General features: G+C 43.3%; 2 protein-coding genes across 2 annotated transcripts; both read right to left on the bottom strand.

The window, feature by feature from the left end:
* Window positions 1–13,320: 13,320 nt before the first annotated feature.
* Window positions 13,321–18,907, bottom strand: CUNH15orf61 (chromosome unknown C15orf61 homolog). Its single transcript, XM_056127464.1, has 2 exons — window positions 18,468–18,907; window positions 13,321–13,557 (listed from the first exon to the last, which is right to left on the bottom strand). Exons 1-2 carry the CDS (start codon window positions 18,811–18,813, stop codon window positions 13,430–13,432), a joined length of 474 nt encoding a protein of 157 aa, XP_055983439.1. The 5' UTR covers window positions 18,814–18,907; the 3' UTR covers window positions 13,321–13,429.
* Window positions 18,908–48,624: 29,717 nt separating this feature from the next.
* IQCH (IQ motif containing H) lies at window positions 48,625–192,681 on the bottom strand. Its single transcript, XM_056128076.1, has 12 exons — window positions 192,564–192,681; window positions 173,019–173,146; window positions 156,002–156,550; window positions 155,227–155,293; window positions 140,252–140,335; window positions 137,080–137,255; window positions 124,461–124,652; window positions 104,855–104,975; window positions 100,025–100,311; window positions 71,967–72,128; window positions 51,979–51,984; window positions 48,625–48,708 (listed from the first exon to the last, which is right to left on the bottom strand). Exons 1-12 carry the CDS (start codon window positions 192,679–192,681, stop codon window positions 48,625–48,627), a joined length of 1,974 nt encoding a protein of 657 aa, XP_055984051.1.
* Between the last annotated feature and the right edge of the window lie 95,677 nt (window positions 192,682–288,358).

Here is a 288,358-nt window from a genome sequence, read left to right as displayed (position 1 = left end):
TACCACTGTACTATTGCTCCAGCTTATTTACAATAACAATAACAAGCAATGAACAGAAGCATTTTCCTAACTTTGAATTATGTTCCATTAGTTTATTGGTTGGTTGGGTTTTGTTTTGTTTTTTGCTTTTTTTTTTAAATTAATTAATTTATTTATTGAATCACCGTGGGAAAGGTTACAAAGCTTTCAGGTTTAGGTCTCAGTCATGCAAATATCAAACACATTTCCCTTTACCAATACTTATTTTTTACCATGAAGTACCCCAATAAAACCCCACCCCCCCACCCCTCCCAGTCCCTGTGAGGCAGATGAATTCTAGTAGTTAACACTCTATCTGCTTTGATTAGATTCATTGTTTCAATAAAAGATTCACCACTATTATTTAGAGTTTACCCCCCCCCCAATCAGACATGCTGAAAAAGCATTGTGAAGTGATTTGCTTTCTACAGCTGGGTTCAAGAATTATATGTTGGTTTTGGATTTCTGCTATTTTACTTATTGACCCTGGAAGTATTTCTACTGAAAGTCAGATAGTTAAGAAATTGGTTTCTGTGCTCTGGAGTCGTGGCCGTGCTGGAGAGCCGCTAGTGGGGGGCAACTGGTGACCTCGGTAGGGCGTGAAGGACAGACCAGAACGCCCCCCTTCCCATGAGGTTTTAGTCGCCCCCACACCCCCGGCTCATACCTGCTGTCCACAAGGCTCCCATGTGGCTGCTATCCTTCTTTCCAGAGAAGAGAGGGCGAATGGGGCAACACCCTTTCCCCTCTGGCAGACTTGATGGCCTGGATTAACGCATAGTCCGTTCACTTTTCTGCTCCAAGCTGCTGGGTTCTGCATTAAGTCCTTGTGCTTCTGGGGCTGTGGCCGTGCTGGAGAGCCTCTCATGGGGGGCAACTGGTGACCTCGGTAGGGCGTGAAGGACGGACCGGAACGCCCCCCTTCCCATGAGGTTTTAGTCGCCCCCACACCCCCGGCTCATGCCTGCTGTCCACAAGGCTCCCATGTGGCCGCCATCTTTCTTTCCAGAGAGGAGAGGGCGAATGGGACAACACCCTTTCCCCTCCGGCAGACTTGATGGGCTGGATTAACGCATAGTCCTTTCACTTTTCTGCTCCAAGCTGCTGGGTTCTGCATTAAGTCCTTGTGTTTCTGGGGCTGTGGCCATGCTCCAAACTTAACTCTGATTTTCAGAGAGAAATGTTAGGTGGTTTACTTCCCATGGATCACTTTGTATATAGAGAGATGACGCGCGGCCGCTTAAGCGGCCGCGCGGTTTTGAGAAAAAGTCCTAGTTCCAGCATACTCGAGCTGTGCTTGTAGAGGCTTCTGGTCACCGGGGTTCCATCTGGGGGAGGCGGGATGCGGTACCTACCCCATCTGGGACTTCCCGATGATCTCGGCTCTTTTTGGAACCTGGTTTTTTTTTTTCCTTCGGGAGCTGTGGATCCCGCCCTCCATGTGGCCCTTCTCTTCGGCTGTATGCTGTAAAGATGGCCTGTTTTTTGCTTTTTAAGTCTAGAAAGAAGAAGCACAGACAAAAAAATGATTCAGGACAAAGTCCTGAAAAATGTGATGGGAAAGTTGCTCTTTTCAATTTTGGTAGAAATGGAAGAGACGAGAGGGGACAATTTCATCCTCACAGAGAAACTCTGTTCCAGGGTCTCTGGACTTTAGCTGCACTAGAAGGAGTTAAACCATGAGTTTAAAATACCATTTGGTTTCATTTCTAGGTGAGATGTTTTCTCTTAGAGTAGGTTGGGGTTCCTACAAATTACTTAAGCTTTACTATTTCCCTCTTATTGTTTAAACATAGCTGCACTGTGGGCTTTATATTAACTACAAAATAGAACTCGCATTTGTGGTGGTACTTTATCACTGACAAAGCACTTCGATGTCCTTGTCCTGATAAGGTTATCCAGAACATCATAGAAGTGATAGTTGAGAAGCCAGACTCTAGATAGGCTGTAGGGATGGGAATAACACACTCCATGTGATCTTGGGAACGACCTCATGGTGTCCCCAGCTAAAATAGTGGATATAAAAACAGTACGCAGGGCCAGAGTTATGGTCCAGTGGGAAGGGCATTTGCCTTGCATGTAGGGCGTTTGCCTTGCACGCACCCAACATGGCTGACCCAAGTTCGATTCCTCCGCCCCTCTAGGAGAGCCCAGCAAGCAACTAAGAGTATCTCACTCACACGGCAAAGTCTGGTAAGCTACCCGTGGCATAACAGATATGCCAAACACAGTAACAAGTCTCATAATGTTACTGGGCCTGCTCCAGCAAATCGATGAACAACGGAAGGACAGTGACAGTGACAGTGGCTAACCCAGGTTTAATCCCCAGCACCATATATGGTCCCCAGTGAACTGCCAGGAGTAATCCCTGAGCACAGAGCCAGGAATAATCCCTGAACACCAACAGGTATGTCCCCGTCCCAACACACACACACACACACACACACACACACACACACACACAATTATACCCAGGCCTAGAGGAATAGCACAGTGACTTGGAGTCCCTGACTTGCAAACGTGGTCATGAGTTCAAGTCCCCGGTGCCCCACATGTGTGAGGCACTATCCTGGCAGCTCTTCTGTCCAGGATCCTGGGCACAGCAAATGATTTGGCTGCCCTACCACCAGGTGTGTCTGCACCACTAAAGGGAAGGTAGGGACAAACATAGCAACCAGGAAGTGCAACCCCCAAAGGGCAGGTGCATGAGACCTACAGAGAGCATGATCACCCAAACACATGGTGTCTCATGTAAGAGCATTGAGCACCGCACCTCCAGGACTGACTCTGGGCAAGGATGACAGCCAGGCGAGTGTGCAGCGCTGGCCATCCTGATTGCATCAGCAGCAAAGGGAAGTATGAAGAAATGAGTAAATAAAATTGTATCCTACTCCTAAGGCTGTTGTGAGATGAAGCGAGATGGTGTTTGAAAGCATTAGTCTAAGCCAGCTATACATATGTTACTGAGTGTAAGGGAAAATTATTCGTACATATGATGACACTGAGGCTTTGCTTTACTTTTCTGTTATTTAGACAGAGTCAAATATTAACATCATTTGGGGGGTGAGGAAGTTGAGCCATACTTTGGCGGCACTTGGTGCTACTCCTGTCTCTGTGCTTGGGGGTCATTTCTTGCAGTGTTTGGCGGCTGTGTGGTGCCAGAATTCTGGATCTTCTGCATACAAAGCATGCCCCAAACCCATTGAGCACCTTTGGCTATGCAAACCAAATTGTCATCTTCAAACCATGATTCTTTGTACTGTATATAGTGGACCAGAAATAAATACCAAACTAAAAAGCTTGATGGTTGGGGCTGGAGAGATTAACAGTGGGTAGGGTGTACTTGGCTGACCCAAGTTTGAACCCCAGTATCCCATATGGTCCTCTGAGCCTACCGGGAATAATCCCGGAATGAAGAGTCAGGAGGAAGCCCTGAGCACTGCCATTTGTGGCCTCAAAAAAAAAAAACTAAAATAAAAAGCATGGATGGGAATCAGATATAGAACTACAATGATAATAATAATGAAAAATATCAGAATAAAAGCCTCAATCTAATCCTCTGTCCAAGATTTCTCTCAACAGTTTCCAAAGGATGGGTCTTGGAGATAACTTTAGGGACTGGTGCTTGTGACTCCAGTGCCACCAGAAGTGACCCCCAGCAAGATGCCAGGAATAACCCATCTACCCTCCCAGTACCACAGGAGTGACCATCCCCGCCCCCTCAAATGCTACAGCACCTATAGCCCTCTCTGGACATCTGGACATCTTCAATAGCCTTTAGTTCCTAATGAGAAATCATTGCATTTTTTTTCCAACTCAGCTAAAAGTAATTGTTCCTCCCAGTTATTAACACATTGAAAGGGGGCGTTGTTTGTCTTTGGGAGTCTTACAGAATGATGCTCAGGGATTACTTCTGGTGGGTTCAGGGGACCATATGGGATGCCACAGATGGAACCCAGGTCGGCCATGTACAAGGCAAGCACCCTCCCCCACTGTACTAGCTCTTCCCCAGTCCCAACATGTGATTTTAAATTCCATCTAAAGACAATTTAATCCTAGCACTTCCTGTTTAATGTTTCCCCTCATTTACTTCTATGCATCATTTTGACTTTAAAATAGTAAAGTTCTTCTGTAGGAATATAGATGGCACCTATTTGATAATGCGGCAAGAGTCTCATCTTTTTCCCCCAAAATGCACACAATGTTGTAAGTAAATTCATTACCCACGAGGTAGTTCAGAATTTGTCCTTATAAAGAATACATATGAGGACCAGAAAGATAACTCAACAGGCTGAGCATGTGCTCTACATGCAGAGACCTGGGTTGGATTCCAATACCACATGGTCCCAGAACACTGCAACTCAGTTAAAAGTAATTGTTCCTCCCAATTATTAACACATTATGGGGGGGGGGGAGGAGCGTTGTTTGTCTTTGAGAGTCATACACAATGATGTTCATGGATTACTTCTGGTGGGTTCAAGGGACCATATAGGATGCACTAGGGAGTAGCCCTGAGCTCTGCTGAGTGTGGCCCCAAACATGATCTCTAATTTAGAGATTCATTTATTATAGCTTTTAGGACAACAGCAGGTTTTCTTTTCAACCTTGAATCATCCCAGGTTCATTTGATATGGAAATAAGATAAATATGGGAGACCCTTGGTTCTCACCCAGCTATGCACACAGCAAGCTTCAGTGGACTCTGTATTTATATTTATAACTGCTGGTTTTGATTTCATATTTTTATTGGGGGGAGTTTGGGGGCTACACCCAGTAGTGCTCAGGACTTACTCCTGGCTCCGTGCTCAGGCTCACTCTTGGCAAGGCTTGGGGGATCATATGGGGTGATGGGGTTCAAACCCAGGCCAACCACATACAAGGCAAGATCCCTCCCCACTGTACTATCATGCCAGTCTAACAATTGTTGGATTTTGAAGGCAGGTCAGATTAATAAAATTAGCCTTAACCGTGTTCAGCCAGAAGGCATTGTTGAACAATACCTAGAATTACTCAGGGGTTATTCTTGGCTCTGAGTTCAGGGGTGACCCGCAGAGTTACTCTGGGAACCTTATGTGCTAGGCTGGTATCAAACTGGGTCCAACTCTATGCCTTACCCCTGTACTCACTATTAGGTCTCTGCTGCCTGGAACATGTTAATTAAAACTTACTTTTCAAATGTAATTTTAAATGACACAATTTAGATTTTTATTCAAACTTTCAAATTCTTGTTCCCCGTTTTATAAATTTAAGGTTAAAAGCTCTTTAGAAGTGAAGATATACGCATTCATACTACAGAAAAGGCTGTAATGATGTGGGTGAAGAAACACAAGAGGCCAGAGAGGGACTGGAGCAGGTAGGAAACTTGCACATGGCTGAACTGATTTGATGGCAGGCACCCTGTATGGTCACCTGAGACCTGATCCCTAAGCACAGAGCTAGGAGTAAGCCCTGAGCATTGCTGCATATGGTCCTTAAAAAAAAAAAAGTATAAGAGGGCTAGGGTGTGGACCCAGGGCTTAAGCAAATGTGTCATAAGTATGAGGTCCTGGTAGCATTTAATGGCACCATTAAAATAAAAGTTTACAAGATAGTTTCCCACCCAATTTCTAGACATTTACGTTTTCTGGAAAAAAATTAGTTTGCTTGATTAGAGTTTTAAATATAGATCTATTTACTAGAGTATTGATTTTTAAATTTTGTGTACTTTAATTCTTCCTTTGGGGTTTGAGTAAACAACTTTTTAGGTATGATTTTTAAATTATAATTTCATGTATGTGAAAATAGAGTAAAATGAATCAGTTTATGGTTAATAAATTTGCTGTTCTGTTTACAGACATACTGTTAAAAAATTACTGATATATTCTAGCAAAGCAGTAAAGGTTATGTCAAATAACTACTAAAAAAATAATACTACACAGTGTTAATGATGTTACCTTAACATACCAGCTTCAGGGGCTGCATAATTGTTTCTGCCAAGCCATAAATTTTTGAGTAACAACAAAATTATTGTGATTTTTCTTACTAAATAATTCATACATTACAAAGCATGTATGTAACAAGGTCCATGAATCACTAAAGCATATAATGATCATATATCTAATGACATATCTCTTTTCATAAGATGAATTCAAATAGATTTATGTATTTAGGTTAACTAAAAAATACTGAGTTTATAAGGTTCATAATTCTATCATCAACAATAAAAAAAAGTTCACGTCTTTTTAAGAAGTAGATTCCGTGGTTTGCTTTGAAAAACCAAAAGCTTTTGTTGATCAAAATCCTTGTGTTTAAGCTACTTTTCATGAAGTTTTACAGCTTTTAAATTGATCCTATAAATATCACTGAAGATAAATTAATAATATAATGGAGTAGTACAATGTTCATAAACTGTATTTAAAATGATATAAATGCAACTAAAATAGCCATAAGCAACACTATATAAAACCTCATACTAGTAGTAGCTGATATTCTTTATCCGGCAACTAGGATCTAAAAAAGGGCATTTTCACTTAGTAACACTTTCTGTACTTTTCCATGGTCTTACCTTAAATAATCTGAAACCAAGTATATGCATTTCTTACCATTGCTAAAAATGATTTCAAATAAGATTTCATTTCATTAATTACAATGAATTTAACAACTATATTTAAAAAATTCCTAAGACTGCAAAATATAAAATGGTGTTAAGTGAACAGATCCTTCCAGTTTTAAAATTCTACCTATTTACATCTAAGATGATTTATATTAGTATTTAGAAATAATGTAATCAGTTCTCTGTTATCATGGCATTATTGCAACCTTGACTGTGTTAATGGATTAATTTTGATTCTTGGATCATGCCTTCCAGTGCTCTGAGGTTGCTCCTAGTGGTGTTTGGGAGGCCATGCAGTCCGGGGGACAAAACCCAGGACCATCAAATACAACCATGTGTTCAGTCATTCAAGCTCTCTTTCCAGCCTCTCCTTCAATAGTAAACATTTTTTCACTTGTGATGAAACCTGATACAAATTGATCACATGAAAATATTTTTAAAGAATACAATCCAATGATATTAAGTCCATGCATAATTCCCGTGTGATTATCAATGCCTCTCGCCAAGACTTTGTTCACCCTACAAAATATCCCTCCCCATTCAACACTGAATGTCCATTACACCACTCCCCTTTACTAAGGTGACAGCTGAGAGAGAATTTACGTGCTCTTTAATTTTTCCACTTGAAGTGTATTGTTCTGTGATTCCTTTGAGTGAAGACTTATACAATTTGGGAGTCTCATCACCCCAGAAAGCAAGGTTTTTACCACTAATCATTATTACTCATTTTGACCTGTCCTCTCCATCTCCAAATCACTCGTATTTCTATAGGTTTGCCTACTCTGGATATTTCATCAGAATGAAAGGATTTTCTGTGGGTGTTTATGACTGGGTTCTTTGATTTAGAAGAATGTCTTCAGCTTCATTAATGCTATGGAATGTGGGAACATTCCGTTTTGGGGGATGAATAATATTCCAATATGTCAATTTATCACTTTTTAGTTGTCTGTTTAGCAAATATGATGAATATTTGAGTTAAATATTTAACTCCACTTTGGAGTTAAAATAAATGTTGGTATAAACTTTTAAAAATAGAAGTAGTTCTATGAAACTATTTCTATAACTAAGTACATGCTTTCAGTTCTATTAAACTGTAGATCTTTTGACAACTTTTTTTTTCTTTTTGGGTCACACCTGTCGTTGCACAGAGGTTACTCTTGGCTCATGCACTCAGAAATTATTCCTGGCGGTGCTCGGGGGACCATATGGGATGCTGGGAATCAAACCCGGATTGGCTGTTTGCAAGGCAAACGTCCTACCTGCTGTGCTATCACTCCAGCCACATTGACAACTGTTTTAAAATAAAGGTAAAAGGTAAAGGTAAAGGCCCTCCCGTTGTTCATCGATTTGCTCGAGCGGGCCCAGTAACGTCTCCATTGGAGACTTTGTTGTTACTGTGTCTGGCATATCGAATACGTCACAGGGAACTTGCCAGGCTCTGCCGTGCAGGCGAGATACTCTCGGGAGCTTGCCGGGCTCTCCGAGAGGGGGCGGAGAAATCAAACCTGGCTCAACCGGGCCAGCTGTGTGCAAGGCAAATGCCCTACCGCTGTGCTACCGCTCTAGCCCTTGGATCATATGGTATCTCTATGTTTAATATTTTGAAGAATTACCCGACTTTCCCTAAATGCATGCAACATCTAAAATTCCCACTTACAATGTATGAGAGTTCTAATTTCTCTACATCTCCACATTTTTGTTATCTGCTTTTTAAATTATAGCTATTTCTAGAAGATCTCGTTATTTTGATATTTGCATTTCCTAGTGATTAATATGAAAAATCTCATGTGCTTAGTAGCAATGTATGCATCTTTGGAGAAATATTTGTTTTGGACTGCGAGTTCTAGGAGTTGTTTATATATTCTGATAAGTGTCTTACCAGATACATGATTTGCAAATATCTTTTTCTGGATTTGGGGGCCACACTTGCTTGTGCTTAGGGCTTACTCTTGGACCTATGTGCAGGGATCACCTTTGGCAGGGCTGAGGGGATGATATTCAGTCTCAGGGACTAAATCCGAGTCCTTTGTGTGCGAAGCAAGTGTCTTATCTGCTGTACTTTCTCCCCTCAATTTGCAAATATCTCCCAAGATGAGTTTTGTAAAAGATTTTTGTTGATGGTGTCCTTTAAAATGCAATTTAAAACATTTTTGAAGTCTAATTTATCTATTTTTCTTTTGTTGTTAACCTTTACTAGCTTTTATCTTTTCCCAAAATTGGATTTTGCAGTAAGCAGTAAATGAAATCTGTGTATTTACTAGAAATCAACTTGCACTTTTATAAATAACTTACTGAAAGCAACCTAGATTTACTTTATATTATTTGTGTTGGTACAATCAATTAGCAAAACAGATTTCTGAGAAGTAACAAGCTGGTCAAGTTTGTGTCAGTGGAAACAATTTTAGCCCCAATTTCATTTCAAGAAAAAAAATCTCTCTTAATATCTGATCTCCAATTTATAGTAGAAAATACTCTGTGGACTTGGTCTACTAATAATACTTATTGTTAGGAAAGCTCTTGTGAAACATTTGTCAAGTACATAAAATGGTATAAAAGTGAAATATAGTAATTAAGATGTGTGTTCTATCGATTGACTAGCTAAAGTAATTTTTCATTACCAACATAAGATTTAATAAGTATAAGTAGTTAAAGATTCTGACTTGGCACTAGTCATTAGCATGTAATTGAACTAGTAGGAAAGATCAGTTAAAGCTGTGTTGATTACCACCTTATCTTTGAAAGGCAATTAAAGACCTCAATCATTGCAACGAGATTTGATTGTGCAGGCTTTATTGGACATTGATCTTTCAACAAAGCGCAGTTACATTTTCCATTAATTTATAGTAACACAGTTTAACTTTGATACCCGAGACTGTTGACCAGGTGAGATGTAATGCTAAGTACTTGTTTAGGTTAAGATGTCTGGAATGTCATTGCTGTTATGAAGGCTAGGGGCTGAAAAAAAAGTGGATACCTGACCGACAGATACCTGATCCATTGGCTTTAGGTAAGGTTTCTGTTATCTGCATTAGCTTTTAAATGGAACGAAACCCACATCCTTATCATCGTGTCATTCCACTCATTTAAACATCATCAATTCTTGATAATAGAGCCAAGAGATCTATCACAAAGAATTAACTGTGCTTTCACTGAATGAAAACATAAAATATTTTAAAATAAATACATGTGGCTTTTGATAATTCAAATGTTTTAATTTTGACTAGTAATATTCAGCAAAATTTTAGTGACCCAATCTGTTTGATGAAATAAATGATAAAAAATGTATAGGATTTGCTGCCACCAAAATACTAGCACTGATAAGATTTTATATTTATGTCATGTTTTGTACACTTCATATCACATTTATAATTATGTTTCATACTCTCATCTTTGTTCCTGCATCTCTGTGGCTCACAATTTACACGGGAACTAGGAATTTGGACAAGAAATTTCTCCAAGTAATGTGTAACTCTGACAATCGGGGAGAAGCAAGATTGTTTATGAAAAGCCCATTTAAAAAATTTTTGACAGGATTATTTCAGAAGAATTTTTGTTGTTTGTTTGTTGTCTGGGGCCACACCCAGCGGTGTGCAGGGCTGACTCCTGGTTCTGTGTTCAGGGATCACTTTAGACGGTGCTGGGGGATGGAAGCTGGCTTGACTGTGTGCCAGCAGCTGCCCCGCTTTACCTATTGCTCTGTCCCCTTGTCGGGACTATTTCACGGACAACCGATGGTTAAAGAATCAGGGCTTGGGGCAGGGGGATAGTGCAGTGGTAAGGCACAGTCCAGCCTGCACCCTTCTGGGTTCCATTCCCTGCACCTCGGGTCACCGAACTCCATCAGCACCTCCACAGGAGCCGTGCACTGACAAAGCTTTACCAGGTTGGCCGAGAATCGCCAGTGGGGCCTGGGGCCTTTCCCACCGCCCCCACCAGCACCATGGATGCAGCAGTGCTCAGAGGAGGGGCGCGTGCAGACACTTGGGAACCCAGCACTGCGTGGTGTAGCCGGTGGCATCACCCTCAGCTCGCAGCTCAGAGTCACTGGTTCAGGCACAGAGATCTTCAGCACAAAGCTGGCTGTGCTCGTGAATCCACCCCAAAAGGACAGGTGGGACTGTGTCTTTGGCTCTTTCATCAGCTAAGGGGGTCCCTGAGAGCCAGGAGGGGCCACCCAGACCAGGGTGCATGGTCGCAGTTAATAACTGGAAGAACAGAGGTGACACACAAATCAAAGGGTGCCTCCCGCTTTATGTTATATCTATTTTGATGAATTTCTTTAAACATAAACACAGAAGAATAATAGAAAGAATTATAAATCTAGCTTTTTCTAGAATAAAAGCAAACTTGACACTTGCTTGCAAACATGTATCTAACAGGTAGATTCCTTGCTCTGTCTTCAGATGAATAAAACTAAGGGAAAAAAGCAAAGACTCTTAGGAATTATCTATTAGGCTGAGATTAAAGAATAAGACTGCCATTGGAGCAATAGTGCAGTGAGCTGTGCGCTTGCCTTGCATGTGACCCAGGGGTTTCGATTCCCAGTATCCTACATGGTTCCCTGAGTCCACCAGCAGTAATCCCTGAGCACTACCTGGTTTAGACCTGAAAACAAAACAAAGCAAGACAAAGAAACAAACAATAACAACAGAGTAAGACAGTTCTGATAAGTTAAATACAGAATCAATCTCTCAACTCCCACCAACTATATGTTATTCTTTTTTGGCTCTGATATTTTGATGCAAAATTCAACTGTAAGGAAAAAAAAACAAAGCTCAAAGTGTCACTATCCAAGGGGAATTTCTCAGACTAAAGGCTCGCGGTAAAAGTCTATAAACACAATGAATGATAGTTTAATATTTGGGCCATGCCCTGAGTCATCCTTCACCATGATCAACTCTGGGAGAGCAAGAGGTCCATTGATTTTCATGTAATACAAGAAAATATTACATTTGCTTAATTGTTACACAGTGAGCACATCGGACAAGAAATCAAGGCTCTATTTAATGCTGCAAACAGCAGAGAATTACAGAGATCAATAGGGTAGTTTGTCAAAGATGTTCTCCAAGGAGACTTACCTATCACCATATGGGCAAAGTCACTGCGACTTTAGCTATTGAAAAACAGGCAAAGCAGACTCAGCAATACAAATGATCAGAAATCAAACAGGCCAGTGTGAACAGAAGTGCAACCTAACTGAAAAGCTGTATTTATAGTCTGGTAATTAAAAACCATTTTATCAGCCTTGTGTTGGGACCAAACCTTTACAACAAGTATTGACAAGACCAGCAGTAGTGAATGAGTACTATTTGACTTAAAACTTATGAGCTATAGTTATTTAACTTTGCCCATTACAGAGGAAATCAGTTCTAGCCTTCCTTGCAAAATGCTAATAGTCAGTTTTATTATTAATGAGGCTTAATGTAACACTATCTCCTTTGTGTAAGCCATTCATTTAACTAGTGTCAAGTATATTCTTCTGGACTAAATATATTGGCATAAGTACTTCTTTGATTAAAGTGTTATTTAGAATTGCTTGCAGACAAGTGAACACCACATGTATTTGAGGAACAGTTCACTCTGGGTAGCTCATTTAGAACCTTTAACAAAACCAGTTTGTTCATTTATCCTAGTGCTTTTACCTCAGTCACTTTCTCCACTGGCTTGCCAAATACAAGCACCCAAGTTTTGGTTAGAGTTAATTTCATGAAATATCTTGCGACAAAAATGTTTCAATGCTGCTGAGTATCAGCAATACATTAACATAAAATGATATATAATGTATGTTTGTAATTATGGAAGAGATCATAAATCTTAAACACCCATTGGTTTAGAAATTAAACAGTTCTACTTAGTTCTCCCTAAATTACTCCAAATTTCTAAAATTTAGCATTCATCTGGGTATTTTGTAACTACCCCCAAGGATAAATTTTTTTTAATGACTTTGCTTTCAAAAATGCAATTAACTTAATAAAATTCTAGTGCAAAACTGCCATCAGGTATTTAAAATTTCTGCCCACTTCCCATCACCAGTAAGTCTATGGATAGTACCATTTCAGTTAATTGCTTTTATAAACAGTTACCACATTTATTTTTTTTTCTGGGCCTTTCTGGATCTTAATTGTTCTTGCAGCTTTATCAGCATGCTATTTTAACTTTTAATAAGTCAATTTAATTCATCTTGCCTGTTTTACAATTAACCAAAGTTATTGTTGCTTTTATTTTTTTTTTAAAGAAGTCTGATACTAGTTTGTTTAGGCAATAAAAAGTTTCAATATTCCATCCAACCTCTTTTCCAGGTAAATAGCACAGGTTGCTAAAACATTCCCATTTAAATTCCTGTTTTCAGGATGATTCAGATTGCACTTAGAATTCTCCTCAATTTTGAATTTGCTAACGGTCTCCACTATATATCCTAAACCCCTACTTATTTTCCCACCGTTATATAAAATATTTCCCCTTCCTTTTTTGTGTGAACATCTCTATTTTCTCTTTGGAGTAAAGTTAAATTGTAATGCCTAACTACAAAAATATACATATGGTTATATAGAATAATCATTTTTGTAGTTGAACATAATTCTAAGAAAAATGGGTATAAACTTCACGTCTGTAGTTCCCATTGGCTAGACATAAACAGATTATGCAATATATAACAACGCATGAAAAACATTCTCTCTGGAGGGCAATGATTCATCTTAAAGAACCAGACACTGTAGAAAGAAAAAAAATCTGCAAAAGTTTTATTTGTTCAAGGTTCAAAAATAAATACTGAACATACAAGAGAAAATCCATGGATAGGTATGTTCTTCAGTGCACACCTTCAAAACATGGCACCTTCATCTTCTTTATTTAGAAAATAAACTGTTATTGGTCCATAACTGGTATGCACAGTCTCTGTGACTCTAGCAAATAACCAGGAGCCAAGACCGTATAATAAAGTTGGAATACCTAGGAGAAAAAAAAAGAATGTTTTTTTTAAGCATCATTACTAATTAATCATGTACCCATATATCTGTCATGGTACAGATCACAAAGCATTCTTCAGTAATGTCAACAATGATGACGTCAAAAATATGTTAAAATATGAGTAAACATTGACACCAAAAGCATGTTTTCATGTTTATGGAACAGTAATAACTGTGTCAGTCTAGGGGTTGCTTTGTTTTGTTTTTGGGTCACACTCGATGATGCTCAGGGCTTACTCCCGAGTCTGTGCTCAGAAATTATTCCTGATTCTGGCTATTGTAAAGAGTGCTGCAGGGCTGGAGAGATAACACAGCAGGTAGAGCATTTGCCTTGCACACAGCCGATCCGGGTTTGATTCCCAGCATCCCATATGGTCCCCCAAGCACCGCCAGGAGTGATTCCTGAGTGTATGAACCAGGAGTGACTCCTATGCATGCCGGGTGTGACCCCAAAAAGCAAGAGCAAAAAAAAAAAAAGAGTGCCGCAATGAACACACATGTGCAGATGTCACTTAGACTATACTTTTTTGCCTCTCTGGGATATATTCCCAGGAGTGGTATTGCTGGGTCAAATGGGAGCTCAATTTCTAATTTTTTGAGAATCGTCCATACTGTTTTCCAAAAGGGCTGGACCACAATTGAAACCCAAGGACAAAAATTTGTAAGTCTACAACTGTACCTCATGGTGTCTCACTAATAAAAATTTAAAATAAAATAAAATAAAGAAAAAAAAGAAATTATTCCTGGCAGGCTAGGGACACCATGTAAGATGCCGAAGATTAAATCTAGGTCAGTGGCATACAAGGCAAGAGCCCTACCCACTCTACTATCTCTCTAGTCCTTAAGGGATTTTTAAAAGTCTAGCTAAGGCCAGCACAACAGTTGTTCATAGAACCTTTCAAGTATTACTCCATTACCTCTAAGGAATTACATAGTAATTCTACATTCTTTTCACAAAATATGCAGAGAACATTAATATAGTTGTGGATGGTTCTGGGTATTAATCTTGAGTTTAAATTGCTAGTTCAACCTTACTTTCTTTATATTAGTAATATCAGTGGCTGAAGCAATTCTTTGGATGACTTAAAAGAAAGTGGGCCAAGTAGTTCTCTTTAAAGTCGAAGGCAATATCTAACTTTAACAGGCAGGAGAAAGAAACAGTACCACTACTATTTTTACAAAGAGTTTTGGAAACTATCTTGAATCTATTTGAAACGAGTATAGGGTTGACTCCAACATGCTCCTTTGTTAGGATTTTCCCATTTGAAAAGACTTTTGTTATAACTGAGGTCAGTGATCCCATGGTATATGAAGCTGGACACCGACTGCCCAGAGAAACCTAGGAAAAGCACTTGGATGCACATGACATGGTGTTGGGCACGAAACAAACTCTGAACAATTCCTAGCTCTCATACATGTATAAAACCACGGGGTCATCAATCAACAACCAAAGTTAGATACTTTGCTGTCCTGTAGCACTGTCCTCCCATTGTTCATCGATTTGCTCCAGTGGACACCAGTAACTTCTCCATTGTGAGACTTGTTACTGTTTTTGGCATATCAAATACGCCATGGGTAGCTTGTCAGGTTCTGCCGTGTGGGCAGGATACTCTCGGCAGTTTGCCGGGCTCTCCGAGAGGGATGGAGGAATCGAACCAGGATCGGCCGTGTGCAAGGCAAAAGCCCTACCTGCTGTGCTAGCGCTCCAGCCCATATACTTTATACTGGTATTAATTTTATTGCTTCCATCTGGGAATTGGACAGAAAATGATCATTTAAAACAAGAGATGCACATCTGGAAAAAGCACTTTGCAATGACAGGGAAACCAAGTCATGGCCCAGGACTTATATAATTAAAATTTCCCCTTATTTGTCAGTGAGAGTGTTATATGCTGTTAAAATCCTCGTGCAGAGTGTCATAAAGCCCTAGTCTACTTTGTGCTTATTCCTTCATGCTGCATTCCAGTTACTCTGATGTCAAAGTTTAATCAGAAGCAGTATCACTAGCTGGCAAGGCAAAGAGGGAAAAAAATGCCCATTCACACTCACACCTTTGTATTTTAGGAACATACTGGGTCACATCTCGCCACTGTTTTGTCTCCTATGAAACCTTTCACAGTATACCACCTTATTTGCTTTCCTAATACCCCAAAGAATCCCTGAATCACTTGAGGAAATGTCACCCCAAATCCCCACAAATAGGATCATAAATCTATTTACACAGCAATTAACCAAAAAAAGAAAAACAAGATGTGTGGCAGGGGCAAGGGGACAGGGGGTGGGGAATGGATAAGAGAGTAAGAATAAAAACAGGCAGAATTGATTGAAAATACAGAAAGAAGAGTTGAAATGAAACTATATTTAAAATATAGTATTGTATGAATTTCAAAAGCTGAAAGTCAATAGAGCGAGGGAGAAATTATAGGCTTTCAAAACCAATTATTGTATTTTCTAGTATGCCAAGAATAAAATAAATAATAAAATAATGAAAATAAATACACCTTGTAAACAAATGGTGAATTTTAGGACTGGTTGGTAACACTAAAATTTTTGTTTGCTTTATAGTATCCCTCAGAGATTTTAGTTAAAATTTTGATATTAAAAAAAAATCATACATTTTAAAAATCATATAATCGATATATTTTTAGCTAAAATTAAGGGCTCATCAAAGTTCACTAGTTTAATAATTTCTGCATCATACTAAATGGGAAGGTTTGCCACTTAAAATACTTTACACATTTAAGAAAACCTGGATTATCTTCATCAAAGGTACACTTTAAAAGATCCCATGAAAAATTAAAACATATCAGACAACCTATAACATATCATAACATCAAAATGAATGTGAAAGTTGGTTCTTTGCATAATTCATTTTGAGTCAGCTGAACAGTAGGTAAAAACACTGTCAAATCAAGCACTTGAAAAAAAAATAGAACTTTAGAAAGAGTCTCCAATTACCCATTCATTCTAATGGTAAATTGCTCTTCTTAAATCTTAATCTACTTCTTTGCACAATACCCACTCTGATAAAACATGTCAACTTTAAAATGTCAGCTTCAGATGAGGGGGATGCAGAGGAGAAAGGGATAAAATAAGTAAAAGAGAAATCTTTACTATTTACAACATTTAAAATGAATTACTCTGATGAATTGCTAGTTTGGAAAGGAAGAAGAGGAATACAATCTTGAGTATTTTAATTAACAGAATATCTCTCTGGTAACCTAAAGGAGCTATTGAAAAATCAGAGCAGAAAAGAATCCCATCATTTAATTCACACTCCTTACCTTTAGACAAAAATACAACATAAGCATTGTCAGATGACTGAACACTCCTTAAAAGAATCTACAAAAAAAATCCCTTTATCAGCGTAAACTAATTTGTATTAAAGCATGCATGAACAGAAAGTTTTTATTTTTGTTTAACTTAAAGCTCCTTGCCCCATTTAAGCAAGATTTTCAGATTGCTCAATGGTCCCCAAAGACCATATCGCTCTTTAGCCTACTTTTCCACTCAAAAAACACTGATGCTTCTTTCTTCAAAAAAAAGTTTTATTTAAAAAGTTCTACTTTTCTATGTGATAATGTTCTGGGTCTGCTAATTTTCTCTAAATTTCTGGTGTATATTTAACAAGAAGTACCTAATCATTAAAGTTGTTATTAAAGTATTTGATTTTAAATAGTGCAAACTTTTTTCACAAAGGCTCAGGGGTGACCAGTTATACTTCTCCTAGCCAGTTACTCTTTCCATTTGAGAAGAATGATTTCTTCGGATTCTAAAAATACTAGCATAAACTTATTCCTCTTGAATCTCGTCATCACTCCCAATAATTTGAGATTCTTTGTCACCTTGTCCTTCAACTTCAAATCACCCTCAAAATTAAGTGCACCTATCAACCAAATAACAAGACATTTGGTGGCTCACACATTGCTAAATCGTCTCCTTTGGGGATGGAAGCCAGGAGAGCCCCCAAAGCAGTCACCCCGAAATCCCAGGACTCACACAAGCCACTATTAGAAGCAAAAAGAGATCTACGCCCTACTTAAATGTAAGGCCTACAGGGTGCTCTAGTGGAACACCGTTGCTAGCATAGTTGCACAGTGCTGTTGGGTGTGATTCTGCTTTCAAAGTTGGCTTGCATAATATGGGTTCCGCAAGCCTGGAATTTTGAATGGCTGAAATTGGAATTAATATGATATGTGCTATTAACAAGTTCAAGACCCCTTGTGTATTTCACGGTGATTCAATTAAAAATAAATTGAAAAAAAGGGGGGGGGGGAGACCTCTTGAGGCCTCTTTATGTTTCCGCTACCCATGTCCATTCCCATGCCCCTTTATGGGTCACCAAAAGGAAAACCCGCAGCCAGCTGCGAATGAGCCAAGCCCGGGAAACTGGGAAGATGCGACAGGCAGCGCCTTTGGGATGCTTCTCCAGGCGCTGACCGGCTGCTGAAACCATCGGCGCCCATTAGCGAAGAGATTGTCGGTCTTGCTCAGAAGGAAAACAAAGAAACTCTGAGTTGCCTTTTTTCCTGCCAGGAGCGCAGCCCCGGTGATGCTCCTGGAAACTTGAGCATCACTTTGCAGTGAGGCTCGTGGTCACTGCGCAGGGAGGCGGGTCCTAGCTCTCAGGTGGGCCCCTGCCGCGGCCCAGAGGTGCTCCCCGCGGCTGGGTCTCCCCACTTTGGGGCGGCAAGCAACTTCACACCCACAAGCACCTACTGGGTGGGGGACCCCAGTGCCCACCCCGAAAGGGTGGACGGGGAGCCGCGGGGCAAGGGCGCGGCGCGGCGAGCCCGGACCTGAGCCTGGCTGGGATGCCGGCCTCGAATAGAACAGGTGGTCATCGTGCTTTGCACACAGTGGGGCCGTGGTCCAGCGGCCCCGGCCACTCACCGAGGTTGACGACCTTGAGCGCCGTGAAGAAGCGGTCCTGCCAGGCCAGGTCCTGCCAGGGGGCCTTGGAGCAGTGGTACTTGATGAAGGGGAAGCATCCCGTGCGCAGGACGTGGTAGTTGGCGCCAGGCACGGGCCAGTTGAAGTGCGAGAGGCCGAACTGGTCGTTGTGGACGGCGCTGTAGGGCACGCAGAAAGACGTCCAGTGCGGCAGGCGCCGCTGCAGCAGGTGCAGCGTCAGCACCTCGGAGGCGCGGGGCTTCGGGCGGGACGCGGCACCCGAGGCCCAGGGCCGGCACAGCAGCACCCGGAGCGCAGCCTCGTGGGCCCTCCGCAGGGCCTCCATGGCCAGCCTGGCCTCCACTGGGCCCTCGGCCCGTGGGGCGCGCGCCGCGGGGGCGGGGCGGCCGGAGCGCGCGTGCGCGTGCCCGCCCCCGGCGACGAGCCCGCTCCCTGGGGGCGGCGTGCGCGCGACCGCTCCCGCGGCGACGTGCGCGCGACCGCCGCCCAGGCGCCGTGCACGCCACCGCACCCCAGACGGCGTGCGCGTGACCGCTGCTCAGTCGGCGTGCGCGCGACCGCACCCAGACGGCGTGCGCGCGACCGCTCCCTAGACGGCGTGCGCGCGACTGCTCCCCAGGGAGAGCCTTGCTGGGTCGTGGGGGGTCCCCTGGGCGCGGTGGCGCGGACGCGCGGGTGCGGGTGCCTCGAGGTGCGTGCCCAGGAGGTCCAGGCGGCGTCTGTTCCCCCTTACTCCCGTGTTAAGTCGTGGGTGGCAGAATTCAGACCCTCGTGTCTCTCGCAAGCCCAGACGCGGGAGGTGAATGAGGACATTCCCCGGGGCGAGCTTGAAACCCAGTCTGGGCTTGCGGGGACTCGAAGGTGCAGGACCACTTTTGTCGTTCATGGATAGCTTTGCTGTCACAGTCTCTTTCTGCAGAGTCGGGGAAAACACAATATACATGTGCATATGCACGTGCACGCACAGCTGCTCTTCCAGCAAGCATTTTCTTGCATTTTTCTTAAACTCTTCGTGTTTGGAGGGAGCACGCTGGGAGCAAGCCTTCCCCCACCCCCCCACACACACATACACACCCCAAAAGAGAGAGAATTGATACGGCGTTTATCTTACACTAGATCCTTATGGTAAGTGCCCAGGTAATAGTTGCTGTTGTTGAAAACAAAGGCACCACGGGCCGAATTTCTATGTATTTACTAGATTTTTTTGTTGTTGTTTCTTTGGGATTTGGGGGCCATCCCCTCCTGCGGTGCTCGACGGCCACTTCCAGTGGTACTGAGGGAACGACATGGGAAGCCTGGGGCTTCCTTGCAGAGAGTGTCTACAGCCCTTTGCCTCACCCCGACCCCTTTCTGCATCCGTTTTTTTTTTTTTAAATCATTCATTCATTCATTCCTTCAAAAATCCGGTGTGTGGGGTGGTGTATCCAGGGGTCCTGTGAGTTGTAAAAAATAATGTGGAACTTGACCAGGGTTCCTATGAGACAGAGTTTGGAGAGGATTTCAGTTGGAAGCATTATGCCATTATGTCCACCAAGAAGTGGCTAGAGAGAGACTCAGAAAACTGTTGTGGAGGTGGCTGTGAACTGTGACTTTTCGAGCTTTAAGAATGGAGTGTGGGACTGATACGTGGCAAAGCTCTGGCCTGGCAAACCTGGGCCCTGAGTTCAGTCCCCAGGCTGCCCACTTGTGCTGTGGCAGGTTGTGCAGCCCAGGAACCGCACAGTGTTATCTACAGCAGTGCTAAAGTGTGGTTGCCCAGAGCACTGCCCAGTCACATGTGGGCACTAAAGTATGACCTCCTGATGGGAGGTACCACTCCTGGGACACAGGGCCTTCCTATAGGATGGCTTAGTGCTTGGCAGTAAAGAAGAACTGCTTGGCCTGATGGTGCTAGTGGCCACCAGAGCAGTGCTAGAGATCAAATTTGTGTTCTGGAGTGTATGATGTATGTGCACTCGTATAACCCACCATTTAAGGACTGTTTTGGCAATGCTCAGGATTCTGGCTGTGTGCTCAGGGGTCACTCTTGGTCACTCTGCGGGGTTAAAGCAGGGTTGGCCACGTGCAAACAAATGCCTTAGCCCCTGCCCTATCCTCTGCCCTTCCCTCCCTTTTTGAACTTTCTGTCCACCTTGTAATTTTTAAAAAACATTACTGGTAATCACATTACTGGTAAAAGAGAACAGTGCAGAGTCTCCTGCCCCCGTGCCTGGCCGTCCTCACCGGGGCCCCTTGAAGGGCCCCCGAGCAGAGCCCCAGCACCCGAAGACCTCCAGAAGCAGCCACAGCCATGCTGAGACCACTCTCCACATGTCCGGACAAGCCTCATGCATGAAGAAACCGGCAGAGAAACCCAGGCATGCGGGTCCCGGGGCTGAGAACTCCAAGCCTGCTCGGATTGGGACTGTGCCTTCTCCACCCAGATCCCCCATCTTCCAGTAGGTAGGCGACACACCCACCAGCTGCCACAGCACCAGGTTGATTCATCAACGGCCAAGACACAGAGACTATAAAACCCAGCTCCGAAAGCTGACATCTTATTATCTCATTTTTCTTTTGGAGAACCCGGCAGGCTACTGAAAGTATCCTGCCCGCATGGCAGAGTCTGGCAAACTTCCCGTGTCGTACTCAATATGCCAAATACCAGTAACAATGATGGGTCTCATTCTCCTAACCCTGAAAGAGCATTGAATATGGCTCTTTTAAAATCTCAGGGCTGGGAAGAAGGAGACGTTACTGGTGCCTGCTCGAGGCAATCGACGAACAACAGGATGATTATGATTGTTATTACTGGTAATTAAAAAAATAGAAAAGAAGGAGTTTGGTTTGTTGCTTGGATTTTTGGGTTTTGTTTTGTTTGGTGCAGGAAGGAATTGGCTAAAGTAAAGACAACTTGAAGAACCAAGTTTAGAAAATGGGATGGAACTAGAGGGTTCTTTCTAGTCATCAGAGACATGGGTAAAACCATTAGGAGTTGGTTCAGTTAGGATGCCATGACTGACCCCATAGGGCTGGAGCAATAGCACAGCGGATAGGGCATTTGCCTTGCACTGAGAGTATCTCGCCCACATAGCAAAGCCTGCCAAGCTCCCCATGATGTATTCTATATGCCAAACACAGTAACAAGTGTCACAATGGAGATGTTACTGGGCCCGCTCGAGCAAGTTGATGAACAATGGGAGGACAGTGACAGTGACAGTGACTGACCATACGGCCACTTGGGCTGTGGATCCTTCTGGGCCTTTTGGTATGTTTTGTGATGGTTGTTGGACACCCACTAATGCTGTGGATGGGGCTTGGTATTGGGGATCAAATGTCTTATTCATGTGAGATAGCTGCTCTATTCCTGAGCGACATCCCCCACCCAACGCTGACATCTTATGTTCAAGTGTGTTCGAGGTTGGGCTTAGGGACAATGGCTGCTACAGCACCCTTAAAACACTTCCATTTTTGTTTTGGTGGCAAATGTCTCCTACGTAGATGCAAACAATACTTTTGGTAAGGGTCACACTGGGCAATGGTCAGGGGTTACTCCCAGCCCAGGGTATCTTGGCAGTGCACAGGGACCATAAGTAGCACCTGGTGTACAAGGTAAGGGCCTTACCTCCTGAATCATCTCTTTGGTTCAATATTTTTTGATTTGTTTGTTTTTGGATCACACCTGGTTATACTCCCATATACTCCCAGCTCTGTGCTTAGGGATTGCTCCTGGCAGTGTGCAGGGACCATGAACGTGGTGCTGGGGATCAGGGGATCCAGTGCAGGCCTCCACCGTGCAAAGCCTGCTCCAGCCCTTCAAGCCATTTTTTTTGTCCCCATATGGTAGCATTTTTTCAGTGATTCATTTGAAATCATGAGGATGTGTTTCAGTGACAAAAATGATAGTGATTTAGATACCAACACTGAAATTACTTAATCTCACCTTAGTGTTCAGCAGTTTGCAGTATTTTAGATTTTGGCATCAGATCTTTTTTAGCAGTAAAAGTGTGTGTGTATGTGTGTGTGGTGTTAAACATAAGGTATGAGGTGAATATTTGTGGAATCTTGGGAGTATGTATGAGAAATGCTAGGTTCTATGGCATGTACAGTAAAAGCCACTAGAATAGAACATTTAGATATGTAGGGGTGGTGGATGAAAGGAGGTTTGGGCTACACACTATTGTGATTATTCCTGACTCTGCCATTGGATCACTCCTGCCAGTGTTTGGAGGACCATCTGCAACACCAGGTATCCAGCCAGAGCCAGCCGCATGCAAGACTTATACCTTAACCCCTGTACTACCCTTTAGGCTTCTCATTGAGTTAAAACTTACATAGCAGGGACAGGAGAGATAGTTCAGAAGCCGTAGGTCATAGGTCTTGCATGCTCATGGCCCCAAATGTGCTCCCCAGTACTACATGTTCTCCCCTGAGCACTGCTCAGTGTGCCCTGCCGACCACCCCCTCCCCTGCATTGCAAGGCTCTAGCACAGTACTGCCCTGACTGGTTGGCTGAGTATTGCCAGAAGTGGCCCCTGGCCCCTGAGCATGGCTTGGGAGAATTCCCACTGATTATATGGTGTCACTTACATAATTAAAGTAATTTCTCCAAACACCATTTTTCAATGAGTTCCAGTTCTGAATGGCCATGTACAAAGGGACTTAGAAGTTGGCATTCAAAAACCATATTTAAAAATACATGATGTCCAGGGGCTAGAGAGTTAGTAGAGTGGGTAGGGCACTTGCTTTGCACACGGCTGATCTGCACTCAATCCCTTGGTATCCCATATGGTCCTGTGAGCTTGCCAGAAATGATTCCTGAATGTAGAGTGAAGAGTAACCCCTGAGCATCACTGGGTGTGGCCCCCAAATAAAAACAAAAAACTAATGTCCAATAATTAGGGATTAAATGCATTCAATACACGAATACTTACCTTTCCACAAAGCATGGAGAAATGAGATGCCCCTCCATAAAAAATTCTTTAAAAATAAAAATAGCCCTAAAGATGGTCCAGCAATTTTGGAAAACAATATGGGAATTTCTCAAGATATTAGACCCAGCAATACCACTTCTGGGATCATACCTCAGAGGCCCAATAACACATAGCAGAAATGCCATCTGTATGTCTATGTTCACTGCAGCACTATTGACAATAGCCAGAATCTGGAAACAACCTGAGTGCCCAAGAACAGAAAATTGGTTAAAGAAACAATTGTACACCTACACAATGGAATACTATGCAGCCACCAGGAAAAATGAAGTTATGAAATTCACTTATAAATGGATGGACATGAAGAGTATCATGCTGAGTGAAATGGGTCAGAGGGAGAGGGTCAGACATAGAATGTTTACACTCATTTGTGGGATATTAAAAAAAAACATAATAGATACTAGTACCCAAGGACAGTAGGAAGGATTGGTCCATAGTTGGAAGGCACCCATGCTGGGGGGACATGCTGGGGAAGAAAGCATTTGGGATAGAGAAGGAAACACTATTATAGAGATAGTTGGAAATGGTCACTCTGAATATGAACTGCATGCTGAAAAGGAATAAACCTGATAAATTCTCTGTATTTGTATTGCAAGACATATGTCCAAAAGGAGAGAACAAGAGAGAAAGAATGAAAGTGCCTGGCATAGAGGCAGGGGGTTGGGGGGGATGGGGGGCATGGTGGAAAATTGGGGATATTGGTGGTGGGAAATGTACACTGGTAGAGGGTTTGGTGTTGGACCATTGTATGGCTGAAACCTGACCTTGAACAGCTTTATGTCTGTGTATATCATGGTGTTTCAATTAAAACAGTTTTTTAAAAATAGCCCTAAAATAGCCCTAAAGGTGATACTGTGTACAGCATAGAACATGTTTGCAAACATTTTTATATATCAGGTTGCTTCTAGAAAGAAGTTTTGGTATTCTTGTTTTTGTTTCAGTCTTCTTGGGGGAAATAAAGGCATTGTAGATTCTTGGCATTTGTTTTAAAAATTAATTTTGCAAGGTTTCTCATTTGTAATTTAAGGCAAGAGTTTGTTCTTTAAAAGGCATTATTAAGTAAATGAAAAGGTTATCTACATGGGACTGAAGTGATAGTACAGTGAGTAGGGCACTTCTTGTATGTGGTGACCCCAATTTGATCCCCAGCATCCCATATGGTCCCTGACACTGCCAGAAATGATTCCTGAGTGCAGAGCCAGGAGTAACCCCTGAGCATCACTGGGTGTGGCCACAAAACAAAATAAAGGTAACCTGTAGAATAGAACTATTTGAAGTATGCATCTGACAAAGTATTTAGTATCAAATTTAAAAAAGCTTATAGAAAGATTGCTCAGATATTCAAATGGACACTTTATGAAAGTGAACATTCATGTGTCTAGAAAACATGTGAAAAAGAGATTAAATCCAGTAGTCTTGAGTCAGAGAGATAGTATAGCATGTAGGGTGCTTGCCTTGCATGTAGTCCACTCAGGTTTGATCCCTGACATCCCACATGATAACCCAAGTCCTCCAGGAGTGATCCCTGAGCACAGAACCGGCAGTAAGTCTTGAGCACTGCTGGATATGACCCCTAAACCAAATAGATAGATACATAGATATCTCCAGTAATCTTCCAATAATGGAAATTAAAACCATAGTGTGACACCATTTCACACGTACCAACATAGCTATAGTACAAAAGACAAAAAATACCAAGTATTGGTGAGAATACCAAATGATAAAAACTTTCATACACAGCTGACAGCCATTTTGGCAGTTTTTGGCAGTAGAAATTATAAATGGAATAGATTAAAAAATATACATATATATCTCAGCCACACTGCTCCTGGGTATTGTACTGACGTGGTCACCACACCAAGACCCACTGCCACCAACTGAGTGACTTAAGAGAGGAGTTGGATTCCTTGCATTCTGGAATCAGGGAAAGCCATGAGGAGGCATCAGCCCATGGGGCTGTTTGGGTTCCTGCTGCGTGTTCTCTTTCTGGCTCTCAAGAAAGCCCATTCCAGTGTGGCTGCCTCTTCTTGTAAAGGCACAAGTCCTTGGCTGGGGATATGGTTCAAGCACTAGAGTGTAGGTTGAGCCTCGGAGAGCCCATGAGTTTAAGACCCAGCTTCACAGGGAGCCCCAATCCACCAGCAGTGCCTGTAGGAGTGGCCTCTGTTGAAAAGGTTAAAAGAAAAGGCTCAGTGGTCGAGCACTTGCCTGGCCTGTGTGAGGCTCCAGATTCCTTCCCTGACACCAAGGGAACAAAGGAAAAGACACCCGCTCTGTTGGGTTGAGTCTCTTCTTTGGGACCTGGAATTTGGACCCCCCCAGACTACAAGAAGAGCAGGACTGCCGTGTAAGGACTCAAGGAAGCGTGTCCAGCCTGCAATGAAGCCTGTGAATGCCTCTAAGAGATGCATACTGGAACACTGAATCCCAGCACTACTCTCTCTCCCTTCTCTTCCCTTTGCCCAGAATGTCGATGCTGCCAGGGTCCTGTGTGAGGTTCGCACGTTTGTCCGCCGTGTGTGGCCGGAAGGTGCTGATTCTCCTTGCGTTGTGTTCTTTCTGCTCATGGTACTTGCTGGCATCACAGTGTTGCTCGGGCCATGCTTGCCAGACTTTTCAGCTGCCATGCATTTGGGGCCAGTACCTGCTCATGGGGCTGCAAGGTGCAGCTGGAAATGGCTGCAGCACCTGGGATCGCAGAGGGCAGCATCAGGAGTGAGTTTGTGGTCTTGTGTTTGCACTTATCTGATTGTCTGTGGGCCCCAAGTTCTGTTTCCTGACTTGAAATATCTGACCTGGAAGTGACTCACTCCACCTCCTCCCTGTAGCAGAGTTAGGTAAGCTGTAGTATGTCCATAGAATGGGATTCATAGAACAAACTAGAAGGCATTATCCTCAATGACACAGAACATGCATGAAGGGCACAAACATAAGGTAGAGGAGAAGAAGGCAAAGAGTCACATGTTTACTGTATGATTCCATTGACATCAAGTGTGAAAATGATCAATTCTCACCTTTGCTCTAGGAAAGCGGGGTAGTGGTCAGCCTTAGCAAGGGGCTGGAGGGACTTTGGAGGCTGAGATCTCTCTCTCCTCCCCCTACTTCTCTCCCCACCCCCGTTTTCTCTTTTCTCTTTCCCATCTCTCTCTCTCTTTTCCCTCTGTCTCTCTCCCATCTTTGCTCTCTCTTCTTCTTCTTTCCTCAATTGCTCTATTTCCATAGTTCTTTTTAAAAAATACTTAATTTTTTTTTCTTTTTGGGTCACACCTGGCGATGCTCAGGGATTACTCCTGGCTCTGCACTAAGAAATTACTCCTGGCGGCACTCAGGGGGACCATATGGGATGCTGGGAATTGAACCCAGGTTGGCCACATGCAAGGCAAATGCCCTACCTGCTGTACTATCGCTCCAGCCCCAGGACTTAAATTTTTTACGGGTAGTAGTAGTAAATTTTTTTAGAGTACTAGTAGTAATACTACTAGTAGTAGTATTTGGTTCACTGCAAGGTTAAGAGGAAATATGGAAAGTTTTCTTGTATTCCTGCCCCGTCCTTATCAACAACCCCCCACCTGAGTAGTATGTTTGTTCACAATAAACCTACAGAGGACTCTCTTTCTTAATCTGGATTCTAGTTAAATGAGTGTATTCAGTTTATGTATATTATCTTTTTTCCTCATGTCAAAGATCAGAGCTAATCCTGATGTATTCACATGTTTCTAATAGTGTGATTTAACATAAGGTAGGCCAGACATGCTGGATTTACTCTTTCTGCTGTTCTAAAAATGAACATGGAGGACCGGAGCGGTAGTCCAGCAGGGAGGGTGTTAGCCTTGCATGAAGCCGACCCAGGTTCAATCCCCAGCATCCCATATAGTCCCCCAGGTACTACCAGGAGTAATTCCTGAGTGCAGAGCCAAGAGTGATCCTTGAGCATCGCTGGATGTGACCCAAAAAGAAAAAAAAAGTGGACATGGAGGCAAGATATCCAGTGCATACATCAGTGTAGCACTGTAGCACTGTCCTCCTGTTGTTCATCAATTTGCTCAAGTGGGCCCAGTAAAGTCTCCACTGTGAGATTTGTTGTTACTGTGTTTGGCATATTGAATACATCATGGGGAGCTTGCCAGGCTTTGCCGTGCGGGTGAGATGCTCTCAGTAGCTTGCTGGGCTCTCTGAGAGGGGTGGAGGAATCCAACCTGGGTCAGCTCGGCTGACCGCGTGCAAGGCAAAAGCCCTACTGCTCTGCTATTGTGTATTGGTGAAAAAAAATATGAAAAATGACTAGAAATATTTACATGAAGGATTTCAATTTTAATTACCAATTTCACACTTGAGGGCTTTTGGTGCAGGGAAAGAAGAGACATGAAGTACCACTGTCTTGATTCATGTTCCAATTGGCCTTGAAATGTAAAACATATCCCAAAGAGATGCAGGTCAGTTTCCTAGGACACAGATCTGCTGAATGGAGGAGCCATGAGTTAACCCTTCGGCTGGGTGAGTGCTTATTAATTCTCCCTCTTCCTATCAGCAGCCAAATTGTTTGCTGCTCCATTCCTGGACCCTTGCAGGTCTGTCTTGGCAAGAATATTCTTTAGTTCTATGTGAAATTATCCTTCTCCGCCCTTCTCGAAGAGCTGGGCAAGCTACCGAGAGCATCTCGCCTGCACGGTGAAGCCTGGAAAGCTGCCCATGATATATTTGATATGCCAAACACAGTAACAGTTGTCACAATGGAGACGTTACTGGGCCCGCTCGAACAAATCGATGAACAACGAACTGGAGGATAGTGACAGTAACAGTGAGATTATCCTTGTAGAAGTTCTGAGTTGTAGAAGAGGCCACTGAGAAAGGGACTACCGATTCTCTTTTGTTTGATTTCTTGTTTGTTTGGGCGACATCTGGCAGTGCTCAGGGGCTGCTCCTGGCTCTGTGCTCCAGGGACCATGCATTGCAAGATCATAGTTGGGATCGAGATGTAATGAAACCCATTTCTCCCACCTATGCTTGCAGAGCTTTGTGCTATTCTTCTGCCCAGAACTGCTATACTGTTAGCTGGACCTTCCCATCTCCTTTTGTGGAACTTACAAATGTTCCAAAAGCCCCCAGAGCATCAGTGGCAGTGAGGGTTGCTGCTTTCCCCAGGAGCAGCAAGACTTTGGTGAAATGTCTTGTTTTGAGTATAGTGGACACAGAGATCTCCTATAAAAGCATCTTGTTTGTAAACTTTTCTTAAGCTTTCCCCACATCGAAATGCCCATGTCTTTGGCCAGGGATGACTGTCTGCTGTGTTACCCTTTGTGATCCCAGCACGTAGGGCAAGGTGCTGCATTTTAATAGGTACTCCTTGAGTAAATGGAGTAAAAAATGTGGGTACACAATACACAAAAGTAATTTTAAAAATTCACACATGGGGCTGGAGCAATAGTACAGTGAGTAGGATGTTTGCCTTGCACATGGCTGACCCGGGTTCGATTCCCAGTATCCTGTATGGTCCCCTGAACACTCCCAGGAGTAATTCCTAAGTGCAGAGCCAGGAGTAACCCCTGTGCATCGCCGGGTGTGACTCAAAAAGGCAAAACACACACATATTATATATATATGTGTGTGTGTGTGTGTGTGTGTGTGTGTGTGTGTGTGTGTGTGTATGCATGTATTTGAGGGGACCATATATGGCAGTGCTCAGGGCTTACTCTTGAATTTGCACTCAGAGATCATTTCTGGTAGTGGTATGGAACCATATGGGATTCCAGAATCAAAACCAGGTTGACCAGGTGCAGGGCAAATGCCCTGCATGCTATACTATCTCTCCAGCCCCCACAGAAGAACATTTAAAATGCATTGAAGATCCTGATATTAGACCTAAATTGAACACACTGGCTCTGCACTCAGGGTAACTCCTGTTGAGGCTGGGGGACCATATAGGATGCCAGGGATGAGACTGAACTCAGATCAGTTGGTTGCAAGGCAAGCACCCTATCTGCTGTACTCTCTGGCCTCCCCAGCTCTTAAAGGTCCTCTTCTATCATCCCCTCCATTCTTCTTCTCTCATCTCCCCTCTTTTTTTCCTTTCCTCTTTAAATTTGAATTTTGGTAGTTTGAGAAATTAACCATGAAATAGGTTAAGAGACATCCTAGATTTTTTACTCAGACCAAGAACCAAGATTCCAACCTCCTAGTTTTTAACTAAGAAATATTTCATGTTGTTGTTGTTTGGGCCATACTGAGCGATGTGAAGGGGTTACTCCTGACTTTGCAGCCAGGAATTAATTCCGGCAGTGCTGGTAGACCATATGGGATACTGGGAATCGAACCCAGGTCGGCTCTGTGTAAGGCAAACACTCTACCCTCTATATCATCACTCTGTTCCACCATTAAGAAACATTTCTATATTCATCACCTGCTGTGGGATATTGGATCCCAGTGGCAAGGGGGCACATTTGTGAAATTTTAAAACTCAATAAGGATTTACGCTGGTCAATAGCACAGTGCATACATGGGTGTGTTTCCACTGGGAGAAGTCTTCATAATAAGTAGTATTTGGAGAGTCAGTTTTTGAAAACCTGCTTTTAAAAAAAATTCTACTGTTTCAGTAAAATCTACTTCGTCACACAAATGTCAGTTTTGGTTCTAGTTTCATAACGCAAGCCTTGTTTTATTAATGTTCAGATAACATTCAGGCACATTTATGAAAATCATATTTTTCGAGCACAAATCACATTTTCATACTGACTTTCAGAGATCTTTTGACTTTATTGCTGATCTTCTGCCTGCAGTGGCTCCTAGCACTTTAGCTGTTAAGTCTTTATGGCCCCTCCCCAGACTGACTGTCAAGTAGTTAATGATCTATAAACAAATACTGAGATGCCCCAAGGGGTCTCTCTATTTAAAGGGGTCTTGAATCATTTTATAATAGAAATACAGGAGTCCATGCTGATTTATGATTCGGCAAGTTGAGACTTTTGAAGTGACATCCCAATGATCATGTTAGATGGGGCTGGTTTTTAATAGCATTCAAATGTTACTGATTGTTCTCCTCTGAAAAATTTCATAGACACTAAATCTACACTGGCACTCCCATGTCACAAAGCCTCATTTTTACTGAGGTGGGCCTACATGTGCATATGTCAGCTTCCTAAGCTGAGAGTTGCACCCAGAAGTTAATAATCACCAACATGAACCCATCCAGTCCCTGGGTGTTTATTTTGCCCAGCAGTTTATACCTATTGTTGCATTTGAAATATTTTTTTTCTTTTTGGGTCACACCCGGCAATGCACAGGGTTGACCTCCTGACTTTTCAGTCAGGAATTACTCCTGGTGGTCCTCAGGGATGCTGGGAATTGAACCCAGGTTGGGCGCATGCAAGGCAAATACCCTACCTGCTGTACTATTGCTTCAGCCCCCTATTGTTGCATTTGAAGGATATTCCAGAACAGGGCTGTGTTTCTGTCTTTTTCAAGCCAGTGTCAGAGGTTAAAATAGAGGCTTGTAGTCACAGGGCAGACAGAAGGGGAACTGGGATTTGAAACTATATTGGCCAAACCCCATGCTTTGACCACAATTGAAAGAGTCGCATGATGCCAGATTCAAGCAAATTGATGTACAACTGGAAGACAGTGCTACAGTAAAGCTGACACAATTTGACATCCTTCAGATGCTGCCCAATTTGAGCATTTGGACCCCATAAGATCTATCCAGCCCAGAAAACTGACTGACTCAAAGGAAAATTTAGGGCTTATATATCATGTCTCAGAAGGAAAAGGAGTTTCCAAGACTCACCTGTAACATTTGTTGTAAAACAATTTTTTTTAATGGGAGGGCGTTTTCTCAGTGCGCTCAGGGGTCCAGGCCCATTGCCACTGATAATCTGCCCACGGGGCTGCCAGTTAAGTGCCAGGTCCCTGAAGTGTGGCATCTCTTGGGCCGTGTGGTACTGGGGTCCAGCAGAGCCTCCAATGCTGTTCTGGGTTCTAGGGCTTTTAGGGCTTCTAGGGTCACTCTCTTGAGTGCTTGGAGACCTCCAGGGCTGCCTCCAAGTGCTACCTCCAGTGCTACCTCCAGTGCTAGTTATGGGGGTCAGGTGGTGCTGAGGATCGAATTCACCAACGAAGATCTGTACTCCTCATTATGGGGCTTGAAGACTTGTTTCATTGGGGGAATTCCTTGGCATGGGTCTGTAGGAATTCTTTGATCTGTTCATCACTTTTCCTAAGTCTAAAATCACATTCAAATTTCAGTTCAGGTTTCAAAGCTTGAGTGTAGTAGCAGAAGCATCTGGTTCTTATGTGGACAGGAGAAGGAGCGAATTTAGTCCAAGCCAGGGTCTCAGTGAACCGATACTTGTGTTCCAGCTCTCTGTTTTCATTCTCTATTGTTTCTAAGAAAGCAAGCCTTTAAAGCTAACTACATGCTCTATTAATTATATGAAGGTGAACTTGAGTCATATATGTTCCTGAAGATGATTAATAATTACCAGTTCTGCGCACGTTTTCTGGTGCATTTCAGTAAATAAACAGGGTACATTGTTGGGTAGTAATTGATTAATTAGCACATTCATCCTACACAGCTCAATGGTCTTAAGGATGCTGAGTTTGAGATATTGCTCATAATTATTACAAGAAACAAATCTGTTCCATTTCTCAGTTTATTCTTCTGTATGCTGTTGTTGTTGTTATTTTTTTTCTAAATCGAATGTGTAATGGTTCAAAACCTGGTAGGTTTTATTCAGATAAATCAACTCATGAAAAATTGCTAATCATCATTTCAGAATCTTGTTTTTGTGAAGGAACTAGGGAATGAACTTTTTTTTTCTTTTTGGGTCACACCCGGTGATGCTCAGGGGTTACTCCTGGCTCTGAACTCAGGAATTACTCCTGGCGGGGACCATATGGGATGCCAGGGATAGAACCCAGGTCAGCCACATGCAAGGCAAACACCCTACACGCTGGACTGTCACTCTGACCCCAGGAACTAGGGAGTAAACTTTTATCAGGCTAATTTTGCCATTAGATCTTGCTGTTCAACTAGCATCAATGCTGTCAGTCTAGGGCACTTCCCCACCATGCAGTAGATGCTTCTGAGCACCATGTGTGACAGGGGCACTGGAATCTCACTGGCTTCCCATCACATCAGTGATCCCTGAGCACAAAGCTAGGAGCGAGTCCTGAGCACTGCCAGGTGTGGCCCCAAACAAACAAACAAAAGTTCCAGGTAAACAAAAGTTCTCTCACCCTCTTCTACCTCATCGTATACTCATCAGACCAGGAGTGACATCTGCTAGGTGACATCTGCTACAGAGCAAGGTGGAAAGTGACAAAATACGTTTTCCATGTTTTTTGAATCTAGGTCCAAATCAGAATCCAGGCTGGCCCTAGCTGTAATGTGGGTAGGAAGAGAGCATCTCTGGCATACACAGGGCAAACAGCATCTGTCAAGTGTTTGTTCTTATTTCTGTCCCTTCAGTTTGTACCAAGATATTCTAGTGCAAAAGGTGTACCTCTCACTGGCTCAGATAAGCATGCTTTCAAAAAAAAATGTTTCCACTTCTCTAGGTGATTAGAAATAGCAAAGAGCTCTGTGCAAAAGAGTGGGAAACTCCTCAAATGAAATGCGTATTTTCTGTCTAAAGGATCTATTTCATTTGCTATTAACTTCAGCCAAAATGATTCCTTCCCAAGAGAAAACTGTATCACAGTGAACTATTTTAAGACCATAAAATATTTTATAACTATTTCAAATGACAGCCCTTTTGGGTAGTAGGTGAGGAAGCTTAAGAGGTACAAAGTTGTGAAATATCTTCAAATTATTTCATCCTTCATTTCTAATGGGAAAAGAAAGCCAAAACAAGAAATTACCTCTTTGTTTTCTATATACAATTTCCCCTTTTTAAAAAATATTTTGATGATATTTGTATAGAATCAAAGAATAGTACTCTTGGAGGAAGTTTAGCCATCAATCTCGCTTTCTTATTTTACTCAGGAAAAAAAAACCTGAGGATTAGAGAAATTACTTGTTCATTAAGGAACAAACTGGAACCAAAACCCATTAACATATTTAACTCTAAAGCAGTATATGAGTATTTTCCATTCTCATCTATTGCTACCTAATCACTTTCTGTCCCTATAGACATTTGCAGATAAACAGAAGCACGTTCCTTTGATGACTCCTGTGTTCATATGAGGAGGGATGCCCTGTGTGTTGAATATTCAGATTAAGGGTATTAGAATGACACGTGACCCATGTGTTAGGGACTTGCCATTACTGTCTGGTGACAGCTTTGAGACCGTGGAAAAGGGAGGTGGTTAGGGCTTGATGCCAAAATTCACTGTTATTTTGGAAAGAATTTTTAAGGAAGACTGGTCCCTGAACCCACTCATCCATCCCCTCTTTGGCCCCTGCCTCAGGAATCCTTAATCTCCAGTCTCTGGGAGCTTTGGTGCTGGATTGATATTTGACTTTTTAGATTTTGAGTGTGAGTGAGATCATACAGACTTTTGTCTGATTTCGGGTTTTGTTTTGATTGTTTGTGGGACACACCTGGCTCCTTGCAACTCTGTGCTTGGGTGTTACCCCAGGACCCTGGGCGCATGTGCTACCTTGAGTCCCTGGGTGTGGGGGTGCTACCGCAGGACTCCAGGCGTGGGGGGTACCCAGGACCCCGGGTGTGGGGGATGTTACACCCAGGATCCCGGGCACGGATGCTACCCCAGGACTACACCAGGCGCAGGTGTTACCCCAGGACCGCCACTGGGCACGTGTGCTCCCCCGGATCCCACCGGACTGTGAGTTCACACTTCGTGGCTCCAGCTTGTTTACAGGTTTGGGTTCTCCTGAAGCACAAGGGAGGTGTGGACTTTTCCCTGCTAGTGTCTCTGTTTCTCTAGCTACATACTCAGAAGTGGAATTGCACAATCATGTGGTATTTCCATTTTTATCTTTTGAAATTTAATTCCCAGATTAATTAGTGTGACTTGCAGGCCACACTCAGCAGTTCTTGGGTCTGACTTCTGGTTCTGTGCTCAGGGATCACTCCTGGTGGTGCTCAGGGAACCCTATGGGATGACGAGATTCAAACTAGGGTCAGATACATGCAAGGCTAACACCCTTCTCACTGTACTATTGCTCTGGCCTATTTCTAATTTTTAGGGAGAAAATTCCTTGCTGTTTTCCATAGTGGTGGCACCAATTTTCATTCCCTCAGACTGTGCTCAGGGTTTTATCTCCATCCTTTGGCATTTACTTTCTTTCATCTTTATTTGTTTCTTCTTTGGGGCCCACTCCTGACTGTGCTCGGGGCTTACTGCTAGCTCTGTGCTCAGGGACCACTCCTGGCAGAGCTTGGGGAGATCATATTAGATGCAGAAAATTGACCCCTGGTCACCTGACCTGCTGTTCTTTCTCTCTCTCTCTCTCTCTCTCTCTCTCTCTCTCTCTCTCTCTCTCTCACACACACACACACACACACACACACACCATTGATCACTTGACTTCCCGTTAATTGTCGATTTGCTCGAGCAGGTGCCAGTAACGTCTCCATTTTTCCCTGTCACGTGCTAGTGTAGCCTAATGGTGTCTGTTCGCTCTAGGAACATGAAGAGCCTCAAACCGATCGTTCATGATCTTGATGAAGAAGTCTGACCATTTGGTAGGTGGGCAGCCATGTGGTCTTTTGACATCCTGTGGAATCCAGTTGTTAACAGCTCTAGTCCAGCGGTCGTCTTTAAATCTCATTATGTGATCAGCCCATCTGATTTTTGACACCTTGGCAAACGAGACAGCGTGCTTGATTCTTGATCGACGATGGATGGATGTTGGAGCTCCGGATTCTTTCTCTCATTTTAGTGAACGTGATATTCCAAGCATAGCTCTTTCAATTCCTCTTTGGGAGACACAAAGAGCGTTCTCATCCTGTTTGCGTAGGGCCCAGGTCTCTGAGGCATATGTTAATGCAGGAAGAACAGTGGAATCAAAGAGATGTGCCCAAAGCTGGAGGTTCTTCGTCCTCTTAGCTATTTCTTCAATGCTCTTGAAGACGTTCCAAACCGCTCTCTTCCTCCTGCGCAGCTCGGGTGCCAGGTCATTTGTCATGTTGCATTCTCGACCTAGGTACACATAGCTGTTGCATTCGGAGATGGTTGTTCCATTGAGAGCGAATGGGGCGTCAGGAATGAGGCTGTTTCTCATAAACATTGTCTTCATAAGATTCAGCTGTAGTCTGACCTTTCCACACCCACGGTCGAAGTCGGCCAGCATTTGTGCTGCTTGGCTGAGGTTTGGTGTTATTAGAACGATGTCATCAGCAAAGCAGAGGTGGTGTAGTTGCCGACCATCTATCTTCACTCCCATTCCTTCCCATTCCCGTCGTCACGTGATGTTCTCGAGGGTGGCACTGAAGAGTTTCGGTGAAATGGTATCACCCTGCCGAACCCCTCTCTTGACATCAATGATTACTTCTTTGTAGAATGGTGAGATCCTGGTAGTGAATCCGTAATACAGCTCACAGAGGATCTTGATGTATTGAGCTTGAATGCCCTGATTGGCTAGGGCTTCAATGACCGCTTCCATCTCAACAGAATCAAAGGTCTTCTTTAAATCAATGAACATTAGACAGAGCAGCATCTTGAACTCCCAAGAAACCTCAATGAGCTTGGTTATCCTGTGGATATGGTTGATGGTGCTGAATCCTTTGTGGAACCTGGCTTGCTCGCATGGTTGTCCTTCATCTAGTGTTCTGCCAATCCTATTTAGGATGACTCGAGTGAACAACTTGTAGATGACAGACAATAGGAAGATCAGGCAATAGTTGCCAATGTCATGGATGTCTCCCTTCTTGAACAGTAGTACAGTCCTGCTGGTTTCCCATTGGGACAGAACCTTGCATTCAGACAGGTAGCGTGTGAAGAGCCGAGCCAGTGTATTGATGAGTACTGACGGCAGGTTCTTCAGGTGTTCAGGTCTAACCTTGTCTGGGCCAGGTGCTGTTCATTTCTTTACTGACGAAATGGCATGTCGGATTTCAGAAGGGAGAACATTGGGAACGACATATCCATCCTGTGGAATTTGGTATGTTGGCAAGTGGACATGGCTATCGAAGAGATTTGAGTAGAAGTCCTGGATAATCTTCTCCATTGCCATTCTGGAGGATGTGACAGATCCATCAGGACGTCAGAGGGCAGTCATCTTGGTCTTGTAGTTGGCGAAGGACAGGCGGGCGTTACGAATACTTTTCCCTGCTTCTGCTGCATCTACCAGCACTTCTGCTCTTCTCTCTTTGAGGTCTTCTTTGATCACATCTCTGCACTGCTTTGCGAGCTCGGACGTACGCTTGCGGTGGCCTGAGGCATGCGCCAAACCATGTTGGCGAATAAGCTCAAGAGTTTTCGAAGACAGGCGTTTTTTTTTGTGGCTATCTCTCTCTTGGCGTTCCTTGCACAATCATGGAGGTGCTGAACCAGTCGATCATATTCCTCGTCAATGTTGTCAACAAAGGCATCTTCCCATATTGCCGCAATAGTGCCAAAGAGCTCCCAGTTGGTGGTCGTTCTGGGAGTTCTTTTTTTAAACTTTGCAGCCCTTTCTTCCTGCTCTGTGAAGTAGAATTTTGCACGAAGGAGACGGTGATCCAATCCCATTCGGAATTTTGGGACAACAGCGACATCGGTCAGGCAAAACCGTCGATTGAATATGATGTGGTCTATTTCATTGTGGAATCGTCCACCAGGAGACTCTCATGTCCAACGTTTAGATTTGGCCTTCTGGAACTGTGAGTTACCATGGATGGTCTTGGTTGACATGATGAACTCAGACAGTCTCTCACCCTGTTTGTTCCATTCTAGGCCATGGGTCCCGTTGTGAAGTTCTTCAGCTGATCTTCTTGGTCCTCTCTTGGCATTAAAATCACCCACAATGATCTTGTAGAAGGTGTGGTCTTCTTTATAGAACTTCTCCAGCTCCATGTAGAACTTCTCAATTTCTCCTTCATCATAATTAGATGTTGGTGCGTAGACAACGAAGATAGAAACTGCAAGCAGTGAGCCACATCTATTCAAATGTAAACGTCCGATTCGGGTCACACACACCATTATGGTTTGCAATACAGATACTGAGAGGTTATAATGTACATCCTTTTATATTGTACATCCCTTTACCTCATTGGTCAAATTTTTGTTCTTGTAATATATTTTTTGGAAAGCAACACCCGGCGATGCTCAGGAGTTACTCCTGGTTCTATGCTCAGGTATCACACCTGATATTTTTGGGAAACCATATTGGATGCTGTGGATTGAACCTGGATTGGCAGTTTGCAACACAAATGCCTTTCTTGCTGTACTATGGATCTCACCCCATCTTCTTGTAATATTTCTAATTCTATTCACATGTTCCCCTACTTCCCGTTCCAAGGTCACCATTGTTCTGTTTTGTTACTATAGTTTCTCTAGAATATTATTTTCTAGACTATTATGTAACTAGACAACATGTTTAAATTTTTAATATTAAGTAAAATTATATTGCAATTCAACCAGATCTTTGAGCTTATCAAATGTTCTTCACTTTTCAGTGCTGGCTGAATAATATCCCATGGCAAGGATATCTATCTACTTGCTGGTGAGCATTTGGGCTGTTTCCAGTTATGGGTTATTGCAAATTAAGATGCTATAAAAGTTTGTACATATAAATATTTGTGTGGACATGGTGTCCTTTCTCTTGGGTAAGTGAAAAGGAGTTAAATGACTAGATCAAATAATAGGTGGGGTAGCACTTGATTTTTGTCAGTGGCTGTGTAGATATCTCTTTAGTTCCATAATTTTTAAGCAATACTCTATTATTAGAATTTTATTTATTTATTTATTTGTTTTGCTTTTTGGGTCACACCTGTCGAAGCACAGGGGTTACTCCTGGCTCTGCACTCAGGAGTTACTCCTGGAAGTGCTCAGGGGACCATATGGGATGCTGGGAATCGAACCCGGGTTGGCCGCGTGCAAGGCAAACGCCCTACCCGCTGTGCTATCTCTCCAGCCCCCTATTATTGAAATTTTAGATCTGATTCTTTTGTGGTAGTTGCAAATGATATAAGTTTGTGGTTTAGAAGTGTTGTTTTATCCAACTTGAAAACAAACAAACAAACAAACCTACCTAACAACAGAACCAGTCAAAAGGCACTTATTGAAGGGAGCCTTGAAATCATGTCTGATTTGGTCATTTTGAGTGTTTGATGGCAAATTAAGTATTTTGTGTCCCTTTCTGAGAAGCGAAGTGGCATGAATCTTTAAATGAATGAAGGGTTGATTGGAAGTTTATTTTGTGACTGGTGCAAGCTCTGCAATTCATTGTCACCTTCATGGGGCTCTGATTTTGTCATGACATTCTTGCTGGGCATCTGCAAGAAACTCAGGTGTGGTCCTTTGTTTCTGGGAGTTACTTAGAGCTCCCTGGTATACTGTATTTTTAATTCTTCTCATATACCTTTATATCATATACCTTAACATTTTCTTAATTAAAATCTCTTAAAATATAGCATTGTACTGCAAAGGGGACAGCTCCAGAAATTAAACCCAATTCTTAAAGAATGAGGAAGAAATGCTTTTGTGGAAAGCCACCATTATACCCACCCTCCCATCCCAAACCCTTCTTTCATGCATTGATGTCACAGCTATGTTTTTCTGTGCTATGTTTAGGATCCTCTTGTAACAAAACAAAAGTTGTTTTTAACCAACAGATTTGGAAACAGCAGGGACATGCTTATTATTTACTGTTTTGGTGTCTCTCCCTCATTTACATAAATACCCCAGAAATCAGCAGTTTAAAACTAATAAAAGCGAGGGCCCTCCATCTCATGCAGTAAAGTTTCACAACCATGAGTTAGACTGTTAGAGTGAAAAATAAACCTATATATGTGGTTATGAAGGGTTGTTTTTTTTTTTTTTTGGGAAAGTGTATATAATCACATTTCAAAGTTAGAGCCTCCACTTGGAGTAGCAGTGTAATAATAATACTTAAACATTTATGTGGAATGCTTCATCTTTTGAACACCCTCCCAACATTAGCTAATTAATCTCTCCTGCTTCCCCAAGGAGCAGGTAGGGCTTTCTGCAATTTTTCTAGCTAGAAAATTGTGGAAGGTCTGACCAGCCCAGAGCGAAGGAGAAGCGGGGAGATATATTTCTAGCCCTGATTATGCTTGGACTCTGGCACATTTCCCCAACAGAATGCAGCAGGTTTCTGTTCGGAGTGGATGAAATCATCAATAAAACAAAGATATAAATCGGAGTCCAATGTGCCTCTGGCTTTTAGAAGAATCAGGAGCGCCTCCAGAGATGCACCCTTCGCAAAGAATCGTGGGTACACAACAGATGCTGAAGAATCCCAGCACGTTTCATCTGTCCTCTCCATGGGTTGCACCCAAACCTTTTCCAATGAGAAAAGCCAAGTCAGAAACTTTCTCCCTCCCTGAACCCTCCATCCTCACGTTTATCGGAGCAATGTAATTTATAGTTTTCCAAATAAGATTTACTATGAGTGCATCTGAAGAGTAGAACAAATTTGTTATGCACATTAAGGCCAGAGGAACGGTAAAATAAAACTAATGAACATTTACATTTTTGGAAATATAATTAATGTATGCTTGAGAAATTCTGAAAGATAAACATTTAAATGTTAAAATACTTATTACCTTCCCCACAGGGACAATGTTAGGAATTAATGAGATAACAAATGGAAAGTGCTTTGAGCTCTTTCGAAGAAAGGTGCCAGATGAATACAAATGATTATTAATTGTTAAAGCTATCAGATGGTTACTAATATCTTACTTAGGATAAAATACTAATGCTTGATTGTTGAGAGAGAGGAGGCTTTGAGAGTCTTCTGGTGAGGTTGCTGAAATAACACGCTTCCAATACCTCCTGGGGGATTCTAACAGCTTGTTGGGAATTCTCTCTCACCCCTTCCCCAGATTTTTGCCCAGTTTCCGGAAAGCTGCCTTTCAAACAGAGCTCTGGGGTGGGATGTTTCCCCTTCCAAGCTCCCCCAGGACTTCTCAGCATCAGCCCTCTGCAGAGTCTTGGAGATCTTTCACTAGAGGAGGGACACTGCCATCACCTCCTCATTTCCTGGACATTATTATTTAAAATTTTTTAAAATTTTTTAAATGAATCACCATAAGGTACAGTTACAGACTTACAAACTTTCGTGCTTAACGTTTTAGTCATTCATTGATCGAGTACCCATCCCTCTACCAGTGCCCATTCTCCACCACCAATGATCCCAGTATCCCTCCCACCACCCCCACCCCATCCCCCCGACTCCATCCCGCCTCTATGGCAGGGCATTCCCTTTTGCTCTCTCTCTCTCTCCTTCTGGGTGTTGTGGTTTGCAATATAAGTATAGAGTGGCCATCGTGTTCGGTCTGTAGTCTACTTTCAGCACATTTCATGTGATGCTATTAACTATTCAGATTCATTTTCTTAGGAGGAAGCATGTGAAAGTTCTTCATATGCTTGTCATGCAGGAAACCCAAGGTTGGATCTCTGACACAACATGGTCCTGCTGGAGGACCACCACCACCATCACCACCACCACCACCACCCCTGCCCCAAAAGGGGAAAAAGAACTTTGCATTGTTATTCAGAATTTGAAGCATTTAAGTGCAGAGCAAACATGCTAGCATTTATTGGTAAAGAGTACAAACCCCAAATGTCTTTTCATGTAGCCCGAGTCCTAGGGTGAGCTACCATCAGTATATGTTTCCTTGTATATAAAATGAGAACAGTAGCAGTATGGGGTTGGTGGATACAGGGAAGTAATGGTCCTAATTTAGTGGTCAATGAAGGAGCTGAAGTAGACGGTGGAAGGTAGGTGGGAAGTTAGTATAGTTTAATCCATCATTAAATATCTCTGTTTCATTGCCTTAGCATAGCGGGTAGGGTAAGCCCTGAGCACTCTGGGTGTGGCCCCCAAACCAAGAAATTAAACAAGTAAAAGAAAACTATGAAATGGGTTATATGTGATTGGAGATTCCGATCATCATCTAATAATACCCCCTACTGTCTGGTTAACACAATTTGCAAACAAGAAGCAATGGTGCATTTCTAGATGGCTCGACTGTTAAATGTATGCTTCTTCTAAAAGTGCTTGAAAAGTGGCTCATCATTAAAAAAAAAACTTAACCTTAAGTTTACCAATAGCACAGTACCTTCACCATGTCCATGTGTTCAAATGCGAATAGGCTATCCTTCTTTTCAAGAAATGTGCTGTAATTAAAACTTGCACTCATTTAATCTGGTCCTCTGGCTTCCTCCATTTAATTACTTGAAATGATTGTTTTATTATACCATTTTTTTCCTCCTTGCGTTTTCAAGTTGTTAGACAGAGAGACTTTCTCCCGATCACTTTCTAGTGAAACCCAAGTCGGAATGTAAGTTCTGAAAGTGGAAACAAGCATTCTAGGGAAATAGGATGCGAAGAAAGAAAGGGCATTGTTTATCAAAGGAAAAAAAAAAAACAAGATGAAAGAAAGAACTTGCTTTGCTCTTGCCGGCAACTTGAGGCTCAAGAGCGCTCATCAAAATTCACACACAAAACTTCCCCTTTTAGAGGAAACCATTTCAGAGGAGGTTCTCACCGCGTGAAAGATCCACCGCTGAGCCGAACAAAACGGAGACAGTTTTCTTTTAAAGCCCAGAGCAGATGAGGGCCATAAGGAGACAGAGGGTTTCATTTACTCTCAGGACACGATTGTGCCAGTGAACTAATGAGTCTCTTGGACCTTATGTTGCTCTGGCTTCGATCAAGGCGCGACTCTAATGGGCACACAGTGCTTCCTATCCGTCAAGTGTCTGGACAGTGGACAGTGGGCCCCTCAGATGGACGGGAGCAATCTGGCAAGAAAAAGAGGTCATCGTGGAACCTAGCACAGGCAGAAAACCTGGCTAATTAATGGGTTTCCTACTACCTCAAAACAAAAGCTGACACACACATGCTAATTTTATTGCAGAAACAGCCTATGGCTGAGGCATCCTGAACAATTATTTGAAATTCCACAGGTTAAAAAAAAAAATCACTCCTTCCCCCAACAGAGTCAAGTCTTTTCAAGGAGATTGAAGGTTTAAAGAAGCAATGACTGTGACAATGATAGTTGGAAATGATCACTCTGGACAAGAATTGAGTGCTGAAAGGAGGTAAAAGGGCATACATGATAACCTGTTAGTGTCTGTATTGTGAACTATAATGCCCAAAAGGAAGGAGATAGGTGGGAGAAAGGGGGTGGGAAGAAAAATTCTGCCATAGAGGCAGACTGAAGGGACAGAGTAGGAGGGAAACTGGGGACATTGGTGGTGGAAAATATACACTGGTGAAGGGATGGGTGTTGGAACACTGTATGACTGGAACCCAGTAATTAACTGTGATTCAATTTTTTAAAAATGCATGGAATCATACATACAAATAATAAAAGCTTTCCCCCACGATCAAGGAGCAAACAAGAATGTCTAATTTTATCATTTCGAATCTTATTTCACCATTTCTATTCATCATCGAGCTAGAGCTCTAGACAAGGCAGTTAGGGGGAAAAAAAAAAGAAAAGGAGATAAAAGACATCCAGATTCAAAAGAAATAAAACCATCTCTATTCACAGATGACATGATCTTATATGCAAAAAATCCTAAAGTAAACCAGAAACAATTTATTAGAGCTTTTTATGATTTTATGTAAAAATATAAAAATGTTTAAAATACAAAATATATAAAATTTTAATTAAAATATCTTAAAATATAGCATTGTACTGCAAAGTACAAAATTATTGTACAGATTAATTTGATGATGCAAATTCTCTAGCAAAAATTAAAAAATAAAAACATTGATTTTGGTGTGTAAGTTAGATATTTTACCCTTTAATAAAGCTGCATGATATAAACTTATTTTGAACAACTGCAAAGCAGATGTCAAGAGTTACTGTCAGCAGTGCATCATTGTAGCAATGTGCCCATTTTTAAAAATGGGTACTGTTGACTAAAACTGGGACAATCCCAATTGCTGTACTCGAGAGAACTAGAGTCTAAAAAATGTTTATTCAAGCTCGAGGGCCTCAGTTACAGTAAGGGCGGGTTAGTAGCAGTTAAACTAAGAGCAGATACTGCCACCTAGATAAATTCTGGTGCTTTAGTTTAACTAGATCTTGGCTTACCTTTCTTTTGGGAAAATGGAAATAATAAATAATAGTGGTTTGGTGCCATAAGAATGCAGTGATGCGGGTCACTTTAAAAATCTATCTATATGTGATTTTCTTTAAAAGAAAAAGACATCTGTGTTTTGCTAAGTAGTAGTGATTAAATCTTTATTCGTTTTTTTCAAATGCAGAAAACAAATTATTGTTAGAACTAGGAGAAAATACTGTAAAACCAAAAACCAAAGCCTTCATAATCCTGAAGCTCACAAAAAGTTAGGTATAGAAGCGATATTAGTTAGACTGTTTTACTTTTCTGTTTTACCAAGGTACTTATTTCTGAGTTTGGAAGAAATTGTTCAGCATTACAAGCGAAAACATATTCAAACTCCACATTGGAATCCAAGATCAGTCCTGGGATAAGGATTGTTCATTGTTTATGGTCTGGGGAATTTTTATCATTTTTTACTCTTGATCTTCAAATTTCATTTTGTTTTCCTCTGTTATTCCAAGAATGCCTTCAATCTCTCTAATGGTGGTCTGTAAATGAACAATACAAATAATGTTCATTGTTTAAAGACCCTGATAACTTCTCCCCAGAACCAGAGTTCTTTTTTTTTTTAACTGAGTTCTGTTCAACTCAAAAGTATGTTCTGCTGACCAAGGCCATCTATAAATTGCTGGTTATCAGTATTGATGAGATGAGTGAAAAATGTGAGACTTGAGAATTTGGAAATCTTTATTTCAAATGCTTTGTCTATTTCATCTAATAATGAAATAAAAGGGGCCTCTGCGTCTGTTTAATTTCTAATATCATCTTTATAGTAATTCTTTTTTGTTGTCTTTTATAAAAGCATTTACGTATCATAAGTCAGAAAAAAAACCACATTAAGCAGATCCCTTGGTCCAGATAGTTTGAGAAGCACCTGAGCTAGTTGCTCTAAATTGAGGGTAGTAGGTTGATGGGAATATTTATTGTTTTCATTGAGGTAGAACACATAAAAGTTACCACTATAAAAATGTATAATTCTGGGGCTGGAGCGATAGCACAGCGGGTAGGGCGTTTGCCTTGCATGCAGCCAACATGGCCAACACAGGTTCGATTCCCAGCATCCCATATGGTCCCCTGAGCACCGCCTGGAGTGATTCCTGAGTGCATGAACCAGGAGTAACCCCTGAGCATCGCCGGGTGTGACCCAAAAAGCAAAAAAAATGTATAATTCGTATAATTCAGTGGTATTTAGTACATTCATAAGCAATCATCATCGTTTTGTTAACCATCTTACCTTTTTCATGTTATTGCTATTACTTTATGTGTTATATCTAAGGGATCACTGCTAACTAGAAAGTTGTGGAAATGTTTTCTTCCTTTATTGCCTATGGTCGGGCACATCCATAAGTGTTCAGGGCTCTGAACTCTAGAATTACTCCTGGTGCTGCTCAGGGGAGCCATATGAGATGCTGGGGATTGAACTTGGGTTGGCTACATGGAAGGCAAATGCCTTAGCCACTGTACTATTCTTCGGCTCCCAGATTTGTTCTTTTTTAAAAATAGAACAAATCACACATTTTTTTAAAATTGTGGCCTGCCCTAGAAGCTCATGTACTAACACGTGTCTTGCTGGCTTGTCTCTATATCTCTGCTTTTTCCACTCTGGAGAAGCACATGTTCTCTCTTGAATATCTACTACCTATTTCTCTCCCCTCTTTTTTTTTATTGAAACACCATGAGGTACAGTTATAGACTTACAACAAATTTTTGTGCTTGGGTTTCAGTTATACAATGATCAAGTACCATCCCTCCACCAGCACCCATCCTCCACCACCACAGGTCCCAGCATCCCTCTCAACCCCCCCCCCCCCATTCCCCCCATCCCACCCTGCCTCTGTGGCAGGGCATTCCCTTTTGTTCTCTCTCTCTCCTTTTAGGTCCTGTAGTTTGCAAGAGAGGCATTGAGTGACAGTCATGTTTGGTATATAGTCTACTTTCAGCATGCTTCTCCCATCCTGGGAGGATCCTCCCAACACCCTTTATTTGGTGCTCCCTTCTCTCTCTGAGCTTCCTTTTCCCCTAGGGGAACCCTATGGGTGCTGGGGATTGAATCCAGATTGGTCATATGCAAGGCACACTCCCAACCCTCTGTACTATCGCTCAGGCCCCGTAACCTCACATCTGTTTTTTTTTTTTAGTAATATTCAATAAAAACTATATTTCTTCACAAAAATAATTAATAAAATAAAAACAAAAGATTATTTTGAATATCTGCATCCCTTGAATTTTCATGCTGTTGTAAATGGAATTGTAATTTTGGGGATTGCGATTTTTATTTTTGGATTTTTCACTTCCGGTGATAGAAATAACAATTGACTTTTGTATAATTGATCTTGAGTGCTGCAACCTTGCTAAACTTACTAGCTCTAATAGATTGTTTTTGGTTTCTTTAGGATTTTTTTTATATCAGATCATATCATCTGTGAGTAGAGCTGGTTTCAGTTGTCTCTTTTGAGTCTGGATGTCTTTTATTTCTTTTTTTCTTGTCTAACTGCCCTGTCTAGAGTCTCTAGTTTGATAAATAGAAATGTTGAAATAAGATATTCTTGTCTTTGCTCCTTGATTGTGGGGGAAAGCTTTTAGTCTTGCTTCATTAACTGTGATGTTAGCTGTGGATTTTTTTAGCTACCTGTATCAAGTTGAAGAAGTTATTTTGTTGGAGTGCTTTCTATTGAGAAAGGAGTTTAGATTTTTCTAAATGCTTTTTCTGCAAGACCTAAATCTTTATTTAGCCTTTAGTTTGCTGGTGAATCCTTGTATTATAGCTGAAAATAGTTTTTAGAATAACATGAGGGCCATAGATATACCATACTTCCAAAAATGAATCTATTCTACTTTCCAATTTTGTTAATATGCCTATTTTGTTGAAATGTGAAGTTTTAACCTTTGACCTTCTAACAAGACTAAAAATCAAGATAATAGTAATTCCTCTGATAAATTTAAGAACTATTTTAAATTTAAAATACTTAACAACAGGGGAGAGAGACAAGGTTGGCAGGTGGAGACAAGGAGAGAAGGAAAGAGAGGAGGGAGCATGGGGAGAGATGGGGCGGAGAGGAAGAAACAGAGAGGGGACCAAATGGGAGAGAGGAAAAGGGAAAGAGGAGAGAAAGGTAAGAGAGGAAAAGAATGAGAGAAAGAGGGAGAAGAGAGACAAGTGAGTTTTTCAATCTTGTAAGGGCACAAATCCCTTCACTAACAGCCTACACTTGTGACCTTATTTAAACATAATTAACACCCCTCCCCAATCCCAAGGCCCCACCTTTATCCCACATACCCTTAAATTGAGGACTACGGCTTTAACACATACATTCAGGGAGGACACAATTCAGGCCATTGCACTTTCTAATTATGAACTCTGTCTGGATGCGCTGACCTGATCATGTGTGGACAGACCAGAATTTTGAATCATGGCAGAAACAGGTAAAATGATGCTAACTGGGAGGGATTTAAAAATCTCAGTGGTGATCCATTAGGAACAGTGAATGTTGGGTCTATTTTTATTGAATCCTAATCTTATTGTGGGAAAAGCAATAGACATATTCCAACAAACAAAATCATGTTGAAGAATGAAGCATTATCATCATTATCACTGTTAATAGAGAAGTCAGGCACTAGTGATGGAGGTGGGGGAGTGATATTCAAAAATCATTATCCCAGGTCCCCCATTGGGCTTTCTGTTTAAGAGAAAGTGCACTTGTAGTTTTTGACTGGGTTCTTTGTGTTGCTAGTTCCATTCAAACATGATGAAGGTCCCGCCGAGAAAGCAGATGCTGACACTGGTGATCAATACCACCCATATTGAGCTTTGCTGAGCTTTGCTCAGCTTGTATTTAAAAAACTCTAGTGTAGATCTGGCTCCTGTTTTCTAAAGTTGGAAGACCTTAAAAAAATTTAGGTGCATATGCTGCCAGAGCCCATGTGCTGCCTGTGCCCACGCAGCCGAGCACATACAGTGGCTGAGCACATGTGTTGCCTGCATCTCCCCTCTTGAGATGTGTACTTTCATGCTTTCGTGTCCAATGCTGGAATGTGTCTAGGGGCTCTCTCTCTCCACCCTTGGAGAAGCCCGCATTCTCTCTTGAGTGCATTACTCTCTCACTCTCTCCTTCCACACCTTCAACCCCCCCCCCCCCACCCGCCCAAATAAAATCTATTTACTTCAAAAGAATTTATTTTTTGGTTTTTGGGTCACATCTGGCGATGCACAGGGGTCACTCCTTGCTCATGCACTCAGGAATTATTCCTGGCGGTGCTCAGGGGGACCATATGGGATGCTGGGAATCGAACACTGGTCGGCCACATGCAAGGCAAGCGCCCTACCTGCTGTGCTATCTCACTCCAGCCCCAAGTTGGGAGACTTTTAATTGGTGATCCATAACTGAATTTCTCAAACCAACTTCTTTAAGAGGCCACTTGGAAGCTTTAAAAGCTAACAGATGAACAGGGTGAGATACAACGGCTGATGGAATTCTGAGGGTTTCTGTACATGAGTTCCCCTCCATACATTGTCCTTTCTGATGTTTCAGAACTTCCCTGATCCTAGAAACATGCTCACAGGCACCAGATCCCGTGAAATAGGGCAATTATAGTCAAGAGGTTTGGTTGTGACTGACTCTGTGTCTGTTCCAATGGGATGCTTCAACACCACCTCCAACATCAGACAACTCTGCTGTCCTGTAAGCTTGCATTTGGAAATGGCAGCAACTTAAGAGGGTCTGCTATGTTTCAAAGGAGAAGTTTCAAACTATTAAATTTCACTAATGGGTTGAGTGGGAACCTTACAATATTGACCCTGCACATTGTAGAATACAGACGACTTACGGACGGCTTACAAGGGAAAAAAATGGTTTAGCACTTGTTTACAATACAGCATGAGGTATTTTCAGTCCTTGTATAGAAATTAACCAGGATCGTTAGTTAATTAACACCTCACCTTAAAATTGGTCACGCTTAGCATATTAGGTGCTGATACTTCTTGATGGATGATGAAGAGATTGCGAGCAAAGGTCATGAGGACCCCCTGGAGATCCATCCCGATTGTTCTGTTAATGATATCCAAACAAATGAGTTTACCAATGATTCCCCTCACAAGCTCAAAAACAATCACCCTCTCATTTGTGCCTGTCTGGTGATGGAGTTTAATGAGTATTTTCAATCTCACAAGGTGGCAATCTTCAGGGAGATATGAAGGATGAGGCTCCATTTTAACTTGTCAACAAAAAGGATTTGTGTAATAAATATATTTTATTAATCAACTTAGCAGAATACAGGAATATGTTCAGTCATATTCCTCGCAAAAGGCTACTACTGAACACGAGAGTGGCATTATCAAGTGGTTTAAATTCGGTTAAGAGAACTGTTGGTAAGAAGAATTCATGCCTAACAATTTCTTTGCCTATGGAGACATTTGTACCCCAGTTTTATATAGACTTTAATCTGGGGTTTATTTTTGATTTTGTGCTATGCACTTATGGGTATGTAAATAAGAAGAAGCACTTGTATGGTCATGGATGAGCCCCCATCCCCGCCTCATTTATTGTAAAGCTAAACACACACTTTAAGGAGATTTCAGAGCAACTTGCAAACCATTCTGTAGAATTATATTGTGGTTACTAACAATTCTCAAATGACTGCATTTTTTATAAGCTTTAACCTGGAAACAAAACTCGAGAGTATTTTTGAACCCCCTTTTTTAATTAAAGGAAAAAACAGAAAAATGAATCGATTCATTTTTAAAAAATTGTTCTGTCCTGAGAGGGTGAACCTTAAGGAGCTAACTGATTCCCCAGGGCCACAGGTCAGAAACAGTGCGGCCTACTAGGTGTCCTGTGTGCTAGTTCGTCCCCCACACCCCTGCCCCAATCCCTTCCCCAGCACCAGAGAGTATCATACAAGGTCCCTTTATGGGTCTTTGTATGATAGTGGTGGAACAGCCTCATCTACTACTTTCCCTCCTTCAGATTCCACAGGAAATATGTTTGAGTCTTGCACTCAATTAACTTGGGAGTGACTGAGCTGCACCCAACCACGCTGTGCCAACACTAACTTAATCCTAGCCCCAATTACCAATTCCCAGAAAAACACACAATGAAAGACATGGAAGTAAGAAGCCATAGAACCCTAAACTAAGCCAGAATAGTAGAAGGACCAGTGACACTGGAAGTTTTCCTGAAATCCTTACACAAAACTCTAAACTAGTTGGTAGCAACAGAATTGCTTGAGATAGTTCTCAGAGGAGAGGAAGGGAGCAGCACCCAGCTGATTCCGCCAGAGAACTCCCTACCTGGGGGATGTGAGTGGTGAAATTAGACTCTACAGCAGAGAGTGGGGAAGGAGTGCTAAACACCACCACACTTAGTGAGCAAAGACGGTCATTCTGAAGACTTGACCAGTACTAACCAGCTCTGTAAATGCGCAGACAAGGACTTTGGAGAGAACATGTTGAGGATGTTTAGTGAGCTCAAGGAAACAATGGTGCAGATAGCCAATAAAGCACAAGAAAGTATGAGAGCAGGCATGAGGAAACTATAGTCAGAACTAACAAGTTGGGTAGGTTGGTGAACTAAAAATCTCAATGGAAGTCCTCGGCATCAGAGTTAACAGCCGCTGAGAATAGTCAGAGAACTCCAAAATGAGATGCAGAAAACCTCTAGAAAACAACAAAAGATAGAAAAAGGTCTTTTTTCTATGTGCCAGTGCATACGGGGCATTCTCCAAGATAGATCACAGGCCAGGTCACAAAACATGCCACCATAAAATCAAGAGGATAGAAATTATATGAACTATTTTCTCAGACCATGATGTATTGAAAATGGAAGTTAATCACAAGCAGAAAAGGAAAAAAACTCAAACACTTAGAAATTAATCAACTCTCTATTAAATGACTAGTGAGTTAAAGAGGAAGTCATTGAGAAAAATCAAAAGATTCCTGGAGGGGCTGGAGCAATAGCACAGCCGGTAGGGCGTTAAGCTTTGTACGCGGCCGACCTGGGTTTGAGCCCCAACATCCCATATGGTCCCCTGAGCATCGCAAGGAGCAATCCCTGAGTGTATGAGCCAGGAGTAACACCTGTGCATCACCGGGTGTGACCCAAAAAGCAAAAAAAAATAATTCCTGGAAATAAATTGGAATTTATTTATTTCCGGAGTCCCTTGGAGGGGAGCGGGTTGAGCTTTCCTCCCCGCCCCGACCAGGGCTCCGGCAGCCGAAGACCTCCAGGACCAGCCACCACCATGCTGAGACCACTCTCCGCACACATGAAGGTACTGGCAGAGGAACAAAGCCACGCGGGTTCCAGGGCCGAGACCTCCAAGCCTACTCGAATTGGAGTCGAGCATCTTCCACCCAGATCCTCCAAATTCCAGTAGGCGGGGGTCACACCCACCACCTGGCCCCCTGGCGCCGTGTAATCCCATCAGCGGCCAAGACTCAGAGACTATAAAATCCAGATCCCGGAACCGCGAGGCCGCATTCGCGGCCGCGCGATATCTTATCTGAACTTTTTTTTTTTTTATGACATCTTATTGTCTCATTCCTATTTTGGACAAACTTGCAGGCTATCGAATGTAACCTGCCCACAGGGCAGAGTCTGGCAAACTCCCCGTGGTGTACCAAATATGCCAAATACCAGTAACAATGATGGGTCTCATTCTCCTAAATAGCCTTGAATATAATCTCACGGCTAGGATGAAAAAGACGTTACTGGGGCCTGCTCGAGGCAATCGACGAATAACAGGATGATGAAATGAAAATGAAAAAAAAATTGGAATGAAGACATGAGCTTACAAGAATATATAGGACACAGCAAAAGTCATGTTAAGAAGAAAGTTCATAGCATTATAAGCCTTCATTAGACCAACAAAAAGAACCCAAAGCAAGAAGAAGGAAGTATATAATAAAACATAGAACAGAAATCAATGAAATGGAAAGTAAAAAAAAACAAGATATCAATTAAACAAGGACTGCTTCTTTGAAAAATAAACAAGATTTCTAAACCATTAGCAAGACATACAAAGGAAGAAAGGAAGGAAAGCAGGGAGGAAGGCAGTGAGGGAGGGAGAGAGAGAGCGAGAGAGAGGTAGAGAGAGAAAATCTAATAAACCAAATCAGAAATTAAAGGGGAATGTCACAACAGGGTGATCAGGGATTACTTTGAAAACATGCCATAAAATTGGAGAACCTAGAAGAAATGAACACATTTTTGAACTGCTGTCACTGTCCTCCTGTTGTTCATCGATTTGCTTGAGCAGGCCCAGTAACATCTCTATTTTGAGACTTGTTGTTACTGTGTTTGGCATATCGAATATTTCACGGGTAGCTTGCCAGGCTTTGCCATGGGGGTAAGATACTCTGGGTAGCTTGCCCGGCTCTCCAAGAGGGATGGAGGAATCGAACTCGGGTCGGCCATGTTGGCTGCGTGCAAGGCAAATGCCCTACCGCTGTGCTATCGCTCCAGCTATAACCTGTAAATTCCTATAACCTCCTATAATCCTATAACCTTCCAACATTGAACCAAGAAGAAACAGAGCACCTGAACAGACCAATTACTATTGAGAAAATAAAATAGAAATAAAAAATATTCCCCAAACAAAAGCTCAGACCTGATGGGTTCACTTTTTTTTCTTTTTGGGTCACACCCAGCGATGCACAGGGGTTACTCCTGGTTCTGCCCTCCAAAATTATGCCTGGCGGTGCTGGGGGAACTTATGGGATGCTGGGAATTGAACCCGACTTGGCCACATGCAAGGCAAATGCCCTACCTACTGTGCTATCGCTCCAGCCCCGGGTTCACTTCTTAAAGAAAACCTACTGCCAATACTTTTCAGCTCTTTTAGAAAGTTGAAGGAAAAAAATCTCAATAAAACAGGAATTAAAGAAATTTTTCTCAACATAATCAAAGTCATTTACCACAAGCCCAAGGCAAACATTATGCTCTATGGTGAAAAACTGAAAATCTTCACTCCAAGAACAAGTATGAAACAACGATGCCCTCTTTTACCACTACTATTCAATATGGTACTGGGAGCCCTTGCCATAGTAGTTAGGCAAGAAAGAGATCTTAAGGACATTCAGATTGGAAAAAAATAAGTTAAACTCTCATTATTTGCAAATTACATGTTACTATACTAAGAAAACCTAAAGACTACAAAAAAATCCCCTAGAACCAATAGACTTGTTCAGTAAGGTGATGGGCTACAAAAATCAATGCACAAAATCCATGGTTTTTCTATATGCAAATAATGAAAAGGAAGAGAGAAATTTGAAAAAAACCCACACCAACCCCATACACAATTGCGTCTCAAAAAATAATGTATTTTGGAATCAGATTAACAAAGAGATGAAAGACTTATGGAAATAAAACTATAAATCACTACTAAAAGAAATGAAAAAGAGGACACAAGAAAATGGAAATACATCCCCTGTTCATGGGCGGAAAGGATCAACATTGTAAAATAACATTCTTGCCCAAAGTATTCATACAGATTCAGCTCAGTTTCTATAGAAATACTCATGACATTTAAAAAATTTTATTTACATAAAGTTGTTCACAATAATGGATTACATTTAATATTTTGACACCCGTCCCTCCACCATTACACCTTCCCACCACCATTATTTTGAATTTCCTGCCACCACTCAAACCTGCCCAAAAGGCAGATGCTAGTTAATTTATTTTGTATTACTTGTTATGAATAGCATAAGATGTCTTGAGGCTGTGGGCTCCTGGAATTCTAACATTTTAGATAATTAGGGTCTGGAGAAATCTCTGCAGTGAGCTATTTGGTTTCAAAATTCTTTTGTGTGTCTCTGGATCATAGCCATTATGGAGCTTAAGTAGAAGCTGGAGGCAGTTCTTGGGTGTGACCTCCAGGATCCCATAGGGACGAAGAGATGAGAAAGACCGGCTCACCCCCATCCATTGAGGTCTGGAGTTTGCTGTCACTGAACCCACATACCTGCACATCTCATTGGGTTCTGGAAGTTGGCAGTCGCCAGGATTCTTAGGGCACAGGTGGAAGAACGAGGCCTGCTCCTGACCCATGACATTTTTTAAAATACATAGCTAAAACACTTTTGAAATTCATCTTCAGTAATACCACCCCCGAGTCTCACAATATCCAAAGTCTTCCTAGGGAAAAAGAAGATGGGAGGCTCCTCTTTCCCCAACTTTGAACTGTACTATAAAGCTGTAGCTATCAAAACAGTGTGGTACTAGAATAAGGACAGACCCTCAGACTGATGGAATAGAACCAATAGAATTGAGAATTCAGAGGCAGATCCTCGGGTATATGAAAAGTTAATCTCTGAAAAAGGAAAATGAACTATTAAGAGGAGCAAGGAAAGCCTCTTCAACAAATGGTGTTAGGATAACTGGTTGGACAGATGCAGATCTCACTCTTACACCACGCAAAACAATCAAATGAACCATGATGTATTGCCTGAATCCATAAATTGCATTGAGAAAAACATTGGTAAAACACTCCATTACACTGAAGCAAAAGGTGTATTCAGTGACTCAATGCCAATGGTCAAGCAAAGGGAAGCAAAGATAAATGAATGGGTCTACATTAAGTTAAGAAGCTTCTGCACCACAAAAGAAATAAGGACCAGAATAAAAAGGCACACCATAGACTAGAATAGAATATTTGCCCACCACTCATCTTATAGAGAGTTAGTATCTAAGGTATATAAAGCACTGGTAGAATTTAACGGGAAAGAAAACAGCCCTATCAAAAATGGGTGAGTAGGAGGAGGAAGAACAGAAACTTTCTCAAAAGATACAGATGGAGAAAAAGTATATAAAAATTATCTGCACCACTTATCATCATGGAAATGCAAATCAAAATAACAATAAGATATCATCTCACACCAGTGAGATTGGCACACACCACGGAGAACAAAAACAACCAGTGCTGGTGTGGATGTGGGGGAAAAGGGACCCTTATTCACATCTGAGAAGAAGAATGTCAATTGGTCCAGCCTTTTTGGAAAACAATATGAACACATCTCAGAAACTGGGAATTGAGCACCCATATGACAGAGAAATTCTACTTCTTGGCATCTACCCCAGGAACCCCCAAAAATCTATTCTGAAAAGACATTTATACGCTTATATTCATTGCAGCAACTGTTCACAATAGCCAAAATCTGGAAACAGCCCAAGTGTCCAAGAACAGATGAGTGGATAAAGAAACTATTGTACATATACACAATGGAATACTATTCAACCATAAGAAAAGATGAAATTGTGCAACTTGCTGCTTCATATGAATGAATCTGGAGAATATAATGCTGAGTGAATCAGGAGAGGGACAGACACAATGCTCTCTCATGTGTGGAATATAGAGAAACATAGTAGGGATATAACAAATTCCCAGAGGCAATAGAAGCTGAGGACCGGTCTTCGGTAGGATGTTTTTCACAGAGAATGGGAGGAGGGGTGAGGATGGAAGTGGCACTGGGACAGTGGTGGAGGGAAGCGGAAAGTTTGGGGGAGGATGTGGTAAGGGATTGAGTTTTTCGTGAAACCCTACCATTACAGTACAGCAGTGCCAATAAAGAAAGGAAGGAGGGAAGGAGGGAAGGAAGGAAGGAAGGAAGGAAGGAAGGAAGGAAGGAAGGAAGGAAGGGGAGGAGGGAGAAAGAAGGAGGGGAGGGAGGAAGGGAAAAGGAAGGAAGGAAAGAAGGAAGGGAGGGAAGGAGGGAGGGAGGGAGGAAGGAAGGAAGGAAGGAAGGAAGGAAGGAAGGAAGGGAGGGAGGGAGGGAGGAAAGAAGGAAGGAAGAAAAAAAGGGAGGGAGGAAGGGAGGAAGAGAGGGGGGATGGAAGGAAGGAAGGAAGGAAGGAAGGAAGGAAGGAAGGAAGGAGCAAAACAATTAGATTATTTCTTAACAACTAGTAGTTGTTAAGAATAGGCAAATCAACCATCTCAGAGTCAGAGGCTTAGACCTTTTGGAGTGACTGTCTTGCAGCTTGATCGGCCTTTCCCTTGGTGTAAGAATAGTGAGAAAAGCCCTGGACAGGGCTTCATGCATAGCTCAAGTAGGAAGGGGGGGCGGGCTTCACAGGCTTCCGTGTCCAGCATCTTGTTTCGGCCACTGTCTCTGTAGCTGGTGGGGAGCGGGGAGTTACTTAAGCATTCTGGGTCTTCTTCTTCTTCTTTTTTTTTTTTTAAATCTCCGACTTGAAAGAATCAGACTCCATCAGTGCCACGCAGGTCTGCCCACTCCCTAGCCCTGATAAGCTACTGAAAATTAGTATTTTTAAGATAAAGAGCAAAAGGAAACCTTGCAGTCAAAAATTAAAAATAAGAATCCTTCCTTATGCCACAGGGTCAATTAGATTTTGACTGCTTCTTAAAATGGAAAGTTCCTGGCCTCTACCTCACTTATTGACAAAAATCAGAATCTTTGGTTTAAGGATCCTGGAATGTGTTATCTTATCAAGCCCCTCACCCCACCCTAAGATAATTCTTAGAGAGACTAAAGATTGAGACCCATATGTTTTTAAGATTTTTTAATTTTAAAAATTTTGGGAGGTGAGACCCGGCAATGCTCAGGACTTACTCCTGGCTTTGCACTAAGGAATTACTCCTGGTGGTGTTCAGAGAGCACACCGGATGCCAGGAATCAAACCTGGGTTGGCCGCATATAAGACAAAAAGCATCTCACCCACTGTATTATTACTCTGGCCCTGAGACCCATATTTTTAAGAATTATAGATAAGGACATGTGTATGTATGTGAAAGAGAGAGAGAAAGAGAGAGAGAGAGAGAGAGAGAGAGAGAGAGAGAGAGAGAGAGATGCAGTGCCCACCATTAATTAGTCCTTCTTGGCCTCCTGGGGTAGATAATTGCCAAGTTGGGACCCAAGAGGCCACATGGACTCATAACTCCCCTTACCTATTAATTGAGTCACATCTAGAATTTCCTAAGTTTTTCTTCTCTTGATAGTTCTCCCCGATTCCACTATTCCAAACAATATCCTGGTGTAATTGGAGTCCATCTGAAGTCATTCCAGCAAAGCCAGACCACAATATTCTGCTCTGAAGTTGCCCCTCTTGCAAGTGCTGTCGCCCCTTCACCTGACAGACCCAAAGGCACTGGCTTCAGACATCACCCAGCGTTGTGTGAGAAGCCTGTCCTTAAAGCTCCAGAGAATGCCAAGCCACATGGCGGAGATCTGTTTGCATTGGCCTCACTTTTTCCTTTCGATATGAGTTCCAGAAAATGGGGCTGTCTTCATGCTTCTGATTCACCTGTTCTCACCCCGTGTCCATGTGCCGGTGCAAGTCCTGATACCCTGGCTATGCTCCGACCCTTTCAGTCCACATTCGAGAAAGACAGTTGGTCAGCAAGAGGGGATTTCAGGGACGATCTTGAGTCCTATCTGACACTCAGGAAAATAAGCAGATTTGGTAAAAACTAGCTCAGGGAGTGAGGCCCTTCACAATAGCTAAGCATTTCTGTGTTTTGTCAGAAGGGAGGCGGTCCCTCCCCAGGTGACCACCTGACATGACACTGTGGTGTTGAGCAAAGGTCAGGAGATTTCGGATCTGGAGACGCAACTGTGTGGCCTTGGCAAGTTGCAGCCCCCTCCCCTCCAAGCCTCAGTTTCCCCTCTGTGATATGAGCAGTGCTTCAGTGAGCAAGCATCCTTCAGAGTCAGGGGCTGGACCATAGTAAGGGGTAATAATAAGGCGGCAGAGAAGCAGTCTACAAGTTTCTAGAATCTTTCATCCTGTGAGAAGGTCCTCTGTAGAGCTCTGGGGGAATGGAGCCAGGGCTTTAAACACCGGTCTTGCAAGCATCTGGTCATGGGTTCAAGTTCCTGGTATTGCAACATGTACCAAGTGGGCTCCTGGGAACTCTGTGCACCACAAGTGATTTCTAATCACACTGTAGCTGGCTGCACGTGAGCGCCACAAAGGGGGAATGCTTGCTCCCCGCTCCGCACTGCCTCCAGGACCTGCTTCGGCTAAAGACTGTCACCCCTGAAGCATGTCTGCAGCACCACAGCTGTAGGAGTTCTGATCTCAGCGAGCACGGGGGGGGGGGGGGGGGGGGGGGTGTGCGTATGTGAGCCTGGACAGAGCAACAGAGCTAAAACAGTGTGGACACCACAGCCAGGAATGGGGGGGAAGAGAGAGGGGTGCAGGGAAAGAGAGGGGGAGAGAGAGAAAGAGACAGAGACAGAGAGACAGAGAGATAGAGACAGAAACAGAGAGATGCAGAGAGAGACAGAGACAGACAGAGACAGAGAGAGACCCAGTCTTCACAGCCAGGGGAAGGGGGTGGGGACAGGGAGTGATAGAAATAGATGAAGATAATAAATTAAAAAAAAAAGTAACTTCTCGAAGGAAACAGAGCACTGTCCTTTCTGTGGGATTGTGAGTAGCAATAACCATCAAGAGGGCGCCCCCCCAAGGATCCCCCAAAGGACCCCCTCTCCCGCTGGAGGCAGCCTGCCCAACAAGGCAGATGTGCTTGAGCTCCGGGAGCTTCACCTCCAGTCGGCCTTCCTGCCTCGTCAGCTGGACAGCGTGTTTCTTTCACCCGCAACACTCTCGTCTCTGTCCCCTCAATTCTGTGATGCTTTCCCCCTGGCCTCCTCCTGCCCTGCTCCAGGAGGCCCTGGCGGCTCTGCCTGCAGCTGGTGCTCAGGAACTTGGCCCCACCCGCGGCAGCAGCATGTCTCCATCTGTCTGGTCTAGGCTGCCTTGCTCCAGGGTGCCAGTCTCTGCAGGGCTCTGCCACCCACTGGGGTGGCTTCCCCGCACCCTCTCCCAAGCCTTGAGCTCCTGCCCTCAAGGCACAACCTCCCACCATTGTGCCTGGAACCTCCCTGCTTCTCAGGACTGCCTCTGGGTGCCCTGGCCCTATGGAGTGTTTCGAAGGGTGTGCCCCCGCTTGGACTCACTGTCGGGCTGAATGGTTGTCAGGCTTCAAGGAGGAGGGCGGACTTCATACCCCTTAATTCTCATAACTCATCTGTCTGAATTTCCTAAGTTTGGGGAAGTACCTGAGCCTTATTTGGTTAATTAAACTCTTACCTCCTTAAAAATAGGATTTTTTTTCTTTCTCTGTAGGCCATACCCAGCAGTGCTCTGGGCTGACTCCTGGCTCTGCGTTCAGGGGACACTCCTGGCAGGCTCAGGAGACCGTATGGAGTGCCGGGAATTGAACCTGGGTTGGCCGCCTGCAAGGCAGTGCCTTGCCCACTGTACTATTGCTCTGCTCGGGAACTGATTTTTTAATCTTCCAGCCTGCCAACCTTAAACCCACTTGACTGCTTGGTTCTTCTCTAGTCCCAGCCATGGCCTGGTGACCTGTGTCCTGACATCCTGCAATGACGAGGGGACAGCACCTCTTGGCCTCCACTGCCCCCACTGCGGTCCCCTGCCCTCTGGTCTGGCTCTTGGGGGCTCCAGGCTGGCTCAGTCCCTCATCCACCTGTACCTGACTGTCCACTGACCATGATGTGGTCTTCAGGAAGGTTACATTCTGATTCACTGTTCTACACCCCACGTCAAGAACTGTGCCTGGCCCCGCTGACTTGTAGGAACAAGGACAGGGTGAGCTGGGACAGGGACATCACTAGGAAGCAGAGGTCAGCATCTGCCCTGAGGTGGGTAGGCCCAGAGTCGTCGGTCTCTGTTCTGGTCCTACATGTGGTGGTCTGGGCAGGTATAGTGAGTGTGTACTCCTTGGGAAGTTGTGGGTTGAGCTCACACTGTTTTTGTCCCCCTGGCACAGAGAGCGGGGAACAGAGCATGGAGTGTATGGTGCAGGGCTAAATAGAAACGAGTCAGATGGTCAGTCTGCACACCGATTAAGAAGACCACAAGAAGTGCCATTCCTGTTGGTGGGTCTCGCGTGCTTTCTTAGCTCATTGCATCTCGTAGACGTCATACTCACAGCATTCCCAATTTATTTCTCCTCAGGGAATCAAACAGTATGAAAATGGTTCCTGTTCTCTCCTGCAAAGTTTGGGCAGAGAAGAGAGAGCATGTGAGCGTGGACACAAAGTCATGAAGTTGTCCTGCACCAAGGCCAGGAGTTCTTGAGTAGAACTCTCAGGCTTTCTGCAAATCCTGTGAGGAACCCAGCTGGGAAGGTTGTCCTTGGAACACAGAGCAGGCATGAGCCAGGGCTTGGTTTTAGAAGCATGAGCTTTGGAGCACCTTGATCAGAATTTCCCAGTGTGCTTGTTGCAAAGGAATTTCTGTGACCCCCTTCTGCCCAGGATCTTCCTGTGCAAGTTTACTTCCTGGGTTCTGGAGATAGAGAACAGGGTTAAGGCACTTGCCTTGCATGCGGCTGACCACAAGTTGATCCTTGGTACTAAAGAGAGTCCTCCTCCCCTCCTTCCCCCAAGCACAGAGCCAGGAGTAAGACCATAAGCACAGCTGAGTATGGTCCCCAAGACACCAAAGAAAAATTAAAGTTCATTTTCTGGATGAATTTCATGCATTTTTAAAAACTGAGACTCACTGTTCTTAGAGCTATGGGTTTAAAAAAATGCAGAAAAGCAATTTTTTGCGTGGAAAAAGCATGTGTACGTCAAAGTCAAAAATCTGGGGTGCCTCTAGCACATAGTTGCCTTGTTGTAAGGGACAGAGACAATTTCTTTCTAACCTGCTGGAGGTCCCTATTCTGCTCCTCTTGTGGAAAGATCTGCCTTCTACCTTCACTTCATTTATTGGTACAAGTCCTGTTAAAGCCATGCTAATAATGTTGATTAGAATAATTTCTAATTCCACATGTTATATTTAAAAATAGATTCCCTGTGTCTATTTAAAGATCCATCTTCCTCCTATTTCCTTGAGTATTATATTCATGGGCTGGAGCGATAGCACAATGGGTAGGGCGTTTGCTTTGCAAGCAGCCAACATGGCCGACCCGAGTTTGATGCCTCTGCCCCTCTCGGAGAGCCTGGCAAGCTACTGAGAGTATCTTGCCCGCACAGCAAAGCCTGGCAAGCTGCCCGTGACATATTCGATATGCCAAACACAGTAACAACAAAGTCTCATGATGGAGACGTTACTGGGCCTGCTCGAGAAAATCAATGAACAACGGGAGAACAGTGACAGTGATTATATTCATAGTTACTCTAGTTTCTACCCCAGGAAGCACACCATGGGCCTCTGCCCCTGTTGGCAGCACTTGTCCTGGCCATGGTACCCTTTTGGTGCTCAGGCCCACACAGGACCCAAGAGTGGGGGTGACACAAGAATAGCCGAGATAAGTGCCAGGAGGTTTACTCCATGGCTTGGAGGCCAGCCGCACATGCTAGGGGAAAAGGCAGCTCAGATAGAGAAGAGAGCACCAAATAAAGGGTGTTGGGAGGATCCTCCCCAGATGGGAGATGCGTGCTGAGAGTGAACTGTGGACCAAACACGATTGCCACTCAATGCCTCTTTTACAAACCACAGCACCCAAAAGGAGAGAGAGAACAAAAGGGAATGCCCTGCCACAGAGGCGGGGGGGGGGGGAGGGATGGGGGGATGGGGGGTGGGAGGGATACTGGGATCAGTGGTGGTGGAGAATGGGCACTGGTGGAGGGATGGGTATTTGATCATTGTATAACTGAAACCGAAGCACAAAAATTTGTAAGTCTGCAACTGTACCTCATGGTGTTTCACTAATAAAAATTTTTTAAAAAAGAGTGGGGGTGACAGTGGTTCCATAAGGAATTAGGGTAAGTGATCCTTCTTAGATTCATTATAGCTCAGGGGGTCCATACGAGCTGGCGGAAGCAAATTATGATGCATTTCTTCTCTTTTGTAAGTCATGGTGCAAGAAGGAAGAAGGTTTTTTGGGGGGGGGTCACACCCAGCTTGTGCACTTAGGAATTACTCCTGGCGGTGCTTGAGGGACCATATGGGATGCTGGGAATCAAACCCGGGTCAGCTGCGTGCAAGGCAAAAGCCCTACCCGCTCTGCTATTGCTCCAACCCCTGAAGGAAGAAGTTTTGAGTGTCACCTGCTGAAGAATGCTGAAGGCACTTAGAGGGTATATTCCACTCAAAAGGACTCCTGGAAGGCTTGGACTGAGTTAGAAACAATGTGCTCAGAATGTACATATATAGTAAGAAGCAGATCACAGATACACCTTACATACAGCCAATCAGGTTCCATCTGTGGCATCATATAACCTGCTGAGCAAGGCTGAGCCTCAGGGCCTCAGCACCCCAGGGTGTGTGCAGAGCACCCCAGCATTGAAACATTTGACTCTGTTGGACAAGAATCATCTAGAGTGTCCCCTGGGGCCCCTGAGCACTGACTGGGAACCCCCACCCCAAAGAAACGGACCTTAGAGGGGAACTAGCACAGGGCTGTGTATGTTGGTGTTAGACGAAGAACCCAGATTCTAGAAAGGGTCTAGGCAGTGTCAGTTCTGCAAAGCATCTGGTTGTCTGAACTCAGGAAGGCACTAGAAGTCTTTGGTTGGTTGGCTGGTTGGTTGGTTGGTTGGTTGGTTGGTTGGTTGGTTGGTTTCAGGGCAACCCAGCAGTGCTCAGGGCTTACTCCTGACTCTGTGCTCAGGGATAAGTCCTGGAAGGGCTTGTGGGACCATCTGGGGTGACTGAACCCTGGTTGTCGTGGGCAAGGCGAGCATCCTACCCTCTACACGATCTCCCTGGCTCCCAGTGCTACAGCTCTCAGAACCTAAGTTCCTTCATGTGTCATGATAGAAAGAGGAGCTTCTCACGGGAATGGTAGACCCTGAGACAATGGACTGAGAGTGCTCACTCACTCAGTGCAGGTCCTGCTCATAGCTGGTGCTCGGGCTTGTCAGGGTGTCACCTGCCTTTCAAAAAAGGCAAGAGAACAAATGGAGGGAGTATTTACTTGGAGGTGATTGGGGGTTACTTCTGGCTCAGAGCCTGGGAAACTCTTCCAGCAGTGCTGGGGATTGGCCCAGGGCTCCAAGCACGCAAAGCTTCTACTCCAGTCCTTCATGCTATCTCCCCTTTGTGCTCTCTTGATCTTCAGGATCAGGAGATGTTCCTTAAGGCTGGCAAGTTAGAGAGCTTTTCCCTTACCAGGGCGGGCATACACGTTTGGAGACAAATCTTAACTTCCCTAGAAGAAGGACTTTCCTCTAAACTTTGATTCTAAGATCAGTTTGTGGTTTCAGTCTGAGAGAAAAAGAAAAGAGAAGGGAAGGGAAAGGAAGGGAAAGGAAGGGGGAGGGAAGGGAAGGAAGAAGAGCTGTGGGTACCTTGGATAAAATACAATACTATACAACTGGGTGGTATAAACAGACTTGGACACTCGGAGCTGAACTTCAGGCAGTACCTGCAGATATTCATGCTCGAAGGTACGCACATGAACTGTGGCATTGTAATGCAGAGCGCCTTCAACTGAAAACAAGAGTGTTCGAAGAGGCACCATCTTATAAGCTTCCTATCACCCCAAAGTTTGTATTTGGCCCAGCTTTCAGGGCTGTCACACCTTCCTACCTCAAGGTTGTAGCCGAGGCCGTGGGCCTTACATAACTGGAGGAAAACATAGTGGAAGACCAGGGAGAGGTCTTCGTGCCTCAGCTGCGTGCTCATCATCGCGTATCGACAGGTGTGGCTCGGGCTGGTCTGCAAAAGAACACGCCTGAAGGTGAGTGCTCTCGTGGGCAGGTGACTCAGAGACTTCCCATGCCCCCCCACCCCCCTTCACTCTTACATCACCTGACACTGAGGTGGTGCATATGGCACTGGCAGGAGTCAGCTCAGTGCTGACCACAGACCATCCCGACTGGATTAGGTTTTCCCCAATTCCCTTTCTCTGCTCCAGCATCCATATATCCAAGAGCTTGACCATTCTGAGGAATGCTGGTTGGTGGTCTCATCCACTGTCCCTCTGGTGGGGTTTTCTTCCTTCCTTCCCTTCCTTCCTTCCTTCCTTCCTTCCTTCCTTCCTTCCTTCCTTCCTTCCTTCCTTCTTTTCCTTCTTTCTTTCTTTCTTTCTTTCTTTCTTTCTTTCTTTCTTTCTCTCCTTTCTTTTCTTTCTCTCTCTCTCTCCTTTCTTCTTCCTTCCCTCCCTCTCTCCCTTTCTCCCTTCCTCCCTCCCTTTCTCCCTCCCTCCCTTCCTCCCCTCTTCTTTCTTTCTTTCTTTCTTTCTTTCTTTCTTTCTTTCTTTCTTTCTTTCTTTCTCTCCTTCCTTTCTTTCTTTCTTTCTTTCTCTCCTTTCTTTCTTTCTTTCTTTCTTTCTCTCCTTCCTTCCTTCCTTTCTTTCTTTCTTTCTTTCTTTCTCTCCTTCCTTTCTTTCTTTCTTTCTTTCTTTCTTTCTTTCTCTCTCTCCTTTCTTTCTTTCTTTCTTTCTTTCTTTCTTTTCTTTCTCTCTCTCCTTTCTTTCTTCCTCCCTCCCTCCCTCTTTCTTTCTTTCTTTCTTTCTTTCTTTCTTTCTTTCTTTCTTTCTTTCTTCTTTCCTTCCCTCCTTCCCTCCCTCCCTTCCTTCCTTCCTTCCTTCCTTCCTTCCTTCCTTCCTTCCTTCTTCTTTCTTTCTCTCTCTCTTTTGTGTGTGTATGTGTTTAGGGGAACACTGCCAATTTCATTCCTGACACCCAGGATACGTGTGTGTGACAACACAGTTTTATCATTGGTGATGCCAATGTGGGCACTCTCCAGGTTTTCCACTGTGAAGATACACCCCCTTTCTAGAGTGTACTTTTGGAAGCAAGTCACTAAACCTAATGCATCTTTTTGAGGCAACCAACATTAGGATTTTGAGTGGAGCTGTTTGCTTTGTCTAAGAAATTGCTCTTCTTTATCTTGTTAGCTTCCCTGGAAGCTATTCCAAAGAGACAGGTTACACAGTCTCAAAGTACTGCAATAATCTTATTCCCTAAAACATTTAGGACATAACAGACATGAAAGTAACTAGTAGATTCTGGAAATTTCCTTGCATTTCCTTTGAGAGGTGTATTTGCCTCTGACAATTGGCTGCATACCCTTAGATAACTGGGAAATTTGGAGAATGCCATTCAGATCCTGACCAACATGAGGGTGTAGGAAATACAGGTGCAGGGAGCAGAGTTTGAATATTGGGTTCGCTAAGGAGCTGGAAATCATTGCTCTGAACTGGTGCAGTGATTTGGAACAGGAGGAGGTGAAGGACCTTCGGTGGGGGCCATGGCTGGCTCCAAAGATCACAGTAGCCTGGACTGTATATCACCAAACTCAGATCCTGTCTTGGAGAGGACACCAAGAAACTGGGGCTCACTGGGTGCCCCCTGGGAATGGGTGTTCTTCTGCAGTTCACATGCACACCCCGTACATGCAGTCACATACAATGCACACACTTATGCACACTTATGCACACATGTATATACACTCACACACATGTACACATGCAGACACCCTCACACATATGCAGTCACACTTGCACACACTCACGTGTGCATACACATGCAGACACACTCATATACATGTTCCCACAAGCAGACACACACAGACACATGCAACAAGCTCATGTATATGCAAGCAGAAACACACAAATGTAGGCATACATGCACACATGCACAAACATGCGCACACACACCTACATGCAGACACTCATGTACATGCGCACACACTTGCATACACATGAAGATTGCAGGCTTACCTTTTGGGACCCATCTTCCCCAAACATTGTCCCTTCCCTCACCATCTCTGATATCACATTGCAGCCCTCTGGACCCGCTCCTCCCTCCTGGCACACAGTCCCCGCTCTAACCCGGCTGGTCAGTGATGTGTCCTGAGTCCTGCTTGTCCCTCAGCGCCGCCATCCCATTGGCTGTCATTGTTAATTTCATTTTTATAAAAAAAAAAATGGAGGGGCTGGAGTGATAGCAGTGTGGGTAGGGCTTTTTCCTTGCACATGACCAATCCAGGTTCAATTCCCAGCATCCCATATGGTCCCCCGAGCTCCACCAGGAGTAATTCCTGAGTGCTTGAGCCAGGAGTAACCCCTATGCATTGCCGGTTGTGACACAAAAAGAAAAAAAAAGAAAGAAAGAAAGAAGAAAGAAAGAAAATGGACTCGACAATCCATCGATCCAAGAACTGTCCTTTGTCAGCTCCCTGAGCTGGTCCCTGGGCTGCCTTGCCTGACGAGGGGGATGCTGGGGAGTGGCCTCTGCTCCTGACCCTCAGGCTGGTCCGGCTGCTCGCTAGAATTTGGTAACTGAGCGTTGTTTGAGCAGGAGAAAGTGCGGAGACAGGGAATGGCATCCAGACAGCGCTTCCCTCTGACTTAAGAGGGAGCCACAGGCTGGGACTCAGGGGCTCTACATCCCTGAGGGCTTTGGGGGTTGAAGCAGGTGATTCTGCCGGCACCGAAGACAATCATGCCACCCCCTACAGTGAGACAAGTCAGGATAGTCAGTCCAGGTCTTACTGCTGCCTTGTCTCCCAAGCCCCTCCCAATGGTACTTAATGAATTCCTGGGTTTTTTATTTGTCAGCATGCTAATTTATATTTCTTTGCAACTCCTTAAGGATCGGGAATCTGTTGGCTGTTCTATCCCTGCTTCATGGTGGAACTCCTGGGTTCATTGCTTTATCTCTGTGTAGATTAATGCTAAGGAAAATGAAGTGAAGGGAGACTTTCACACTTCACCAACCCAGTGGCTTCTTCAGGCGAGGGAAGCAAACATCTGTTGATAATCTCGCGTGTTTTTTACCTCACCTAGTAACATGGGTGACAGTCTGTTGTGAGGATGAAATGGATACACTTGGAAGTGTAAAGTGTAAAGATCTTGGAACACTAACACAGAGAAAGCAATAAAAATGGCTTTGGTGGGGGACAGAGTGATATTACAGTGGACAAGGCACTTGTCTTGCCAGCAGCCAACCTGGGTTCATTCCATGTGATCCCCTGAGCACTACCAGGAGTAATCCTGAGTTCAGACACAGGCATGACCCTGAGCATTGCCAGGTGTGGTCCAAAAAAACAAAACAAAAACCCAATCACACAAAAAACTGCCCACTTTGGGGACTGAGCACAGAGTACTTGCCTTCTTGCCTTTGCTAGGTTCTGGGATATTTTCCTGGAAGAAAAAAAAAGTCAGCTTTTATTATCACTTAATTAGATAATTTCATAAATAAAGTAAACATTTCTGGTGAAAACAGACTATCCAAACATAAACGTTGTCATCAGAAGAGCACCAAATTATTGACAAGTTCCTTAACTTTACAACCTGGATCTCAGTTTCCTGATCTGTAAAATGGGCATGGCAAGTTCATCTTATCTAAATAAGAAGTTATGATTGGGGGGAGGGTTGAGGGGAAAAGCTCCTTTCTACATAAAGTATAAAGCCTTATACAAATAAAAATATTTTAAAAATTGCGGCCCCAAAACTTCCTCCCAAAGAATCTATGGCCCCTGACTCTCAAAACTGTGCTCTTCATTCCTTCAAGTTGCATTTTGAATGTGTGGGAATTTCAGAGGTTCCCTTGATCTAGTGAAATGACAGGAGAAATGTATTTACAAAATATATTAAATTTGTATAACTTTCATTGTCTGGGGGCCACACCAGGTGTTGTTCAGGGCTTACTCCTGACTCTGTTCTCTGGGATCACTCCTGTTGGGGAACCATGTAGGATGCTAGGTATCGAACCCAGATCAGCCTCATGCAAGGCAAGCACCTTACCCTCTGTTCTATCACTTTGCCTAACCTAGTCTTTTTTTTTTTTACAGACTTACAAACTTTCGTGATTAAGTTTCAGTCATACAATTATCAACTACCCATCCCTCCACCAGTGCCCATTCTCCACCACCAGTGTTCCCAGTACCCCTCCCGCCACCCCCACCTCATGCCTCCCCTGCCTCTGTAGCAGGCATATTCTCTCCCCTCTCCTCCCCTCCGCTGCCCCCCTTCCCTGCCCCCCCTTCCCTTCTCTTCCTTTCCTCCCCTCCCCTCCCCTCCTTTTCCCTCCTCTTCTCTTCTCTCTTCTCTCTCCCTCTCCCTCTCTCTCTCCCTCTCCCCCTCCCTCCTTCCCTCCCTCCCTCCTTCTCTCCTTCCCTCCCTCCCCCACCCTCTTTTGGGTCCAATCTAGTCTTTTTTTGATGCTGAAAGACTCCTGTAGGGTGACTAAAATCAACCTGATTACAAGGCTGCCACCCAGGAAAATCACAACCTCCATGTATTTTATGGCATCGTAAGATTTCTACACGACCGTATGGTTCAGAGCTCAGGGCAGATCCGAATCCAGTGGCAGATGACAATGTGCCTGGAACAGGCAGGGGGCTCTTTGCTTTGCATTGTTTTACCTTCATCTTCTCAGCTAAAGCCAAGCAGATGTCTAATTTGGGGGCGTTGTTTTCACTTAGGTTGAGCGAAGCATGTTAAGAGCCACGTGGCACACTTTGTTTCGGTAGCTGGTATGTCGTGAAGACATGCCCCTTGGCTGTTACAACCATGTCTCAATGTGCATTGCCATCATGTGCTAGTGGCAGTGCACATTGCCACAGTGTCCTGTGATAAGTTTGGAACTCTGCTGCACGTCCTATCCTCTGCGTTAGCGCGTGCCTGGCACATAGTAGGTGATAAGTGAGTAGCTGGCTGAATTCTAGCTTCATTGATGCTGAAAGTCACTACTTAAAGACAGGGGCATTGGCTCAGATGGACGGAGGTCATGGCGTTTCACAGCATTAGTCTCCTCTAAAAGAATGTTCCAGAAGAAAAGAGGCCCCTCCTTCAGCACCTCCTGGCCCACGATGCTGCTAGGCTCACACTTGCTACAGAGGGCATTCCACAGGCCCTAGAGAATCACAGCTCTCAAGAGTCCTGGGGGGCCAGTTAGCACTCCCTTAGCTTACAAACAAGAAAACTGAGACCAGATAAAGGATCAGAATCAAAGATCTCTGGGCCAGATAGTACAGGAGGTGAGATGCTTACCTCGAAGGTGGCCGATCCTGGGTTGACCCCTCACACCGCCGAGTTCCCTGAGCACTGAGCCAGAAATAGTCCCTAAGCTCCCCCAACTGTAACCCCAACCCCCCCCCCAAAGAATCCATGGCCCCTGACTCTCAAAACTGTGCTCTTTATTCCTTCGAGCTGCATTTTGCATGTGGGAATTTCAGAGGTTAGCTTTTTCTACCCAAACGATGGGAGAAATAAACGACAACAGATTATTGGGAGAAGTCGAGTCTTATAAAACCACCTTTCTAAATCACAATCTAACAAGAATGCTTCAAGCCAAATAAAGAGAGCTCGAAATACTCCTTTTCACTGGAGAATATAATTTTGCTTCCACCACAATTTAAATTGATTTCGTTCTGAGCACTAGCACTTCAAGTGTGGAGCAGAGTCTATTTTCACCATGATACTTGTTTTGACAGTGATGCATTTCAGTTGACATAGTTGAAATCCTTATGTAATAAATCTCTGCCTGAAAATTAATCATGTTTATAATATTCAGAGAATTAATAACACCCATTGCTCAAATCATTAACTTAAAAAAGGAGCTTCCAAAATCTGTTCTCGGCAGTGAGGGACCACAAATAAATGAATGTTTGATAAAATAATCCAAGTAGCAGTTTAACAAGCGTAAACTTGAACGTGGCTGCAATAACACAGAACTATTGTTTAAGGGTTGGCAAAGGCTGATGAGGTTCTTATTTCAGTTACGAAGCCGACATCCACATGCATAATGAACTGCTCTCTGAATTATTAATGTTTGCTTATTTAGCCTCATCTGTCTAGAAGATAATGTATCCTAACTCTAATGAGTGATTGGTTTTGTGCATAATTACAGTAGCAGCAGCAGCCGAGAAACGCGCGCCTTCAAAGAAGGAGTTCTAAAAATAAAGTCATCACATACACTGTTGTTGCATTCTATCAAAATCAAACCCGAAGCATTTGAGAATTCATAATAAATTACAGGAGACAGAATCATTATTAACATCATAATTTAACACAAAAGGTTTTACTTAATCATTCATTACCGATCATCTGCTGTTAAAATGCTTATAAATGACTGGGGCTGTTTTAAGATATTTGTAAAGATGGTCCCTTTTGGCCACTCATGACTCATGGTGCTAAGGGTCTCCCCAAAGAGAGGAGGAGCCAAAAAAATAGAGAGAAAAGAAAAGAGTAATGATCTGTGTCCCTTCCAATAGAAAGTTAATTAAAAGTGGAAAAGTTGTCAGGTGGCTCCTTTACTTTCTAGAACATTCTTGCCTGAGACTCCCTCGGACTTGTTTCTGACTTAGGTGTTTGGTGCAGTAAACCCTGATCACAGCCCATGAATCTGGCAGGACCGAGTCTGTACTGGCCGGGACTTACGGTGTTTCTCGAGGCCCAGAAAACACCCACTCTCCCCTGCAGGGCCCACTGTTTGAGCGCCAGGAGTGGTGCAGGTGGAAAGCGAGCGGACTAGACAGCAGAGGCCCACCAGGGAGCACCCCACAGCACCCCAAGATGACTTGGGTACACAGGGTGCTGTCAGATGACTGATCGTAAGCCTACAGAAGCTGTGCGCGTGTGTTCTAGAAGCTTCCATTTATTTGTGAACTGTGTGCATCTGCACACACACATGTGTGTGCCTCTTTCCAATAGTCCTGTGACATGGGTGAAATTGACATGTGCACACGCACACACACATGCACACACAAATCACACATGTACTCACATGCACACACTCCCACATGTACACACTCACACATGTACTCACACATGCACACAATCACACTTGTGCGTGCGCACATGTGCACACATGCACACACTTACACATGCACACATACTTACATGCTAACAATGTACACGCACACATGTGCAGTCACACATGTGCACACAGGTGTATACACATGCACAAATCACAAATGAGCACATAGTCAAATATTGACACACATGCACACTCACACACATATGAAACTCATGCACACCCATTTGCAGATATGTGCAGTCACACACTCAGACACATTGACACATGCACTCTCACACATGTGCACACAGACACACACTAGCACACACGTGCACATATTCACAGTCACACACGCACACAAACACGTGCATGAATACACTCATGTATGCACATGGTCATACATACACACATGGACAACACATGTGCACACAAATCTGTACAACACATGTACACTCACACATGCACATATTCAGATATGTGCGCACATACAGACACACACTAACACACTCGTGCACATACTCACAGTCACACATGCACACAAACACATGCGTGCATGCACTCATGTGTCCACATGGTCATGCACGCACACACGAACAACACACATGTGTGCACACACTCACATGCATACAACACACTTCACTCACACATGCACATACTCAGATACATGTGCACACACAGACACACACTCACCACCCTATAGCAGCACCAGGCAGAGAACCGCCAGGCAGAGCACAAGGGGTTCTCAGGGTCCCCAAGTTCGGGACCCACGGAGCTTCTTTCTGCTTAGTGACTGCAGACGTCTTTGAGCCACTGAAGACCTCCATGCTTGGCTCTTGCTACAGGCAGCCAGAGTCTTAAACACTTTTAGGAGCTGCCTGCCACAAGAGCCATGCGTGGAGGTCTTCTGGAACTGCACCCCCTTCCGTCCTCATGGCCAACATCACCCTCCATCCCCCACACATGCTGTTGATCCTTTGTGACCTGGCTCCTGAAATGGTCACCCTCGAGCATCCCCAGGACCCTTTGCTAGGCCCCCCACCCTCTTTGAGACTAGCAAGGTGATGGGGGGTCAGGCCATGGGAAGTGGTTGGTGCTAAGGGACCCCCCACCAGGAGCATGAGATGGTCCTGAAACCTTTCCTGCACTCATTTGCCGGGATGGGAGCATGTGGGAGGCAGGGGTCTTCCTGGGAAGGGGCTAGGATTATACTAGTGGAAGGTGATGCCTTGAAGCCAAGGCAGGGCCCCCATAAGCTGCTTTCTGACAGGGTGGGATGCACAGGGGCTCTGTGTAGCCTCTGGCCCTCCTCCCAGGAGAATACGTGTGGCAGAGAGGTGGTGAGTGCAGCAAGAGGAAGTGGAAAAAACCTAGATTAGAGCACAAGCAAATCTGGTTGTGGTCAGCACGAGCTGGTCATCGAAGCAGGGGCTATCTATGGATTGGCCCCATGCAGGACGCTGGGAGGAGAGTGTTGGGAAACACACAGTTGGTCTGTGCCCGACAGAGCCCAGTCCCGGCCCATCTGCACTGCCAGCCTGCTTCCTCCTCCTGGGACATGCGTGCCCCCTGCTCTGCCCAGCCAGCTCAGACACCAGGAGAGGCGCCCATGCCAGGCCTCGGGAGGCAGCGGCTCCGTGTACCTTGTGCCACGCGGCAGGACGCAGTCCGGCTTACCTGCTGCTGTGTTTGGTTGTCTGTTTTCTCTCTGTCCTTCTCAAAGGGGGGCACGCGGAAGGTGCTGTGTGCACAGTCCAGCTTGCCATTGGTCAGGTACAAGGCGAGCTGTGTCAGGGCCAGCTGGTCACTGTAGGAGATGTTCAGGCTCGTGACCCACACCTGGTTGAAACGGGAGCCCGAGAAGTGAGGGTGCGGTCAGCCACCAGGAGAGGCCAGGCCGGCCACCACTGACCAGTCCCAACACATCAGTGAATATAATACTTCCCAGCAAGGTTGCTTGCTGCTTCGTTCAGCTGCAGGACGGAGCCTCCCACCTGATTCTAAGCAGAGAACTCTGGGGTCTTGGGAAGCTCACACTCGAGGAGCCCATGCTCAGGGCAAGCCAGTGGAGAGGCCTGTTCTAAAAGGCGTATGTGGATTCTGATTTTATGGCCTGTGATTTGCCCTTTTTTTCCTCCTTTGCTTCACCCAGCAGAGATTGGCCCATGGGTTGGAGGTGCTCCTGTGAGCTCCTGTGAGCAGCGCTTGGGGGAGGCCATGTTCCAGGGCCCTACATGTGCCAGGCACCTGAGCAGTCTCCCTCCTCTGTCATTTTATTTTATATTTGCTTCAGAGACCACCCCCAGCAATGCTCAGGGTTTACTCCCGGCAGTGCTCGGAGGACTACACAGGGTGCTAGGGATATCAAACTCATGTTGGTTGTGTGCAAAGCAATGGCTTTACCTGCAGGACTATCTCTCTGGCCTTTCGCTTGCCATTTTTTTTTGCTTTTATTGGGGAGGGGGGGTGTCATACTTGGCGATGCACAGGGGTTACTCCTGGTTTTGCACTCAGGAATTACTCCTGGCAGTGCTCAGGGGACCATATGGGATGCTGAGAATCGAACCCAGGTCGGCCTCGTGCAAGGCAGATGCCCTACCTGCTGTACTATCACTCCAGCCCCCTCGCTTGCCATTTGAAGGGTGGTTGGTGCAGCTGTTGCCCCCTGAGAAAAGGAGGCAGAACAGAAGACTGGGAAGATGTTGGAATGAGAAAGGGAAGAGAAGGGAAAGTGTGAGCAGAGATAAAGAAGGGGCTGTTTGCCCTCACGTCAGAGGACGCATTTGTTTGCCTTTCTGGGCATCTCAGGAGACATTGTCAAAAGACCAGGATGTCCTGCGAGCCCCCACTCTACCTCTGTTTTACTGTGCCAGAAAAACAGCATCTTTGCCGAGGCTGTCCCGGTACACTGGGAGCACGACTGACAGGCAGCCGCACACCAGCAAGTGACAGTGTGTTTCACGGCGCAGCATAGAAGAGCACACTCCAGTAAATCGGCATGGGCAGGTCATCAGTCACCAGGAGCACCGGGTGCCTGAGCAGTGCTCACAGATGCCTGTGCAGACACTCCCTGAGACTGCTAAGCATGGCACCTGGTGCTCCGAGTCAGATGCGAAAGTGGCTCCCGGGGCCCCTGTTCCCTTGTTCCGTGGCCAACCATGCTGGCTGCCCTGTGTGGTCTCCTCACTTCCACACAGAAGCCAGAGGAAGCCCAGAGTCTCCAGTCAGTGCTCAAGGCACGGCCAAGGCAAACATGGGCACAGGTGGTGCGTCGAGATGGAGAAGAGAGAGATACATCCAGTCGGTCAGCGCGCAGGGCAGTGTGTGATAAATGAACAGCTGGATGGAACAGAATAGCGCAAGCAGAAAGGACGGGTACATTGGGTTTGTCAGGGGAAGTGGGGGCTACTCCATGGGAAAGGCAGTGAGAGTTCTGTCAGACAGACCCCCACGGCGTCCTGGGGCCAGAGCCACAGCACAGCAGGAGGACACTTCTCTCGAACGCAGCTGGCCCGGATTCAATTCCTAGCACCCCACTGGGTCCTCGAAGCCCACCAGGAGTGGTCCCTGAGTATAGAGCCAGGAGTAAGTCCTGAGCATAGCTGGTGTGATCCACCAAAAATAATTTTTTTTAAAAAGACCACTGTATCCCACGGTCAACTCCTTGCAATAATTCTGGTATGCCCTAAACATCTTAGATTTTGAGTCACAACCTTAAAAAAAAAAACAGTAGTAGACCATAGTCAAAAGAACAGAGTTTCAATAAGGTGACCAAGGCCACCAGGAAGGGATGGTGCTGGGGTCTGAGTTGGGAGGGGTCGGTGCTGGGGTCTGAGTCAGGAGAGATGGTGCTGGGGTCTGAGCCGGGAGAGATGGGGTTGGAGTCTGAGTTGGGAGGGGATGGTGCTGGGGTCTGAGTTGGGGAAGATGGTGCTGGGGTCTGAGTCGGGAGGGATGGTGCTGGGTCTGAGTTGGGAAGGGATAGTGCTGGAGTCTGAGTCGGGAGGGGAGAGTGCTGGGGTCTGAGTCGGGAGAGATGGTGCTGGGGTCTGAGTTGAGGTTCGCCTGGCTCCAAGGCCACCTTTGCCCACTGTGTGCGGAGTGGCTGAAAATGACCCTGAGCCCGCCAGTCCCTCTGCTGGCCCAGCTCCTCAGTCAGATTGAAAGCTCCAGTGGCAAAGGGTCCAGATCTCTGCTCCTGCTGAATATGATCCTGCCATGGAAATGTCTTGTGGCGATGACATGAAGTATTGTATTTCTGGAGTATGCTGTAATTAGTAGTAATGCATTTTCACTGTAGGAAGTTGGAAACGAACACATTTTCGCGAAGATTTGATTAAACATTTTTTCCCCCTCTTCGAAGGCCTACATGTGCCCCCCACACCAAGTTGATATGGTAAAATACATAATGCATCTGCCCCAGAGTGGACCCCTCTCAACCAAGCCGAGCAGTGAGTGACTTGAGTAAGCATTGAATGTAAATGGCATCATTATAAGAATATTAAGAGGTCAGGCTGTCGAGGCGCCTTGGTAAACTGAAGCTAATTTCAGGAGTCATATTTGCACAGTAATGCCCTTTTATAATAGCAGATAAATCACATTTGCAACAATTGTTGAAAACTAACTGCCAAGTATCTGTTGCAATTGTAAATATCCTATTTGTCAACTTAAATATTTCCTGCTGCATGGCAGGAAATGCAAAGCAGATGGGGACAGCCACTTTTTCCTAATCAGAGGAAGCCAACTTGCTCTTCGTATATGTCAGGCATTTTCAAAAAACTCTTTACTTTGGTGATTTCGTGTCCTTGACCAGTGGAAAAAATGTATGTAACAGACATGACTAATATTTATAGTAATATATTATGTTTGGGTGATCAAGACACTAATGGGAAGACAGTGTCGGTCCAGAACCTCACATTCAACATAAACTTGACTGGGTTGTTTATTTTATTAGTTTTTTGTTTTTGTTTTGGGGAAATACACAGTGATGCTCTGGGTTTTACTCCTGGCTCTGTGCTCAGGAATCACTGCTGGTGTGTTAAGTGAAACAGATAAGATGCCGGTGATTGAACCTGGGTTGACCATGAGCCAGGCAAGTGCCCTGCCCTCTGTACTATTGCTCCAGCCCCATGACTGGGTTATTTAAACTCTCAATTTTTGTATCCTTTAATGTAAAAACATGCAAGTGAGAATAACTATCATGAGGAACTTTGAAAACCAAACAAAATAAATCCACAAAGAATTGTCTTGTTCTGTTTTGTTTTCGATTCACACCTGGTGATGCTCAAGGGTTACTCCTGTTAGTGCTTGGTGGTGGTGGGGACCTTTTAGGATGCTGGGGATCGAACCCAGATCAGCAACATGCAAGGCTGGCACTCTACTGGCTGTCCTATCTCTCCAGCACTAAGAAATTGTAACACGTTTAATACAACTGTCACTTCTAATAGCCTCTGTCACTTGACATGTCCTTGAGTTGGGTTTCAGGTTGCTTGAAAAAATAAGAACATTTTTTCTGTTGTTTGTGTGGCTGTAAGATGGTTCTGTTTAATGACTCTTTACCCCATTTTAAAATGTGGTGCCCAACCTCTTAGTCATTTGGTCCTGTAGGTGGTCAGGGTTGGTATTATGCTCTCTCTGCTGATCAGAGAGGACAACTGACATCACAAAGTGGGTCTCCCGGTCTGACTAATATCGCAGTGCACTCATCATCATAACTCTGGGTCTTTCTAGAGCCAAAGTGTTTTTGCTCCCACAGTCAGCCTGGACCCCCTTGGATCACAGAGAAAATCGTAGAGTGGATTTCTTGAAGCCTTTTCCTCAACAGCAGGCTTGCCTGGATTGCTCAGATAATTGTTCTCTTCTCCATCTGGTTTTTCCACTGAAGACATTGCCCGAGGCTGGCTGGTTTTGTGTACTGGGGTTCCTCGCTCCCCCTCTCGGTGGCGAGCCCTTTAGGGGAGGCAGTTGAGGCTGTCTTCCCACCGCGGCCTGATTCTGGGCCTGGGGTGGGCAGGCGTCTCTGATGATTCACTGCCAAGGCTGCAGCTTTCGTTCCCAGACAGGGGCTGACGAGGCTCTCCTGAAGCTTGTTGGGATTCAGATGCGTCTGGTATTCATTCACCAAGCTCCTCCGCCAGCCCCACGCTTCCACACACACCTCATTTAATCCTATCCTTGATTTGGACGCAAATGTTCCCTTTAGAACCTAATCTTCCTCTGCACTGGAGAAGCCCATCGCAATTTAGCTCAGCGATGAGGTGGCCTATATACAGGCACCCGGAGAGGGGTGTTTGAATCATGTTCAGGAAGTGGCTTGGGGGACTTGCGATGACTGGTTTGACAGGTGAGTGGCTCAGTTATGAGGGAAAGAGGGAAGCGTCCTTGAAGGCGAGCGTTGGAAATCCTCTAGTGTGGGGCTGAGGGGGCGTAGTTCTGAGGTGGAGCACTTGCCTGGCATGTGTGAAGTCCCGGTGCAACCCCACCCCCACGCCCTTCTCTCTCTCTCTCTCTCATACAATCACTTTAGAAATGGAACTATTCCTGTGGGAAAAGCCAGGTGATTTCGTTTAGCTTATAGAACCAGGAAGCAAAGGTGTGGGATGAGAACCTAACGTGTGTCTTATTCCTCAGAGAAAGCCACTTCTCCAGAGTTGTTGGGCTGATAGTTAAGAATCATTTTTGCCACAAGGCCAGTGGGGAGGACATTTATCTTACATGTAGCTTACCGGATTTGATCCCTCACATCCCATATGGTCCCCTGAGCACTGACAGGAGTTAATTCTTGAGTGTAGAGCCAGGAGTAACCCTTGGGTTGAAAGAGCCATTTTGTCTGAAGTGACTGGAATACTACAGGTATTTCCATTGTGGCCTTAAAAACACAAGCAACATGAAAATACTCATCTTGATATTTCTAGTGTTGAACAGTTGTGGCTTTTTCGACCCTTGGATTTTGATGAAGATTAGACATACTCACTTGATGGGTTAGTCTGTGATGTTATTCCTAACGATAATGATAATGAGTCTGAGGAACTTTTGATGGTGTAGGAGAGTGTACAAAACCTCTCCTGTGAGGGTTGAAGCTGCACAGTATCATAAAAGTACTTCAGCTTTGCTAAACTGTATGTGGAAAAGATTATATCAGACTGCAACAGGACATTAACTATCACTTGTTAATATGGGCAGAAGAATGGCAAATACAATTATCTATATAAGCTCTGATTATGCATTAGACCTATATTACTGTCATTTCTGTTGTCACAGAAATACTTGACACATGGCTCACAGAGACAGGCCATTACTATACAACACACCCCAGCTTCTGAAGACTGAGGAGGTAAAAACAAATACCTTGATTACACTGATCATACGTTGAAATGAATATATCTTGATTAGGTTGAGTGGAATAAAACACACAATTAGAATTATAGTCAACTGGGTTTTTGGTTTTTTTTTTGGGGGGGGGGGTTCACACTTCAAGTCAAAATAAGGCTACCAGGAATTTTGCAGGGACATGTGTGGGCTTCTACTTGTGGATTTTATTCCATTTCTACTGACTCTATTGCAACTTCCACCACAGGGCAGGGCAGCAGGGAGGGTGGCTGGATCCCTATGGGCCTCAGCTCACAGTACCTTGGCTAGAGACCCCAGACAGAGCAGTGGCTGAAGTGAGGCAAAAGGCAAAATCAGCAACAAGCTCCCCACTTTCAAACCAGCACGTGACGTAAAAGGCTGGGCCCAGAGAGGCAAGTTGACCCAGAATTGTTTTGTCCCCAGGTTCTGAGTGCTGGCTTCTTTGTCCATCTTCGTGTGTGTGTGTGTGTGTGTGTGTGTTGATGGAGGGGGGGGGGGCATTCACCAAGTCATGCTTGGAGGCTGCCATGCTCAGGGGTAGCTCCTGGTATACTCAGGGAACCAGGCAGTGCTGGGTCTGCTCCTGTTGAAGCTGAGCTTGGGGCAGGGCAGTGAGTGGGGGGCCTTTGAGTCTTGTATCTTTTCCCCACGAGAGGGCTGGATGGGTGGTGGCAGTGTATCCAGATGTGAGCAGCTGCCCCCACACCCTACGTTCCTTCTCTCTCTCAGCCACTGGACAAAACATACCAGTCCCACCAAAAACACAACGCAGGGGAAAGCAAGTGTTCACCATGGGTATCTAGCTGGGGATGGTAGATCAAGTAACATTCACAGAGAACCCCCAGAATTTCCAAGTTTCCACAGAGCCAAGTCTGGGGAACTGCGCCTTTTTCTTTCTTTTCCCGTGGCTAACCCATGGCTCCAGACACCAAATATGACACACAGGAGGCTTTACATCATAGTCTTGGGCAAAAATTCAGTGAGTTCCAAGCCATTTGGTTCTGAGCCATAGTCTCCTCAGCTTTCCAGTAACCCATGTGGCCTTCCCGTCCCACCGGCTCTGCTCACATCATTGGAACCGTGGAATGGTCTTGCCTCTGGAGAAGAGTTCCCGGGGTGCCTGGTGAGGTGCTAAGAATCGCCCACCGGAGAGGTGGCACTGGCAGGCCAGCCCTTCCTCCCCAGATGCCCTGTGCACTCACTGTAGGTGCCACTTCCCTGCCCAGTTTGGGGTCACAACCCCCAGTCTGTCAGGCAGCCATCACTGGGCCCTTTGATTCTTTCTAGAATCAAGCCCTCCATCACACCCACAGGTCCCCATTTCGAGGGTCAACCCCCAGAGGCCATGCCAGGACCAGCCCCTCTGGTTGTGGGTGAAATGGACAGAAGTTGGTTAAGGCTCCTGCAGTTCTTACTGGTTGGATGGAACTCAGCGTCAGACGCACCTTTCCTGCTTGGGCTGTAAAGGCTGCGGATTTCCTTTGGGGGTGGGATGGGGCTGAATATTGGGCCACACCAGGCAGTTTCAGGGCCTGCTCCTAGCTCTGTGCTCAGGGATCACTCATGGAAATGCTTCTGAGACCACATGGGATGCCAGGGATAGAACCCCTGTTGCCACCCGCAAGGCAAGTGCCCTTCCCATTGTACCATGTCTCTTGCCCTTTGTTCTCTCTCTCTCTCTCTCTCTCTCTGTTGTCTCTTAAAGACAGGTCTGAGGTGCTCTCCGAAGGCGGCCGGGATTTTGTGAGAGCATGTGGGAGACTGTCCTCATGGGATCAGCAAACACGAATCTGCCTGGACACTTGCTACTGCCTCTGCCCCTACCAGCCGCACCGCCAGTGCCGGGGTAAGAACCCGCTTGCCTGACGCAACCTGGGTCTCCATTCGCTGCTTTCTCAGGGGCCACCACTCTTAGCTAGGGATGGGTTTGGGGGTCTGGGAACCATGCAGGGCTGGGGGTGGAGCGGCCGGTGCAGCGGTCTGCCTGCTAACCTCTCCCCGGGAGCACGACGCGGCTGCAGGAGTCCAGCAGCCAAGTCAGAGCAGACCAGGCAGCCACCAAACCCCTCTCTTCTCTCCCCCTTTCTGTGCTCTCCGTGGTGGTCAAACAACACACCCGTCCTCACTCTGAAGGTAGCAGGCGTGCTGCACCGATGAGTTAGCAAACTGTTGATGTGACGTTGGTACTTGGTGAGCACGGTGTGTATTGCATTGAAAAACTCAAGACCCACCAAAGCGGCAGCCTCTTGGCATGCCGCCACCTAGCGGCGGGAGCCCAGCAGCCAAGTCAGAGCCACTAGCAGCCACCAAATGCTCTGGCGCATTTTGGCGCCCAGGAGGCTTCCCGGGGCAGGAGGCTGGGGCAGCCCCCAGCTGAGACTGTGAATATCCGTCTCAGAGACCTCCCTCTTGGGCTCTGTTCATCCTGCTTCTCGGCTAGGATATGTTCGGGAGGACAGTTTAAACAAGGTTGTCCCCGAGCAAATAAAGCATCCCGGGGCGGAGTGATAGTGCAGTGGGTAAGGTGCTTGTCTTGGAGGCTGTGGACTCAGGTTCGGTGCCCGACATCCCATATGGTTCTCGGAGCACTGCCAGGAGTGATCCCTGAGCATAGAGCTAGGAGTAGGCCCTGAAACTGCCTGGTGTGGCCCACAAACAAAAACAAACAAACAAAAGCATCCTCTCTGAACCGCCTCCCTGGACACCAGACTTAGCCTTTGGAGGCCCTGGGGGTGAAGTCTGGACCCTCAGGCTGAGAGATTTCAAAGACTGGGCAGAAGGCCCCGGGGTAAGTCTCTAGCACCATTTGATTCCTGGAACAGTCACTGTCACTTATGGTCCCCCAACCCAAACCCAAATGGACCTGGGTTCAGTCATTCGGGACCAGAGCCTGTTGGTCTATCTTGCCTGGGGCAGCCACAGTGCTCAAAAGCCTTCAAGATGCTAGAATCCCAAAAGAAAAGACTTCTGGCTCACAAAAGTACAAGAGAATTTTTAAAAAAATATCCCAAAAGGGGCTGGAGCAATAGCACAGCGGGTAGGGTGTTTGCCTTACACGTGGCCAACCAGGGTTCAATTCCCAGCATCCCATATGGTCTCCCAAGTGCTGCCAGGAATAATTCCTGAGTGCATGAGCCAGAAGTAAGCCCTGTGACCCCCCAAAAAGAAAAAAAAATAAAAAATAAAAGTAACCCCCCAAATGTGCACTCCAGTTCAACTCAGACAGAGCAAGACTGACTCATGGGCCTTTGAGCTTGAATTTGCCTGATTAGAGATGGTGCCAGGGCTAAGTCTCTAAAATTAAAAATACCAGGGATGGAGAGATAGTGTGATGGGTAGAGAGCACTTGCCTTTCACGCTGCCAACCTGGATTTGATCCCTGGCTCCCCTTTTGGTACCTGAGCCCTGCCAGGAGTAATCCTTGAGCACAGGGAAAGGAGTCAGCCCTAGGCACCGCTGAGTAAGGCTCAAAACCCAAAATATAGCAACAACAATGATAATAATAAAATAAAAATACCAGGGCTGAGTGAGATCTGAACTTTTCCTGTCCTGGCTGACAAAATGCCTCCTCCCCATCTTTGGGATGAGGTCTCGGAGGGCGACAGGTTCCAAACCTGTGTCCTGGCTCCTGGTTCTCCAATCTGTCCACACCCAGTGAACAGCATTCATCAGCTGGTTTCTCTCTGATGCTGGGAAGTCAGAAACTTCTCTGTGACACTGGAAAGCTTTTCAGGATGTGCATGAATAACACACTAACTGGGGGCTAAAAGTTGCCAAATACTGAGATTGAAGTACAGAGCATCAGCATTTGTATTTCTGTGTTTTACAGTTCTTAACCCCCCCCACAACGCTCTCTCTCTCTCTCTCTCTCTCTCTCTCTCTCTCTCTCTCTCTCTCTCTCCCTCTCTCTCCATACATTTCCCCCCTCTGCTACCTTTTCCAAGTTTCTACCACCACCTTTTTATATATTTATGTGACTCTATTATTCTTGAGATTGATGGTCTCGCTGTTATCACTTGCTCTTAAGATACAAAGTTACATACTCATCTCTTTTTATAGCGGTTTCTTAATTTTATGTTATGGAATATTTTGGAAGGCCATTTTCTTATTCCGACATTAAGTACTAAACCATAATGAGCATGACAGCCCAATCTTTATACCCTATTACAGGTTTCTTGGGCTAGTAATTGTATATGCGTCTTCTGTGGCAATTCAATATAATAAGCCACGCTGGAGAGTTTGCCCTTCCTTCCATTTTCACGCTATAAACGTCAGGGCTGGTGACTAATTGGCTTCTTTGAGAAATGTTCTTCCAAAGTTAGCACAAATGATGTTCAAGAGACGATCATGGAGATTTTCTGGGCAGCGTGATCTTGTTCTGAAGTGCCTGGCTGGTCACAAGGCTCTTTGTAGATGTGGTGGCTATGGAGACTTTAAGAACCCAGAAATGTGCCAAGTGCCATAGCTCCATGGCAGGCAGGAGTAAGAGCCAGCTCTAGCTACCTCTGAAGACTGGGCTTTCTGAGATTTTTAAAAATTTTTTATTAGTTAAACACCATGAGGTACAGTTGTAGATTTACAAATTTTTGTGCTTGGGTTTCAGTTATACAATGATCCTCCACCAGTGCCCATTCTCCATCATTTACATTTTTAAAAAAATTTTTGTTAGTGAAACACCATGAGGTACAGTTGTACTATGTAGCTGTTAGAAAGGATGAAGTCATGAAATTTACATACAAGTGGTACTACATGGAAAGTATCATGTTAAGTGAAATGAATCAGAAAGAGAGGGATAGACATAGAAAGATTGCATTCATCTGGGGAACATAAAGTAACAAATTGGGAGACTAACATCCAAGAGTGGATGAGATTAGTACCAGGAGTTTTGCTCCATGGCTTGGAAGCCAGCCACACACTCTAGGGGAAAAGGGAGCTCAGATAGAGAGAAGAGCACCAAATAAAGGGTGTTGGGAGGATCCTCCCAGGATGGGAGAAGCATGCTGAAAGTAGACTATAGACCAAACATGATTGCCACTCAATGCCTCTTTTGCAAATCACAACACCCAAAAGAAGAGAGAGAACAAAAGGGAATGCCCTGCCACAGAGGCAGGGTGGGATGGGGGGATGGGGGGTGGGAGGGTTACTGGAACCCGTGGTGGTGGAAAATGGGCACAGGTGGAGGGATGGGTGTTTGATCATTGTACAACTGAAACCCAAGCACAAAAATTTCTGAGATTTTTTATTCTGAGACGGGGAGATATGGGCCACACCTTGTGATCCTGGGGGGGACCATGCAGTGCTGGGTTGGCTGCATGCAAAGCAAGTTCCTTCCCCCTGCACTCTCTCCTGGAAGTCAGGGTTTTCTCTCCTGCTCTCAGAACAGGCAGAGGCTGGCCAGGGAAGCGATGCTGGCCTGGGGGAGAGAGTGCTGTGATCCTAATAGTCACCCCAAGAAGCGCCACCACTACCCAGTGAGAGCTGGGGGCAAGTCACTTAACACCCCTGCCCCATTGTTTGTCTGTAAATAAATAAAGCACTTTGAGAGCGCATGTGGAGACAGCTGAGTGAAGACAAGGAAAGCTGCACGAAACCCAGCTTCCTCTCTGAAGTCCATACGTGTCGCATGGAACTTTTCAGAAATGTACAGGTGGCACTTTCAGGGCCATGGGGGAAAATTCCAGCTGAGAAGCTGCTGGGTGAGGTCACTGAGCAGCGTCCCCCAGACCTGCCTGCCCTCAGGGGTATCTGTGCTCGGGTCACCTTCCGTCCTTGGTGACACCCAGAAGCTCTCACCCTCTGTCCCTAGGTTTGATGCATTTCCAGCAATGAGAGAAACAACATTAAAGGGGGGAATTTTCTTTGTCCTTCCTCCCTCCTCATTTTCCTCCTTCGCCTCTTCTCTAAAGTTCACTGCACTGATAGACAGTCACGCTCTGGAGAACCTTCTGGATAATTTTCAAGTCATGGCAGGTAAGGGCAAATTCTTAGCTTTGGACTCTCCTTGCATCCGAGGAGCATTTTCTAAGCTCTTCAAAGCAGTTTTTAGAAAATGATGGCGAAGTCACTTTCTTCATGAGCAACTGAATAAAGAAAGTCGTAAGGGTATTGTCCCTCCCCGCCAATCCTTTGCTATACTGTCCCTCTTTAATATGAAATAAAGTTTTGAGGCCAGAGGATGAGATAGCAGGTAAGGCACACTTGGTTTTGCATGCGGTCAATGAAATAAAGTCTTATGTTATTTTTGGATTCAATCTTCCTTATACTGAATCTCTAAAAAAAAAAAAATTCCTCAATCCCTCCTCCCTTCATTCCGTTGGACACACTTCTATGACCCAGAGTCACACATATACTTGGTGTGACACTCCCTTTATTTTTTTTTCTTTTGGGACTTTTGGGCCCCACCGGTGGTGCTTGAGGGCTACTCCTGGTTCTGCACTCAGGGGTCACTCCCACAGTGCTCAGAGGACTGGGGGTTGCTAGCACCGAGCTCAGGCATCCTACATGCACAGCTCGCAGTGTCTCGCCCTTAGAGCTGGCTGCTCTCATTGTTTTCCTGTGCTCAGCCCGTATCGCCTGACAGCGTCTCTGCTGCCCACACGAATTCTCCAGGCATCACTCTCCTTGCCCTCGGCTGCAGTGCTCACAGACATACATCGAACTGGGAATCGTGTACTGCCCCAGGGAAGGCAGACACAGAGATACCGACCAAGCCCCATCATGCCTGGTCCCGGGGATCGAACCCGCAGCCTCACATGTGCAAGGGCCACTGGCCATTGGGCCACTGCATCTCTGCACCCTGTGCCTTTTTGCTGTGGGAAAACTGGTACTTACCCACCTGGGGCTCAAAATCTCCTTCCTGTTTGCAAAAGAACTGAGAAAGAGCCCAGCCATTCCTTGTGCTGACAGACTACATGAGGAGAATGCCCCTGTTTTTCTTGGGATTTCATTTCTCTATGATTCATCTACTTCCTGCTTGTGTTCTCCCTATTGAAGGTGGATTTTATTGGGATTGTGGGTGACTCCACGCTCAGTGCTCAGAAGTGACTCTAGGATCAGTGCTCAGGGTGGCTGCCAAAAGTTCTCCAGAGACTGCATGGAGCCAGGGATGGGACCCAGGACTCTGGGATATTGTGGCTGTGTAGTAAACTTTTAAGACACAGCCCCAGTCACTGGCTTTGTGTTTTGCTTTAGTTTCTAACATTCCTTTCCATCAAGTTTCATGGTTTGCTTTGATGCTATTTCTGTATGAAGACATTTGAAGAGAAACTCACAAAAAGCTTTAAACATGGATACAAATAAGAAAGCAGTGTAGAGAAGGCTTGAGGTGTGGCATGTCAGGGAGAGACCAACTTCCTCAAGTCAAAAACGCCATTTCATTTATTTATTCATAAAGGCTTAAATGAGTTGGCAGCAGAATGAATCTTAAGCTTAAGGAAGCAAAATATATGTTTAAAGGAATATACATATTGTTAAAACAGTTCTATTTATGCAAAAGATTCATGTAACTTTATCCAGGGTTTCAGGGATTTTAAAGGATTTTAAGTGCTATGTTAGACTGTACTAGTAACAGATGTTCAATGATGTCTTTAAGTTTTTGTTTTACTGAAAAAGCAATGGATTGTTTGATATTTTCTTTTTTAAAAAAAAAGCACTCCAAATCCACAGCAATTTAAGCATAGTTCAACTTCACTATTTCTATTTAAAAAAAGCATGTGATTGAAAAAACGTTCATGGGGGAGGCACTCCTAAAAATATCGCTATTGTGAAGCTTAAGGATTTCGTTGGTTAAATGTTTTCTTTAGAATCTCAGTCTTTTGTGTCACTTCTTGCTCTTTTTCTATGAAGACAGATGGTGTCAGTAATTGCCTATATATTTAATTAAGTTAAAAAGCCACATAGTAAGGTTTTAGCAAAAACGAAGAATTTTTTTTAAACTCTGAGCAAAGAAAGCCAGAACAGAAATGTGTGCCTAAGACTATTCCCTCACTAAATACACATTTTGATATTTATATGTGTTGGAACATGAATCATAATTAAATTATCATAAATTTAAGGAATGAAGGTGTTCATCCTGAATAATAAACCCCTCAATTGGAATCTAGATAAAACTTCCTGTAATTTTTTAAATTTGGTCTTGTTTTTTTGGCCACATCCAGCAGTGCTCAGGGCTAACTCCTGACTCTGCTCTCAGGGATCACTCCTGGTGGGCTTGGGGGACCCTACGAGGTGCCAGGGATGTTAGCCACTTGCAAGACAAGTGTCCTGCCCATTGCACCAGCCCTCTTGGATATTTATGTTACTTGCTTTGCAGAAATACCTGCCTACTACCTATATCACCTCTTGCTTGGGTGAAAATTCTGGAGGCTTTTCTACACCCTGACAGTCTTTCCCTGTTTAACCCTCACCTAGCAGGCTAATGACTGTGGAATTATCATGGGAGGGAGGAGGTAGTAGCTACTTGTAGGAAGAGCTTCAGAAAATCGACTTCACCATTCTCGTGCCTGTCTTCAATGTTCCCATCCCGTGAATCCACCTTCTGGCTTAATGGCAATATGGCACTTCCAGCTGCAGCGCCGGATCCGGGCTCGCTCATTGACTCTCCCGAAGCTTAAAACACGGCGACTCCGATGCGGAGCTTATTCCATTTTGCTTAGTCATTAACATTTAATGATTACCTTATGTGCTGAGCACAAGGATGGAATGAATCTATTAAAATGGGGAAAAAAATCGCACAAGAAAAGGGAGTTGTGCTCTGTGGCGTGAAGCTGTTCGCCGCAGTCCCACAGAGGCGCTGAGCTTCCTTAGAGAACAAACGCGCTTTCTCTGTGGTGCAGGAGCCTGAGGAGCAGGCAGAGACACCAGGGAACGCTGCTGTCCCATGAGAATGGGGACAGCAGACACTCGCCGGCTACTTCCAGCCTGGCTGGGATCTTGCATTTGCCCCACAAGGTAGCTGTGCTCCCTTGAACAGGACACTGGAGTCTCACCTTCCTCTTTGGTAAAGCAACAGGACTAGTAATTCCCTCTTCTAAGAGGGAGGATTGGGAAAACTACACATAAACTATCTAAGTGAATGACTGGAACAGGTCAACTTTTTTTTGGGGGGGGGGGAGGGAATGGGTCACACCTGGCAGTGCTCAAGGCTTACTCTTGGCTCTGTGCTCAGGGAGCACTCCTAGCAGGGCTCGAGTGATCTTATGGGATGCCAGGGATCAAGCCCAAGTCTGCTGCATGCCAGACAAGTGCCCTAGCCTTCTACCAGCTCCCGGGCACTACGAGTGTAGAGAATGAAGTGGAATTTGAAGGCCGATTTATTAAGGGGTGATTCCATGAAGAGTTTTCTTTTGAAAGAGGTTGTGTAAGAAATAAAAATGGACACACACAGAAAAGGGAGAGATGTGTCAGAGGAGTGGAGCCTGTTGGGGCAGCAGGGCTGTCTGGTCTAGGAAACCGGGGGCCACTGAGCAAGCAGGCTGGCTTGTTTTGAGGGAACTTGGGCTAGGGTCAATACAAAAAAGCAATGAATGACACTTGGTGGGAGGGTTGGTTCAGGGCTTGGTGGTTTCAAGGCTGTCTGGGGAAATAGGTAAGACCCAGAGCAAACTCTTGTGTATTTTTTCACCCCAATACCAACACCAGATTTTGCTACAGGTAAAAGTGAGTGGAATAATATGAGACTGATACCCAAGGACAGTAGACACAAGGGCGAGGAAGACTGCCCCATAATGGGAAGCCTGCCCCATGAGCTTGGGGAGAAGGCTGCTAGAATAGAGAAGGGATCACTAAGTCAATGACGGTTGCAGATGGGAGATGTGTGCTGAAAGCAGATAAAGTACTAAACGTGATAGCCTGTAGTATCTGTATTGCAAACCACAAAGTAGAGAGAGAGTATGGGGGAAATTGTCTGCCATAGAGGCAGGGGAGGGTTGGGATGGTGGGGGTGGGATACTGGGAACACTGGTGGTGGGTTATGTGCACTGGTGGAGGGGATGGGTGATCGATCCTTGTATGACTAAAACTCAAAATTGAAAGCCTTGTAACTGTATCTCAAGGTGATTCAATTTAAAAAAAAAGGTGAGTTGAAATATTAAAGACAACATTGGTAGGGGAATTTTATCCCATAGAAAGTCTTAGTCACAGGGGAAAGTTAGTTGGGATTAAGTAATCATTAAATGACTACTTAATAAATAACAATTAACGAAGTAATTACTTAAATTAATATTTAAGTAATTTACTTATTATTACTTATTATTAACTGTTAATCTTTGTCTATGGACACTCTTTGGTCTGTGTCAGCACCGCAGAGAGCAGAAGTGGGAGAACTGGGGCCAGGGTACTTAGTACGCGGGGAGGGTGCTTGTGTTGCATATGCCCAACCTGGCTTCTGTCCCTGGCACCACATACCATCCTCCAAGCCCTGCCGGGCGTGATCCCTGAGCACAGAGCCAGGAGTCAGCCCTGAGCATGACCTGGTGTGGGCGCCAAATGCAAAACTAAACAGAACAGAAGTGTGGCACCTTCTGGAAGGTGGGGCTCACAGGGGAGCCTGAGACTGTTGCTGGTGAGGATAAGTTGAAAGGCCTCCGATTCAGAGAGTCTGGGTCCCATTCCAAAGGGAGCAAGGATCGTTCAGATGGGAGTGGGCACTGGGAGACAGCACAGGGTTCACTGCATATAGGCAGATGAACTGGGTCTGCTGTCTGACCAAGGTTCTACTGAAGAGCTGACATTTATTTTCAACCTTCCTGCGGGTGACAGTGAGCCCAACGCTTGAGGACAGTTGCACGTGGCACTATGATACATGGCACGGTCGGGCAGTCAGCATTAACAAACACAACTGTAATTTTCACTGTAAAGTGTATTGATCATTGCCTTCTGCTTGATGTAGAAGCCATCATCATGGCCATCAGCATTGCTGTTACTTGTATATTACAGGTCTCTTTCATTGCCACCTTTTCTTTTCTTTTAATTTTAATGCTCCCGAATCCTTCGGGATCTATTTTCCCTTCACCAGGTATTAACTTGTGATTAACAACGTGCCTCTGATCGCATTTGAAAACTCTGAATAACAGGCATTTCTGTTTATACCAAAGGTCTATTAAAATTTAATTTAGATATACACCGTTAACCTTCTTATATATAAATAAAATACCTTCCCTAAAGAGAAAAAGGCAATCTCTTTGAGCTCCCTTGGTAAATTCTTTGTCTCTCTTGAAGACAGAGTTAGGAGCACTTGCAAACGAGAGTACGGGAGGGGGGCAGACTAAGGAGATATATCCATTCATTCATTTAATAAATATTTATTGTGACTCTATTCTATGCGAGGCTCAGGGCTAGATGCTGCGAACACAGCAATGAGCAAGAAGGAATTATGACATTTCCGTAGATCTCGGTGTTTCCATTCTCTGACATATATTTGTTTTTGATCCTTCTGTCTCACTTCAGGATGGTGCTAATGCTCACTGACTTTTAAAAATAATGCTAATTCAATTCAGGCTCCACTCACAGTTTGAGAGCCTGCTGAGGCCGGAGCACCAATTTTACATGTGATTATGCCGTTTGATTTACTAAGAACAGCACCTTCTCTCTGCTCAGCCTCTCAGAACGTCCTGTGGGAAGGAGGGCAGCGAAGCCACCGTTTGTCAGTGGGAAAATGAGGCTCCGGGAGGTCCAGCGAGTCCTCTCAAGTATCACAACAGCTGGAGGGGAAAACTGGAGCCAGAGTCCATTAGCCGTCGTGATGAAGCTGCTCTCCGCTGATATATTTATATTAAGAAACTCCTAGAAACCATTTTCAGGCTGTGTGGGATACTCTTGGAAGAGAGCCTCACATCTGAAGGAACCGGCAGAGGGACACGGGGCTGAGACCTCCAAGCCTGCTCAGATCAGGACTGGGCCTCCTACACCCACATCCCCCATTTTCCAGTAGCTTGGCAGTCACACCCACAAACTGCCCCCTGCGCCATGTAATTCCATTAACAGCCTAGATCCAGAGACTATAAAACAAAGCTCCTGGAAGCACCCAGCCGCATTCACAGCCACGCAATCTCTTATAGTCTAGCCCACTGATGTACCTAAAGCAGCACACCTGTGTTTGGTTTTAACATATTGCATATATATATATGCAATATATATATATTCTTCATCCCTCTCGGAAAGCCTGGCAAGATACCGAGAGTATCCTGCCCACACGGCAGAGCCTGGCAAGCTCCCCGTGGTGTATTCAATATGCCAAAAACAGTAACAATAACGGGTCTCATTCCCCTGACCCTAAAAGAGCCTCCAATACGGCACTGTTGGGAAGGACGAGTAAGGAGAGGCTGCTAAAATCTCAGGACTGGGATGAATGGAGATGTTACTGGTGCCCGTTCGAGCAAATCAGTGAACAATGGGGTGACAGTGATACAGTGATACAGTGGGATATTCTGACATAAGTAAAGATCTTCGTTTTTGTTCCTCTTCACAATTGTACTTTCTCCTAAGTCTTGTCTCCTTGAGTAACTAGGAATGTGCATCAACACTTGCCTGCATTTTTTTCCCATCTAAACTCTTAATTAATGGTCATCCTTACCTTTCCTTGTTTTCCTTTTAAGTCATAACTACCACTGTTTATAACAGACATAGCTATGTCTAAAGTTCTCAGCTACCTGATAACCGATGTCTTTAATTCTGGGAATTTCATCGGTAAGCACCTTTGTCTGGTGCCTTTTGTGGAAAGACAAGGAACTGGAGGATGATTTAGAATCCAAGCAGGTTTGAATGAGGCAAGTCAGATGTGATATTGTAGGAGTCAGATACTTACTCCTGTATATTCTGAGCTTTTCTGCTACATCCCCACCCCTCTATCCCCACACATCTCCCCCGCACCCCGCCTCCTCATCTCACCCTCCTTTAATTCTTTCTGATTATCTTCCTGCTGAAATCCCACCTACTCTGGAAGAATCTCTCTTTCACAGCTTCACACAGAAGGGCTCTCTCTCTAGTCTGAATTCGTGTAGCAAATCACTTGGTGGTTAAACCTTTTTGATGATCTTTGTGATGTCTCTTTTATTGTTCTACAGAGCTGCCACTGAAGCTTTCTCTTGCAATTCATTTTCAAAGTCTGTCTCCCCAACTACATTGTGAGTTCCTGACAGGCAACTGCCTCCACCTCTTTTGCATCTCTGCAGCCTCTAACACAGAGCATCATGGCTTGCCCATAATAGATGCTCAGTGAACACTTGCTCCTCCCCATAGACTTTCTCAGAAATGAGTAAGTTATGTTCAGCATATTTGTATTATTTATAAGTTATGAAAATCCAGTGGTCAGTGGTTTATCATATGATTATGATGTGGTTTATCATATGATTATGATAACATCACCAAACAGTGGGCTGGAGTGATAGAACATCGGGTAGGGCATTTGCCTTGCACATGGCTGACCCGGGTTTGATTCCTTCACCCCTCTCAAAGAGCCTGGCAAGCTCCCCGTGGCATATTCGATATGCCAAAAACAGTAACAACAAGTCTCCCAATGAAGACGTTACTGGGCCCGCTTGAGAAAACCGATTAACAACGAATGGGAGGACAGTGCTACAGTGGTACAGTGCACCAAAGAGTTAAAAAAAGATTTAAGGATGACGAGATAGTACAGAGGGTAAGGTGCTGGTCTTGCTCATAACCAACCCCAGTTTGATCCATCTTCCCCTTGAGCAAATGCCAGGAGTGATCCCTGCGCCCAGAACCAGGTGTAAGCCCTGAACAGAGATAGGTGTGCCCTCAAAATAAATAAATAAATAACAGTGAAACCCAATGCATTTTCTAGAGAATTAAAAAAAACCTCACAGAGGCAGTATTTATTTCTAAGAACCAGTAAGAGTATAAAATGATGTGTGAGTGTCGAATAAAGTTGGATGATGGCCGGGGCTGGAGCGATAGCACAGTGGGTAGGGTGTTTGCCTTGCACACAGCCAACCCGGGTTCAATTTTCAGCATCCCATATGGTCCCCTGAGCACTGCCAGGAGTAATTCCTGAGTGCAGAGCCAGGAGTAGACCCTGTGCAACACTGGGTGTGACGCAAAAAGCAAAAAAAAAAAAAAAACAAAACAAAAGTTGGATGATGGCTGTGAAATAGATTTTCTTAGGACCAGGAACATTTCTTAGTTCTCTGTTCCTTCAGCATCTGGCATTGGGTCCAAGTGGAAGCTTGGGAGATACTTGTTCGGCGAGCATGTCCGGCTTTCATCAGTGGAAAGCCTTTGGTTGGAGCATTGTGTCCTTTCTGGGACCCGCTGCCTACTTTCCATGGAGGACTCTCAGGGCATGGCAGGGAGCTTCTGGGATCTTTGCTTCCCATTCTTTGGGGCAGAGCCCCTCCCCTAAGCCAAATACAGGAAGACCTACTAACTCCGTGTTTCCTAGGAAGGGTCCGAAAGTCTGCCATGCTCCCGTTCCCGAAGACTGGTATACTGGAAATAAGTTTACTGGGCCCAGGTGGCGCTGCTCTCGGCTCCTACCGGTTCTGTGTCTCAGGGGCTGGCCCTCCTCCTTTATTCCCAAAGCACTCTGCATTCTCTCTGTCTGTCTAATGGTGCCAGTATTTAAACCCTTGATTTCTGAGGCCTGACTCTCACTTCCTCACATCCAGACTGAACTTCCCCCAACCCAGTCTAGGTGTCTGGAGCTTCCTGACACTCTCCTTTAGTGGTAGCAGGGCAAGCACCTCTAGGGGCCTCTGTGGCTATTGCCTGGGTGGGTGCCTTGTGGTCCTATAAAGCCCCCTCCCTTACCTGGGCTCTGCAGGCTGGCTCAGTTCCTGCCTGAGTCCAGTGTCCAACATCTGCTGACTGCATTGCTTTGCCTGAGTCTCGGAGCCCAACCTGCTTCTGGATCTGCCATCAAAGGGCACTGCAGCCGAGGGGCCAGTGGCAGCTGCTCGGCCCGTGACAGCCGCCTTGAATTGATGGTGACAGCGGGTCCCTCCTCCTTCCCCTAAGCCAAAGCAGCTGGAGCACAGAGAGAGGCCTGTCCCCTCAGGCCTCCAGAGCAGCAACCTCCTGCTTCATGCCTTTCTAGTCCCTGGGGAGTTCTAGGGTCACCACTACACATCAGCTTCTGATTCTGACAAGGTCTGCACCCTGCGCCTGCACCTTACAACGTTCAATGTGACTTTGACATCAGGACTGGGAAGGAAGGGTGCTAGCTCACTCCCCAGGAATATAGACAACACCAGACACGCTGGGGGCACGGAGGATTTCATCACGACAAATCCCAGGAAGAAACTGATGCAACTGAACTCAGTAAGCAGGTTGCCAGGTGACGCACAACAAAATCTAATGATGATCAACAGAAATCAAAAGAACAAGGGATGAACCAAAGGGGAACAATACCAAAGACAGAGAACATGAGAGAAAGCTCCAAACAGAAATTACAAGGCTGAAGAATACAAATAGCCAAACCAAAAATTATTATAGAGGGGTTAAGCCTCTTTGTCAACCGAGAACTTGACAGAGCCAAGGGTAAACCAGTGAATTGGAGAAGAGAATAGCGCAAAGAAAAGAACAGTAGCTAGAAAAAAATTTTAATGAATGTAACATAGCAAATGTATGAGATAATATCAAGCAGGAAAACATTCGTGGGGCTGGAGCAATAGCACAGCAGGTAGGGTGTTTGCCTTGCACACTGCCGACCTAGGTTCAATTCCCAGTATCCCATATGGTCCCCCGAGCACCGCCAGGAATAATTCCTGAGTGTATGAGCCAGAAGTAACCCCTGAGCATCGCTGGGTGTGACCAAAAAAGAAAAAAATCTGCATATTAGAGATTCCAGAATAAGAAGACAGAAAGGACAAGACATATTGAGCTCCAAACAGAATAAACCCAAGTAGATGCACATCAGAACACATGGTAGCTTAGTGGGAAAAAATTAAAGATAAAGAAATAATGAGTCCGGAGTTATAGTACAGGGGGAGGGCCTTGCATGTGGCCGATTAGGTTCGATCCCCGGCACCACATATGAGCCCCTGAGCCCACCAGGAGTGGTGCCTGAGTGCAGAGGCTGGAGTAAGCCCTGAGCACATCCTGGTGTGGTCCCAAAGCAAAACAAAAAAAGATAAGAATATTCTTAGAGGCATCTAGAAAATCTCGTATGAGGGACTATGGGTGAATTTTCCAGCAGCCGCTTCAGAGACTAGAGACAGTGGCAAGGTGCACTGACTTATGGAGGGGCAGAGCCTTCAAGTCACTCTGCTCAGCAAGGATTTCACTGAGAATTAAGGAGTGGTAAGGAACATAAAAATCAGGAATTAACCTAGAAAGGAAGCTAGAAAAATCTCAAATATGTGGAGAGTAAGTAATATGCTGTTGAATAACTACTAGGTTAACGAGGAAATCAAAGGAGAGATTAATCAAATACCCAGAGACAAGTAAAAATGAAGATGCAAGTTATCAAAACCCAGAGGAAGGGTTTGGAATGTGACTCAATGGAAAAACAAATGCTTTGTATGTGAATCTCTGGATTCTATCTCCAGAATAGAAAGAAATAAAGAGGGAGAGGGGGAGAGAGAGAAGGAAGGAAGGAAGGAAGGAAGGAAGGAAGGAAGGAAGGAAGGAGCAAATGAAGGAAGGAGCAAAGGAAGAAAGGAGGGAAGGAAGGAAGGAAGGAAGGAAGGAAGGAAGGAGCAAAGGAAGAAAGGAGGGAAGGAAGGAAGGAAGGAAGGAAGGAGCAAAGGAAGAAAGGAGGGAAGGAAGGAAGGAAGGAAGGAGCAAAGGAAGAAAGTAGGGAAGGAAGGAAGGGAGGAAGGAAGGAAGGAAGGGAGGGAGGGAGGGAGGGAGGGAGGGAGAGGGAGGGAGGGAGGGAGAAAGAAAGGAAGGAAAGGGAAGAGAAGAGAAAGGAAGGAAGGAAGGAAGGAAGGAAGGAAGGAAGGAAGGAGCAAAGGAAGAAAGGAGGGAAGGAAGGAAGGAAGGAGCAAAGGAAGAAAGGAGGGAAGGAAGGAAGGAAGGAAGGAAGGAAGGGAGGGAGGGAAGAGGGAGAGAGGGAGGGAGGGAGAAAGAAAGGAAGGAAAGGGAAGAGAAGAGAAAGGAAGGAAGGAAGGAAGGAGAGATAAAGGAAGAGAGATAGGAGAAAGAAAGAGAGAGAAATAAAACATGGCATTGGGGAGCTAATTCAAAGGCACCCATGTTTTGTATGTGGAGTCCCAAGTTTGGTCTTTGAGACTGCCGAGGGCCCCTAGCACTCCCTAGTGTGGCCCCAAAACAAAACAAATGAAAATTTAAACCTGCAGGAAGGGGTGTATTGGCATTTTGGTGATCAGCATGGTATGGGAACACTGAGCCCCTGAAACATTTATGTTCTTGGGGAAAAAATGGTAAATAACAAGAACAGCACTAAAAGGAAAGTTTATAATAACATAGCCCAAAATAAAGAAACAAGACAAAACTTCAACAATCTAACCTCACACCTAAGGGAACTATAAAGACAAGAACAAATGAAACCAAAATTCAATAGAAATAAAATTAAGGAAAAACTAACAAAAATTTTAAAATTACAAAATTAGGGGCCAGGGAGATAGTACAGAGAAAGCATTTGACAAGATTTTGTTTGGTTGTTTTGGGACTAGACCTGGCAGTAGCTCAGGGGTTATTCCTGGCCCTTCTCTCAAGAGTTACTCCTGGTAGTGTTTTGTCAGGTGGGGGGTAAGGTGGGGGCAGGGGCATATGAGATGCCAGGGATCAAACCTGGGTCAGCCATGTGCCAGGCAAATGCACTACTGGCTGTGCTATTGCTCTGGCCCAGCGTTTGACAAGATTCAATGTTATTTATATTAAACTCAACAAAATAGAAATAGAAGGAACTTCAGCACAACAAAGGCCATACATGTTACGCACTCAACTAACATCAAACACAGTGGTGGAAATCTCAAACCTTCTCTCTAAGGCACAAAGTAAGGATGTGTATTCTTGTTACAACCATACAATGCAATCTTGGAAGTCTACCCAGAGTGATAAGTGAAAACAAACAAAAGGCAACAAAAGGAAATTTGCAGATAACTTGATGATGTTAATGAAAAAAACCCCAGGACTCCACTTAACAACAACAAAAAAAGTAACACAGTCCAACAGGAGCTAGAGTGATATACAGCAATAGTGTTTGTCTCACATGTGGCTGACCCAGGTTCAATCCCTGGCACTCCATAAGGTCCCCAAGAACCACCAGGAGTAAGCCTTTAGCACCTCTAGGTGTAAACCCCAAAACCCCAAAAGCAAAACAAAAACTCAACAAACTTACTCATAGCATAGAATTAGAGACTGAGCTCAACAGGCTGAGTGCACGCTTTGCACGCAAGAGCCCTTGGGTCTGATGCCTGCAACCACATGTAGCACTGCCAGCACTAGCCACTAAGCTCAGAGTCAGGAGTAACCCCAAGCAAAACAAATCAACAAACTTGGACACAACAAATCAATATAATATAGTGGGAATATAAACCAGTATAGTGTAGTGTGAATATAAATCAATATAGTATAAAGTGTGAGTAGAAGTTGCTATGGAATAGTGTGAGTATAAATCAATATATGTATAGTGGAAGTAAATATCAGTATAATATAGTGGGAATATATATCAGTATAGTATAGTGTGAGTATGAAACAGTACGGTACAGTGTGAGTATAAATCAGTATAATATAGTGTGAGTATAAATCAGTGTAGTATAGTGGGAGCATATATTAGTTTAATATAGAGGAAGTATATATCAGTGTAGCATAGTGTGAGTATAAATCAATACAATATAGTGTGAGTATATATATCAGTATAGTGTAGTGGGAGAATGTATCGGTATAATATAGTGGGAGTATATATATCAATATAGTGTAGTGGGAGTATATATCAGTATAACATAGTGGGAGTATAAATCAGTGTAATATACTGGGAGCATATATATCAGTATAGTATAGTGGGAGTATAAATCAGTATAATATAGTGGAAGTACATATATCAGTATAGTGTAACGGGAGCATAAATCAGTATAATATAGTGGGAGTATAAATCAGTATAGTGGGAGTAAAAATCAATATAGTATAGTGGGAGTATATATCAGCATAGTATAGTGGGAGTATAAATCAGTATAGTGTAGTGGGAGTATAAATCAGTATAATATAGTGGGAGTATATGTGTCAATATAGTATAATGGGAGGCTATAAGTTACATTTCTACTTGAAAGTGAGAAACTAGACAAGAAAGAAATAAAAAAGAGATGGCACCTGGATCAGCAGCAAGCAAGGCACCTTACGCACTGTCCTGCTTGTGCGTGCATATCCACGCATATAATCCGTGTGCATATCTATGCATATATCCATGTGTGTGCATATCTATGTATATTTCCATGTCTGTGTGCACTACACATATAAAATACACAACTCCCTAGCTCTGCCCACCGGGAGACCAGAAGAAATCATACTCTAAAATAGTAAGGGGGCTGGAGAGATAGCACAGCGGGTAGGGCACTTGCCTTGCACGCGGCCAACCCGGGTTTGATTTTCAGCATCCCATATGGTCCCCTGAGCACTGCCTGGAGTAACTCTTGAGTGCAGAGCCAGGAGTAACGCCTGTGCATCGCCAGGTGTGACCCGAAAAGCAAAAAAAAAAAAAATAAATAAATAAAAAATAAAATAAAATAAAACAAAATAGTAAGGAAGGTGGAGCTGGAGTGAGAGTACCAAGGGAAAGGTGCTTGCCTTGCACATGGCCAACTCGGTATAATCCCCCACCTTATATGATCCTATAGGAGGGATCCAGGAGTGATCCCTGAGCATCCCCGAGTATCGCCCCAAACAAAAAACAAATAGTTGAAATAGTAAAGAAATACTATGACCCCAGACCTTAATACCACTTAATTGTCCACTGAAAGGACCCAAACCTCCTTGGCTGAGCTAAGCTGGACCTATGGTAGAGAGTAAGACAGTGCTCAGTGAGTAGCACATGCTTTATCCCACCCACTCAATGTCTAAAAGCCTTGATTCCCCCCATTCAGCACTCTTTCACTGTTTCTTTCCACAGGTAGCTAATGAGCTCCTGCTTGTGCTAGGACCATGTGTGCTGGAATTTGGAGGTGGCGGTTGGGAGCTGACAGACTCAGCACAGCACCTTAGATGTAAGATATGCAACATTTGGGGTGGCTGGTGACCACTGGTGGTATGGCCGTAGACCCAATATGCCAAACACCAGTAACAATGATGGGTCTCATTCTCCTAACCCTGAAAGAGCCTTGAATGTGGCACTTTTTAAAAAAATCTCAGGGCTAGGATGAAGGAGACATTACTGGTGCCTGCTCGAGGCAATCGACGAACAACAGGATGGTCGTGATGGTGATCGTGGTGACCACTGGAATTATACCCACCAGTTTAAAGTTGGCCTTAAGATATGCAGTCTGACAGAGCATGGTGTTTGATGTCAGGGTCCTAGAGGGAGTGAAATCTGACTTTGTTGGGGCTGTCAGAAAAGGCTGCCTGAACTGTGACTGACTGAATGGATGGACAGGAAAGTGAGAGAGAACATTTCAGGCAGAGGGGCAGCATGTGCAAAAGGCCTGGAGCAGAACAGAATGGCAGGGCTGGGAGGGACTGGCCTGGTTAGAAAAATATAGAAAAATAAGGTCACTGAGGGTGAGAACAGGCTGCCTAGTGCATGGAGCCTGTCAGAGAGGGGGCTGGGTCTTTCTCCCCCCATCCCCTCACTGTCCTGAATCAGTAAGACCCAGCATAGTGCCAGTCTCCCTGCTGCCCAGGGCTTCAGGGTCACCCAGCTCCCTCCTGACAGACAGTGGAAGGTTGCAGCCTCCAGGGCGTGTCAGCAAAGGGTCTGGTTTCTGGTGTCCTGGCCCCTGGACACCGTTCTCCACGCTTGTCCTTTTCTCCCTAGAAGTGTGGGTCTGGGAAAAGAATGTGGAGCCATGGAGAGTCTAGAGACAAACACAAAATGACAATTGATTGGGCGGCAACCAATCCAAACAGAAAGGCTCTGACTGAAATGGAGAATCACACGGCTGAGGAAGACATGGATCAAGGGACCCAAGGGCCCTGCTTGGGGGGGGCAGTGGCCGTTCCCTCCCACCTCCGATGGGGGCCTCCAGTCTCATGAGGAAACCCTGACATTGGGGAAACCAGTCCTCTGAAGCAACCGGAAAGTCAGTCAGTATAACCTCAGGGGTGAAAACCCAGAACAGCATCAACAGCAAAAACGCTAAAACTACTGGTTGCAAATATTCTACCTCAAAAGCCACATGTATGCCCAGAAAGAGACTCACAGTGAAGCACTGGACAGACACACAAAGTAACATATGTCTGTGAAGGACAGCACAAAGTGTGCAAACATGCTGAGTGAGACTTATCCATGGACATGTCCCGGTGCCCTGAAGTATAAAGCTGTGGAGGTCGAGGGGGTGGCATGGGGCTGGGGGGATGTTGGCAAGGAGGCCTGGAACCCGAGCCGGCGCTGCTCCATTTCTGAAGCCGGGTGGTCTGTTCATGATGTTCTTATTTAGATCTTTTGATATGTATGAGCTAGATCCCAATACTTTTCTGGAGGGGGTCAGAGTGGGCCACAACACCCGGCAGTGCTCAGGGCTGACTCCTGGCTCTGTGCTCAGGGATCACTCCTGGCTGTGTTCAGGGAACCATATATGGAACCTGGATCAGCCACAGGCACGACAAATGTCGTGTTGTACTATAGCGTCCTACCTAATATTAATTAATTATAAATGTCCTACCTGCTGTACTGTATAGCTCCACTCCCCTTCCCCCCAGAATGATCTTTCTTTCTTTCTTTCTTTCTTTCTTTCTTTCTTTCTTTTCTCTTTTTTTTTTGTCTTTTTGGGTCACACCCACAGGGGTTACTCTTGGCTCATGCACTCAGGAATTACTCCTGGCGGTGTTCAAGAGACCAGATGTGGTGACCCAGGAATCAAACCCGGGTCAGCTGCGTGCACGGCAAACGCTCTACCCGCTGTGCTATCACTCCAGCCCCCAGAATGTTTTTTAAGAAGAAAAAAAAAATGACAGCCTAACTCATGGTGAACAGGAAAATAGACCTCTCAACTCGTCTTATTTCTTCTAGAGATTGATTTTCTACTTGAAAACAGGTTCCAGACAGATTTGATCCTAGCATAAATGAGTCCCATGGTAAGGGCCCTGGGGCAGAATGGAGGCCCAGGTGGACAGAACCGGGTTGGGGGGGGGGCGGGTGCGGATTGATTGGGAGCGAGCAGGCAGACCCCAAGAGTCAGGCACAGGCGGTGCAGACCAGGCAGTGGGGAACCTAGAGTTCCCTCCAGAGCCCCCTGCCCTGGTGTGTGTGTGGGTGGGGGGGGGGGGGGCGGGAAGCGTTTTGCATCTCCCGGGGCGGATCATCGACTCACCTGCTGCTCCAGGGAAAACGGGTCAATGAAGGTCACCAGGTCAATGGAAAAGTAGCCGACCACCTTCCGTGTCCTGCAAGCCGCTCCAACTTGGAGGCACAAGGAATGAAGAACTTGGGGCTCCACGGAGGTCTGCGGTACGGTGCTCCCGGAACACACGAAGGGACTGTCGCCGTGGATTTGGTCCCCCGTGGCCAGCACTCGCGTTTTCCCGGTGGGCTCCACCAGCATGTCCACCTTCAGGTTGGTGATGCTCTCTGCCGGCGGGTACGCCTCGATCACGCCCCCTGGTGGGAGAAACGTGGCATTGGTGAGCAGGCGTGAGGGCGGATGGGAGAAAGTGACCCAGCCTTGGTCCAAGGTGGGAGCTCAGCTTGGCATCTGCCGCGTCTCCAAGACTCTGGGCAAGTAGCTTCAATTCCCTGAACTTCCCTTTTCCTCATTGGTAAGGCGGGCTTAACCGATCTTACCTCCGAAGGTCCTTGTACATCCGACCACATGTGTCTTTCACTCAGATGAATGACACGTTGCTGGACTCCAAGATCACAATTAGGAAACACCATTATGGTCCTAAAATTTAAGCCCTACCCAGGGGTGCCAGGGATTGAACAGGGATTTGCCACGTGTGAGGCACGTTACCTTCACCCTGGTACCATCTCTCTGGCCCTCTGTTCTAGTTCTGGACATGAGCAAGGAACCCCAGCATTGAAAGGCACATTGTTTTGGATATTGTTTTGGTCACCCGTCTGTCTACCCTCACAGCTTTGGACATTTTGATCAGGCTTTTATGAGGCATGTGTGAACATGGGTAACAACTTGTGCAGAGCCAGTTGGAAAATGAAAAGCCCAGAACCTAGAGCCAGGACCAGTGCGTGTTTTCTCTGCTGAGGACGAGTATTTCAGAAATGATCGCACTTCGCCTTTTGCTGTGAATAACTAACAGATCTCATTGACGGCCAATTGGACGCTCAATGAAGCCCATAGCTGTAGCCTCAGCTAGTTTTGTGGGTGAGCTAGGAGACCCCACAAAACATACATGGCTAGATTTTCTACTTCCAGACCTGACTTACAAGTATTAAGTATATCTATCTCTTGTATGTAAAAAGGTGAATAATTTATGACAGCTAAGATAAGATTATTTAAAATTAAAATGCCCCCTTGAAAAGACAGCCTCTGGAACCTGTTAAGATAAACTTGTCTTGCATTTCACAAGTTGCCCTCTGCCCACAGGCTTTAAACTCAATATAGCACCGTAGCACTGTCCTCTCGTTGTTCATCTATTTGCTCGAGTGGGCACCAGTAACGTCTCCATTGTGAGACTTGTTACTGTTTTTGGCATATCGAATATGCCCCAGGGAGTTTGCCAGGCTCTGCTGTGCGGGCAGGATACTCTCGGTAGCTTCCCGGGCTCTCCAAGAGGGATGGAGGAATCGAACCTGGGTTGGCCACGTGCAAGGCAAACGCCCTACCCTACCCGCTGTGCTACTGCTCCAGCCCTTAAGCTGAATATACAATTAAATCCTGGGGTTGTTTTGTTGTTGTTTCTGGTTTGTTTGGTTTTTAGTAATTCTCACTCTATCCCCTTAAAGACCTGCACTTGTTTTGTTCGTTTGTTTTATTTTGCAGTCACACCCAGCAATGCTAGAGGCTTATTCAGAGATCACTTCTGGCAGACTCGGGCAACCATATGGTTTTACAGGGATTGAAACCAATGTGGCACTTTCTTTAATCTGTAGATTTGGTTGGAACTGACCATAGAGAAAGCTCAGTTTCAGAAGGAAATCTGATTTAACTGTCTCATTTAAGATATGCTTTCTTCAAAAGAGCATGTGCTCTGTATACCTCAGTGCCAGTGCCAGCAAGTAATTGAAACAAAATACCTTTTTAAAAAGTATGGGGGCTTTGGGGTCTCCAACTCAGCTAAAGTTGGCGGCTTCAATGGTTGCCTAAATTTTGAAGATGGTGCGTTTAGTGGAAACACATTGTCCTTTAAACTCATAAGGTGGCTTTTTACTTTTTTACTTCAAAGTAACTTATAAATTTGTACTGGCTTCTCAATATTAGAACTATAGCTTTTTCACAAGTGATTTCTCCTTTCTTTCAAAGCAGTTAGTTCCTCTTTTTTCACCTTTGTATTTCTTAAAAAAAAAAAAAAAGAAATGACTGCTTTCTCTTTTTCAGATGTGACCATGAATTTTTTTTTGTTTGTATTTTTTAGCTGAGGAACATTTTGCGGCTAGAGCACGCTTGAGAGAGCAGAGCGTGGCTGCAAACAAAACCAGGGTGGAGATGGAGGGAGATGGTGGGCTGCGGGTCAAGAAGTGAGAGAGGCTAGCTCGGCTCACACGAGAATGTTTATCATCATTGGAGCCTGCTGGTGCACGGGGCTCCGAGCTGGCTGAGGGATGGAATTGCAGGTTGTCTAGAACTAGACATTCGAGGCCTTGCCAAAAGGGTAGTTCTTGCTGTGCTTCCCCTCTTGTGGGATTTTGTTCTAGTCATTTCCCAGCTTTGAGGTTTTTTTCTCAAGTCATTATAAAATTAGCTTAAAGCTGTTTTTTCCTGCCTCCATCCATAAGCACAGTTTGAAGTGTGGTTGACAGAAAGGATAGAGCTGGAGAGATAATGCAGAGTTAGGCACCTGCCCTTCAGACAGCTGATGCCAGATCAAGGTTCAATACCCAGCACCACATGGTCCTTTGAAACTGAGCTGGGAGTACCGCCCCCCTCCCCCCCCAAATACTGTCACCCAGCCTCCCCATCTCCCCGCCACCCCTCATAAGAGGGTAGAGATGAGTGGGAAATAAGGGCAAAACCTCAGCCTGAGGTTTGAGAGCTCAGGAGAAATGGCAGCTGGGAAAAGCTGCAAAACTAACACAAAAATATACAGCTCAGAAGAAGCTCTGATCTATATATTCACAGGAAACGCTAGAAAATTCCTCACATCCAGGAACTAGATGGGCCTGGAAGTCTTCTTGGTCTTTTCCTGCCAACTCAGAAATCCTCTCTGGACCATTTTTATTATGGGCCAGTGATGGGATCTCCTTCCATTTAGGTGTGGGTTTAGCTTTTGGTTTTATTTTTGCCAGTAGTGCCTGTGGAATTTTGAGATAAGCTTTGAGAGTGTCAAGAGCTCCTGCCGCACCATCCACCCACCCGGACCGCACCGGCCAAGATCCTCCTGAGCAGGGCTGGAGTGATAATACAGCACTTAAGGCGCTTGCCTTGCACGCGGCCGACAAAGGTTCGATCCCCAACATCCCAATGGTCATCTGAGCCCCACCAGGGTCAGAAGTAACCCCTGAGCATTGCCAGGTGTGGTTCCAAAACAAGAACAAAGACAGAAAAAGAGATCCTTCTCGCATTCTTGACATGGCTGGGCACCCGGTCCCTCTCTTAAATATTCTGCGAACAAAGCAGCCACTATACCCTGCACCCCAGTGCCTACCAACAGCCAACAATACTCCCATGCACTGAACTTGATTTTGGGGACCTCCATGAAATGAGTGAATGGGATCTCTTAAATAGGTCTGCAGAGATGTAGCACAGTGCTGGGGTCACTAGTAGGTCAGCAACTGCACTGACATCATTGCTTCTCATCTGATAAAACATTCCTCTGATATTAATATATGTTCCTCTTAAGATGTTTTCTTTCTTTTTTTTTTTTTTGCCTTTTGGGTCATACCCGGCATTGCACACGGATTACTCCTGGCTCATGGACTCAGGAATTACTCCTAGCGGTGCTTGGGGGACCATATGGGATGCTGGGAATCAAACCTGGGTCGGCCACATGCAAGGCAAATGCCCTACCCGCTGTGCTATCACTCCAGCCCCTTAAGATGTTTTCTGATTAATTTTCTATGGAGGTCTAATACTGTTTACAAGAATGTTGAAGTGTGCATTTTACAGTTGCAAAATAGGAGATGTCACTTGACAGTGACGAACTGTGAAGAAAGGTTTCTTATTTGGCCAGTAATAGAGCTTGGGACTCTGTAGCAAGAAGTTTCTCTCCCTCCCTTCATTCTCTGCTCCATGGGCCTCCCAATGCCCTCAGAAACCCACGTCAAATTGGGTGGAAGATGAAGGAAGGAATGGAACCTGGCTTTGTTCTGAGCTTTACCTTCAGAAACAGGAGAGGCCGCCATTTATTAAAGACCAATTGTTGAGGCAAACTCTGGTAGCAACACAGAGTTGTGTGTGTGTTTCCATGAATTCTCCCCCTTCAGTCCCCTGAAGTAGGTGAATGAAGGAAATAGGCTTCAGCCCTCAGAGGGCTTAAGAGTCTTGCTCAGGGGCTGGAGCGATAGCACAGCAGGTAGGGCATTTGCTTTTCACGCGACTGACCTGGGTTTGATTCCCAGCATCTCATATGGTGCCCTGAGCACCACCAGAAGTATTTCCTGAGTGCAGAGCCAGGAGTAACCCCTGTGCATCGCTGGGTGTGACCCAAAAAGAAAAGCAAAAAAAAAAAAAAAGAATCTTGCTCAAGGTCATGGATGAGATTCAGACCCCATTCATGTTAACTCTGATGCCCAGCCTTCAGGAGAGGTCTGTGGTGCTGAAACAGGGCTGGGGTTTTGAGCTACACAGGTCATGCCTGAGTTCCTATTTGTTTACTCAAGAGACTACATCCAAGATAAACATTTAGGCAAAGTTTCAGAGAGAAAGAAAAAAAAAACAAATCAAAAAAACAAAAGTCTGCCAGTAGGAACACTTTTCTAAAGCATCAGGAGAGAAGTCAGGCATTCAAAGTGGCCCAAGGTCAAGTCCAAACTAGAAATCAAGGTTGTAGAGCTGAAGCCTCAGCAGAAGCTTTCCAGTCTTATTTACCTTGAGTGAAAAACGTGTGGAGGAATTTCCTCCACGTTGGGAACCGTTTCGTGTTGACTGGCTTCGCGTGCTGTGCTAAAATGCCCGCCAGCTCCTGGGAGATCTTCACCAAAGCTGGCTCCTGCAGAAACAAATTAAATAGAACCACAAGCAATTTTACTACAGAAATGAAAACTGCTTGTGGAGTGATTAAAAACCAGGCCTCCAACAGGCAAAAAAAATGTGGTTACTGTTTACCCAGAGTCAGAAAGCCATTTTGAAGTTTCTCCCTTATTTCCCAGCCGTGTCCCTTTTCATATTTTAGACGTGGTTGGGTCCCCTTACTAGCATTGCTCGTAGTTTCTCTTCTCCCTGAGGGGCTTCCTACCCACAGAACCCCGGCCAGCTGCTCTTTTTAGAACACGAGCCTCCGTTCCCCTTCAGGGAAAGTGTGAGGTGGGCGCTCTTGTCCCTGAAATCCTTCAGACCCAAACATTTTTTTTTATCTGACACCCTTCGCCCGGCCAACTCCGGGAGAGATTGTGGCGTGACTAGGCCTTTCCAGGCTTCCTCCTTCTCCTTCCCGTGGCTGGTGAGACCTCCTATTCCCGAACCCGGGATCCAAGCTCTCACCTGTGGCAGGTGAGGGATGGGCAGGAGAACAAGGGAGAGCAGGGCGAGCCCCTGTTCGCCTGCTCTCTCCCCCTCAGCCACAGCCTTGTCGGGTTTGGTGTGAGGCTGGCTCCAGTCAGCATAAAAACCAGTTGCCATCCCAGAGCTTCCAGGCAGAAAGAGGAAGCGTGTCAGCTTGGGGCAGAAAACACCTCAGTTTGCCAGGCTGACACTTTGTCTGGGGGGCAGGTTTAAATTTCAGTTGAACTGGAACTGGAGGGATAGCACAGCAGATAGGGCGTTTGCCTTGCACGTGGCAGACCTGGGTTCAATTCCCAGCATCCCATATGGTCCCTTGAGCACTGCCAGGAGTAATTCCTGAGTGCATGAACCAGGAGTAACCCCTGGAACTGGGACTGCCAGGAGTAATTCCTGAGTGCATGAACCAGGAGTAACCCCTGTGAACCCCTGGGTGTAACCCAAAAAGCAAAAAAGAAAAATAAATAACTAAATAAATAAAAGTTAAAAAATTTTAGTTAACCGTAAAAAGCTAAGTCTTCAGGTAACTTTGCTGTCAGCTGTAGGGCAGACCACTAAATGCAAAGTCCTTAATGAGCTTATTCATATTCAAACCATAGACCACAAACTACAGAAACTATAGAAAAGCTCAAGCAGCTTTGGGCTATTGTGGGATCAGCAGAATCTAGGGATCAGAGGGATCAGAAAGGAATGGGTTTGGGGTGGTTTTGTTTACTTGCTCTTCTTAAAATTTAAAAATGAATAAGGGTTTTCTTGATTGTTTTACTAACTTTGGTTTTCCCTAATTATTTTAACTCTATATTTTATTGATGTCTCATGATTTACATTGCCATTAATGATTGTTTCAAGAGCACATTGTTCCACCAGTGTCCTGCTTCCCTCTAGAAATGTCCCAAGGATCTCTCATATCCTCCTTCCCAAACTGCTTCCAGAAAGGCAAGCAAGGAAGGAGGGAAGGGAAGGGAGGGAAGGAAGGAAGGAAGGAAGGAAGGAGGGAAGGAAGGAAGAAAAGAAAGAGGGGGAGGAAAGAAAGAGAAAGAAAGTAAAAGAAAGAAAGGGAGAAAGAGAGAGAAAGCAAGGAGAGGAGGGAGGGAGGGGAAAAGGGAGGAAAGGAGGGAGGGAAGGAAGAAGGACAGAAAGAACAGAAAGAAAGAAGACAGAAGGAAAGAAAAAGAGAGAAGAAAGGAAGACAACCAGAAAGAAAGAAAGAAAGAAAAGAAAAGAAGGCAGGAAGGAAGAATGGAAGGAAGGAAGGAAGGCAGGAAGGAAGGAAGAATAGAAGGAAAGGAGAACAGAAGAAAAGAAAGAGAGGGGGAGGAAAGAAAGAGAAAGAAAGTAAAAGAAAGAAAGGGAGAAAGAGAGAGAAAGAAAGAGGAGAGGAGGGAGGGAGGGGAAAAAGGAGGAAAGGAGGGAGGAAAGGAAGAAGGGCAGAAAGGACAGAAAGAAAGAAAGAAGACAGAAGGAAAGAAAAAAGAGAAGAAAGGAAGACAGCCAGGAAGAAAGGAAGGAAGGAAGGAAGGAAGGAAGGAAGGAAGGGAAGAGGAAGGAAGGAAGGAAGGAAGGAAGGAAGGAAGGAAGGAAGGAAGGAAGGAAGGAAAACCAATTTTGTGGGTGGCACAGAAAGAAATCTTAGAACTACTCTCAGAGTTATTTATTCCCAGTTTCCCTGACATTTAAAAATGCTCCCCCCACCCTCTCCCGCCAAGAACATCTGGCTCCTTCTGGGTCCAGCGCCCTCTGAGGAGTTCTGATAGCACCCAGACGTCTGAGAACACGCTCTAAGCAGGTCCAAATAATCGGAATGATTTCTGAAATATCCAGAAACTCCCGCTGGGAGATTCTCATTAGTTTGCTCAGTTAAGTGCTTGGCCTACAGAACAGAAACGCGTGAGAAAGGGAGAGCGGGTTTGCAGGCCGCACAGCCGGGGAGGCCCAGGGGAAGCCCCTGAAACAGCCTGCAGCCTTTGCTATTGGAGGAGTAACACACACACACACACACACACACACACACACGCACACACACACACCACCAACGACAACTGGTCTCAGAGCCGGGATCCTCGCCGCCTTCCTGTCCTACACATGGGCTCTTGTCCTTGTCTTGACTAGCCCTAAACTAAATCACGAGCTAACACTTAACAGCTCCAACATCCCAGAGTCTTTCCTTGTTCTTCCTTCAGGTGCTGCCCTCCAAACCAAATTTCCTCTTCCCTTCCCCCTCCCCTTCCCTTCCCTCCCATTCCCATTCCCATCTCTTCCCTTTCCTCCTTCCTTTCCTTTCCTTTCCTTTCCTTTCCTTTCCTTTCCTTTCCTTTCCTTTCCCTTTCCTTTCCTTTCCTTTCTCTCCCTCCTTTCTCTCCCTCCCTCCCTTCTTCCTTTCTCCCTCCCTCCCTCCCTCCCTCCCTCCCTTCTTCCTTTCTCCCTCCCTCCTTCCCTCCCTCCCTCCCTCCCTCCCTCCCTCCCTCCCTCCCTTCCTTCCTTCCTTCCTTCCTTCCTTCCTTCCTTCCTTCCTTCCTTTTTTCTTTCTTTCCTTCTTTCTTTATGACCTTCCTTCCTCTCTCTTTCCCTCCCTCCTGCCTGGGAGCCGCCTGCAGCCAGTAAGTGAATAGGAATAATCACGTAGAACTGCTGCTTTTCTGTAGGGTGGGATTTATGGTTTGTTTGTTTTGCTTTGGGGGGGGCACACCTGTTGCTCAGGGCTTACTTCTGGTTCTGAGCTCAGAGATCACTCCTGATGGGGCGTGGGTGCCTGGGATGGAGCCAGGGTCCGCTTGTGCAAGGCAAGCGCCCTCCCCACAGTACTACAGCTCTGGCCCCATCAGAGTGGGAGTCAGGAAAGTTCCCACATGCAGGGGACATGCAGGAAGCATGCTAGGTGCCAGCTGATAATGACTTTTCAAGGTTGAGACTGGGGTGAGGCATCTGGACCCGGGGCCAAGGCATTCTGCCCTGACAGCGGTGTGTGCGTGCGGTGCAGGGAGACACAGCAAGGGGAACATTTGCTGGAGGACAGTTGGCTATAGGGGTCTGGGGCTGGAGCTTGGCCTTCAGGAGAAGCACACAGCGGAGGACTGTGGCATGGGGATACTGAATGGGGCTGCAGGGGACACCGAGGCAGCTCGGGGCCATGGATAACTGCTGGAGTAAAGACATGAGGGCAGTAATGGGCGGCATTAGCTGGTAGATTTATTTCTTTACTTTGAAAGCATCTGGTAAGACACGGATTAAACTAAGAACATAAGGATTGAGTTAGCACAGAGATGAGACCCCCACCCCCACCCCAGCAGCTCAGACTGTAGAAAGTGGAGCAGGTCACTTGTGTATGAAAGCTTCTCTCTCCCCATCCTTCCCTCCTTCTGTCTCTCTTTCCTTATCTCCTTCCTTCCTTCCTTCCTTCCTTCCTTCCTTCCTTCCTTCCTTCCTTTCTTCCTTCCATCTCTCTCTCTATATATATATGACATATATATCATGTGCTATGAAGACATTGTCTTTATATGATGCATCTACTTATGATATATAATGGTAACAGTGCAGGGGTAGGACATTTGCCTTGCATGTGGCTGACCCAGGTTCAATCCCTGGCACCACAAATGTTCCTCAGAGACTGCCATGAGCGATCCCTGAGCACAGAGCTAGGAGTAAGCCCTGAGCACCATCAGATGTATCTTCCAAGAACAAAACATAATTGTTTTTAAAGGGAAGAAAGCAAACTAGCCAGGATTTCCCAACTCCATTGTTTTTCTCTCACATGTTGGGATGCAAAAACCTCCACCCAAGAACAGAACTCGATGCCTCAGTAGCTGATGACACAGAAGGCCCTTCATTTCAGGGTCTGTTGCAGGGGCCCTGGGCGTGACTTGGAAGGACTCATGAGGTCGTGCTGTGGCCTGCACTTGTCTACGTCCATCTAACACTGTCCTGAATTAGGCATTCGTTCAGCATGCCTGGACGGAGCTGCAGCCTCTCCCTCACCCCCCTCTGCTCCAACACAGCCGCCACCATCTCTGAGTTACACAAAACAGTCAACAGTATCCAACAGTAAGGCAGCTCCAAACTGAGGGATGGCGGCTAGCCTGAGCCCGAGTACTTCTGTGACTGCTCTTCCCTGGCCACGATGCCCTCCTGGAGTCCTCAGCATGTGACTCTGAGCCTTGGCCTCACCCACCAGTTCACCCACGAGTCTCTGCAGAAACTGTGTGTTGTGGGCCGTCATGCGGGTGTGTGTGGGGAGAGGATTTCAAAAGAAAATAAAAGTAGGGCCAGAGAGATAAGACAGCAAGGAGGGCATTTGGCTTGCAAGCAGCTGAGCTGGGCTCAATCCCTGACATACCATAGTGTTCCCTGAACACCACCAGGAGTGAAATATATATATATATATATATGGAGAGAGAGAGAAATAACACACACACACACATACACACACACAACAACAACTAGTCTCAGAGCCATGAGCTGGTTCTGATATATATATATATGTGTGTGTGTGTGTGTGTGTGTGTATTTGTATGTATGTATGTATATATGTATATGTATGTGTATATATATATATATATATAGAGAGAGAGAGAGAGAGAGAGAGAGAGAAGTGACTGGACCCACTTCTATGCCCAAAACCAGGAATCATGGAATTAAAAAGCGTCTTTAAAGCAAGAGAGATAGTACAGTGGGTAGGGTGCTTGTCTTGCATGTGGCCAAGGTGGTTTGATCCCTGGCACCCCAGGTGGTCTTTCAGGTCCTGCCAGGAGTGACCCCTGAGCACAGAGCCAGGAGTAAACCTTGAGCAAGGCCAGGGCAGGCCCCAAAACAAAAGCAACAAAAGAAAGTGTGTTGAGTGGGTCCCCTCGAGGGACTCCGGTTCCCAGAGTCTACCATATCTTTAGATCAAGATATGGAAGGGATGGGATGGGATGGGATGGGATGGGATGGGAAGGGAAGTTGACATCTTATGGGCCATCAACTCATCTTAGAAAAACACCCTGTAATTTTGGAAACAACCAGGATTCCAGAGTTTCGTTCCTTATGGCATTACTGGTCATGCATGTGTGCTGCTGTCTGTTGTGGGACTGAGGCTTCTGGCCTTGACTGGCACTCGACCCAACGGGTAGCCTCTCCTGCACCATCTCCGTTTCTCTGGGGCTCACGCTGATTCCTCAGAGGGCACCAGCAATTTTTGTGACCTTGGGAGATTCCAGGAGAGGCCCAGGAGACATAGGCCGCCGACCACCTGATCAGAGCATTCTAGAAACCTCAGCTTCTTAGCGCACTCTTCTTTCCTATCAGAAAGCATCCACTTGAAGAGATATTTGATGGAAGAAAATTCAGGATACCTCAGGGGGAGCCCCTAGCATAACCAATTTAAGACTGGACTCAATGACTAAAGCGTCGGCAAACTCCAGAGAGTTAACTTTCTCAAGAAGATGGTGTGTGTGTGTGTGTGTGTGTTTGTGTGTGTGTGTGTGTGTGTGTGCGCACCACTCTTAGGGGATGGGAGAAAAAGAAGGAGGAAGACGAATCAGCAAATAGCAATCCCACCAAAACTCATCTCATTCTCGAAGCTACTTTGCCGGTTTGCAGAGGCGAATCAAGTTAAACAACTTTTTGGCTAATCAACCTCCAATCTCCCATGTTAGGCATTGTCGGGAAGGTTCAGAAGCGGAACCCCTGGGGGCTACCTAAATGGTTCATTTTTAGAGGGGCTTTTGATAGCCCCACAAGGAGGCTTAGGGGGGTGGCATAAGGTCCAAAGGGCAAGACAATGACCTGGAAACTAAGTGAAATCTTGAGAGCCGAAGGGACCATCTGGACATCGAAGGCAAATGCCTCAGGCTGCAGCAGAGGACAGAGGGTTCTATGCTCACACTGTGAGGCCACCGGAGTGTCAGGGCCGCCTTTGATCTGGGGTGAATTCCCGCCCCCCCCCTCAGCTCCCCCTCTTTTTGAGGCTTCTGGAAGGAGCTTGGGATTTGACTTGTCCAGAGAGGGAAAAAAAAAAGGAAGGATTGAAATTTGAAGGCAGGTTCATAAGGTTGCTTTGCTCTCTCCAGGACACATTTTACCACAGTTGTCATTTTATTTTAGGTAAAATAGTGACTTTCACTGGTTGAAAGCTTGCTGTGGGCTTTTCTGTTCCAAATCTCAGAGCCACTGTCTGAAACAGATACTGGCCTCCCCACTTCCTGTCACACCCCCATTACTGGGGTGTAGGTGAGGTTGCCGTTCATACACCCGATGTCCTAGGAATCTGGATCTGTCACTGCCCTCCAGGGGACATAAATCGTCAGCCTGAGTCAGACTGTGATGTCATCCACATAAGATGCTAAGTCTGTGCTGTCAATTGCATGAAAAGAGAGCCAGAGAATTAATACAGGGGTTGACTTGCACATAGCTGACCAGGTTCGATCCCCAGTATCACAAAAGCATCATCAGGAGTGGCCTCTTGTGCAAGAGCCAAGAGTAAGCCTTGAGCACAGCCAGGTGTGAACCCCCCCTCCACCCAAAAAAAAACCAAACAGAAAACACTGGTCAGATCAGCATCGGTTGGGGCCACTCAAATTTCCTTCCAGGACTCTCCCCTGAGGCTCTCTTAGGTCTGTGGGCGGGCTGATTCAGGCCATCTCCACCGTCACATCCAAGGGCAAAACCCTGGGTTGGTAAAACCATTATTTCCTGGCTACCGTATAGAACAGACACAAGACCCGTAAGAACGAGTGCCAGGGAGTGCTCACTGGGACCGTCTGAGGACGCAGCTCTTGTGAGCTTGCTTTTTGGTGAGGTATTCTCAGTTTGACCCAGAACACACTGCCTTCAACCATCTTGTAGCCCCAAGGACAGCTGATGTCAGGATGGAGAGAGACTACAGGGTGCAGAGGAGAGACAGAAACCCCATGGGGCTACTGAGCACCGAGCATGGATCTAGACCATGTCCAAATCCAGACTCTTTGGATTTTAGTTAGCTGTAATGATAAGACCTAACTTAAAAGAACTTTTTGAGGGCTGGAGGGATGGTACAGCAAATAGAACATTTGCCTTGCACACGACCAACCCAGGTTCAATCTCCAGCATCCCCTAGGATTCCCCAAGGACCACCAGGAGTAATTCCTGAGTGTAGAGCCAGGAGTAAGCCCTCAGCATTGCTGGATATGACCCAAAACCCAAAATAATAATAATAATAATAATAATAATAATAATAATAATAATAACAATGTTTCTCTTTAAAACAGTGCTTTTTTATATTATTATTGGTGAAACACCATGAAGTACAGTTGTAGTCTTACGAACTCTCGTGCTTGGGTTACAGTTATACAATGATTGAGTACCAGTGCCCATTCTCCACCATCAATGAACCCAGTAGCCCTCCCCCCACCACCACCACATCCCCTCCCACCCGGCCCCTCCTCTGTGGCATGGCCATTCCCTTTTGCTCTCTCTTTCCTTTAGGGTAAAACAGTGATTTTTGAGGTACGTTTTTTGTTATATGAACCTTAGCATTCTAAACAGATAGGAAGAGTAGGCTGAACTACATACCCACAATCCCATTTGATTGTCAAGCCAGCGAATATTCTGATCCCTGTCTGCATTGGTTATTCCAGGACAACTGTCTTCACTCGTGAGCTTCCCTTCCATTATGATCATTAGAAATAGATCTTATCATTAGAAATAGTCCCTCTTTAGGGTGCAAAAATATGCTGAGTGGATGAAGGAAAAAAATAAAAATGTCTCCAGCAAGTCATAAACTCCTTCCCACACCTACTTAAAGTTTAAGGACGGCCTTAATCCTCCATGTTTAATTGTTAATTGAGAATTTAAAAATCAAAAATGCCAACTTTGCCTTCGATGCGATGGGAAATCATGCTACTGTAGAAGGTAACATAATGCGAAACCGCCACCATTACCAAGGCACACAAATGCTTCTGGTATGTAAAATTGCTTTGTAAAATATTTGCTCCATCTGCTGAAAGCAGCAAAGACAATTTTCCCTTGATAGCTAATGGCCCATTTCGGCTGTGTGGCAAGTGGTTCGCTGCGGTGGCGGCTCTCATTAAACAGAATGGTGAAAACACGGTATATAATTCCATACTTATGCGGCATTATGCGCTTGCCGCTTCTGGAGGAAGTCTGTCCCTCATTACCGAGGCCTCCACCTTGCACCTACTTGCAGGCCTGACTTGAAGACGTTTTGTCCAACTGAGGCACATATGTCGCGGCTCCATTCCAAAGCTCAGCTCAACGGCTTTCCCCGACCAGAAACACTTGAAACCTTCGTTCCTTTTTCGACTTTCCAGCACTTAAACGGCTGTTTCTTTTTTCCCCTCACTGCGGGGGTTCTTTCCAGGCTCACCCTGTCGCACTGCATGCTGGGGGCTTCAATACATAAAGATTAAGTGGCTCTTGAAAGTCTTCCATTGAACTTTGCACACACACAAAAGCAGGAAAAATCTTTCCCCCACTCCGGGTCAGAATACAAAGCCTGACACTGTTCTGGGGCTCCTGGTGTCCGTGAAGGTCTGCGATTTCTCTCTTCCAGGACTTGTTTAAACTCTGCATCCTGAATGACTTCAACATCTGCCGAGGAACAATTAAGAATAAATAATCCAGGGTGGTTGAAAAAAAGAAGAATATGTTCACGTTTGGGGAACGATATTAAAAAGTAGTTACAGCAGCAAGTGGCTGATTAAAAAAAATATTTTCAACAACAGAAAATGGCTTTAAAGGAAATCATATTAGTGATACGTGACACCACGTAAATACATTCGACTGCTTTAAAGATTCTGCAATCTGTTTAGGCAAGAATCACGTAGCTTGAAAATCAACCACCAGGGGAAGTGGTCATAATTATTATTATTGGTAATAAGTTCCTTCCTTTCTCGTACGAGCTGAAAGATGGCCGGCAGAGAAAATGGTATATGCTGACTGAGAACACCCCTTAACAGAAAATTAAAAAACAAAAGGAAGCACGTGTGCCCTTTGAATCTGATTTCTCTTTCAAGTAGTGGCAGAGGGGAGGTGAGTTTGTCGGGAGAAATGAGAGACTGTTGGGGAAATTTTATAATTCCGTTCGTTCTTGACTTAGAGGCTAAGCTTCTGATTCTCCGTGGGAACTGAGCTGGACCTTCTGTGATCTTTGCGTGTTTACAGATCTTTGCATACAACCATTCATTCTTGTTTCCCTTCTGCAGACTCCGGGGCTTATCGAATACCAGAGTGTAACAAATCAGTGAATTACAAAACCAAGGGATCTGGGTCTGGTCTGCTACAATCGCACGAATGTCCTCCTCTTCTCAAGGGCATCCCTGTCACACCCGGGGGGTACGAAGGACAAATGACCAGAAGCCCACAGCGCAGTAGCCGGGGGGAGGAGAGCAAAGCGCGGTCTGAATAGCTTCCAAACACCCAGGTCTGCATCGTGGCTCTCGGCAGAGCAGACATTTCTCCAAGAAATGCAAGGAGGGGGGACCTGCCCGGATGTGAAAACACTAACCAATTCTCCTTCCTCTCATCTTTTGCTTTATTCTTTCCTTCCACGCTGTTTTTGTGAAAAACTGGCAGTTAAATTCAATTGATTCCAAATACTCTGGGTCCATATGGCCGCCAACCCTGGAGCCGAAGCGGCGAGAGCGCCTCACTGCTGTTCCCAAGCATTTGCCTCTCCCCTAGTCCCCAGATGGTGGGAGTAACATTTAAACCTCCTTTGCTCTGCCTTGTACAATAGACCTTGGCACCATTTCAACTGTTTACTCCGGTAATTAACAGCTCTGATACCACAACAATTACAACTCCTACATTCTCTCTACAATAATGCTATGAATTAGTGAGAGCTAATGGCTGGAAGGTAGAGTGTTTCCAGACTGTGAGATCTGTGCATTTTTAGAATAAAATAAAAGGTACAAACAGCACGCTTGCAGTAGACAATGATTACCTAGTAATTAGTTTACACAAAGCTTCCTATTTAATGGCAAAACGCTGTAATTAACGTGTGACAGAAAATCAAAGGGTACTTTGTAAGCATATGAAAAATTAACACTGCAGGCCCATAGCTTTATGTACTGATTAGAAGCATATTAAATCAATAGGACACACAAACCAACAGCTTGTGGAGCTGATTATTATAGGTCCTCGGAAGGGGTACTCAGCTTCCCTTCACTCGCAGTGGCGACTTCCCTTCGCCTGTCATCTTCCTCAGGCATCGAAGCCCACCTCAAACCCAACGCTGGCAGCTTCGTGAAAATAACCATTGAACTGGAAGAAAACCTTCTAAGTCATTTTCAGAGATGGGGGTGGGGGGGGGAGATGTAAATGATTAAGACTTTCCAATCATTGTGGTAACGTGCTGTTACACTAATTAGAAATGACACCAAGTGGAACCAGAAAATGTAGCAACCCGCTCTCTGTTTTTTTGGGTTTTTTTCTTTTTTCTGTTTGGACGGAGAAAGCTCTGCTTTATCAGGTCACTGCCTCCTGCGTCAACACGTGAGCGTTTCAAATCATGGGAATGATTCTCTGCTCTCAATGCTTAAGAAAGCAGGTGGCCTGAGGCTGACTTCTCTAAAAGGTCTTATTATCAGGGTATGAGTCCTGTGGGGTACAGTGGGGTCAGCATTCTAAGTGCCGTGGATACACAGGACAATCTGGTGGCAACCTCTTGGATTCAAAAGGAACTCTGAGACCAGCCAAGGAAGACTCAGTAGGGACATGCTCATTCAATGGCACTTCTCTTTAATAGCAGTGCAGATTTAAAAAAAAATAAACATTTTTATTAAGGTATGGTGATTTACAAAATTATTCATAGTTGAACTTTTTTATTTTTCTTCTTGGGTCGATAGCACAGTGGGTAGAGAGTTTGCCTTGCATGCGGCCGACGAGGCCAACTCGGGTTCAATTCCTCTGCCCCTCTCAGAGAGTCCGGCAAGTTACCAAGACTATCTCACTCACACGGCAAAGCCTGGCAAGCTACCCATGATGTATTCGATATGCCAAACACAGTAGCACAAGTCTCACAATGGAGATGTTACTGGGCCCGCTTGAGCAAATCGATGAACAATGGGAGGACAATGTGCAAGGCAAACGCCCTACCTGCTGTGCTATCGCTCCAGCCCCTCACAGTTGAACTTTAGGTGTACGATGTTCTAGTACCAGTCCCACCACCAGAATCGAGATCCCTCCACCACTGTCTCCAGGTTCCCTCTGTGGCAGACGCCTTGTTCAGTTTGGTTGCTATAGTGTGGATCTCCTGCTTGCAGTGTTGTTGGCATATATTCGCCTCACTGTTACACCCCCCCCACACACACACCCATGTACCCAAGGCCCTTGACCAACCCTGCACGTGTTACTTCCCATCCACTTATTTTTACTTTCTCCTTTCTTTCTTTCCATTCTTTCACTTGTCCTTGCTATACTCTGGGGTCAAGGATGATGTAGATATCCCCCAATCTGAGACCTTGCGTTCCCTCGTCATCATTCTATAGACCACAGATAAGTGAGATCATCCAGTATTTGTCCTTCTTCTGACTTACTTCACTTGACATGATAGCCTCCTGTTCCATCCAAGCTGCAGTGAACTGCACACTTACGTCAGTCCTTGAAGTTCCATAGTATTCTATCGTGTACACATCTTCATAATTCACATCTTGACAATCCACTCACCTTCATCAGCCACCTAGTCTGATTCCATATCTTAGCTATTATGCTAGGTGCTGCAACAAATAATGGTGTGCTTAAGTCCTTTTGAATGAATGTCTTTGTGTCCAGAGGGTAGATACACAGAAGTGGAATTATTGGGTTGTATAGCATCTCTGTACTTACTTTTCTGAGAAATATTCAAACTATTTTCTAGAGGACTTAAACCAGGCAACATTCCAACCAGCAGTGGGTGAGAGTTTCTTTTTTTTCATCACACCCCAACTATGCAGATTGTCCTGGTATTTTCATATGTGCCATTCTCACTGGTGTGAGATGATATCTCACTGTTGTCTTGGTTTGGATTTCTCTAATAATAAGTGATGATGAGAACTTTTCATGTGCCATCTGTCTGTCTTCTTCAGGAAGTGTCTGTTCATTTCCTCTCCCCATTTTTTGATAGGGATTTTGGAGTTTTGTTCGTGGTGGTGGATGTGAGTACTTTATATATCTTGGATATCAAGCCTCTGATAATAATGTAGTTTTGTGGTAATAGAAAATTAACCATAAAGCAGACAGCATTTCTGGAAGGCTTATTATGTGCTAAGCACCATTCTTGTGGATTCATTTAATTCCTACCATCTCCCCACAAGGCAGATAGTAACAATATCTCTCTTCACAGCAGGAGGTGTGGGGTGCTGAAGTGATTTGCCCCTGCCCCCTCCCACTAGTGACCTGGATATTCCTGAATTATGAAACCCCATGAAGTGAGACCATCTCCAAGTTACACCTGGTTGTTCAGTTATGCAGAAGAGCCTCTTCCACTACCCATTCTCTTTAAACTGGCGTTTACCATGTCAACTTGGAAAAGGAGACTCAAAAAAAAAACCAGCAAAATATGCAATTACTGGTCCAAGTAGCAGCATTTTATACACTCGCCATCTTTCCAACGTTGTAGAGTGGAGAGAGGCTGATTCATGGCTTTGTGAGAATGTACAGGCTCGTGACGGTGACCCTGGGGCTTGAGGAAGACACTGAACATGTCACCCCCACATTGCATCAAAGGGTCGGGTCAAATTCCTTCCCAACATCTGTGCCCGTGAGCTGGTACCATGAGATGCTAAGTTGCCAAGGCCCAGGGAGTCCTTGGAAAGGCTTCTCTGCAGCTTGGAGGTATCTGTGCTGACAAACCCCAACTCCCCCTCTCAGCTCCCCAGCACCCTGCCTTTCAAAGAAAGCACAAGTCCCAGGTTGAGGCTGCTAGGAAGCAGGGATGCTTGTGTCTGCTACCCGTCCTCAAGGAAGGCAGAAAACCTGCTCAGAGAGAGACCAGCGGATCTCAGTCATGGTGCCGAGGGGAGAGCCTGCTGCAGAGGTCTTCAAATAGGGGCTTTTATTTGGTTAGGTTGTCATTTTACCACATCCACCACCCACCAGAGTGCCCACAGCGCCCCTCACCCCCACCACATACAGCACACATACACTCTGAGAGGTCACCTTTTTAAAAAAATTTTTGGGGGGTGGTTGCACCTGGCAATGCACAGGGGTTACTCCTGGTTCTGCACTTAGAAATTACTCCTGGTGGTGCTCAGGGGACCATATGGGACACTGGGAATCAAACCAGGTTGGCCGCGTGCAAGGCAAATGCTCTACCCACTGTGCTTTCACTCCAGCCCCGAGAGGTCACTTTTGGCACGATTAGGTGTGATGTGGCAAAAGCACCATATCAGGAAGAAGGGATGTGAGTTCCCACTGGGTCTGATCATATCTTGCTTAGGTGACCTTGGGCAAGTCACTTACCTCCCCAAGCATGTTACGCCTCTGTAAATGGAATGATTCCTTACATGCAAAGTGATGGGGAAGTAAGTGAAGCAAGTAACGATTTCAGAGTGTTTTGGAGACTGGATGAGGCTATTCACATAACGTGTTTAGTGAAATGCCTGCACTCCATCCGTGGCCTACACTGCTATTTGTGACTGTCATTATTACTGGGAATTGTCCAGGCTGTAATAGTGTATTGACAGATCAACAAAAAGCTTGATCTCGAGCCTGGCCACTACTGAATTCCTAACCTGGGAAGTCAAACTTTTACGGGGTAAAAATAAGCAAATCTAAAACACGAATGATGATTGGTACATAGTTGAGTGATTGGGGGAAATGATACCCTTGATCTTTATTTCTTTAGCACCAGAGAGATTGCTCATTGGACTGGAGAACATGCTTTGCATGCATAAGGCCCATGTTCGATCCACAGCAATGCAGGGTCCCAGAATACAACCAGGATCCTCCTGAATCCTCCTACTGGCAGTAGCCCCTGAGCATGCTGGGTATGACCTAAGTCCCCCCCAGCCCCCAAGTTCTTTTTTTTTCTTTTTGGGTCACACCTGGAATGCTCAGGAATTACTCCTGACTTTGCACTCAGGAATCACTTCTGATGGTGCTCAGGGGACCATATGAAATGCTGGGAATCGAACCCGGATCGGCCGCGTGCAAGGCAAATGCCCCACCTGCTGTGCTATTGCTCCAGCCCCAGAAGTTTCTTTTTTTTTCCTTAACCTAGATTTTCTCTTAAAACCAAGGCACTATGTTCCCTTTTATATAAAAATGCATACATAAAAGAACATTTCTTGCTTATAAATCAAATAATAGTGAATCAGGTACATTTTGACATCTAGAAGTGAAAAAATAGTTCAGAATATCCAGGCTGGTGAGGTGGTGGTAAAAATGTTGCTTCTTACAAAACTAGTAGCTTTGGAAGTGGATACAGACAAACCTGGTAATTATGGAACAAGAAAACTAAAGTATTTTACTCCTGAATTTTTCTACTGGGGAAATTATTCTACAGAACCAAAGAACTTTATACCAGAAACATATCTTTCCCCTCTCTCCCTCTTCCTAATCCCCCCTCCTCACCAACTGATCAACCAATCAAAGCTTGAAATAGTGCAATAATTTTGCCAAACCTTAAATGCAGACACTATTGTAACCATGTCACCGTGTCACCTAAATATATAATATATAAATATAAAGGCCCTCCCGTTGATCATCGATTTGCTCGAGCGGGCCCAGTAACATCTCCATTGGAGACTTTGTTGTTACTGTGTCTGGCATATCAAATACGTCACGTGGAGCTTGCCAGGCTCTCCGAGAGGGGTGGAGGAATTGAACTCGGGTCGGCCATGTTGGCTGCGTGCAAGGCAGACGCCCTACCCGCTGTGCTATCGCTCCAGCCCAGTCACCTAAATGGTCATAAAAATTTTTAAATCTTGAAATAATCTTAATTTCCATATAATAAAATTGTGAAGACGATGTATATACCTGGAAAATGTTTAAGCTTTTATATTTAAATAACATATAATGCTATTGTAGCTATAAAAATTCACATGACACATGTGGAAATTAATAGACAACAGTGAAAACTACGTTTGGGAAAAGCAATTATGCACATTTGGTTAAACATGTCTTTTTCTTTTCTTTTCTTTCTTTATTTTTCTTTTGGGTCACAGGTGATGCTCAGAGCTTACTCGTGGCCCTGCACTTAGAAATCACTCCTGACAGCTCTTGGGGACTGTTTAGGATGTCTGGGAATGAACCTGAGTCACTTGCATGCAAGGCAAATGCCCTCCCCGCTATACTATTGCTCCAGTCAAGGTTAAATATTTCTTTAACCTCTTTATATTATCTTTCAACTTTTCATATAAGGGTTACAAGGCAAGGTTCTTTGGGATCATCTAATACTAAAGGTAAAAAAGGTAAAGGCCCTCCCGTTGATCGTCGATTTGTTCGAGCGGGCCCAGTAACGTCTCCATTGGAGACTTTGTTGTTACTGTGTCTGGCATATCGAATACTCTCGGTAGCTCGCCGGGCTCTCCGAGAGGGACGGAGGAATAGAACTTGGGTCGGCCATGTTGGCCACGTGTAAGGCGAACGCCCTACCCGCTGTGCTATCGCTCCAGCCCATCTAATACTAATATATTAAATTACTCACAAGTCATACAGATGCACTAAATTACTTACAGTGGTTCCTATGAGTCACTGATGAGGCCATATGAATGAATGAATGTGCTCCTTTACTGTGGAGGTGTAGATGGCTCTAAGGCATTGATTCATCGTTCTCTTTTGTAATGGTGCATTTTGCTGACTTAGGTTGCAAGGAAGCAAAACAACAACTATGGTTTATTCAACCTTTCCTAAGCCTCAGCGACTTGAATGAGTGTCACCCCCTCCCCCTGCAGGCTGAATTTGGGTGATCCCACAAAATAATATCAAATGCCTATTAAAGTAGATCAAATAATAGGTAAAGTTAAACTAACCCTCGCTAAGGGTGAAAGTAGGAGATTATATTGCAACACTCAAGAGAAATTTCACTTTCCCTTTTCTTCTAATTGGCAAAATTGTGACTCCAAGACCTCACTGTGCATTGCATGCTCAGTTCCCAGAGTGACCTCATTGACCAAGGAGAGAGAAACCCAGAAGGAAAGTGCTTGAGCTCTTTGCACAGAGATACCATTCAATAAAGATCTCTTGCAAAACTGTTACCAATAACATCAAGGTCCACTAACCAAGCTCCCAGAATGAGAGATTTACTCTATAAGACAAGAGAAAAAGAAAATGCCACAAGGTCTCTGTGCCCAGAGTCTTTTGCAAGACTGTTCAGGACAGTATATTACACCTATGTGCGAGTGTTTTCTCTTACAAAAGTCTTTGCCCTGCTAAGTGAAAAGAAATGCCCTACGTGGGGAGGGAGCATTTTGAGAGTGCACAATTGTGGAGATTCATTAAACTTTAACAGGCATTTGAATGCCTACATGAAAGAACTCTCTGGAACTCATTGGTGGAGGTGGGTTTGGTGATCTCGCTGATAGGAAGTCACCATGGATACTTGTTGATGTTTATGGTGTAGTTTCGTTAGGGCCATCATGTAACATTTTGTTTGTCCTAAAATAACCGACCAGTCTAGAAGGATCTTTTAAGCATAACTACAGTTTTTCAGCATTTGTTGATTCTGTGACTTCGTTTGACATCTAAACTGCACCTGGGGAAATGACTCTCCTTTTGAATAGGTAGAAAAAGCATTGATCTTTATTGTCTCTCCTTGAATCTATGCTGAATCCAGTCTCCATCTAAAACCAATATCTGCAGTTGAGACAGGAAGGTCTCAAAACAGTTCCAATTTCCAGGAATAGAACTGTTTTTAATCTGTTGCCTACACGGTACCAATGAGAAAAATCATGGTATCGTGTCATAAACTGCTATGCAAATGATGCTATTTGTAAGTATTAACATAATTTAGTGCTTACAGTCATGTTCTCATTTCTAATAATTCTCCCAGAATGGAGTCTTTCTCTGGACTCTTAGCCTGCAGGATAGTCTTTCATCAAGAAGCTGAAATTTTTAATAACCTGCCAGCATATGTTTTGTATGTGCCAGGCTAGGCTTGATGACACATCATCTTCATTATCAAAAGAAACAGGTCTACCAACTGTAATAGGACATTAAAACATGCCTGTGCTCATAAAGTAATGCTTTGATGTCTAAATGCATGCCATTACGATGGTCCTCTGGAACAAAGGAGAATTTCTAGTCCTAAATTCTCAATAGCTCCACTCAATGGAGTTGCGGCTCACTTCAACTCAGAACATGCAAATCCATATTGAAGGCAAAGACCGACAATAAAAAGGGGCTTTTCAGAATGAGCTTTTAATTTTAGTTTTTACCTTCTGGTTAGAAGTTACGTGACTAAGTTCAGGTTTTAGACTAAACAAATTTTTGAATAATTATTGTCCTTTGTTAAATTTCCAGAAAAATGAATGAATTAGCCAAGGATTTCAGATATAATAGTATTAAACATAATGCCCAATGACAATTTAAAAGGGTCTAATGTAAAGTAATTGAAATTTTATAATTTCAAGTTTCTAAGTGCAATTCAGTCACATTTTAAAATATTTTAACATTTTAAAGTCAAAGTTTTCAAATTTATCATATTCTAGCTTTAGGAGAACTCTTTAAAAAAAACAATTATTTTTTGTTTGAAAATTGAAACCAGCAAATAGTTTTCACACTGACATTTCAATTTTTAAACAAGAAAAAGTCATACATTTTATGGTTTTCATCTTGGCAGTATTGCTTAAGAAAGAAAATTCTAAACCATATAAAAATCATGCTATTATATAAAACGCAATAACACTATAAAATCCGTTCAAAGAGAGCCCAAGGAAAACCTCTGTGGGCCTCAAAATTAAATACATTTTCCTTGTTATATTTTTTTTCTAGAAGAGTAATTCACTTTGGTGTCCTTTAAATAATATGTAAAAAGCTGGTCATGACAGGTACTGCATTTAGTCTGTTCACTGACAGAGGGGAAAGAAAAGCCCAGAATAGATCATTGGGAGAACAGTCACATTTGTCAAAGAGAACTCTCTCCTGACTGGTCTCTAGATTTATTCATCATTTCACTATCACGAGAAAAATGTAGTTCTCTCTTGTGTCCCTCTCTGTTTTCATCACTTGGGTGTTGATTCATAGACTGCTGTAGTGGGATCCTCAGAGCAGAGGCAAATCATGGCCATCCCAAACAGGGCAGGGAGGAATCAGTGAGAGGAATTAGGGCATCGTCCTAATCTGCTGTGCTTTTAGCAGGAGGCCAGCTGAAACAGAGATTTTGGGTTAAGAGCTGCCAGGCGAGTCTAGAAACAAAGTGACGCAGATTTTTAAAATTCTATTAAGGCTTATAAAATTAATTATTAAGAAGGTTTGAACTAGACTAAAAGTTGTACAATTCAACCTGCAGCCAACATGGATGGAAAAATCTACACACACTCACCCATTTATTAAAACTTCTTACCTATTGTTCAGCCTTTACTGGGAGATGTGGGGGCTGGGATTTTCTCAACATCTTGCAGGACTAATAGTTATCTCAATTTCCTTAAATCGTCTTCAAAACATATGACTGCTGGCAGAATGCTGTTAGGTTCCAGGGGAGAGCCATTCACTCTCTAGAATTTTTCTCTTGTGATAGATTACAACTACCTTAATGATAAAAGTTGCTAGAAGCCAATATCAAGACCAACTTGGCACAAATGATGAGATTTGTCATGCTATTTGACCATGCTAAAAAATGACTCCTCCTCATAATCAGTATAGTAATCTATTTGAAGACATTCATGAAGACATGCCGGGCCCAACAAGGAACATTTAAAACCACTTGGCCAACTCTACTTATTTCAAACAAAAGGACTTAGGCCCATGAAAGTCCAAATGACAGGCACATTGTTGGTAGGTGACATGGCTAGAATAAAGCAAGTGCTTCTGCCTTTCCTGTCTGCGCATGGCCATTGGGTTTATGCCACTATGGGACACTCACCTGTGCCCATTTTTTGTTCCAGTCTTCACTGCCGTACCTGCTACTCTCCTTTATGACCCACTTGTAGCACTTCAGGTGGGAAATAATGTCACAAAAGGCGATTCCATTTCCTCCAAATTCATAGTCCATTTTGAAGAGCCAGCGTTGGATATTCAGGTTGTCAACGATGAGCTGACTCAGCTTTTCTATCATCTGTGGGACCAAAGTCACAGCAGCATTTACTTGAGCTGACTTCCTAAGTTCTTAGTTATACAACATCAGGTTGGCTCAGGAGAGAGAGAGTGCTTATTATTGGCTCATTATTCTTTCTGGGACATATATGCTGGAAAGTCTGATTAAAAAGCTCAAATCCCGAAAATCATTTTGTGATCTAACGAGTAATTTTTCTGCAAAGCTGTACATTTCATTCCCCCCCCCCCCCATTAGCACTGTAGCATTGTCCTCCTGTTGTTCATCAATTTGCTCGAGCAGGCACCAGTAACATCTCCATTGTGGGACTTGTTACTATTTTTGGCATATTGAATATGCCACGGGGAGCTTGCCAGGCTCTGCCATGTGGGCGGGATACTCTCGGTAGGGCTCTCCAAGAGGGATGGAGGAATCAAACCCAGCTCGCCATGTGCAAGGCAAACACCCTACCTGCTGTGCTGTTGCCTCAGCCCACCCACCCTCATTAATATTTGTGAATGGGGTCTGGCCAGAGGCACAGCAGCAATTTTGGGGTATCTGGAAGTCTGAAGGCGCCATTAGGCTGCTGACGCACTCGCCTCACAGGTGCAGATTGACCTGCTGGCGGCACCATACCCCCGGAGTTTTGTTGAGCTTATAATTGCTAGAGCTTGTAAAACATTTCATCCCCCCTCATTAATATTCATGAATTTCATTTTTGGTAGGTTGAGTGTGTATTATTGTCCACTGTTGATTGATTATTATAGCTATCATATAAAGAAGAAAGATAAAGGAGATAAAGATATTTATGGAAGCAACTTCATGGAACACACACTTATCCTACATTTTTGCTGGAAACAGCATCTTATCATGATCACCTGGCCTTGATCACATCAAAGTTTTGTGGTCAAGAATTCAAATTTTAATATCAAAAGCATAATGATGGTGATAATAATATTAATAATATAGCAATAATAATAATATCTAGTATTACTGAGCTCTCAGAGGAGCCAGATCTTTGACTAAACTTTTTACATTTGTTTTCTCACTTATCATTCTCAAAACCCCATCAAGAAAACATAGCTATCAAGGGGCGGAGGAATAGCACAGCAGTAGGGCGTTTACCTTGCACGCAGCCAACATGGCCGACCCGAGTTCGATTCCTCCGCCCCTCTCGAGAGCCCGGCAAGCTACCGAGAGTATCTCGCCTGCACGGCAGAACCTGGCAAGTTCCCCGTGACGTATTTGATATGCCAGACACAGTAACAACAAAGTCTCCAATGGAGACGTTACTGGACCCACTCGAGCAAATCGATGAACAACGGGAGGGCCTTTACCTATATATACGTAAAGTACTGTGACTCAATGGATTTTAGTGATTTTCCCATGATCGCAGAATGCTGAGTAGCAGAGCCAACTCCATCCAGGTTCCTCTGATTCTTAAACCAGTGTTTATTCCCTATAAGATGCTGTGCGACAGCTTTTATTCTGTAGAAAGGTGGAGAAGAGTAAGGTGGATCAAGAAATCAGAAAAAGAACAAGAATATCAACTTTCTTTATAGTCAGTAAGTCATTAAAGATAATTTTGAATTGGACAAAAGTCTATAGCAAAATTGCTTCATTACAAGTAGTACTATCCTAGTATAGTTTTAGAGAAAAGTCACTCGATAGATCAAAAAATGATTTTTGGGGTTTGATCTTTAAATAAGGTAAAGGCCCTCCCGTTGATCGTCGATTTGCTCGAGCGGGCCCAGTAACGTCTCCATTGGAGACTTTGTTGTTACTGTGTCTGGCATATCGAATACTCTCGGTAGCTTGCCGGGCTCTCCGAGAGGGGCGGAGGAATCGAACTCGGGTCGGCCATGTTGGCCGCTTGTAAGGCGAACGCCCTACCCGCTGTGCTATTGCTCCAGCCAGTGTATACTTCACAGAAAGAAATAAACCAATATTTATGGTTTGCATGTTCTCTCCTTAGCCAACCTGATGTTGTTCTTGGCTAGTGTCTTCTGGGATTAAGGAGGGGCCTGAAACACTGAATCTCTTTTGAATAATTTTGCTTACGAATTGGATTGTTTTTAAACTAAGGAGAATATAAAAGCTCTCAATTATAGTTATGACGAACTTCATAGATGAAAGACAGTTTTTGTTAAAAAGGCACAATCTTTTCTCTTATTGTGGTCAGTGTTTTCATTGTTTGTTAGTTATGGGACCACACCTAGTGGTGCTCAGGGAAGCCATGCAGGGCAGGGATCAAACTCAGGGCTTCACACATGCAAGGCAGGTGGTTCTTTACCACTCAGCCACATTCCTAGCCCTGTCGTCTGTTCTTGAGCTGTTTTTCTCAGCAAATTATCCTATTGGAGATGTTACACTCCGCAGGAATATGAAAGTGATATCAAAATGGACATATTTGGGGTCCTCAGAAGACCTGTGAAACCATGAGGCCTTCCATCAGGGCAAGAGTGGAATTCCCTTCATTGCCTAATTATCATGTGATGTCTGTGGAAACTTTTTGGGTGTTTAAATGACATGTCCTCCTTCTGTATATTATATGGTCATGACAGCAACCTGGGAAGCTTTTCAAACACTTCTTCCAAAGTTACTTCCCTTCTTTTTGCAATGCTAAATTGAAAGGATAGAGTCTGTGTGTAATCATAGATGCTATGATTTTGCTCTGATAGAATCATAAGTTGTAGAAGGGCTGGAGCCATTGGACAGCGGGGAGGGTGTTTGCCTTGCTCACGACTGACCCGGATTAGATACCCAGCATCCCAGGTGGTCCCCTGAGTACTGCCAGGAGTAATTCCTGAGTGCACAGCCAGGAGTAAGCCCTGAGCATTGCTGGGTGTGATCCAAAAAGCAGAAAAAAAACATAAGTTGCAGGACTGTTCATGGGCCTTGGCACGTTAATATTTAATAAAACCTTTTTGATAGTGCAAGGAAAGGATTCCTGGCATGAATGTTTTCTTTAAAATGCTATATTTGGGTCTGGTGTGTATTTGGGGGTTTTAACTCCTAGCAGAATTATTATCGTTGCTTCCAAATCCTATTATTTGTTGCTTCTGAGAATCCTATAAACGGGTGTCTGTTGATGGATCCCCTACAGTAATGAAAAGGATCAATAGTATTGTAAAGACTGCACCACTAGAAAGAATTATGTGCTATCTTTAAGTGAAAATTGAACAGTGCTTTAAAATAGCATCGCTGTTTTTGATTATTTAACCAAAGCTGTCAATATTTCATATGGAGCACAGGCCAGAAAGAGAACTTGCTTGGTTACTTTATGGATCCAAACAGGAAATACTCACTGTGCTCAGGCTAGAGTTAAAAAATTAATCATAACCCCAATGACTTCACGCTATTTCCATTCATTCATCATTTATCTGTTTGCATATGTCTTTTCAAAAGATATATAAATGTCCATCATCCCATACTGGTACAGGGCAGCAAATGAAAGATGATCATTGCTAAAATCTAATGGATAGTCAGGACTATTTATTAACTTAAATTGAAATAATCACAACTTTCTTTCACCAGCTTTAAGTTTATGATGCACATCAGTAAAAAGCTGGTGTTATTGATTCATCACCATCTGCAAACTCAAGATGCTGATGTGCTGAGGTGAATAGAAAAGGAAGTGTTTATCTGGAAAAATCCCTATGGAGTGCTTTAATTCCTGATTTTTTCCCTTCTTTTCCCTTCCATCCCCCCTCCCATGCTATCCTCTTCTTTTCCCATATTCCCCTCTTCCCTCTCTCTCTCCTAACCCCTACCCCACCTCCTAGATCAAGAGCCTCACACATGTAAGGCAAATGCTCTATTGCTGAGCTATATATCCAGCCCAGGACTTCAATTTCGAAAACCTCAGAAGTATATTTTCCAAACAGACTAGAGCCCAGTTATTTATTGGGATACAATTTTCACCTGCCGTAGGAGAAATGACATTCCTCAAGTCTGCTCTGCCTACCAGGAAGAATTTAATCCTGCTTCTGAAAACTAACCGGAGAGGGAGGTTTCATCATGTTAAATACTCCAGCATCTTTAACCACAATCAACATATAAAGTTCAAAAATATTTCCTAGCAAGGATTGCCTGAGTCCCCGAGAGTAAAGATGACAGCAAGATCCAAGAGAAATACTGCACATTTGAAAGCTTCAAAGATCTTTTGCTGGAAAGTTACACATGAAATTGTGTTGTTTAGCATTTCATGGGTCGAGATGTGGCTCAGGTGGCACAACAGGTGACTGGCTTGTGTGAGGCTCTGGGTTCGATCCCTGGTACCAGGGACCAAACCACTAGAGCACCAACCAGTGTGGCTCCCACCTCGAACCAAAAATGAAAAAGGAAAAGGGAAATTTTTCTCACTGTATTAAGAACACCAGTTAAGTCTTCCACTAAAAGCTAAAGCTGAGCTATTTTATTGTCTTCCATTGCAGTGAAGGTTAATGGTAAAGGAAGAGATGGCATGCCAATTGCCAATTCCGTGCAGATTTTCTCCTCCACAATTGCATGCATCTTTCCCAGATTCTGCCACTTTTCTCTCTCTCTCTCTCTGTGTGTGTGTGTGTGTGTGTGTGTGTGTGTGCTGCACTCTCAATACTCAGGGTTTACTCCTGCCTCTGCATTCAGGGATCACTCCTGCAGGGCTTAGGGGACCATATGGCATGCTGGGGATCAAACCCAGGTTGGCCACCTGCAAGGCAAGTGCCCTACCCACTGTTCTATCTCTCTGGCCCCTTGTTTAATTTTCTTTATTGTGAAAATATATATATAGTTCAATGGGAAAATATCTGAAACAACTCATTCAAAGATCCTTTCTGGTAACTTAATGTGAGAGTTTTTCAAATATCTGGAGCCTCACGTAGTTACGGGAAGAATGCAGGACAATTGACCTGGTCCCAGCAGAACCCAGAGCAGATTCTTTTAGTCTTAGAGCTATTTCACTTCCCCTTTTCTTCCTGCCACTTCTCCTTTGTGAGAAACCAAAGGCTCCCCTGGACCCCTCTTTTCTGTTTAAGAGAATCATCTTGTCTGCTGCTCTCTACCATCGTCCTCTATAACTTGAGCCAGCAGAAAAACTCCCTCCAGACCTTCCCAGCCACCTCTGCTACATCTCTTGGGAGCCCACTAAATGACTGACTAGCTATTATAATAAAGAACACATCCACGGGGGCGGGGGGGAGGTGGGCTAGAGAGATAGTACAATGGATAGGGCATTTTGCTTATTTTGCTTTGCATGTGACGGACCTGGGTGCAACCCCAGCATCTCATACAATCTCCCAAGCCCATCAGGAGTGAGCACAGAGCCTGGAATAAGCCCTCAGCACCAGGTGTGACTCCCCAAACAAAATAAAAACAAGAACCCATCCATGTTCAGGCATGGTTAGTCTGTTAAGAGATTCTTCAGTGTCTTCATCTAAACAAATCAATAGAAAGCTACAGCAATTTTTGGGAGAACATGAAGATACTTTGAAACAGGAAGGCCTTGGAGGTATATCCCACTGGATTCACTCAAGTGATCCACACATGTCTTGCCGAAGACCTGAAGTTGGGGCTGGAGCGATAGTACAGTGGGTAAGTCATTTGCCTTGCATAGCGCCGACATGAGTTCAACCTCCGGCATCCCATATGGTCCCACAAGCACCGCCAGGAGTAATTCCTAGGTGCAGAACCAGGAGTAACCCCTGAGCATTGCAGAGTGAGACCCCCCCAACCAAAAAAAAAAAAAAAAAAGAAGACCTTAAATTGCCTGAAAGCCAAGAAGATGCAAAAATCTTTGAAGAAGCCTTCCCTTTGTATCCCACATACCTGCTGGAAGTTATAGATACTGTGTGCTCCAGGAGGGGATGGGACATGGGCGCTCTCAAAGACCGGTTTACTTCCAGACTTGGTGTTGTAAAGGTGAGCGAGTGCCGGCTCGGAAGCCAGAATGGGAACATCCAAAATATCCGCGATGGCCAAATCATCTTTGTGGATGAAACCACTGACGATGTAGGCCTCCCTTCCTTGAATGAGATTCTTTATTCTTTTGATCGCCTTGGGGCTGTACAAGAGAAGAGTCGCCAGGCACATATGTTGCTTCTGTGGGGGGAGAGCATATTATTCTTGTTAAAAGGTGTTTTTTTTTCTGGTCCACACACCTAATTTATAATGTTGTGCACCATAAATGCATTATTAATAGCGGGTTGGGTTATGACCTATTCTGTTGTTTAGCAGTTTAAATTGATAAAAGCCGTTGTGGTGCCACGCTATAATCGCTCACATCTTTAGTGTGTTGGAAATAGGCTCACTGGGAATAGAACTAATTACTACACATCTGTATTTATTTGATCCACGTGGAATTATCCTTCTGTCAGAAGGAAAAAAAGCTGGCGGCCGTTGGATAATAGTGATTCATCTCTGCAACACTTCTGGCATGGTTTAACACTAAAGCGTCTGGAAAATCAATACCAAAAAAAAAATAAAGGAAGAAGAAGAAGAAACACCCCCCTCATCATCTTTACTCTGCAGGACCCCTGAAATGACTCAGTGCGGGGAAAAGACATCCGACTTGATACTGCTTTCCCAAGTTCAACCGCAAAGTCCGTTTTAGACCCTGTTTACTTTTAGAATAATTATCATGGCCAACAAGCTCTGGATTTGTTAGTGGAAAAAATCCTTGAAAATGTCAAGGATATTTTCAAAACTCAAATTCATAGCCCAATGGAAACTTGTCTCATGTTGAACACTTTAGACCCAGTTCACCAGTACACGTGATTGTCAATTCATTAAATCAGAATTCTGGCGTGTCTCATGTGGAGGCAGAGAACAGAGTGGTCAGTTTGGCCTACGCCCAAAGTAACACAATCTGTTTCTGCACTTAAGGGATGAAGATGCAAATGAGTGTGGTGAGCACATAACTAAGACAAGGCAGAAAAGGGCTTGGAAATACTACATGGGAGGGAGCAGAGGGCATAGCTGACCGGGAGAGATAAAAATGCAAATTGCATCACCCAAACACACACAAAATAATTTGAAAGGATTAATCCTGCAATTAGTACAATAGCCAATATATGAAAATAACCCAAATACACAACCATAGGATCTAGAAGTTGTGGTCTATATACACAGTGGAATACTATGCAGCTCTAAGAAAGAATAAAATCATGCAGGTAGCTTGATGTGGATGAACTAGAGGATTTCATGATGAGTGAAGTTAGTCAAGGAAAGGGAAAGACACAGAATGACCTCTCTCACTGTGGTACTTAAAGATACACAGCAAGGGAGCAACAGAGAGCCAAAAGCAACACAATGGGAGACTCCATCCATACCACTGAGTTGGGGGGTTGTTGAAAGGGAGGAGTCTTGGGATCCTGGGGAGAGGGAGTTGGGTGCACTGGTGATGTTGGAATTATATGCACAGGAAACCACCAATATCAGTATCAGTACTGTAAATCAAAGAACTTCAACTGAACCCAGATCTTGTGCACACAAGGTGTGCACTTTTCTGACAAGTTACATCCGTGGCCAAGAAAACTCTCTTTCAAGTGTAACACTGTTAATAAAATACCAAGTGCTTGTGTCACCAAGGATGTTGTAAATTAGCATCCATTTCCCCGATTCTGGTCAAACCACTCAGTATGGCAAAGAATGTGGGGAAATCTCAGTCAGGACTTGGGGAATGAGAGGCAGCAGGCTGACAACCCTTGAGTAACTGCTGAATTTGGGAGTTAGATACTCATGAGGGGTTCGGTCCTGTATGTGATCCCCAACTTACAAAGGGATATAGAACAGGGAATCTTCAGAAGCCTTCATGCCAGCACTCAAATAAAGGAGCATTTGGAGGGAGTCCATCAAGCTCTGTAGTAACTTTCTCTTTAAAGTCATAGGTCTCAGCTGGGCAATGGCACAAAGGGCTAGAGCACAGGCTGTGCATGCAGGAGCCCTGGTTCAGCCCAGGCACCACCTGGTCCTCTGAATACCACTGGGAGTGACCCCTGGTCCTCAGACACTGAGCTGGGAGTAACCACTGACCACTACTGGCTATGCCTCCTTCCACCAAGCCCCCCAAATGACCCATAACTCTTCTGAGCTTATTGTTGAATGGGTAAAGAGTCTAATTACGATGTTGAAAAAGTTTTGAAAATAAGACATTGACAAAAGATGTGAATGCAGTCAATGCCCTGGAAATGTACACTTAAAATGGTTTGGAATGGTAAATTTTTATTTGTATATCTAGGAAATATTTAAATTTTATTTTACATATATATATTATCTGTATGTGTGTGTGTGGGGGGGTGTTCCCAAGTGATGTTGAAGGGACCAAGGGATCGCTCCTAGCCATACTTGAACAATGGGCTGATGGTTCAGGGACCAAGGATGTGGCTCAGGATCTGTGGTTCTGGGGACGACCAGGGACCTGGCAATGTTCAGGTTATGTGATGCCAGTGATCAAACCTGGACAGAAGACCTGCACGCACTCTATCTCCCAACCCCTGTTAATGTGTGTTTTACCCATACATCACACCAAGGGAAAGGACAAAAAATAAGATTTCCATTAACCAGGGTCTTCACATGATGCACCCTGTGATCCTTTACCACAAAGTGTCCCCTTTCTTTCTTTTTGGGTCACACCTGGTGATGCACAGGGGTTACTCCTGACTCACTCAGAAATTATTCCTGGCGGTGCTTGGGGGGACCATATGGGATGCTGGGAATAGAACCCGGGTCAGCCACGTGCAAGGCAAATGCCCTACCCGCTGTGCTATTGCTCCATCCCCAAGTGTCCCTTTCTTAATGCCCCCTACAGTTATGAAATATGCCCTTTGTCTCATCATTGGAGTTGGTTTTCAAACCCTGCTTCTGCACCTCCAAGTTTGATATAGGATGGTAGCATTTGTGACTGTGTTTCCCTTCAGACCATCCCTGTTTTCCTTACTTATTTAACTTCTTTTCTTTACCCATAAATTATTCCAGTAAGGAAATTGCATATGTAAAAATATATAGCTATCTGGGAGAATATCTTTGGATTACAATGTGATTTAGGATTACCATGTACACGGGGATTCCAAAGCAGGCCACAAAAGGGTCAGTTCTCAGATGAAGTTGACAGGATTGGTACATTCTGATATGCATCTCGCTGGACTTGTGGAACACAGTTCCGAAGCAGTTCAGCTTTCAGAGAAGGGGAAATGGAGGTTCACATGGTTTGCCCCACATCACGTACACAAGGAGTAAACAACAAAGCAAGATTCATTGCCAGGGTTTGCAGGTGGCATGCCACAGCAGGTACAATTTCTCCCGTTTCGCAGACTGAATAGTGAAGCTCGGGTCAGCCTACGAGGTTAGTTGGAGGGACGGCAGATCTCCTGCACAATCTAGTGGAAGCAGTCTGAGCATATTTCCCACAAAGGGTGGGCACAGCACAACCTTCTTTTTGTTTGCTTACCTTGATTGGCAAGTGCTCCCTCTCAGTTGTGATAGTTGTCAGGATGTGTATCTGAGTCTCTAGGCAAAATGGGATTCAATTCCATGGGTACTTGTAAAGTTTGCGTGTGAGTGAATGGCAGAGCACAGTACTGACCATAGTTTTGTTGTTGTTCTGACTTATAGGACCACACCGGGTGATGCTCAGGGATGACTCCTGGCTCTGCTCTCAGGGATCACTTCTGTGGGGGACTATATGGGGTGCTGGGGATCGAACTCAGCTCAGCTACATGCACGGAAAGCATCCTCTCTGCTGTACTATCACTGCAGCCTGTCTTGGGCATAGTTCCTATGTCACTATTTACAGAAACTCAGTTTTAATACATCAGGCAGGGCTTAACACAGGTGACAAAAATCTAAAATGTGCTTAAATCTGTAGTGCTATAATTACATGTAATTTATCATGACAAAAAAAACCTTTTTTTTTAACCCGAGGCACTGTTTTGGAAGTCTTGAACAATAACGTGTTTTAATGTTCAAAACCAGAAATGATTACTTCATTTTGTTTGTTTGTTTGTGGGTCACACCCAATGGTGCCCAGAGGCCATTCCTAGGGTGCCTGAAGGTGCCTGGATCACTCCAGGAGGTGCCTGGAAAACCAAGCAGTGCCCAGGGAATGAATGGAGCAACGTATGTGCTCCAGCCCTCTGAGCTATCTCCTCTGCCAAGTGATGACTCTATAAGAACGCTTTTTTATCGTTGCAGACTCAAGCACTGTATAGTAACTCTGAAAAATATACAAACAGACTTTTGGCACATTGGGAAAAAAATCTCCTCAAAGCTATCCATTTGAATGAAAATCAGCACCGATACAATCTTTCGAACCCATTAAAAAGAAATAAAGCAATATCTAAAAGGCGCAGGAACGGATTTGCGAGTTGGTCTAAGTTTTGTATTTTAAAAACTTGATTGCCTATGCATGATTAATTACTCAAATAATTTAAACATGAACAATGTGAATTCTTAACTACCAACTGAAGACATTCCCTACTTATTTCTGTTCTCAAAGATGCAAACCTAGATGACAAATCTAACCCCAGGCAACTCACTACTGCGAGTGCTAACTATGGTCTTACTGATCAGACATTTCAAAGATGAACAGAGGATCCAAAAAGTAAAGGCCTCTTGAGGTCAAGGTCACAAGGTCATTCATGTGCAAAGCCGAAAAGATTTTAATTCATGATCCATGTTCTGGGGTCAATTTTAGCTTATATTCTGGCTTCACTAGTGACCTTTTTGTTTTTGCTTTCGGGCCACACCTGGTGGTGCTCAGAGCTCACTCTTGGCTTTGCTCAGGAATCACTCCTGGCAGGGCTTGGAGGACCATATGGGGTGTCAGGGATGGGTCAGTCCCACTCAAGGCAAGTGCTGTACTATCTTTTCCAGCCCCTACTAGTAACTTGGGACTAGAAAGCAAATCTTGCTTCCCTTAGCTATACAAGGAGATTCTGTTCCATTGCAATGTTCTAAGAATCAGAGGAGAAAATATGGTCAAGAGGTGCCAATGGGCGGGGGGGGGCGGTGAGCAGAGCAACAGCTCAGTAGGTAAGGTGCTTACCCTGCATATGGCCAACCCGGGTTCTATTCTTGATACCCCATATGGTTCCCTGAGCCTGCCAAGGTGATCCCAGAGTCCAGAGCCAGGAGCAAGTCCTGAGCACTGCTGGGTATAGCCCCAAGACAACAATAAAAAAGGGGGGGACAATGAAAGAGTGCTGATCAGGGTAGTTTGGGGGAGAACAGTGAAGAATCCAATTTTGAAAAACTAAAATCCTTATCTTGGTAGCAAAGAGTCAAAGCTGAGAACAACGTATTGAGTATACTACCCAAGAAATGCTCTGTAGAAACACTGGTGCAATTCTCCCCAGCCTGATGGGTCTTTTCTCATTTCCTCTCCTCCCCAGCACCCCACACGCTATCCTTCTCCCATTATCCCCCATTACTTTTTGTCTTATCACATGCATCTGAAGGGTGGTAGCTGAACACATTCATTTCTCCTATTAAAGCATGCGATGAGTTTCTCTAGTAATAGAGGGTTGGCGTGGGTGTTACCCACTTTTGGATGAACTATCAACAGATTCACTATGCCCACCTTATGCCCCCCAAAGTCTCCTAAAAACTGAACAGTCCATGATTTATTAAAACGTTGATTGTTTAACATGGGAAGTTTTAATTGTTGAAAATGTGGGGCCAGAGTGATTGTAGGATGGGTAGGGCACTTGCCTTGCATGTTGCTGACCCAGATTTGATCCTTGGCACCCATAGGCTTCCCTGGGCCGGCAAGGGTGATCCCAGAGTACAGGCCCAAGAGTAATTCCTGAACACCACTGACTGTAGCACAAAAGCCAAAACCAAAATAAAACCAAAAACTTAGAGAAATTCACTTCAAACCATCACTGCCTTGATATACTCTTCCCATAGTTCCTTAAATTTTCTAAAGCTTTTGTCTAGGGATGGGATTCCACTCACAATTCATTTCATTCATTATGCCACCAGTACAAGTTTAGAAAAACCTGGCCTTGTTCATTGAGAATCATGATGCAGTAAATCAGGCCAATCCCCCTGAGTGGAGGTGGGGTGGGGGACATGGAGTAATAAGGAACAGAAAATAGGGTCCCTGGTCTAGAATCTGTCCATAACTCACTTTGTGATCCAAGGCAAGCCCAGTCTTTGGTGTACTCCACAGAGACTTGAGGAAAAAACAATCTGCAGGTGTTGTAAATTTACCTACTTGGTGGTACCACCATCACTGCAATTAGGCTTCTGCTATGGAGAAACTGGTCAGGGGTAGTAGTTCTGCCCCCTGAAAGTCTGAAAGTTAAATTGGGATATTTATTTCCTACAGTCCAACTAGTATTCTAATCAGTAAAGCTGTTAAACTTGCAATAATATTTCACTGGTGTGTACCAGAGCATCGCAAGTTATAAAATTTCCAATTTAATTTTACAGCATCCCTGAAGCCATAGTAATTAGAAGACAAACTCACAGTAAAGATGTTGATGGCTTCAGGGGTGATGATTTTGAACCTGTCCTGCAGGTCAGTTCTGTCCTCAAGGTTCCCTGATTTGACAGCTGCCTGGAGACTCAAGATTTTTTTGTAGTATAGCAGTAAGTCCTCTTTCATTTCCTGGGAGGAGACGTAGATGACGGTCACGTTGGCATCTGGAACAACAGGCACAATGTTAATTACTGGTCCAGAGGCTTGTGGCATTAGGGAATCTAGCACTGGGTGTATTTTACACCCTTTCAAATGAAGAGCATATTCCAAACCCATCCCAAAGTTCATCTAGATGGGTTCTGTACAAATCTTAGCAATTTAACCAGATTTTTTTTCTTTGGTATGTTAGCATGCCTCTAAAGAAAACATACCACCACCGAGAGTCTGCACAATGATTTCTTCAAAAGGGGCTTTGTGTGGTGTCCCTCTTCAAATAATACCTAGGGATTTGGGTCCAGAACTTTTAGTAACATCTATGGAAATTGCGTGCTGCTTTAACATTTTATCCCATTAACTTCAATAAATTATAAAACTGAGCTATTAACTCTAGAAAGCCAATAAAATTGCACTTTCTTATTCTGCTCGGACCTGTAGGGCCAATCCAGGGCATGTTTTGTATTGGTCCAAATAAGTAATTATTTCAGGAAACCAATCTTTTTCCTGCCCCATTCCCAAAGCAGACAATATTACTCCAATAGTAATCTATTATTAAAATAGTGATCTAACACAAAATCATCTAATGAATCTTGACTTAAAGGAAATGCTGCCTTAATCTAATATTATCCTCCTTCTCATTTTAATTTTTTTTTTGAGTCATACCCAGTGTTGCTAAAGGCTGGTGGCACTCTGAGGACAGTACCTCCTCCTACACACAAGACATGTGCTCCAGCCCTTTGAGTTGTCTCCACAACACTGACTGTTCTTTTTGTACTTCCTATTATGACCATAGAAAGAAATCCTAGTAAAATATGGACTAGTGAGATGAGATTGTCTGATTCGAGGCTGCAAAATACTGTTGGGAGTGTGGACAGGAAATCAGTAGATGTGGAGTCACCTGGCAATGTTCAGTGGTCACTCATAGAAGAGGGCCCTGAGGGGTATGTGGTGGCAGGGATCAGAACTGGGCCCCTCACAGCCCTTTGAGCTGTCTCTCTCCCAGAATACACTTCTTGGGAACAATTCCTATGTTACAAATGGTGACAAATCATATTACTAATTTCCTCTCTCCTCTCCATTTCTGGCAAAGGAATTCTATCAGTAGTTTTCGTCTCTACTAGTAGTGTGACGTGATTTTGAATCTCCAAATGTTCAGGACTGATCGACAGTCCTTTTGGAAAGGAACTGATATTGAAGATGAACGTTCTTTGATTGCTGGTCAATACCAATCATTCTTTTACTTAACTTGCTGAGGAATGGAAAATACCTGTCTTTCCCCTTTCCATCTGACACCCGGCTTCCCAGCCAACATCTGAGTGACTAGACTCACCAACACGGTGGGGTTTTCTTTGTTCCTACTGAATAAGCAGAAAAGTCAGCATCCTTTACTAGGAATTCACAGAATGAAAAAGACAATTGCTTAAGCCTTCCCACAAAATCACTGCTGATTTCCCTAACGCCTTTGTATTTTTATTTTATATGTATGTGCTTTAGATCTTCTGTTCCTAAGCCTTCCTTATTCCTCTGGGATAATGATTTTGTTTTGGTGGATATCCTGCTTTTAACCTGGTATTCCTGAACTTTCATTATTCCTCTGGGATAATGAAATGTCTCTGGGAGAGATCTTGCTACTTCGTGCCTAGGCGAAGCAAAGGCACCAAAGTCCATCATCTCTCAAAAACTTTTATATTAGCAAGATTTTCTGCTCAGGTAGATGCTGGCTGAATTATTGACATATTTAAAGTTGGAGCCTTGTAAAGTAATGAGAATCTTTTGTAAAGAAATTCTTTTGGTAATGGCATGTGCTATATATAGAAGGGTATATAAAAAGCTGAAGAAAAAACTAATTCAAATAAATTAGAGCAAAGTCTGCCCTCTGCTGCACTCCAGTGGCTTCCACCCTGTCAGGCTTTTAAGTTGAAAAAGCTCAGCATTAACAAATCAATCATGAGTCATTAAAAAAATTTTTTTTCAATGCTGAAAAACAATCTTAGTGCCTAAAAAACAATATTAGTGCCTAGATAATAGATTAAAGCAATTACATTATTATTATTTTAGGACACTGTAAATTTTTAGTACTGATGTATTTTTGTTACCAAATGGCATTTATAAAATAATAATGATGCTGAAATATATATGAATCACGTAAAGTATGTCATTCCAGGGAGCCGACTAAGTTGGCCATTGGTAGTTTGGAAATTCTTCCTTATTTTGCTTAAACAAGGGCCAAAACAATTATATTTTAACTAACAAAAAGAAGTTCCTATTTGGTGTCTAATGAAAACTTAGCCTTTGTTTTATTTGGTGTTTGGCAAGTAGCATCCATCCTGATTCAATATGATTGCTTAGTTTTTGCCTAATCTGACCCTCAACACAAACCTCTTTTTCCTCTCCTGATTACGTCTTACTTCAGCTGCCTATAGCTGCCTTTGGTCTCTGATGGGACCAAACTGGTCCTTAGATCTTGGATCTTGATTTTTACAAAGAGGTATCTCTCACCGCAGGAATGAATTGCTTAAAATTCCCTCCATTAGCTCATCTTGTTTTCTAAGAACTAAATGACATATATTGAAGTAAGAAAAGCTCTTTTTGCAAATCTCTTTTCAGTTCCCTCTTATCTTGACAATGAACACCCAGTGCTTTGCTTGTTTAACACCATCCAGATAATAGACCATCTTGACACACATACAAAAGGTTGACTTTACCCACTGTAAGATCCAGTCAATGAAGATCTAGGGCATTGGAAAAAGAATCCTTAGCCAAAGCTGCAAAAAAAGATAATGTAGGAAAATCACCCAACTCTGTTGGTTAAAATGTCATTTTTAAAACAAATTCAAGTTGAGGTCACTAGAAGTCTACTCTTTCAGAGAAAACATTCAATTGCCCTGCAAGTAGATCAGAAATTCAAGCTCTTCCTTTTTAGGGGGAAAGGATTTTTTGGTAAATGACATTTTTATCAACACGCATGTTCCAAAGAGGTGCGTTTGTGTGAAAGCATCGGTACCTCTGATGTCACAGAGTCGGCCCAGCTGCATGTTCTGTAGAGTATTGAAGTCAGCTGTGCATCTCCGGACAGGCTGGGCATAGCCTGCAAGGAAACAAGGGGTCAAAATCCAGAAAGAACAAGAAGAGAGAGACAGGCAAAACAGTACTGGGAAATTTTCAGCGCCACCACCCACAAGTCCAGGAAAGAACTGTTTCACTTTTTACAAGGACAATATAACTCCTAAGAATGCTGGAGGTGCTGAGCAGGGATGAACAGGACCCCAGAGGAGGTGTGGAGTCAAATACTGGGCAACTGAGAGGCTCCTTCTCATTCACCGTTCAATACCAGAATGATGGACATTTTCTGACATTCAACATGGGTATTCAGAACAACATAAAAAAAGAGAATGATGTTTAGGGTTAAAAAACAAAGACCAGCCCAAACCACTGCTTTGCCTTTTGAACTTGGGCCTCCTAAGAGGTGTCAGAACCATTCTATAAAGGGACACAGAGATCCCAAAGCCACTCCTAAAATATGCGGGGTCAGGAGTATGTGCATATATTCTACATGCCAGGGACACGTGCCTCATCCATACAGGCAAAAAGAATTTTATTGTGGTCCATGTACTGCTTTATCCTGACTATAAAAAGCCTGTTTGCTTTTCTGCTCGCTGGAAGACAGAGCAGAAGGAACCACTGCGTTTTTATCCAAAAATCCCCCACAAAATAAACAGGGGCAGCAATGTTTGCCGCTGATATTCTAGGGGAGAGATCTATAGGGATGACAGCGTTCGCTTAGAAAGCAGCAGCGAACAAGCAGGTGTAATTGTTTATATGAAACTCAACGATTTGGAGGTGCAACTCGTTTTTTCAAATAATAAAAATTGCTCTTCACATTTGGAAAAGATGCTTTCATGCCTCCTTGTGGCTAGCGAGCCCAAACACAGGTTTCAAGTTAAACTGCTTATAGACAAAGTGATTCTAAAGACTGCATCTTCGAAATGTGACACAGATTTCTTTTTCAGCGTAAGGAAAACTATAGCAATGCAGGCAATGCGGCCTCAGATCAAATGAACTCTGATAATTGGCTCTTTGCTTTGATGTCCGTGTTTAAACACCAGACAACGGCTTCACATTCAACGAGTCGACAATTCATCTAAAAGTTCCTCTTTCGCTTGATGCGGCTGAACTCAAGGAACCAGAAGCAGAAGGACACATGGGTGATTCAGGTTATTTCTGAAAATTTCTTAATTCTAATATAATTTGAGGAACCGGTCCCTATATGAAAGTTAATATCATGGTGACAAACAATACCTTCCCGCGTGGTAGCAATGTCTTTAACTCTTGGGATTTTTGCACACAGTTTAATTCTATTTTAGGAAGATGGATTGTGAATAACATAACAAGACTACCAGAGGAAATGAAAATGCCTAAAGAAGGAAGTATGATTAAGAGAAGTACCCCAGAGCTCTCCATGAATGATTTCCTTTCAAATGTAAAGATAAAAGGCAGCTGAGATCTCTCATTCAGAGATGTCCAATTTAAAACACAAAGGATGTCTGATCACTTTGTTGCCTCACAGGCAGTTTGTGCTTGAGGAAGTCTGTGTTTCAATCAAGTACTTGGGGTCAGTTTCTAACAAATTACTCGGAATCTCTGTTGACACTGATCAAGAATGCACATAAAGTGTCTACGGAGGCACTTTATGATCGAATGGGTCGCTCAGTGACCCTTATAAACACACCCATTTTTAAGAATTGTAAGTAAACAATCTCAGGATACTGTAACAGAGGAACATGTAAAGTAACATACAGGAAAGCATTTTGTATACTGCAAAATGGCAGTATTTCACTGTCATGAGGTATGTACAATTTCAAAGCTCAGGACAATAACATCAGTAATGATCACACCACATTTCACAACGAGGAACAGATTTTTCTACACAGTCAAGCTAGATACAATACAATTCATGTGCTATCCGCAGGGTCCAACTCTGGGTGAGGAGGTCAGTTATTTTTAAGTCAGATTTATTTTTCTGTCTTTTATTGTTATGTCTTGTCTGTGTTGACACCTCAGTGAAAAGCTTCATCGGTGCTTAAAAGCATATGTTAAAGGTAATAATGACTTAACCTAGAACTGATCAAATAGATGCAGTTTGGACAGTTCAGCCGTCACACCTCGTGGCAATGAAACATCCCACTTTGGAATATGTCTGGTCTAGACCAGACCTCAGAGGTCAGAAGAGAAACCCTGGAGGTGGAGGACTGGGAGTTTTGAGAGATCATTTACTTCACTTACGTCATGTTGTTGAAAAGCACACAGGAACAAATGCCTTGGCTAAGATCACACAGAACTGCAAACTAGTACGCCGCGCACATACTACCCAACTAGCACTTGTAATAAATGTGATTACAGAAAGTAGACAAAACTGACCACGTCCATAGGAGATACAGTACCTTCGTCTCTTTCTCTACTTCGACTTTTAATTATTGTGGCAGGCAGAGTAACGGCCCTGCGTGTCTCTAGTCCTGGGAGAAAGATGTGCAGTTGCAGGATAAACGAAAGGCAAAGTGGTCATGAGAATTAAGGTCGCTCTCAGCCAGCTCTCAAGATTGTATCATTTGTATCACTTGTCACCCCGCTGCTCATCGATTTGCTCGAGCGGGCACCAGTAACATCTCTGTCATGAGCTCGTGTAGCCCAACGGCGTCTGCTCACTGCAGGAACATGAAGAGCCTCAAACCGTTTGTTCAGGGTCTTGATGAAGAAGTCTAACCATCTTATAGGTGGTCGCCCACGCGTCCTTTTGACATCCCATGGAATCCAGTCGGTAACAGCTCTAGTTCAGTGGTCGTCTCCGAATCACATTACGTGTCTGACCCATCTGGATTTTCGATGCCTTGGCAAACGAGACAGTGTCCCTGACTCTGGATCGTCCATGGAGATCAGAATGCCGATTCCTTCTCTCACTTGGGTGAAACATGATATTCCAAGCATAGCTCTTTTGATTCCTCTTCAGGAGACCCAAATTAAGGTTCTTAATCCTGTTTTTGTAGTACCCAGGTCTCTGAGACTATCAAGATTATCATGTTTTATTTTGATGTAGGTAGGTAGATAGGGAAGGTCCCCTCCCAAGGCAATGGCAAAAGCCAGCTCTGCAGAAAACTGGGGGAAAAAAAAAAAAACAGGAACTAGGGCCTGATAACAGCAACAGAACCAGAGAAGCTCCCGCAGAAACAAAAGATCAGGAAAGGGATTCCAAAGAAGACCACCACCACTCCCAACCCCCCTGGTAACCTCCTCAGCAACGGAATTTGACCTAGGTAGAAGCCCACGTGGGGCAGGTTGGAGAAACCCTGTAGAGGCCACCTTGAACAAAGGGAGGGCACGCATAGGCTGCCTGAGCCCACTGTGTTGAGCACGTGTGGTGCCTGAGCACATGTGTCGCCTGCATCTCCCCGCTTGAGATGTGTACTTTCATGCTCTTGTGTCTGACGCTGGGATATGTGTAGGGCTCTCTCTGCCCTTGGAGATGTCTGCATCCTCTTGAGCGCATTACTCTCTCTCTCTCTTTCTCCCCACCACCATCTCTTCCCCTCCACAACTTCAAAAACCTCCAAATAAAACCTGTTTTCACTTCACTGCTTGTCTACTCCTGAAATTCCTTTCTGCGAGTGAGACAAGAACCCAGCAACCCTGGGTCCCGGGTGGCAGAGGCGGATGGGGAGAAAGTGACTGTCTTTCTCCTCCCCACTCATGTGAGCCACCCATGGGGTCCACCAACATGAGTTTGACTAAACAACGTTATCACCAGAGTCCTGAAGAGCAGAAGAGGGAGGTGAGGGCCTGTGAGAAAATGGCTGAAAAGGCTGAAGCTACATGCTTTTGCACGTGGGAGACCTGAGTTGGATCCCTGCACCACAAGACGTTCCTCTAAGCATTGCATGGTAGGGCCCTGCTCCCCCAGCAAAATAAGAAGAGGCAGGTAGGAGAGGAGAGGTCAAGAGAAGCACATAGTGCTGGGTGGGCAGATGTGGCTTAGTGGTACAGCACAGGAGTGTGAGGCTCTGGGTTTGACCCCTGGCACTGCACTGTAGCACAGCACTGTCCTCCCATTGCTCATCAATTTGCTCAAGCGGGCCCAGTAATGTCTCCATTGTGAGACTTGTTGTTACTTTGTTTGGCATATCGAATACGTCGTGGGGAGCTTGACAGGCTTTCCGAGAGGGGTGGAGGAATCAAACCCGGCCAGGCCAGGCCGGCTGCATACAAGGCAAACGCCCTACTGCTGTGCTATCGCTACAGCTCACTGGCACTACAAAACAATAATCACACTAACCCCCTCATATCTCCCTGGTCTCTACCCCTGGTGAGGGGTTAGGGGTGGAAGAGACAGAGACAGAGACTTTCCTTGACTGTTTCTTCATGGGTGGCTTTCAGAAGCTGGAAAAGGTGAAAAACAGATTCTCTGCCACAGCTTCTAAAACAAATTGCAGGTGGCTGACACCTTGAGTTTAGCCCCTTGCAGTCATCTGAGTTGTGAGCTCAGCCCTGGGGATTGTTTTGCATCCCTAAAGTAACTATGACTTGTTATGAAAAGAGGTTCTGTCCCTTCCCTCACCCCCTGGCGCCCTCGCAGAGTTCACCCCTCGAAGCAGGCTGCTGCCTCTCCTCTCACAGAGCCCTGGGACAAAGTCCCAATCAAAACTCAGAATTAGCCCTCCTTGAACAGTTCTCCTATTATTATCTTATTTTTTGCCTCCTCACCTCACCTGCATCAGACTGACATTCTTGAAAGGAATTTTATTAAACATAGGGACATTCTTTTTTTTCTTTCTTTTTGGGTCACACCCGGAAATGCACAGGGATTACTCCTGGCTTTGCACTCACGAATTACTCCTGGTGGTGCTCGGGGGACCATATGGGATGCTGGGAATCACCGACTGTATGCCCTACCCGCTGTACTATATCTCCAGTCCTCACAGGGACATTCTTATCCCATGCACCAAGCTATTTTGTGACTGTTAAAGTCCAACTCTGGAGCTTTTTCAAGCTGATAGGCTGTGGTCTAAGGTCTCGGGTCTCCCCTCCAGTCGTTCCTCACCCCTCCATCACATTTTGTCATGGTGTCATTACATGTTTGCTTGCTTGCTTGTTTCCTTGTTCGCCCTATAACCCAACCCTGTAAGTATGCTTACTGTACTATCGTCAGTCGTCAGTCGAATGAAGGAATGAATGAATTGCCTTTGAAAAGAATTTATTTTGGGGACGAGGCAGTTAGTACAGTGGGGAGGGTGTTTGCCTTGCACGCAGCTGGCCCAAGTTAGATCCCTCGTACTCCATATGGTCCCCTGGGTACCATCAGGGGTAATCCTGAGTGGAGAACCAGGAGTGACCTCTGAGCATTGTCCAGTGTGTCCCCCACCAAAAAAAAATTTATTTTTAAGCTCCTATCCCTTTGTCTCCTCATCTTTTCTCTCTCTCCCTCCCTCCCTCCCTCCCTCCCTCCCTCCCTCCCTCCCTCCCTCTCTCTCGCTTCCCCCTGTCTTCCTGACCCCTGCCACCCCCAACCCCTTTTGGTCCTCCAGCAACCCATATGCTCATTCATGCTCACTGGTTGTCACTTCATTCCGACCTTTCATCTAGCATGAGATTGACCCTTTCCAGTCTTATCCCTCCATATAATACAAAAAAATGTCATTGCTGTGATCTCCCCCATCTGCATTTTGACCTTCCTCTGCTTCTCCCCCAAACAAGCCCTGCCTGTCCAGGGCTGCTCCTGGTCCCATGCACCCAGCCAGCTTGCTCTGCTAGGCTTGGCTTTTCCTTGGGGCGTTAGGGAACATTTCCCTAATGCCTGCCTTTTACCTGCATGTTAAGGTCATGTCTAACCTCTGGACCTGCTTCCTGCCTGGTTTTAATTCTGTGGGCGGCTGGGAAAGCAAGATTCCGGGATGAGAGATAAGAGATAGCAAGAGAAGGGCTGCTTGGAGAGCAAGTTCCAGCTTGACCAAAACTAGGGTTCCTTTTGTTTTGCTTCTGCTCTGGCGAAGTTTGGGGTTGCTTACTGAGAGGCCTTACAGAATTTTATGACAAAGATTATTCCACGACAAGATGAGATCACAGGACTACTCAAATATTTGTTGATTTTTTTTTTAAAAGCTATTCAAACCAAACTGATCCACAGAACTCTGGGTGTTTAAGTCTTCCTTTCACAGGGATGAGGCCTTTCCCTTTATTTTATGTCAGTGGTAACATAGTGTTGCAGGGAACTGAAATCCAGTAATTCTCAGAGTGGAGTCTGGGCTTGGGAAGCATCTAAACCTTTCAAGAGGTCTGGGACGTCAAAATGCTTTTCAGAATGATGTTAGCATGAGTTTGACCTTTTCTAATCTTAACCTTCCATATAATACAAAAACATCACTGGTATTTCAGGCTCCACATACAACAAAAGAATCACTACCACTGAATACTGACTTAAATTTTGACTTTGAATTGAAAATTATTTTTTAATTTTAAATAAAAACAAAATTTAAATTTTTAAAATGAAATTAAAAATTAAAGATATAGTTAGTTATATGGAAAATGCTATAAAATATAATATATATAACATATTATCTTGATAACTTGATCACTTGACAGTCCGTTATTTGAATTTGCTCGAGCAGGCGCCAGTAACGTCTCCATTCATCCCTGTCACATACTAGTGTAGCCCAATGGTGTCTGCTCGCTCCAGGAACACAAAGAGCCTCAAACTATTTGTTCAGGGTCCTGATGAAGAAGTCTGACTATCTCATAGGTGGGCAGCCATGCAATCTTTTGACATCTCATGGGATCCAGTTGGTAACGGCTCTAGTCCAGCGGTCGTCTCCAAATCTCATTATGTGTCCAGCCCATCTGATTTTCAATGCCTTGGCAAACAAGACAGCATCCCTGATTCTTGATCATCGAAGGAGGTCAGAACTCTGGATTCTTTTTCTCACTTGAGTGAAGCTGTACTCCAAGCATAGCTCTTTTGATTCCTCTTTGGGAGACCCAAATAACATTCTCATCCTATTTTCGTAGTAAATACAATGGGTCTTATAACATATTATATAGTAATATAATATATAATAATGCTATAAAATATATATTCATATATAAAATATATGAAATACCCCTTTTTTCCAAGTACTTATCTTTGTAGGATGAGTCAAGTTTTCTTTGTTTACTTCAATCAAAACTGTATTATCAGATATTGAATGCAAATGTTAGACTTCAGTGACATTCTAGTAAGAGATTAGCCCTGCAGTTCTTCTCTTCCCCTTAAAATTTTTCATTTTGTTGAATAAATATGCCAAACACAGTAACAATAAGTCTCACAATGGAGACGTTACTGGGCCCGCTACTGAGCAGACGTTACTGAGCAAATCAATGAACAACGGAGGACAGTGCTACAGTGCTACAGAAATGTATTGTTTAGGTGAACAGTGATAATTGGTTTATTACTGTTATTTAAAAACAAATTAATTACCTTTAGTGTTTTTCCATTGTAGTCTCTGACATGGAAAATATAGGTCAATACAGGTAGATGTAATTATTCATCATAATAAGCATAGCTTAAAAATGGCTAAACCACCATTTTATTATTTTTATGATAATGAAGCTGATGACAGAGTGTAGCTTTATTTTAGGATAAGCAAGGCTATTTTTTAGAGTGCAGCATAATATTATTACATTTAACAAAAAGCCCACAAGCTCTTGTTACTTGACAATCAGCTCACATTTGTTTCTTTAGATAACACCAGGGAACTCAAGCCAGCATTGCGGGGGGTCCTATTCCAAACCTATGAAAGAATGTTGATGTGGATTACTAAATGAATGCAACATAGATGAACACAAATCTGTTTTCCTTTTCTTTGAGACTATATGGAAATTTGAAAGTTTAAGGTGTATTTGGGACTATATGGAAATGTACTTTGTTCTTGATCCTGAATATCTGGGATAAAGACTTGGGACATATCTGTGAAATGCTGTCTGAAAGATCTTGGCATTACATCCATGTTGTGGATCTGTTGTGGCAGTACCAGAGGTAAACCATGGATTCCCTGGTATTTGCCAAAATCCATGTTGAACAAACAACGAAGGAAGAAATAGAATTGATCTCTCTAAATTGTCAACTCAAAAATAAAAAAGCAAAAATATGCCAATGCATTTGAAAGTAGGGGAAAATATGACTTCATACAATAACTTCATACAATAACTTGGGGGGGGGGGGAGGCTGGGGAATTTGGGCCGTATCTGGCAGTGCCAGGGATTGGGCCTGAGCCTCCAGCAGGCACTCCGCATGTTCACTTGATCTCTCTCCAAACCAGCCAGAAGACTGTTGTCTGTGCTCCTGCACCCAGCCCCTGTTCCAAAGGGAGGTCAGTGCATGTGGCAGAGAGAGTGGACTTAGGAAGCATTTGGGTTTTACCTCAGTTCAGTGGTCAGTTGTGCACAAAAGTTTTTCTGTCCTTAAGCTTTGGTAATAGTAAGGATCCAAAGGGAGTGGGCATGAGATTTAAGTGGTAAGAATGAACCTTCTACCTATGAAGCTCATTCTGGGTTCAGTCCCTCCTACCACATGCCCCACCGCCCCCAATGCCACTGGGTGCGGCCCCACAATTTTTCTTTTAATTGAATCACCGTGAGATAGTTACAAGCTTTCATGTTTGGGTTACAATCACACAATGATGAAACACCCATCCCTCCACCAGTGCACATTCCCCACCACCAATATCCCCGGTATACCTCCCCTTCCCCACCCTCCCCCTGCCTCCATGGCAGACGATATTCTCCATACTCTCTCTCTACTTTTGGGCATTATGGTTTGCAATACAGACACTGAGAGGTCATCATATTTGGTCCATTATCTACTTTCAGCACACATCTCCCATCCCGACCGATTCCTCCAGCCATCATTTTCTTAGTGTTCCCTTCTCTATTCTAGCTGCCTTCTCCCCTCCGCTCATGAGGCAGGCTTCCAGCTATGGAGCAATCCTCCTGGCCCTTGTATCTACTGTCCTTGCATGTCAGCCTCATGTTATGTTGTTTTATACTCCACAAATGAGTGGAGTCCTTCTATGTTTGTCCCTCTCTTTCCGACTCATTTCACTTAGCATGATACTCTCCATGTCTATCCATTTATAAGCAAATTTCATGATTCATCTCTCCGCCCCCCACAATTTTTAACAGTCCAGGGGCTGTAGAGATAGCACAGCTGATAGCTTGCTTTGTATACAGTCCACCCGGGTTCAATCCCCAGCATCCCATATGATCCCCTGAGCATCACCAGAGGAGTGATCCTTGAGTGGAGAGCCAGGAATAATCCCTGAATGTAGCTGGGTGTGGCTGAAAAAAAAAAAAAAACCAAATGAACAAACGAAAACCAGTCCATAGAGAAAAGAGAAAATCCCACCTCCACTGATTTTGAAGGGGTGAGAAATGTGAGTGAGAAAACTCGTTACTGGGGGTGTAATTGGCTGGCAGTGGCCTCAGAGCCCGCATACTTGGCCCATCTCATTTAATGCCAATATATTTTTAAATGCCACTGAGTTTAAGTGTAGCACCCAATAATGCACTGCAATAAAGAAGCACAGGGGTTAAATTAAAAGTGGAGGAAATAACTTGGTCAGAGAAACTAACAGCAGAATTGGTTGGTAGGTCTTATTTAGAACTGATTTTTCTACAGGAATTGGGATTCTTTGTTACAGTTATTTGACTGATAGATTTTGCTTAAAATAGACCCTAGAATCCTATTCCTGCTATGAGCCATAATAGATTATCGTGTTATAATTATATTTCATTAATAAAAGTGATAAAAACAGGCAATATCCAATTGAGAGATCAGCTTATATAATCTGAAAGAGATGACTTTCTTTGCATCATATAATAAAATTAGAGCAGATTGGGTTTTTGAGCAATTAATCAACAGTATCCTATATCTCCAGTTGGTTAAAAATAGCTATTTAAAAAAAAATCCACAAATACTATCCCAAATAAATAACCCGTCAGTCACATTTTACAAGTAAATTCTCCTCTCTAAGGGGTGACTCTGTACTGTTTTAAAGTTCATGTTATTAAATCATACATTAAAAATACATGATAAATATTTTGTGTCCAAAATAAATATTTTGTATCCAAAACATTTCTGATGGGGCTGAGGAGATCGTACCTGCTAGCACACAGCCCACCCAGGTTCCATCCACCGATCCTCGTATGTTCCTCCTGAGCCTGCCAGAAGTGATCCCTGAGCACAGAGCCCTGAGCACTGTCAGGTGTTGCCAAAAAAAAATTCTGAAAGACTATCCTTTCTGTGATCATGGGTTTGAAGAATACAGTTATTTCTGTTCAACTACAAAAAACAGTCATATACCTACAACTGCATTGCGTTATTCAGTTATTTGCTACTAAGCTTTTTTTTTTTTTCAGATTTCTAACTAGTGTAGCCCCAATCGGCCACTAGCCAATTAGTGATACAATAACTTGTAATTGTTTCTAGGATTAGTTCTGCACCATAATTGATGGCAAATTTCCTATGAAGAGAGAAAAAGAGGGCAAGGTTGCAATTTGTATTTAATACTTACCTGACTTGTCTTATATGTCTACCAACTAATTTTGATCATGGATTTCCTTTAAATTCTGGGAACTAGATTACATATATATATATATATATATATATATATATATATATATATATACAAATACACACTATTTGGGCTGGAGTGATAGCACAGCTGTAGGGCGTTTGCCTCACGCGCAGCTGGCCCGGCAGAGCCGGGTTCAATTCCTCCGCCCCTCTTGGAGAGCCCGGCAAGCTACCAAGAGTATCTCGCCTGCACGGCAAAGCCTGGCAAGCTACCCGTGACGTATTCAATATGCCAAACACAGTAACAACAAGTCTCACGATGGAGATGTTACTGGGCCTGCTCGAGCAAATCGATGAACAACGGGAGGACTGTGACGTGACGGTGACCGTGACACACTATTTATATAATATATAATATATATTAAATATACATTTGTTATATATATAAATATGCATATAGTTAAAGGGGAAAATTGCTTTATTTTCACCTACTTCATTTTTGTTTGGTTGGTTGGTTTTGGAGCCACATTTGGCAGTGTTCAGAGCTTTCTCCTGGCTCTGTGTTCAGTGATCACTCCTGGTGGGTTCAGAGGGCCATATAAGGTGTTGGGAATTGAACCTAAGTTGGCCACATGCAAGGCAAGCACTCTGCCTGCTGTATTATTGCTCCAGCCCCTCATCTATTTCTTTGTTCATAATTAGGTAGGTTAGCACCAATGTCAAAGAAGAAAAAGGAGAAAAAGCATGTACCAGGCCAAAGGCTTCAAGTTTTCCTAAGGGAAGTGAGACAAGAAGAAAAAGATTTGTTTTTGTTTTTGTTTGGGTGCCATACATGGTGGTACTCAGGGTTTACTCCTGACTCTGCACTCAGGAATCATTCCTGGCAGTGCTTAGGGAATCATACTGGGTGATGGGGATTGAACCCAGGATAGTCATGAGCAAGGCAAGTGATTAATCTCCTATACTCTTTTTAGTTGAGAAGGATGAGAGGAGAGGCTGCTAAAATCTCAAGGCTGGGACAAATGGAAACGTTGCTGGCGCCCGCTCGAGCAAATCGATGAACAACGGGAAGACAGTGCTACAGTGCAGTGCTACTCTTTTCAGGCCCATAAATGTTGTTGTTGGTGGTGGTTTTTGTTTGAGGGTCACACCCAACAGGGTTTAGGCTTGTCTCTGTGCACAGAGGTCATTCCTAGTGGGGTTCAGGGAATCCATATGTAGTGTCAGGAATTGAACCCAGGTCAGCTGCATGCATGCAAGGCAAGTTTCTTGATCCCTGAACTCTCTGACCATGTGTGTTTATTTTTTTCAGGTGTTTATTTTTAAATAAGGTTTTCAGGGTAGCCTATCTTGGTTTATATTCCTCTCCCTTAGCCCAGTATCTTGCTAAGAAATAAACATTTAAAATGCTTGAATAGAATGGAATTGAAAAAGAAAGGCGTGAGTTTGAGATTTATGTCTGTGTAGGTGATAAGAGTTTAAAGAACACTAAACTATCACTTATTGTAATGTCCACAAATAACTTTATAAACCTAAAGCATACAGTACGGAAATACATACAACTTGATCAAAGTTCATAATTATTCTCTTGCAAAAATGTAATTGAACTTTAAGAGCTTGTTCTCAGAAAATGCATGAGAACAGAGACTGGAGTGATAGCACAATGGGGAGGGTTTTGCATGTGGCAAACTCAGGTTTGGTCCCTGGTATCCCAAATGGATCCTTGAGCCCTGCCAGCAGTGATCCCTGAGTACAGACCCAAGAGTCAGCCCTGTGTACCTCTGGGTGTGACCCAAGAAACAAAACAAAACAAAAAGTCCCCAAATACCATGAAAGCCACTTTTCTTTAAAAGGTCTTGTAGGGGCCAGGGGGAGATAATAGCTTGAAAGGCTGAAGCATGTCTTTGCATGCAGAAACCCCACATTGATCCCCTTTGATCCTCCATTCTGCATGGTCCCCAGAGTACAGAAGTACAGAGTGCCTTTCTAGAAAATGAAATAAAATGTTATGGATCAGGGATATGACCAAAGTGGTATACCACATGCCTTGAATGTGCAAACCTTGGGTTTGACTTCACCACTGTATGGGCCCTTAAATGCTCCTAGGGGTGATCCCTATATCGATTTTTAAAAAGAATAAGAGGGGCCAGAGCAATAGTACAGCATGTAGGGCACTTGCCTTGCATATGGCGACCCGGGTAGATCCCCAGCACCCCATATAGTCCCCTGAGTATCACCAGGAGTAATTCCTGAGAACAGAGGCAGAAGCAACCCCTGAGCATCACTGGGTATGACCGAAAAACCAAAGGAAAAAAAAAAGGAAAGAACAAATAAGATGGCTTGTGTTGTTAACAAATGTTATTGCAATAAGGAAGACTTACCGGTTTCATATATATTTATTTAGACTACACAATTTTGAGTATGTACAATCTGGAAGAAAACTAGTTTATGAGCCATAAAATCATGCTCTCTTAATTCTAGTCTCTGGTTGTTTTTCTCCTTATTTGCTATTCGACAAGGTCTTCTGGAATTTTAAGACGTTTTCTTTTGAAGTGATTTGTTATTACCCCGTTTGCTTTCCAAATTTTGCCTCTTTGGGGCTTCCTTTCTATTGTGCTTCTCCATCGGGGCAATTACCTGGGACTTTGAATGATTTGAGGTGGGCAGAGAGGAAGAAGCAGCTCACAGAAAGCCACGTCTTTGCATCTATCAACATTATAGAGAGAGGGGCATCACACTTGTACTTCTAGGTTTGAATGAAATTAAGAATAGTAAAAACATAATTTTCCACATAATATCAGGTCAGGTTCACAATTAGTTGCAGAAGCAAAAGGCTCTTGCACCTTATTCCAAAGATTTGAGTCAGTTAATTGGGTCTGCAATTAGCTTCCTCAGTTATAATCAATTACAAGTGCAATTTCTGCGTGTGAACTAATTTTGTGCGCAAAAGTAGACCGACCTGTCAAAACAAAAGCCTAAGTCAGAATGAAGTCCAGGTCTGTTTTACCTCAGTTACATCCTAAGAAGGAGCCAATTTCTTCCAGAAGCCGCAAAAAGAAATTGGGGTCTGGCAATGTACCTCAGGGCTAGAGCACTTGCCTTGTGTCTGCGAGGCCCTCAGTTTAATCCCCTTCCCTTACAAGCACTCCTTTTCCTTAAAAAGATCAAAGTAAAATTAGTCTCTGTGTAACTCACACCATTTTCATAACTTTTGTACAAATACCTAAAGGTAAATACTTGAGAATCTAGAGAAATGTGCCTTACTTTACGACTATGAGTATTTTATTCATTTAAAGCATCTCATTTGTTTGGATCCCTTTGGTGGTTTTAATTTTGATTTTTATATTACTACTTAAATATGTTAGGTTTCTACACTGCACATAAGTTCACAAACAGATAAAGCCACACAGAAGTACAAGTAAGTTGTTCGATAGAATTCTCTCACTGTCATTCACTCACTGCATTGCTCTGTTTTAAAGGCCTGAACAAAGAAGTCCTGTGTGCCTCAGAGATTCAATGGATTTCACTGTTTGTCAAAACTCTACCAGTCAATCTGGGAAATCTGGCCTTACCCAGAGTATTTCACACACAAGTTGGATGAAAAGTCAAACAAAATGCAATAAGCAAGCAAACAAATCCCAAACATTTTGACAGCAGCTCATATTTTAAAAAGAACTTCCAATGCAAATTTCTGAAATTCCCAATGTCATTTTGGCATACCTATTTCACCACTGTGTTGCAGACAACAGCTTTTAAGTTCCCCAATTCATAAATGTAATTAAATAATTACATTAGTGCTAATTAACATGAAACTGCAGATTATTTAAGCGCAAAAAACACTATTCAACTTCTTAATTATTCTTGTTCACACAGCATTTCCTTTTGCTCAGACGCCCTAGGTGCAAATAAAGCATCCCATCTGCTCGTAATTAGAACTAAATAATTTCAGAGAATGTAGCTTATCATTTTGACTGCACATTTGATTAAAAACAGTGTACAAGCAATATCCTGGCTTATTGGCGTAACAGCCACAACACACACAAGCCCATGTTATTCTATCATTAGAGAAGATCGAAAACATTATCTGTTATTTCAGGGGGAAAAAATACAACTTTTTAGTTCATTTCATACAGATGAAAGCGAATTACAGCAAATCACCTCTCCACTGAATACCAGCCCCCACATAATGACTTTATTTGCTTAATCCCCAAATTAAACGCCATTTCGAGCGAGGGCTCTGTGTTATTACTCTCATCATGTCGAGAACATTTTCCTGCCGAGACCAATTTGAATAAAACAAGGGGCCTTCCTTGAACTCAATCAAGGAACCATAATGTGGTGGGTAATAGAGGTTGCTGATAGATTTGCAGGCAAAAGTGTTATACCTAATGATGGGATATGGATAATGGTTCTCCTGGAGGTCCGGATGCGATTCCAGTTGGCTGCCAGATGCTGAAAATCAAGAAGAGCATTGATCAGTGACAGGGAGCTGTAGTGGATTCATCTAGTCAAACTTCAGCTGTTTTTCCACTGTACAGTTAAGCCAGGCATAAATTATATTAATTGATTTAATTACATACTTAAAACATCTTCCCCAATTAATTTAATTAGGTGGCTACAGGATGCAACTGGCAGGGGAAGATTAGAGGCAGCTCACTTAATTAACAGAATATGAATGAAAAAAAGAGAAAGCAAACATAAATGAAATTGTGAGCACTAATTAAAAGGCTGTCTGCAAACTTAAATACTTTCTGACAAAGTGGTGACAGCAATGTAGACAAGACAGAATTTTTTTTTTTTGCCTAGCAAATTAAAGTGCCAGAAGGTATATATAGGGAGAAAAGGTAATGCAGTTAAAACATTGATTTTCTGACAGAATAGCCAGCATCCATGGGAAGGAACTCTTTCCCCTACCCCCCAAAAAATTGCAACAGAATTCCAGCCACAAAGGTCGACTTTTGCTGATGAGGGTTCAAAGATAGTGTGCAAACAAATGCAGGTTGTGGGCATGCAAGTTTGAGGGGAGGGGAAGGGGAGGCAGGCCCAGAGAGAGGAAAGCTAGAAAGAGAAGGAGAAGCAAAAGAGTGATGGGCTCAAGATCGCTGGAGCAAGTAATGTTTAGAAAAGGGGCCTATTGGAACAGCCGGCAGCCCTGTGTACCTTGGCACGGATGTGGAAATTACTCAGATGTCTTTGCTGGTTCTCCCTCCGCATCTTCCTGACTCGGGACTTGTGGCAATGCAAAAGCCACTTGATAGCAATCACGCCCGTTGCCCACTTCTGCCGGCGGTACTGGATGTAGAATTTCCTGGCCTTGTAGCATTTCCACGTGGCTTGGATCTTGATCGCTGCCTCTCTCTTTCCATCTTGGCCTTTGAACCGCTGCCCTGGACGGTTGACTATGCATTGGATATACTCTGGGTTTTCCAGCACAGATAAGATATCACTTTTGGTAAGTTTATCTTTCAGTTCGACCTCTGGGAGGAGGTCGACCAGATTGCTCCCCTTCACCCTGGCTTCTGGGATGGCATAGTCCCTGAGAAACTTCTCGATGTGCTCCAAGAAAGAAAAAACACTTCCCCAAATCAAACCAACGTGTTCCTTGAACACGAGGAAATCCAAGGCAGTCTTGTCTATGGTGCCATTGTAAATGGTAAAGTCATACTCCCATGGTATCTTGGATATTTTATATGCCGTGGATTTCAAGAACTGTGGAAGAGCGGGGGTGTCAGAGATGAAAGAGAATTGTACTCTGGTTTTGTTTGGGGGGGGGCACACCCACTGGTGCTCAGGGATTATTCCTGGCTCTATGCTCAGGAATCACTCCTGGCAGTGTGCAGGGGACCATATGGGATGTCGTGGATTGAATCTGGGTCAGTCGCATGCAAGGCAAGCACATCTGTACTGTACTTTCTCTCCAGCCCCTGTGGTCTGTTTCTAATGCATGGTCCACACACCTTACCATTTTTTCCTTGAGGGTGGGATGATAATGGCTACTAATTTTGATTCAGTTGGAGACATGACATAATAGAAAAGTATGACCAGCATAATTTATAAATCTTACTAAAGGGACCTGATCATCAGTCACTTAAAGCTCTGTCACTTTCATGAAAGTGCCATAAAATTTCTCAAGATAAGAGCATATGACTTTAAGATGAGATCAGCCCCTGCCCCGCCAAACACACAAATTACTACAGAAACAAAAGACAAAACCCCTTAACAATAATATCCTTCATTGTCAATGGGCTAAACACACCAATTAAAAGACAGAGTCACAGGATGGACCAGAAAATTGAAGCCAACATTCTACGGCCTGCAAGAAGCATTACTGAACAGTCAGAACAAACAAAGATTCAAAGTAAAAGGATGAAAAACAATTCTACAAACAACTCTCTCAAAAAAGCTGGGGTGGCCATAATAGTATCAGACTACATAGACTTCAGACTGAAGAAGGTTACAAGAGACAGTGAAGAACATTTCTTAATGATCAAAGGATCTGTACATCAGAAAGAACTCACATTCTTCTTTTTTTTTTTAGAAGCCAATTTATTTTATTTTATTTTTTTCTTTTTTGGGTCACAACCAGCAATGCTCAGGGGTTACTCCTGGCTTTGCACTTAGGAATTACTCCTGGCGGTGCTTGGGGGACCATATGGGATGCCGGGGACCAAACCTGGGTTGGCCGCGTGCAAGGCAAACACCCTACCCGCTGTGCTATCACTCCAGCCCAAGAACTGACATTCTTAAATGTATATGCACCTAATGAAGGACCAGCGAAATATTTAAAACAACTGCTCACAGACTTGAAGAAAGACATTGATAGCAAAACAATAATGATTAGAGATTTCACACTGCTTTATCACCTCTCAATAGATCAACCAGATTCAAGCTCAGCAAAGGCATACTTTATCTGAGGGAAGAAATGGAAGACAGGGGTTTAATGTGACATTTTATCCCCCAAAAGCTGAATATACATTCTTCTCAAGTGCATGTGGGTTATTCTCAAGATAAACGACATGCTGGGCCACAAAATATACCTCCATAAAATTAAGAGGATAGAAATTATATCAACTATCTTTTAAGACCATGATGCACTGAAAACAGAAGTGAATCAAACACAGAAACAAAAATTTAAACAAACATCAGGAAATTACACAGCTCACTACTGAACAGTCAGTGGCTTAGAGAGGAAATCAAAGAGGAAATCAAAAGAATAATGGAAACAAATGAGAATGAAGACATGAGTTACCAGAACTTATGGGACAAGGTAAAAGCAGTGTTAAGAGAAAAGTTTATAGCTTTATAAGCATTCCTCAGGAAGAAAGAGTGAGTCCCACATAAGTAATTTAACCTCACAGCTTAAGATTTTGGAAAATGACCAACGAAAGGAGCCCAAACCAGGCACAAGAAAAGAAATAATAAAACTTAGAGCAGAAATTAATGACATGGAAACCCAAAAAACAATATGAAAGAGCAGTGAAACCAAGAGCTGGTTCTTTGAGAAAATAAACAAGATCAATAAACCACTAGCAAGACTCACAGAGAAAGAGAGAGAGAGAGAGACCCCTAATAAACAGAATCAGAAATGAAAAGGGGGATATCACAACAGAAACCACAGAAATTCAAATGATAATTAGAGATTACTTTGAGAATCTTTATGCCATGAAGCAAGAAAACCTCAGAGAAATGGATAAATTCCTGAACTCCTATAATATCCCAAAGCTGACCCAAGAAGACTTGGAATACCTGAACAGACCTATCACTATCAAGGAAATCAAAATAGTAGTCAAAATTCTCCCATAAACAAAAGTCCTGGTCCAGATGGATTCACTAGTGCATTCTTCCAAACCTTTAAAGAGGACCTACTCCAAATCCTTTTCAAGCTTTTCCAGGAAATTGAAGAAAGAGAAACACTTCCAAACAGTTTCTATGAGGCAAATATCACCCTCATACCAAAAGCAGACAGAAACTCCACCAAAAAAAGAGACTTATAGGCCAATATCCCTGATGAACACAGAGGCAAAGATCCTTAACAAAATACTAGCAAATAGAATCCAATGACTCATCAAAAAGATCATACATCATGACCAAGTAGGATTCATCCTGGGGATGCAAGGATGGTTCAACACTCCAAGTCAATCAACATAATACACCATATTAATTAAAGGAAAGATAAAAACCATATGATCATATCAATAGATGCAGAGAAGGTGTTTGACAAGATCCATCACCCGTTTATGATAAAAATTCTCAACAAAATGGGAGTTGAAGAAATTTTCTTCAATATAGTCAAAAGCCATCCACCACAAGCCCACAGCAAGCATTATTTTCATTAGGGAAAAACTAAGACCCTTCTCTCTAAGATCAGGAACAAGACAAGATTGCCCACTCTCACTATATCTATTCAATATAGTACTGGAAGTAGTTGCCATAGCAGTTGGGCAAGGAGAATATAGCAAGGGCATCCAGATAGAAAGGAAGAAGTCAAGCTCTCACTATTTGCTGATGACATGATACTATCCTTAGAAAATCCTAAAGACTACAGAAAAGCTCTTAGAAACAATAGGTTTGTATAGTAAAGTGGTAGGTTACAAAATCAATACCCAGAAGTTCATGACTTTTCTATATTCAAATAATGAAAGAGAATAAAGGGGTATTTAAAAAACCATTCCTGTTCACAATTGTTCTTCAGAAAATCAAATACCTTGGAATTATCTTAACTAAGGAGTTAAGGAACCTATATAAAGAAAACTACAAAATGCTACTGCAAGAAATAAAGGCAGACACAAGGAAATGGAAACACGTCCCCTGCGCATGATTGGGAGGATTAACATTGTCAAAATGGCAAAACTCTCCAAGCATTATCCAGATTCAATATGGCCTCTTATAAGGATACTCATGACATTTTTCAAAGAAATAGACAAAACAGTCCTGAAATTCAGATAGAGCAAGAACCCCCCTCCTCCCCCGCCATGAATATCTAAAGCAATCCTTGGGAAAAAGAAGATGGATGGCATTACCTTCCTCAACTTCAAACTGTACTACTAAGCAGGAGGAGTAATTAAAACAGTATGGTATTGGGATAGAAACATACCCACAGACCAATGGAGCAGAGTTGAATTATTCAGACACAGACTCTCAAGTATATGATCACTTAATCTTTGGTAAAGGAGCAAGAAGTGTGAAGTGGAGCAAGGAAAGCCTCTTCAGCAAGTGATGCTAGGAAAGTTGAACAGCTGCATGCAAAAAAAAAAAGAAATGAACTCAGACCTCTGTATAATGACAAGCACAAAAGTCAGATCAAAATGAATTAAAGGCCCTAATATCAGACCTGAATCCATAAGGTACATGGAGAAAAACGTAGGCAGAACCCTCCATGATACTGAAATTAAAGGTATCTTCAAGGATGAAACACCACTAACCAAGAAGTAGAAATAAATATAAACAAATGGGGCTACGTTAAACTAAAAGCACCTCAAAAGAAACAGCAAAATACAGAGAGAGCCCATGGAATGAGAAGAATTATTTACCCAATTTTCATCAGATAGGGGCTTAATATCCAAGATATAAAAGACAATGGGAGAACTTTACAAGAAAAAAAAATTCCAACCTCATCAAAAAATGGGGAGAAGAAATCAACATAAACTTCCTCAAAAAATAAATACACATGGCCAAAAGACACATAAAAAATGCTCTACATCCTAACCATCAGGGAGATGCAAATCAAAACAACAATGAGATATCATCTTACACCACAGAATCTGGCACACATCAAAAAGAACAAGAACAACCAGTACTGGTGAGGATGCAGGGAGAAAGGGACTCTCATTTGTTGGTGATGGGAATGCCAACTGGTCCAGCCCTTTTGGAAAACAATATAGACATTCCTCCAAAAACTAGAAATTGAGCTTCCATTTGACCCAGCAATACCACTTCTGGGAATATATTCTGTGGATTCAAAAAAGCACAGTAGAACGACATCTGCATCTGTATGTTCATTGTAGCATTGTTCACAATAGCCAGCATCTGGAAACAACCCAAGTGCCCAAGAACAGAAACTTTGGCACATCTACACAATAGAATACTATGCAGCTCTTAGAAAAGATGAAGTCATGAAATTTGCTTATAAGTGGATGGATATGGCGAGTATCATGCTAAGTGAAATGAAACAGAAAGAGAGGGATATACACAAAATGACTGCACTCATTTGTGGAACATAAAATAACATAATATGAGATTCTCCTATGGACAGTAGAGACAAAGTCCAGGAGGATTGCTCCATGGTTTGGAAGCCTGCCTCATGTGCTGGGGGAGAAGGCATTTGGGATGGAGAAGGGACCTCTAAGTCAATGATCGTTGGAAGGATGGCTTGGGATTGGAGATATGTCTAACAGTAGACTAAAGACCAAACATGATGGCCTCTCAGTATAGGTAAAGGTAAAGGCCCTCCCGTTGACCATCGATTTGCTCGAGCGGGCCCAGTAACGTCTCCATTGGAGACTTTGTTGTTACTGTGTCTGGCATATCGAATACGTCACGGGGAGCTTGCCAGGCTCTGCCGTGCGGGCAAGATACTCTCGGTAGCTTGCCGGGCTCTCCGAGAGGGGCGGAGGAATCGAACTCGGGTTGGCCATGTTGGCTGCGTGCAAGGCAAACGCCCTACCGCTGTGCTATCGGCCTCTCAGTATCTGTATTGCAAATCATAATGCCCCAAAGTAGAGAGAATAAAAGAATAAAACACAGACTAAAAGCTATTTTTTAAGTCTTGGACCCAAGAGATAGTACAGCATATAGGGTGCTTGCCTTGTACATAGCAGACCCAGCTTTGGTTCCCACACCTCAGATGGTGGGTGATTCTATCAGAAGTGATTCCTGAGTGCAGAGCCAGGACCAAGACCTGAGCAAAGCCTGTTTGACCCCAAAACTAATAATAATAAGGTAAATAGGTAATAATAAGGTAAATAGTCTAGGTGAAAATAAACTATGTCATACACACTCACACTCTCACAAACACCCATGTAAACCAAGAAAAAAAGGAAAATTTTTGTTTTGTTTGTGTTCAGTGTAAAAGTTCTACATTTTATTGTTGAAACCTTCTGCATGAGAAAGTTACTCCCTATTGTTTATGTCATTTTCTCTTCCTTCCTTCCTTCCTTCCTTCCTTCCTTCCTTCCTTCCTTCCTTCCTTTCCTTACTTCCTTGGGCCAGCAGGACTAAAGCTGCATCAGGTCTGATTTTGCTTCAGAAAGCCCAGCGATCAGTTACTGAGCTGATTGCTTTTTGCTTGTGGATTTAAGGAACAGCTTGTCTTCAATATGTCAATGTTTTCAGATGTATAAGCCAATTTTTATCAGATTGTAGGAATACACTGCTCTCTGAATTTTGAAGAGTTTTTATAAAGCTCAAAGAAAAAAAAATACAAAGCCCCAGTTAATTGATCAGTAACTATTGTACCACAGCATTATGGTGAATGTTACTAGGTTAGATTGTTAGTGCTTTGTCTCTATTAAATAAATGTTAGCGCTGTTATGAACAATTTTTGTTTTGTTTTGGAGTCAGGTCCTTCAATGCTGAGGGGTTACTCCTGGCTCTGCACTCAGGAATTACTCCTGTCAGGAACATATGGGATGTAGGGGGATTGAACCCTACATCCCTCCATCCTTTCACATGCAAGGCAAGCACTCTACCCACTGTACTCTCTCTCCGGACACAGATAATAATAATCAAATTTAGCCAGAAAGGGATCTAAAAGGTAAACCAAGAGGCTGATTTACAATAAAAGCACAATAAACCAATGTAAGAAGCATCTAAAAAAAAAAGAGGCTTAGTTTAAATCTGGGCTGTGAGATAATCCCTTAGACTGTCATGTAAAAACGCTGAACACAAGCTCAGATAAAGAAGGGAAGACCAAGTAAAGGGTGTTTGAAGGATCCACTAAGGTTGGGAGATGCGTGCTGAATGTAGACTATAGAGAGAACACAAAGGTCACTCAATGCCTCTATTGCAAACTACAACACTTAAAAGGAAAGAGAGAACAAAAGGGAATGTCCTGCCACAGAGGTGGGGCGGGGGTGGGGTGGGGTGGGGAATGAGGTGGGGGTGGTGGGAGGGATACTGGGATCATTGGTGGTGGAGAATGGGCACTGGTGGAAGGATAGTTACTTGATCATTGTATGATTGAAGCGCAAGCACAAAAACTGTACCTCACGGTGATTCACTAATAAAAAAAAATGGAAAAAAAAAGCTGAACACCAAGTGTGAAATCATAATGGGGGGAGTTTACTGGAACTTTTGCAGCTGACTTTAAACCTTAGTGAGCTTCTGTGTACTGTTAACTTCAGAGTTGTTATGGCCATAAGCATCTGTGTAAGACAGCAGCCTCTTCTGAGGCTACTCACAGAGTGACTGCGAATTGTTTGGTGGTTGGAGGTGAGCTCCTCCTTCTCGGATGCGCCCTCAAGTTAGGGAAGGCCCGCCTCCTTCAGCAGGCATCGGTGCTGGCAGGAGGAAGTACAGCTTCTGGTAGAAGACAAGTGGCACATGCTCTGCTAGGAATGGCCCATGGCTATATTTCTGCCTGCCTTCAAGAGTGGGTCCTGATGGTGGGAAGGGGAGAATTCCAATAAGAATGGTAAGGCTTTATCAGAGAAACAGCCACGCACGGAGAATCCCAGATGGATAGGCCTGGAGCTGGCTGCTCCTACCCATCATGTGTCCAGTCCTGGCAACTGGATGCGGAGGCTCCTATAAGCATCACTGCTATGGAAGTGCAAGCCGGTGCTTCTTGGGAATTTTAAAATTATGTTTGTGATAGCACAGCGGGTAGGGTGTTTGCCTTGCACGCGGCCGACCTGGCCGACCCATGTTCGATTCCTCCACCCCTCTCGGAGAGCCCAGCAAGCTACCAAGGGTATCCCGGCCACACGGCAGAGCCTGGCAAGCTACCCGTGATGTATTCGATATGCCAAACACAGTCCCAAGAAAGTCTCCAATGGACACGTTACTGGGCCCGCTCGAGCAAATCGATGAACAACGGGAGGACAGTGACAGTGACAGTTTGTGATTCATGAGTCATGTGGAATGGGAGTTCTATGAAAATGGAACCCCCTGGGAGATGTTTAGAAGGAAGGGGTCCCTAAGTCTCTCGGGACAGAGCCTTTCGTGGGTGGCCCAAGAGAACCAATGTGCAGAGCAAGTGCGTTTCCAGACATGTGAAAGCCTAGCCCCTGGACTAGGAGTGGGTTGACAGGAGGCAACAGGGGCTATTTCCAAACAAAGGGATAGCACCTCTGTCCCTTCCTGGAGGTTGTTCTAGTAAAGACCTGCTCTCCAAGGAGACACTCTTGGACATCAAAAAGGCGACTCAGGCACAGGGACGCTGTGGGCCTGGAGTCAGCTAAAGCAGAACTGTGGTACATCTGTCACAGAAAATGCCACACTGGGGAGCACTTGAGGCTCAGAGCAAAAAAGACATGTTCCTCAAGAGAAAGGCTTCCAAATTAAAGCTGTGCATCAGTGCTGTGAGACCCATTGAACAGGTAAAGACAAAGCGGCTTCACAGCTCGCCAGGAAGGAGATCTCTGATTACAGGTCACGCCAGGCCTCAGGCTCCAGTTCCTTCCCTTACTCTTCTCATGCTAGGTATCTCCATGAATTTGTCTCCCACCCCTTCCCAACCCTATCTCAATATGCCCTTCCCCTTCCCCTCCCCTTCCCCATCTACTCCTTACCCTCTCCCCTTCCCCTACCCTCTCTTCTCTCTTCCTCTTCCCTCTTTTTCCTTCCTCCTTTCCCCTTTCCCCTTCCTGTTCTGCCCTCTTCTGTCCAATCCCTTCTCCTTTTCCTTCCTTCCTTCCTTCCTTCCTTCCTTCCTTCCTTCCTTCCTTCCCTCCCTCCTTCCCTCCCTCCCTCCTTCCCTCCATCCCTTCATCCCTCCTTCCCTCCCTTCCTCCCTCCCTTCTTTCCTCCTTCCATCCTTTCCTCCTCTGTCCCTTCCATCTTTTCTCTCTCCCTGTTTGCCACAAGTTGTACTTTCAGTGTGACTGTTCCCTGTTTGTTTTCTCCTAGTCCATGTGGGCCTCCTCATGCTGGGACCCAGACACACCTATACAAGATGCTGACAGCCCCTAATTGGCTCACTCAGAGCCCAAACCTATGGCCATGGCCTAATTGTTAGCATCCTTCTCTAACTAACCGGATCAACTCACTGGTAAAAGCTTTTCTTCATTTGCAAAGTGGAATTACTAATTAGGACAGTTTCTGGAGAAGTTATTTAAGGAAAAGTCTAAATTGACACCCCAAAACCAACAAGGCAAGATGGAGATTTTGGATGTCAGCAAACCGAAAATAGGAAACAGGAAAGATTTCCCAAGATTCAGAAATAATCACCACAAAGAAAAATATATTCCATTGAAAACATCTATGACATCTTACATCTATTACATCTATTACACCTTACATCTATTTCTAAGCTGAAGAGTCTTATTCAAAACGTCCTTTTCATATATGTGCATGGTTTATGGACACAGGATTAAACTATATTCTGAAATTGGGAAATAGACCTCTATCAAGATCTCTCAATTTTATTTATTTATTTTTTTTGCTTTTTGGGTCACACCTGGCGATGCTCAGGGGTTGCTTCTGGCTTTGCGCTCAGGAATTACTCCTGGCAGTGCTCAGGGGACCATATGGGATGCTGGGAATTGAACCCGGGTCGGCCGCATGCAAGGCAAACACCCTACTCGCTGTGCTATTGCTCCAGCCCCAAGATCTCTCAATTTTCTAACATTGAGATCATCTTTTGCTTTTTTAAAAATTGGTTTTGTTTGGGGGCTTTAACTAGTTGAATTCAGGGCTCTATACTCAGGGATCACGCCTGGAGCTGTTCCAAGAACCATATGGGATGCCGGGAATTAAATCTGGGTGGGCTATGTATAAAGCAAGAGCCCTGCCCACTGTACAATGAATTTTGCTCTGGCCCCAGAGCTGTTCTTTTGAGAATGATTTGCCTAGAAGGATAGATTAAAGAACTTCGGATTCTGTAAACGGATATTCTAGGAAGTTTCTCAAACACTCAAATGCATCCATTAGGAACAAACTGAAGCGATGGCCTCCATTTGTATTAATAAGAGTAAGTTCTTCCTTAAAAAAAAAAAGGATGCCCTTGCTATCTTTTTCTTGCCTAATGTTGTGGCTCCAAGTAAGAGCTTTGACTCAGGCTATTAATGGAGTATCTCTCAGAGATGGAATCTTCATTATTCCCCAAAGCACAGTCACAGTTTCTCTGACTTGCGCTTCAATACTTACTGAGCACCCAGTGTGTGTTAAGATTCCTACAGAATAAGTACCAGGACCTCAGCTTGTGAGAATTGTTGGAAAACGAGATACAGTATTCGAAGTGAGCTGCCGACATGATCAGGGCTCATGAATTTTAGGGTATGACTTTCACGAAGGCCATTGGCCTTGTCTTTAATCCTAGGAGCTATCAGGGGTCCAAAGAAATGAGCCCTGAAATTCAGCCCTGTGCCCTGAAGTTTAAACTGAGTAGGTGGAAGTTTAAGTTGTGCCACTTGGAAAAATTACTAGCAACTGTGAATTGAATGTTTGCATCCCCATAGAATTTCATATGTTGACGCTCTCTGTAATCCCTAGGGTGACAGCATTTGGGGTTGGGATATCTGAGAAGTAATTTGCACATGAGGGTGGAATGTTCGTGATTAAATGATTCTTTTTTTTTTTCAAGAGGAGACACAAGAAATGTGTTTTCTGTCTCTCTTTATCTCTCTCTCCCTCCTTCATTCCCACTTTGTCTCCTTTTTCCCCGTCCCCATGTGAAGATACTGCAAAAAGGTTTGCCTTTGTAAACCCAAAGAAGGTTATTATCAGAACCAACCATACTGGCATCTTCCTCTTTCTTGGATTTGGCCCCAGAGCCCTGAGAAATAAATGTTGGTTGGGTAAGCCACTCCAGAATCTGGTATTGTTATGGGAGCCTGAACTACGATGATATGTTCTCTTAGCCATCTATAGGACTGGCAGATCCCTGTGGAGTGGTTGTGAAGATTTTATGTAGAAGGTACGGGTGTTTCATTGTATGACCGAGACTTAGACCCAAAAGCTTTGTAACTGCTCTCACGGTGATTCAATAAATAAAATTATAAAAAGGGGGGAAAATAAAGAACCTTTCATGGTGCCTCACTACTGGTCCAGGTCACTGTTTCCACAGCTGAGGAAGCAGACAGAGAGACTTGACTACAATCACACACCTAACTGCTGTTCCCTGGCCCCAGACTGCCAATACTTACAGCCCAACAGCCCAGAACTGCCCATATGATTCCTTATCAAGATTCTCATTTGCCTGACACTACCCCCCTCCCCATTTTTTGTTATGAGCTATGAGGACCAAAATGACCTTGAACAGCTTCCTTTATAAGTTGGAAAGCGAGTCACTAAACTCATTCCCATGAAAGGCTGAGGGAACATGGCGCTGCGGGGAAAGGGTGGATTTGAAGTGATAAGACCCGAGATCAAGACCCGAGAGCAAACGTGTCACAACCTTCTCCTGTGGCCTTGAGAAGTGACTAGTATGGGCTGCTTTCAATTTCCATTTTGGGCCACTAGGGTGCTTCTGGTTTTGATACCTTCTGCCTCCAGGCTGAAAGTATGATCCCACTAGGAGAATCTGCTGAACACTGCCACATGTGGCCCCAAAACAAACAAACAAAATCAGTCAATAAATAATAAACACACCAGGAATCAGAGGCCAAATCTCTACTGGAATCACCTTATTGTACCATGGGGTAGAAAACAAGAAGTTTTCTTTTCCTTTTAAGAAAAGTATTTATTATTTATTGGAAACTCAAACTAACAAATCACAACAGAAAAATAACTGCCTATACCAAGATGTTAAAAGATAGTTTTGAGGCAAGAACCCTAAAGAATAATACGCCGGCATTTTAGGGTCCTGTAAATCAACAAAACAATTCTCTGTTTATAGGCATAAGGAATGGCATGCACCTTAAGTGTCAGCTGTAAGAGTGAGACTCAGAGCCCTTAACCTTAGTAAGAAGGATGAAAGGCAGAATGAGAACTCACTGATTGGGGACATTTACAGGACAAAAATTGAGTGTAAAGGCCACTCATAGCAGCAGCAATTTCCTTGTGATAATTTCTGCAATTGCTTTGAAAGGTATCTTTTATTCAAATGAATCTTCTTGAACTCTGAAATACTTCCTGAGGAGAAAAAAAAAATCTCTACCCTGATATGCATTCTCATGAAACAGAAACGCTCAATGGTTCAGTGCTTGCTGAAGATCAAACAAAATAAGTCAGAAATGTTCTTTTCTTTTTTTTTTTCAAAAGATGGAGTATATTTTCAGTCAAATGTGAAATTTCCGTTCTTAAAACCCTGTTTTCTTGGCCTGCTGCACTGAGTGAATCTTTTCTACCTCCTTTCTAGAATGTTCTGAGAGAATGTGACACAGCTAAGGGCCTTTGGGGCCATTGTGATTGATGGAGAGAGCCTCCAGGGGGTAGAGCAGGGAGGGAATCAAAATCAGCCTGGATTTCTACCCTGTCGTTGCTTTCTCTATAGAGAAAGGTAGGAGTTCATACCCTTATAATCACCAAAGTTGGATTTTACAGTTTCCCTAACCCCAAAACCTAATTATAACACTGTCTGTAGCGCTGTCTTCTCATTGTTCATCGATTTGCTCGAGTGGGCACCAGTAACGTCTCCATTGCGAGACTTGTTACTGTTTTTGACTTATCGAGTATGCCCTGGGGAGCTTGCTAGGCTCTGCCGTGCGGGCGGGAAACTCTCGGTAGCTTGCCGGACTCTGAGAGGGATGGAGGAATCGAACCCAGGTTGACTGCATACAGGGCAAATGCCCTACCCGCTGTGCTATCGCTCCGATAATATAATAATAATGAATTCTTAGGATCCTTATACAGAGCCTGACTGACTCAAAGTGATCCAGCTTCCAATATTGTGCCCACTCCAAGGTCTCATCTCCACCCTATTCTAACTAGATGTTGCTGTTATTTTTAGGTATTGTGTACGACTTGTAATGATTTGGTAACATGGCAAATTTTCCCCCATCTAAATTTGTTAGTTTGAGTTTCCAATTGCTTCTCTGCTTTATGACCTATGATTTAAAGTTTCATGGGAACCTCTGGTTTGGATGAGCCCTTAGGTAGAGAGGCTTTGAGAACAGAGGTACTCTTTGTGGAAGGCTCATTTCTGGGCACAGAGCAGACATCTGGAAGCAGACGTGGTGGCAGCCTCAGCAGTGGTAGTAACCGGGAACAACCTGGTCTTTGTGGGAAAGTTCCTGCCCTCAGTATAGTTGGAATCTGGATTCCTGAGTCTCACTGTCACTGAGTCCTACATGTCTGTTTCCCAGCCATGAAGGCCTGGCCAGTAACAGGACAGAGCTCTGGGCTGCTCTGAGTATTCAGTGGTCTGGACCTGTTCTCTGAGTATGCTCCACCAACAACTCTTGTAAACATCCCTGATAAATAGCCATAGTATTCTTAAAGCATTTCCTTTGTTTTGAAAAGGGCAGAAACAAACTCAGTTTCCTTCACCACTAGTGAAGTTGGGTGTGGGGGGGGGGGGGGGAAGTGATGGTTGTTAGAGGAGTGTCACTGCATTGATTGATTTATCTGTGAGTACTTAGTTAGCATTGTAGCACTGTCCTTCCATTGTTCATCAATTTGCTGAGTGGGCACCAGAAACGTCTTCATTGTGAGACTTGTTACTGTTTTTGGAATATCAAATACGCCACGGGGAGCTTGCCAGGATTTGCTGTGCGGGCAGAATACTCTCAGTAGCTTGCTGGGCTCTCTGAGAGGGATGGAGGAATTGAATCTGGGTCAGCCGCATGCAAGGCAAACACCCTACCCGCTGTGCTATCGCTCCAGCCCAGAAGTACTTAGATACAGAAGGGTAAGGGCACCCGTGGGGGGGTGAATGCAGTGCTGTCCAGTCACTGTTCCACAGGATACTATGACCCAGTGGTTCCTTAAAAGGGAAGTTCCTCTAAAATTGTGTGTGTGTGAGAGAGTGTGAGCGTGCGCTTGTGCACCCATGCACACACATATTGAGATCACACCTGGCAGTGCTCAGGGCTTACTCCTGGCTCTGTGCTCAGCGTTCATCCTGGTGATGTTGGGGGACTGTATGCTGTATTGGAGATCAAACCAGGGGTCAGTCATGTGCTTAGAAGCGCCAGAACTTCTGTGCTATCTCTCCAGCTGCTCCCTCTGAAATTCTTCCTGATAAGAATACCTAGAAGGGGCAGATTAAAGATGCTCTTCAAAATGAGACTGATGGGGCTGAGGAGATGGCTCAAAGGCCCGTCCCCCCTGCATCATGGAGGAGCCCTGGACTTGATGTCGGTCACCTCAGGGTCCTCAGATACTGCCAAAAGATGGATTTTGACAGCAAATGCTCCAAGGCATCTTGGAGCTCCAAGGCATCTTCACACGTATAAGATGTCTAGGCCTCAACACAACTGTAGGAAAAGGGAGATGGATCTGGATTGGTCAGAAGGAAGGAGGCACAGAGAATGGAAATGATTTCCTCCAAATTTCTCTGCTAGGAAGAGCTCTTACTTGTCTCAGAAGTACAGGGTTTGGGTTACTACTTAACAGCCCTATAAAGCGTCCCTGAACCATTTCTCCTTCCTTGACCATTTTGTTTTTTATTCGTCTTAGGTGGCTTCATGTCCAGCCCCACACTGTTACCTGCTCTACCCTAGTCGCAGCGTGAGCGTGTGCAAGGGTGTGTGTGTGTGTGTGTGTGTGTGTGTGTGTTCACACATCCCACAGTCACGTCCACCGGCACATGCATACACTCAAGACCTACTTTGCTCATGTGTTACTTCATTGTAGGCATACTTTTTATTTTGTTTTTAGTTGTTGTTGTATCTGAACCATATCTGGTGATGCTCAGGATTTACTTCTAGCTCTGTGCTCAGAACTTACTCTTGGTGGGCTTGGGAGACCACATAGGTGCGGGAGGCTGAACCCAAGTAGGTTAAGTGCAAGGCAAGTATCCACTGTCACTTTTACCCCCATAGGCCTACTTTTTATAAGATGAAAGTGATTGAGGTTGAAGACAAGCTGTTATTCAAATCACTGCTTTGGCGTGAAGCTCTCAAAATAATTCAGTCACTGAGAAGGGGAAAAATGGGATTCCCACTTTAAATAAGCAATCTCTCCCCACACCCCAAATGATTTCAACTCTTTCATAAAAGAACTTTTGTTACCAGCTCTAGCTGCCAAACCCACCTCCCATACTTCTGCCCCGCAGAAAAAGGGGTGCCACTCTGTGACCAAGCCCCAATTTCAACTAGTCACAACAGAGTACAGACCTTCCAATTGTGGAGTCCTTTTGTCTTTTTCTTTTTCCCCTACAATGAAGAATGAGACCGTTTAAATCAAAATGACTCTTCCATGAGACTATAGAAAACAAATCGAAGGTATGGAGTGCCCCCCCAACACAACTCCCTCCCTCTTCTTCCTCTCTTCCTGAACCTCTATTTCCTCAGCTTCCCCTGCTGTGCCAGCCTGTTCCCTGTCTCCTTGCTGGCAGGGGCTAATAACTAGGAAGACCTTTCCCACCCCAGACAATGGTGCTCTCTTGCCAAGATCTCTGTTTGCTTCGAACAAAGAGTTTAACAAAGTCAATATTTACAAAATCAACTGGAGTTGGACACCAAGCCCCAGGCTGGGGCACTTTTCACCAAGGATAGGAATAATGACATTGACTATTGAAGAGATCATTCAGAAATGTACCCATGTGGGAATATAGGGAAATGTTTTTAAATAATGCTGTGTCTAGCCACTGGGATGCATTTTATAAAGATAACAGCCAGGAGAATCCAAGTAGAGCTAATTACTCCTCCTAAAAGATGTCATTCTTTAAAAAAAAAAATTTTTTTTTTCTTTTTGGTTTTAGGTAGCTTCCTTACTGCTTCCTACCTAGTGATATCTGTATTACCTACAGATCTATGATCTGTGAAACTGTGGGGCCTGAGAGCTGGAGTGGGTGAGAATCCAAACAGGTGCTCTGTGTGTCCCCATTATGTGCGTTAGCACGTGGCTGTCACACATTCTGTTTAGCTGAATTGGAAGTCAGTCTGGTATAGGCCAAACACTAGCCTGAAGGGCTGTCTGCTGTCTGTCTTTGGATCTGGCTATTTCCATGGATTTTTTGTGTTTTTTTTTCCCAACTCACATTTTTCATGAAATGCAAATATTTGCCATGGCAACTGGGGTATCACATGACCTGCTGTTTCATAACAAGCCTGGATAGCTCTTTTGGAGGAGGAGTCCACCCAGGCTGGAAATACAGTGGAAACATCTTGAGGAAATTCTCTGGGCATAAACAGATGAGGAGCAGGGGGGAGCAGGTAACAATCTACTATGGAGACCCAGGAGCATTCATTTCTCCCCAGTCACTCTCCAATTTTTTCTTTCCTCTTTTATCTTTCTTTCTCTCTTTTTAAATAGGAGCAGCTGTAACAGGACCACTTAGGGTAAGCCCAGAAAAAGACACTGTCAGCTGTCTCTTTTCCATGGTGAAAAGTTTCAATTATCACAAGTCTGTCTGTGGCTCATAAACATAAGAATGCAAACCCCAAAGATTCATCACCTTCCAGCCAGAGTCTCGGGGAAGCTGAATGATTATTGTTCTATGGAGCCCTCGTGTTAAACAAGACGGAATTCCTTCTCCCATCCTTATCAAGGCACCCTGGCAAAGTAAAATGACTTTTTTTTTTAAAGCCCTATACTTAAAAAAAAAGGGAAATAGTCACAGTTCATAAGAACACGGGCTGGGCAGCGGCCATTGGGTATAGAGTCTCAGCTATTGTTTTTCAAACTCCTAAACTCTTGACCACTGCGTCACTGAGGCTGACCTGATCCTGTAGGTAGTCTGGAAATTCTGTGACATATTGAACTTCTGTAGACCCCACTGACTGTGCCATGGAAGAGTTGACTTGTCTCACAGACCCCCTCACTCTGAAAATCAAATGTCGTCCATCAGCAACCAGACGTGTACTTATTTCTGTGTGGAAGGCACCTACGCTTCAACATCACGTGACAAAAAAATCACTGGGATTGTGGTCAACAAGGTTTCACTGGTTTTAATTGAAAGTGGGTTTTTTACCTTTGATGCTGGCTTCTTGATGGCTTGATGCTTGATGCTGGCGATCCTGATGGTCTTGTCCGCTGCCATCTGTGCTGGTTTCCAAGGTCTAGCACTAGGTGTGGCTGGACCATGCAGTGCAGTGTGACCTTGTGGAGACAGTTGACGAAAACCATTAGGGTCATACCTGGGAACCCACTGTACCAACCCAATGGCTCTGAACCCATCGGCTGGCCACTCAGTCCTTTTTCTTTTTTAAATTTTTCAATGAAACACCATGTGATAGAATTACAGACTTACACACTTTTGTGATTACATTTCATTCATACAATGATCAAAAACCCATCCCTCCACCAGTGCCCGTTCTCCACCACCAATGTTCCCTGTATCCCTCCTGCCACTCCCACCCTATCACCCTGGCACTATGGTAGGCACATTCCCTTTTACTCTCTCTCTCTCTCTCTCTCTCTCTCTCTCTCTCTCTCTCTCTCTCTCTCCTATCTCTCTCCTTTTGGGTGTTATGATTTGCAATTTAGGTAATACGTGACCATCATGTTGGGTCTATAGTCTACTTTCAGCACTCATCTTCCATCCTGATTGAGGCCTCCAAGCATCCTTTGCTTGGTGGTCCCTTCTCTGTCTCAGCTACCTTTTCCCCCAGCATGTAAGGCCGGCTTCCAATCCTCCTTGGCCACTCAGTTTTTCCTGCATTAATCCAATGAAACATTGGGGGGGGGGGATCACTGACTCTGAAAGCATGGGAGGGCCACTGTTTGCAGAGGGCATCTCTCCGTATGCACACTGCTTAGAGGGAAAGGTGAGCTTCAAAAGAAGGAAGATTAGACAATAATATTTGTCTTTAAAATGTTTTACTATACAAGTGCTTTACACAGCTTTCTTCCAAATCTATTGATTTTTTTTTTATTTATTTGGGGGAGTTTTGGGGGCCACACCTGGCTGTACTCGGGGCTTACTTTTAGCTCCATGCTCAGAAGTGACTTCTGGCAGTGCTTAGGGGTACCATATGTGGTGCTGAGGTTAAACTGGGGTCAGCTGCAGGTAAGGCAAGAGCCTTATCTCTGTGCTGTCTCTCAGTCCTCCCAAGTTCATTAAAAAAGTTAATACAACCACATTTGATGATTTACTCCATTGCACAATCATTTTAGAAAGATGATTCTAAAGAGTTTAAATAGCTTGACAAAAATAATATAAGTGAGAAACAAATATTTGAAATTCATAAGGAACAGCTTTTGGAAAATATACCTAGGGCATGGAGGTGGGTTATTGGCCTACATGCTATACATGGGAGAACCATCACATTTTCGTTGTTATGTAGAAGTAAGTCCAGCTGCGCTTTACAAACAGCCCATGTCTAACATTCTTTGGAATTCCGTCTTGTTTAACACGAGGGCTCCATAGAACAATAATCATTCAGCTTCCCCGAGACTCTGGCTGGAAGGTGATGAATCTTTGGGGTTTGCATTCTTATGTTTATGAGCCACAGACAGACTTGTGATAATTGAAACTTTTCACCATGGAAAAGAGACAGCTGACAGTGTCTTTTTCTGGGCTTACCCTAAGTGGTCCTGTTAGCCCATGTCTAACATTTTTATCCTATTCTAGGATAAAACCCCTTATCCTATTCATTCTAAGAAAGAGGTCAAGTTGTCTATTTAAAATAGTTCATTGTGGGGCTGGAGTGATAGCACAGTAGGAAGGATGCATGCAGCCGACCTGGGTTCGATCCCCTGCATCCCATATGGTCCCCCAAGCACCGCCAGGAGTGATTCCTGAGCACAGAGTCAGGAGTGACCCCTAAGCATTGTTGGATATGACCCCAAAACCAAAAAAAAAATATCCAGTCCATTGAGCCAAAGACACTTCCTCAACTCACTTTCTTTGATCACTTTCTGTCAACTTTATAACCACAATCTTGGAAAGAATCGATCAAGTACAGCACATTAGTAAAATTTGAAGAACTGAGGAGAATCAATTCTGCCACATTATCTCAGGTGGGTGGCAAGAAATACCTCCAGCTGTCTCCCACAGCGTCACAGGAGCTGCAGTCTAGTCACTAAGGAAGACTCCACTAAAGGGACTTTGTTGCATTGGACCAACCCCATTTAAACATGAATCCTTTGAGGTTGCCTATCATCTCCCCAAGTTGAGGCAATAGTCTAGGAAGACTTGATTTTAGAACTTTCTTTTAATAAACATTATACTTTCTTAATAATAAACAAGGTTGAATAGTTTTCATTTTTCTCCGGGATATCTGTATGCCTTCTCTGGAGAAGTATCTATTCTGGTCCTTTGTGGCCTCCCACCCCTCCCCACTCCCACCTCCACTTTTATTCTTAAATTGGATTGCCAAGTAGTATGAATTCTTTCTGTTTTGTTGATGATCACCCCATGTGTCAGATATATGATGTGTAAATATCTTCTCCCAGTTCCTAGGTTCCCTTTCTGGTTTTGTGGCAGTTTCTTCCACTGTAAGCAAGTTGTTCCATTTCATGTAGTCCTATCTTTTTCCTATTTCCCTTGCTAATGAACTTGAATCTTCAAAATACATCTCTGACATTGAAGTTATAGTGTTTATCATCTATGCTTTCTTTTATACATTTTATGGCTTTCTGTCTAATATACAAGTATTTCATCCTTTTTGAGTTATTGTGAATGGCATTAAGTCATGGTATTAATGGTATTAAGTTTCCCTTCCTCCCTCCCTCTCTCCCTCCCTCCCTCCCTTCCTTCCTATCTTCCCTCCTTCCCTCCTTCCCCCCTCCCTCCCTCCCTTCCTATCTTCCTTCCTTCCCTCCCTCCCTCCCTCCCTTCCTATCTTCCCTCCCTCCCTCCCTCCCTCCCTTCCTTCCTTCCTTCCTTCCTTCCTTCCTTCCTTCCTTCCTTCCTACTTCCCTCCTTCCCTCCCTCCCTCCTCCCTCCCTCCCAATTTCTCCTATATCATTCTATGTTTCTCTCTTCCAAGGGCTTTATTTCTGAGTCTGAGAAAAAATTTTTAATCTTGTCAAGTTCCTGCATCTAGAAAGTATTTTTAATCTTATCAATTTCTTGCATCTGCTAATCTAGTAATTTTATCCATTATTTTGCTAATGTGGTGTAGCAGATGCATTTATTTGCATATTTTGAACCATCCTTGCATTCCAGGAATAAATTCCACTTAACCATAGTTTATGAGTTTTTTTTTTAATTGTGCTGTTGAATTGAGTTTTTTCCTCAGTTTTTTAAGGATTTTAATGTCTGTTTTCATGGCAGGAAGTTGGTTTCAAGATAATAATGACTTTGGAGGTGGATCTTTGAATAAAATGACTTTTACTAAGTTTTCTATCCCTTTTTCTCTCCTCCTTCTGGGTCATCTATAATAAAATTATTGATTTACTTTGGCATCTATCAGTCATCTTAATTCTTTTATATTATTTTTAATGAGGTTTACACAAGACTAGCACTGTAGCACTGTCTGTAGCACCTGTAGCACTGTCCTCCTGTTGTTAATCAATTTGCTTGAGCGGGCACCAGTAACGTCTCCATTGTGAGATTTGTTGTTACTGTTTTTAGCATACCGAATACTTCATGGGTAGCTTGCCAGGCTTTGCTAAGCAGGCAGAATACTCTTGGTAGCTTACCGGGCTCTCCAAGAGGGGCAGAGGAATCGAACCCGGGTTGGCCGCGTGCAAGGCAAACACCCTACCTGCTATGCTATCATTCCGGCCAAGTTATTTGTATTTTTTAAGGGCTATGTTTCCACACCACACACACCTCCAAAGTCCCAGCATCCCAAGACCACTATCCACAGGCTACTTTCAGTCTTCTTAGCCTGTTTTTTTTGTTTTGTTTTGCTTTTTGGGTCACATCTGGTGAGGCTCAGGGGTTACTCCTGACTCTGCACTCAGGAATTACTCCTGGTGGTGCTCGGGGGACCATATAGGATGTTGGGAATCGAACCCGGGTCTGCCATGTGCCAGGCAAATGCCCTACCCACTGTGCTATTGATCCAGCGCTTCTTAGTCCGTTCTTGGTAACCTGAGTCTTATTGTTAGTTTAAGTGGTTGTTTTCATTGGGAAGTGTTTCTTCTCTTGCTTTATTAATTCATATGTTACATGTACGTGAAATCATTCTGTATTTTTTCCTCCTGCGACACTATTCTTGGCTTAACTCTCCAGTTCTATTCACGTTGTAGCAAAAAACAAGATTCCATCTTTTATTACAGCTGAGGAGTACACACACACACACACACACAGACACACACACACACACACCACATCTTTTTTTTTCACTCATCTATTGATGGTCTTGTTGACTGGATTGCTTCCAGATCTTGACTGTAATAAATAGCAATGAACATAGATGCTTTTATGTTTTCTTAAATTTTTTGTATTCCTTGTATTTTTTATTCTTTTTAAATTTAAAAAATTTTAAATTTTATTTATTTTATTCTTTATATTTTTTTGTCTTTTATATTCTTTGGCTAGAAACCGAGGAGTGAAATTGCTAGTAGTTCTATTGTTAACTATTTTGAGAAATCTACATACTGTTTTCCTTGGAGGCCAAACCAATTTACATTCCCAGCATGAACGTAACCCTCAGTAAGTGAGGGTTCCATCACATCTACACCCCCACCAGCACTTGTTTCTAGTATTTTTGATGTAGGCCATCCTGTCTTGTGGTCTCAATGTCATTTTTATTTGCATTTACCAGATTATAACTGACGATGGGCATTTTTTTCATGTGCTTGTTTGCCATATGTATATCTTCTTTGCTCAACTCTTCTCAACACTTTTTTCATGAGATTGTTGATATTGTTGAGTTTTGCGAATATTTTATATTTTTTATATTAGCCCTTTGTGAGATAAATAGCATGTGACGATTTCCTCCTAGCAGTGTGATTGCTTTTGTTTTAGTGGATTTTTCTTCGTGCAATTTTTTTTTTAGTTTTATGTGATCTCAGTGGTTTATTTTTGCTCTTATTTCCTCTTCTTTCTTTCTTTCCTTCCTTCCTTCCTTCCTTCCTTCCTTCCTTCTTTTTTTCTGTAAAGGAAACATTGCCCATAGAAACAGAATTCAGAGTAATAAGAATTTGCTCTTGTTTTCATTGCCCTTGGAGTCAAATCTAAAACCATGGGTATCTTGAATTAATTTTTATTATTCAATAATTATTATTTTTATTATTTTTATTAATTTTTGTGCATGGTGTTGAGATAGTGGTTCAATTTTATTGTTTTGCAAGTGTTGAACCAGTTTCCCCAATACCGTTTGTTGAAATAGTTTTCCTTGGTCTATTTTATGCTACTAACTCTTTTGTCACAAATTAGCTGTCCATATGTCTGAAGGCTTATTTCTGGGATCTCAATTCTATTATGTTGGTCTGAGTTACTGCTTTGATCAAATACCACAGTTTGTATTACTTATAGCTTTATAATATAGTTCTATGCCAGGGAATATAATATCTGTTAATTTTCAGTTCCTCACTTAAGGCTGCTGTTTGGTGTCTTATTGGCTTTCTTTCTGGCTCTTTTCCCCAGTGGTGGAAGTGGGGTGTTAAATGATCGCACTGTGGTTTTATCTTTGTTCAGTCCTAATTGTGGTTGCTTTATGTATTTGATGCCTCTTTATGTGCTGCATGTATGTTATTAAGTATCATTTCCTCTTAACATATTGATCTCTTAATCATTATATAGCCTTGTATACTCTTGTTTCTAATTCTTTTTCTTATTATCTTTTTAATCTGAAATCTGTTTTGTCTGATATATGTTTGACGGTTTCTGCCTTTTTCAGTTTATCATTTGACTCTTTTATTACCTCACAGTCTTTGGCCTTGAGCCTGTGTTTATCACGACAGACCAAACAGGCATCCTCCAGATCTGTCTGATCACTCTGTCTGGATTGGTGAGTTCAGGACATTGACATTTAATAACTTTATTGATATGAAGACTTTTTTTTCCATTTTGGGTCATACTGGGAAACTCTCAGGGGTTACTCCTGGCTCTGCACTCAGGAATCACTCCTGGAGGTGTTCAGGGGACCATATGGGATGCTGGGAATCGAACCTGGGTCGGCCGTGTGCAAGGCAAACGCCTTACCTGCTGTGCTATTGCTCCAGCCCCTGAAGACTCTTTTTTCCATTTTCCTATCTAGATTCTGATGTTTTATCAGATTCTTTTTTTGAACTTTAATTACTCTTTGACATTTAACATAAGTCTCTAGTTTATTCTGAAAACCCCTATTATTACTTTCTATAATTCCCTTCACTATATCATTGTATATAGTGTCATCCGGTTGTTCATCGATTTCCTCGATCAGACACCAGTAACATCTCTCATGTATTCGTGCTAGCCCTAAGATTTTAGCAAGTGCCACATTGGAGGCTCTTTCAGGGTCAGGGGAATTAGATTCATCATTATTACTGGGTTTTGGCATATCAAATACGCCAGGGGGAGCTTGCAAGACACTGCCGTGTGGGCAGGATACTCTCAGTAGCCTGCCGGGTTCTCCAAGAGCAAGAACTAGACAATAAGAGGTTGGTTTTATACTCTCTGGGTCTTGGCCGTTGATGGGATTACACAGAGCCTTGGGTCAGTTGATTGGTGTAACTGCCTAGCTACTAGAGGATGGGGGATCTGGGTGGAGGAGGCCCAGTCCAGATCCGAGCAGGCTTGGAGATCTCAGCCCTGGGTCCCACACACCTGGGTTCCTCTGCTGGTTCCTTTATGCATGAGGCTCATCTGAGCGTGTGGAGAGTGGTCTTAAGCATGGCTGTGGCTGGTTCCGGAGGTCTTCAGCTGCCAGGGCTCTTAATGTTTTTTATATCTTACTATTTTTAAGTGAGGTTTATTTCAATTTTCCTTTTTTTTTTGGTGGGGGGCAGGGGTGTACCATCAATACTCAGGGCTTACTACTGGTTCTGCTCTCAGGGATCACTTCTGGCTGTGCTCAGGGAACCATATGGAGTGCTGGAGGGTGAACTCAAGTCACTATATGCAAGGCAAGCACCATCTTCACGTGCTATCTCTCCAGCCCCTTCTTTTACTTTTGTAGAAGACCTTTTCGTGTTTCTTGCAGAGTCAGGTTACATTTAAATGACCATTAATTCCTCTAAGTAATGCTTGTCTGAAAACTCTCTGCCACACCTTCAAATATGATTGATAACTGGATGGAATCATTAATGTTGGAGAGGCTCATTCAGTACTTTGCTTATATTTTGCCATTCCCTTGAAATCTGCCATGAGCCTAATGGTTTTCCCCTTCATGTGAGTCTTTGTTTTTCTCTTGCTGCTTTCAGAATTCTATGTCTTTTGCCATTTCAATTACAACTGGTGTGCATCTGTTTATTTTATTTGGAACATTTTTAGCTTTCTGGATCTGGGTTCACTTTAAGAAAAAGAAATTCTGCCACTTGCTCTCCTCTCTTTCTGGAATCCCTATAACACAAATGTTTCTTTTAATGTCATTCTACAAATTTCTTATGTTCTCTTCATTTCAAAAATATTTTCTTTTTTGATCCTTTTTTGTTTCCTCTACTTCAGCCTCAAGCTCACTGATTTGTCCTGACTTAGCAAACCTTCTGTGATATTTAGTTCTACCACTGTATTCTTTAGCTCCATTATTTCTGTTAGATTATGTCATATGTTCTCTCTCTTTACTGAAATGATTTTTAATTGATTCCTTCATTTCTCTAAATTTTACTAAGATTGTTGCCATAAAATCCTCATCAGGAGGTTTAAAAAGTTTGATGTATACTTGGAATTCTTTCCAGAGCTTTGTCTTTTTCTTTTTCTGCAGGTGAATGCCTCTGTTTTTTTTTTTTATTATGCTTGGTACATAATGGAATACTTGGGGCTCAAGCCCAGATTCCAGCATGCTTGGGAGGTGTTCAGGGCCTCATGCAGATGGATTAGAACCAGACTCTTTGAGGAAGTGCTAGTAAGTGTGCACTCAAATTCTTTCTAGAAAGAAACTTGGAGTGGACCCTTTTTTTTAAAAGTGGGCAATTTATTTTTTAAAATTGAATCACAGTGATACACACATCTACAAATTTTTTCATGATTGGATTTCAGTCATATAATGTTGCAACACCCATCCCTTCACCAGTGTACTTTTCCCACCACCAATGGTCCCGGTTTCTTTACCACCTACCCACCTCATCCCAATGCCTGCCACTATGGTAGGCACTTTCTCTCTGTCTCTCTCTGTCTCTGTCTCTGTCTGTCTGTCTCTCTCTGTCTCTGTCTGTCTGTTTCTCTCTCTCTCTCTTGCCCCCTTTCTCTCTTGCTCTTAGGACACTTTTGTCTGTTCCACACTGCACCTGGCCATACAGCTCTAGGGGATGTTGCCGTGCCCATTTAAGAATGGATTCCTGGGGCTGGAGCAATAGCACAGCGGGTAGGGCATTTGCTTTGCACGTGGCCAATCTGGGTTCAATTCCCAGCATCCCATATGGTCTCCCCTGAGCACCGCCAGGGGTAATTCCTAAGTGCAGAGCCAGGAGTAACCTCTGTGCATCGCCAGGTGTGACCCAAAAATAAAAAAAAGTTTTCATATCAATAAAGTTATTAAATGTCAATGTCCTGAACTCACCAATCAAAAGGCACAGAGTGATCAGACAGATCTGGAAACAGAACCTATCCTTCCTTGGGTTGGAGAGATAGTACAATGGATAGGGCATTTGCCTTGCACATGGCTGACCCAGTTCAATTCCTGGCATCGCATTTGATTTTCCAAGCAACACCAGTAGTAATTCCTGAGTATAGAGCCAGAGGGAACCCCCTGACCATCATATGGTATGCCCCTCCCCCCAAAATGGGTTCTTTGTTTAATATAGTCCTGTGGGACCTGTGAATATAAGTAGCATTGGCTATAAAAGCTAGCCAATTTGGGGGCTTATCCCAGGAAAGGAAGCTGTAAAGATGGACACTAGATATAGACATTCTTCTTTAGGTCACTGCTGATAACTTAGCTTTACTGTCACTGTGAGGCTAGAGGAAGGCAGGAACAGAGAGGGTCACTGCCCGCCCTGGGAAATATACCATTAGCAGTATATATCATCTCAGCCTGTGGAGATTTCCTTATACCTGATTAGTTAAGGAGCTGTAGTACAAAGTTATTTGAATTTTATTTCATTTTTATTTATTCAGATGGTCATGTGACTTTTCTTCTCCAGTTTGTTGATATGAAGATTGAATTGATTGGTGTTTAAGTGTTGAAACAGTCTTCCAGTTAAAACAGGTAGGATAAACTGTCCATAATCACGTATGCTTACTTTGCAGGACTGTTAGTTTGCTAGTACTTTTGAGTGTTTTTGCATATATTTTCACTTTTAAAATATTGAGTTTTCTTGTCTTCTAATGTTTTTCTAGACTGGGTGTGATATCAGGGTGATGCTAATGTCATAAAATGATCTGCAAAGTGAGTCCTCCTATCATATTTTCTGGGAAAAACTTGTATTGAGATGTTTGGATTAATTCAACAATGATGTTAGCTGAAACTAGTGCTTTCCTTCTTAAAAGATTTTTATGCATGAATCCAATTTCTTCAGTAGATGTAGAGCTAATTTTTTTAAATAGCCTATTTTTCTTAAATGACCTTGGTGATATCTTTCAAGGACAGTGGCTTGGTCACCAGAGTAGGCAGTGGCTGGGGTTTGTGGCCACATGTACCCAATCACAGCTCTGCAGTAAGGTGATCTTCATAGCTATGGACACATGCATTTGACAGCACCAGTTTGGAGATAGTGAGTCCCTGGTGGTCAGTAAGTACCTCTGGAGTTACCTGCTGCCTGCCACTGCATCTAGGATGGCAGCTCCCACTTGCTCTCTTGGGACTCCTGGCTGTGGCCTGTGGACAGGTATGATTGTTGATGCTGGGTACGAACAACTTCTCATTTCTTTCTGACGGTAAAAGCATAAAATAAGACCATTTTGGCTCCTTTGGCTTGCCCTCCTCTTAGATAGGTGAATAAGTGTGGTGCTCCCACTTTGGGAGATCTTCCTTTGGTTTTAGGCCAGCTGTGACAACAAGCCTGGCTGACAGTCTGGAAGATCTTGCCCGAAGGATGTGTTTGGGAGACTGTTGGGGTAGGACCCTGGCTGTGACCTATGCTGGGAAGAACTAAATCTGCGACACTGCCCGGTGAGGCTTACCCGGAGAATGGACATTCCTGGGCCAGGCCAGATGTGGTCACACCTTTGGATGGGTTTAACAAGTCCCAGGACTTCACGATTCCAGAGTTCCAGTACCAAAGGGAATTCTGTGAGATGTCAGGCATTCAGCATCTCAGCTGGAACCCTGTGGGAGGGGCTGGGCCACCTGGTGGCCTGTTGTGATGGAGTCAAGGCAGTGACCCTTCATGCTGCCTGCTCGTCTCATGCAGGGAGCAGCAGCCTCCTGTGTCAGACTCCACAAGGCCTGCTATGCTCTCAGGCTCATGGATGCTGATATCAAACTGACCTTCTCTAGTCTCTAGTGTTCACCTCCCATCCTAGGTGGGTGACTTTTATTTTTTAATCACCGGGAGATACAGTTATAAAGCTTTCATGTTTGAGTTTCAGTCATACAATGATCGAACACCTATCTCTACACCAGTGAACATCTTCCTCCATCAATGTCCCCAGTATCCTCATACCACCCCTCCCCCTGCCTCTATGGCAGACAATCTCCCCCATATTCTCTTTTGTATTGCTTGTTATGAATAGCATAAGACGTTGTGTGGCCGCAGAGTGGTTGCATGCTCCTGGAATTCTAAAATTTTAAATAATCAAGGTCTGGAGAAATCTCTGCAGTGAGCTGCTTGGTTCAGAGATTCTTTTGTGTGTCTCTGGATCATGGTTGTTAAAGGAGCTTAAATAGAAGTCTGAGGCAGTTTGTGGACGTGACCTCCAGGGTCCCATGAGGATGTGAGGGGTGTGGGGGGGAGCCAGGATGAGAAGGACCATCCCATCCCCTGTCCCTTGATGTCTGGAGTTTGTTGTCACTGAACCGCATGCCTGCACTTCTCATTGGGTTCTGGAAGTTGGCGGCCACCAGGGCTCATAGCTGGCAGATGGAGGGATGTTGGGTGACAACAGCCTGACTTAAAGTCCGGAGGCATCTATGCAGTGAACTGCTCAGTTCCGAAAATCTTTTGTGTGTCCTAGGTGGGTGTTTTCTATCTGATACCCGCATGCCAGTTTGCAGCCCCCTTTTCTCTTCCAGCCCCTGCTCTGGACTCTCTCAACCCAGAGGAAGTGCTCCTTAGCTCTGGATTCGCCACATAGATCTTTGCTTTTCCGAGTCTCCCAGATTGATGGCTGTTTCCTCCAGGGAATTTTAGGGTACTGTGCTTTGTTCAGTTTTTTTTTTCCCTCTTGGCTGTGCACCAACACTGAATTTCTAGAGCTGCCTCCTTTCCTTCCTCATGGGTCTCACCTAGGCAGCTCCTGTGAATTCTGTTGTCTTTTTTTCTTTTTGTTCTGATTAGTCTGGCTAGAATTTGATCAATTTTATTTGTTTTGTTGTTAGTTTTTTGGGGGTCAGGAATGTTTGGGTTTTTTTTTTATTTATTTATTGAATCACTGTGGGAAAGGTTACAAAGCTTTCAGGTTTATGTCTCAGTCATGCAAATATCAAACACATTTCCCTTTACCAATACTTATTTTTTACCATGAAGAACCCCAATAAAACCCCACCCCCCCACCCCTCCCCGTCCCTGTGAGGCAGATGAATTCTAGTTAACACTCTATCTGCTTTGATTAGATTCATTGTTTCAATAAAAGATTCACCACTATTATTTAGAGTTTACCCCCCCCCCCAAATCAGACATGCTGAAAAAGTATTGTGAAGTGATTTGCTTTCTACAGCTGGGTTCAAGAATTAAATGTTGGTTTTGGATTTCTGCTATTTTACCTATTGACCCTGGAAGTATTTCTACTGAAAGTCAGATAGTTAAGAAATTGGTTTCTGTGTTCTGGAGTCGTGGCCGTGCTGGAGAGCTGCTCGCGGGGGGCAACCGGTGGCCTCGGTAGGGCGTGAAGGGCGGAGCGAAACGCCGCCCTTCCCATGAGGTTTTAGTCGCCCCCACTCCCCCGGCTCATACCTGCTGTCCACAAGGCTCCCATGTGGCCGCCATCTTTCTTTCCAGAGGGAGGAGGGCGGAAGGGAGCAACACCCTTTCCCCTCTGGGCAGAAATGATTGCCTGGATTAACGCATAGTCCTTTCACTTTTCTGCTCCAAGCTGCTGGGTTCTGCATTAAGCCCTTGTGCTTCTGGGGCTGTGGCCGTGCTGGAGAGCCGCTCGTGGGGGGCAACTGGTGACCTCGGTAGGGCGTGAAGGACGGACCGGAACGCCCCCCTTCCCATGAGGTTTTAGTCGCCCCCACACTCCCGGCTCATACCTGCTGTCCACAAGGCTCCCACGTGGCCGCCATCTTTCTTTCCAGAGAGGAGAGGGCGAATGGGGCAACACCCTTTCCCCTCCGGCAGACTTGATGGCCTGGATCAACGCATAGTCCGTTCACTTTTCTGCTCTAAGCTGCTGGGTTCTGCATTAAGTCCTTGTGCTTCTGGGGCCGTGGCTGTGCTGGAGGGCCGCTCGTGGGGGGTGACTGGTGACCTCGGTAGGGCGTGAAGGACGGACTGGAATGCCCCCCTTCCCATGAGGTTTTAGTCGCCCCCACACCCCCGGCTCATACCTGCTGTCCACAAGGCTCCCATGTGGCCGCCATCTTTCTTTCCAGAGGGAGGAGGGCGGAAGGGAGCAACACCCTTTCCCCTCTGGGCAGAAATGATTGCCTGGATTAACGCATAGTCCTTTCACTTTTCTGCTCCAAGCTGCTGGGTTCTGCATTAAGCCCTTGTGCTTCTGGGGCTGTGGCCGTGCTGGAGAGCCGCTCGTGGGGGGCAACTGGTGACCCCGGTAGGGCGTGAAGGGCGGACCAGAACGCCCCCCTTCCCATGAGGTTTTAGTCGCCCCCACACCCCCGGCTCATACCTGCTGTCCACAAGGCTCCCATGCGGCCGCCATCCTTCTTTCCAGAGAAGAGAGGGCGAATGGGGCAACACCCTTTCCCCTCCGGCAGACTTGATGACCTGGATTAACGCATAGTCCTTTCACTTTTCTGCTCCAAGCTGCCGGGTTCTGCATTAAGTCCTTGTGCTTCTGGGACTGTGGCCGTGCTGGGGAGCCGCTCGTGGGGGGCAACTGTTGACCTCGGTAGGGCGTGAAGGACGGACCGGAACGCCCCCCTTCTCGTGAGGTTTAGTCGCCCCCCACACCCCCAGCTCATACCTGCTGTCCACAAGGCTCCCATGCGGCCGCCATCCTTCTTTCCAGAGAAGAGAGGGCGAATGGGGCAACACCCTTTCCCCTCTGGGCAGAAATGATGGCCTGGGTTAACTCATCGTCCGTTCACTTTTCTGCTCTAAGCTGCTGGGTTCTGCATTAAGTCCTTGTGTTTCTGGGGGTGTGGCCATGCTCCAAACTTAACTCTGATTTTCAGGGAAAAAGATTGGGTCGTTTACTTCTCATTGATCACTTTGTATATAGAGAGATGTCCCACGGCCGCATAAGCGGCCGCGCGGTTTTGAGAAAAAGTCCTCGTTCCCGCATACTCGAGCTGTGTTTGTAGAAGCTTCTGGTCACCGGGGTTCCATCTGGGGGAGGCGGGATGCGGCACCTACTCCATCTGGAACTTGCCGGTGCTCTCGGCTCTTTTTGGAACCTGTTTTTTCTTTTTTTTTTTTTCCTCCGGGATCCCGCACCCTCCATGTGTTCCTTCTCTTATGCTGAACGCTTCAAAGATGGCGCTGGGGGCGGGCTGTGGGCGTGACTTCCGGAATCAGAGGTTACCTGGGAGGTGTAGTCCGGCAGATTTGAGAAAAAGTCCTCGTTCCCGCATACTCGAGCTGTGTTTGTAGAGGCTTCTGGTCACCGGGGTTCCATCTGGGGGAGGCGGGATGCGGCACCTACTCCATCTGGAACTTGCCGGTGCTCTCGGCTCTTTTTGGAACCTGTTTTTTCTTTTTTTTTTTTCCTCCGGGATCCCGCACCCTCCATGTGTTCCTTCTCTTATGCTGAACGCTTCCAAGTGTTTGGGTTTTTTAAAAGTAAATTTTATTGGCTCACCGTGGGATACAGTTACAAACTTTCATGGTTACGTTTCAGTCATATAATTCTCGAGCACCCATCCCTCCACCAGTGCACATTTTCCATTACCAATATTCCCAGTATCCCTCCCGCGACCCCCACCCCATCCCACTCCCTGCCTCTGTGGTAGGTACATTCCTTCTTATTCTCTCTCTCTCTCTCTCTCTGTCTAATTTTGGGCATTATGATTTGCAATATAAATACTAAGAGACCATCATGTTTAGTCCCTGGTCAACTTTCAGCACATATCTCCCGTACTGGGCGATCCCTCCAACCGTCATTTACTTAGTGGTTTCTTCTCCATCCCAACTGCCTTTTTCCCCTGCATGTGGGACCGGCTTCCAAACTGTGGTGTGATCCTCCTGGCCCTTATCTCTACTGTCCTTAGGTGTTAGTCTCATATTATGCTAGTTTATATTCCCCAAATTAGTGGACTCATTTGTGCTTGGTTTTTAAGGCCACACTTGGAGGTGCTGAAGGACTATCCCTGGCTCTGTGCTCAGGAGTGATCCCCAGAGGTGCTCAGAGGAACTTGTTTGCTGCCAGAATTGAACCAGAATGGCAGCTGCCACATACCGATCTCCTGTGCTGTCTCTCAGCTTACACAGGTCTCAGCCTTACAGACATTTCCATAATGTTTCCTTTTCCCCATAATATTTTCCATTAACTTGAGTTTTTTCATCTCCATTATTTCCATTCATGTGCTTGCTCTGGATACATTTTTCTTTCCCTCTTATAGTTTTTAAAGGTGGGAGCTTAGCTAATTAAGATTTTTTTTTTAAAAATATGCTCATTTAATGTTCTGAATTTCTTCTGAGTACTACTTTAGGAAGTTTGGATGTGTGGTAGTCCACACTTTCATCCACTTGAAAATATTTTTTCAGTATCTGACATCCTCACTGAGTCTTGAGATTATTTAGAAATGTGTGGTTTAATTCATAAACATTTAGGAGATTTTAATTTGATTCTTGGGCTGGAGCGATAGCACAGCAGGTAAGGCATTTGCCTTGTACATGGTTGACCCGGGTTCAATTCCTCTGCCCCTGTCGGAGAGCCCGACAAGCTCCCCGTAACATACTTGATATGCCAAAAACAATAACAACAAGTCTCACAATTTGTTGTGAGATGTCACTGGTGCCCGCTCGAGCAAATCAATCAACAATGGGAGGACAGTGCTACAGTGCTAATTTGATTCTTATATTAGTTCTAAACTTTTTATGATTTTTCAACTGATTAAAGTCTGATTTATGGTACAGACTATGGATTATTTAGTGACTGATCTTGCTGCACTTAAAATGAATATGTTCTGCCACTAAATGAAACACAATAGGTTGGGGCTTTTTGGTTTGGTTTGGTTTGGTTTGGTTTGGTTTGGTTTGGTTTGGGGCCATACCCAGTAATGCTCAGGGGTTACTTCGGGATCTGCACTCAGGAATTACTCCCGGTGGTGGTTCTCAGGGGACCATATGGGACGCTGGCAATTGAACCTAAGTCGACTGCCAGAGCAAACACCCTATTTGCTCTACTATCTCTCCTTCCCCTGCCATTGTGTTTAATATTCTATAAATGTATTAACATTGCTTGATAGTTCAAGTTTTCTGTATTGTTAGTGGAGTTTTGTTTACTAGTTTTTTCAACTATTGAAAGAAAATATAAATTTCTCTATACTTTAAATTTTATTAAGTTTTGCTTCATGTATTTTGAATCTCTGTTGTTAGGTGTATACCCACATAGGGTTATTTATTATCTTGATTAATTGGCCATTTTATCACTGACATTCATTTTAGTCCTTACTAATAGACCTTGTTTGTTTATATTGATAGACCTAATCCTGTTTTCTTTGACTATTTTTTTTGGCATGGTGTACTTTCTCTTTTTTATTAATTTTTAATTTACATTTAAATTTTTACTGAGTTTTATTTGATATATAACATTAATAGGTCTCAGGAATATACAATGATTTTATATTCATATATATTGTAAAATTATCACCACAGTAGAACTAGTTAATATCCATCATCAGACATAGTTATACATTTTTTTCTTGTGATGAAAAGTTGGCATCTTAATTAGCTATAGTTTCTATACTATGCATTACAATTACCATGACTTGATTTATAACTGGACTTTTGACTTTTTCACCCATTTATACACCCCCTGGCACTCACTTGTGGTAACCCTCAATAAATCCTTTATATATTTATTAATTAATTTTATTTTTTGATTCTTATATAAGTGAAGTTGCATAGTATTTGTCTTTCTCCAACAAGTTACACTTTTAATTCATCCTTCACTTCTGCTTTTCCCATGCTTTACTTTTATATTTCAAAATAAACTTTCAGGGGCTGAATCAATAGTACAATGGGTAGGGTGTTTACCTTGCATGTAGCAGGCCTGGGTCTGATCCCAGGTACCCCATAAGATCACCAAAGTTCTGCCAAGGGTGACCCTTGAGTGCAGAACTAGGCATAAACCCTGAGCACAGCCGGGTGTGGCCCTCTCAAAAAACCCAAACCAATAAATAAATAAAAATCATCTGTCAGGGTCAGAGAGATAGTACAGCAGGCAGGGCTCTTGCCTTGCTTGTAGCCAACATGTTTCAATCCCTGACACCCCATAGGGTTCCCAAAGCCCCATCAGGAGTGATCCATAAGCACAGAGCCAGGAGTAAGCCCTGAGCATCTCTGGGTAGGGCACCCAAACCAAATAATAATAATAATAATAATAATAATAATAATAAACATAATAAACTTTCAATGTTGCAATAAGTTTTCACAGAAAAGTTAAGTGTATGCAGTTTCCCCTTTTGTTAACATCTTTACCATGATACATTTGTTGGAATTCCTGATTTCATTTGGGATTCACTAATTTTTACATCAATCTCCTTAGACTGTTAGGGTCTGTATTTTTATTTTGTATCATATTATATTTTGCATCATATTGTATTTTGTCTTCGTGATTTCTTGGACTCCTCTAGTCTGGGACAATTTTTCAGCTTTTTCTTATTTTTCATGACATAGGTGGTTTTGGCAAGTAGCCGTCAGGTGCTTTGTAAAATCTCCTTGATTTGGGTTTATTCTCAAGGAATTGGATGTCTGGTTCCAAAGTGCTTACCTGATGGTTCTGCATCCCAGACAATCGGAGGAAGGGATGGTGGGAGGAAGGAAGGAAGGAAGGAAGGAAGGAAGGAAGGAAGGGAGGGAGGGAGGGAGGGAGGGAGGGAGGGAGGGAGGGAGGGATCCTGGGAAATGTTATCATCAGCTAAACTTGACTTGCACCGACCCACAACTCTTACTGAATGAGTATTGAAGACAACTCATCATCCCCACCCTAATCACCCTCACATGTTGTCTCTTTACCCCTCTATCCCCATCTTTCTCCAAATCCCTTTCCTTTGGCCATCCAGTCGCACTATAATTTTTGCTCAGTGGTTCTCAGGCAGGACCTTTGTACCTCTTCTGTCCTCTCAGAAATGTTTTTCCCTGGGTCTTCTCTTGACCGGATCCTCCTCATGGTTTGGATGCCAACTCAAGCTTTCTGCATTTTTCTAACAGGCATTCCCTGATACTTCCCTCACATGTCAGGAAACCACCTCTTCATCACTCTCTGGCCGATGTTGTTTTCTCTTATTTCTAGCACACAGCACTCAAGTTCTCATTTACATACCTGCTTGTTATCTGTATTTCCTACTAGATTGTAAGCACCTTGAGAGCAGAGAAGTCAACTGACTTAATCTCTTTGGATTCCCAGCACCTAATCTGACCTCAAATAAACAACAGGTTCAACAGATATTTGTTGAACAGGTGACCTAATTTAGTCCAAACCCCATTGTTATATAACTAGGAAAACTGAAGATCAGAGAAAGTAAACGATTTGCCTGAGACTCTGCCACTTTTGGGTTTGTGAATACAATCTCGTGTTTGTCTCAGTCGGCTCATTTCATCCAGATTCCTCTTCAGAATCTTCTTTCATTATCTTCTACCTAAATTCCTGAAGCACTAGACTTTAACAGCTACTTGGTTTTTATTTTCTGCTATGTTGTATATACCTATTTAAAAAATCTTCTTGTTTTCCTACAGTGCAAGTATTTGAAAGTGGGCATAATTTGTTTATTATTCTTTGCTTTGGTGCCCTCCCTCCCTCCCTCCCTCCTTCCTTCCTTCCCTCCTTCCCCTCTCCCTTTCCCCTTTAGTGCTCAGGACTTTTTCTTTTCTCTTTTCTTCTTTTCGTCTTTCCCTCCTCCCGTCCTTCCCTCCTTCCATCCCTCCGTTCCTCCCCCTCCCTGAAAGAGTTGTGGCAACCTGCACTGAGTAGTTCTCTAGGCACCATTTCCCCAGCAGCATGTTATTACTCCGTGTCTCTGCTTTACATTTTCATACTTCTCACAAAACTCCGTTGTTACTCTACCTTTTATGGTGATTTGCATTATGATCTCTGATGTTGCTATTGTGACTGTTTTGGGTTACTGTAACTTGCCCATAGAAGACCACAAATTTAATAATCCATGAGTGTCATGTGTGCTCTCCACACATGATTGACTCCAACTTTGAAAGAACTACTGCCACTGTAAAACACTATTAGGCAATATTAAATGCTGTAGAGAAATCTTTCATGTAAGGAAGAGTCCACGGAAGTGACAAACTTACATTTTGTGGCAGTATTTTAAGAAACTGCTGCTGCTACCCACCTCGACAAACATTAACCCAGTCACTCAGGAACCATCAACATTAAGGCAGTCATACTAGCAAAGAGATTACGACTCTTCGGAGAGATAATGTTAATTAATTATTTTTTTAGCAATAAAGTATTTTAAAATTAAGATATACACACCTTTGAAAAACATAACGCTATTTTATACATGGGCTGGCGCGATAGCACAGCAGGTAGAGCATTTGCCTTGCATGTGGCCAACCCAAGTTCTATTCCTCTGCCCCTCTCGGAGAGTCTGGCAAGCTACCAAGTATCTCGCCTGCACGGCAAAGCCTGGCAAGCTACCCATGACGTATTCAATATGCCAAACACAGTAACAACAAGTCTCACAATGGAGACATTTCTGGACCCACTCAAGCAAATCGATGAACAATGGGAGGACAGTGCAGTGCAGTGCAGTGCAGTCATTTTATACATATTAGGCCCTAGTATAATGTATATGCACTGGGAAACCAAACAATCGTGTGACTCACTTTATCTTGATGTTTGCTTTACTCAATTTGGACTGAACTGCAGTAGCTGTGTCCCTTCAGCACGTGGAGAACACAGACCCTCAATAAATATTTTATAGGCTAAAGTTGTTTTATTCAGTAAAGCAAAGCTAAGAATCAGTACAGATTTTTTATCTCACTATTGAGTATCAGAGTTGAATTGCCCTAAATATTCATTCAAAGGTAGTTATTTCTATATATCTTCCTTATGAGCAGATAGGAAGGACTTCCTTACCAATAGTTGGATTCCTGTGTGCCTCAATAAAGTCGTGCAGAGGAGCTGGCCTGGGCATTATGGGTGGGTTCTGGAAGGTAATCCTTGCTGTTGGGGGAATCAATCCTCGTTCGATCATACTCAAAACCCCTAGAAAGAAAAATTAGAAGAATGTAAATTTAATTTCCAGTGTTTTCATAAAATCTGGACTCTATAAATTTCCCAACTACAATGTTTTCTATTCATCATCTTATTAGTCATCTAGTACCTTAATCCTTTGCATGAAAAAAATCTAATTTATATTCATTTAAGTTTCACAACCCAAGAGGGGGGATAGCTTTTCCAATAGTGGTATTATAAAATGTGTCTTATGATCATTTTATTTTGAAGTAAAAGTGTAATTTCAAGGCAAACTAAAATTTCTCAATACTCATGATATTTTCAGAGCTGAGCGCAAGCTTTGCACATGAGAGGGTTAGGTTTAAGGTCAGCAATGAATGGTCCATTGAGTGACCATTGGGAGAGATCCTCCAGCACAAAGCAAAAGTTAGCCCCTGAGCACCCCTGGGTGTGGCGCCATAAAAAGAGACATTTTCAACTATTGGTCATTGTGAATGTCACTCTGTGAAACATTCAAACAAGTAAGTTACACTATGTTTAAACTGAGGAAATAGTTTGTTCAAAAAGACAAGAAAAGGGGCTGGAGAGAGAGTACAGTAGGGAGGGCATTTGCTTTGCACAGATCCACAGATGGTGATTTGATTCCCACCATCCCGTACGGTCCCCCCTGAGCACTGCCAGGAGGGGTCCCTAAGCACAGACCCAAGACTAATCCCTGAGCTTTGCCAGATGTGACCCCAAAAACCAAAATAAATAAATAAAGATATTAAATTCTGGCTTTCTACCTCTTAAAAAATTACAAGAAAATCCAGATGCTTAAAAATCATGCCCCTGTTGGTATAATGAATCACATTTGATAGGCATATTTATTGTTAAAGATTTCTTATGTAACTAGAAGATGTGAATGTTAAAATAGGTTACTTCAGTATAACCAGTATTAATGACAACTAATTTATGGTTTGTAACACTCAAACTGTGTCAATATGGCAACAAAAGTTTTTATCAAGTTTTTTCAGGACAGACGGTGGTTTTTGTTTTTGTTTTTATGTTTGTCTTTATTTTTGTGTGTGCATGATGTGTGTTTGTGTGTGTGTGTTTAATAAATCTGAGGCAGGAGCAATAGTACAATGAGTAGAGTGTTTGCCTTACACATGACCAATCCAGGTTTGATCCCTGGCATCCCATATTGGTCCCCTGAGCACCATCAGGGGTTATTCCTGAGCATCTCTGGGATTTGACCCCCCAATCCAACAACTAACTAAATAATAAAAGACATGGATAATTTAATAAAGACTGTTATTAGGGCCAAGTATTTCATTGAGGTAAATAAATTGTAATGAACTCAGAAACTCAGGGAGTGCTTGGCATATACTGTGAAGGGGTTTTAGCTTCTTCTAGTCTCATATAACAGGAAGAGAAGTGGAGACTTATGAGTCTCAGTACAAGCAGTGTGCTAGGTTGGACTAAGTTCCAAAGGTTGGCACAGGGGACTATTACTGTTTGCACTGCCTTTCAACCACAAATGACTGGTTGTTATTAAGGATGCTAGTGTGTTGTGTTAGAGGGATTCAGAAGAATGAACACTGAGGGATTATAGTTGAAGACATTACTCATAAAAATGGTGATTCCAAAGAGAGAGCTTCAGTTTATTTACCACACAATCATTTAGGGAGAAACTTATTATTAAAAATGAAAATGAACGAACCCCTTTCAGACCTGTTCACGTTTCAGTTTGCTTTTTCCGGTGAGGCCTAACCTGAAATGTGCATTACTGAACCTTCTAGGTGATACTGACATACCCTGAAGTTTGAGAAACCATCAGAATTGGGACCCAGGAATCTATATTTTTTGGGGGGTCACACCCAGCGATGCACAGGGGTTACTTCTGGTTCATGCACTCAGGAATTACTCCTGGCCATGCTTGGGGGACCATATGGGATGCTGGGAATCGAACCTGGGTCGGCCGCGTGCAAGGCAAATGCCCTACCCACTGTGCTATCACTCCAGCCCCAGGAACCTATATTTTTAAAAAGCACTTCAGGCAAAGCTTTTTATAAACAGAATTTAGACACTGATCCCGTTTCCAAACCCTTTTTGGAGGGTAGAGGGGTGTGGGGTTGGGCCACACTGTTCAGAGGCTATTCCTGGCTCAGTGCTCAGGAGTGACCCCAGATAGCGCCCAGGAACCACAAGAGCTGGGGATTGAATGGGGTCAGCTGCATGCAAGGCTGCAGTCCTGCCTCCTGTGCCCTATCGGGACGGTTTTCAAACTCTTACTGAAATGAGTACTCAAGATTTTTATAACACCAAATTTAAACTACTTTAAAAATATTATGACTAATTCTTTGCCCTCACAAATATTTTCCACTTATAAATATAAATTTCCATTTCCAAGAAGTATGCCTGTTTTGCAGATGTGAAAACCAGAACTCTTCTAACTCAGTATATTTCCATTATGAATGGGAGGAAACTTTTTCCTTTCACTCGTCTAGCTTCTTTGGCTGGCCTCGCAACTAAGTTGACATAAGACAAATTCGTAGGAGAAAAAGAAATTTTATATTGTACATTAGGGGGTCTCAAAAATAGGATAGCATATGGGCAAGGTGGACAACGGAAACTTGAATGCCATCCTTGACCAGAGATAGGCCAAGGACTGAAGCCCCAAAGGGGACAGCAGAATAACAAATGTTTACCCTGCCAGACAGATCGGCCATTTGGATAAAGGTCATCTCTGATAGTAATTTCCTTTTTTGGACCAGGCTCCCTACCTAGATTCTCCTAGATAGTTAAGGGAGAGGTGAAAATTTTCTTGAATTTGTAACAGATTCAGACTCAGAACAATCTAAATGACAAACGTGTCCACTCTGATAAAAGTATTCTGTTCTCTTGGGGCTGGAGTGATAGCACAGCGGGTAGGGTGTTTGTCTTGCACGCAGCCTACCCAGTTTCGATTCTCAGCATCCCATATGGTCCCCTGAGCACCGCCAGGAGTAATTCCTGAGTGCAGAGCCAGGAGTTACCCCTGTGCAACACCAGGTGTGACCCAAAAAGAAAAAAAAGTATTCTGTCCTCCTTCAGCTAGCTCCAGTGAAATCCTTTTCCTGAGAATCTCAAAGGATATAAGCACAATTTTAGCCTCTCCTTCAGTCCTAGTTGAAGAAATTCATTGATTTTAGACACATCTACCTCTGTATATTTATTTATATTGGAAAACTATAAATATAAAAATATAAGAATATAGGAAAAGAGGTGAGTGGATATCTTTCCATCTTGGACCTCTAGATTATCTGACCAGAAGACACTTTGTATTTGACTTTTCTTTAATTAGTCACTTTAATTCTTCACGGCAAGATTAACTTATAGAAAACTTAAAGTAATGCAAATAGTTCTTGCTTATCCATTTGCAAATAAATTTTTTTCACATAGAGACACAGTTGATTTTTATCCCCCCAAAACCAGTTTATGGTCCATTTTCAAATTGATTTCAGTATTTTTGATTTATAGATATGCCTATATTTTGGAGTTTTCTTTTAATAGATTTAACATCTCATTGGTTCATCATTTAATTAATGAGTGGAATAATATATCTGATCTGAGTTCAGCTTATAGTTGTAAACAATTTTGAAGAGACTATCAAGATAAATAAAGGGTTTGCCTGAAATTATCAGAAATGATGACTGTCACAGGGAACCAAACCCAGGTTCAAAATTTCCTGAAACCCACCAGTGAATGGTAGTTATGACAAGTGGAAATTTGGTGATTTCTGAAAATGGTTTCATGTTTTATAGAGATTTATTCCCTGATGAATGAGGAGTAAGAAAGAATAGTTTGTTAGTCCTTTTCTTGTGTATTTATACATTTTAGTTCAAATCAATTAGGACTTTCATGCCTATAAGTGCCATTGATATCTGGGCCATTAAGTTTTTGTGTTTAAATTTTTTCTATGACTGGCATAGAATTGAAGCTATAATCTCTTTTTTTGTCTGCAGATCTATTTTATAATTCATAGATATTTTTATCTCTTTTTATAAATTTAGAATATTTTTTCTGTCTCCATATGATATTGATAAATTAGATTATAAATTCTCTTCAATTCAAGGTCTGTCCTGATTGACTTACAGGGAGAAAAAAGGCTCTGAGTCGAAAATTCCCAAATTTCTCAGAGAACTCAAATTCTCAGAAATTAAGGAAATCAAACTTCTAATACTTTATCTACAGTGAATTCATTTTATTTAGGCATTGTTTTTTACAATGCATGTAATAACAGAGTTTTTGGCATTCTATGTTCCAATTTTACACCCACCGCCAATGTTAGCATCCTACATGGGTCATCCTGGACAAGGTTCCCTCCCGCTTCCCAGTCTGCCTCCTTGGCAAATCCATCTTTGAAATTTATTTTCATTTGGGTGAAATGTTTACAACAGTGTTGACTCTTGTGGTTTTGAGGCTCATAGTCATCTCACTTCGAAACCACTGAAATGTCCAAGACTTTTGACCAACTCCCTGTTTCCACCAGTCAACCTCCTCATTCCCTCCTCTCTCCCTCCACTTATTCTCACTTCTGTCATCTGGGGCCAAATGTTTTCCATCGTTTGTCACTATCCACTGCCTTGTCTCATCTCTCTCTATATACACCGATGAGGGGAACATCTGTTCTTGTCATCCTTGCTTCCCTCCCCCTCCCCCACCCCACTCAAAAGCTCATCAGGTCTCTCTGTTTCTTGTTATTTGCATGGTTTCAAGAAGAATCTATTTTCCCTCTACCAAGATATAACTGGGGGCGGGGGGAAGATCATTTATGGAATCAAGACTTAGTCTGAAATTTCATATTTAAGATTGATGTGTATGGATCAGGAGAGAGAAGTCACTTTTGTCACTAAGGTTGATTTGGGGAGCTGGTGCTTATAAAGCACTTCCAGGAGAACTGCCATGATCCCTGATTCCAGGGATTCCATCCTTGGAAGTGGGAACAGAAGTCACTTCCCAAGGTCCTTAGGAAAGCAGTTGTAGAAGAAAGGAATTGACCCAAACTCATAAACTCTACAATGGCGTTCTTGTGGGAAGGTTCTTGGGCTTGATTTTCTAGCTGGGGGGATGGAGAGATCGGGGCCAACAAATAGTAGAAGATTTTGATGTTTGATCTGAAATTCATTATAAAAACTTGCAGCAGAGTAAACTTAAGGTGTCTTGGTGGTGAATTAACTTTCTTGCTGCTCCTACATGAAAATTAGGTCAAACCTGATGAGACCAGCCTCAATTTGTGATTTTTTTTCAGGTCAGTCTTATTAAAGTAGGGAAAAACTATACAAGAGGTTTTTGTACTTTTGTTTTTCAAGTTTTGGAATAAGCAAAATAATTACTCGACACCCTAGGGCTGAACCAAACCTAGCTTTTTACTAAATTATTTTACAACTTATAAAAAGAATCAATAGTGATGCAAATAGTTTCTCTCTCCTCTCTCTCTCTCCCCCCTCTCTCTTCCCTCTCTCTCTCTCTCCTCTCTCTCTCTCCTCTCTCTCTCTCTCTCTCTCTCTCTCTCTCTCTCTCTCTCTCTCTCTCTCTCTCTCTCTCTCCCTCTCAGCAGTGCTCTGGATTTTCTTCTGGCTCTGTATTCAGCAATCACTGTTGGCAGTACTGAGGATTGAATGTGGGTCCCCTGCTTGCAAGACAAGTGTCCTACCCACTCTCCAGCTCCAGTAGTTCTTACCTATAAGAAGTTAATTATGACTGGTGAAGGGCCCGCTCTCTAATTTTGCATCATTTTGTAAGATTCTTTCAATATTCCTCATCTTGTGTGTCTTTGGATTCTCCTTTAAATTCTTTGTTGCTTCTTACATTGTCCCTCTTTTTATTAATGAATTAAACAAACATAATCTCTGACAAAGTCCTCCTCCTCTTTCTTCTCCTCCTCCTCCTCTGCCTCCTCTTTCTCCTCCTCTTTCTCCTCCTCCTCCTACCTCTCTTCCATACCCACCTTTCTTTCTTTCTTTCTTTCTTTCTTTCTTTCTTTCTTTCTTTCTTTCTTTCTTTCTTTCTTTCTTTCTTTCTCTTAGCAAGGTAATTTGACCAAAAGTAGTGGAATGGGCCTGTAGTTCTGAAATCAGGTTCTCTTTCCTAGGTGTCGTCCATTGTTCTCATCATGTGGAGTAGAAGGAAGCTACGCTGACATTCAGAGCAGGAGGGTGGGAAGTCGGGACTGTGGCAATGATCCTGGACATGAGCTTCCCCATCCTCCTGTCACCTTGCAGAGCACTGGCACAGGGTGCGCATTGTATGACTGTTAGTTGATTCACTGGTTGATTAATTAAACATATTATGGTGGGCCATGTGTAATCTGGCAAATAATTGAGGGATGAAAATGTGGTTTTTTTTTTTCTGGACCAAGTTGTCATGTGCAAAGCAAGCACCTTCTCTGCTATACTATCTCTCCAGTCCCATTCTTATGAGTTTATGAGTTTTTTTACTTGTTAAACTGCAATAACTGTAATCATTACTTTGCCACTTATGAACCATTATTGTTCTGAAATCTTTGTGAGATATATATATATATATTTGTACACGTCCAGACGGGCCTCATGCATGAGAGAACTGGCAGAGGAACACAGGCATGCGGGTCCCGGGGCTGAGGTCTCCAAGCCTACTCGAATTGAGACTGGGCCTTCTCCATCCAGACCCCCCCATCTTCCAGTATGTAGGCGTCACACCCACCAGCTGCCGCCAGCGCCAGGTTGGTCCCATCAATAGCCAAGATGCAGAGACTATAAAACCCAGCTCCCAGAAGCGCATGGCCGCATTTGTGGCCATGCAACATCTTATTATCTTATTTTTCCTTTGGAGAACCTGGCAAGCTACCAAAAGTACCCTGCCCGAACGGCAGAGTCTGGCAAACTTCCCGTGTCGTACTCAATATGCTAAATACCAGTAACAATGATGGGTCTCATTCTCCTAATCCTGAAAGAGCATTGAAATGGCTCTTTTAAAATCTCAGGGCTAGGAAGAAGGAGACATTACTGGTGCCTGCTCGAGGAAATCGACGAACAACAGGATGATCGTGATCGTGATATTTGTAGCACTGTCCTGTAGCACTGTTGTCCCATTGTTCATCAATTTGCTCGAGAGGGCACCAGTAACATCTCCATTGTGAGACTTGCTGTTACTGTTTTTGGCATATTGAATGCACCATGGGGAGCTTGCCAGGATCTGCCAAGCAGGCGGGATACTCTCACTGAGAGCTTGCTGGGTTCTCCGAGAGGGACCGAGGAATCAAACCTGGTATGGCCACGTGCAAGGCAAACGCCCTACCTGCTGTGCTATCACTCCAGCTCAATCATCAAATTATGCAAAGAAATAAACAATATAAATAAATATAATGCAATACTTAAAAGTATGAATGTATATATAAAAGCACAATACAAATTATGAAAATTAGGAAAAGATTTAGTCCAGCAATAGAACAAATAGAGATACATAGATTCCAAAATAGATTTATAGAAATAAATGTCCAGAAAAAGATCCAAATATATATGAGGTGGAGGAGATGGGTGAGGACAATGATAACGGGGTCCACTAGACTGCGGTAAGAGTATCTTGATGGTGGCTATTTTGTGGTAGCATACATTATGAGATATTGATATCAGTGGACCCCACAGGTGGCTCACGTGAGTCAGGAGGAGAGAAAGACAGTTACCTTCTCCCACTCTGCCTCTTCCACCCAGGAGGCACTGGAAAGACTAGGACTAGTAAAGTATGCAATGAGCCCTTGCTTGGCCCAAGCCTGAGCCCCGCCAGCCCCACCAGGTGGTCGTGAGGCCACCCCTGACATCTGCTTGGCCTTCTGAGCATAGGCGTCGATCCCCACTACCCGATTTCTCGGGAGCCATGGACTCAGGCTGGAGCAAGGATTCGCTCTATGCAGGAAAGGAGAGACCAGTCCCAGACTTTACCCAGGGTTTTCAGGGTTCTTGTCTCACTCACAGAAAAGAATTTCAGGAGTAGACAAGCAGTAAAGCAAACAGATTTTTAAAATCTGTTTACTTCTTTTATATATTTGTAATATATATAAATTTATGTGATATGTATCACAAAAATATACGTATACAAATACTGTATACATATACTTTTAATGTATACATACCAATAATGTAATATATATATACCTACCTTTCACCTTTGTTCTGTACACATACACATAAACACACACACAAACATATACATACACACACACCTTTGTTCTATAGTAATTTTTAATTGTCTCCCACTGAAGCAGAATTGATAGATTATTTATTCACTACTTCATTATCCTAACTCAATCCAGAAATATTATAAAAAAATGACTCAATGACTCACAAGCCCTCACCCAGCATGTGTGAAAGGCTGTGAGTTCAAACTCGGTGTCACCTGTGGCCACGAGGGTTGTTCTGGCAGCTCTTCCATTAGGGATCCCTAGTAGTAAGCCCCAAAAGATGCCTCAGAAGATTCGGGTACGCTCAGGATAGGCCACAGGGCCTGAGATTAGTTCCTGCTGCAGTATATGCACTAGTCACACCATGAACTGGCGTGGGAAAATAAAAGTATTTAGCTATATCTATACATACACACACATATATAGTTAATTATATATACGTATATATATCTATGTATATGTATATATTGTGTTACTAAGGCTGTAGCACTGAGCACTGTAGCACTATCCTCCCGTTGTTCATCAGTTTGCTCGAGCAGGCACCAGTAACGTCTCCGTTGTGAGACTTGTTACTGTTTTTGGCATATCGAATATGTCACGGGTAGCTTGCCAGGCTTTGCCGTGCGGGCAGGATACTCTTGGTAGCTTGCCAGGCTCTCCAAGAGGGGCAGAGAAATTGAACCTTGGCTGGCCGCGTGCAAGGCAAATGCCCTACCCGCTGTGCTATCGCTCCAACCCAGTATTAAGACTACATTCAGAAACTACTGGTGTAATTCAATATTCCCACAGAGTAAATATTGTAATATCATGTAAACTAAAAGAATTATCTCACAAAGGTTCCAGAACAATGATGGTCCCCAGTCATTGAAGAACTTCACTCTTTTCTCTATTTACTCATGCCACCAGCATTTACTACCTAGAAAATTCTAGAGAAGGGCTGGAGAGATAGTCCTGTGAGTTGAGTGTGGGTTTTGCTTGCAGGAAAACAAGCCTTGATCCCTGGCACCACAGTTTCCCAAGACTGCCAGGAGCAACCTCTGAGCACCTCCAGATGTGGCCTCCCCCAAAAAACAACACATACACACACACACACACACACACACACACACACACACAAACCAAATAATTAAAGTAAGGCCCTAAATTCATGGAGATGCTGAGATTAAGATTAGGACTTTCATTTACAAACAGGAAATCTGCTGGTTTCACAAAGACTAGAACTTAGATTAAGACAAGCATAGTTGAAGTCAACATTTCTCAACCGATCTCTAACCCTGGACCTGTTCCAACCTTGTTTCCTTCCTCTGTCTCCACCCTACCCCACCCCCACCCCATCCTACTGGTTCCTCCTTTTTATTCTCACGTCAAGGGCTCTCATTTACACAAATTTCACCTGTGATCCCCTTGGAATATCCTGGGGACCCACAAGGGACCATATGGTCCTTGGCTGACAAACTGTCTTAAATGTTAATTGTACTCACTCTGACTTTATACTTCTGCTCAGTAATATATTGAATTTTTTTAAGTGCCAGGGATCAAAACCCATGCCTCATTTATGTGAGGCATTGTTCTACCACTGAACTATATCACAGGTCCTAAAAAGATATTTTAAATGTTACATCATCAGAAACTATCTTCTTTAAAGCTTGAAATAGTCTAAAAACATCACTTAGATGCAATGATAATTTCAATAACAACAACATTGAAATCAATATGAAATTTATGGAATAAGGGATTTTATATATGGGAAAGATAGTATGATAGTCCAAACTTCTGCTTCCCCCCACCCACTCCTAAACTTTTGATTTTTAGGGGCAGAAAGTTGGGTCCAGGTGAGAATTTTGACTAGCCTAAGGGCATCCCAGAGTAGCTGGATCCAAATTCAAGTGCAGGGCCCTGATTGCACCTCAGTGCTCTTTCCCTTAACGTGGAAAATGGCTCATTGAATCACTAACCTTTATTAGCATCCACCCGTTGAACTGGTACGGGGATGAAATAGGGATCCGTGTGATGAGAAGCTGGCAGAACAGAGAGGCTAGGTATGGTGGACCCTTTGATTAACTTCTGAACTGTCACCTAAAGGATCAAAGAAACATTTTCAGCAGACACTCGTGCTTGCACAAATGAACCCAGCCTTCTTTCTTGTGAACCATAAATAAGATTATGAATAGTTTCATTAAGTTTTAATAAAGTAGCAATATCAGCTCCAATTTTATTGCTCGCGAACACCCTGTGTTATTGTCTACTGTCAGGAATTTGTGTAATTTAAAATAGTTAATTAAATCCAATTAACATGTTGTGATTTCCACTCTGCAAAGTTGGAATAGTAGTTCATAAAGAGACTATTAAGATTTTGTTCAGTTTTAATGACTACAATATACAAGTGCTAAATCTTGAAGAGGAGGTTTTGAATACAGCAAGGTTGTGTACAGGCAAATTCCCAGGGAAATAATTAATAGATTTTTGAGGGTAAAAAAGAAAATGGGGAGAATTTAGAGTTAAATTTCTCAATCAATATTAATAGGCTATAGAGGAACTGAGTGGACTCTTGCCTGGCTCAGAAATGGTTAAAGATACAATGTCTAGAGGCTTATAGTAGATGCTTACTTCTCCTAAAGTCATAAAATGCTTTTATTATAGTTATGAAATATGAATTGTTTCTATTAAATGGTTTTCAGATTTTAAAAATAATATGCATCACCTATAAATCACATTTAATTGTGTAGCCCAAGTACACTATTTTTACCTTTATTATCGAAGGTTATGAATTACCTGGGCCCTCTCAGCAGGAAAGATGCCACTGCTTGGTATTTATAGACTGATTTAAATTCTCAAGTCATTCCAAACATTAATTAATTTGCATAACTTCCAAGGAACTAGGTAATGGCTTTCTATTTAACTAATAAAGAATCCAGACAGAAAGATTAGTAGATTTGTTTCAAGATACACACAGATTATGCCATTTTCAGATCAATCAGATTGTACATGGGTGAAGTTGGTCACTGAACTTGACTGTACACATCCTATTGCTCATTAAGGTCAAAGTGAGGGACCGGAGTGATGGTACAGCGGGTAGGGTGTTCAATTTGCATGCGGCCGACCTAGGTTCAATTCCCAGCATCCCATATGGTCCTCTGAGCACCGCCAGGAGTAGTTCCTGAGTGCAAAGCCAGGAGTAACCCCTGTGCATCGCTGTGTGTGACACAAAAAGAGAAAAGAAAAAGAAAAGGAAAGTTTTGTCAAGATGAAGGGGAGAAAATCACATTACAAATTAAGTATCAGCTGACAGAGAAGAGCCTGTGTGAAGATGGTCATCAGGTCGTCAGGATGTAGGACTTAAGGTCGAGCAGCTCCCAGCCTATCAATCCCATTGATGATGTTTGGTCAGGACAGTTGGAGGTTTTTGTTTTGGGCTCACACCCAGCGATGCTCCGGAGTTACTCCTGATGGTACTCAGGGAACCTTCCTGCTTTGCTATGGCTCCAGCACCTTGGTCAGGACAGTTGGAAAAGCATGCAGACCACAGCATGTGAACGGAACTGGGGGACATCGTGTATAGCAAAATAAGTCAAAGGGAGAAGGACAAACACTGGATGATCTTATCTGTGGAATACAGACTCCAACAAGGGAACAGACAGTAGTGAATGATGAGAAACGCTTGGCCCTGTGTTGCAGAACTGCACATACCCAGCAAAGGGGAAAGATGAGGTGGGCTAAAGGTCACACAAGCACTTGAGGGTCCTAGTGGTAGTGAGGTGTGGTAACTGCATACATCGGACCCCTTGTGACCTCAACTATAATAATTGATTTCTTTTAAAATCAAATTTTTAATTGAAATTTTTAAAATGCTGATAAATATAAATAAGACTTTTGAGGGGAAAGAGTAACTTTGCGTCTGATTCCCTTCCCCAGCAAAGGGGAGGAAAAGGGAATTACAACTGGGTTTCTCATGAATGAGGCACTGTTCTGAAACATGGGTCTCGCTGGTCACCCTTGGTGTCTGTCTGTCTCCTTCTTTCCTCTGCTTGCCTCAGCTCACCTCAAATTAGTGGCCTTGGGTTGGCTGGCTGCTCAGAGAGTCTGAGATCATCATCACCCCACGTGCTGTGCTCCAGCAAAAACACACACCCCGTGTGAGAGTCAGCAGCAAGCATGGCAGGGCCTTCCTGTGTGTGATTGGTACTGAGACCAGCAAGGCAAAGATGCACTCGTGAAAGACAGAGGCGACTGGAAGAAATTTGTCAAGCACGGTGCATGTGTGAAAACAGACTTGGCAGTTTGGTGATGGTGGAGGGGGCGGGGGCTGGGGGATGGGAAGGGGTGGGCAGGAAGCAGCATAATTGACCTGGATTTTCTAAAAGCCTTTGACAACGTACAGCTGACTGTGTGCTCTTGAAAACAAGAGTAGAATCCAACATAAAACACAGAAAAAAAAAGAGGACCCAACAAAGGACAGAGCAGGGAGGTGGTGAGATTAAAATTCTTTCTTCACCCAAGGACAGTAGATACAAGGGCCAGGAAGATAGCTAGAAGCCTGCCTCATGAGTTGGGGGAGAAGTCGCTGGAATAGAGAAGGGATCACTAAGAAAATGAGGGTTGGGGGAATCAGTTGGGATGTGAGATGCGTGCTGAAAGGAGCAAGCTTGATGACCCCTCATTATCTGCATTGCAAACCATAATGCCCAAAGGTAGAGAGAGAGTATGGGGGGGAATATTGCCTGCCGTGGAGGCAGGGCGAGAGTGGGGAAGGGGGATATACTGAGGAGATTGGTGATGGGGAATGTGCACTGGTAGAGGAATAGGTGTTTGATCATTGTGTGATTGTAACTCAAACATGAAAGCTTGTAACTATATCTCACGGTGATTCAATCAAAAATAAAATAAAAATGAAAAATTCTGTCTTCAGGGAGCTGGGACATTCAGAAGGCTGCTGTCTGCTTTCAGCTGCAGCAACCCAACCTGCAATGGGACATCCAGACACAAGGGCTCTGCTGAAAATACACTGAGGTGTGCGCGAAGCACGCATGCACGTGTGCGTGTGCGTGCGTGTGTGTGTTACTAGGGAGGTGACATCCTGGGAGTTTACAGAAGTAAATCCTACACTCACTATGGCCAGGTGTGAACATATGACTTCCTCCTCTGGAGTTTCATTCCCACGATAAGGATATTCCCTTTTGGATATATGCTCGATTGGAGGGGGAAGGAGTTTAACAACCCTCGGCATTTACTGAGCACTTACTATATAACACTAACTTTAATACCACAGGCATTAAATTTCATGAGCAATGGAAACGCTAAGGGCTCCGGGAGCGCAGAGGAGGGAGTAATTAACTCTGCCTGCTGTTCCCTCAGCCGGCTCTTCAGTGCCGCTCACTCCTAGTTGTCTGTTAGAATCACTCGGGGGGCTCTTGCTAAAGACTGCTGCCTGGGCCCTGGTCCTGGGCAATTAAATCATAACAGCCAGACTGGAGCCTGGACCTCAGTATTTTCATGAAGCTCCCGGGGTGATTCTGATGTGTAGCCAAGACTGAGATGCATGACAAGAAGGTGCGATTTCAGTGGCCTCTGAATGAAAGCGTTAAATTATCACATGGGAAAGAGAGGATGCAATTAGGGGTAGAAAGAATCGGAGCCCCAACCCAAATAGCAGAGAAATGCAGGAGGATTTTACTGAAGGTGAGGAGTTCTGTGTGGTTGGAGTGGGTGGGATACCAGAAAGCAGTCTGAGAGGGAAAACGAGGTTGGGGGGAGTGTAAATTGAGTTTAATGCAAATTAGAAGCGCCAACTTTTGTCTAAGACAGTAACATCTGCTTCTGCCTTTTCCCTTATGTCATGCTTTATAGTTCATGCTGGAATCATGCTCTATAGTTTGTCTAATATGACATAAAACATCATATTAGAACTAGAGTAATGTACCTGATATTGGGGGCTGAAAAATTACCACTTCTAAAATTCTCACTTTATGTCCAACCAACCCTTCTATAATAGCTGAAAGTTTTTTTCCAAAAAAAAAATTTTAAAAAATATTAGAAAATCTTCAGGAAGAAACCAGCAACCACATTCCTGTCAGTCAGAATTAATCATTGTTAATATCTTGGGGTAGTTGTCTCTAGTGTTTTCAAACAGAAAAACCATTCTGTTTTATTATTCTGGTAAAAATGATATATGTTCATTATAAAGACTCCAAATAATGCAGAAAAACACAAGAGAAGAAAGTTTAAGAAACCATGTGAAATGTCATTAGGTAATCCATTATCCCTGGAATCCTGAGAATGATTGATATATTATTTTATAAAAATAGGATTTATACTGCATTATTAAACTTAATTTGACGTGAATTTAATAGAAGGGAAAAGGCTGAATTAAATCCAACAAATTACTGAACCTCATATAAATTTATCTTTAAGACAGAATTCCTCTGACTTATAAAGGGTTTCTCTGGCCAGACAGATATTTTAGGCTGTTCAGCTCTGTTGTTATATTAGAATGTGGGATAAACAAAACGCATGCAAACAAGTGGGAAAAAATCGTGTTCCAGTGAAACTTTATCCACAAAAATAGGCTGTCAGTTCTCAGCTGGTTTGTGGGCCATGTTAAAGGTGATTATGAGGGTCAGAGAGATGGAACAGGGAAATTAAGGTACATGGTTTGCCTGTGCCAATCTTGGTTTGATCCTTGGTACCACATATGGTTTCCTAAGCCCTGTGAGACAATTTCTGAGCACAGAGCCAGGAATAAACCTTGAATTCCACTGGGTATGCACCCTCACCCCCAAAAAAATGACAATGAAAAAAAAACTTAAAGCACATATTTTTATTTTTAGATAATATATCCCAGTTTCAAAAAATGAGAACACTAGGAGTTTCTTGCTATTCCCATCTCCTCTCCCACACCTCTCAATTTTTCATCTTATTTTCTTATATTTACATTATTCACATTGATTTGAACTCAGAAATGCCATGATTATTTAATCATAGTTCTACATGTAAGTGGATCCAGTGCTCACCCAACTGTTTTTTAATTCTTTTTATTTAAAAAAAAGTTGTGTGGTGGTATGGACCATACCTGGCTGTGCTTAGGGGTCACTCCTGGCAGTGCTGGGGAACCATACATGGTACTGGAGGTCGAACTTGGGTTAGTCACATGCAAGGCTAGTAATGCCTGACCCGTGAACTATCTCTCTGACCCCAACCATTCTTTTGTTAAACTTTTCTGTGTTAAGTTCTTTTATCCTGGTCTCCGGTTTATTTCTCATTCCTTGGCTTTGTTTATTAAGCGATTCTTTACAATAAGTGTTCAAGATATTTTACCTTCCTGAATTGTTATTCTAGAATTACATCTGAGTCATCCTTTCTTATGATGGCAGACTGCAGTGAGGATGTAGTTCAGGGCAGAACACATGCTTTGCCTATATGAGGCCCTGGTTTGGGTTTTTGGTACATACTCCAAGACCTCAGGGTAAAAAAGAAAGACTACAAACTATCTTCTGCAGTGAACACCATTAAACTGATGCCAACCTGATTTTTGACTACTTCGTGTGGGGGTTTTATTTGTGCCTCGATGTCTTTTGAAGCATGTCTTTGAAGGAAGTTCAGTTATTTTAATCTTTATGTTGAGTATCTAAATCAAATCTTCCTAGAATTCACTGTTTTCTCTCTACCAGCAGTTTTCTCTTTATTTATGAAAAACTTTAGTATATTGTGTCATTAAGTAGAATATTAAATTTTCTTTTTCATTTTCTGGGTGAATGCACCTTAAATGCTAGCTCATGTTAAACTTTGATTTATTTTTAATTTTTATTAAGGCACTGTGATTTACAAAGTTTTTTATAATAGAGTTTCAGGCATGCAATCTTTCAACACCATTTCACAGTGTTGCCTTCCCTCCATCCAAGTCTCCAGATTCCTGTCCACCTCACAGCTTGCCTCCCGGACAGGCACATTTTTAATCTGAGTTATTTGTAGTTTGGGTCTTGTGCTTATAGTGCTGTTGGCTCTGTTTGTGTGCGTGTGTGTGTGTGTGTGTGTGTGTGTGTGTGTGTGTACACCTCATCTCTACACCATTAATGTGCCCAAAGCCCCTGACCCCTACCTGTTACCTCCCATCCACTTCTACTTGCCCTCTCTCCCTTGGTTTCTTTCCATTTCTGTCCTTAATTTCAATAATCTAGAGTCAAGAGTAATCTAAATTTCTCCTTTTGATATCTTAAATTCTCATGTCCTGCTATTCTACATACCACAGATAAGCAAGATCATTCATTGTTAGTTCTTCTGACTTATTTCACTTAACATAAGGTCCTCCAGTTCTATCCAAGTTGCAATGAATTGCCTGATTGCATCATTGCTTACAGCTGCATAGTATACTATTACATAATATATATGTACACATATATGTATGTATTACATTCATTATCCATTCATTTGTTATTGGACACCTGGGTCAGTTCCATATCTTAGTTCTTGTATAGAGTACTACAATGAATAATGGTGTGTATATGTCCTTTTGAATGTTTGTGTCTTGGGGAGTAGATACCAAAAGGTAGGATTACTGGATCACAAGGCAGCTCTATGCTTTCGCTTCTGAGAAGTTCCCATATTGTTTCTCATAGGGACTGGACCAGACACCATTCCTACCAGCAATGGATGAGAGTTCCTTTTTCATCACATCCCTGCCAACACAGATTGTTTCCAGTTCTTTTGGATATGTGCCATTCTCACTAGTGTGAGATGATATCACATTGTCACCTCGATTTGGATTCCCTGGTAATAACAATGATGAGAACTTTTTCATGTGTCTATTGTCATCTGTCATCTTCAGACCAGCATCTGTTCACTTCCTCTCCCTCCTTTTGAATAGAGTTTCTGGATTTTTTGTTGTTGTTGTTCTTAGTGAGTGTTCTTTGATATTGATCCTTTATTCTGTATTCTGAGTATATTTTCTCCACTCCAGCTGGTTGTCTTTTAGCTTTAGTCCTTGTATAGGTGTGTTTGGGGGGGGCGTTGGTTTTTATTGGGGTTTTTTTTTGCCCACACAGAAACTTTCTGATGTACTCACATTTATTTTTGTTTCTTTTACCATTGCCAATGGAATCATATCATTGAAGACACCTTTGAAGTTCAAATTTTGGAGCATACAGTCTATATTTTCTTCAGTGTATTTTATGGATCGTGGTTTGATCTCATGGTCTTTGATCCACTTTAAATTGACTTTTGTGTTTGGTGTGAGACATCTATCCAGCTTCACTTTTTTTCACATGTGGCTATCCTGTCTTCCCAGCACCATTTGTTGAAGAGGCTCTTAATATACCATTTCACATACCCAGCTCCTTCATCAAAAATAAGTTTATCGTAGATCTGGGTATATCTTCATCTTTTATATTGTGGCATGTAATAATTCATTGTGTCCTCAATCTCAGGAGATAGTACAGCAGGTAAGGCACTTTCCTTGCATGCTGCAACCCAGATTCTATCCCTGGCACTTCATATGGTGCCCTAAGCCTGCTAGGAATGATCCCTAAGCACAGAACCTGGAGTAAGCTCTGAGCACTGCTGGATGTGCCTACACACACACACATACACACACACACACAACATGTTTTAGAATAAAACATCCTGAAGTTTTTTTTTTTGTTTTGTTTTGGGGGCCAGACCTAGCTATGATGAGGGCTAATTCCTAACTCTGTGTTCAGGGGTCATGTCTGGCACAGTTTGGGGGACATTTGTGGTACTGGGCGTTGGGTCTGGACCGGACATGTGCAAAGCAAGAAACTACCACACTATCTAGTCTCTTGAGCTTCAAAACCTGAGTTCTAGCTCAAAATTTGGGTATCCAGTTAGACTACATTCCCCAGTGCCACACCACCCCTCCCACCCTTCAACCCTCCCCACCCTGCCACCCCCCCAACATAGCTAAAAATGGACTGTCACTGTCACTGTCACTGTCCTCCCGTTGTTCATCAATTTGCTCAAGTGGGCCCAGTAACGTCTCCATTGTGACAATTGTTACTGTGTTTGGCATAACAAATACGGTTTTGCTGTGCAGGCAAGATACTCTTGGTAGCTTGCCGGACATGTGACCAATTTCAGGTCAATAAGATAAAATATATGAGGAGAAGGGACGGGTATAAACTCTGGGTCAGATTCTCCGAAGCCTGGGTTATCTTTATCATGTCTTTGAGAAATGAGGGTGGCAAGGAGTCTGTTTCTACTGTTAGAACAAGAATGTCCTGGAAAGGTAGGAATGAGGATGAATATCCAAACTGAAGGCATCGGATCCTGGAGGACCTCATGCCATAGACCTTCTAGCCTGTGGGCCAGTTTGTGAGTGAAAAAAATCAACTACTTCATTTCATTTTTGATTTCCATGTTACAATAACTTGGCCTATAAAACGAATGTGCATCTCTCTGACCTACTAATTCATTTCCTTTCTCTTTATTCTCTGCATTTACTGTGCTTACAGTCTTTTCTCCTTGCCAATATTTCAGTATTCAGCAATGTCTGTTCTTTCTATTTATAGTTTATTTATTAGTTCCATAAAGCATGTGGGTATTCAATTTGTTTCCTTATGTCTGCAGCCTCCCCTTTCACTCCATTGTGCTATTTTATCATTGTATGTTTGAGCTCTAGTTTCACTTAATTTATGTTCCTATCAAGCTGTGCTATAATGTGGAGAAATTTGTGCAAAAATTCCTTCTGTTTCTTGAGTTATGATTTCTTCCTAGCTTAGCCTTGTCTTTCGAAGTCCCTGGCCCCTCCCGCTCCCTCTCCCTGGGCCCCTCCCGCTCTTATCTTAGCTGTGGGTGAAATACTGACACGTATATTATAAATCAGTGTCATGACCAGATTATTTCTCTTTCCCCCTTGTACACACTTGGGCAGCTCTGTCCAGCCACTCTATTAGCTTTGAAATAGTATCTCCTCACTAGTCAGCCAGCACCAGCGTATCTGCACCCAGAAACTCACTGGTTTCTGGTTGTCTTCCTCTTCCTGTTACCAGTTGGGCAAGCCCATGTTTTAGGGTGCACAATCTAATTAATGGATGTAGGCCTTCTTCCCTTCTATCCTATTGAGTTTTCTCTGCCTGGGTTGAGGATCCCAAAGGAGGCTATCCACCCAGACCCCTTTTCTCCAGAAGAATCAAACATAATTAACTTTCCCATTTCAAATCCAACTGTTTTCTAAGTTTGTCTTGTCAGGAGAGAAGGATGACTTCTGGGCTGTTTGCTCTTCCGATTTTCTGGGCATCTTGGTAATTTGTCAGTCCTATTTCTGTGGAATGGGGAGATGTTAGAGCTAAGTTCTATTGCACAACCCCCACCCTTCTCCTCCAGAAACTTCTGCTCAGCAAAATTTAAATTTTATCATATCCTGCTCTGTCATATTCAGCCATTGGGCCCCAACACTTCTCTCATTACTAGGGACAAGGAAACTGAAGAAGGGGAAGGGAAAGTGGGTACCAAGTCTGATGCAAAGCTAGCCATGCACATCACTGGTTAGTAGCGCCCCTGTTCTAATTTCTTGTTTCTTGTCTTCTTGAACTTTTAGAGTTAAACACAACTTGGCTTACCAGTGCTACCTCTGTGTCTTCATAAAATCCTTCTATTATCTCCTTTTTCTGATCCCTTTCACTGAGCGATTAGGATACAGATTCTGTTAGAGTTCTGCCTTCTCTCAAACTCAGGTTACCTGGCTTAGAGCACTTACAAGAGATCCTAGCTCTGTCCTTTGATTGGCAATGTGCAGGAGGTGAGTTACTGAACTTCTCTGTGTTTCAGTGATACCGTCTGTAAAACAGAGCAGCTGAATTTTGTGTAGGGGAGAAATCTGGAAGTTAATTCTAAACTCACATAATTTATAACCAAGAATGGCAGCTCTGGCAGACAAAGGTGACATTTCACAGGCTACTCAGTCACAAGCCACCTATCCCAACTCCGTCTTTCTGTAAGGTTCTGAACAGTGGCATAAATATTGGAGTGGGTGGACCAAGATGTAGCTCAGTGGCAAAGCACTTTCCTTGCATTTGTGGGACTCTGGGTTTGATCCCTGACACCACCCCTCTCTCTCTCTCTCTGTCTCTCTCTCTCTCTCTCTCTCTCTCTCTCTCTCTCTCATACATACACACATACACACACAAATCACAGTGATTCTACTGGAGGGAATACATGCATGATGGGGGGTATGGGACACCCATGTTGGTCACAGGAAGGGAAAGGACTTTCCTGAAGTCTGGGGATAAGATGGAAAGGGCAGAGTGATCAGACAACCAAGACCTTCCTGTGAGCCACCAACTGCTTCTACGCAAATCGTGCTACAAGAAAATACAAACTGCTGTCATGTTTAACATACTATCATTTACACTGATTGGATTCATAGCCTAAAAACACGGGGTGCAATATCTTTGAAGACACCATTAGTTTCTATGTCATGGAGGGTTTTGCCAACTTTTTCCTCAATGACCTTGTGAATTCCGGTCTGATGTTGAGGTCTTTAATCCACTTTGATATTACTTTTGTACATGGAGTTAGGCAGAGATCTGATCCCACTTTTTTGCATGTAGCTGTCCAGTTTTGCCAGCACAATTTGTTAAAGAGGCTTTCCGTGCTCCATTTCACTTTTCTTACCCCCTTATCGAAGATTAGATGCTCATATGCTTGGGGGGAGATGTCAGTATATTCAACCCTGTTCGATTGGTCTACAGCTCTGCCTTTGTTCCAGTATCATGCTGTTTTAATTATTACTGTTTTGTAGTAGAGTTTGAAGTTAGGGAGGTTAAATCTTCCCATTTTCTTTTTCCCAAGAATTGCTTTAGCTATTCGTGGGGGCTAATTGTTCCATATAAATTTCAGGAGTGTTTGCTCCATTTCTTTGAAGAATGTCATGGGTATCCTAATAGGGATCACGTTGAATTTATACAGTGCTTGAGATAGACAAATGGGACTATCTTAAACTAAGAAGCTTCTGCACCTCAAAAGAAACAGTGACCAAAATACAAAGACAGTCTACAGAATGGGAAAGGATATTCGCCAAATACACATCCGATAAGGGGTTGATATCAAGGATATACAAAGTACTGGTTGAACTCCACAAAAAGAAAACATCCAACCCCATAAAAAAAAATGGGGAGATGAAATGAATAGAAACTTTCACAAAGAAGAAATCCAAATGGCTAAAAGGCACATGAGAAAATGCTCCACATCATTAATCATCAGGGAGATGCAGATCAAAACCACAATGAAATATCATTTCATACCACAGAGACTGGCCCATATCCACAAGAACAAAAGCAACCGGTGCTGGTGCGGATGTGGCGAGAAAGGGACACTCCGTCACTGTTGGTGGGAATGCCGACTGGTTCAGCTCTTTTGGAAAACAGTATGGACGATTCTCAAAAAATTAGAAATTGAGCTCCCATTTGATCCAGCTATACCACTCCTGGGAATATATCCCAGAGAGGCAAAAAAGTATAGTCAAAGTGATATCTGCAATTGTCTGTTCATTGCAGCACTCTTTACAATAGCCAGAATCTGGAAAAAACCTGAGTGCCCGAGAACAGATGACTGGTTAAAGAAACTTTGGTACATCTACACAATGGAGTACTATGTAGCTGTTAGAAAAGACGAAGTCATGAAATTTACATACAAGTGGTACTACATGGAAAGTATCATGTTTTTAAGTGAAATGACTCAGAAAGAAAGGGATAGACATAGAAAGATTGCATTCGTCTGGGGAATATAAAGTAACAAAATAGGAGACTAACACCCAAGAATGGCTGAGATTAGTACCAGGAATTTTGCTCCATGGCTTGGAGGCCAGCCACACATACTAGGGGAAAAGGGAGCTCAGATAGAGAAGGGAACATCAAATAAAGGTGTTGGGAGGATCCTTCCAGAATGGGAGAAGCATGCTTAAAGTAGACTATAGACCAAACATGATTGTCACCCATTGCCTCTTTTGCAAACCACAACACCCAATAAGAGAGAGAGAATAAAAGGGAATGCCCTGCCACAGAGGCAGGGTGGGATGGGGGGGATGAGGGGTGGGAGGGATACTGGGATCAGTGGTGGTGGGAAATGGGCACTGGTGGAGGGATGGGTATTTGATCATTGTATAATTGAAACCCAAACACAAAAATTTGTAAGTCTACAATTGTACCTCATGATGTCTCACTAATAAAAATTAAAAAATTAAAATTAAAAAATAAAAACACGGGGTGTTTTATTTACTCAATGGTGCCTTTCCATGGAAATGCCACCATCAATGCACCTTAACTTCATTCTGCACCAGCTTTACAAAAATGAGATTTTCTTTTTCTTTTAAATTTTGAGAGCATTTGAGTGATGCCCAGCTTTGTGTATATGAAGCAGTAATTGGTAATTATTCTACATCAGGGTGTTTCAAATTTATATGACCGTCACATAAAATTCCCTATCACTGATCTTCCATAAGACTTTTGTAAGGAATGAATGACTGAATGAATATATGGAGAACCATACTAAAAATGGTTCTTCACATTTGAAACTGGCTTTTATTTTGCATAGGAACATTTTATTGAAGAATAACACTCATTTTTGACATAAATTATATGGTCATCAGTCGGTACATAGGCAAAAAGCAGACTCTGGATAACCAGCTTCCAGACAAAGAGGAAAACATTACAGCACCCCTGTGCCAGCCCCCAAACCACTGCCATCATCTCAGGTGTCCACTTTCCTGAGTTATAATTATCAACTATTTTTCTAGTTTTGAACTTTAAAGAATGATGTTTAAATTTAGGATGCATTCTTGTGTATTTGATTTTTTCCTTTTGAAATTGGTGTGAAACTTACCCAAGTTACTGTGAATAGCAGTATGTGACCACAATGAACATCTGTGTATTGGTTTTGAATTATAAATTATAAGTATAACCACTAATGCCGTCGACTGGAGTATTTCATTCTTTGCATTGCTTATAATGGTCCAACTAGAACATTCTTTTAATTCTAACCACTAAATTTCTGTTACCTTGAGGCCAGAGAGATAGTACAGTGGATATGGTACTTGCCTGGCCTGCAGCTGACCCAAGGTCAATTCACTGACACTACATATGGTTTTTTGAGCACAGTCAGGAGAGGACCCTGAGCACTTCTAGTTGTGACCCCCAAACAAAACAAAGCAAGAGAGAAAAAAATTTCTGTAACCTTTCAATAACTAGCTTAAAAGTAAGCTCCTCTAGGAAATTACTTGTGTTCTTCTTTCTCTGAGTACTTCCACTTTCTTTATTACACTTACATATTGTAAATATTTGCATACTATCCTGAAGGCATTACATAATTTAGGACCCATATAACTCTGTTTTATCTCATTTGATGAAGAAATAAAACCAAAGTTTGTTTATAAAATTATACTCACTTGGGATTTACTATGAAGGAGTAACTAACGCAGATATATATATATATACATATACATATATTTATATTTTCCTCTTTTCTGTGTGTTTTTTTGGACCATACAAGGTTGTGCTCAGGAGTTATTCCTGGCTCTGCACTCAGGAATTATTCCTGGCAGTGCTTGAGGGACCATATGGGATACTGGGAATTGAACTCAAGTTAGCTGTATGCAAGGCAAGTGCCCTACTCACTGTACTATCTCTCTGGCCACTATATTTTCCTTCTAAATAAAGGTAATACAATGTCAAAAACAAATAAAGTCCTATTAACCTTGAGGTCATGGAGGCATAACTGAAGTAATAGGCAAACCCTTCTTAAGAGAGCAAAATTTTCTTTAAACAAAATATGCTTAATACCCAACTTTTTTTTATTAAAAAATTTTTTTAATAGTGAGACATCATGAGGTACAGTTGCAGACTTACACACTTTTGTGCTTGGGTTTCAATTATACAATGATCAAATACCCATTCCTCCACCGGTGCCCATTTCCCACCACCACGGATCCCAGTATCCCTCCCACCCCCCATCCCCCTCATCCCACCCTGCCTCTGTGGCAGGGCATTCCCTTTTGTTCTCTTTCTCTTAATACTCAACTTTTTTAAAGTCCTGAGATGAACTGACTACAGAAACTTGAGAAGAGTTGATCTTAAAAGAAGGAAAACTCTAGCAAGGGATTTATGTGGGTGCAACTTCTAGTCTGGAAATGCTTCTTGGTCCATGAGCTATCAGAGAATTAAAATTATTATTTAAGAAAGTCACAATCAGGGCCAGAGAGATAGTACCAGGGTGAAGGCCCTTGCCAATACCATTCTGTCCCCAGCACCATATGTTCCCCTAGCATTGCTCTGTGCACCCTGAATACTGCCAGACCAGTTGACCAACAATAACAGGGAGGGGCCCTAGCTGGGTCTCCTGAGTACTGCTTGGGAGGTTCATTGGAGGATAGTTTAAGGCTGTTACAAAGTCTGAAAACTAGGAGAAATGACAGAGGAAAGCGTTGCAAGACAGTGAGCCATAATTTATAGATGAATGTGGCTCACTCCAACATTAAATATAAATGGAAAAGAGGATAAGCATCCCAGCAGAGACCCAGCAGTGAATCGTTTAACTAGTGGGAGTGGCTACTATTTGCCCAGGCTATGGTCTGGAATGTTAGTCCAGTCTGATTGCCTACTTAAATAAGAATTAACATAACAATGAGCAAAGTATCAAAATGCAGAATCTCTACAACAGAGCAATGGTAAAATAACTATAGTAAAATAACAGTAAAATATGTACAGTAACAGTAAAATAACTACACACACACACACACACACACACACACAAAGAAACAGGAAAATGTGGTGCTCATTCAAGAGAAAGCATGGTTAATAGAAACAGACCCTGAGGGTGATGGATTTGCTTATGGAACATATTATGATAATGACTTCATTAGTGTATCTTTATCTCTAAACTTATCAGACTATGTACCTTAACTATTTACAGCTTTTTAAATAGCATACATACCACAGTAAAGTGGCTTGAAAAGAAAGAAATGGATCTCAAGATAGCCCAGAGGAGAGAATTAGCAGATAAAGACTTTAAATCTGCTACTATGCACTGTAGCACTGTAGCACTGTCCTCCCATTGTTCATCGATTTGCTCGAGTGGGCACCAGTAATGTCTCCATTGTGAGACTTGTTGTTACTGTTTTTGGCATATCGAATACACCATGGCTCTGTCATGCGGGTGGGATACTCTCGGTAGATTGCGGGTCTCTCCGAGAGGGATGGAGGAGTCCAACCCAGGTTGGCCTCATGCAAGGCAAACATACTACCTGCTATGCTATAGCTCCAGCCATAAGTAAGCCATAATGAATGAACAGAAATGATTAGGAGATGAATAAAAAACTATTTTTCTTAAAACAACTAAATGGAACTATTAGAACTTTAACACAAATGAGAAGCTCCATAGATAGGTTTGACAGCAGAGAGATCATCATGGGCAGAAATATCATTAGCTATTATATAATCTGAGGAACAAATCACGGTATCACGGTCCTCCCGTTGTTCATCGATTTGCTCGAGCGGGCCCAGTAACATCTCCATTGGAGACTTTGTTGTTACTGTGTTTGGCATATCGAATACGTCACGGGTAGCTTGCCAGGCTCTCCGTGCAGACGAGATACTCTTGGTAGTTTGCCGGGCTCTTCCGAGAGGGGCGCAGGAATCGAACTCGGGTCGGCCATGTTGGCTGCGTGCAAGGCAAACGCCCTACCGCTGTGCTATCACTCCAGCTATTCTGAGGAACAAAAATAAAATAATATTAAAATATTTAGTGCCCTTTATTGTGTTGTGACATATGATGGGTATCCTCAGTGTGACTATTATGTTGAATGTATGAATCTACATACATACTTCTGTGTTGTAATTTAAACATGAAAGGAGAGGGGAGAGAAAAATGTGGAGAAAAATACTCCACATAAAAACAAAAAAAATGGTGAAAAGTTCCCCTAATTTGGGGAAAATATAAATTTATAATCCTATGAATTCAATGTATCCCATGGAGGATAAACACAAAGAACCACAGAGAGCCAGATTATCATCAAACCCTTATGCCAACAACTGGGGAAGTTAAAGAAGTCAGAACAAAAAAATATCTATTCCATTCTCACAGGGTATCAATAATCCAAAGAATGGCTGGCCTTCTATGAGAAATAGTGGAACTTCAAAGCACTGAATAAGGAAAAAAAATTTTTGATGAACTGAAATTCTGCATAAATGTAATATAAAATTATTTTTGGACAAAGGATTATGGTCACCAGGAGGCTTAAGTTAACAGAGATAAGTTTAAAGATCATTATTTAAATTCAGAGGCCTCCTTGGTGGTGACAAGTCCATGGGCGTGGTCCTGCGGCTTGCAGGGGTAATGTGGGGTAGAAGGGCAGTGTTAGGGGCAGCACCAACTTTCCAAGTCTGCAGAGTGGGTTAAGGGGACTCCTAGTGTGAAGTAGAACAGGATGAGATGGGCAGAGTTTAAAATCTCATTAGCTCCTGAATAAATTGAGAGACCTCATTGGTTTGGGTAGAAAATGACACAACATGGAAACTCAGTTTTCTGTGATAAATATAGAAGTCTATAATTTCTCTCAAAGACAACTCACAGTTAATACCAATCACAAAAGTAAAGCAGAACACAGCCTATAGTATAGGTTTTAGCGATAGCACAGCAGGTAGGGCGTTTGCCTTGCATGCAGCCAGCCTGGCCGAGCCAGGTTCTGTTCCTCCGCCCCTCTCAGAGAGCCTGGCAAGCTACTGAGAGTATTCAGTATGCCAAACACAGTAACAAGAAGTCTCACAATGGAGACATTACTGGGCCCGCTTGAGCAAGTCGATGAACAACGGGAGGACAGTGTTTGTGTTTGAGTTATATGACAACAATAGCATAGGGAGTGGGGAGGTAAGTGGAATTCTACAGTTCCAAGTTCCTTACATTGTCTGTGAACTGGCACAGCATTACCTCCAAGAAAACTCAAAAGAGTTAAGGATCCGTGTTGTAATCCCTAGAGCAGCAACTATCAATAATTCTAGACATACACTTTTAAAACCTCTGAGAGAGAATTAAAAAAAAAATTAAAAATTGCACCACCCCAAGTCAGAGAGGTAGTTAAGGAGCAAGAACCAGATGGGATAGAAAACAAACAGGATAAAATTGTTGTTCTAAATTAAATCCTGTCCGAGTGTGTACTGTGTCTGAAGGAGAGTCCAGAGAAAGGGCTGTTCTGAAGCTGGTAAAGTCTGACTCATGACCAAGTGCTCACTCACAGGCCCTGTCCACAACAGCACATTTTAAAAAAATTTTTTTAAAAAGCTGAGTTGAAATGGAGGTAGCACAGCAGGTAAGGCACTGGCCTTTCATGTAGCTGACCCAGGTTCCATCCCTGACACTGCATTTGGGTCCTCAAGTCCTTCCAGGAATGATCCCTGAGCATGAGCCAGAAAAAAGTTAAAAAGGCAGAGTTGCTCTACAGTGACCCCCCCCGTGAGCACTGAGGCCGAATGTCTGTCTGCAGGTTATCACAAGAAAATGAGTCTGGCCCTCCGGAGGAAACATATGCAACCATGGAAACTAAAAACATGTGGCCCCTCAGACCAGAGAGAAGTACAGTGTGGAGGTGCTTGTTTTGCACATGGCCCACCAGGGGTTCAATCTCCAGCACTCCAGACGGTCCCCCAAGCCTTCCAGGAGTCATTCATGAGTGCAGAGCCAGGAGGAATCCCTGAGCATTGCCAAGTGTGTCCCAAGCAAAACAAAAACAAATAAAAGCATGTGACCCCCTGATTCCTGGCTAACACCAAAACCAGGTATGTATATGACCCTGGTTATTGCAACAGCAGCTGCAAAGAAAGGGGAAGGGATGCATTAAAATAATTAAAAAGTTGAGGCCAGGAAGATAGGCAGGGGTGAGGAACACAGTCATTGCCTGTGCAGGACCAGATTTAACCCTCAACATTGAAACCCCCCTCCCCGCCAAAGCACCACCAGACATAGCCTTCAACTTCTCTGAACATCCCCAGAGTAGACTTGGAGGACCCTGGTACTGCAGGGTCCACACAGCATCATGCATTAAACCATCTGGCCCTGCAGGTGGAGCGTTATTGCCTGGAGTGGTCCCCGGATACCTCGGCACTGCTGGGGAGCAACCCTGCTCCCACACACACACACACACCAAAGTTGTTATGATGCCCCAAAGTCCTCAAGCAAATATTAAAGCCCAGTGACTACGGAAGGAAAGTATGTAATAGCATCTAAAGCTGTTTCCATAAAAAAAGTATTTCACATAACATCCAGCCCTTGAACAAATTTTCCCAAAGTCGGTTCCTCTAAATATAGCTCCAAAAGTTCTTCTGCAGAAAAAAGCTCTTGAAGAAGTTTGAGGGACATTTCTGACTGCATTAATCACCCCTCTGCCCCCGCTGTAAAGGCTCGTAGAGTATTAGCAGTCGACTACTGACTCTAGTGGCTCCATGGTATAAGAGTCAGTCTGATTCCCTTTGCCCTATGTTTTCCATTTTTATGGAAACACAGAATCCTTCATTCACAGATAACCTATTCAGAATCCAAAGACACAATATTCTTTGGGATGCATTTTTAGGGGGAAAAATCAAGCCTGATCAAATGATTAACACCTCACTACATTTGCTATCACTTAATCACTTAACTTCCCGTTAGTCGTCGATTTGCTCGAGCGGGCACCAGTAACGTCTCCATTTGTCCCTGTCACGTGCTAGTGTAGCCCAATGGCATCTCTTCGCTCCGGGAACATGGAGGGCCTCAAACCGATCGTTCATGATCTTGACAAAGAAGTCTGACCATCTGGTAGGTGGGTGGCCACGCGGTCTCTTGACATCCCGTGGAATCCAATCAGTAACAGCTCTAGTCCAACGGTCGTCTTTAAATCTCATTACGTGACCAGCCCATCTGATTTTCGACACCTTGGCAAATGAGACAGCGTCCCTGATCCTTGATCGTCGACGGATGTCAGAACTCCGGATTCGTTCTCTCATTTGAATGAAACGTGATATTCCAAGCATAGCTCTTTCTATTCTTCTCTGGGAGACCTGAATGGCGTTCTCATCTTGTTTGCGTAGGGCCCAGGTCTCTGAGGCATATGTTAATGCAGGAAGAACAGTGGAATCAAAGAGATGTGCCCGGAGCCGGAGGTTCTTCGTCCTCTTAGCTATTTATTCGACGTTCTTGAAGGCGTTCCAAGCCGCTCTCTTCCTCCTGCGCAGCTCGGGTGCCAGGTCATTTGTCATGTTGACCTCTCGACCTAGGTACACATAGCTGTTGCATTCGGAGATGGTCGTTCCATTGAGAGCGAATGGGGCGTCAGGAACAAGGCTGTTTCTCATAAACATTGTCTTCGTAAGATTCAGCTGTAGTCCTACCTTTCCACACTCACGGTCAAAGTCGGCCAGCATTTGTGCCGCTTGGCTGATGTTTGGTGTTATTAAAACAATGTCATCAGCAAAGCGGAGGTGGTGTAGTTGCCGACCATCTATCTTCACTCCCATTCCTTCCCATTCCAGTCGTCGCATGATGTTCTCGAGGGTAGCACTGAAGAGTTTCGGTGAAATGGTATCACCCTGCCGCACCCCTCTCTTGACATCAACTATCACTTCTTTGTAGAATGGTGAGATCCTGGTAGTGAATCCGCAATACAGCTCACGGAGGATCCTGATGTATTGGGCTTGAATGCCCTGATTGGCTAGGGCTTCAATGACCGCTTCCGTCTCAACAGAATCAAAGGCCTTCTTTAAATCAATGAACGTTAAGCAGAGCGGCATCTTGAACTCCTGAGAAACCTCAATGAGCTTGGTTATCGTGTGGATATGGTCGATGGTGCTGAATCCTTTGCGGAACCCTGCTTGCTCACATGGTTGTCCTTCATCTAGTGTTCTGCCAATCCTATTTAGGATGACTCGAGTGAACAACTTGTAGATGACAGACAATAGGCAGATCGGGCAATAGTTGCCAATGTCATGGATGTCTCCCTTCTTGAACAGTAGTACGGTCCTGCTGGTTTTCCATTGGGACGGAACCTTGCATTCAGACAGGTAGCGAGTGAAGAGCCGAGCCAGTGTATTGATGAGTACTGACGGCAGGTTCTTCAGGTGTTCAGGTCTGACCTTGTCTGGGCCGGGTGCTGTTTGCTTCTTTACCGATGAAATGGCGTGTCGGATTTCGGAAGGGAGAACATTAGGAACGACATACCCATCCTGTGGAATTTGGTATGTCGGCAAGTGGACATGGCTATCGAAGAGATTTGAGTAGAAGTCATGGATAATCTTCTCCATTGCTGTTCTGGAGGATGTGATGGATCCATCAGGACGTTGGAGGGCAGTCATCTTGGTCTTATAGTTGGCGAAGGACAGGCGGGCTTTACGAATACTTTTCCCGGCTTCTGCCGCATCTACCAGTACTTCTGCTCTTCTCTCTTTGAGGTCTTCCTTGATCGCATCTCTGCACTGCTTTGCGAGCTCAGATGTTAGCTTGCGGTTGCCTGAGGCATGCGCCAAACCACGCTGGCGAATTAGCTCAAGAGTTTTCGAAGATAGGCGACTTTTTGTGGCTATCTCTCTCTTGGCGTTCCTCGCACATTCATGGAGGTGCTGAACCAGTCGATCGTATTCCTCGTCAATGTTGTCAACAATGGCATTCTCCCATGTTGCCGCAATAGTACCAAAGAGTTCCCAGTTGGTGGTCATTCTGGGAGTTCTCTTTTTGAACTTTGCAGCCCTTTCTCCCCGCTCTGTGAAGTAGAATTTTGCACGAAGGAGACGGTGGTCCGATCCCGTTCGAAATTTTGGGACAACAGCGACATCAGTCAGGCAAAACCGTCGATTGAATATGATGTGGTCTATTTCGTTGTGGAATCGTCCACCGGGAGACTCCCATGTCCATCGTTTAGATTCTGCCTTCTGGAACTGTGAGTTACCATGAATGGTCTTGGTCGACATGATGAACTCAGACAGTCTCTCACCCTGTTCGTTCCATTCTAGGCCATGGGTCCCGATGTGAAGTTCTTCAGCTGATCTTCTCGGTCCTATCTTGGCATTAAAATCACCCACAATGATCTTGTAGAAGGTGTGGTCTTCTTTATAGAACTTTTCTAGCTTCATGTAGAACTTCTCGATTTCTCTTTCATCATAATGAGATGTTGGTGCATAGACAACGAAGATAGAAACTGCAGGCAGTGAGCCACATCTATTCAAATGTAAACGTCCGATTCGGGTTGTTAGGCATTCGAATGAATCAATGCTCTTGGCCAAGTTTGTGTTGACAAGGACACCGACGCCTCCGACACCTCTTTTATCGCATGTTCCGAGGAACAATTCTTCTCCAGTGTCGAAAACGGCATGGTGAGATTCGTGCCTTCTTGTCTTGGTCAGACCAATGATGTCGTACTTGATCATTCGTGCTTGTACCATCAGGTCCTCGATGGATGCATCTGATGCTAGCGTACGTGCATTGAAAGTACAGACGATCATTTTTGTCTTCCTTCGTTGTGGCAGCCTAGGTCGGCCTTGAGATTTTGTCGGCCTCTCCTTTCTCATCCTTCTCAGTGCTGCCATGTCGGTGAAGCCTTCAGGGTCAGGTGAATGAGACCAGTTGTAGTTACTGGTTTTGGCATATCGAATACACAGCGGATAGCTTGCCAGGCTCTTCCGTGCGGGCGGAATACTCTCGGTAGCTTGCCAGTCTTTCCGAGAGGTATAGAGGCTTTTGGGGTGACCTCTAATCACCCTTGTAGGTGTTACCATATTTGAACCCTATCAAATATGGTACGACAATTCCAGAAGATGGGTATTTAGTGTCTTATGATGTGTCGCGCGGCCGCTTGCGGCCGCGCGGGTCCGGAAAGCATCCTGGAGTGTGGCGACGGCTGGGTAGTGGAAGTCGTGTCGAGAGTGGAAGTCTGCCAGTGGGGTATTTATCTGGGTAGGGTGGGTCTCCTGTGCACAATTCGATCCCTGGGTGGTTGATGGAAGCAGACAGGGCAGGGTAGGGTGGGGCTCCTGATTAGAATCCCTTTGTCACCTGTGGTGGTGGGAGCAAGCAGAGAAGCTCTGTCCCTGGGTCCGCCGAGCCTATAAATAACTATTAGTGGCATAATTTGCTAATAGTAGACCATCTATAAGGTTAGAAGATAGGTGACGACTTGAATTTACATAAACATTTTCTTCAGAGGAACTTGAAATGTACTAGACTTGGGGTTTTTCTGAAGGACATTTTCTGATGACAAGTAGAAATCTAATTCTTATTTCCCCCATACCCAGCTAGTATTTCCTTGTGATATTCCAATAGAAAATTTAAAGTTCTGGAAAAGCAATCACTAGTATATACAGAGTACTGATGATTTTCTCTACTCCACTCCGTGTCTCATACAAGAAAAAAAGGTCTGGCCGGACCAATAGTACAGCGGGTAGGGAATTTGCCTTGCATGCAACTGACCAGGGTTCAATCCTCAGTATCCTATACAGTCCCCCAAGCACCATCAGGAGAAATTCCTGAGTGCAGAGCCAGGAGTAACCCTTGAGCATCGCCGAGTGTGACCTCAAAATTTAAATTTTAAAAATAAAGAAAAAAGGTCACTTGCTCTTGTGATTGATTTCTTGGCCCACTGGAGAAATATACCACATCCCACTCAAACACTGTCCTATGTGGAAAGGAGAGACGCAGCTGGGGAGGGGCTGTGCTTTTTGGTGCAAACTTAAAGCTGCTGTAGGATTACAGATCGATGCAGGGACTCTGAAGTCTCAGTCTTCACAAGCAACCCCATGAGAGGAACGAGTTTATTAAACTCATAGTCCTTCCAGCCCCAATCTAAGAAAACCCCTGCAAACGGGCTTCTCATCTATTATAATTATCTTTGTTATTACTATTTATTCCCCTATTATAGAACAGCGTGCCGGTCTCCAGGCATTTTTGTTTAAATACTGGCTAGGGTCACAAGTGAAATGAAGTTTGGTCCTCATTTACCTCATCCCAGCAGTGGGGTTGGCAGGCAGCACCAGAACTGCTGGGCTCTTGTATTTAATTTGGCATCCCTTCCTGAGCAGTACTGAGACTTTCACTTCAATGACTCCACTGGGCTTTGCCATAATTTCTGTGCTGTATCAGTAAAGTCGCAGAGGAGATGCCTAAGCAAACCTGGAGAGAGACCAGGAGTGCTTGGAGTCAAGGTGTTTCGGCTTAATTTAATGAAGGCCCTAACCCCCAGAGCAAGGGAAGTCCCTTGCTATTTTTGCAGCATTAACACTTTTGTTAAGATTTTGTCAAAAAATCCCATTTGTAAGGTCTATTAGATCCTCTTAAACTCTAGGTGTGTATGTGTATAAGAGAGAGAAAGAGAGAAAGATCGAGAGAAAGGGAGAGAGAAGGACTATCTGTTTTGCACAATTTCTCTTGGAATAACTTTCTTAGACACTGAGTCAGACTGCCAAAAGAAAATGCAGGTCCAAATTCTGAGTAAGAAACGTATTAAATATATGACTTGGGTATATGTTGTAACCTCTTTCGTCCTGAGTGTATTAATCTGTAAAATAGAAGTAAAAGTCCCTCTGACAAGACCTGAGTGAGTGATAATACCCAGAAGTCACAGGGGCATGTACAAATAGATATTCAACAAATGTCATATGTGAGAAATGAAAACCATTCCTGTCTTCTGTGAGTTTTGTTTTCAAAATAAGAAAAGAAGATATTTTTTTCTAGCTAGCTTTTCTGTCATACACGTTCAATGTGTTGGCCAGGGGAGGTGGGGTATGATAGGAAAACATTTCCATCAAGATCAGAATTAAATGGATAGCCAGAACTGGGCGAGGCCTCAGAGGCATCTGATTCAAAACCCTGAATTTATAAATGAACAAACCAAAACCCACAGAGTATAAGTGACACATCCAAAAATCACACAGAAGTTAATGACAGATTCAGAGTTAAAGCCCAATATAAACATGACCTTTTCTTATAATGAGGATTGTTAATATTATTATGAGGTTATGGTGGTGTAAAAAAAAGTCTTCCTTTGACTAACTTGAAAACATTGTTTTCTTTCTATGGTTTTCTTCTTTTTTCCCCTGAACGTTTGACTTTAATTTAATCCATCCGGTTTTCTTCAGTATAGAATGAAAGGTTCCAGTTGAACCTAATACTTTCCCCACCATGTGTTTGTTGACTTTGTACCATTCATCGACTAAGCCCTCCCTTCCCCCTGACTTAAGAATCGAGTTATTTTTATAGTAAGGTCAATATACCCCATCTTTAAAAATTCTACTGATGGGGTAGGAGAAATAGTACACAGGTAGGACACTTGCCTTGCACAGGCCAGCCCAGGTTTACTCCCTAGCATCACATATAATCTCTCGGAGCACAGAACCAGGAGAAAGTCCTAAATACCGCTTGGTGTGGCCCCAAAGCAGATACAAAATTCCAATGATTTGTTTGATTAGTTTCAACCAATAGGATGCTATTGTATTTATTGTAATTATATGTTTTAATAAGAGCCACGTGGGTTCCGGGGCGGAGATCTCCAAGCCTACTCAGATTGGAGTCGAGCATCCTCCACCCAGATCCTCCAAATTCCAGTAGGCGGGGGTCACACCCACCAACTGGCCCCCTAGCGCCGTGTAATGCCATCAGCGGCCAAGACTCTGAGACTATAAAAACCAGATCCCGGAACCGTGCGGACACATTTGCGTCCGTGCGACATCTTATTATGACATCTCATTCCTACTTTGACAAACTGGCAGGCTACCGAATGTAGCCTGCCCACATGGCAGAGTCTGGCAAACTCCCCATGGCGTACCCAATATGCCAAATACCAGTAACAATGATGGGTCTCATTCTCCTAAAGAGCCTTGAATATAACCTTAGGGCCAGGATGAAGGAGACGTTACTGGGGCCTGCTCGAGGCAATCGACGAATAACAGGATGATTTGTGATTTGTGAATAAGAAGTATAAAAATTCTCCATAATTCAGCTATTTGGAAAGAAATAAAACCTTTACTCTTTTTTTTTGGTTTGTTTTCAAGATGATGGACACTGGAAAATTGAAAAGAATTAGTACTCCACACCAACCAAATAAAACCTATAAGGATTTTGATTGGAATTATACTTGGTACAAATATTAGTTTGGATACAAACTGGCATTTTAAAGTCATTTTTCTTTACAGAAATATGACTTTTGTTTACTCAAGTGTTATTTGACCCCAGTATACCAGACAATATTCCCCATACTCTCCCTAATTTTGGGCATTATGGCTTGCAATACAGACATTATGTTTGGTCCATTATCTACTTTCGGCACACATCTCCCATCCTGAATGATTCCTCCAGCCATCATTTTCTTAGTGACCCCTTCTCTATTCCATCTGTCTTCTCCCTTCTGCTCATGAAGCAGGCTTCCAGCTATGGGGCAATCCTCCTGGTCCTTGTATCTACTGTCCTTGGGTGTCAGCATCATGTTATGCTATTCTATACTCCACAGATGATGGGTGTTTGATCATTGTGTGATTGTAACCCAAACATGATAGCCTGTAACTTTCTCATGGTGAGTCAGTAAATTTTTTTTTAAAAAAAGTGTTTTTTGACATTGTTCAGGAAATTCAAGGTATATATGTAAAGGCTTTCAAAAATTACAGTAATGCTCATAGCAAGGCTTAACTGATTCTAGCTGAGCATATCTGAGAAGACATTTTCAGGGATAAAGAGGAGGAGGGGGCCATAGGCTAGTGCAATGGGGAGGGTACTTAATTTGCACACACAGACAACTAAATTTGATCCCTGGAACCACATATAGCCCCCTGAACCCTGCCAGGAGTGATCCCTGAGCACAGAGCCAGGAGTAAGCCCTGAGCAGAGCCACATGTGGCCCCAAATCCAAAATAAATAGAATGCAGCCTGGAGCTAAGTACAACTAGGTGACCTTCAATTATTCAAGAGAAAAGTAGGACTTCTGGAAATTACTGTCCCATCTACTAAAACCCAGTTCCTACACAAGAAATGATGGTAAGTGGAATAATGAGCCCAAGCTGGAAAGATGGTGATGTAATTCTCCCTGGGATTTCAACATTTAAATGGAAATGCCATAAGAGAGAGTTATAGTTTTGAAATTCCTTTTCTGAGTCAATCCACCCTTTCACTGAATTGTTCTTTTGTCTCTATTTATAGACATATATTTTTCAGTGCCAGGGGTCAAACCCACATGCAAGCCCAGTGCCCACCACTGAGCCACTCCCCAGCTTAGATTGTGGTGATATTGAGCAAATCTAGTGCTAGGTATCTTGTGCATCATTTATGACTTAGAGAAGAGTCTTCTGGGATAGAATTTCTTCGTGGTCAGCTACCTCCCTTGAACAAGGGCCTTTGTTCACTCAACAGCTTCTGATGACCTTCAATAAGGATCAACTTCTTTATTTTTTCTTATTTGGGTCATACCCAGCGATGCTCAGGGGTTCCTCCTGGCTCTGCACTCAGGAATGACTCCTGGCGGTGCTCAGGGAACCATATGGGATTCTGGAAATCGAACCCAGGTCGGCTGCGTGCAAGGTAAACATCCTATCCACTGTGCTACTGCTCCAGTCCAAGGATCAATTTCAAGTTAGAAATAGAAAAGGGTATTTTGGAAATGAGAAGAGTTTTTCAGAAATATCATCCCCAAACTGGCTTAGCCACCTGGTCAGTCCCTGTGATGTCTGAGAGCACCTGAATGACAGACATGCGTGGGCACATTCTGCTCAGTCTGGAGAGAGGAATAAAGCTAGTTCGCTCCATCCAGAACTATAGGGAAGATGGCAAGATAAGGGCAGCACCCCACTGCCTTGGGGATCTCTTCGGGAAATACCCCAACTATCTGTTTCACTATGACTCGTTTCCTTTCACCCCTTTTATCTTTTTCCTCCAGCACATCCCTTCTTTTAGCCAGGGTTTCTCTCCCTTTCTGAGGAGCACAGTTACTTGGAAAAAAAGGCCTGTGACAAGAAGATGTGTTTCTCCAAGCCTGTCCCCAACTCTGGAAAAAAAAAAACACACATGCTCAATCAGTGTTGTCCGCTCCTCATCGGGAGCAGATGTGAAGGAGTCCACACAGGAATGCCACCCCTTCGGGTCAGCACAGTGGCGAGTGATCAATTTTTTTTATTCTTTTTGGGTCACACCCGGCAACGCACAGGGGTTACTCCTGGCTCTGCGCTCAGGAATTACCCCTGGCGGTGCTCAGGGTACCATATGGGATGATGGGAATCGAACCCGGGTCGCCCGTGTGCAAGGCAAACACCCTACCCTCTGTGCTATTGCTCCAGCCCCGCGAGTGGTCTTTTGTTGGAGGAAATGAGCAGAGAAAGGGCAGGCAGTGGTCAATAAGAGGAGACAAGACCAAGTTCGGCATGTGCTTAACTAAGACAGAAGCAGATAGAAGCAGAGTGACACAGTCACGGCAGGTTTAGTGCCTTAAATCAGAAGGGTCAGAGAGATCGCTCGGAGGTTAAGGTAGGGAGCATGACTGGGTGCAGCCCTGAGGCCTGAGGACCTCAGCACCGCACTGAATCACCAGCCCAATTGGCCGAGTATCTCTGGGAGGAGCCTCCTGGCTCCAGAGCACTGCTTGGAACCCTTCTGCAAAAAGAAAACAACCCAGGTTCCAAGTGTCTCAATGCCCATGCAAGAGTGACTCACAGAGCTGTGGTCCTGTCCCTTTGGCAGGCGCGGCCTCAAAGTCGATTGCATCAGGCTCTAAAAGTGTGATGTTCCCAGCACAGAGATTGTCCAGCTCATCACCTTCAGTGTCCCTATTCTCCAAGCTGGCTTCTGTTTGGGCTTTCTGCATAGTTTTCCAATAAGGATGCAAAATACCCATCCGATTAGCCTGACCTTCAGGTCCATTTTACCAGCATAGCTTTTCTTAGAACACCAAAGGTAACATTCCAGCTTATACATCCATCTCTTGTGAGCTCAGCTACACCTACAAAAGGGAGCGACTCTGGTAACTCTGAACACCTCTCGGGTCCAGGGCTTTATTGTTCTAGTTCTTTGTGCTGCACCGAAAAATTTTCCCTCTAGGGGGCACTAAGCTGCAAACTGCTAGCCTATTGGCTACTTGCTTTGAACTCAACTGTTCTTTGAATGATTTGAGGAAACGTTTTAAAATGAGGTTACACAGAAGACATGAATGTGGTTTTCCAGTTTCTTGGGGGGAAACTGACCCTCAGGGCTAGAGGTTTTCGGCAGCGTTGCTGTCTTGTCCACTGAGCCCCTCTACCCTCCTCTCACTCAACAGGAAGCCCCTGCACACTTACTTGGGCGACTCCTGTTCTGAATAAGATACACGCTGCACATTTTCAAAGAGGAAGTTGGGCTTCTTGCAAAAGAAGGGATGGTCAGGAAGGAAAGGCCTATCCCACGTAAACATTACTTTTCCCTCCCCTACCCCCACCCAGGTAAGTTTGGAAAGCCATCTCAGTAACGCATTAAAGCAGTCTCTCGGAACTTTAGTTTGCATGAGCAGAGATGCTGGTGAGAAGGTGAGACTGTGGAAAGGGCCCCTACAGCCTGGTGCCAGCGTGACTTTCAATGAGGAGGGAGGAGGGGGGAGAGGATAGGAGAGGGAGAGAGAAGGCTGGAAAATGTTCTTGGTCAAAATAGGAGACTAACACCCAAGAGTGGCCGAGATTAGTACCAGGAATTTTGCTCCATGGCTTGGAGGTCAGTCACACATGCTAGGGGAGCTAGGGGAAAAGGGAGCTCAGATAGAGAAGGGAGCACCAAATAAAGGGGGTTGGGAGATCTTCCCAGGAGGGGAGAAGCATGCTGAAAGTAGACTACAGACTGAACATGACTGGCACTCAATGCCTCTTTTGCAAACCACAACACCCAAAAGGAGAGAGAGAGAGAACAAAAGGGAATGCCCTGCCACAGAGGCAGAGTGGGATGGGGGGTTGGGGGGTGGGAGGGATACTGGGATCTGTGGTGGTGGAAAATGGGCACTGGTGGAGGGATGGGTACTTGATCACTGTATAACTGAAACCCAAGCACAAAAATTTGTAAGTCTACAACTGTATCTCATGGTGTTTCACTAATAAAAATTTTTTAAAAAATTTTCTTGGTCATATGAGAGGGGTGGAAAACTGTGTGCTAAGGGTCAGAGAGAGGTGCTGTTTGTGGACTGCCTCCCCCCCCCCCCCGGTGGTTTTGTGAATACAAGTTCAGGAGATAATGCTATTCAAGAAAACTTTCTAGTCACAGGGAGAGGAAATAAAGTTTAAGAACCTTTGAGAGCATCAAGGGAAAAGGTCATTTAAGAGATTTCTGAAGCTTCCCCTCAACTTCAACATCTGGACAAGTGACTCCATGTCAGAAACGAACTTGTCGCAAGCCAAGACAAGATCTAAACATTGAGAGATCACACAATTCTATTTCAGTGGCCCATTCAATCATCTGTCAGTTGGTCCTATACATCTAACATCATAAAAATTCAAGATGAGACAAAGCTCTACGCCATTCTCCCAAACTCGTCCCTTCCCACTTCCGCCTTTGTTTGTATTGCTTCCGGTTCTTAACCTCCCCTTTCTGTCCTGTCCATCAGTTACTCTGGGACCTTAATAAGGCTGGCTTCCATCCATCAATTATTCTGATCACAACCCTGTCTCTGCTGAGATGGAGACTCTACAAGGTGCCAAAGGAACATCAGTCTTGCATTCACATGGTTAGGACTGTGTCCCCAAAGACAACCCTTCACAAACCCGATTTGTCTTCTCAGTATCCAGAGATAAGGAGGGAGGAGGGGAGAGTTTCAGCCTTAATAGGAAGTCAAGTACCTACGATGGGTAGTTTCCTAGAGCAGTGGCCGGAGCAGACTTTGCCTCCAAGTCTTCTGCCTCTCAGCTCTCGAACTGTGGTTCGTTCCATCAAAGTAGGCGTGTGCTTTCAGACCACAGATAGATTTATTCAGGCTGTCAATGAATACAGGGATGGAAATCAAAAGATCACAGCCACTGGGTGTTCCGGGGGCACAGTGATCCAACTCTACAGTCAAATGGAAGAGACCAGTACGTCTCTTCTGCTGTGCAACACACCTGATGCAGAGGTCACACTCTGGAAGGAAGAGAGCGCGAATCATGCTAGGTTATGGGTACTTACCTTGAACCCACCAAAGAGATCTGAAAAGGTTAGGGATGCATACTTGAACTCAAGTACAATGGCTTAGAATATTAGAACAAAGCAATAGTAATTTTTTTTTCATTTCAAATACCTCTCAGTAGATAATTAACCTGGGCCATGATACAAAGCACTTCTACTGGGTCCATTTCTCTTGTGACTAATGTTATTGTGTTACTTGCTGTTATATTTTCCTTTGCTTCATTTTAAGTAGAACACTTAATATAATATTGCAAGTAGTGCCACTCTAATAACTATTTTAGTTTCCTCCTTGCAATAGAAAAGCAACATCAAGTTAATGAAAGCATGAAGTTTTCTATTTTCACTCTGGGAATTACAGTTCTCATCTCTCTCTCTCTCTCTCTCTCTCTCTCTGTATATATATATGTGTGTGTGTGTGTGTGTGTATGTGTATGTGTGTGTGCATGCACGCACATGCACACGCGCATGTGTGTGTATGTATATATTTGACTTGTTATATTAGTGTTAAAGCTTGTGGTTCAATGTATAGAATCACAGCACCTACCACCAATGTGCCCAAAATCATCCAAAATGCTCCTTTGTCACCTCCATTGTTATTTTTCTTCCCTCTTTACCTTTTCCTCCCCAACAGTTCATCTATAAATTTGTAATCCAAAGTCAAGGATCTGTCATTGTTTGCTACCCTGGTTTTGTCTCTCTGTGTTCCACAGATGCTATTTGTCCTTCTCCCTCTGACTTATCTTACTTAACATAATGCCCTCCAGTTCCACACATAGTATGAACTGCATGGTTTTATCATCTCCTATAGCTGTATAGTATCCTTTGTGTATATATACCACAGTTTCTTTAACCATTTATCTGTTGTTAAACATTCTTCAAGAATAAATACTACAAAACTTTATACAGAACTATAAAACTCCCCAGATAGCCAAAGCAATCCTAAGAAAAAAAGAAAATGGGGGGATATTATATTTTCTGACTTTAAATTATACTTTAAAGCTAAAGTAATCAAAACTGTGTGGTACTGAAATAAAGATGGGGAAGAGAGATAGTACATTTTGCCTTGCAAGGGTCAACCCTAGTTCAATCCCCAGAACTGCATAGCCCCCCTGAGCACTGCCAGGAGCTACTCATGACACTGCGAGATGTAGCCCCACACCCCCAAAAAAAGCAAAAATAAATTGAGATAAAGATAGACTTACAAACCAATAGGCAGATTTGAGAATACATAGATAGACTCTAAAACTCATGAACAGTTAATCCATACAAGGGATATGGATACACAAATTGTACCCAGGAAAATAAAAAGGAGAGGAGAGGAGAGGAGAGGAGAGGAGAGGAGAGGAGAGGAGAGGAGAGGAGAGGAGAGGAGAGGAGAGGAGAGAGGGGAGGGGAGGGGAGGGGAGGGGAGGGGAGGGGAGGGGAGGGGAGGGGAGAGGGGAGAGGGGAGAGGGGAGAGGGAAGAGGGGAGAGGGGAGAGGGAAGGGAGAGGAAGGTGAAAGTCTCGTTTCCAAACAGTGATAGCAGAACTGAATTGCCACATGTGGAAAAAAATTTAAATGAAGATGGAACTGTATTTCAAACCATTCACAAAAGTTACATCAAAGTGGAAACTATCTCAAGATTAAACCAGGATTCATCAAATACATTGAGGAAAACTCACTGAGGCACAGGCACCAGGCTATGGACCTAGGAGGTGTCTTCAGTGATATAACTCCAGAGGCAAAGATAACAAGAACAAATATAAACAAATGGAGTTACAATTCTTAAAAAAATATGGAGTGTCTTAGATATGTCCACTTTGGGTTAAGTTTGACATACCATAAACTAAAAGAAGTGGATCTTTAATCCAAAAAGAATATGGTATATAGAGAACAAGAACAAGGGAACAGATAAGATCGAATGATGACAAGCCCTTAGCCTGGGATACAAAACTGAGTTATTGAGCAGTAAGGGGAAGGAGTAGAGCAGAATGAAGAGGTGGACTAGAAGTGAAATAAGGATTGGGGAGATTGTACAGTGGGTATGGCACTAACCTTGCATGTGACCAACCCTGGCACCACCACACCGAGCACAGAACCAGGAGCAAGCCCTGAGAACCATGTAAGGACAGGTGACAAAGGACAGTGGTAGGGGGTCTTGAGAGCTTTTGTGAAGGTTCAGTACCTTTGTCCATTAAAACTACGATTGTTAACATTGTTGTGCCCATGTTGCCTGAACTATAAAATAGATAAAAAGAAATTAGGAATTTTCCAGGTGCTACTGTGTTCTAATGCATACTTTGTCTTATATGGGATCATTGTTTATTTGAAAAAAGTGTAGGGAGCTGGAGCAATAGCACAGCGGTAGGGCATTTGCCTTGTATGCGACCGGCCCAGGTTCGATTGCCATCATTCCATATGGTCCCCTGAGCACCACCAGGGGTAATTCCTGAGTGCAGAGCCAGGAGTAACCCCTGTGCATTGCTGGGTGTGACCCAAAAAGAAAAAGAAAAAGAAAAAAGTGTATCACAAATTCTTCTGATATTTGCGGTATCATGGATCCCTTTGGGAGTTCAGTAAATTCCCTGGGCCCATTCTCAAGATTTTTTTTATAAATACATAAACCAACATCTATCGGAAATCAGTTCCAATGAAGTATGGTTCTATCCACGGATCCATTGTGCCTTAAGCCTACCATAGGGCTGATTCATACTCTTACATCTACAGAATCTTTGACTATTCAGCAAGGAGTTATGGAGTTAGAAACACAACTTTTTCGTACAAAGTCATGCTACTCAATGCCAAGTCTAGTCTAAAAATTCTTAGGTACAAAGGGGACAAGCGAGTTCACTAGCAGGTGGATTTTTGACCTGGAAGGATTCTGGACAGGGCGAAGCCTCCCTCCCTTTGTCACAAATCTCTTTCCTCCTTGTCTGTTCATGCTTGAAATCCCTTAATAGAGTCTAACTCCTTTGGTTTAATTAAATAGAGAATTTACTCTTGTTAAAAAGCAAAAACCCATGGGAGAGGTAATACTCTATGCCAAAGATTCTCAAATTTATTTTCCACAGTTGAATCTATTTTTCAAATGCAACCTTAAATAGAATACTGGTATGTAAATAAATGCAAGTTTTGTAAGACTTTTGTATGATTTTATATTAAATTACATATAAATAATGTAAATATGTTCGTTTATATACTTATCCATATATATATAAATCAATGCTGGAAACAATAAGACTGTTTACTAAGGTAAATTATGAAATCCAGTCATATATAATAACTATAATCTTACATTCATCATAGCATATGATTTATTCCTGTATTTTATTCTATCTGCACAAGACGAATGAAATTCTGATGCAAATAGATAAGTAATTTCAAATAGCTAACATATTTTCATGGCACATATAAAAATCTTAGAATTTTCTATTAAAGGGCTGTAGAGATAGTACCTCGGGGAGGCTCTTGCCTTGCAAGCAGATGACTCAGGTTTGATCTCTGGCATCCCATACAGAGCCCTCAGCACTGCTAGAAGTAATTTCTGAGCACAGAGCCAGGAGTAACCCCTGAGCATCATCAGGTGTGGCCCAACCTCACCCCCACCCCCCAAAAGAATTTTCTTCTATTAAAATGATGTAGAAGATTTAAAGAAAAGTAGATTTTTTTGTTTGTTCCTAAATAGAATCATTAATAATATCTAACAACCCCTCATATTCCTTAAATTAGGGATTAGTTGGTAAGTACTCAATTTGTAGAGATTTGACAGGCAGATCTGTAAACAATTCAAGCCTTGGGATGGAGAGATAGTATAAAGGAATGGCTTTGCATGTGGCTGACCCTGGTTTGATCCCCAGCACCATGATGGACCTGAATCACCAGAAGTCACTTCTGAGTACAGAGCTAGGAGCAGCCCCTTGGTACCACAAGGGGCAGCTTAGTCTCTTCTTTCCCCTCAAATTTGAATCCTCACTCCCTTACTTAACTTTAGGCAAGAAGCTCAATTTTATTTCTTTTTTGGTGGGGGGTGAGGGGGCTCTGTTGTGCTCAGGGGACCCATGGGGACCTCGGCTCAGTTGTAGGTCCAAGGATGTGGTGATGGGCGACCCCAGGGCCACGCCTGTGATGCTGGGGACCAAGCAGTGTCAGGGATGGAACCAGAGGTAGACTCATGGTAGGAATGTGTCTCATTAACCCTGTACTACCACCCCTGCCATAAGGTCTTCAGTTTTAGTCCATTTCCTAATGTGCAAAGTGGTTATAAAAAAAAACAGGTTATATTTTATAGGATATGAATTAAACAGTATACATAAAGCCCTCAGCACTGTGTCTGCTGCACTTAATAAACATTATTACCAAATAGTTCAACTTTTTCAAGGGTGTTATGTAACATTTTAAGACTTCAGTATGTCCCATATACATATATTTTAATGTTTTTCAGAAATCTTATCAGCCTCCTCTTTCAGAAAGTCATTTCATTTTAAAAGAATCAAATTGTCTTTCCCTTTTTGAGTCTAAATTTGTTTTGTTTTGGGGCCACAACAAACAGGTGGATGCTCAGGGGCTACTCCTTCCTGGTTCTTTGCTCAAGGATTACTCATAGTGGGCTCGGAGGACCATACGGGATGCCCGGAATCAAACCATGGTCAGACTCATGCAAGGCAAGCACCCTAATCACTGTATTATTTCTCCTGCCCCTTGAGTCCAAATTTTAGGATGAATATTTTTTTCTTTTTTCTTTTCTTTTCTTTTCTTTCTTTCTTTCTTTCTTTCTTTCTTTTTTTTTTGCTGACCCTTTATACCTGCATTTGTAATCAAGGTAACACATGGGCAACCCTGCAGTGCCCAGTGAAGATCATCCAGCACATTTCAAAGCACCAAAGAGTCAATCCAAACTGAAACTGACAACAGAGACCGTCACAAAGTGATATTATCCCAGATCCACACACAACGTATTGTTCTAATCCTGCACTCAGCTACTAGACTCCACCAGATGTATTCACCAGAGAAGCATGCTGTCTTTCAGGGCACGCACACATCACAAAACTCATACCAGTTAGCCATGCATTTTACCAGTGACAGCACTGCTTTATGACTTTAATGGGTATTGGCCCCTTTAATTTCACTTCCTTATTCTGTATGATTATTGTAGGATGTGAATGAGCAGGGATACATTTCAAAACAGGACTTACAAGTGCAGAGATACACACTCTCTGATCAAAAATAGACTTGTGACAAATGTTCACATGGACACATACCTGCACACAAAGCTTAAGAACAGAGTTGACCCAATTAAACATACATCATTTCAACATGAATTCAGTGCCTGCAAATTCTCTGAAACTCACTAGTGTTCCCTGCTACATCTGTAAACCGGAGTCGTAGGCCTATAGCCAGCTGGCTTAGAATATGAAGGTAGCCAAGGCAAATGCTTTTGTGGAAGCAGAGACATGAAGAGTGGAGAAAGAAGGTTCCAGAAAGATAGGGACCTTGATAGGCATCTGCCATGTGTCAGCAATGGTAACTAATCTATTACCCACACACCCCTAGTTCCTTGCCTAGTAGACACACTGACATTACAGAAGAGGGCCTCCATCACCTGAGCTATTAATTTGCTTCGGATTCTGCACCAGGAAAATGACACCCAATATCCAAGCTCTGATCCACTCAAGTCCAGATCCTTCCCACTTCTCACTGCCACCCAGCGTGCCTCCTCCTTGTTTTACAAAGCAAGAGAGTGAGAGTTAGTGCAGTAAGTAGGGTAACTGGCTCCAGAAAATAGCCTGAGAGTGGCCATGCTGGATGAAACACAAGCCCAGGATCAGGGGCTTTCACGGAGCAGTATCTAGCAGACTGCATGGCAGGAGGACATCCTGTCCACTGGGTCTCCGGGGGCCAGCAGAGTCATCACTTCACTCTCGATTCACCGGCCGGAAGACACCCCAGCCATCTCCTGAGTCCCTATCATGTGTAAAACACTGCACAGAGGATGTGAACACAGACAGGTGGAGGGGACAAGGAACGGTTCTTACAGCTGTGGGCCAAGGAAGCACTGCACTGCCCTCCCATTGTTCATTGATTTGCTTGAGCGAGCACCAGTAACATCTCCATTGTGAGGCTTGTTGTTACTGTTTTTGGCATATTGAATATGCGAGGGGGAGCTTGCCAGGCTTTGCCGTGCAGGTGGGATACTCTCGGTAGCTTGCCAGGCTCTTGCAGAGGGACAGAGGAATCAGCCGCGTGCAAGGGTCAGCCGTGTGCAAGGCAAATGCTCTACCCACTGTGCTATTGCTCCTGCCCAAGGAAGATAATCAGACAAAATAGTAAATAGACTCCCTGGGAAGTGGCTTCAGGGATATTCTTGTTCTCTTTCCTAACCCTCCACAACGATATCAGTTTAAAATAATAGTATTTTTTTTAATTGTGAAATTGCTGATAGTTGTAGCTAATGTTTTCAAAGCATTCATTTGTACCAGGAGCTTCACTCAGTGCTTTGAGTTACCCCATTGAAATCTCAACCCCAGTACAGTCCGATGAGCTAGTTTGTTCTGGGCATTTTGCAGAGGAAACAGAGGCTATTCCAGGGGCTTCCAGGCAGGCAAATTCCTGAAATCCTTGACTAAGACTGCTCAGAGCCAGCACAGGGACCATACGTGGTGCTGGAGATTGAACCAGGGTAGGCTACATGCGAGCGGGCAAGCACCTTAATGGCCGCACTATCTCTCTGGCCCCAGATTTTTGGTAGGGTGGGAGGAGAGGTGAGAATGACCTCGAATTGCCTCTGCCTGTTCCTAGGTCTTTGTTCAAGAGCAGACGTGAGTCCATGACAAATCCACTTCCACGTCTCCACCTTTCCCCACTCTCCAATCCAGTGCTGAACTAAAGTTCTAAATAGCAAAGCCCCACAAAGGCAAGTTCGACCCTAGAACCCTAGCGGCGGGAGACGCATCTGAGAAACTACAGATCAGAACAGCATGAAGTCGCTGTTCTTTAAAAACTCTGGGCCACCTACAGAGAAAGCACCTTAAAAACAACATGAGTGAGCCTGCGGTCTCGGCCACCACAGTCCTTAGGTAACGGCCGCGTATGGTGAATGGGATATGGCATTTCAGAACGTCTGTAGAGCTATTTCCTTTTGTTCAACTAATTTAATTTACCAAATGCTCCTGGGAGAGGGGCGGGGGGCCAAGATGCTGACTCCACAGATCCTGAAAAATCAACGTTTTTCTCGCCTCTGAAATGGCTCTCAGAGAAATTACAGCCGATTGCTGTCTGCTGGCTCCTTGCAACTTTACCTCTGTCAAAATCCAGCCCCGGCAGGTGTGAGAAAGAATGGCAGCAGAACTTGAGTGAATACCCACATCTGTTTTTGGAAAAAGGGAACAGAAGCAGCACAGAAGGAAGTAAGAGAGATAATTGCTGGCTTGAACCGCGATACATTTTACTTGTGGGCAGAAGGCCAGCTTACAGCAGGCGGAGTATGCAGGCCCATCTTATTGGAATTCAGGGGTGGGCCTCCATTCTTGTCCGGAGACAGCTGTAAACCAGCAGCCCATGGCATCCCAATCAGGCACCAAATTTTGTCAAAGAATGCTGATATGTACAGAACCAGCCCTGTCGGCTTCAACGGCACCCCTGCCTGGTGAAATGACAGTCAATCTCTGATTCCAGATGACAAGGACTGGATAAAAACTTAAAACAAATGGTGACCTTTCCAAAGATTAATTTGTTTACCAACAAAACGTTCCCTCTTTGTCATCCTAGATGGGGGTGACCTTCACTTTCCTGGATCCAGGCTGAAAGGATGCTGACTATAGTCATCTGTTAAGTTAACTCCATCTCAGCAATTATTCCCTTTTTTATTTTTAGTGACAAGAAGGGTTATTAATTCACTCTGCTTCTTGTTATGGTTTATAAATGCAACAAGCTCATTCTGAATTACTGCAGTGTAACATCAATTTGTTTAAATCTAATTCTGCTACCGTTGCCAAATTATGTTGTGACTGTAATTGTGGCCATATGCATGGGCTTAAAACACAATCATGTTTTGAAATCGGCCCCCCTTTTTTTTTTACCCAACCCCCCCCCCCCCGCCACCCACCCTTGACTTCGGGTTTTTCTAATCATTTGACATTAACACAATTGCCTCACTTTGCATTACTTTATCATTTCAGAAATGAATGTGCTTTCAGTGGGAGAGATTACTACATACACCCCAACTGAAACAGTAAAGAATGAAACTATGATTTGTGAAGTGTGGTTGCTACCCAACGAAGTTGGTGGAGAACAATGCATAACATATGACTCATAAAATCTAGAAATCATAATAGTATTAAATTCCACCTCATGAATAAATAAAAGATTCTAAGTTTACATTGCATTATATATTTATTTATTTGGAAAGGGGGACCAAAGAACTGGTATAATTCTGCAGCAACTCATATCTTGCCAAGAAGAAAAATGTCTTTATGATTGTTTTCTAGGTCATAATAGTTATAATCAGAGTTATTTGTATAGCAATTCGAAGCAATGTTTTGTTTGGCTATTTTGTTATGCATTCATAATCGTTCTTTTAAAATTCATGTTAACAGATACATGTTTCAAGCCTTTTAAGAAACCCTTTTTACTTAAAAAAATAAATCAAAGTCAAATTTTCTGTAGATCTTTTAATGCGCTGCATTAAAAAAGTGTAACTGGAACCAAACATCAGTGGGTAAATTGAACAAATCATGTATTTTTCATTTCCTCAATCTACAAGGCTCAACTCAAAAAAAGAGGGTTAATTTGGGACTTGGCGGGGTAGGGGGGATTAGATTTAAGATATTTCAGAATTCATCAGTGAGTTTCACTTTTAATGTTTGCTTTTGTAAACTGTCTTTCTAAACAGAATATAAAACTTTGAAGGCAGTTTTGTGACAGGTGTGTATTGCAGGGGGTCCGGGGGTCTGTATGTGTCTTTTATGCATTAAAATCTTTACCATCTTCACCTTTTATTAGAAAAGATACATCTCTGTATTGAATAGAGAAAAATACTAGTTTCTAGGAGCCAATCATGTAAATTAGCTATACATTCAAATTTTCTCTGTCAAATAATGTCTCCGATTTTTCACAGGTTTTGACAAGCTGTTCGAGTTTCATCAGGAGGAGGGTAACACATCACCCTGAGCAGCCAAATAATCCTCCTGTTTGTGTGCAGAGGGTCACTCTCAAAAGCGAATCGCTCACTACGGTTTCTCTAATGAACTGTAGACTCAGCACCAGGCACGCTGCTTCGGTTTGGGTAAGTGCTCTCAAAATCATTTTTATAATGTGTAAATCACAACTGCATTTATTCCCAAATGCTCGACATAATTGTTTAAGGCCAAATACCTTTCTAGCTCTTCTAGAATGCTTTTGCTATGCTGTTTCTGTTTTATAAATTTTAATACTGGTTCTCAGTTCCATCAGCTGACAGAAATATCAATTGATTGATAGACGAATATATGTATTAATATAAACTTGGAGGGCTATCAGCTTGATTCACATGCCAGCAGTCAGTTGAGCAGAAGGTACATGAGAGTTGCTGAATTTTAAAGGGCTCTGGGTGTAGAGTTCTATGAAGTCAAGTTTCATAGTGGAAAAGCGTTTTTAACACAATAACTGAGTACATATTATCTATATTCCATACAAGTAAAAACATTTTGCCAACTCCTTGAATTGAGTTGAAAATGAATGAGCACAATATCCAAAACTCTCATCCTATTTGGCAATTGGGAAAATATACAATGAATTACAGAGATTCTGCCCCCTCCTCCCCATTTTAGGTATCATTTTCAGTTCCTATATTTACGCCTGAATCTTTGCGGAGATTCATTGGAACAATGCATAATCTTTTCTAATTTGAAAGATCAGCCTTTTAAAACTTCAACCCTCATCAACAAAAGTTTACACAAAATGTAGTAGCTGCCTGAGGCTGTGAAACTTCAGCACTGCACCAGCTAAGCCAATATTAATTCTAGAGTGAAGGGGAAAATCAACAACAAAAGAGAAATCTGCTGCTGTTATGACCAGAGAAATAATATTTTTACTTCAGGGGTTTGGAGCTCAGGGGACGCAGATAAAAACCCTTCCACATTATTCACAGTGACATTTTAAATAAAGTTTCAGCAGAAATAAAAACAGCTAACTTTCTGATTATTTCTTGGACTATAAAAGTATTTCCATGATAAAGTGTTCTTACACCAAATATATTTAGCATTTCCATAACACACACATAAAGAAAGTAAATATATAATTCAGGGTTACATGGAGTAGGCAGCTGAATATGTCTATGTAATATTCAACTGGAAGATTGAATATTTGGAAGATGAATCTAAGAGACTGCAGACGCTGCTGGTTAGAAGTGGTTTGTGCATTGTAATTCTAAATTCAATCCTGTTTCCGAATTTTTATTTCATTGCAGTATACCTTCAGGGGCTTTTAAGAGGTGCCCAAAGCTGAAAACGTATTTTTAAAAGTGCAGCTGTCACCGCAGTTGAATGTTTCCAGTATTAGAAATGATACTCAAGAAACACAACTTCCCAATTACAAGGAAACGTGGTCTGGAGGTGACACCACAGAAAGAATATAGTCCTTGCTTTGGGACACTTGGTAACCAGTGAGTGGCAAAAATGGCACAAACTCTGAGATTCCTTCCTGCCAAATGTGATTATTTTTCCCTTTATGTGACTTTGCTCATAGAAAAGATTAGTCCCTGCTTGCTTCTGAGTATTATCTTGACATTTTCATGGGTTGCATCGGAAGCTGGTTGTGTGTGCTATAGTTTTCTTTGGATTTGTCTAAAGCTCAGCCAGTTCTCAAAGAAAGGAAATATTTAAAATGTCCCTTCTCTGTTTTGCTCAATTATATTCTCTTGTTAAAGTGACAGCACATGATCATTCACAACCACCAATAGAGGAATCTGAATGAGCTATGATCAGCTCTTTTAAAAAGCAGATTTACATTTTCTAAACATGTCTAAAGGGAAAGAATATCATTCCATCTTTTAAAAAAAGCGTCAGATAAAAGGATAAAATTCTTGACCGAAAAAATGGACATTTTAATCTTATGCTACTAAGAATGCTTCTTTCATTCTTTTGTGAAAGCATTCATTACTCACACGTGTTTTTCTCTGCTTAATATTTGGCAAACTGATCCCATATTTGGCACTCACTGCAGCTCGGTGTTGGATGTTTTCAGGATCCTGCTTGACTTGTATCCCTATCTTGCTCTGAAACAAAAGGAACAATGAAACTTCTCATGCCTGCTGAACAAAACTGCTTACTAACATTTGATACCCTCCCAGGAATGAAGAGTGCGTTTGAAAAAAATCATTACATTCATGGAATTCTCACCAGAAATACATGTATAAAGGTATGAAGGGCTTTTATTGATAAAGGCTAATTGCTCTCTTTCATTCTCTGAAAAACAAGAATTTCAGGTAAACAGCTTTCTTTTCCTTCCGTTTCTCCTGCTCACACAAATAAAGTCCCCAGACATGATGGCTTTCTCAGAACTCATGCCGGAAACCCACCACGGTAGACAAAGAGACTAGATTCCTTCCCCCTGGGTTTATTTTGAGCTTTCCAGGTCACAGATTTTGCTGGTGGAATCTATACTCCGGATACACAGGTAGAGGGCTCCCTTGATCTGTTAATGTGGCCACGGTCCTCAAAGGAGAATTTCAGGTAAACATCAGCTTGGGCTTGAGAAATTTACCACCAGAAATTTCTCCACCTTCAGCGAGTTTTGTTCATTCTAAGGAATAGCCTCACTTTCGTGAGAAAAATAAAATAAAATAAAATAAAAACGGAGTCAGATTTTCCTCACTTGAAGTCACATGAATTCAAGGCAAATGCCCTCCCCGCTATACTGTCGTCTCTCCTGGCCCCATACAGCTGAGGTGATTAAGTCTGTCTTTCTCCCACGCCTCTTCCACCAAAATGGAACAGAGATGCTGAGACGGGTATGGACACCTGGTTCCAGTTTTTTCTAGCCCAGACTGCCTGTGTGCGACCCCGGAGTAAAATCATTTCCCCTCTCTGGTCTTGTTAGAAAATCCAGCAGTTAAATGTGATGGTGTCTTGAAGAGTTTGTTACTTCTCCACCTCCCTTCACCCTCCCTGGCTTGGGATTCTGTGGTTTGATGCTGCAAGGCCCATAGGTCCTTAGGAACATGGTGATGGGTAGCCCTCTCTCCTTAAAAGCGTATGATTACGTGCGTTTTCACATGCTCACAAAATTGTACAATTGCCACACCAAAAAGAAGCCTCAGACCCACTCACATTCCCCAACCACCACCTCCTCCTCCTCCTCCCAGCCCCTGGAATTTCTAATGGACTTTTTGTCTCCTGTACATGCCCCTTCTGGACATTCACACAAATGGAATCACACCATATTGGCCTTTTTAAAAAGGAGGTATGGGACCGGCAGAGACAGGACAGCGGGGAGGGCACTTGCCTTGCACATGGCTGACCTGGGTTCCATCAGTACCACCTGCCAGGAAAGATCCCTGAGCACCTCTCGGTGCTGCCCAACACCAAAACAGAAACAGAAACCATGAAAAGGACATATTGTGGACAACCCAGTCATGGTCACGGTCCTCCCATTGTTCATCGATTTGCTCGAGCGGGCCCAGTAACGTCTCCATTGTGAGACTTGTTGTTACTGTGTTTGGCATATCCAATACATCATGGATATCTTGCCAGGCTCTGCCATGCGCGCGACCCAAGAAACTGATTTTCTTTCAATTAAGGGTCTTAGTTGTGCGAGTGACCAGATGCCAGTGTGGAATGAGAGTGACTGGATGCCGATGTCAAGTGGATGCAAGGAGCCAGAAAGTTTCGTTCCTGGGCTGGGCGTTTATTTGCTAGCACCTGTTTCAAAATGGCCAAGGCCTCAGGTCAAAGTGGCAGGAAAGGCTCCAACACCAACAAACTGCATGCTGCTTAGGGAGGATTTCCTAGCACAGCTCCATACCTCCCATTACTCTTTAACAGCAGTTTCATTGTTGTTTGTTTGTTTGTTTTAACTTATTTTTTCACGCCCGATGATGCACAGGGGTTACTCCTGGCTCATGAACTCAGAAATTACTCCTGGCAGTGCTCAGGGGATCATACGGGATGCTGGGAATCAAACCCAGGCCAGCCGCGTGCAAGGCAAACGCCCTACCCGCTGTGCTATCGCTCCAACCCCAGTAGCAATTTTTAAGCCAAATCTCCAGATGACTAAACTCAACTGTCCACTTAGTTGAATTCATGCAGGGACACAGGCTGCAGAAAAGGTACTTCCTGTCCCTTCTCCCTGAGGCACCGGGATGGCCAAGGGGCCTCCTTCTACACAGCTTCCCTTCCATGGGAATCCATACTTCAGGGCTACTGCCAGGGTTCTGTGATGAGATGGGTGCCTCTTCTTATTTTCAGAATCATTTCCATCCTACCAAAGAAGGAAGAGTTGCTCATACACATTCTAGTGACTGGATGTGGTTTCTTTAATCAGGAGGTTTTGAAACGTGGATTCTGGATACAACTGATGGCATTATCTTCATCTTAGATGATTCAACAAAGCATCTTAGCTTTGTTAGAAAAGTTTATTTCTGGCATCATGGCTCAGTGGCCTGTGGTTGGTTTCTGTGGCTTATTAGCTTGGTGTGGCCTTAGGGCTGGCTGCGGAGGGAGAACATGGCTATAGAATGCTTGGTAGAGCTAGCAGTAAAAATCAAGTTGTTTTCTACCCATTTTTACATTTCTGGGGCACTGGATGCATATTTCTAGAATAAAGCAAATAGAAATCCAACAGAAATGATAGATTGTAACAGAAGTCCCTTTACTAGTAGGCTCCTAAATTAATGGCTAAAGTTCCTTAAATGGTCAATATTCTAATATTTGCTGTTTTGGTTTCACAGTATGTAGCTATCAAATTATTAATATGCAGCATGCAAGATTTACTTTTCCTTTAAGAAATATATAAAAGGACTCTACATTCCAATAATACCAACACATCAAATAGATTTTCTGAAAGTCACTACATTCAAAACCTAAATTTATCTTACAAACGGTTCCTAGAGATATATGGGCACACACTCGTTGGCACAAATGGCATTATCAGACTCAGTAATAAGAGTTCTCCAGAAAACCAATTATAGATTTACAGAAACAAAATCAAAATTAATCATTTCATTAAGCAGAAAAGCAGGCTCTGGGTAATGATTGTTTTCTACAAACAAGAAGATGAATATCAGAAATAATTTCAGAAAATTTTCTTCAATTGGTCAAAAAAAGACAGCAATTTATTTAATCTATCTTGAACCACTAAAACAATCTAAACTTGGTAGCCTTCCCTTTTGAGAGTAATTACAAGCAGATATATCAAATGTGACTCTCATTTAGACTTTGGTTTGTAAGAACAAAAGTTATTATCAGAGCCAATTACTGTTTTACCTACATGGGTGCACAGAAGCAGGGAGCTCAATTTTCATCTCATCAGTGATTTTGTGGTATTTATTTTATTACTATGCCCACAAAGCGATGTGAGAAGAAAATGGCTTATGCTATTAAAACTAGGGCTTGAACATGAGAGGCTAAGGATACTTTTAGAAGAAGTTCTGAATTAAACACACTAGGCAGCATATAATACCAGCTCCCCAGACATGGCCAGACCATAAAATGACATACATCTGAGCTGTAGATCCCGCACAGAGTAATCAAAATTGAAATGCTTCACAAACAAAGTTGAGACCGACTGTTTCCTAAGTTACAGTGTCAGCAGCATCGCATTACTCTCAATGGTGTCTGCTACACGGAATGTTTTCTGCAGTACATACTGCTTAATATCCTGTTTCCAGTGGTGAGGGGCCTCTGCTATTTAATCTCAAGCCCAGAAATAAGAAAGAAAAAGAAATCCAGTTACCTTTAATGCTCTTACTCTTTCAACCATCATTATATTTAATGGGAAGAACAACAGATGCCAATGGCCTGGTTCAAGCCATATGACCTTGATTGCCCATTTGTAAAACTGGATTGCATTATATCCCCTGATGTGATTTGGGGTTAGAGCAGCCTACATGATCTATATGATGGGTGTGAGGCCCTGGGTTTGATCCCGAGCGTGTGCGCGCACACACACACACACACACACACACACACACACACATACACACACACACAATACTGTGCTGTCTTAACAGGATTGGTGTGAGGCCCTGGGTTTGATCCCGAGCACGCACACACACACACACACACACACACACACACACACACACTACGGTGCTATCTTAACAGGATTGTTGACGAGATTTAAATGGCAATTTTAAGTATCTTGAAAATTATGAGGGCTGCAGCGTTAGCACAGCGGTAGGGCGTTTGCCTTACAAGCGGCCAACATGGCCGACCCGAGTTCGATTCCTCCGCCCCTCTTGGAGAGCCCGGCAAGCTACCGAGAGTATCTCGCCCACACGGCAGAGCCTGGCAAGCTACAATAGCTTTGCCTATCGATATGCCAAACACAGTAACAAGTCTCATGATGGAGACGTTACTGGGCCCGCTCAAGCAAATCGATGAACAACGGGAGGACCGTGACCATGACCGTGATTGAGGCGCCTACTGGCCTTGAAAACTGACTATAGGCTCACTCTTCAAACCCATGTTCTCCCTTGGACACGTATCTTGCTTGTTTGTCTATGTATCTTCATGTGCCTATTTCCACTCTGGAGAAGCCTGTTTTCTCTCAAACAGATGCTCTCCCTTTCTCTACCCACAAATTTTTCTAAGTTTCATTGAAACTATATATATTTTGAGAAACTGAATACAGTGAATTTGAATGCTTCAAATAAGACATCTTGGGTAGGAGAGATAGTACAGTGGTGGGGTGCTTGTCTTGCACATGGCAGACCCGGGTTCCATCCTTGGTACCACATATGGTCCCCAAACACCACTAGGAGTGATTTCTAAGCACAGAGCCAGGAGTCAGCCCTGAACACAGCTGGGTGTGCCCCCCTAAACAAAATCAAATAAAACATCTCTCCTCCCTCCCAATTAGTATCAATTAGATTATTCAAATCAATACAACTGAAAAAATTAACTGAAAGTTGATAAATGGTAACATTTATCCTGCTTTTCCTAATAATGTACTTTTCAAATTCACTGGAGCTATTAAGGAAAAGTTCTTCAGAGAAACCAATAAATGCAAAGGAATGATAGAATTATAAATTCACTTTAAAATCCTTAATGAAATCACACCTTGGTAAACATCAGTGATCACCAATACCATTGGGCAGGCAGTTGTGGGAAACATTACAAAGGATAGATTGAGCTGGTAAGAACTGGATTCGCTGATCAATCTTAATACCTTTATGAGGAAAGTTATTGCCCTTTCTTTGCTAGAAGATGAAGCAGCACCTATGATGCACTCCATCAAAGGTTCCCTGAATTTAATCACACGGCTAAGAAATAGTAGGACAGAGGAACACAGCACTATTAGATTGCAATCAGCCAAATCCAATCTATAGGAAAAACCTACACCACAAATGATGTTGTTCCTTTAACCAACAAATGACATTCTTTTTATTGAGAGAAAATTCATGTAACAGACAAGACAGTTCAAGGATACCTTTTCACAGATCTCCAAAACAGGTTGCCACACTATACCCACTGGCCTCTGAAATACTGATATCCCTCTGTCACTCATTCTCTCTCTCTCTCTCTCTCTCTCTCTGTCTCTCTCTCTGTAACCTCAGTTCTTGTGTAAGCGCAAATGGATTTTTTAATGAAAAAAATTATACATAGAACAAGAGGCAACTTATTCACATGCTGATTCAAACAACAGTAAAATCAGCTATTTTAACGGGACCAGAGAGACAGTACAGTGGGCAGGAATAAACAATGACTGACCGAATTCAATCCCTGTAGTCCATATGGTCCCCTAAGCCTTGCCACAAGTGATCCCTGAGCATAGAGCCAGGAGTAAGCCCTGAGCACCACTGGGTTGTCACTGTTCCAAAAAACAGACTACTTTAAGAAAAAATAGGGACATCTGAACATGGACAAGTGATGATATGATAATGACTTAATAAGAAATGCATTGTTAGGATATTTTTAAATCCTTATATGAGGGATTTCATGGCAAAATGATATGATGCCTGGGATTTTCTTTAAATGACCTTACCCCCAAAGGAAAAGGGACAGATGAAATAAGATTAATAAAATTGTAGTAACTATTAAAGATAGGTGATAATTTTGAATTTTATTCTATTTTTGTGCCATTCAAAAAATCAGTTCTCATACCAGAAAGTCTTATGTGAAATGAAATGTAATTAAAATGCAGTTATTCATCATTTAATAACATTTTGACTCCAGCAGCCAGGGCACTGTGCTCTCTCTCACCTTCTTGCTAAGACTGGTCAGACCAGCTGTCACCTAAACTGTCTCAGGTTCATAAAACCTTCTGCATTAACTCCCTCTATGCAAATAAGCCTGGCCCTATTTTCTGGAATCCACTGGAATTGATTAATTTGGTGACTGGGGGGTGGGCAGTTAACCAACAAATTGGCTCCCATTTTCTGCCAGGCAGCACTGATGACTTAGTCTTAATATGACAAGAGGAAGGAAGTAATACCATCACTACTCTGCCAATAACAGTGATGGGTGAAGGTTGGGTGACTTTCTCCAGGTCTCACTGCCCCAAAGTGGAGGGATTGAATTCGATCCAACTCTGAGTCCTCTCCTTGTCACAACGCCCAAGGACATTTAAGGCAGTTTTCAGTTGCCCAAGGGAATCTGAGAAGTCACAGCATTTCCCCTGGGTTGCTACTCAGAAGATATCTGAGAATGGGGCCCCATTCTTTCCCAGCCTCAGACTGTGCCCTTCACTTGTCAGTCGAGGATGCAGGATGAATGCTGGCTCTCGGACGTCAGCTGTGAGTTCCAGGCAGAAGGGAGAGAAGGGGAGAAGGGACACAGGAGCATGACTAGCCTGCTGGGGAAGGCAGAACCCCCAGGAGAGGACTGGAGGGAAGAACAAGTAGCCAGCAGAAACTCCTGAAAGGTTAAGAAAGAACACATCCGGGGGCTGGAGTGATAGCATAGCGGGTAGGGCGTTTGCCTTGCACGCGGCTGACACATTCAATTCCCAGCATCCCACATGGTCCCCTGAGCACTGCGAGGAGTGGTTCCTGAGTGCAAAGTCAGGAGTAACCCCTGAGCATCACCAGGTGTGACCCAAAAAAGAAAAAAAAAAGAAAAGGAAAGGAAAGGAAAGGAAAGGAAAGAAAGAAAGAAAGAAAGAAAGAAAGAAAGAAAGAAAGAAAGAAAGAAAGAACACATCTGTTTCTTTCCACACTGAGCTGAATCCTAGTTCCACACGAAGGCAGCTTCAGTCCTGGGTATGGGCAGAGAACTGGGGACTCTGGCCAGTCAACCAATAAATGGTTATGGGTGTGGAACAAAAGTGCTAAGTTGTGAAGAAATGCAGAGTTGGGGGGGGGTGAGCAGCCTGCAGTGGAGGAGGGAGTGGTATTAACCCTAAGTGTTTTAGGCTTCATCAGTGAATTACCCCTTCCCCTTCCCCTAAGGAAGCTTACAGTGCTCTTACAAGCACTTCTAATGCCCAAGCTTATCTTTGACCTTTCCTTTGTGCTTTACCTCTCCTTCTGTTAGCTACTAAATTCCCCAGGTCAGGATTGGTTAATTATAAAGTCAAACCTTCTGGTGCCTGAATTTTGTATTTGTAGTAAATTACTTGCTTTACTCTTTCTCTTCCCCTCTTGAAGAGCCCGGCAAGCTACCAAGAGTATCTCACCTGCACAGCAAAGCCTGGCAAGCTACCCATGATATATTCAATATGCCAAAAAGAGTAACAACAAGCCTCACAATTTGTTGTGAGTCATTACTGGTGCCTGCTTGAGCAAATCGATGAACAACGGGAGGACAGTGGACAGTGGACTCTTTCTCTTATAATCTTTCCATATTTTACTATAGAACAATGTTCTTTGCTTAAACACAGAAAGACCATTAATTCTATTTTCCTAGTATTTGGATGTTAACTGACTAAAATATATTTACTCTTAGGCATCCATCATAATTACTTAACACAGGCTTCAATTACCATAGTTCCTAACGCCCCCAAAAAGCTGGGTCCCACCAAGGAACCTCTGGATAGATCCAGGGTTAGCAACAAAGCTACCCTGGCTTCAATGGGACAGTCTAGAAAGCATAAAGCATGGTCTTGACCATAATGACCTAAAAGACAGGACACCATGGAGTAGAAAAAGCTAAACTGGACTAAGGAACTTAGTCTGGGATTTACAGTAAAATCCCAGCCAGCTCTGCCTCCAGAGAACTAAGTTTTAGAATCTTTATCTCTTACTGTGTTTACCTAAATAACTGCAATTATTAATAATAAGTAAATTTAATTGTTTAATATGCACTAGCAGCAAGGGAAAAGGAAGATCAATATAGATGCTTGTCACCCCTGAGCAAATTTCTCAGTATAGTCCTTTATAGAGGTCTCCTTAAGCTAATCCCTCCCAAAAGAACTACCTCCGTTGAAATGCTTTACCTCTGTAAATGATCAATCACATCTACTTGCAGTCCTATAGCTCAGACCCCCTTAGATGCTCTATAGGCTATTCAGCTGAAGTGAACAGGTCATTTTGACTATCAGTGTGGTGCCCTGTCTCAACCACCAAATGCATCACTCATTTTTCTTCATAGGCACAAGTCAACAAATGACCCTTTCTTAATTATCTTGTTACCCTCAATCTCTGGGCCCTTGGTGGACTGGTTTCTCAGGTAATGGGACTGGACATGTTCTAGTAAAGATCCCCTATGGTCTTAATTGATGGTTACAGGTCCTAGTGAATTTACGAGGGGGATTGGTGTAAGTTGATGCTGCTTTGAGGTGGTCCTCCTGGTCCTATAATCTAGAACAAGGTGAGTAGAAGCCCCTGATGATTCCTTAGAAATAAAGCTAAACACTTGCCCAGGTTTGATGAATGCCAGGTGAGACTGGGTAACTTTTCAGACAGATTTCTTATTCGAAGTAGCTGAAACAGAACTAAATATGACCTTATTGATGATAAAGTTGAAAGGATTAAAATACCAAATAACATGCAAGGTTGACTTACATAGTTTTTGAGGTCCTTAAAACATTGAGATTTGGGAAGATTCTAGACTGAAGTTGGTGATAATACCCAAAGCTGAAGAGTGAGCTCCACAACTATCTATTGTGTTATTTGGGAAACTATGCATTTATCCCAGCTTTTGAAAACTGTCTTTGGGATTACTTATGGGATCTGCAAAACATTCTTTTAAATGTTTTTAAATTGAATCAACATGAGATATCCCATTACAAAGCTGTTCATGATTGGGCCATACAGTGTTCCAACACCCATCAGTTCACCAGTGTACATTTCCCAGCACCAATGACCCATTTTCCACCCCCCCCAACTCCCAACACCTCCGCACACTAGCCTGCTTCTGTGTCAGGCACTTTTCTTCTCTCTCTCTCTCTCTCTCTCTCTCTCTCTCTCTCTCTCTCTCTCTCTCTCTCTCCTCCCTCCCTCCATCTATCTCTCTTTCTTTACCTCCCTTGCCGTCTCTCTCTTTCTCTCTTTCACCTCCCCCACTTCTTTTGGGCATTGTGGTTTGCTATACAGATGATGCTGAAAGGTTATTATCTTATCCTTTTATCTACTTTCAATACTCAGTTCTTATCCAGCATCATCATTTCCAACTATTATTGTCATACTAGCAGAACATTCTTTAGCAGATGGTATTAGAGTCACTAGGAGATAAATCATCCCAATCTAAGCAAAAATATTGTCCTATCCCCAGTAATAAGTGTTCACTTGATCACTTGACTTCCCGTTAATCGTGGATTTGCTCAAGCGGGCACCAGTAACGTCTCTATTTGTCCCTGTCACGTGCTAGTGTAGCCCAATGGCGTCTGTTCATTCTAGGAACACAAAGAGCATCAAACCGATCGTTCAGGGTCTTGATGAAGAAGTCTGACCATCTGGTAGGTGGGCAGCCACGCGGTCTTTTGACACCATGTGGAATCCACTCAGTAATGACTCTAGTCCAGCGGTTGTCTCCAAATCTCATTACGTGTCCAGCCCATCTGATTTTTGACGTCTTGGCAAACGAGACAGCATCCCTGATTCTTGATCGTTGACAAAGGTCTGAACTCCAGATTCTTTCTTTCATTTGAGTGAAACGTGATACTCCAAGCATAGCTCTTTCGATTCCTCTTTGGGAGACTCGAAGAGCGTTCTCATCCTGTTTGCATAGGGCCCAGGTCTCTGAGGCATATATTAATGCAGGAAGAACAGTGGAATCAAAGAGATGTGCCCGGAGCCAGAGGTTCTTTCTCCTCTTAGCTATTTCTTCGATGCTCTTGAAGGCGTTCCAAGCCACTCTCTTCCTCCTGCACAACTCAGGTGCCAGGTCATTCATCATGTTGACTTCTCGACCTAGGTACACATAACTGTTGCATTCGGAGATGGTCGTTCCGTTGAGAGCGAATGGAGCATCAGGAACAAGGCTGTTTCTCATAAACATTGTCTTCGTTAGATTCAGCTGTAGTCTGACCTTTCCACACTCATGGTTGAGGTCGGCCAGCATTTGTGCTGCTTGGCTAATGTTTGGTGTTATTAGAACAATGTCATCAGCAAAACGGATGTGGTGTAGTTGCCGACCATATATCTTCACTTCCATTCCTTTCTATTCCAGTCGTTGCATGATGTTCTCGAGGGTGGCACTGAAGTGTTTTGGTGAAATGGTATTACCCTGCTGAACCTCTCTCTTGACATTGATGATTACTTCTTTGTAGAATGGTGAGATCCTGGTAGTGAATCCGTAACACAGCTCACGGAGGATCCTAATGTATTGAGTTTGAATGCCCTGATTGGCTAGGGCTTCAATGACCGCTTCCATCTCAACAGAATCAAAGGCCTTCTTTAAATCAATGAACATTAGACAGAGCGGCATCTTGAACTCCCGAGAAACCTCAATGAGCTTGGTTATCATGCGGATATGGTTGATGGTGCTAAATCCTTTGCAGAACCCGGCTTGCTCACATGGTTGTCCTTTATCTTGTGTTCTGCCAATCCTATTCACGATGACTTGAGTGAACAGCTTGTAGATGACAGACAGTAGGCAGATTGGGCAATAGTTACCAATGTCGTAGATGTCTCCCTTCTTGTACAGTAGTACAGTCCTGCTGGTTTTCCATTGGGCCGGAACCTTGAATTCAGACAGGTAGCGTGTGAAGAGCCGAGCCAGCATACTGATGAGTGCTGACAGCAGGGTCTTCAGGTGTTTGGGTCTGGGTCTGATCTTGTCTGGGCTGGGTGCTGTTCGCTTCTTTACCAACGAAATGGCATGTTGGATTTCGGAAGAGAGAACACTGGGAACGACGTATTCATCCTGTGGAATTTGGTATGTGGGCAGGTGGACATGGCCATAGAAGAGATCTGAGTATAAGTCATGGATAATCTCCATCGCCCTTCTGGAAGATGTGATAGATTCATCAGGACGTCAGAGGGCAGTCATCTTAGTCTTGTAGTTGGCGAAGGACAGGTGGGCGTTACAAATGCTTTCCCCAGCTTCTGCCGCATCTACCAGCACTTCTGTTCTTCTCTCTTCGAGGTCTTCCTTTATCACATCTCTGCACTGCTTTGCGAGCACAGACATTCGCTTGTGGTTGCCTGAGGCATGCGCCAAATCACATTGGCGAATAAGTTCAAGAGTTTTTGAAGACAGGGTACTTTTTCTTTGTGGCTTATCTGTCTCTTGGTGTTCCTTGCACAATCATGGAGGTGCTGAACCAGTCGATCGTATTCCTCGTCAATGTTGTCAACAATGGCATCTTCCCATGTTGCAGCAATAGTGCTAAAGAGCTCCCATTTGGTGGTCGTTCTGGGAGTTCTCTTCTTAAACTCTGCAGCCCTTTCTCCCTGCTCTGTGAAATAGAATTTTGCACGAAGGAGACGGTGGTCCGATCCTGTTTGGAATTTTGTGACAACAGTGACATCAGTCAGGCAAAACTGTCGATTGAATATGATGTGGTCTATTTCATTGTGGAACCATCCACTGGGAGACTCCCTTGTCCAGTGTTTAGATTCGGCCTTCTGGAACTGTGAGTTACCATGGATGGTCTTGATCGACATGATGAACTCAGACAGTCTCTCACCCTGTTCGTTCTATTCTAGGCCAAGGGTTCCAACCTGGAGTTCTTCAGCTGATTTTCTCGGTCCTATCTTTGCATTAAATCACTGACAATGATCTTGTAGAAGGTGTGGTCTTCTTTATAGAACTTCTCCAGCTCCATGTAGAACTTCTCAATTTCTCCTTCATCATAATTGGATGTTGGTGCGTAGACAATGAAGATATAACCTGCCAGCAATGAGCCACATCTATTCAAGTGTAAATGTCCGATTCAGGTTGTTAAGCATTTGAATGAATCAATGCTCATGGCCAAGTTCGTGTTGACAAAGACACCGATGCCTCCGACGCCTGTTTTATCGCATGTTTCTAGGAAAAATTCTTCTCCAGTGTTGAAAACAGTGTGATGTGATTGATGCCTTCTTGTCTCAGTCAGACCAGTGATGTCGTACTTGATCTTTCGCACTTGTACCATCAGGTCCTCGATGGATGCATCCGATGCTAGCATACGTGTATTGAAAGTACAGACAATCATTTTTTGTCTTCCTTCATTTTGGCAGCCTAGTTCGGCCTTGAGATTTCATCAGTAATAAGTGTTAACATCTTTGCCCTCTCCTCTCTGGAAAGAAAGATGGCGGCCGCCAGGGAGCCTCTGTGGACAGCAGGTTTGAGCCGGGGGTTGGGAGCGGCAGGGACCTCATGGGAAGGGGAGTGTTTCGGTCCGTCCTTCATGCCCTACCGAGGTCACCAGTTGCCCCCTATGAGCGGCTCTCCGGCACGGCCATGACTCCAGAGCACAGAAACCATCTATCTAACTTTTAACTATCTAACTATCTAACTTTTAACTATCTAAGTTAACTATCTAACTTTTAATAGAAATACTTCCAGGGTTAATAAGTAAAATAGCAGAAATCCAAAACCGCACGGCCGCTACTGCGGCTGCGCGACATCATTTAATTCTTAAAACCCAACTGTAGAAAGCAAATCATTTCACAACGCTTTTTCAGCATGTCTGATTGGGGGGGGGGGGGTCGTAAACTCTAAATAATAATGGTGCATCTTTTATCGAAACAATGAATCTAGTCAAAGTAGATAAGAGTGTTAACTAGAACTCATCTGCCTCACAGGAACTGGGAGGGGTGGGAGGTGGGGGTTCTATTGGGGTTCGCAGTTAAAAATAAGTATTGGTAAAGGGAAATGTGTTTGATATTTACATGACTGAGACCTAAACCTGAAAGCTCTGTAACTTTTCCCATAGTGATTCAATAAATAAATAAATTATAAAAAAAAATAAGTGTTAACATCACTAAATGATGACCGGTTTTCTGTAATGTTTTTCACTGCGGATTCCACTGGGGTCCTTAGAAGTCCAACTCCTCTTGTGTGCAAGATGTCCCAGGCATTACAAACATGCTAGCATCTCTGACCCACTAAAGGCTGTCAGTGCTCTGGGTCAGCCAGATGCAAGGCAAACACCTTAACACCTGCACTGTCTCACTGGCTCTCAAAGAATGCTTTCAACACTCAAACAATTAGATTAAGCATCAGGCCTCCTTATTATATATGTTGTGTTTCATCTGCTCAAAGACACATATGTTTTCTAGTTCTAAAATTTCTAAGATCAACCTTTCAAATACCTGATATCAAAAGAAACTTGTCAGTGTCTGCCTACAGCAATAGACTGTGATGCATTGTGCATGAGAATCTATCCATAATATTGTCACTACATCCTAAAACTGGTTATATTGTAAATTAAACTGGTACCTCTAATGGTTGCTGTAAATGTCTTTTGGAAGATTACATTTTGGGAGGCCAGAGAGATAGTACAGCAGGTATGATACTTGTTGTATAAGTGGTAAATCCAGGTTTGATTCCTGGCACTGCATATGGTCCCCAAGCTCCACCCAGACTGCTCTCTGCACACAGAGCCCTGAGCATCATCATTTGTGTAGTCCCCAAACAAAACAACAACAAGAATTACACTTTGAAAACTTGACTAGAGCTCAGTGCTAGAGCACTTGCCTCGCATGGATGAGACCGTTGTTTTGATCCCCAGCACTGTGACAAAAATAATAGCCATTTTTAATCATTAAAACAGCACGGTACGGGAACAAAGGCAGAGCTGCAGACCAATGGAACAGGGTGAAATATCCTTGCACACACCCTTAAATATATAATAATCTAGTCTTCGATTTGCTCAAGCGGGCCCAGTAACGTCTCCAATGGAGACTTTGTTGTTACTGTGTCTGGCATATCGAATACGTCACGGGGAGCTTGCCAGGCTCTGCGTGCGGGCGAGATACTCTCGGTAGCTTGCCGGGCTCTTCGATAAGGGAGCAAGAAATATGAAGTGGAGCAAGGAAAGCCTCTTTAACAAATGGTGCTGGCAAAACTGGACAGCTACATGCAAAAAAAAAGGGCTCAAACCTTTACCTAATACCATACACAATCAGATAAACATGGGTTAAAGACCTCAACATCAGACCAGAATTCATCAGGTACATTGATGACAAATGTTGGCAAAACCCTTCACGACATTGAAGCTAAATATATCTTTAAAGATGACACTCCACTGACCAAGCAAGTGGAAACAGATATTAAGGATTTACAAGGCACTGGTTGAACTCTACAAGAAGAATACATCCAACCCCATCAGAAAATGGGGCAATGAAATAAACAGAAACTTTCTCAGAGAAGAAATCCGAATGGTCAAAAGGCACATGAAAAAAATGCTCTTCATCACGTTAACCATCAAGGAGATGCAGATCAAAACAACAATAAGAGATCATCTCACACCACAGAGACTCGCCCACATCCAAAAGAACAAAAGCAACCAGTGTTGGCGCAGATGTGGGGAGAAGGGACTCTCCTTCACTGCTGGTTGGAATGCCAACTGGTTCAGACCTTTTGGAAAACAGTATGGATGCTTCTCAAAAAATTAGAAATTAAGCTCCCATTTGAATACATGCTGGAGATGCAAAAAAGTATAGTAGAAATGACATCTGCACTTGTACGTTCATTGCAGCACTGTTTATAATAGCCAGAATATGGAAAAAACCCGAGTGCCCGAGAAAGAACACATCTATACAATGAAATACTATGCAGCTGTTAGAAAAGATGAAGTCATGAAATTTGCATATAGGTTGATCAACATGGAAAGTATCATGTTAAGTGAAATGAGTCAGAGAGAGAGGTACAGGCATAGAAGGACAGCACTCATTTGTGGAATATAAAGTAACAGAATGGGAGGCTAACACCCAAGGATAGTAGAGATAAGAACCAGGAGGTTCGCTCCACGGCTTAGAAGCCAGCGTCACATCCTGGGGCAAAAGGCAGCTCAGATAGAGAAAGAACCACCAAGTAAAGGGTGCTAAGAGGGCCCGCCCAGGATGGGAAATGAGTGCTGAAAGTAGACTATAGATCGTTTGATGGCCACTTAATACCTCTAGTGCAAACCACAATACCCAAAAGCAGAAAGAGAGCAAAAGGGAATGTCCTGCCACAGAGGCAGCAGGAAGGGGGAGACTGGCTGGGGGTGGTGGGAGGCATACTGAGACCATTGGTGGTGGAGAATGGGCTCTGGTGGAGGGATGGGTACTCGATCATTGTATGACTGAAACACAAACACGAAAGTTTGTAAGTCTGTAACTGTACCTCATGGTGATTCATTAATAAAAGTTTTTTTAAAAATCTCTATCTTCTAGTAAGATTAACAGTATTCAGAAAATAAGTAATATTTGACAATTTATATTCGTTCATAAAATTTATTATTTTGTGGAAAAAATAGGAGACATTTTGATTAATGACTACCAGAAGAGAACAGAAAATGGGATGGGTAATCAAAGGAGTCAATTATATGGTGATTGGACCTTTTTTTTTGTTAGTTCGCTGTAGTCTGATGCATATGCTGATTTATAACAATGCACATCTGAAACTTCCATGGTGCTATAATGTGGTGTTACTCCAGTATACATCTGTAAAAGTTCACATCTTGATAAAACTTTAAAACAACATGATTGTGAATATAGAATTCGTCTATTACCAGGCAGCATGACTGTTTTGGAAGAGATTCTAGGAAATCTGTTTCCTTGAAAGAGGTACTCTCCCTAGTTCACAGAATCATTCAGATCCAAACTGCTACCTCTGAAAACCTTTCACTGACTTTCAAGAGACAGTGTTTTCAGGAAGGATAATTTGAGAGGGGAGGCAGTGCCCAAGATCAAACCTAGGTCTCCTGCATGCAAGGAAAGTGCCCTGCCTTTGAGCCACATCCCCAAACTGGGATGGGTAATTCTTAATAAAAACATGAAACTATTTACTCAAAAAAGCAAGTCCTTGAAAAAGAAATCTCAGAATTATATTGCAAGTTTAAAGAAGAAAAAAGATTCAACTTTACAAGCCAGAGTCATAAAACATAATTTGTTATCAGGATCAAACTGCCAAAAGGGATTTGAAAGAATCTTCAGATTGTGAATAAAAAGCTTACCTTCTAACTTGGTGGTATGGACATATGGACATAGTATATTATTGTTGTTTTGAAACATTACATTTAATGCATTTTAACTAGAAAGATTCCTATAAATTATTTTAATTGTAAGTTGTGTTAACTTACATCTAAAGAAATGATGGAATTTCAGTACAGCTTTTCTCATTCCGTCTTGGTGATATGTTTTGGGGATGGGGGTGGGAGTTGGACAACACCTGGTAGTTTCTCAGGGCTTACTCCTGGCTCTGCACATAGAGGTCATCCGTGGCAGGGCTCAGAGGACCACATTTGGAGCCAGGGATCAAATTCAGGTCAGCCATTTTCAAAGCAAGCACCCTACCCGCTGTGCTATTCTGACTGGTACTCAGTGATCTCTTTAAAGAATTTCACCATCTCTGGATGTTGATCAGAGCAAATCTACAGCTTTCTCCAGAGATCATTATCCCACACTCCAGGACTTGAGGTGAAAATTCAGGTTGCCTGTTAATCATTCCCTCTTAGAGGTTCCACAGTTATCTCAGAGTCAGCAGAATCTGAACTAGAATCGATCTTACACCCTGCTCTAACCATCATCTCAGCATCTCTCCTGTTCCTCTGTCCTTCATCTTCACCAATGGCCATAATTATACCCAGTGCCCATAATTACCCTTGGCCTCACTCTCCTCTGTCCTGTAACCAATACTGCTAATTTCTATCAGTTCTATCATTTTTATCATAAGACTGGAGACCATATTTATCTCTTTTTGTGCCCAGTCAATACAATAATTCAGACCCTATCAGATTTATCACATATCATCCATACGTTCGTTAATGATGCTTCCAGACTCTGAATCCAGACTTTTATGACCTTTAGAATCCTTATGTCCATGAAATGAATTATCTAGGCTTAATTGTTGATGTGAAACCCCAATTTCCACTAACTTGTGTCGTCCCATATTTAAAAAAACAGAAGCAAAATTATTGTGTATCTGCTATCCTATTTTAGTTAATAATGTGCTCAAGTTTTTGCTGGAGCCAAGATCTTAGTACTATCCTTAACTTTTACCTCTTATCCTCAAGTGATTTTGATTCTTTATGAATCTCTCTATTGTTTTATACTTTCAATCCCTTCACCACCACTTTCGTTAAGAAATCATCATCATCTCTTGCCTATGTTATTCCATTGTCTCCGAATTAGTTTTGAACCCTCTAATACTTTCATCAGTCACTATAAAGAAAATGATTTTTTAAATAAATATAATTGTGTCATTACTGCCCTGCTTAGAAGTTTTCATTATCTCCCAATTACTTGGACTTAAAGTCTGAACCATTTATTGGAGCTTTATGAAAGTTATTTGCTATCCAACCATATCCTCCAGCTTCTCCCCGCTCATATATTGTGTCAGACTGGATTCCCCTTAGTTCAGAATACTCAATACTCTCACACCACAAATCTCTTGACATATTATTCAATTCAGGAACTCTTCTGACCATAATTCCCACTCATATTTTCCCTACCCTTTACTCTAACTGCTAACTGCTCAGATTCTCTAAACTTCATCTCTAAGAAAACTTCCCTGAAGTTTATCCCTTTAACGTATTTGCTGGGGGTCAGAGATAGTATAGGAGGCAGTTAACTTGCACAAGACTGACCCCAGTTAATTACAAAATTAAGGCACAGTTTATATGCTTTAAAAATCACCTCTTAAAAGTATGCAACTGTAGCCCGAGAGACTACATCCTGCTGATTGAACTGATGGTGTCAGTTTATTCCCTGACACCACATAGTGTCCACTCAGCACTTGCCAAGGTTTCTCCTGGGCACAGAGCCAGGAATAACCTCTCAGCACTGCTGGGTGTGGCCCCCAAACAAAATAATTATAAATAAGGTATGTATAACTGTAATGGTATTTCACAGAATTCTAAAATCTGTAAGATCTCTACTAATTACAGAACATTTTCACCACCGCCATCCTCCCAAACAAACCTGATACCCAAGAGAAGTCTCACCCTTCTCTCCCCACTTCTCAGTCCCTGGCAAGCATGCAACTGCTTTCTCCCTCCATAATTTCCCTGTTCTTACCTTTGATCTTGGATATAGAGATGGAAATACACTGATTGGCTTTTGAGGTTGCCAGAATTTACCCTCAGATTCCAGAGGGAAAGAATATGATTTTTGATCAAGTTCATTTGGAAGCAACCTAAGCAAAAAAGAAAAATAAATTTGATATCTTACAAGTCTAACCAACATCATTTCAATAACTATTCTACCTAGTTAAGATTATATTTCATAGAAAATAGTCTACAGGCCATTGTAATAAACTGGACTGATCTTTAGCAGTTTTACCACCCAAACACTGCAGTTGTTTATTAAGCATAAGAACGTCCAAGTCTGATAAAGATCATCATAGCATGAAATAAAAATCTTCCCGGCTGAGTTTATGTGGCTCACAACCACCAGAATTACAACAATAGAAAATATTTCATGGTAAAGACAAATATGTAATGTACTTTGGTTGTCCTTTGATTTTATTCCCAATGTCAAATATATTCAACATCCTGGTTCCTAAGAAGCTCATATTTAATTCTTTAAACTTCTGCTGTTTCAGTCAATTACAGAGACTCAAAAAACCGTGGTGCCTAACGGTTTAAACAACGGTTCCATGGGGGCAGGTGGAGAATATAAACAAAACAAAACAGAAAAACTATAAAATAAAGCAATATGTGCAGTGATATGCAAAATTTTAAAAAATTAGGTGGGATATGCTGGAGGAAAGGGCAGCTCAAATAGGGAAGGGACCACCAAGTAAAAGTAAAGGATGCTTGGAGAGACCGCCAGAATGGAAGATGTGTGCTGAAAGTATATAGACCGAACATGATGGCCACTTAATACCTGTGTTGCAAACCACAACACCCAAAAGGGGAGAGAGAGAGAGAGAGAGAGAGAGAGAGAGAGAGAGAGAGAGAGAGAGAGAGAGAGAGAGAAAGAGAGAGAGAGAGAGAGAGAGAGAGCAAAAGGGAATGTGCCTGCCACAGAGGCGGGGTGGGGAGGGATGAGGTGGGGGTGGTGGGAGGGATACTGGGAACATTGGTGGTGGAGAATGGGCACTGGTGGAGGGATGGGTACTCGATCATTGTATGACTGAAATGTAAACACGAAAGTTTGTAAGTCTGTAACTGTATCTCACGGTGATACATAAATAAATAAATAAATAAATAAATAAATAAAGCTACGATGGGAAGAAGAGCCCGACAAGCTACCGAGAGTATTTGATATGCCAAACACAGTAACAACAAAGTCTCCAATGGAGACGTTACTGGGCCCGCTCGAGCAAATCGACGATCAACGGGAGGGCCTTTCCCTTTACCTTTACGATGGGACAGAAGCAGCTGTGTGGACCTTGGGTGAATCTCTAGGATCTGACTGTGCTGGATTCAAACCTATGAAACTCTGCTAAACCCCCACCCACAAATTAGAAAGGTGAAGGGATTGGCTTTTCCAGTATGTGGCCTCTGGAAAAGTATATACATATTCCAGCATAACCCATAAGATCCATCCATTTCCAAAGTAGTTCCATATAGTTACAAAGAAACACCAAAAAAGAAGGGAATATCCTAGAAGGGAAAAAGAAGAGACCACCACCTCCAAATTGCCACGGGCACTATGGGAAGACAGTGCAGAACCCCACCATGAGGAGGGGAGGAAGACAGGAGCCCTGAAGCCTCAACATCGAATACCCACATGCAAAATCTCCCTGATAATTCAGAGACAAAATGGTGAGGCTATTCAATGAGCTCAAAGAAACAGTGTAACAGACATCCAATAAGATATTGGAGGAAATGAGAACATAAATAAGAAAACTACAAATAGAATGTCATCAATTAAAAAAAAACTTAGTAAATGAAATGAAAAACTCAACGGGTGCCCTCAACAGTAGAATGACAACAGCCAAATACAAAATAAGTGAGCTTGAAGATGCGCTCCAGACAGCATACAGGCAAAAACAGAAGATGGAAAAAGACCTGGAAATAGCTCAAGGTTGAGTAAGAGACATATGGGATAAATTCAAGATGAACAACATAACAATCATTGGAGTCCCAGAGGGACAGAGACGCAACACCAATGAGGTAGTAACAGTTAAAAAAATCATTGCCGAAAAGTTCCCAGAGATGGAAAATACAGGTCAGATCCAAGAAGCTGAAAGGACATCAGCTGAAAGAGACCCCAATAAAAACACCCCAAGACATACCATAATCAGAGCATTGAATACCATAGATGGAGATACAATACTGAAAGCAGCAAGATCAAAGAAGAAAATTTCATACAAAGGATTGTCCCTTAGATTTACAGCAGGCCTATCGTATAAAATGCTACAGGTCAGTGGTGGGATGGAGTTTAAAAACGTAATGAAATGAGCGCCTCATCAAGAATACTTTACCTAGCTAAACTCTCATTCAGATTTGAAGGAATCATACACAACTTCATGGATAAACAACAACTCAGAAATGTCATAGAATAAAAACCAACATTAAAAGAAGGACTGAAAGGGCTACTCTGAGGCAAGAAGACAAACCCCACAAGCACAACAAAAACTCTACAGAAAGATGGCACAAAACACCATGACAATAATATCCCTCAATGTCAATGGACTAAATGCACCAATTAAGAGACACAGACTGGCAATATGGATTAAAAAACTGAATCCAACCTTCTGTTGTCTACAAGAAACACATTTTAATAGAGCAAACACAGATTCAAAATCAGGCTGGAAAATAATTTTTTCAAGCAATCAACTCTTTCACAAAGGCTGGGAAGGCCATGATAGTATCCAATGGCATAGGTTTAAGGCTTGAAAAGGTTAGAATAGACAATGAAGGTAATTTCTTAATAGTCAAGGGATATGTACAACAGGAATAAATTACACTCCTAAACATATATACATCCAATGAGGGGCCAGCAAAATACTTAAAACAACTGCTAATAGACTTCAAGGAGGACATTGACAGCAATACAATAGTAGTTGGAGACTTCAACACTGTAGTGTCACCTCTTGATAGATCAATGAGACTAAAAATTCATCAAGAAAATACTGACTTTGATGGAAGAAATGGAAGAGAAAGCGCTAGTAGATATATGCAGGACTTTTTTATCCCCCCAAAAAACTGAATGCACATTCATCTCCAGTGCACATGGAACATTCTCCAAGATAGACCACATGCTGGACCACAAAACATACCTTTATAAAATCAAGAAGATAGAAATGGTATTGACTAGATTTTCACATCATAATGCACTTAAAATAGAAGTTAGAAAAGATGAAGTTATGAAATTTACATACAAGTGGTACTACATGGAAAGTATCATGTTAAGCGAAATGAGTCAGAAAGAGCGGGATAGACACAGAAAGATTGCATTCATCTGGGGAACATAAAGCAACAAAAAGGGAGAGTAACACCCAGGAATGGCTGAGATTAGTACCAGGAATTTTGCTCCATGAATGGAAGGCCAGCCACAGGCTCTAGGTGAAAAGGAAGCTCAGATAGAGAAGAGAGCACCAAATAAAGGGTGTTGTGAGGACCCTCCCAGGGTGGGAGAATCACGCTGAAAGTAGTCTATAGACCAAACATGATTGCCACTCAATGCCTCTCTTGCAAAACACAGTACCCAAAAGAAGAGAGAGAGAACAAGGGGGAATACCCTGCCACAGAGGCAGGATGGGACGGGGGCGGGGGGATGGGGGGGGGGGTGCTGGGACCCGTGGGGATGGATGACGGGCACTGGTGGAGGGATGGGCACTTGATCATTGTATAACTGAAACCCAAGCACAAAATTTGTGGGCCTATAAAAAAAAAATAAAATAAAATGACCTCAAAAAAAAAAAAAAAGAAAGAAAAGAAAATAGAAGTTAATCACACACAGAAGCAAAGAACCAAATCAAACACCTGGAAAGTAAACAACTCCCTACTGAACAACCAATGGGTTACAGAGGAAATTAAAGACAAAATTAAATGATTCATGGAAACAAACGAGAATGAAGACATAAGCTACCAGAATCTGTGGGACACAGTAAAGGCAGTAGTAAGAGGAAATTTTATAGCTCTGCAAGTGTTGATCAGGAAGAAAGAAGGGCCCACATGAACAACTTGACTTCACAGCTTAAGATCTTAGAAAATGACCAACAAAAGAACCCCAAAACAAGCAAGAGGAAAGAAATAATAAAACTTACAGCAGAAATGACCAAGATGGAGTTAAAAAAATCAATCCAAAAAATCAATGAAAACAAGAGTTGGTTCTTTGAAAAAATTAATAAGACTGATAAACCACTAGTAAGACTCACAAAGAGAGAGGATTACTCCATAACTTAGAGGCCAGCCGGGTATTCTAGGGGAAAGGGCAGTTCAGATAGAGAAGGGAGCACCAAATAAAGGGTGTTTGGAGGACCCTCCCAGGAGGGGAGATGCATGTCGAAAGTGGACTATGGACTGAACATGTTTGCCACTCAATGCCTCTTTTGCAGACCACAACACCCAAAAGGAGAAAGAGAACACAGGGGATTGCCCTGCCACAGAGGCAGGGGGGGATGGGAGGATGGAGGTGGGGGGGATATTATCCATGGTGGTGGAAAATGGGCACTGGTGGAGGGATGGGTATCTGATCATTGTATAATCAAACCCAAGCACAAAAAATTGTAAATCTACAACTGTACCTCATGGTGTTTCACTAATAAAAAAAAATTAAAAAAAAGAAAGTCAGATCAAAATGAATTTAAGATCTCAATGTCAGACGTGAATCCATAAAGTGCATGAATAAAGGCAAAACCTTCCATGACACTGAAGCTCAAGGCATCTTCAAAGATGAAACAAAGATCAAGCAAGTGGAAGCAAAGGTAAACAAATGGGACTACATGAAACTAAGAAGCTACTGCACCTCAAAAGAAACACTGTCAAAGGTACAAAGACAACCACGGAATGGGAAAAATTATTTATCCAATATCCATCTGATAAAGGGTTAATGTCAAAGTTATATAGGACATTGGTAGAATTTTACAGGAAAAAAATCCAACCCCATCAAAAAATGAGGAGAGGACTTGAACAGAAACTTCCTCAAAGAAGAAATTCGAATGACCAAAAGGCATATGAAAAAATGCTCTATATAACTAATCATCAGGGAGATGCAAATCAAAACAACAATGAGATATTATCTTACACCACAGAGACTGGCACACATCCAAAAGAACAAGATGAACTAGTGCTGGCGCGGATGTGGGGAGAAAGGGATCTCATTCACTGCGGGTGGGAATGCTGACTGGTCAGCATTTTTGGAAAACAATATGGATATTTCTCAAAAACCTAGAAGTTGAGTTCCCGTTTGACTCTGCAACATCACTTCTGGGAATATACACTGGGGGCCCAAAAATACACAGCAGAAATGTCATCTGCACTTCAATGCTCATTGCAGCACTATTCACAATAGCCAGAATCTGGAAACAACCTGAGTGCTCGAGAACAGATGATTGGATTAAAAAAAAGAAAACTATAGTACAATGGGATACTGTTAGGAAGAATGACATAATGAAATTTGCTTATAAGTGGATAGACATGGAGAGTATCAAGTTGAGTGAAATGAGTCAGAAGGAGAGGGACAGATATAGAATATTGCCTTCATTTGTGGGATATAAAATACACACACATGCACATATGAGACTAGTATCCAAGGTGAGGGTAAACAGGAGCCAGGAGGACAGGTCAATGGTTGGAAGCTTGCCACAACAGTGTGTGGGGAAGGTAAAGGGCACAGGTAAAGGGATATACTGATAATCTTGCATTGCAGGCCATAAGGCCCAAAAGGAAAGAGAGAGGGGAGACAGACAGACAGACAGACAGAAGAAAAGTGCTTGCCATCTTGGCAGGCGGTGAGATGGGGGTGAGGGGTGGGAGGGAAACTGGGACCATTGGTGGTGGAAAAAGTACACTGGTGAAGGAATAGGTGTTGGAACAATATATGAGTAAAATTCAGTCATGAACAACTTTGTAAACATATTTATCACTGATTCAATTAAAAAATAAATAGAAAAAAATTTTAAATTAATTTGGAAGCAGTCCCTAGATCTTTCCAATAGTTGATGCAGTGAAAACCCAACTCAGCTACCCATGACTTCACACTGTGTGAAGGCTAACTTTTGTAAAATTATTCTAAAAAAACAAATTTGGGTGTTGTTTCTGTCCCACTTTTGCCTCAAAACAAGCCAAGAACTGGAGACATTGAAAACAGCCCTTCTCAGATCAGTCAGAGAAGTGAGATCCCATGGAAAACCCACAGGGCCACTCAGCCGAGTCCTCACGGGGACCTGAAGCTCCAGGCACAGCGGGGGTGGGGGGGCAGTGTGGGGGTCTGAGTCAGAAGCTCTGAGGGGCCCACACGTGTAGGAGCTTCACCTCCTCCACACACTGTATTCTCACTGTGCCAAGCAGCAGCAGCACCCAAAAAGTCCCTTCTGTGTCTTCCAGGGGAGAGGGAAACAGTTCCAAAGACACCCAGAGAGAACAGATGCCAGAGAGAAGTCTGTGTCCTGTATTCTCTGCTCCGTGCTCTGTACTCTGAGCTCCATGCTCTGTGCTCCATGCTCTCTGTTCCCTGCTCTGTGCTCTTGTGACCTGGGTTCTATGTTCATGGTCTGAGCTCTGGGCTCTGTGCTCTGTCTTTGCTCGGTGCTCTGAGTTCCATGCTCTGTGTTCCGTGTTCTGTGCTCCAAGCTCTGTACTCTGAGCTCTGTGTTCTGTATTATGTCCTCTGGGCTCTGAGTTCTGGGTTCTGTACTGTACTCTGAGCTCTAGGTTCTGCTCTGTGCTCTGAGCTTTGAGTTCTGTGTTCTGATCTCTGGGTTCTGTTCTCTGCTCTGTGCTCTGAGCTCTGGTTTCTATGTTCTGTGGTCTGTGCTCTGGGTTCTGGGTTCTGTTCTGTGCTCTGTGCTCTGGGTTCTGTTATGGGTTCTGTGCTCTAAGCTCTGTGCTCTATGCTCTGGGTTCTGTTCTGTGCTTTGAGCTCTGGGTTCTGCTTTGCACTCTGTGCTCTGAGCTCTTACTCTGTGCTCTGTGTCATGTAGGACAGCATTCAAGAAAAATTCTTGATGGGGGCTGTAGACATAGTTCAGCAGGCAGGGCACTTGATCCCCAGCACCCGATATGGTCCTCGAGTTCACTGGGAGTAGATTCCCGAGTGCAGAGCCAGAAGTAATCCGGAGCACCACTAGGTGTGATTCCCTCCCCCCCCCCAAACAAAACTCTTGCACCAAGGGCATGTCTAACCTAGAGAAAGGCTCTGAACTACCTCCATCCTCTTCTAGTCTTTGTCAAACTTAAGAAAATGCTCAAAACAAAGAGAAACACAGAGCACAGAACAAAACCCTCGTAAGCCAGGATGGTAAACGCCTTTGCCCCAGAGGCTGGGAGAAATCTGAAGAGGAGGATGTGTGCAAAGGGGCTCAAGTAGCTGGAGCAACAGTACAATGGAGAGGGCACTGCCTTGCACACAGCTGATCTGGGGGTCAATCCCTGCCATCCCCAAGCACTGCAAGTAGTAATTCCTCAGTGCCAGGAGTAAGCCCTGACCATCGCTGGGTGTGACCCCAAATAAAAAAATTAAAACTGAAAAAAAAAACTTTAAAAGTGTGTGTGCAGGGCTCTGAGGTGAGTGGCCAGCACCACATGCCTTCCTGGGTTCTACTAGATATAGCTCTGGTGTGTCCCAGGTGTGGCTGCAGGTGCCACTGGTGGCCTCTAAGCACCACTCAAAGAGATTGTACGCCATCAGCACTGGTTATCAGGTGGGGTGGTTGTAATTACCCCTTTTGTTCATCTGTAAAGAAAAACAGTTCTATATTGCCTTCTTCATATTTCTCCGGTTTACTTGTGTGATTACAATTTTTGCATCTATCTCTGGCAGATACTTCTCTAGATTGTTATTTTCCACTTGATAATGCTCCCCTTTCCCTCCCTTTGGTGGTAGTGGCTGCTCTGAGCAGGGATCACGCACGCACACACACACACACACACACATACACGCACACACACACACACACACAGGGCCCTGGTACTCCCTGGAGGCCACACAAACTCACACAAGCTCGCCAGGAGCTGAGCTCAAATCTGTGGTCTCATGCTTGCAAGGCAGGCACATGTACCACTGAGTTATCACCCTGGCCACCTCTGAAGCTTTTGAATATCAGTCCTTTGCTTTATCACTTACTATTAGGGAAATCCAAATCAAGATGACAATGAGATATGATCTTATACCAGTGAGAATGGTACATATCAAAAGTACTAGGAACAATCTCTGCTGGCGGGCTGTGGTGAAAAGGAGTCCTCACCTACTGTCTTGCACACTGGGTGACCTAGGGTTCCCACTATCCCATATGGTCCCCCGAGCATTGCAAGTAGTAATTCCTCAATGCCAAGCCAGAAGTAAGCCCTGAGCATTGCTGGGTGTGACTCCCAAACCAAAAATAAAAACTAAAAATACTTTTTAAAAAAAGAGTCCAACCACCATAGAAAAAAGTATGAAGGGTACTCAGTAAACTCAGAACTGAGCTCCCATATGACCCAGAAATTTCACTTTTAGGTATCTATCCTCAGGACAGAAAAGCATTCATTCAAAAGAATGTATGCACACTATTATTCATTACAGCACTCAGTACAATAGCTAAGATTTGGAATCAACATATGTCCAAAAACAGATAAGTGGCTCATGAAGATTTGGCATATATACACAATATAATAGTACACAGGTGTAAGGAATGATGAAACCATCCAATTTGCAGCCACATGAATGGGATTGTAAGACATCATGTTAAATGAAGTAAGGCAGAGAAGAAAGACAAAACACAGGATGATATCACTCATATGTGTATTTAGAATAACTGGATGAGGAAATGTAATGGTTTAAGGGGGCAATGCCCAGATCAATTGTCCCAGAGTATAGGGAGGAGAATGAAGAAAAGAGTGGAGGGAGGGGGAGAAGAGACAGACGAGAAGCAATGGAGGCCAAGTCAGGAGAGTCAGGTACAAAGGTGTTAAGGAATGACAGAGCCAAATGTTCAAATCACAGAGTCAACAACACAAATGAAGCGCCCCAAACTTTAACAACCAAACTCAGAAAGGTGCCTGTCACAAGGGCAGGCTGGAGGGGTGGCTATGGGAGGGAGCCTGGGAACATTGTTGGAGGGACATCGACACTGGTGTCAGGATGGGTGCTTCAATATTGTATGTCTAAAACTCAACTATGAAGAACTGTATAAATCACGGTGCTTTAATAACAATTTTTGAATGTAAACAATAAAATAAAGAGGCAAGCTCCAAGAAAAATGAAAAGAACAGTGGACATTCAAATGCCCTGTCCCTCTGTCCCCAAGAGCTAGCTAGCACCTTGCTCTGAGGCTCCCCCTGGCCCTACATCCAGGGCAGGGACTACCATGGAGCAGTGCAAAAGCAATGGGTTCCATGTGCGTCCATGAGTGGAAATATACCTTCTCCTCTGCACTCACCATGCAACAGAAAACACTTCTTTCCCTGACTCTTTCCCCCATTATTTATTTGTTTTCCTCCCTGTTTGCCCTGCAGTGCTAGCACAGTCGAGTATAAAGTGCAGGTTCCGTGCGGTTCTGATCGTGTTGGCACAGATGGTAGTCACCCTCCTAAGTGCCAATAAGCAGAGCGTGGTCGTTGAGAACAGTATGAGCAGATATCACAAGTAGTGGAATCTGCAGAAGCCAGAGATGATGGGCAGAGGAAGAACCAACCTCTGACACAGAAGGAAAATCAGTCAAAGTGAGGTGAGCACGGAAAGCTATTTTGAAAACAATCCACATGCACTCCAAGCTCTTTGGAGGAAAGATGCCACTTTTGACTATGTCCTCAATCTTTTTCCTGGGGTAGCTGCCGGGGAAATCTCGCATTTACTGGCATCCATCATCATCATTTTCGGTACCGACTGACTTTTGTCTTTTCTGGGCAAGATGATTATTTTCTCTCTTTAGCACTATTTGTGAAAAAAAGAAAGTGACCTTTGGGGCCAAAGAGATAGTACAGGAAATTAGGTGCTTGTCTTTCAGGTAGCTAGGTTTGATCCCCAGAAGCCCCATCAATAATAATCCTTGAGCACAGAGCCAGGAGTAAGTCCTGACCACCACCAGGGGTGATCTCTTCCCCCCTCCCCACCCCCAAAGAAAAACCACCAACAAGAGAAAGTCATCTTTTGTGCAAATTGGGCTGCTGGTTTTCAAGTACCTCTATAAAGAAGAGTTCTGGATGATATTATATGTATGTCCTAAATCTAAATATATCTAGGGATAATCATGGTTGGGGGTAGATTTTCCCAGTTATGTGGTTTCCCTCAAGGAAGCCGGTCTGTCTGAACAACAATAATTGACAGCCACTTAGACAAACTGTGCCTCGCTGTGCACTGCCACTCCGAGTGTAGACCACTTATCCCATGAGGAGCTGCTTCCTGGGACTCCTGGCCTCTGCTGCCTCGCTGAACTCACAGTTTGAGCAGACACTGGCAGTCCTGCTAGCCCAATTCCAGCTTCTTCTCCTGGCTCAGAGTAGGAACAAGAGGCCCCTCTCACATTCACAAGAATAGGGCAGCAGAATTTCCGGAACCTCTTTGTGGTACAACAACCTATTCTTGTGCCAGAGATCTCAAGTACCAAAGATCTGCATTGGGAACATCCAGAGTGATGGTTAAAATGCAGATTCCAGGAGCCCAGGTCTGGGAGTCAATGAAGGAGGACCACAGACCAAAGTTTGAGAATCATCAGTCAAGACCTGTACTTTCAAGGACAGGGTGTTCTGAGGCATGAACCAGCACTGGGACATCTGTGCTTCCAAAGGGTTTGTCTATTCTGCAGCTCACACGTGCACTGGGTTTGTGACATTATTTTAACTAAACAAAGCATGGATAGGGTGTTTAAAGGATTCCTCCCCCCAACCCATAATATTTCAAAGATACCTCCGTTAAGGTAATGGGAACAATATCTGGAAACAACAGGAGAAAAGGCACTTTTTCTCCTAGCATAAGCTTCTCATCAGTTGCATTATACCATACCAATGATGATAACCCAACTGAATTTATAGTCTGCTCCCTCACCCAAAAGCCAAAATTTTAAAATTAACTAGAAAAATAATTGAAATATGGATTTTCATCCAAATAACCAACCAGTATCAATGCTGAATCTCCTCTATGTGTAGAGTGTGCTTGGAGACATTAGCTATGATCTGTATCAAGTCATCATGATTAATAAGCTTCAGAAACCAGATCATTAAAATTAATAACAATTTTTGCAAAAGAACAAAGTTTTGGTCTGTTAATAATGTAGAAAACACTTCAAATCCTTGTGTTTAGAAAATCATTGCTATATACTAATGTCTTCACTCTCGTGCTAAGTTTACATAATTCATAAATAAATATACATACATTACAAATTGAGAGGCCAAGTCCTGCAGCTCATAGCCATGTGGGATAAAAGACCAGGACTAGTTCTTGTCCAAGGTTCCAGTGTCCGTGAAATTAAGTTGTCTCTCTCTAACCTGATGACCAGTGCTGAGACTTAGCAATGCAGTCTTCTGACAACTCCCACTTTTCAGGCCCCTGAAGGAGTTCTGCATCCTGCTTTGCATACACTCTTCTCCTGCCTGGCAAGTCCCACAGACAAGGCTATTCTTGGTGACAACCCCTGCAAGAGTAGGCTGAGGTGCGATGACGTACAATAAGTCTGTCAGTTGACAGGAATGGCCCTGTGGCTCTTGTGTTTTCATGCCCCTAACTGCAAATTCTCCACTAGCCACTGATTGGGACTCACTCAGACTTCAGGGCCTGTTCCTGACCTTGAACACTCTAGTTTGGATTTTTTGCCAGTTATTTTGTCTTGGATAATCTGTTTGATTTTTCAATTGCTTGTCACTTTTGTACCATGAGTCCATGCTCTGACAGAGATGCTCGGGTAAGAAACTCACCAATGTGCCAGGCAGGCTACCATCTTTCTAATAGTAGTCTGGTAGTGAAACATGATTTCATTGTCTAGGAAAGACAGGACCAAAAAACTGAACCATCTACTATTAAGTATTGGATTTAAAAGGAAGTCAAAAGAAAAGAAGTCCTCAAATATGAATGAGACAGAAGGCACAGACTATCAGTACCTAAGGGACAAAGCAAGAAGGGAGTTTATGGAAATGAGGGTGGGGGTTAATCAGAAAAGAACATACCCAAATCAATAACCTAATCTCACAATTTTTTATAAATTAGAACAATAGGAAATAAGGAAAAATAGAGCAGAAATTAATGACATGAATCAAGGAAACAATACAAAGATGACAAAAAAATAAACAAATGGGCAGTATCAAACTCGAAAGATTTTGTATGGCAAAAAAAACTTGAACTAACATAAAAAGAAACTCTACAAAGTGGGGAAAAATATTTGCACCCAAAACATCAGATGAAGGGCTAATACCCAAGATGTGTAAAGCATTCACAAAACTCAACAACAAAAACCAATAATCTCGTCCCCAAATAGGGAGAGGAGATAAACAGAAATCACCTCAAAGAAGACATATGGATGACTAGTAGGCAGATGAAAAAGTTCTCATCATTACTTATTGTCAGAGAAATTCAATTCCAAATAACAATTAATTTTCATCTCACACCATTGAGAGTGGCATATATCAAAAGGCTGGAAACAGCCAGTGTGGGTGGGGATGTGGTGACATGAAAACCCTCATTCACTGTCAGTGAGAATGTCATCTGGTTCAGTCTCCATGGAAGGCAGCGTGAAGATTCCTCACAGAGTTAGAATAGTGCTTCCACATGACCCACGATTCTGTTTCTTGGCATCTAATGACAAACTCAAAACATTAATTTGAGGGGCTGGCACGATAACACAGCGGGTAGGGCATTTGCCTTGCATGCAGCCAAACTGGGTTCGATTCCCAGCATGCCATATGGTCCCCTGAGCACCACCACGAGTAATTCCTGAGTGCAGAGCCGGGAGTAACCCCTGTACATCGACGGGGTGTGACCCAAAAGGCAAAAAAAATTAATTTGAGGAGATGTGTGCATACCTCTGTTCATTACAGCTCCAACCAGGGGAGCCAAGACAAGGAGACAACACAAATGTTCAATGACAGAGGAGGGGTTCAGGTAGCTGGGGAAGTATATACACAATGAGATCTTGTGCAACAGCAAAAGATGCAGTCATGCAGTCCACTACAGCATGGATGGAGCTGGAGGCCAGGGGGGCTGGAGGGCAAAATAAGTCAGAGGGAGAAGGACAAATGCTCAATGATCTCACTTGTCTGTGGTATAGAGACCAAAGAAGGAAAGAGACAACACTGAGTAATAAAAAAAATCTTTGACCATACAAATCACAGAACTCAGTTGACCAAGCAGTGGAGGGATAAAAGAGGGAATGAAGAACAGGGAAATACTGTGTGGTCTCAGGCACTTTGGAGTTATTGAGGTGCAGAAGTTTGTATACATCAAAACCGTAAATGTGAATGCTATTATAACCATGTTACCTAAGGTATTTTATAAAAAGAAAAAGAATCCAAGGACCACTTCGGGGTAGCTCCATGCCCCAACTAATGTCTTCTTTCATCTTGCAGGCCCTAAAAGAGGTATCCAGGACAGCACCGTGGCAGAGAGAACTGTGTGAGAAATGTCCTCTGCCTGACACTTTGCTTCTTCAGCTCTCTGTGCTCTGTCAAGCTGAGAGAACAAAGGGAAAGCTGGAGAGAGGCAGAACTTCCACCAAATCTGAGGAGAGGCAAGGCTGCTACCTCTTCCCCCCCTCTCCACTCTAACATCTCTCCTTTGCTGTTTTCATTCTCCACCCTCTGGCCACTCCTTTCTACACCTGCACTGATTCTCTGAATCCCAAAGACCATATTTTTATAAATGATGCTGGAAATGATTTTTTAAGTATTTGATGTGAACTAAATATCACAGAGACTGATTTGCATTAAGAAAATTCCGTTAGGGAACTGGTCGGGATGGGAGATGTGTGCTGAGAGTAGATAAAGGACCAAACATGATAACCTCTCAGTGTCTGTATTACAAACCACAATGCCCAAAAGTAGAGAGAGAATATGGGAAATACTGTTTGCCATGGAGGCAGGAGGAGGGTGGGAAAGGGAGGTATATGAGGGATATTGGTGGTGGGGAATGTGCACTGGTGGAGGGAGGGTGTTTGATCATTATGTGATTGTAACCCAAACATGAAAGCTTGTAACTATCTCATGGTGATTTAATAAATTTTTAAAAAAGAAGAAAATTCCTCTAAGAGTTGAAATTTGAATATCCTGTAGTAAGAAGAATAAAGAGGAGCCAGACCCAGTGGAAAAATCCGTCTTACATCTTTTTGACCCCCAACATCTCACACACACACACACACACACACACACGCACACACACACACACGTTTAAAAAGATTAACACGGAGGTCACGAGTTGCCCCCCATGAGTGGTTCTCCGGCACGGCCATGGCTCCAGAGGCAGGAGGACTTAATCCAGAGCCCAGCAGCTTGTGGGAGAAAAGTGAATTGACCATGCATTAAACTATGGTGCCATGCCTCCCTGGGAGGGAAAGGGTGTCTGTCCCTTCCACCTCTCCCCACCTCCCCAGCAGCAAGGTGCCGCTGCATCAGAGCTTATTGGAAAGCCAGGTATGAGCCGGTGTTTATGGGGCAACTGCAGTCACATGGGAAGGGGGGTGGTACCGGCTCATCCTTCACGCCCTACTGAGGCCACGTGTTGCCCCTCAGGAGCGGCTCTCCGGCACAGCCATGGCTCCAGAGACACAGAAACCAATCTTGTAATTATCTGGCTCTTGGCAGAAATCCCTCCAGACTTAATTAGTAAGATATCAGAAATCCAAAATTGTGTGGCCACTATTGCGGCCACGCAACATCATAAGGTTCTCATAACCAGCTATAAAAAACAAATTATTTCACAATGCCTTTTCAGCAGTTCTGATTGTTGGGTGGAAACTTTAAACAATAATGGTTCATCTTTTGCCGAAAAAAGTGAATGTAGTTCCTCTTCATCCCAAAGCTGTGCTGGTCTTCTTCCCCACCCAGGGCCTGCGATATTAATAAAGTTATTGCATATAAAGCCCAGGAAAAAAAGAAAAATATGAATGTAATCAAAGTAGAGAGAGAGTTAAGTAGAAATCACCTGCCTCAAAGGCATTGGGATGGGTGGGAGGGGGTATATTGGGGTTCTTGGTGGTGAAAAATAAGTACTTGTGAAGGGAAAGGTGTTTGATCATTGTATGATTAAGACTAAAACCTGAAAGCTTTGTAACTTTCCCCACAGTGATTCAATAAATAAATATAACCAAAAAAAGAAAAAGATTATCACACCTGAACAACTGTCAAGGAGTCAGTCAAACAGTAGCATTCAATAAAAGTAATCCATAGTAAAATTTACTGAAGTTCAAATTCTGCTATGAGCTTCCCAGAGAAAATTTCTTCTGAAATAAGTATTCAACAGATATGAACAAACCCAAGAAAATTTTTTCTTCAGTTATTATCACTTGATAAATTTAATATTTTTGTTGTACTTATAGCCTAAAAAAAGTAATTTTTTACTTACCATTTGTAAGTATGAGAAGCTATATTTTCAGCAATGGTAGACGTTAACACCTTTTGGTTTACAACTTTTAAGTAATTCTCAATGTGAATCTGTTGCAGAAAAGTTCAAATTGAGGCCATTAGAGTGGACCAAGATAGCCAGCTTATTTACTCCATTTCATTAGGTTAACACTCTGAATCGTGTAATTAAGCCAAAAGACACAATAGGCTCTGTGTTTATGGCATGTCTATAGTACCATTAGGCCTTTCGAGGCCAAATTAATTTCTCCATTCTCCATAACCTAATGAACCACAGAGACTCAAAGCTTGAGTGACCTGTAGCCACCCCTCCCCCACCATGAAATGATGCACAATAGCCAAGAAATCGCTTAGTCGGGTAAATTTACTAAGCAACACAGACATCGAGTAATGGTTTTCTCTTAGGGAACTTTCAGCAAACGTTCAGAGAAAAGAATGTTTAAACAATATTTATTTTCTGATGAAGCAAATATTTAGGGTTTACTCTTAGCAATTTGAGAAGTATAGCATTGTAGCACTGTCCTCCAGCTGTTCACTGATTTGCTCAAGTGGGCCCAGTAACGTCTCCATTGTGAGACTTTTTACTGTGTTTGGCAGATCAAATACACCACGGGGAGCTTTCCAGGCTCTGCCGTATAAGCGGGATACTCTTGGTAGCTTGCCGGGCTCTCTGAGAGGGGTGGAGGAATCAAACCTGGGTTGGCCAGGTAGGCCGCATGCAAGGCAAACACCCTACCCACTGTGCTATCACTCCAGCCCAGAAGTATCGCTCCAGAAGTATACAAGAGAGTATTATTACTGCATTAGTATTTCTCTTTATAAAACCATTTCTATGAAACTAGTCATGAAAAAATAAAGCTGGAATATGTCTTCAGTTTTACCCACTGGATTACAATATCTCAAAAATGACTAATCTCAAGGTATTTAAGCTCTCCAGGGGAATTCAATTCTAATGTTCATTTTTTTTAGAATCATTTTTTAGAATGCCAATCAATTTTTTAGGAACTGTCTGCAATATATTGGCATAAATTCTTCTGTACCAGGCATATGGCCAGACAAATAGTGATTACTTTTAAAAAATTGAACCTTTTTTAAACCAAACCACATCTTAGAGATTATCACTACATAATTGTACATAATCAATACATTTAATTTTTTTGTGGAATGTGACATGATGTAAACCTATCAATGAGTTACTAGTTACCAATAAGAAATGAAACACCTTTAAAAAGTTGACGACCACCCTATGTCCATCTCTACAGGGTCCTGTGGGAACCACAGTTCTGTTGTTTTCTGGCAGAGTCGGGGAGGTTGTTGAAGTCACATCCTGACTATTTGGGGGCTCCTCCTGGCTCTGTAGTTGGGGGGTTGCTCCATGTGGTGCTGTGAGGGGTTGCCAGGAGGCAAGGCAAAAACCTTTTCCCTTCACTACCCCTTCTCTGGTCTCCCTTTTGATTTCTTCTTCATTTTCCTCTCATAATTCTTTTCTTTTAGAGGAATCTTTGTCTCCATTCAGTATTTTGCTTAATATCTCCATTCTACTTACTTTTAACCCCATTTGAGTCCTTTTAATGGCTCTTTCAAGATTCTCAGTATCTAGAGTCTGCGTCTTTTCTCCACATGGTAATTTTGCTAATTTATCCCTTAGTTGATGAAGGTCTTCATGAACCTGTAGGTATGAAAAAGTGTAAAATATTAAAGAACGTATAGATAGTTCATCTTAAACAGTTACTCATGTTAGAGACTTGGAATTTTCTTGAAATACTAGCTTTAATAAAGGTTGGTTTTATGAGCATTGTTCCTGGCTGTAGGCTACTCTTCATGTGGGGTCACTTCCAGCAGTGCTTAACTCGAGGGACCACACGGGGCTGGGAATGAACCTGGGTCTCCTGCATACAAAGCGTGCACTCAGTCCTTTGAGCTTCTCTCTCTGGCCCTCTCTGATATTCATTACTATAATGCTGATTGATTGCCTTTCATATTTTGAGATACTAGCCTTTCATATGACTTTCTGTTTTTGCATCCCCTGTTAGAAACAGATCCAAGATAGAACAGCAGCTCAAATGACTTTTGTTTTCTCAGTTGGTAAAAAGAGTTGAGTCAGAGACAATAATGTTTTGAGTCAGACTCTTATTTCTTCTAGTAATTGAAGAAATAATTGAAGGGGGAAGAAAACACAATTTCTAGCAAGGAGAGGTTTTGGTGGAATAATTGTGTGGACAGGGCCTGCTGCTTTTCTGTTGTTCTAGCTGGATTTTCCCTACTTCCTGCTCAGAAGTTCTATAGGTTTAGAACTTGATATTTGTGTGGGGGGGAGAGGGTGTTAGGGGTGAGGAGGGAAGCCTTGGAGCCACACCCGATAGGGTTGTAAGCTTAAACGTAGCTCTAAGTTTTGGGATTCTTGGTGATAATTGAGGTACCCTATATAGGGCCATGGGTCGTACCTCGTTGACAGTGTGCACAAAACTAGCTAGTACTCTGACCGCTGTACTATCACTCCAGTTCCCAGGGCTTTAATAATCCTTTATACTGTCATTCATTCATCATTCATCATCCTGTTATTCGTCGATTGGCTCGAGCAGGCCCCAGTAACGTCTCTTTCATCCTAGCCCTGAGATTATATTCAAGGCTCTTTAGGAGAATGAGACCCATCATTGTTACTGGTATTTGGCATATTTGGTGCGCCACGGGGAGTTTGCCAGACTGTCAGAAATGAAAATAAACCATGAAGAAAAAGCTATGTTGTTTATTACTCCAAGAGTTCCCTTCAGTTGTATTTTTCCTTTGATACAGTGACCATCTCTCCCATTCCAAGTATCCTCAGAATAAAATGGGTGCAATAAAATGAGACAGACCAAGATTCCCAGCATTCATATTATAAACCCAGACTGGAGCAGATAAATACAGATGGCACCAATTATTATATGGGCTGCTGCCATAAGAAAAGCATTTTGTTATGCAAATTGATGAACCCAACACCTGTTTCAGCCAGAGTCACACCAATAACAATCTGCAGCCTGGGTTGCTGAAGGCATTTGGAACCAGTTATCATTCTCAGTTAGCATACCTGGACTTCTACATCAGTCCAGCCTATGTATTCAGTTGCTCATAAATTCTTCCGTGGAGCCAAGTATTCAGGGCACCCAAAAGGCGTCTTTTCCCTGTGGGCACCAGAGTCTGGCACACATCTGAACACTCATGCTTTGCACAAACTGTCATGGAACACCTTCAGGCCTCACGGATTGAAATGTGAACACACCTAATGTTTGCTGATAGGCACCAAGAATGATGTCCTACTTCTTTCTGATGTTTACTCCAAATGATGGCTGAAAGGTGATTATCATCTATTGTCTAAACACCATCTACTGTTGGAAAGTGGAGTGGCAGGTCAGGTAAGTCCTACTCCTAGACTCACATGTTCAGGTTTATCCATTGGGTGCACTGTACTTTCTTCTTCCAACTCTGGTATTTGAAGTATTTGTAGCTTCATGAGTCCAACAATAAGGCTGCCTAAGTGATAGAAGGAGTGGAAACTACTGGATCACTGATCAGGGAACCAAACTTCCAGCTTTTTCTTCTTCAGTGATCAGTTATACTTCTTTGTGAAATAGTCCAGTGGATAAGACACTTGCCTTGCATATGGCTGACCAGGGTTTGATCCCTAGCACCTCATATGGTTTCTAAGCACTACAAGGAGTGAACCCTGAATGCCAGCGATAAGCCTTGAGCACTACTGTGTGTAGTCCCAAAAACCAAGATAACAACAACAAAAATAATTGTATTTCTTTCTATAATTGCTAGATTATATGGAGTAGGTCTTTTATATGGTAAGAACTCAGTGAAAGGCAGGTGAATATTATTTCTCATCCTATCACTTAGTCACATACTCTTCTTGAAAAGCATCCAAATTTTGTTTTCACCAATTTAAAAATATTACAAAACTCCATAGAATTGCTGGCAAAAACATGATAGTATGTTTAGAGTTAATGACAGTAGGCTTTGGAATCATATAGATTGGAACAGTAGTCTCATTTCACCATTATTAAACTGACTTTATCAAATACTTAGCTTGTTAGTGCCTCTCATCTATTTTATTTGGTGGCAAATAGCTACCCTCTTAGACTATGGAAAAAATAAAATTAGTTGAATATGTAAAGTGGGGCCAGCAGGGGAGACAGTTCAGAGGATTGTGTGCATGCTTTGCATGCAGGAGGCCCAAGTTCAAGCCTAGAACTGCATGGTCCAAGGAACACTGTTGGGAACAACTCCCAAGCAATGCATTTAAATAGTTCCTGAGAGGAGAAGGAGAAGGGGGGAAAGTGGGGATGGGGAGGAGATGACAGCTTTGTAAAGGTTAACTACATAGAAAGGCACCAAGCAAACGTTAGTTCTTCTTTCCCAGACTGTATAACCCACTGAGACTCCTTGCACATATCTGGCACTCAGGAAACAGTAACAGATTTGAGTTGCACTCAACTTTTTGGATGTGTTTTACTTTTCTTGTCATATATTTTCTTCTCCCCTCTTAATAACCACGCAACTGTTATGTCATTGCAATAGACAGAGAAACTATGAAATGTTGTACCAGACTCAGGTAATTTCACTCGGCCAAAAAGGTTAAGCTCTACATCTCTGTCTTTTCTCCAAGTAGATCCAGCCTGCCATATTGAAATGTCAAATGTCAATCATCACGTCTATTGCTTTCCATTAATGTCCTAAAGTTGAAGGAATGATTACTTTGACAGTGTGTGGCCAGGTCTGCTTAATTTAAAAATAACTAAAAAATTAACCAAGCAAAGATTTGCTTTAGGATTTGAGTCAAGTAATCAAACTTCATATTGTTGAAAACCAAGTCACATGTCCATATTATTCATTTCTAGTAAAGAGAGAGTTTGGCTGGTCCCTTTCATCTTTCATGTCAATTGCCCCATTCTTTTTTACATTATACATTCCTGGATGAGTGGAGCATAGCACAGTCCGTAGGGCATTTGCCTTGCAATAGGCCGACCCAGGTTGAATTCCTCTGTCCCTCTCAGAGAGTCCAGCAAGCTACCGAGAGTATCCTGCCTGCACGGCAGATAAGCTAGTAAGCTCCCCGCGGCATATTCCATATGCCAAAAACAGTAACAACAAGTCTCACAATGGAGATGTTACTGGTGCCCGCTTGAGCAAATCGATGAACAATGGGAGGACAGTGCTACAGTGCTACATTCCTGGATAAAGTGATTGATAATAGACAATGATGACATCAAGCTGACAATTAGTTCCATTTAATATTGGTGCTAATGTTAAGACAACTATTGGATTTCAGAGTATATGGTTTCCAAAAGCTAATTTTGGTGCTAAGACTATGCCATCCTTGGTGCACAAGTAAATATTTAATAAGTGGTTAAGCAGGTAATTAAAAAAAACCAAGTACCAGATCATTACAGATTAAGACAAAGGCCCCAAGGGTGACTTATCAATGGAAACTTCTAAGAAACATCCCAGAACCCCTCTGCAAGTTTTCACGTACACACTGAAAGTGTGTACATGTACACACGTACATACTAGAGAAATCATTTCGTTGCCATTAGCTTCTTTTTCTCTAAATATTTTATCTAAAATAACACTGAACAAACCTTTTTTTTCTTTTTTCTTTTTTGGGTCACACCTGACGATGCACAGGAGTTACTCCTGGCTCTGCACTCAGGAGTTATTCCTGACGGTGCTCAGGGGACCATATGGGATGCTGGGAATCGAACCCGGGTTGACCACATGCAAGACAAATGCCCTACCCGCTGTGTTATCTCTCCAGTCCTGAACAGATAATTTTTATTTTGTTTATTACTGAGATCATTTAAAGGTCTCAAAAAAGTATCTGGCTCTCAATAAATATTTTGGTCACTGTTTTAATTATGACAACGATAAAAATTATACTAAACTCTAATCTGCTTTGGTTAATTGAGGAAAGTCTAAATTATTGAGTTGAAAGTAAAAAAATTAAGTGGTTAACTAGCAACACTCACAAAGAAACAGAGAGAGAGAACCCAAATAAACCGAATCAGAAATGAGAAGGGGGATATCACAACAGAAACCAAAGAAATCCAAAAGATCATCAGAGACTACTTTGAAAGTCTGTATGCCACAAAACAAGTGAACCTAGAAGAAATACATAAATTCCTGGACTCCTATAATCTCCCAAAGTTGAATCAAGAAGATCTAGAGTATCTGAATAGACCTATTAACATCAAGGAAATTGAAACTGTAATCAAAAGTCTTCCCAAAAACAAAAGCCCTGGTCCAGGTGGACTCACTGGCGAATTTTTTCAAACATTTAAAGAGGACCTACTCCCAGTCCTTCTCAAGCTTTTCCAGGAAATTGAAAAAACGGAAACTCTCCCAAACAGTTTCTATGAAGCCCATATATCTCTAATACCAAAAGGAAACAAAGACACCACAAGAAAAGAAAACTACAGGCCGATATCCCTGATGAACACGGATGCGAAGATTCTCAACAAAATACTAGCAAATAGAATTCAACTACTCATCAAAAAGATCATACACCATGACCAAGTAGGATTCATCCCGGGGATGCAAGGCTGGTTTAACACTTGGAAATCAATCAACATAATCCATCATATCAACAAAAGAAAAGATAAAAATCATATGATCATATCAATAGATGCAGAGAAAGCATTTGACAAGATCCAGCACCCGTTTATGATGAAAACCCTCGCCAAAATGGGGATAGAGGGGACTTTCCTCAATATAGTTAAAACCATCTACCACAAGCCTACAGCAAGCATCATCCTCAATGGGGAAAAATTGAGAGCCTTCCCTCTAAGACCAGGGACGAGACAAGGATGTCCACTTTCTACACTGCTGTTCAATATAGTACTGGAAATACTTGCAATAGTGATTAGGCAAGAAAAAGATATTAAGGGCATCCAGGTAGGAAAGGAAGAAATCAAGCTCTCACTATTCGCAGATGATATGATACTATACTTAGAGGACCCTAAAACCTCTACCAAGAAACTCCTAGAAACAATAGAAACTCCTAGAAACAAAGTTGCAGGCTATAAAATCAATACCCAAAAGTCCATGGCTTTCCTATATGCAAATAGTGAAAGAGAAGAAAGTAACATGAAGAAAACAATCCCGTTCACAATTGTGCCCCAGAAAAATCAAGTACCTAGGAATCAGCTTAACTAAAGAAGTAAAGGACCTGTACAAAGAAAACTACAAAACGCTACTTCAGGAAATAAAAGAGGATATGAGGAAATGGAAAAATATCCCCTGCTCATGGATCAGGAGAATTAACATTGTCAAAATGGCAATACTTCCCAAAGCACTGTACAAATTAACACGATCCCTATTAGGATACCCATGACATTCTTCAAAGAAATGGAGCAAACACTCCTGAAATTTATATGGAACAATAAGCCCCCACGAATAGCTAAAGCAATTCGTGGGAAAAAGAAAATGGGAGGAATCAACTTCCCTAACTTCAAACTCTACTACAAAGCAGTAATAATTAAAACAGCATGGTATTGGAACAAAGGCAGAGCTGTAGACCAGTGGAACAGGGTTGAATATACTGACATCTCCCCCCAAGCATACGACCATCTAATGTTCGATAAGGGGGCAAGAAATGTGAAGTGGAGCAAGGAAAGCCTCTTTAACAAATTGTGCTGGCAAAACTGGATGGCTACATGCAAAAAAGTGGGCTCAGATCTCTGCCTAACGCCATGTACAAAAGTAAGATCAAAGTGGATTAAAGACCTCAACATCAGACTGGAATCCATAAGGTACATTGAGGAAAAAGTTGGGAAAACCCTCCATGACATTGAAGCTAATGGTGTCTTCAAAGATGTCACGTCGCTGGCCAAGCAAATGAAAACAGAAATAGACAAATGGGACTATCTTAAACTTAGAAGTTTCTGCACCTCCAAAGAAACAGTGACCAAAATACAGAGACAGTCTACAGAATGGGAAAGGATATTTGCCAAATACACATCTGACAAGGGGTTGATATCAAGGATATACAAAGTACTGGTTGAACTCCACAAGAAGAAGCCACCCAACCCCATCAAAAAATGGGGCGATGAAATGAATAGAAACTTTCTCAAAGAAGAAATCTGAATGGCAAAAAGGCACATGAGAAAATGCTCCACATCATTAATCATCAGGGAGGTGCAGATCAAAACAACAATGAGATATCATTTCACACCACAGAGACTGGCCCACATCCACAAGAACAAAAGCAACTGGTGCTGGCTTGGATGTGGCGAGAAAGGGACCCTCCTTCACTGCTGGTGGGAATGCCGACTGGTTCAGCCTTTTAGGAAAACAGTATGGACAATTCTCAAAAAATTAGAAATTGAGCTCCCATTTGACCCAGCAATACCACTCCTGGGAATATATCCCAGAGAGGCAAAAAAGTATAGTCGAAGTGACATCTGCACTTGTTTGTTCAGCACCCTTTACAATAAGTAGAATCTGGAAAAAACCCAAGTGCCCGAGAACAGATGACTGCTTAAAGAAACTTTGGTACATCTACACAATGGAGTACTATACAGCTGTTAGAAAAGATGATGTCATGAAATTCATATACAAGTGGTACTACATGGAAAGTATCATGCTAAGCGAAATGAGTCAGAAAGAAAGGGACAGACATAGAAAGACTGCATTCATCTGGGGAACATAAGGTAACAAAATAGGAGACTAACACCCAAGAATAGCCAAGATAAGTACCAGGAGGATTACTCCATGGCTTTGAGAACAGCCGCACACACTACGGGAAAAGGCAGCTCAGATAGAGAAGGGATCACCAAATAAAGGGTGTTGGGAGGTTCCTCTCAGGATGGGAAATGCGTGATGAGAGTAGACTATAGACCAAACAAGATTGCCACCCAATGTCTCTTTTGCAAACCATAGCACTCAAAAGGAGAGAGATAACAAAAGGAAATGCCCTGCCACAGAGATAGGGTGGGATGGGGGGATAGGGGATTGGAGGCATACTGGGACTGGTGGTGGTGGTGATTGGGCACTGGTGGAGGACTAAGTATTCGATCATTGTATAACTGAAACCCAAGCACAAAAATTTGTAAGTCTACAACTGTACCTCATGGTGTTTCAGTACTAAAAATTTAAAGAAAAAAAATTAAGTGGTTAGCAAAATGCTGCCAAATAGAATTCTATGTAGAAATTATCATGGTCATTTCCAGAAAAGAATGAGAACACACACTTTGACATATGATCTGATAGTGGGACAGAAGATTTACAATCAGAACTCTCTTGGAAAATTCAAACACATAGTCATAGTGTTTTGTAAGTCACATTAAAGTTTATTTAGATTTAAAGAGTAGCTAGTATTTTAAACATTTGGGCTGGAGCGATAGCACAGCGGTAGGGTGTTTGCCTTACAAGCGGCCACCATGGCTGACCTGAGTTCGATTCCTCCGCCCCTCTCGGAGAGCCTGGCAAGCTACCAAGAGTATCTCGTCCGCACGGCAGAGCCTGGCAAGCTACCCGTAATGTATTCGATATGCCAAACACAGTAACAACAAGTCTCATGATGGAGACGTTACTGGGACTGCTCAAGCAAATCAATGAACAATGGGAGGACTATGACTGCGATAGTCAAAATTTTCATGTTACTATTAATTTGTAACATATATTACATTTAGAAACATCAGTGGATGTTCATTCTGCTCCATTTAATTGAATCACCATGAGATACAGTTACAAAGTTGTTCATGATTGGGTTTCAGTAATACAATGTTCCATTACCCATCCCTTCACCAGTGCACATTTCCTACCACCAATGTCCCAGTAGACTTTTTTTCTTCTCCTCACACACTGTGGTTTGTAGTATGGTTGATTATTATATATATCACTTAACCTCCTTTCAGTACTCAATGCTTGTCCAGAGTGATCATTTCCAACTATCAGTTATAGGGTCCCTTTTCTGTCCTAACGCACTCCTCTACAACTTATGGCAAGCTTCCTACCATGGACAAGTCTTCCTGGTCCTTGTTTCTATTGTCTTTAGGTATTATATTTCTTTTTTTAATATCCCACAAATGAGTGCAATCATTCTATGTCTGTCTCTCTCCCTCGGACTCATTTCACTCAGCATGATACTC

Source organism: Sorex fumeus, unplaced genomic scaffold (genome assembly GCF_029834395.1).
Source record: "Sorex fumeus unplaced genomic scaffold, SorFum_2.1 ptg000063l, whole genome shotgun sequence".
In the NCBI taxonomy this organism is placed as follows: Eukaryota; Metazoa; Chordata; class Mammalia; order Eulipotyphla; family Soricidae; genus Sorex; species Sorex fumeus.
Note: the sequence above shows the minus strand (reverse complement) of the source record. Positions and strands in the feature narration are given on the sequence as shown.

Bases quoted from the DNA above. Each gene is read 5' to 3' on its own strand.
- CUNH15orf61 (XM_056127464.1), bottom strand. From the start codon at position 18,813: ATGGAGGCCCTGCGGAGGGCCCACGAGGCTGCGCTCCGGGTGCTGCTG. The intron at 13,558-18,467 runs GTGAGTGGCCGG...TTTTTCTCCTAG, and splicing joins GCTCAAGGTCGTCAACCTCG to GTATTCCAACTTTATTATAC.
- IQCH (XM_056128076.1), bottom strand. From the start codon at position 192,681: ATGATCGAACGAGGATTGATTCCCCCAACAGCAAGGATTACCTTCCAG. The intron at 173,147-192,563 runs GTAAGGAAGTCC...TGTCTCCACAAG, and splicing joins ACACAGGAATCCAACTATTG to GTCACACTGCACTGCATGGT. The intron at 155,294-156,001 runs GTACACAGGGCT...CTTGATTTTCAG, and splicing joins ATTTCCACATCCGTGCCAAG to CATCTGGCAGCCAACTGGAA.